At 36.7% G+C, this 288,358-nt stretch overlaps 3 protein-coding genes and 1 non-coding gene across 9 annotated transcripts in view; all 4 read left to right on the top strand.

The window, feature by feature from the left end:
• Window positions 1-69,705, top strand: part of TANK (TRAF family member associated NFKB activator) — a 79,432-nt gene extending 9,727 nt beyond the window's left edge. The window contains exons 2-8 of one of the 2 annotated variants that reach the window (XM_055572427.1): window positions 16,671-16,818; window positions 38,714-38,822; window positions 39,927-40,045; window positions 58,423-58,499; window positions 59,137-59,252; window positions 64,850-65,421; window positions 68,855-69,705. In XM_055572427.1, the coding sequence (XP_055428402.1) occupies window positions 16,720-16,818; window positions 38,714-38,822; window positions 39,927-40,045; window positions 58,423-58,499; window positions 59,137-59,252; window positions 64,850-65,421; window positions 68,855-69,031 (1,269 nt within the window). In that variant the 5' untranslated portion in view covers window positions 16,671-16,719 and the 3' untranslated portion in view covers window positions 69,032-69,705. Of the gene's footprint in view, window positions 1-16,670; window positions 16,819-38,710; window positions 38,823-39,926; window positions 40,046-58,422; window positions 58,500-59,136; window positions 59,253-64,849; window positions 65,422-68,854 lie in introns of both variants that reach the window. The other variant, XM_055572426.1, reaches the window with a different exon arrangement.
• Window positions 69,706-108,678: 38,973 nt separating this feature from the next.
• Window positions 108,679-108,760, top strand: TRNAL-CAA (transfer RNA leucine (anticodon CAA)). The gene has a single exon. It is a non-coding gene; the product is annotated as a tRNA-Leu (tRNA).
• A 19,775-nt stretch (window positions 108,761-128,535) lies between these two features.
• Window positions 128,536-238,893, top strand: PSMD14 (proteasome 26S subunit, non-ATPase 14). 5 transcript variants are annotated; one of them, XM_055572425.1, is made up of 12 exons: window positions 128,608-128,889; window positions 137,278-137,415; window positions 139,683-139,734; window positions 192,962-193,033; window positions 193,259-193,378; window positions 195,407-195,477; window positions 196,465-196,615; window positions 211,762-211,869; window positions 218,139-218,213; window positions 225,242-225,367; window positions 235,991-236,053; window positions 238,478-238,893. In XM_055572425.1, the coding sequence occupies exons 3-12, from the start codon at window positions 139,687-139,689 to the stop codon at window positions 238,574-238,576; spliced, it is 933 nt and encodes a 310-aa protein (XP_055428400.1). In that variant the 5' UTR covers window positions 128,608-128,889; window positions 137,278-137,415; window positions 139,683-139,686; the 3' UTR covers window positions 238,577-238,893. The 5 variants fall into 5 exon arrangements, 4 of the variants coding, with proteins under 4 accessions (XP_055428399.1, XP_055428398.1, XP_055428397.1 ...); XR_008711896.1 differs by lacking the exons at window positions 192,962-193,033; window positions 193,259-193,378; window positions 195,407-195,477; ... (4 more) ...; window positions 235,991-236,053; window positions 238,478-238,893 and adding exons at window positions 140,357-149,099; window positions 149,983-152,115 and having other exon boundaries at window positions 128,536-128,889; XM_055572424.1 differs by lacking the exons at window positions 192,962-193,033; window positions 193,259-193,378; window positions 195,407-195,477; ... (4 more) ...; window positions 235,991-236,053; window positions 238,478-238,893 and adding exons at window positions 130,574-130,671; window positions 140,357-152,115 and having other exon boundaries at window positions 128,536-128,889.
• Window positions 238,894-243,714: 4,821 nt separating this feature from the next.
• TBR1 (T-box brain transcription factor 1) lies at window positions 243,715-256,568 on the top strand. Its single transcript, XM_055572420.1, has 6 exons — window positions 243,715-244,406; window positions 245,011-245,165; window positions 245,520-245,641; window positions 246,210-246,368; window positions 247,304-247,365; window positions 250,437-256,568. The coding sequence occupies exons 1-6, from the start codon at window positions 243,715-243,717 to the stop codon at window positions 251,293-251,295; spliced, it is 2,049 nt and encodes a 682-aa protein (XP_055428395.1). The 3' UTR covers window positions 251,296-256,568.
• Window positions 256,569-288,358: the final 31,790 nt, after the last annotated feature.

The following is a 288,358-nucleotide window of genomic DNA, read 5'->3' as shown; positions in this document are numbered from 1 at the left end:
TTGGCGACTGAAAAGCAAAAGGGGTGGAGGAAATCTACCTTTAAGCATGTGATTCTTTTCAAACTTGAAATCCAAATGTGTATAACTAATCAAAGTTGAGCTGCTCTGGTTGAGCTGGGCAATTGGTAGTAATTGGTAGAAGAGCATTGTTCGGCTACACACCCACAGCCTCAGTGGAGTTCCAGAAGCACACTATTTTCCTTGATTATTACTTTTTATTGAGGATTGGTTAGACACCATTTGTCATAACAGTGCTTGTTGTCAAGGACAACAAATTTAAGATACATGTATCTATAAAGTAAGGGGGTGAATGTTTGTTTAAAAAGAAGGAGGTAGGAGGAGTTAGAGTACCACTTCAGAAAATTTAACATCCCGATAGTGGGAGTCCCAAACAGGCACAGAGAAGGAATGAAATGGCCCAAAAAGTAATTCAAGAAAATTTGCAACAACTGACGGATGAACTTCCAGATGGGTTAAGTACAAAAGCAGGAATCAAAATGGCCCTGAACTTCAACAAAAACAAAAGGGAGTGTAGCAAAACTTACAAAATTCTGAGGAAAAATTACTTCCAACCTGGGACTCAACCTGACGAACTGTCAGTTAAATCTTAGGGTAAGACTGTTTTCAGTTATCTGAAATATAATTTCAGCAAAGTCTGAAAATATACTTTCAGCAAGGTCTCAAAAAATTTACTTTGTAAGCACTTCATCAGAAAGCTACTGGAGGGTTTACCCCACCAAATTGAGGAGTAAAACAGGGAGGATGAAGATTTGGGATACTGAGAATGAGAGATTCAGCTAGAGAGAGAGATATGAATAAAGGGAATCATCAAATTCAGGTTGAAAGAAGGTCTCAAGGTGAAGGCTTTCCTCTCTGCACAGAGATGAACAAGTCTAAACTTGAGCAAGTCAGAACACTCAAGGAGAGAAACTTGTAAGAACATGAAATTGATAGAGTAATGTCTGAACTTACTGAGGAGTTGCATTAGTGATAGTAAGAAATAAAGCAAATAAGTTTTTTCAGTAACAATATTTTTAAGGAAAGGAAAAGGAGCCATAGTATATTATATGGCTCAGCAGTGAATAGCATTACACAGTCATAAGAAAGGAAAAGTGCAATGTAAATCTAATAAATAGTACATAAATATTAGAAGGATGAGGAGGATATAAAGGGAGGGGAGACTTTAAAAGAGAGCTGAATCCTTGTCTTGCATAATGGGAGGACAAGTAAAATAGAAATCAGTAGTGACAATATTAGCAAATTATTTAGAAATACAAAGATAAATACCAAAAAGAATCAAAAGAGCTGAAAATTGTTGCCACGGTGAAGAAGGAAGTGGGGAGGGAGAAGAGGAGAGTAAGGGACTACTGTTTTTCTTAAACCTTATAAAGTTATTTGTCTCATTAAAATATAGATGCATTATGCTTTGATTAAAAATAAAATAGAAATGAAATTACAGTGAAAAGAACTAAGATATTGGTCTTTTCACATCAGAGAGACCTGGATTTATCTGGGTCTTCCATTTTTCTAATTTGTTGACATTAGGCAACTTATTTAACCTTTTGAATCCCAGTTTCCTTATCTGGAGAGGGAAGATTAAGATAAGGTAGTTTATGTAAAGTAGCTGGCAAGTAATTTTTATCTCAGTAGGTGTAAGACTACCCCCCTCCCTAATGTTTCCCAGGAGGAAATAGGGAGCGACCACCATTGTTGGGATGCTTACCTTTCAGATATAAGGTTCTTAGTGTTCAGAATCTTCTGGTTCATGGCTGTGTGTGTGCCTGTTCAGATTGAAGGCCTGTCACTGGGATCTCTGTCCTTTATCAACTATCTGTAGATAGAGAATTTAAAAAGAATTAAGATGATTTGGAATGTTGGTAGCAGGGACAATCAAGTTATAAGGACTGCTTGGTGGGAGAAAAGCTGTGGTCTCAGATTTGTCTTTCAACACTAACGTCAATGCAAATGCCATTAATGGTGTCTCTTCCATTAATAGAGAAAACACTTGTCACATAGACTGGTGAATTGTGGAGATTTCATGAACCAAGATCAGCAAGAGTGCTATTGCTCTGAACCATCTGCCAAAGTATCAAAATACCTTTTTTTTTTAAAGAACATCTGCCTTAGCAACTGCTATTTTTGATTCTGAATTCTCTGCACTTTCATAACAATTAAAAAAGCATATCACCGTGGACAAAAGGACACTTTATGGAAGCCCATTTCCCTGCCTTGGTACATATTTGTGTAGTATTTTTCAGAGTTCAGTGCTTTCCCATTATGACTTGGCCCTCTGCGGCAGTGATTCGAAATCTCTCACACTTGTTTCTCTCTTTTTCTACCCTCACCTACCTTCCCCCTACTCCACCCCATGCCAAAAAAGAAATTATGGTCCTAGAAGTCTTGGACAGGGTTTGCTGATGTGTTTTTTTTTGTCTGTCTGTCTGTCTGTCTGTTTTAACTGCCCTGGATTATTCTGATGTACTGACAAGTTGGGAACCATTGTCCTACAGCATGCTGTGCCCCAGACATTCTAAACTGGGGCAGATGAGGGAACTGAGGCTCACAGAAAGGCTATAGCTTATTCACTCTCCCCCATCAACAGGCATGTCTAGCTTGGACAGGGATTCTGCACTCCAGCTCTGATTTTATCTTTGGTTGACTAGGCTTTTTAATTTTGATTCTCTGATTTGTATTAAGAGAAGCTACTATATTTTACACAAGATGTGGCCTCAGTTAAAAATAAGATTTGGAATTTTTATTTTATACCATCTTTTTAATTTTTTCCAAATGCAAAAGGAAATGAAATGTCAAATCAAAATTTTTAATAAACTCTTGCCTCTCCACAATAGGATAGGATAGCAAATGCTAGGACTTACTAGATCTGAGTATTCACATGTGAGAAAAACTGGGGTGGCCCTGAAAAGAGTGGAAATGTGGGTAATTTTTGGCACAGAGACAGGTTTGAGAAGTTGGTTTGTAGGGTTCCTCAGAGATTTGGGGTCCTGTATTCAGGAGTATTTGACATTAAGAATAAGAAAGTGTGTTGCATGGTATAAAAATATTGTATCTGGTTTTAAACTTTTATCATATTATACATTTACAGTCACACCCTAAACTTCTTGGGAATGCCTAGAAATGGAGATCTGGAGATCTCTGAAACCTTATTTATTTTCTCACTGGAGTTCTCTCAGTTACTTCTAATAAAACAAGTTGTGACTTGGCAAGCATTGGCCCAACAGCCTCTAGCTGTCCTTAGGGAAATTAAAAGCTTGGGTTTGAAGAGTTCTGTGCCAGTGATTAAGAGCACAGAATATAGCTTTTATAATTATGTAGACTTTTGCCTGTTCCCATTTATCACTGGTAATATTCTCAAGGCTAAATATGACTGCCCAGCAATTTAAACTGCAGTTTAAGAGGAGGAAATAGGCCTTTTTGTGAAAAAGGTCCTCTGTCTCCCGAAGTTTCATTCTCTTTTCATAGACGAGCTCTGTCCTTTCATAGTGATTGTGATTTAGTAAATGACTCAGAGTTGTTGGAGGGGCCCCTAATCTGTTAACTCATGACATTTTAACTACTTTTTCAAGAAAAACTTTGCCTTTTGTGAATCTGGTACCGCCTGTGACATCTCTTACACTATTGTCTTCGGGATGGAGGGACTTTTTTTCAAACTTTTTAAGTTAAAACCAGAAAATAGGTAGAAACTGTTCTACTCCTGTGAAAGATGATTACTAATACTATTTCATTATCATAAGTTTGGTAGAGTAGACTAGAAAGACTTAAGAAAAATCACACATTCAAACGCTCTACCAGAAAGTTATTTTTCTCGTTATTTAACAGTATATAAGGGTTAACACAGCAGAGCACTAGACAATATTCCTGCCTATATTTTGGTTTGTATTTGGGAGAAAGAAAGGTGTATATCTTGTGACACAAAGTGGTACAATAGTGAGTTTTGCTTCTTTCTCTCTCCACTGTTTTCTTTTAAAACAATGTAGAGGTTTTGTTTATTTTTTGGTAGAAAGATTTTGGCCTGGTTGACTGTCAGCCAGTGTCAGAGGACATTGAAAACAGGACTTTAAGAATAGTAGCTGGATGGAAGGCTTACTTAGCCATCATTTCTTCCTTTAGATTTCGTTAGCACTCAGTTGGTACATTTTTTCCTGCCTATTGTTAATTATGTCTCTGTTAGCACTTTTGTCCAAAATTAAATTCAGTATCCTCTCCTGTCTCTCAGTTTTTCTTCCTATTTCTCTGTGGCTGACTGGCATTGCTGTTTGCCCTATATTTTGAAAAATATGGCTGGCCAACCACCTTTGACAAAATAAACCGGTTACTTTGCTTATTAAAATACAGATGCTAGGACTCCCTCCCAGGCCAACTCTCTCAGAGTTGCTGAATGCTTCCTTCTTGTCTGTTGTACACATCCAGTTGGCCAGTGAATCCTGTTAAATTTGCCTTTTAAATGTCTCTTGAATCCATTCATCTTTCATTTCCCTTACTCTAGTTCAAGCCCTTAGCTTTTACCAGAATACAACAATGGTTTGCTATGGATATACTCACTTTGTCTCCCTCATTAGTTTGTATTCTGCTGGTATCCGGTTTATCTTTCTAAAATATATTCATCTCTTACTTGAAAATTCCTTAATGTCAGCAGGTTAAAATTAGAGTGACATTCAAGGGTCTATTGCAGTCTGGCCATATCTAAGTCTGCTGTGTACAGTTCATGTAGTTAGTACACTCTGCAACTGCCGGGTGCTTCATTCGAATTATGGTCTACATGATTGGGACCCATAGGGTTTTTTCAGTGCAGGACAGTCATATGTGGTGGCCCCAACTATCCTGTCTCAGCACCCTGACCTCTCCATCCTTTCTGTATACATACCTCACTTGCGTAAATATTGTACTCAGCACCAGTCCCTAAATGCACTATACTACTGATGGCACCCCACTCCAGTGCTCTTGCCTGGAAACTCCCATGGATGGAGGAGCCTGGTGGGCTGCAGTCCATGGGGTCACTAAGAGTCGGACACGACTGAGCGACTTCACTTTCACGTTTCACTTTCATGCATTGGAGAAGGAAGTGGCAACCCACTCCAGTGTTCTTGCCTGGAGAATCCCAGGGACGGGGAAGCCTGGTGGGCTGCCGTCTCTGGGGTCACACAGAGTCGGACACGACTGAAGCGACTTAGCAGCAGCAGCAGCAGCAGCAGTGATTTCTCAGAGCATCTACTTTTTCAGAGTGAATGCTCGTTCTCCTTTCATTCTACTTGTTGAAGTCATTCTCATATTTCAGGGCCCAGTATAAGTGTCAGATCCTCTGTGAAACCTTCCACAATTCTCTCGTTTTAATTGTTCCTTCTATTATACCTTTTTACTGCTTACACTTTTACTTAACAGTTCTTTGCTTCTTCCTTTGAGATAAAACCTATGTACAATGAAATGCACAAATCTGGAGTGGACCTTTGGGTGAGCTCATGTATTTTTGCCTTACTAAATTATAAGCTCTAATTAGAGAAAAAGGCAAAGACTATATAAGTTTGTCTCTTTCTCATGGAAAAAAAAAGGGAACCTACTGTGTCTTCAGTGCTGGGTCAGTCCTGAATATGATTCCAGTTAGGATACAGCTCAGCTTCTCTTTTAAGAACTCCCCAATGGCAGTGGCTTAAACCAACAAGATGGATATTTTATTTCTCTTGTGTATGACAGTTCAAAGTATAAGATGTCCAGAGTCAATACAGCTGCTCCACAGGGTCAAGGACTTAGGCGTCTTTATTCCTGTCGTTCCACATCCCCTTGTTGTTCCACCATCCGGAAGTATTGCCCTCATCACAATGTTTCGGGTGACTCACACAATAAAGGAAAAGGAAAGGGGGGAAAAAAAAGAGCTTGTCTTGAAAGTTACACTCACTGGCCTATGACCAGAACATAGTCACATGACCACATCAGCTAAAATTCAGGAATACTAGAAGAGCAGAGAATGGACATTGAGAAACAGTTAACAGATATGTTTCACATATGATCTCAGTCTTCAAAATAAACCTACAAACTATATATAAAAAACTAATACTCAGAGAAACTAAGTAAATAGCCAGAAAAATTGCAGGTCTGAGATCTGAATTCAAAGCCTGTACTTTCTTTTCCATTCTACCTAGTAAAGTGTTAGGAGGAAATATATAATTGCTAAAGTCATTAATTTTCACAGTGTTGTATCATATATTTTCATATCACATTTTCACAGTATCATATCATCTCTTCTAGGACATACCATGTAACTTTATTCCACACTTCTTACTATCATGAAATGAATTGCCATGCTAACTTGTTTTTAATTTTTAAATCTAAGATATCATTTATGAGGAAAAATAAATCACTATGTTTGCCAAACAAAAGCTTCTGTACTTCGTATTTGTTTAGAAATGTTATCTAATCTTAAAGTTGACAAGGATGATATCTTGTCAGTTTAGTTCAGCTCAGTTGTTTCCGACTCTTTGTGACCCCATGGACTGCAGCACACCCGGCTTCCCTGTCCATCACCAAACTCCCGGAGTTTGCTCGAACTCATGTCCGATGAGTTGATGATGCCATCCAACCATCTCATCCTCTGTTGTCCCCTTCTCCTCCTGCCTTCAGTCTTTCCGAGCATCAGGGTCTTTTCTGATGAGTCAGTTCTTTGCATCAGGCGGCCAAAGTATAGGCTTTTCGGCAGCAGTCTTTCCAATGAATATTCTAAAGGAAATCAATCTTTTAGAATTGACTGGTTTGTTCTCCTTGCAATCCAAGGGACTCTCAAGAATCTTCTCCAACACCACAGTTCAAAAGCATCAATTCTTTGGCACTCAGCTTTCTTTATAGTTCAACTCTCACATCCACTCATGACTACTGGAAAAACCATAGCTTTGACGAGGAGGACCTTTGTTGGCAAAGTAATGTCTCTGTTTTTTAATATGCTGTCTAGGTTTGTCATAGTTTTCTTCCAAGGAGCAAGCAGCTTTTGATTTCATGGCTGCAGTCACCATCTGCAGTGATTTTGGAGTCCCAAGAAAATAAAGTCTGTCATTGTTTCCATTGTTTCCCCATCTATTTGCCATGAAGTGATGGGACTGGATGCTATAATCTTAGTTTTCTGAATGCTGAGTTTTAAGCCAACTTTTTCACTCTCCTCTTTCACTTTCACTTTCATCAAGAGGCTCTTTAGTTCATCTTCGCTTTCTGCCGTAAGTGTGGTGTCATCTGCATATCTGAGGTTATTGATATTTCTCCTGGCACTGTTGATTCCAGCTTGTGTTTCATCAAACCTGGCATTTTGCATAATGTGCTCTGCATATAAGTTAAATAAACAGGGTAACAGTATACAGCCTTGATGTACTCCTTTCCCAATTTGGAGCCAGTCCATTGTTTCATGTCCAGTTCTAACTGTTGCTTCTTGACCTGCATACAGGTTTCTCAGGAAGCAGGTAAAGTAGTCTGGTATTCCTATCTCTTTAAGAATTTTCCACAGTTTGTTGTGATCCACACAGTCAAAGGCTTTAGTGCACTCATTGAAGCAGAAGTAGATATTTTCTCTGGAATTCTCTTGCTTTTTCTAAGATCCAGTAGATGTTGGCAGTTTGATCTGGGTTCCTCTGCCCTTTCTAAATCCAGCTTGAACATCTGGAAGTTCTCCATTCACATACTGTTTAAGCCTCGGTTGGATAATTTTGAGCATTACTCTGCTAGCGTGTGAAATGAGTACAATTGTGTGGTAGTTGAACATTCTTTGGCATTGCCTTTCTTTGGGATTGGAATGAAAGATGACCTTTTCCAGTCTTGTGGACACTGCTGAGATTTCCAGATTTGCTGGCATATTGAGTGCAGCACTTTAACAGCATCATCTTTTAGGATTTGAAGTAGCTCAGCTGGAATTCTGTCACCTCCATTAGCTTTGTTTGTAGTGATGCTTCCTAAGGCCCACTTGACTTCCCATTCCAGGATGTCTGGCTCTAGGTGAGTGATCACACCATCGTGATTATCTGAGTCATTAAGATCTCTTTTGTATGGCTCTTCTATGCATTCTTGGCACCTCTTCTTAATATCTTCTGCTTCTGTTAGGTTCGTAACATTTCTGTCCTTTATTGTGTCCATCTTTGTATGAAATATTCCCTTGATGTCTCTAATTTTCTTGAAGAGATCACTAGCCTTTCCCATTCTATTGTTTTCCTCTATTTCTTTGCGTTGATCACTTAGGAAGGCTTTCTTATCTGTCATTGCTATTATTTGGAACTCTGCATCAAATGGATATGTTTCTCCTTTTCTCCTTTGCCTTTTGCTTCTATTCTCAGATATTTGTAAGGCCTCCTCAGACAACCATTTTTTTTTGCATTTCTTTTTCTTGGGGATGGTTTTGATCACCGCCTCCTGTACAATGTCATGAATCTCCATCCACAGTTCTTCAGACCCTTTGTCTATCAGATCTAATCCCTTGAGTCTATTTGTCAGTTCCACTGTGTAATCATAAGGGATTTGGTTTTAGGTCATACCTGAATTGTCTGGTGGTTTTCCCTACTTTCTTCAACTTAAGTCTGAATTTTGTAATGAGAAGTTCATGATCTGAGCCACACTCAGCTCCTGGTGTTGTTTTTTCTGATTGTATAGAGCTTCTCCATCTTTGGCTGCAAGGAATAGAATCAATCTGATTTTGGTATTGACCATCTTGTATTGATATCTTTAACCCCTTCATTTTAAAAGCAAGGAAAATCGAGGTCCAGAGGAGGCAGGACTTGCCCTTGATGTCAACACCACCATTGCTTCATCTCAAGTTTCGCAGGACAAACACTAGCCTAGGTCATCATCATTTCTCTGAGTAACTGTCAGTGGTATACTTAACAGTTGTCTCAGGTTTGCAGAGTTGTTCTGATCTGGAAGTTCAGGCTAGACAATGCACAAGAACTACATATAATTCTGGCCTGTTTTAGTGACGAATGAGTATTATATAGTACTAAAAACGTCTTTATAGCTACCAGGAACCTGTTTTAGAAAGGATGACTGCTATTTGATAGTCAAATAAAAGGAATGGGTGAAATCATTCCTACTTATAATTCAGAACCCAAATCAGATGACATCTGCCTCTCAAAGCCTTTCCTAAACCTCATAAATATTAGATGTGAGTATTCTGCTTTCCGAACTCTAGCCTTTAGATATATTCAGGTACTCATATATATTCTTTAAATTACAGCTAGTGGTGTCTTCATGGGGGTGGGTTTTGTGTCTGTTTTGTTCTCACAGTGGTGAGAACATCAGTGGTGCCCAGCCCAGGCTTTGTTTTTTGTTTTATTGAATGAAATATCCATCATGGCATCCTGGGAGAATATTTTGCAGCTGTAATAAGCAATCCTTGAACTAAGATTTTCAGAAACTTAGTCCTAGTCACCTCAGTTATAGCTTTGTAGCTATATGCGGGTCATTTAACTCCTCTGAGCCTTGTCAGTCAAATTGAAATATGAGTAATAAGAAATGAAGAACTGGTGGGAAAAAACTTCATAAAAGGCATGTAAAACTAAGGTGGCACTATCCCTAAAGCTCCTTGCTGCATCCCACACAGTGCCTTACGTGTATTCAACAAACACGTGCTTTACTTTTTCTCATTTAATTGGATAGTAATGGTATATATTTTATAAAATTAAAATTTGGCTCTTGTAGTCCATACATCTTTGTTGGAGCTGGGAAGTTTTACCAAGGGAAAATAAAATTATCACCCTTGTGCACGCTGACTTTCCTACTCCAGGACACTTTCATTATGCACCAAGGATCAATGAAAAGAGAAGGCAGCCTGATGCCCATGAGTTTTCTTAGTCCTTCCTACTGGACGAGCACCTGCTGGACCTGGAAGGTAGAACAGGAACTTGCTGCCCTCTCCATTTGCATCTTACGGGAAGTACCCAAAGGAAAAAAGGGAAATACTGTCAGAGTAATAGAGGTGGAAATGACAAGACTACCTTGGCTTCAAGAGGATTGCCCTATGCTTTGTGTTTTGCCCACCCAGCTATAGTGTTGGGCATCAGTGAGTTAATCTCTTCCAGGTGTAAGTATAAGGAAACCAGCAAACCATACCCAGAAATAAATTAACACAGAAGGCTTTCCTGAAAATACATTTAAAAGAGTGAAGCCATAACTAAAAAGAGTGTTTCCACAGCAGAGGTAGCTCTAGCTTGGACCTTCTGGATTTGGGGGATGGTAGTGGCTATTAGGGGCTTCCCTGGTAGCTCAGACAGTAAAGAATCTGCCTGCAGTGCAGGAGACCTGGGTTCAATCCCTGGGTTGGGAAGATCCCCTGAAGGGGGGCATGGCAGCCTACTCCAGTATTCTAACCTAGAGAATCCCCACGGACAGTGGAACTTGGGGGGCTACAGTTCATGGGGTCACCAAGAATTGGACGTGACTAAGCGGCTAAGCACAGCACAGTGGCCATTAGATTTGAGTTTGGACATGTTTATTATAAATAAAACCATTTCCTTGGAGTCCAGCAACTTTAAGGGATACCAAAATGTAATTGAAATGTGACTATCTCTTGAATTGTGAAATTAATTTTATACTTAACAAATGCTTTAAAAAATAGAGGAACAAGTGGCTTTAAAGTTCAGGGTGTTAATATTTGAAATCTGTCCAGTTTAACTAGCTGGGTTCCAGAGACTGTTTCCTTTTTCTCTAGTCAGTGTCACTGATCTGACACCCAATTTTCTTCTTGGCTGTGAGATAGGAATTAAATGTATCATTTATTTAGTTGTATTGACCTGAATCATATCTCCCCAGCATACATTCTTACTTCAGGAAATAGAATGTGGAATTTACTCAGTAACTCTTCGTCGTGACATTTGTGTGATCTAATTCAAGGACCTGAAATGAAGACTCCACATGATTTACTTGCATATGATGCAGCTATTTTTAGTACTGTATTTACATTTTTATTTTTCTTATTTTTTTTTTTAATAAATGAAGCCTATTTTATTACTTCAAGTGTTAATGATAAAAAAATTTCAGCACAGCTGTTGCATTTAAAAAAGTGAATCTACATACTATGTTTCTAGCTCGGTAAACAGATGAACCTGATGTCGTTGAATGACATAACAATTGAGCATTGTACACTACATCTTATGAAGACCCGTAAATTAAAGAACTACTGGTTTAAAGTTAGTGATTATGAAACAAATATGTATTCATAGTTTCAGCTTCTTTTTTCTTCCTTGGCCATCAGGTGCTCCGTCCATTTTACGTTTCTGTGTTGAAGGTTTGGGTCCTCTTTTCTTCTTCTCTGCCTTCTCCTTTTCTTCTAGTTCCATATTTTCTCTTTCAATCAAGGTAATTAAGGTGTTACACCTCCTCTGGAGTTCCATTGCGGTTCTGGACTTTAGAAACCAGTCGAATCTGAACTGAGGAGAGTTGCGAATGCACTGCTGCAGCTCATCATACACGTTTTCTTTGTCTAATCCAAGTTTGTGAAGCATACAGATCAGGAAGCGGTCTTCCTCCTCAGTGTAGTTTTTCCCTTTGTTAGTACCATAAGATATTCTCAGCTGATGAAAAGGTGCTTTGTACCTACATTTTTAAAAACAAGAATGCACCTTCTTGATGGAACAGACATGGATTTTTCGATTCACAGACGCAAGAGGTGTGTAACAAAGAAGTTTCTTAGAAATCAGATCCAAACATCTTTTTTTTTGAAGGAAGAGAAACTTGAGTCCAAAAAGATTTAGTAGCCCTGAACTAAGGTCCCACGGTCAGTCAATGACGGAATAAAACAAGAAACTAGATGAGTTCCCAGTTCAAGATTCTTATTTGTCCCAGATTTTAAAATATAAGTGTGGTTTACATTGACAGTTTATTATGACATCTGCAGTTTGTTAAGACAGTTTTAGGCAATCAAGCCACATAACTACTTATATTGTGTGATTTCTGTATGAGTGTATTATAGTATACTATAGTCCCTATAGCTCCCTACCCTTATTTTTCTTTTCCTGCTCATATACTTACTTTTAATCTCATGTGCTTTTTAAAGCCACCCTAAATCCTTTTTTGAATGATAATAGTATCTAAATAAATACTCAAAATGAAGCTTTGTGCTAATGCTTATTACTCTGTTTCCATAGTGTCTATGGTATGTTAAGAGATCCTGGCAATGTTAATTAATTATCTTAACAGTATTTCATCTTTTCCATCTATCAGAAGTAGCAATAAAAACAGACTTCTAACTGGAATGCCTAAAAAAGTATCACTTTCATTGCTTCAGGGCTTCCCTAGTGGCTCAGATGGTCAAGTGTCTGCTTGCAATGCGAGAGACCTGGGTTTGATCCCTGGGTCAGGAAGATCCCCTGGAGAAGGAAATGGCAACCCACTCCAGTACTCTTGCCTGGGAAATTGCATGGACTGAGGAGCCTGGTAGGCTGCAGTCCATGGGTTCACAAAGAGTCGGACACAGCTGAGCGACTTCACTTACTTCAATCACTTCATTCTTTCACAAGGTAAAAACACTGTGATCCCCATAATGTTGTTGTTCAGTCGCCAAGTCGTGTCCGCAACTCTTCATGACCCCATGGACTGCAGCAGTCCAGGCTTCCCTTTCCATCACCATCTCCTGGAATTTGCCAAAGTTCATGTCCATTGAGTCAGTGATGACTTCCAGACATCTCATCCTCTGTCGTCCTCTTCTCCTTCTGCCTCCAATCTTTCCCAGCATCAGGGTCTTTTCAAATGAGTCAGTTCTTCACATCAGGTGGCCAAAGTATTGGAGCTTCAGCTTCAGCATCAGTCCTTCCAATGAATATTCAGGGTTGATTTCCTTTAAAATTGACTGGTTTGATCTCCTTGCTATCCAAGGGACTCTAAGGAGTCTTCTCCAGCATCGATTCGAAAGCATCAATTCTTCGGCACTCTGCCTTCTTTATTGTCCAGCGCTCACAACCATACGTGACTGCTGGAGAGACCATAGCCTTGACTATCCAGACCTTTGTCAGCAAAGTGATGTCTGTGCTCTTTAACCCACTGCCTAGCTTTGTCATTGCTTTCCTGCCAAGAAGCAGTCGTCTTCTAATTTCATGCCACAGTCGCCGGCCACAGTGATTAGAGCCCAAGGAGGTGAAATCTGGCACTGCTTTCACCTTTCACCTTCTACTTGCCATGAAGTGATGGAGCTGGATTCCGCGATCTTAGTTTTTTTAATATTGAGTCTTAAGCCGGCTTTTTCACTCTCCTCCTTTACCCTTAAGAGGTTCTTTATTTCCTCTTCGCTTTCTGCCATTAAAGTGGTATCATCTGCATATCTGAGGTTGTTGATATTTCTCCCAGCAATCTTGATTCCAGCTTGTAACTCATCTAGCCTGGCATTTCTCATAATGTGCTCTATGTGTAAGTTAAATAAACAAGGTAACAATAAACAGCTTTGTCGTACTCCTTTCTCAATCCTGAACCAGTCAGTTGTTCCATACACGGTTCTAACTATTGCTTCTTGACCAGCATAAAGATTTCTCAAGATGGTCTGGTATTCCCATCTCTTGAAGAGTTTCCATAGTTTGATCCCCATAATAAAATCCTTGAAAATTCTTCTTTACCAAGTCTAGAAAATAATGTAGGAGTGTGCTTAGTATCTTATTAAAAACTGGCTGATAGGATTGAAATATTACCTGGGTATTTAAGGGCATTGTGATGTATGGTTAGCTGGTTTTCAGCAAGTATGCCAAGGGCATTCAGTGGGAAGAGAATAGCCTTTTGAACAAATGATGCCAGGACAACTCACCAGCCACATAAACAGAAATGAACCTGGAGCCCTACCTCATACTGTCTTACACAGATTAACTCAATACAAATCAAAGGTCTAAATGTAAAAGCTAAAATTATAAAATTTCTAAAAGAAAATATAGGTGAAAATCTGTGTGATCTTGGTTGGATTAGGCAGGGGGTTCTTAGATATGAAAATCACAAGAACAAAAGAAAAAAGATAAATTGGACTTCATCAAAATTAAAACTTTGTCAAAGGACACTATCAAACAAAAAGATAATCTACAGAATGGAAGAAAATATTGGAAATTATATATATATATGCATGCACATACACACACACACACACACACACATATATATGTATATATATGTGTATATAAAAGAAGGCAATAGCAACCCATTCCTGTGTTCTTGTCTGGTAAATTCCATGACTCTGGAGCCTAGCAGGCTACAGTTCATAGGGGTCACAAAGAGTCAGACACAACTGAGCATGCATGCACATGTGTATATGCCTTCCCAGGTGGCACTAATGGTAAGGAACCCTGCTTCCAATGCAGGAGTCGTAGAGATGCAGGTTCGATCCCTGGGTTGGGATGATCCCCTGGAGAAGGGAGGGCATGGCAACCCACTCCAGTATTCTTGCCTGGAGAACTCCATGGATATAGGAGCTTGGCAGGCTACAGTCCATGGGGTTGCAAAGAGTTGGACATGAATGACATGACTTAACATGCACATACAGGCACATAACAGGCACATATGTGCATATATATTATATATATATATACACACATGCACATATAAAGTGGGCAAAGGATTTGACTAGACATTTGATGTACATATACACACATACACACATATATATGTGTACATATGTGTGTATATGCACATATATATGAAAAGTAGGCAAAGAATTTGATTAGACATTTCTCCAAAGAAGATATTCAAATGCCCAATAAGCATTGTAAAGATGCTCAACATCAAAACTGTGATGAGCTACCACTTCACATCCCATAGGATCCTAACATATTTTTAAATGGACAATAATTATTAATGAAAATGTGGAGAAATTGAACTCTTGGGCATTGCTTGTAAAAATATAAAATGATAAAGCTTCTGTGGAAATGGCTGTAATGTCTGTGGTAGTTCCTCAAAAAGTTAAACATAACTGTCATCTGACTCAGCAGTTCTGCTCCTAGGTATATATTTAAGAGAACTGACAACATGTGTTCACACAGATATGTATGAACAAATTGTAACTTTATTCAAAATAACCAAAAAGTGTAAACAACCCAAATATCCATTAATTGAGGAATGGATAAATGTAGTATATCCATAAAATGGAATATTATTCAGACATAAAAAGCAATGAAATACTATTACATGCTGCAACATGTTTAAAGATTGGAGATTTTATGCTTCATGAAAAAAGCCAGACACACTGGCATATACTTTATGATTCTAAACATTCAGAATAAGCACATCCATAGGGTCAGAAAGCAGATTAGTGATTGTCAGGGGTTACAAAGGAGATAGGAATTGGGACTAACTGCTCGTAGGTACAGAGTTTCTTCCTGTGATGATAAAAATATTCTATGATTAGATTTTGGTGATAGTTGCACAACATTGTGAATACAGAAAACCACAGAAGTGTATACTTTAAAATGGTGAATTTATTTTATATGAATTATATCTTAATGTAAAATATGGAAAGCAGGTATACTCAAAGATAAAGATGTTATGAAAGAGACTGATATTATGAAGGATTTCCAGTCATAAAGGGTGTGAAATAATTTGGTATCCCCAAAACCCCCTGTGACTGATAGACAACTTTGTCTATTCTGTGGCTTTCAGAGGATTAAGAGAAAGGCTCTGTGGTGTGGTTTTTTACAATTTAACAAGAAAAATCAGTCATTAGATAGATGATCCTCTGCTCAGAGTCAGGGAATGTCTTTAGAGATATAATGCAAATTGAGATGATAAAACTACATTACCTCCACTGAGGAAATTACCTGTAGTTCAGAAATAGCAGAGAAGTCAGAGAACTAATATAGAGTAGGGGTAAGACTGATGGGGTGTGATTTTTCTTTTTTAATGTACAGTTCAGTGGCAGTTTTCCCTAGATTTTGTGCTAAAATAAGAGCATTTTCACACATTTTAATTGCTGTGTGATAACAACAGTGTGAGCTTCATCCACAAACATTTATTATCTACTTAATTTTGCTCTAATTTCAGTATAGCAAGCATTCACCTTATAAGTGGAAGTAACTGTCCATTTAGTAAAAAGAAATCCCTTCTCACATTGCTAAGCCTGTTGTACATTTCTATAATAAAAGATTAATAACAAATGGCCTTTTATATTTTTCCATTTTTAACTTGAATTTATAGAATACCATTTGCAAAGTAGCATCTTTATGAACTGGAACCCTAATTGCTCCTTAAACATTCGTAAAGAATATTTCAAAATTGTAGAAGTTAAGGTTTTACAATATTCCAGGATTAAAATATCAGGATTTTATATGAGACTTTTTTGCTTTTATAAAGCTGTTTTATACGGGGACTTCCTTGATGATCCAGTGGTTAAGAATCCTCCTTGCAATAAAGGGTTCATGAGTTCAATCCCTGGTTGGGGAGCTGAGATCCCACATGCCACAGAGAGCTAAGCCCACACACCGCAGTGACTGAAGCCTGTGGCTCGGGAACCCAGACGCCACAACTAGAGAGTCTGTGTGCTGCAGTGAAAGACCCTGTGTGCTGAGACCAAGACCTGACACAGCCAAAGAAATAAATAAATATACTTGTAAAAACTTTATAAGTACTTGATTCTGTAATGTTCATGATAAACAATACAGAACTGTCTTTGAGGCACATTTTAAAAATGATTTATACTACTTGATAGCTATCTAAATTGTTTGATTATTTTCCAGATCTGTTATTTACTTCATCATTTATAGTGATGCAACAGGACATAGAGGAATGGATAAAAACATTGGCGAGCAACTCAATAAAGCTTATGAAGCCTTTCGACAGGCATGCATGGATAGAGATTCTGCAGTAAAGGAACTACAGCAGAAGGTATGTGGTTTTAGTTGAAAGTTGTTATTTATCCTGGTGAATGGAATTTGAATCTTTTGCAATGGAAAAAATATTGTTAGAACTAAAGAAAGAACTTGAAGAACTAAAACGCAGGGATATATTAATAGATAAAATTTGAAGTTTTTATTTGCTAACTTTTTAGAGAATATTGTGACCTATGGAAAGAATTCATTTTAAGATAATTGTATTGAGGAAAGATAAGTATGTTATCTTCCATAAATAATTTTTAAGTAAAATGACAAACTAAAAGTCAGAGTATCACTATCTCATCTAGTTTTTTTGTTCATTTTTTTCATATTGTTACTTGGCTGACTGGAAGACTATACAGATTTTAAAATATCCTGGAACTAAATTTGTTATTAATTTATTCTTTAACTATAAGTTAAAAATAAACTATTATTTCAGTGAAATCTTTAATGTCTTACCAGAAGTTTCAGCTTTTTAAAACACTCCTGTTCACATAAAATTTCTGCTTAGTGTTTTCAGTTTCTAAAGAAAGTAAATTGGAAGAAAGGTATATCCAGGCAAAAATTACCTGGTTAAGTAGTTCCTAGGCATGTCTGTTAATGGTCCTTTATAAGGTTTTCACCAACCTACAGTAAAATGAGAAAAATAAGAATAAGGTAATGAACTTCCTATAATACTAAATTTATTCCATTTAAAATTCTATCCTTTATTCTGATACTGTTTCTATGTTTCTGTACTATCAGAATAAAGAGCAAAATTTTATCAACATACCCATTTGTCAAATGATGATCATAGAGTTTTTGTTTTGGTTTGTTTTTTTTCTTTCTTTTTTTTGCTTAGTTAGTATCATTACTTAGTGTTTTGGGAGTCCCCAGTACACCCAGACATTCTGCAATTCTCTAAAAGGATTCACAGGACATAGTACAACTGTCATATTCAGAGCTAAGATTTATTACAGAGACTAGTAAAGAAACACAGCCAGATCATTAATGGAAAAAGACACCAGGTGGAGTCTAGAGGAATCCATGTGCAGGTTTCCTATACTCTTTCCCTTCTGTGAGGAATCATACAGAGTGCACCCTCTCTCCAGCTTCCAGAAGTTCACCCAGCATATATGCAGTGCTTTGGCACGGGGAACTCCATTTGTGACTCAAGAGCTTGGAATATTTTTAAGGGTTGGTTACATAGGCACCCTGTATCAGAAGGAAAGTAGTTATTCACCATAAATCTCATGGTAGTCTAAGTAGGTTGGCACAGCACTTAGAATCTTATCACTTAAGAAATGTTTTCAAAGATTACATTCCCAGATGCCAGTCAAGAGGCCAGCCTTGCAAATAGGTCTCTCTGAAGATAAATAGCTTAAGGCCTGCTATGTTAAATTATTCCTGTAAGGCTGTTGAAAGTAGAGGATCTTATGTTGGTTCTCTCAATTAAAAATTTTTTTTTACTAGTCTGGTATTCTGAAGTCTTAAGAAATATGGTAGCCATGGAGTTCTTAGTTTCCTCCATAAGTATAGGAATACACAATTCCCTTTCTCCTTTCTATTTGATACAGCTACTGTAAAACTAGTGTTATACATACTGCACTCCATTTCCCAAAAATTATCTCTTTTTTTTTGTGATTCTCATGTTGATTTACAAAAGAATACTCCCAGTTACGTAGGTAAATTTAATGGTCTAGAGATCTTCAGTAGGGGTGCATAAGAGAAACAGAGATAGGATAATGACAGACACTTTCTCGATTATTGAAGTGAAGTTTAAAATTTGGATTTGTTTTCCTTTCCAATTCATGTATAAGGCATAATCACTTTTTAAAAAGAGTATCAAAAATTCCCAGCTTTTATTCTTATTTTCTCATTAGGTTCATTAAGCAACTTCAACAATGCTGTGCCTATTCTAGGAACATTAAGAAATATAGAATTAGGGAATAGGAATATTGAGATATTCTTGTGATAAGACAGAGACAGGTATTTCTCTATCTCCTGATCTTTCTGCCCTGGCCAGTAATAAGCAACTGAAAACTCGTATAATTCAATCTCTGCCGTGGAAGAAACCTTTATTCACTATGGCACTTATCCTAAAGAGGGGAAAGGAGAATATTTTTTATGTTTCTCAAAAATAAGAGAAGAAAAAATGTTAAACTCTAGACATTGAATTTATTTAAGAGACATTATTGAGTGTCTGCTATGTACTGAGCTCTTAATAAGGTTCTGAGAATACTGAAATAAAATACGGTTTATGTCCTTAAGGACTTTCAATAAGTAAAAAAGATCAGTAGTTATTACTGTAGCATGCTAAGTGCTGTAGTAGAGATCTGTACAGGATAACATGTGAGCACAGTGAAGAGGCACTTGACTCACTCTGGGAGGATCACGTCATAAGCCTACCACTAAGCCCACCCCTTGAGTCAAGATTAGGAGGAGCTGGGCAAATTAGGGAAGATGGATCCTGAAAGCAGGGGAGAAATATATATAGTAAAAACTCAGAAGTGAGGGCAGTACAGGAAAAGCAGCTGTGAAGATAGATTAGGGCCTTATCATGATGATTATAACTAAGTAGTTTTGTACTGTATTCTTATTCATTCAAAATATATTGAAGGACTTGATATGTGCTTTAGAAAAGTCTTCCTGACAGTGGGATAGAGGATAGATAGGATAGAGAGTAGTGTGGAATTGGCTCAACAAACATACTGGTGCTAAGCAGTGGTGTAAGATCAGGAGTATAAAAATAAGTGGCAACCATCAATTTGCACTTTATTATATATAAGTATATAATTATATACCTGTTAATATGCCATGCCTGTGTGCTTAGTCATGTCCGGTGACCCTTCGAACTGTAGCCTGCCAGGGTCTTCTGTCCATGAAGTTTTCCAGGCAAGAATACTGGAGCAGGTTGCCATTTCCTTCTCCAGGGGATTTTCCTAACCCAGGGATCAAACCTTCATCTCCTGTGTCTCCTGCATTGCAGGCAGATTCTTTACCCCTGAGCCATCGGGGAAGCCCATCTATTGATATACATATATTACATACATCATAAGAAATGCTGCACTGGGTGAAGCACTAGCTGGAATCAAGATTGGCAGAAGAAATATCAGTAACCTCAGATATGCAGATGACACCACCCTTATGGCAGTAAGCAAAAAGAACTAAAGAGCCTCTTGATAAAAGTGAAAGAGGAGAGTGAAAAAGTTGGCTTAAAACCCTGAATTTCTTAAAATTCAGAAAACTTAAGATCATGGCATCTGGTCCCATCAGTTCATGGCAAATAGATGGGGAAACAATGGAAACAGTGACAGACTTTATTTTTGGGGGCTCCAAAATCACTGCAGATGGTGACTGCAGCCATGAAATTAAAAGACGCTTGTTCCTTGGAAGAAAAGTTATGACCAACCTAGACAGCATATTCAAAAGCAGAGACATTACTTTGCCAACAAAGGTCTATCTAGTCAAAGCTACAGTTTTTCCAGTAGTCATGTATGGATGTGAGATTTGGACTATAGAGAATGCTGAGCGCCAAAGAATTGATGCTTCAGAACTGTGGTGTTGGAGAAGACTCTTGAGAGTTCCTTGGACTGCAAGGACATCCAACCAGTCCATCCTAAAGGAAATCAGTCCTGAATATTCATTGGAAGGACTGATGCTGAAGCTGAAACTCCAATACTTCGGCCACCTGATGCGAAGAACTGACTCATTGGAAAAGAGCCTGATGCTGGGAAAGATTGAAAGCGGGAGGAGAAGGGGATGACAGAGGATGAGATGGTTGGATGGCATCACTGACTTAATGGACATGAGTTTGAGTAAGCTCCTGGAGGTGCTGATAGACAAGGAAGCCTGGCATGCTACAGTCCATGGGGTCACAAAGAGTCAGACACAACTGAGCGACTGAACTGAACTGAATATTACGTTTCAGTTTACTAAAGAAAAATGAATGGCAATCATTTGGTTACCTCTGGGACATACAGGTGAAAATGTCCTGAATTGGAGATTATAGATACAGATTATAGAACAACAATTTCATTATAGTCCCGAGTGTGTACATTTCCGAATTATAATGTGTAGGGTGAAGGGATATTTGAAGAACAGAAAAGGAAGAGAAAGAAAATATGGCCAACCAATTGGTTGCTAGAGATTCAGAAATAGGTTAAGGAGTTTACTCTGAACATGAAGAAACACACATTCCTCTGAGAATTGGAGGGCACAAGAGAGAAAAATAGCTGCAAAGGAAAATAAGTTTGTATGGAAGAAGTGGAGATGGCAGGAAGTTTAAAGGGATTATCGTGTATTACTTATATCTGGAATCCAAAAAAAGTCAAACCTGTAAAAAAATAAAACAGTAAAATGGTGGTTACTTGGGAGACAGAGAGAGGCAGAGAAGATTGATGTTGTTTAAACTTATAACAAGTAGTAAATAAGCCATGGATATCTAATGCACGTTATAATGAATGTAAACAGTAATATAAACAGTGATATTGTATAATTATTTAATGTGTTAAGTATGACTACAACAATAGTATTACAAAACAAATGTATCAAAGTAACTCACTATGCACCTTAAACTTACATAATATATGTCAAATTTATTCAATTTAAAAAATCAAACAAAAAAAGAGTGGATTTTCTTATGAGAGTCCGTTTTTTTTCCTGTGAAATACAAGATAAGATCATGTACTGAGTGAAATTATTTTAGGATTTTAGGATAGTCTGAAAGTGATAATAAAGACTTGAAAGCTTCAGTTAAGTGAGAGAAGAAAAATGTGGCATCCAGCCTTTATCATGAAGTTTTGGTGGTGTCAATCAATGTTTGCTGGTTATTCTTTCAGCAGCTTTCTTGATGTAGAAGTAATTGGACGGCCAGATCCAAGATTAAGAGATTGTAGAGTTAAAGTAAAAGAATTTTTGGTTAGGTGACCAGAAAGTACATACAAAAGCAATTAAGTTATGTGCTTTGAGATATAAGCTAAAATCAGAAAGAAGCTAATCCAGGAGGAGTCGAAGACTAAGAACAAAAAGAGGGTTTATGGATGAATTGTTCATGAAGCGAGAGGACAGATACAGAGGGAGTAGAAGAATGTGAGTTCAAAGGATGGATTATTGTCATTGAGCAAAGATTGATGTTTAGTATCATCTGTTTTCATAATGAGCCATGAAAGTGGATAGCTGGAACGAGATTGAGGAATTCAGGAAACTCTTAAATGAAGACTAGAGCACTTCTCCTAGAATGGTGGTAGATTTAAGAACATTTAGAGTGATATTGTGAAGGGAAGAGCAAAAATTCTTGAATGTAAGGAAATGACTAGTGTCTTGGAAGGTAACTGTTTTGAGGAGAGACTGGTATAATTAAAATACCTTGTGAATAGCTTTTTGCTTAAGTTTAAAGGAATAATGGCCCAGAAGTGGCAATAATGAAGCAAATGACTTACCTTTTTGTTCTCCTGCATCTAACTCCATTGCCCAATCCCTGTTTGACATAACACTAGACAGCTTTATATGAGGGGGTTACAGAGGCATCTATAATTATTAGGAGACAACATAATTACTCCCATTTTAATGTGAGATGCTAGACTTGCTAAAATTCAATTTTATTGGCCATTACATTGAAATAAGTACAATGAAATAAGAGTTTAGAAATTTGATCACATTCATTACTTTTTTAAAAAATTAACATTTTTCTAAAACATTTTTGTGAGAAAACATTTATATGTCCTTTTGACATTTTTTGGATTTTATTTTATGGAGCATTTATTTTTTTTAATTATAGACTCAAATGTACCAAGTGTAAATCACTAATTTCTCCTTATCTGTCTACTCTCAGAAGTGAGATTGAACTTTGAAAAGTTCAAGCAAGTTAGGTATTCTCCTTTCATAATCTTTAGTAATAAAATATATACACATTCTCAAACTTGTAGTATGAGAAGATAAGAACAAATATCACTTCCAAGATTTTTAGCCTGGATAAATGGAAGATTGATGATACAGGCACAGAAAAAGAGAATGCTGATTTTGATAAAGGAACTTACTTGGTTTTATCTGATATTTTGAGTTCAAGAATTAGAAGATCATTGGGGAAAATTATCAGCAGACTATTGAGTTATGGGTCTTTGAAGTAAAGTACCAATTGAAAGTACAAATTTAGGAATCATCTTTGTAGAGATGATACTTGGAGTGATAGGAGAAGGACGTACTAAGGAGAAAGAGAGCAAAGGAAGAAGGGAAGCAAGAAAATAACCTTGGAGAAGTCACCTGGCCTTCTGAAAAGGCCCCAGGAGCTGTACTCTGAGTGAGCTTGGCTGTGCTTCCGAATGTTAAGCTTAAAATAATTGGTCTGTTGAGTGACATCAGCAAGGTGACAAAGTAGGAAGTTCCAATCCCCTGATTTTCCACAAAAACATCAAATAAACAGACCGAAAAAAATTTTCTAGGAATTTTGGAAATCAATCTGTGATGTATGGCAACAAAGCAAACAGTCAAAAAAAACCTACCTTGAAAATAGAGAAATTTAACAGCATTTTACTCACCCTTGACCCACCTCATCCCCAGTATGGCATTGTTCATTTGGAAGGAAGCAGCCTAGTTCCTGATTCCCTCAGGAGGGAAGAAAGGAAGAAGCAAAGTGGAACATTTTTGAAACATCCTGGCCAGTCTGTTTATTACCCAAGGGACTGTTTTCTGTCTTAATCTGAATTGAAGCTTGGAGTTGGGAATGACTGCATAGTTTAGGTCTCAGGCGGGCAACTGTGGAAAGCAGTGGTGGGCATCATAACATATGGAAACTGCGGGGAGGGGATTGCAGTGAACACGTGGTGCAAGAGATGCGGGAAAAGGAATATAATGGAACATCTGAGGGCCCGAGCAGAGACTTCCAAACAGCCAGGAAAAATCAAGAGGGAAAAAATCACAGAGAACCAAACAGGATACATACCCAGAAGATACTTGAGAAAACCTTAAACCTTTACCCTGGACTAATGTCAAGGTTAAAGGACCTGCTAATTAGTGAAGATCATCCACACGAGGTTGCAGGCTTGGAGAGGGACTGTTCAAACACCCAGTTTTCAACCATAGCAAAGCATTAAAAAAAATGAGAATGTGGCCCTTTCAAAGAAGAAAAATAAATTCCCAGAAACAGCCCCTGAAGAAATATATGCATCAGATTTACTAGACAAAGACTTTGAAAGAATTGTTGTAAACATGCTCAAAGAGCTAACATAAGGCAGAATCAAAGAGCTTAAGTAAATCAGGAAAGCAATAATATGAACAAAATGAGAAAATAAAAATTTTACCCTAGAGGTTCAAGAATATACTTGAACAAGCAGAGAAAGAATCAGTGAGCTGAAAGACAGGTAATTTGAAAGACTGGAATCCAAGGAACAAAAAGAAAAAAAGAATAACAAAAAGTTAGCAAAGCCTAAGGGAATTACAGGACACTATCAAGTACAGCAATATGCACTATGGGAGAAGAAGAGAGATTCTTTTGAAGAAGTAGATTATTAAATAAAGCTTCTCAAATTTGAGGAACTATATATATATATGCATATATATACATATATAAATCCAAGAAGCTCAACAGACTTCATGTAGGGTAAATCTAAAGAGCCCTCCATCAAGACAAATTGTAATTAAACTGTTGAAAGACAGATATAGAATCTGGAAAGCCTCAGGAGGAAAGGGACTCGTGTACAAGGAAGCACCACTAAGGCTGTCAGTGGATTTCTCAACAAAAAGCTTGCAGACCAGAGGGCAATGCTATGTTGTATTTAAGTATTAAGGGGGGGGGGGGGGGGAACAACTATTAACCAAGAATTTTATATCTGGCAAGACTGTCCTTCAGAACTGAGGGAGACATTAAAATATTCCTAGACAAACAGAAGTAGAAGGAGTTCATTAACCCTAGACCTGACCTATAAGAAGTGCTAAGGAATGCCCAAGTTGGAGTGAAAAGGTACTAGAGAGTAACTTGAAGCCAGGTGAAAATACAGAACCCTTTGGGAAAGGTAAATAATAGACAAATATAAATATCAGTATTATTGTAATTTTGGTTTGTAGCTCTGCTTTTTATTTTCTACAGCCAGATTTAGAACAAAGATACAAAGATAATTTTAAGTCTATATTAATGGGTTTACAATATATAAAGGTGTAATTTGTGACATCAGTAACAAAGTGGGGTGCAGAGCTAGAAAATCTGAATAGGCCAATACCTAGTAAAGAAATTGAAGCAGTTACCAAAAAGTTTACAAAAAGAAAGCCCAGGACTTAATGGCTTCACTGGTGCTTTCTACCAAACATTCAAAGAATTAACACCAGTCCTTCTCATACTCTTTCAAAAATTTGATCAAAGTAGAATATTTCCTAACTCAATTCTATGAGGCCAGCATTACTCTAATTTCAAAGCCAAAGGCACTACAAGAAAACTACAGGCTGATATCCCGTATCAACAGTGATGCAGAAATCCTCAACAAAATACTAGCAAACCAAATTCAACAGTGTGATAAAAGGATTATACACCTTAACCAGTTATACACCTTATTCCTACATTGCAAGAATGGTCAAATCAGTGAATGTAATACACCACTCTAACAGAATGAAGAGGGGGACAAAAGCACAGGATCATCTCAATTGATGCAGAATAATTTACGAAATTCAACACCTTTTTTTTTTTAATGTAAAAACACTCAACAAACGGACATTATGTAACTATTACAATATATTAAAGGCTATATGTGACTGTTTATAATAGCCAGGACATGGAAGCAACCTAGATGTCAATCAGCAGATGAATGGATAAGAAAGCTGTGGTACATATACACAATAAAATATTACTCAGCCATTAAAAAGAATGCATTTGAATCAGTTCTGATGAGGTGGATGAAACTGGAGCCTATTATACAGAGTGAAGTAAGCCAGAAAGAAAAACACCAATACAGTATACTAACATATATATTTAAAAGCAGAGACATTACTTTGCCAACAAAGGTCCGTCTAGTCGAGGCTATGGTTTTTCCAGTGGTCATGTATGGATGCAAGAGTTGGACTGTGAAGAAAGCTGAGCGCCGAAGAATTGATGCTTTTGGACTGTGGTGTTAGAGAAGACTCTTGAGAATCCCTTGGACTGCAAGGAGATCCAACCAGTCCATTCTGAAGATCAGCCCTGGGATTTCTTTGGAAGGAATGATGCTAAAGCTGAAACTCCAGTACTTTGGCCACCTCGTGCGAAGAGTTGACTCATTGGAAAAGACTCTGATGCTGGGAGGGATTGGGAGCAGGAGGAAAAGGGGACGACAGGATGAGATGGCTGAATGGCATCACTGACTCGATGGACGTGAGTTTGAGTGAACTCTGGGAGATGGTGATGGACAGGAAGGCCTGGCGTGCTGCGATTCATGGGGTCACAAAGAGTCGGACACAGCTGAGCGACTGAACTGAACACATATGTATGAAATTTAGAAAGATGGTAGCGATAACTCTATATGCAAGACCGCAAAAGAGACACAGAGGTATAGAACAGTATTTTGGGCTCTGTGGGAGAAGGCGAGGGTGGGATGATCTGAGAGAATAGCATTGAAACATGTATATTACATATATATGAAACAGATCGCCAGTCCAGGTTTAATGTATGAGACAGGGTGCTCAGGGCTGGTCCACTGGGATGACCCAGAGGGATGGGATGGGGAGGGAGGTGAGAGGGAGGGTTCAGGATGGGGAACACATGTACACCCATGGTTGATTCATGTCAATGTATGGCAAAAACCACTACAATATGATAAAGTAATTAGCCTCCAACTAAAATAAATAAATTTTAAAAAAAAGAAAAAAATCTTGGCTTCTAGTGAACAGCCAGCCACTTGCTTCAGGCTATAAATAACCAGTTTAAAAAGAAATAAATAAAGGCTATGTGTGAGAAAACCGCATCTAACACAATACTCCATGGTGAAAGACTGAAAACTTTATTTTTCTGAGATAAGGAACAAGACAAAGGTGTACACGTCCACTACTTTTATTCAACATAGCACTGTAAGCCCTATCTAAAGCAGTCAGGCAAGAAAAATATCTAAATTGGAAAGGAAGAAGAAAAATTATCTCTCTTTGTTTGCTGATTTCTGGATCCTATGTATAGAAAACCCTAAAGATTCCATCAAACTGTTATAAGTAATAAATTCAGCAAAGTTGTAAGATATAAAATAAACACATAAAAATCAACGGCATTGCTATACATTAACATTAAACAAGCTGAAAAGGAAATTAAGAAAATTCCATTTACAATAGTATCAAAATGAATAATATACTTAGGAATCGACTTAACCAGGTAGGCAACAGACTTATACACTGAAAACTACAAAATGTTGCTGAAAGAAATTTTAAAAAGAGGGAGTTCCCTGGTGGCCTAATGGGTAGGATTCCAAGCTTTCACTGCCATGGCCCAGGTCCAGTCCCAGCTCAGGGAACTGAGATTTCACAAGCTACATGGTGTACTCAAAAAAAAAAAAAGAACATTTGGGGGAAAGTCTGTGTTCATGGGTTGGACCCTTACCTTTCACCATATACAAATCAACCTAAACCTGCTCAAAGACCTAAATGCAAGAGCCAATACTGTAAAGCTCTTAAAAGAAATCATAGGGGAAAGGCTTCATGACATTGGATTTGGGAGAGGGTTCTTAGCTATGGGCTTCCCTCATAGCTCAGTTGTTAAAGAATCCACCTGCAATGCAGGAGACCCCAGTTTGATTCCTGGGTCAGGAAGATCTGCTGGAGAAGGGATAGGCTACCCACTCCAGTATTCTTGGGCTTCCCTTGTGGCTCAGCTGGTAAAGAATCCGCCTGCAATGCAGGAGACCTGGGTTCAATCCCTGGGTTGGGAAGATCCCCTGGAGAAGGAAAAGGCTACCCACTCCAGTTTTTTGGCCTGGAGAATTCCATGGACTGTATAGTCCATGGCGTCGCAAAGAGTCGGACACTAGTGAGTGACCTTCACTTTCACTTTCTTAGCTATGACACCAAAAGCACAGACAGCAAGAGGAAAATTATTAAGTTGGACTTCATCAAAATTAAGACCTTTGTGCATCAAAAGACACTATCTACAGAGTGAAAGGCAACCCAAGGAATGTGGGGAGATAATTGCAAAATCATGTATCTGATGAAGGGTTGATACTTAGAGTGTATAAAGAACTATGCTCAAAAACAACAAAAAACAACCTAATTAAAAAATCGACCAAGGACATGAATAGACATTCTCCAAAGAAGTTATACAAATGACCAATAAGCACATGAAAAGATGCTCAACATCATTTTTCAATCACTCGGCCATCGAGTCCAGCTCTTTACGATGCTAATGACTGTGGTCCGCCAGGCTGCTCTGTCCATGAGACTTTCCAGGCATGAATACTAGAGTAGGTTGCCATTTCTTCCTCCAGGGGCTCTTCCCAACCCAGGGATTGAACCTGTGTCTCCTGCATTGGCAGGCAGATTCTTTATACCACAGAGTCACCCTGGAAAGTGAAAGTGAAAGTTGCTTGGTCGTGTCCGACTCTTTGAGACACCATGGACTATGCAATCCAATGGAATTCTCCAGGAGAATTGGTCCAATCCATGGACTTGTATATGGTGAAAGGTAAGGGTCCAGCCCATGAACACAATCCAATTCCATGGTCCAATCCATGGACTTCTCCAAGCCAGAAAACTGGAGTAGGTAGCCTTTTCCTTCTCCAGGGGATCTTTCCAAGTCAGGGATCGAACCCAGGTCTCCCGCATTGCATGCGGATTCTTCATCAGCTGAACCACAAGGGAAGCCCAAGAATACTGGAGTGGGTAGCCTACCTGGGAAGCCATCATTAATTCGACATCATTAGGGAAATGCAAGTTGAAATCACTGTGCTTAGTCGCTCAGTCATGTTCTGACTCCTTGTGACCCTATGAACTGTAGCCCACCAGGCTCCTCTGTCCCTGGGATTCTCCAGGCAAGAAAACTGGAGTTGGTTGCCATGCCGTCCTCCGGGGGATCTTCCCAACCCAGGGATTGAACTCAGGTCTCCCCATTGCAGGCGGATTCTTTACCATATGAGCCACCAGGGAAGCCCAAGAATACTGGAGTGGGTAGCCTAACCCTCTGCAGGGGATCTTCCCAACCCAGGAACTGAATCAAGGTCTCCTGCATTGCAGGCAGATTCTTTACCAACTGAGCTACCAGGAAAGCCCTGAAACCACACTAATCCCATTCCCATTGGGATGACTATTATAAAAAATAAATTAAAAAAAAAAGTATTGGTGAGGATGTAGGGAAATTAGAATTCGTGTACATTGCTGATGGGAATGTAAAATGGTGTATCAACTGTGAAAGATAAATGATGTTTCTTCAAAACAAAACATAGGATTATTACCATATAGTCTAGCAATTCCACTTCTGGATAGATACCCAAATGAACTGAAAGCAAGGATTCAAAGAGATATTTGTATGCCTATGTTTGTAGCAGCCTTATTTACAGTGGTCAAAAGGTAGAAGGAACTCAAGTGCCCCTCAGTGGATAAATAGATAAACAAAATATACATATATTTTGTATGGTCCTGCTGCTGCTGCTAAGTTGAGTTAGTCGTGTCCAACTCTGTGCAACCCCATAGACGGCAGCCCACCAGGCTCCGCTGTCCCTGGGATTCTCCAGGCAAGAGCACTGGAGTGGGTTGCCATTTCCTTCTCCAATGCATGAAAGTGAAAAGTGAAAGTGAAGTCGCTCAGTCATGTCCAACTCTTCGCGACCCCATGGACTGTAGCCCATTAGGCTCCTCCGTCCATGGGATTTTCCAGGCAAAAGTACTGGAGTGGGGTGCTATTGCCTTCTCCTACATTTTGTATATGTATATACAATATGCAAAAAGACTATATATATATAATGGATAGAATAGTTGGTTTCAAAGAGACAGAAAGTAGTAGAGTGGTTCCTAGAGGCTGGGGGAAGGGAGTGGGGAATTCATGTTGAAAAGGACAGCATTTCAGTTGGGGAAAAAGAAAAAGCTCTGGAAATGGATGGTAGTGATGCTTGTACAACGGTGTGACTGTACTTAATGCCACAGAACTATACAGTTAAAAATGATTAAAATGGCAAATTTTATATGCTATATTTATTTTACCAAACTTAAAAAAAAATCTATTACTAAAAATTTAGCATAGGTTCTCTGTGTTTTGCTGCTATTAGCCTGTCATTCATTAGTTTATACTTGCCCACCCTTGACCACTCAGCTGCCCGCACTCCAGGCCAGTTCTCACAGCGTTTCTTCTAGTTCACTTCAGTTTAAGGTTCAGAAGCTCCTCTGTGAAAAGTCAGTGTGCTGCATCCGTTTTAGAACATTCTGTCAAGCAAAGACATCCGAGTATTCCAAATCAATAAAGGAGACAAAGACAAATACGACAGGTAAGTGATTTTTAAAAAATATTACTAGCTAAAATTACAAAAGCAGCACATGCTTATTGAAAAAAATGCAGATAATCTAAGATATACAGAGTATGAAGTGATGGTCCTCTCCCTCTTTCCCAGAGGTAACCACTGATAATAACATACCTTTATCCTTTCAGAATATGTGAATCATATCTTTTCAAAAATGGAGTTGTGCTAATTTGAAAAAGGTTTTAAAATTTTAAAGCTATGTTTATCTTCACCATCATCATCACTAAGATTTATTGAGGCTTATGTTTGGCAAAGTGTTACAGTCATCTCATTTAATTATTATATGGCTCTTATGAGTAAGTTGTTATTTAAATTTTTCAAATGAAACTGAAGTGCAAAAAGGTGAAATAACAAGCACTCCACTAATTAGTAGAACTATGATTTGAAAAAAATTGCTTGACCACGGATTTCATATCTATAACTTCTTTGCCTAAAATCATTGATCGTCTTTCAAGTTCACACATATAAAACTACCTTATTCCATTTAATAACTGATTGTATCTCTTGTGCTACCTCTTCCTTAAAGCACTATTTTTCCATAATGTTTCAGACACCATATTTGATTTTTCTCATTCCTTTTTGGGTTGCAATTCCTCATTTTTCTCTGTAGGTTTATTCTCTGCCACCAGGCCACTAAATATTAGACTTATTCAAGCCCTTCGTTGTATCTTACTTTATATTCTTGTATAAGCTATTTCATCTTCTATGGCTTCAGATACTTAAGACAGTAACTCCTAAATTTATCTCCGTACTCCAGATGTACCCTCTGAGCTCTAGATCCATATGTGTCATTGTCACTTAAAAGCCATATTTTACTGAATGTCAGACCTGAGCTTATACATCCTCTTATTTTTTCCCACCTATACCATATTAAAAGAGTAATGAGTCTTATAAGCTGCTGTGTGGAATAATAGTGCCTTTTATTTATCCTAAATTATCTCACTTAAATTTCCAAGGATGATTGCTGACACTGCTACTAATGTCCTGTTGGTCATCAAGTATATTCACTTTCCCTGGGACCTGAGAGGTGTTCTTCTCGATACCAAATTTTCCATTGTTATACCTAGACACTGCTGCCACCATGACATTAAATTGTTTGTCTAAGGACCTGAGTCTTTATGAAAACTTGACTGTTTTTAGCTTTTCTTCACAGGATAGCCTTTATCCTCAGTCAGTTCAGTTACTCAGTTGTGTCTGACTCTGCGACCCCATGAATCGCAGCACGCCAGGCCTCCCTGTCCATCACCAACTCCCGGAGTTTACCCAAACTCATGTCCATCGAGTCGGTGATGCTATCCAGCCATCCCATCCTGTCGTCCCCTTTTCCTTCTGCCCCCAATCCCTCCCAGCATCAGGGTCTTTTCCAATGAGTCAACTCTTCACATGAGGTGGCCAAAGTATTGGAGTTTCAGCTTCAGTATCAGTCCTTCCAATGAACATCCAGGACTGATCTCCATTAGGATTGACTGGTTGCATCTCCTTGCAGTCCAAGGGACTCTCAAGAGTCTTCTCCAACACCACAGTTCAAAAGCATCAATTCTTCAGCACTCAGCTTTCTTCACAGTCCAACTCTCACATCTATACATGACCGCTGGAAAAACCATAGCCTTGACTAGGTGGACTTTTGTTGGCAAAGTAATGTCTCTGCTTTTGAATATGCTGTCTAGGTTGGTCATAACTTTCCTTCCAAGGAGTAAGCGTCTTTTAATTTCATGGCTGCAGTCACCATCTGCAGTGATTTTGGAGCCCCCCAAAATAAAGTCAGCCATTGTTTCCACTGTTTCCCCATCTATTTCCCATGAAGTGTTGGGACCGGATGCCATGATCTTAGTTTTCTGAATGTTGAGCTGTAAGCCAGCTTTTTCACTCTCCTCTTTCACTTTCATCAAGAGGCTTTTTAGTTCCTCTTCACTTTCTGCCATAAGGATGGTGTCATCTGCAATGACCATACTAAAATGCCAGGTAATCCCAGATAATACTGAACCAATTGTATTCTTTTTGCTCCTTCAATCCTTAAATTCATATTACTTCATAAAGCAGAAAGGAGAATTAACTTTTTATGAATAAGTATATTTTATAAATGTCACATCCTTTACATGTAAATATGCCCAGCCCTACAAAGTTGGCATTATTAGCCCCATTCTCAAATGAAGAACCTGAGACTCAGAAATAAATCAATATTGCAACATAAGTGGCAGAATCGATACTGAAACTGAGGTTATCTGACTCCTCTAAGTTCACAATCATTATACTAACCTAGTTAAAAACTGAGCTTATCTGACTCCTCTAAGTTCATAATCATTATACTAACCTAGTTAAATTACTGTTTTCTTCCCATTGCTACAAATAACAAATGCTTTTTCAGTAGCTCTTGGCCACATAAATAGAGAGTTCAAAGGAGAGTTCTGCTGGAAGGACAATTTGGAAGTCTGTCTAACTCTTTGGGACCACATGGACCGCACTGTCTCCTAGAGTTTGCTCAAACTTATGTCTGTTGATTCAGTGATACCATCCAACCGTTTCATTCTCTCTTGCCCCCTTTTCCTGCTCTCAGTCATTCCCAGCATCAGGGTCTTTTCCATTGAGTCAGCTCGTCATATCAGGTGGCCAAAGTAGTGGAGCTTCAGCTTCAGCATTAGTCTTCAATGAATAGTCAGGGTTGATTTCCTTGAGGATTGACAGTGATTTTGGAGCCCAAGAAAATAAAATCTGCCACTGTTTCTGTTTTTTCCCCTTCTGTTTGCCATGAAGTGATGGGATCAGATGCCATGATCTTTGTTTTTTGAATGTTGAGTTTTAAACCAGCTTTTTCACGCTCCTCTTTCACCTTGGTCAAGAGGCTCTTTAGTTCCTCTTGGCTTTCTGCCCTAAGGGTGGTGTCATCTACATATCCAAGGAGAGAGTAAATAGCAAAAAGAGGATCTTGGCAGAGCTAGATAGACTCATGTGAGTCTGCTGCTGCTAAGTTGCTTCAGTCGTGTCCGACTCTGTGCAACCCCATAGACGTCAGCCCACCAGGCTCCCCCGTCCCTGGGATTCTCCAGGCAAGAACACTGGAGTGGGTTGCCATGTCCTTCTCCAATGCATGAAAGGGAAGAGTGAAAGTGAAGTCGCTCAGTCGGGTCCAACTCTTCGCGACCCCACGGTCTGCAGCCTACCAGGCTCCTCCGTCCATGGGATTTTCCAGGCAAGAGTATTGGAGTGGGGTGCTATCGAATCTAGTCATGGTGATTATTCAAAGGGCTTGGGCATTGCAGTCAGGCTAACCTGGATTCAAATCCCAGCTCTACTTCCTACTGAGAACTTTGAGCAGATTATTTTCTAGCTCTTTGCCTCAGTATTCTCATCTATAAAATGTGGGAAATTATCTCAGGAGGTTAATTTAATGCTTTTAAGTGAAATAGGGAAAATAAAGCTCTCTGATTCTGGTGCATAGTAGTCAGTGAAATGATCATATAATAATGTGTTGATGAAAAATTTGGTTGCAGAACAATTCACATTTTTTAAAAAGATACATACACATGTACGCTGAAGTTTTGAAAGAACACATACCAAAATGTCAATAGGAATTACCTCTAAGGAGGAATGGAGGGTAAAATAAAGGAAGAGACTGTGATTTTTTTACTTTGTACACATCTGAGGTTTTGATATGGTTGTGATGGTGGACATTTTGTTGTTTTTTGCATTCTTTTCAACAAATGTGCTACTTTTGTAATTTTTAACAACCATTTTGTTTCTTAATCAATTTGAGCCTATTTTGTCTCTTTGTAAACTTTGAACAACCAGAGTTTGTTTATTAATTAATTTATTTGTTTATTGCTTCATAGAATGTTTTTGATTCAATGAAGATACCACACTGATTTTTCAGAGAAAAAGCTTCTGAGTCTTAAATTACAGTGAACTATAAGAAGAATTGAAAAAACTGGCATAAAGCATGGGATGGTTGTGTGGTAAGTCTGGTGACAAATTGTATATGTAGTGATAATCAATGATAATCAGAGCTTTAGTTAATGGACATATGTACACATGTTATAATGGTATGTAGAAACCTCGTTCATTATTACAGGAAAGGAGCTAACATTTGCGAAGAGCTTACTACATACCATACATTTTATACCTGCCATCTACTTCAATACTTCAAGTAAATATTATTTTTATTTCAAAGTGAAAGAAACCAAGGCTCAAAGAACCTAAGTAAATTAATTAGTACCAAAACACAATATTGTAAAGTAAAAATAGTTTACCATTTGGCATACAGAGAAATTGGTGACAGCACCATCACTTAATAGTAGATAATCAGATTGATAATCTAATGTCAGATTGCAGATCTCCTGGATAAGTCTTGGTATCAGGAGGGTGGGAGAGGGCAGGATTTATAACTCCCTAGTTATAGGAGGATATAACAGAGTTTGGTTTAGAAATGAGCTGTAGAAATCAGATCTCCAGTTGCTAATCCTATGCAGTCTCTCTTTTTCTTAACCTAAAATTTAAGTTGATGTTTTTAGTTTACCAGTTTCAAGATAGTTTTTGTCTAAAATGTTATGTATTGGAATAATTAATATTTAATTATCTTCCTTCATGAACTATGGAGTTCCCTATTGAGAGTTTTTATAGTAACCAAGGAAACCCTTCAATAAAGCTTTCGTTCTATTTGTTAATCTTGAAATAGTTTGGAAGGTTTTTAAACATTTTCTTTGAATCCATTCAATATTTACTAAATTTCTATTCTTTTTTATTCTTGGAAGAAAAAAAATGGTATTTCTCAGAATATTGGGATTAGTTTCTTGAGGATGAGAGAGATTATGTTTGACCTATTTAGAATATTATGGATGACTGAGGACACTTGACCTTTTTTTCCCATTTAGGAAATAAGTGCTTTGGAAAATATGAAAAATGAGAATTTTCAATGTCAGCAATAGAAAAAAATTCAGTTTATAGAACTCTATTTTAATATTTATGAAACCCATGAAAACTTGAGTAGCTGTATGTCCGAAATTATAGAAAATATGCTGCCTTAATTTTAAAGATGGATTGAAATTTTGCCAGGATAAAGGGACTTTTCTTAAGATAAGCTTTTTGCTTTATTTATGATAGTCAAGAGAGTGTATGGACAACCATTTTTAGTAAATTCAAGGTCTGTGCTGTATTTGATCACCATTGTTACAAGTTTTGCTTTTCAACACTGAGAAAGGATATAAAGTATATTCTGGCACAAGTACCTCAGTACCTGTTTACCTCTTTAGATGCTGGTAGACCACTTGTTTTGCTAGTCTTTGGAATTGGAAGGAGTGTCAGATACACAGAAGCCAGAGTCATCTTGGCCAGATGGTGTTTGATACAGATGGATGGTTAGTTGTCATGCAGATCTCCTAGTTGGTAACTTGTTGCTGCCATCTGACTCAAAGAATCATTCACACACACTGGCTGTCAAAAGCATCTTCTCTTCTGTCTGTTTTAGCTGTCATGTCTGTGCTCTGTACAGAAGTGTTGACAAGACATTGCTGTTGTACATTTTCAATGTGGTTGTTAGTAATTTTTCTGTTCTGTAGGGTCTTTGGTAGCGCTGGAATGTACTTGCTTTGTAATTGTACTGATTTTTGTCTATGTGAATACTATGACAGTGCAACAATTACCTGACCTTTTAAAAGGAGTTTTCAGATAATAAGTTTATGTACATCTATTCAGTGAACAAGAAGCATTTAACAAGAAAAGCCTCTTGTTTCTGTTAGTTTCCAAACATAGCAAGTCAACTCAGTTCTGCTGGTTATTTCCCAATTTGATACAATATCCTCTTCTGGACTTTCCCTCTCATGGCTTTGTGGTCAAAGTCTTTATACTGTTTCTAAATATTTTCTCTTCTCAAATTAGTAATTTTTTTTCTGACAGTATAAGCTTCCCTTTTTTTCCAAAAAAAGGAAAAATGAAAAAAAATCTTCAGACATGGACAGTTTTTTTACATCTATCTTCTGAGACTTAATTTTCTTTGGTCTTATTTACTTACTGTCTCTATTTTTCTTCAGAAATGTAAGCAAAACCTTATCTCCGTTCCTTCAGGTTAACTTCTGAAGACATATCTATTTCTCTTATATTTTCTTAACTTAATTAGATTATTTATTTGACTAATATTTATTGAGCATTTCAGTATGTGCCAGGTACTCTGGAGATATCAGAAGAAAATAGTCTCTGTCCTTAAGGAGGTCATAGTCTAAAGAGAAATCATACATATAAACAATTAGGCTAGACTAATAATTGATATAATGAAAGTGTGTGGAAAGAACTTAAAAGAACATGGGTTATTGCTATTCTATTTCCCCTGCTATACTTCCAGAGTATCAGTTTTTTAAATTATTACAGAATTTGCTTAAGTTTATAAAGTACTTTGTTAAGTGGTTTACTAAATAGTGGAAAACTTCAACTTGAAATTGTTAATCTCTTGATTTTTTTTTCCCTGCTAATGAAAACATTTTCAGCATTATTCATTTATTATAATACATTATATGGAGATGTGCTAAAGTATGTTTTTAAGCCAGAAACTAGAAGATGAAAATTACCTGGCAGAGGCTTTCTGAGTTGGTTCCAAAAGAAAATACAGGTCATTTGTTTTTTCATTAAGGTTGGGAACAAATATGTAATAGATAGAGAATGGGCTGAGGTTTGAATAACTTATACATTTATTCTGAGTGTGTCTCTACCTTAATAAGCTTTTTGTACTGGTCATTTAATGCTGGATAGTAAAATATATATACCTATCAAAAAATAGTGAAAGAATGGATAATTTTTGGTTAATGTTTATGAAAAGCTTGGAGTTCTTTAGAGGATGTTCTAAATACACAAAAGTAGATAGAACAAACCATAATATCAGGCATGTTTGCTGATTCCTCAGCCCTGGTAGCTCTGTGTAGACAGGCAAATTTAAAGTACTACAGAATTAGCATTAGAGGTTTAAACCCTTCTTATAGTCAACCCACCCACTCTTTCTAGGGGCTTGGATGCAAATTTATGTAGGAAAAAGTCTTGTTCTAGGAAGCCTGGCCCTAGGCTGGAATTTGGTATCCAAGGTTCTATTATCACACTCCTAGTCATAGGATGTATGGTTCAGACAGATTCAAAAGATTCATTCTTATAATAATAGAATTTACTTGAATTTTATTTTAATTGGATTCTTTTTTTTTTTCAATAAGCTTGTACTGAATATGTCCTGTGTATAAGTTACTTTGCATAGGAATATCAAGTTACATGAGACTACCCTCAGGAAACATGCAAGACAAAACACCACTTGGATTACTTACCAGCTTTGTCAGTTACTCATGTTTAAAATGTAATACAAAATTTCACCTTTTATTTGGGAAAATGTGCTATTTTGCTTTCATTTCTTAAGCTAATTTCTTTTGGGACTCTAGAAACAGCTGTGTCATTTATAAAGCACTTAATGTTTGTAGATCTCTGAAAATACTAGAGCTTCACTAATTTTGATCATTGATTAAGAATCAATTTAAAATCAAATATATAGTATCTATTGAAGGACATTCCAAGATTATTAGAACCCCATTTCATATTTCAAAGAATTTGCAATTTAGTCATTTATGTGTTCTAGTGATAGAAATTGGTAAAGAATTCTCTATTATTTTTTGGTTATATATTTTTCAGACTTTGTGCTAATTTGATCATTGTAATGAAGTGTTTTCATATATCAGGTTTGCAACATTTGTGTGCTGCAAAATGTGAACTTGTGTCTTCTTTCACTGCTCCCATCCAAGTACTAACTAGGCCTGACCCTGCTTAGCATCCAAGATCAGACAAGATCGGGCGCATTCAGGGTGATATGGCCATAGACTCTTTCATTGCTTAATTCTCACAGCCATTGTAATAGTAGTAAGGTGACTGGATTAAAAAATGTAAGGGAAATTGTGGTATTTAAGATGTCCATTAGAAATTAACCATGTGGTTTCTTGACTTCTTAAATCTTAATCTTAGAAGTTTCTGATCAATGTAATTTTATAATTTGTGCTTGTACCTTTGAATTTCATAGTGTTTTAGTTGTAACTACTTCCTTTGTGTTTTTGTACTCTAAAAATAAACTCAAAAGTGCATTTATTTTAAGAACATGAAATCTTAATTTTTTAAAGTTAGTATTTTTATAGAATAACTTTAGCATCCATTTTACCATTCATGCTTTTTTGTTATCATTACAGATTAAATTCTAAATTACAATTTTTATCCAAGAACTGTACATTGAGCTCTTAACTGAAATTTCTTTAAGGTGATTTTTAAAATTTTACAGTGCTTAAAGTGTTTTAAATCACTTTTGTTTGTAATGATTATAAGTACATGATTGAATCCTGTTTTTAGCTCGTAAATAAACGCCCCTGTACCTGGGAAATGGCAATATGGGTAACTCATACCTATATGTAATTACTAATGGACATTAAATGTATGTACATGTCTATCAGTAAATATCAGGCTAACTGGTTTTTATGTCAGCAGACTGAAAACTATGAGCAGAGAATACGTGAGCAACAGGAACAGCTGTCACTTCAACAAACTATTATTGACAAGCTACAATCACAGTTACTTCTTGTGAATTCCAGTCGAGGTATGTTCATGTTAAATTTTTAAGTATTTCTTAAACCTGTGTGGAAAAGAAAGACGGAAGTTAAGTTTTTCTGTTTTATTTCTCCTGTGTTTCTCAGTATTTCTGGTATCTTAATAACTGTGGTGCAGTTAAGTTTTATGTTTATTTAGGAAATGAACACATGCAGGAAATGGGAAAGTGGACAGCCACATGTACCATATGGTGGCACTCTTAAGTTGATAAAACTTCCTAGAAGACAATTTTTTAGTAAATAGCAAAAGCTTTTTAAATGTGTGTGCCTTTTAAACCAAAAATTTGAGTCCTAAGAGTGTATCATAAAAAATATTTCTTCAGGTACTCAAGGTATATATTACAAGGATGCTCATCACAGTAATAATTTCTAATAATGGGATGTTCAACCATTAAATTACAGTCATTCACGTAGTGAACAGCTGTGTAGCCAAGTAAAGTGATGATAATAGGTGTTCACTTAAAAACATGAGATATATTCATCATATATAGCAAAATGAGAAAAGCAAGATAAAAAACATGTAATTTTATCTATGCAAAAAAATTGTTTCTTGTGAATTTATATGTATTGAAAAATAAAAATTCTGGTAAAATATAAACCAAAATGTTAATAGGAATCATTCACAGATGATAAAAACTGTGAGTAGCTTTTTATTTATTCTTTTCAGCATGTCTGCATTTTCTGATTTTTTAATAATAAGCATAGAGTCATTATTCAAATAAATAAACAACAAATGCATACCTGAATATATTTCTTAAATAAAAATTTAGTTGTGGTTGCTGATGATAAGATACAAACGGCATACTTCTAGTTTTTAAATTCTACAGATTCTGTATACTGCTGATACTGGAAGTATAGGAATTTTGTGTGTTTATTAGGAATGAAAATTTAAAAATACGAATCAAATATGCCAAAATCTAAGTGGGCAAATCTAAATTGTTACAGTAACTATTATTTAAAGAATTTTTAAAACCCATAGCTCAAAATCTGTGCTCTTTAAAATTAGGGGTTTGGGTGTATATTCTTTTTACTTTTCTAAGTGGTACCCAAAACAAGGATTTCCTACTTAGGTCCAAGAGGTTTTTGTCTTACAGATAACAGTTGTGGCTATGTTCCTCTGCTTGAAGACAGTGAAGCAAGGAAGAATAATTTGACTCTTGATCAGCCTCATGATAAAGCAAAATCAGGAATACCGAGAGAAAAAGAATCAAAGGTAGACTGTGCTGCCATTTTATTCCCTAAAGGAAATAAATGAGAAATCAGACTTTCTGAATTATTTAGTCAATATTCTGTTACATTTGGGGTGGGCAGGAAAGTTGGAGAAAGCAGACAAAATTCTTTTCAACCCTGACACTGTTATTACAAGAAGTAGAATTTAAATGCTAGTATATAACAAATCTTCCTCATCTTGTTTTCTTGAAGTGAATCCACCTCTGGAATTCTAAACAGAAGTTCTTTATATACAAGCAAGTAACTTACATGTTCCTAAATATATTTGAAGCACTATTTCCACGTAAAATAAAGGCTTAAATTTCTTATTTTCTAGTATTTACTTGTCTATGTCACAGGTGTTTACCAAAGAGATAAAAGATTTAACAAAGAAAGATAAAAATAATATAGTAATACACAGATGATTCTGGGCTAGAAAATAGCATTTTTGTTTTTTCATTTGCCTGTGCTTAATTAAAAAACAAAACCCACCTGACTAGCTTAAGCAAAAGTCTTCATTGAAGCAGTGTAAAAATGAATACTGCTTATCTGCAGAGGAGATATGCACAAGGATGTTCATGGTACTTTGGTTAGAAATAACCTGAACACCCATCAGGAGCACAGTGGTACATCATTACAGTTAAACATTTTAGAAAAAGTAAACTAAATATTTACATATTACTATACCTGGATTTCAAAAGCACTGTTGAATAAATAATGGAGATTACAAAATGATAAAGTAGGAATAATTTATTTAGATTTTTTTAAAATGTAATGCATGACATCATTTATAGAAACATAAATGCATAATAAAAGAAAAATACATGCAGGAAGGGTACATTTTTCTTAAGAAAAATAAAAATGGGGAGAACTAAGACTATCTTGTTTTTATTTAACATCAAATTGAGAAATCCTGTTTGATACTTCCCTATAAATAAAAATTTTAGAATGAAAAATTTCCTACAGTATCTCTCAGTTCATAGTTCTTTATTAAGAATCAATATTAGTTTTTTATTTGAATCATTGAGCTCTCTTCACCCTCAACGCCAATTTCCATTTATCTAAAACTGCTAGTAAACACAAGAAACCATGCCACTGGAATATGTTTAGATTTATTTTGCCAAACATAAAATTCAGAAACAGTGATTCTGACTTTTAGAATACAGTTTTATGATAGAGCCTAGTAAGTACATTTTAAAATCATTAAACTACTATAAAATGCTGACTTATAAAGGTAGTGCTTAAGTAAGCAATATTTGCAGACCGTTTTCTTATTGCAAGGACTTCTAAATGTCATGATTTACTATTAATTTTTAGTCACAATTCTTATGTTTATTCTAATTATAATATCTTTGAAGATAATAAAATATCTCCAGTTCAAAATACATAGAAGGTATTTTTGAAAATAGCAATCTTGATTAGAACAAAAGGGGTAATGTGAAAAACTCTTAAGATGTGTTACTAATTTAGTTTATTTTTAATTTGGATAATTTGTCATTATTTGAAAGTTTTAGCATCTGTCAGTTATGAACACTTGAGCTGAAATTAAGTATAACAGGAATCATGTCAAAGGTAGCTTATTATCAAAAAATTAATAATGTTGCATTGATTATACTTGTGGACAGATGATAAGAGGAAAATATAGAAAGCTTCAAATAAGAAATAAATCTAAAATTCATCAAGTTCTCTTAATTCTCCTTACTATATTTGACAACTGTATATTTAATGTGCACAGTTGAGCACACACATACATTAAAAATGGGCTTCCCAGGTGGCACAGTGGTAAAGAATCCATCTACCAATGCAAGAGGTGCAAGCAATGCAGATTCGATCCCTGTGTCGGGAAGATCCCCTGGAGTAGGAAATGGCAACCCACTCCAGTATTTTTGCTTGGAGAATTGCATGGACAGAGCCTGGCAGGCTACAGTCCATGGGGTTGCAGAGAGTCGGACACTACTGAGTGACTGAGCACACACATGTATTTAATACTTTGAATAGCTCTTCAACTCAGTCTTTTTGTACTATAATAAAAATTAATAATTTTCCATTTCAGTTTTTTCATCTCCTTTTATATATCTAGAGCCAAAGTGCTAATAAGCACTAAACATATAAAGGATTAAAGAGAACAAATATATTCTAAAGGAATGAATAAATTGGATTTATGAGTATTTAAGAGCTAGATATATATTCATTGTAAAACCTTAGACCTAATTTAGAAAAATACTGGCCAGTTGAAATTAAAATCTTTTCCATTGGCATATATGTTGGCCTATGCTTATTAAGTTATAATTAAATGCACTTTTGGCCAATACAAGTGAAATTCTTTCCTAAAAACTTTAAATTGTATGGATACATTTAAGATTTTTCCAAAATGAAAAAATTCCATATTGTTTGCAGTTTTATAAAAGTATGCATGTATACACAAGATAAAACCTAGCAGGTAGTATTCAGAAATGGCTAAGATAGTGCTACAATTTTTTTCCTGTTTTCAATGTGACTTTATGCTTATTACCCTTCTCAGAAACTAAATTTCATTGTTTTTTAATTTCTACTGTACAGCAAAGTTATACATATACTATAAACATTCTTTTCTGTATATTCTTTTCCATTATGATTTATCATATTGAATATAGTCCTCTGTGTTATAAAAAACTCTTAATTGATTTCATTCCTGATCAGTTGGCCAAGTCTCTAATGAATTAGTGACTTAACAGAAATGTTTTCAACCAATAACAGAAGGAAGCTGCTACTAACCACTCACAGCCCTTTCCTCCTCCTATTTGGTGGGTAGTTTTGAGGAATATTTATCTTGTTTAGGATTTGATTACCGTATTTGAAAAGGGAAAGATCTCTGGACATTATAATAAATGTCAACTATGGCTGCCTTGGAAAATGAGACACAGAGTGAAGGGAAAAGAGGACCTTTTAGAAAATTGTATTTGAGAAATATGAAATTTATAGTTCAGTCTCTGTTTATGGTAATCCTACACAAGGAGCCTGACAGCCACAAGTCCATGGGGTCACAAAAAATCAGACATGACTGAGGGACTAACACTTTCACTTTTTTTACACAAAGAATATGCAAGAATCCTTTGATTTCTAAAAGGATATGAAAAGTCAAGATAGCAGAACCTGTATCATTGAATGACCCTTAGTATTCTGTTTACAGTGTAGAGACATTAGGGGAGAAGTCCTCAGTTTAAAAGAAAACCTGAATTTCACTTCTTGTTCACCACAGTAGTTTGTACAGTGTTTCTTGATGAGATAGAATTCATTATATTATCTATCATATAACAAACCACCTCAGATTTACCCTAGTACTTAGCAACAACTATCACTTCCTGTGAATCGGAAATTCAGGAGCGACTTAGCTGGGTGGTACTGGTTCAGGATCCCATGTTGTTGAAGTCAAGATGTGGCCAAGGCCTTCCAGTCATCTGAAGGCTTTTCTGTGGTTGGAGGATCCACTTTCAGGATTGCTGTTGACAAGAGGCCTGGCCACACAGGCCTCTCATCACACTGACAGGTATCTTACTCAGACTAAGAAAGAAGGAGATATAAGATAGCAAGGAGGAGGCCATAGTGCTTTCTAAAATCTAGTCTCTAAAATCACCTTTGCCTCTGCTTTATTCTGCTTTACTAGGAATGAATCACTAAGTGCTCCAGAGATAAGAAAATAAGTTCTTCCTCTTGAGAAAAAAAATATTATCGAAGTTTTTGTAGACCTACTGTATTTAAAAGTATCACAGGGATTGTAGATTGTGGTGTACAGAAGAGGGTACCAAAAAGATCAAGTGTGTGGGGGGACAGCACAGTGCTTCATTCACCATGTGATAAATATGAATGAAAGGTAAAGGAATCTGTCAGAATTTAATAATGAATTTGACTTCCTGAATTCTATTATTATGCATCTCAGAGGAAAGAAATATCATAGTTTATTTATCTTGAGAGTAGTTTCAAAAATTCTAATATGAATATAGACTTTCAGGGGAGATTAGCTGAGCAGTGCTTTAGAGAACCAAGAAACTTGCATTTTATTACTGTGAAAATTAAAAATTGTAAAGAATCAAATCACTCAAAAATACATATACTTATTCTTGGCAAAGACTACAATCTTGTTTGCAGGATACCATTGTCAAACATAGTAACATATGTCATGATGGCAGTTATTACTTAGCAAATTTTGTATTTTAATGTAAATACAAATTGGCATTGTTTAATTTGCTTTTGTAAAAAAGCTAGGATTGTAATATACTGGGGGGTTTTTTGGCTGCACCACATGACTTGTGGGATCTTAGTTCCCTGACCAGGACTTGAACCCCGGCCAAGTGCAGTAAAAACACAGAGTCCTAATCACTGGACTGCCAGAAAAATCCCCTGGGTCATTTTTATGATCTTGAAAACGAAATTTTCTGTAATAGTGCTTTAGGAACCACTTCAGTTGTCAAAGTGAATGTTATCCTAGGTGTATAGGGTGTGTCAAAATTTTGTCATCTTTCTTTTACATTTATGTGTGTGTGTGTGTGTGTGTGTGTGTGTGTGTGTGTAAGTTATACAGAAGTCTAGAGTGTTTTGACACAATATAGAGAGCAATAATGTAAAATACATAAAAGAATTTAGCAATATTAGTAAATTTTTTCTCTCATTCATTCAATACCTCTAAACTGCCCTCTGACTTAAAGTCCTGATTTAATAACCAAATAGACATTATTGAATGGTCTAGGATCCAGGATACAAAGTAGATATTGTATGAGTTTATTTGAACTTTTAACTAATTAGAGACCATGTATTCATGTGTAGAAACAGCTGTTTTTATGCTTTGTTTCTGATTTTACATAATTTATTATTTATGCATCTTTTTTTTCATCTGAGGTATTTACTTTAAACAAAAGTTTAAAAACACAAAGAACACAGTTGTTGCTGAAAGATGCTAGTTAGACACTTGGCAAATTTCTAATGTAGCTATCATTGTGATTAGATCAGCAAATATATGGTAGTTTTGAGGAGCAGGAAAAATTTTGTAGGTTCAGAATAGTAAAACAGTGATGGAGCGTGGAGCTGCCATCAGAGCTAACGTTAAGGAAATAAGATATGCTGTACCTGGCAATTGCAGGTATATATAGAAGCTATGACATGTTTGAAGAAAACTCATGTCTAAAAATTAACTTGTCAGTCACTTAGACAAGAAGTATTTATTGAACTCCCTTCTGTTTTCCCAGTTTTGCTAGTCTTTGATAGGAATACCAAAAAAAAAAAAGAGGTAAAATTTGCCTCCTTTAAGGAGCTACAGCCTAGTTGGGGAAACAAAGATTTGCAGATCCATAGTAATAACAAGCAAATTATAAGACAATATGAAACCCTAATTACATGACAAAATGAAATTCTAATTATCATTTTATGGTACAGATAAATATGTGTGAAAGTTGTTCAGTGGTGTCTGACTCTTTGCGACCCCATGGGCTATACACAGTCCATGGAATTGTCCCGGCCAGAATACTGGAGTGGGTAGCCTTTCCCTTTTCCAGGGGATCTTCCCAACCCAGACATCGAGCCCAGGTCTCCTGCATTGCAGGCAGATTCTTTACCAGCTGAGCCACAAGGGAAGCCCACAGATAAATATATAGAACCTTAATTTAGAAATAAATATTCCCAATGAGCTAAAGGTAGGCTTGATCAGGCACTCAACATTTAGTTTAAGTAGGGGGGAAAAAAACAAATTCTTAACTTGCTTATATCTTAATAGTATATACGTAGACATGTAAACTTAAGTTTTGTACAGTATTTTAATTGAAAAAGAATAATTTCTAGGCAAGGACTAATATTGTTCCAGGCTACTATGGACAACATAAAATAAACAGACAGCTAAAACTGAGGGTTTTGAAAAACCAATTTCATTTACTATAAACTTTTTTAAATGACATAATCATGACTTCAGAGGATAGTGCTTCTTTTTGTTTCTTTATTCTGTAGACCTTCAGTGAGAGACATTTACCCATGGTGTGTTCCTCCATTTATTGTGTGACAATTTTGGCAGGCACTGTAGCTTATAAAATCTTTGCCTCACAAGTCTAGGTCTTGGATGGCCTTGAGAGGTTTCCATCCTTGAATTGTTCATATCTCATATACTCTGGACTTCAAGTGCACTTCTCACTTCGAGATCTCCATCTGAGTTTCAAGCCCCCATAGCTTCTCTCACCACTGTAGATACTTTCTCTGTTGTAAGTCTCTTAAACTAGATTTATTTGTGGGCTAGGTTGCTGTATATTATCAGGTACCTGGTTTTACATGCATAGTAAATGCTTTTAAATAAAAGTTATCATATACAGGTATATGATAAATATTGTTTTATTATTTGAACAGAAATTAGACCATTAGTCAAGATAGGTAACTATCAAGTGATTTCCATGACAAAATAAAATAAGATTTACATCACCAAACATACCATACCTTTCCTGAGAGAGGAACTTTAAAAAAAATATGACTTCTTACATTCTTACTTTTGTAAAAAGAAAAAAGTATATATATATATATATGTATGTATGTATGTATATATATGTGTGTGTGTGTATATATATGTGTGTGTGTGTGTGTATATATATATATCTCCCTTATTCCATTAAGGCTTGATTCATCTTTTATTAGATAGAAATGTCCACTATACAATGGCACATCACAGCCTAGCCTAGAGATTACAAAGAGTTGGAGAAAATGTGTTTGTGTATAGTAACTTGCCTTCTCAGAGCAAATGTTCCATTCCCCCTGGTATTATTTTTAGAGATTGGATCAAATATGCCTTCTTTTTATACATAACACTTCTATATTACTTTCTTTGATGATTAGTCTTTGTTTATAAACTTTCTGATAGAATAATAATTAGAAGGTTGCTTTCAACAAGTTTATTCTTTAAAGTTTTCCCCAAAGTGTCATAATAAATATATCACAAACTCTAAGAAAAAAATTGATATCCAAATCATTTTAATATTTACATTGAAATTTCTCTTGTAAAAATTGAAGAACTGACTCATTAGAAAAGACCCTGATGCTGGGAAAGATTGAAGGCAGGAGGAGAAGGGGACAACAGAGGATGAGATGGTTGGATGGCATCACTGACTTGATGGACATGAGTTTGAGTAAACTCCGAGAGTTGGTGATGGACAGGAAAGCCTGGCGTGCTGCAGTCCATGGGGTCGCAGAGAGTTGGACACAACTGAGTGACTAAACTGAACTGATTCTGACCAGTATGAGGTGGTACCTCACTGTAGTTTTGATTTGCATTTATCTAATGATTAATAATGTTGAGCATCTTTTCATGTGCCTATTGGCAATCTTACATCTTCTTTAGAGAAATGTCTATTTAGGTTTTCTGCCCATATATTTTTTTTAATTTATTTTAATTGGAGGCTAATTACTTGACAATATTGTGGTGGTTTTTGCCATACATTGACATGAATCAGCCATGAGTGTACATGTGTTCCCCATCCTACCTCCCCTCCCACCTCCCTCCCCTTCCCATCCCTCAGGGTCATCCCAGTGCACCAGCCCTGAGCACCCTGTCTACATGCATCGAACCTGGACTGGCGATCTGTTTCACATATGGTAATACACATGTTTCAATGCTGTTCTCTCAAATCATCCCACCCTCGCCTTTTCCCAGAGTCCAAAAGTCTCTTCTTTACATCTGTGTCTCTTTTGCTGTCTCATTGTTACCATCTTTCTAAATTCCATATATATTTCTGCCCATATTTTGATTGGGGTTTTTTTTTTTTTTTTTTTTTTTTTTTTTCCTGTTAATGAGTTGTGTCAGCTGTTTGTATATTTTGGAAATTAAGCTCTTGTCAGTCACATCATTTGCAAATATTTTCTCCCATTCTATAGGTTATCTTTTCCTTTTGTTTATACTTTCTTTTGCTATGCAAAATCTTATAAGTTTGATTAGTCCCCATTTGTTTGTTTTTGGTCTTATTTCTGTTGGGAGACTGACCAAAGAAAACATTGGTATGATTTGTGTCAAAGAATGTTTTACCGATGTTCTCTTCTAGGAGCTTTATGGGGTCATGTCTTATATTTAAGTCTTTAAGCCATTTTATTTTTTGTGTATGGTATGAGGGTGTGTTCTAACTTAATAGATTTCTGTCTTTCCCAATAACTACTTGCTGAACAAACTCTTTTTTCTCCATTGTATATTCTTGCCTCCTTTCTCAAAGATGAATTGACTGTAGGTGTGTGAGTTTATTTCTGGGCTCTCTGCTCTGTTCTGTTGATCCATCTGTTTGTGCCAGTATAGTGCTGTTTTAATTACTACAGCTTTGTGGTATTGTCTGAAATCTGGGAGCGTTATACCTCCAGCTTTGTTCTTTTTTCTTAGGATTGCTTTGGCAATTCTGTTTTTTTTAGGGTTCTATATAAATTTTAGGCTTATTTGTTCTAGTTCTGTGAAAAATGTCATGGGTAATTTGATAAGGATCACATTAAATTTGTAGATTACTTTGAGTAGTACAGCCATTTTAACAATATTAATTCTTCCAATCCAAAAGCATGGAATGTCTTGCCATTTCCTTGAATCATCTGCTGTTTCCTTTATTAATGTTTTTTAGTTCTCAGCATATAAGTTTTTCACCTCCTTGATCAGGTTTATTTCTAAGTGTTTTATTTATTTTGTGATGTGATTTTAAAAGGGATTATTCTTTTATTGATACTTTCCAGTTCTGAGACTTTATTGTTAATGTAAAGAAACACAACAGATTTCTCTATATTAATCTTGGTGAGCCTCTGGTTTTTAATTTAATATGTAGTTTTAGGTTTTGCTTTGTTATTATACTGGAAATAAATTTTGAGGGGAGAAGATAATGAGACGTGGCATATTATTTTTTAAATCTTTTTCTCTGACTTCTAAGCAAAGTTATCTCAAATGTGGCTTTTCTCCCCTTATTTCCCACTTTTGTATGCTTTCTTACATTTCCCATTTTTCTTTTTCCTACTGTTCTCCAGAATCCACAACACAGAGTTACTGTATTCTATTCATCCCTAATTTATCTTGACCAAGGCCGGGATCGAACCTCTGTGGCCTGCAGTGGAAGCATGGCGTCTTAACCACTGGACCACCGGGAAAGTTGCTACTTTAACAACTCTTATTGAATTTGTAGTCTTCTTTAAGCTATTGCTAGAATTTGATGGGAAGAGATGGGGCTGGCACACCTAATTTATCATTTGTAGCCAATATGTTATGCTCTTTCAGTGTCTTTGTTGCTTGCTTAAGGCATTCTTGCCCTGTTATGAAAGCTGACTTTTTCCCTGAAAGATTTTTTTTTTTCTTTGTCAATTAAACATCTTTCCATATACTTGATACTTTGCTCTAAAATAGAAAGATCCTAGAATCTTAATAAAACTATTGTAAATTAGTTCCTGGGCTTTCTCTAAGCCATTATTAAATGTGATTTGTTTTTCTCCTTCTCTGTTAAGTTCCTTTTGGAAAACCAAATAATTCTGAGGTGGCTATCTTTTGTTTTCTCTCTCCTCTTTTGTTTATCAGTAGTGATTTCTATATTTCATATTGGATGGGTTTACCCACTGCTGTTTCTACCTCTAATTGCTCTTCAGTATTATGTTTCCTTCTACATTTCATCCAAATAATGCTGCAAGGGCTCACTGACTTGTCCAGATTCCCTGAAAGTGTAATTTAGGATATATCCCTGCTGGGTGGTCAGTTGCCACAGTAAACCCTGCTTTCCTTCTTGATGCTGCTCATTGAACCTTCTCTCCTCCTCCTCTTTTCCCATGTTGCAGTCACAGAATCCCTGTTCTTGTCCCAGCTCTTGTTTCTTATCTTGTCCTGAGGACAGAGTGAAAACTTTTTGGTAAAGCTAAATCTAAAACTCTCCCTTCTACTTTTTTGATAAATGTCCATTTTTTTTTTCTCTTTTTTAAAATTTATTTGGTTACACCAGGTCTTAGTTGTGGCACTCAGGATCTTTGGTCTTCGTTTACAGCATGTGGGATCTTTAGTTGCGGCATGTGGACTCTTATTTGCAACATATGGAATCTAGTTCCCTGACCAGGGATCAAACCCAGGCCTCCTCCTCAGGGAGTGCAGAGTCTTCGACACTGGACCACCAAGGAAGTCTCTCAATTTCTCATTTATATGAAAAAGATAAGAAATCTTTATAGTTAGTTGTTTTTACTAAGCTTTTTCTTGGCAAAATAAAAAGTTGGTAGCATTTTATCAGACTTCTAGCTTTGTCTTGAATTTTACTATTCCAGGAAAGCCTAATCTCAGTTTCCTTAAGGTTTTTTCTCTAAGGTTTTTTGATGCTAAGGAGAATGGCCTTATATTAATAAAGGAAGATAAAGATTAGCAGTGTTAATCAGATTTAAGGAAATGGTCATTACATTATATATTAAAATGTAGTACTCTACAATAGGGAACAGAGTATGTAAAAATATATTGGATTCAAAGAAAATTGAGAGTGGCTATCAAGAGATACGGTGAGCCTGAAGATAGACTTTAAGAAATGACTACTCGATAGACATAACATGAGAATGAATAATAAGAAAGGTGTATAATGAGGGAAGAACAGTGTACCCTCATGTCTTAATCTTAGAGAATACCCTCATTTTTAGTCTTGGAAGAATAAGGACCAGTGAAAGCACCAGAACTTAAGAAAACCTAAATATTATACTGGTAGCCAAAAGATTATCAAGAAAGAAAAGCTGCTCACTAGGGTGAAAAACTGTCAAATGAGCATTAAGCAGAAGGTGAACTTTAGGAAAGGTCACTGGATTGGTGATGAAGACATCTCTAGAAAACCATGGTGAAATCCTCAAAAGAATGGAGGGGTTAACAAAAGAAAATTGAGTTTGGAAGTTCAGCTTATGTTACAATGAGGAATGAGTACTGAGCAAACCAGTCCTCTACAAATAACAGTAATAACTGTGCAACATACAAACAAAACAATTATCTGAGGACTTTAGGTATAAACTTTGCATATTTTGGAGAGGAGTCAAAATGTGGAGCATATAATTGGCTCAGAGTAAATTCACAAGTTTTTTGTGGTTTTGTCTTGAGGGTGGCCACAGTTCTAGTGGCTGAAATTCCAATTGAAAGCCTACCACCATTCTGGCTGCAAGAACCAGAAAGGAAAACGAGCCCAGAATAACAACTGTCACCAGAGAGGGAAGGAGCCCCATAGAGGAGAGAGCCAGAGAAAATGAACTCAGAGTTCTGTGTTGAAGCCTAAGTCTCTGGATCTCCCCAAAACCAAGGATGTGTGGGCACACTGAAAGCAGTTTGCAGCTAAAGCATTAAGGAATGAGCTGAGAACTGAGCTGCTGCTCTTCAGAGGAGTGACAGTGTGAAGTCTGCGTCTAAACAATCTCATTACCTGGCGAAAACAAAAAACATCAACACCCTTTGGCACCATAAAATAATGTCTCCCCAATGTAATATTCACAGTGTTTGGGGTATAGTCCAGAATTATTCAACGTATGGTGAGTCAAGAAAATATCACCCAGTTTCAAGGGAACAGATATCAATCATGAAATAATGTACCAACTGAGATTATCAGACAAGGATTTTCAGTCAGCTACTGTAACTATGTCCAGTTGTTTATTAGGAGGTATTTAGGAAGGCAGGTAGAGAAGTAAGGTTTTGAAAGGATAGAATTAACAGTAAGGTACTCCAGTTGTCATGCGTTGTCAGATGGTTAGCTTTTAATGACAAGGTTGAGAAACACTTAAACTGAAATTTTGGTTAAGAAACTGTTGCCAAATTGCCTCTGAGAATACATGAACTGGTTTGTAAAGCTTCAGTAAATCTATCCAGGTAATTTTGGGGTTTAAATTTCTTGACATTCTTGAGCACAAAAAAAGGCTATACCAAAAGTTTCTTCTCCCAGGTAATATTTAAACATCAAAACTTGGCTTATAACTGTGCCTCACTGAGAACTATATTTGTTATATGACAGACAAGTTTTAGAATCTTAAAATTAGTTTCCATTGGTGCAATGTGTAAGTGTTATCCATCTTCCTCACCATGCTAGATGAAGTGAAATGAAGTGAAGTAAAGTGAAAGTCGCTCAGTAATGTTTGCTCAGTAATGTTCAATTCTTTGTGACCCCATGGACTATATATATAGTCCATGGAATTCTCCAGGCCAGAATACTGGAATGGGTAGCCTTTCCTTCTCCAGGTTAGATAACCTTACTATTTTACTTCTCTAGCAATTAGGACCTATAAACCAAGAAGTTGGGAGCCTGGGGCACTAAGATTTGGGTTCCAATTGTAGCTTCTCTTTCTGCTAGATGGTAGACAAATTATTTGACCTTTCCAAAGCCTTAGTAACTGTTGTTGTAGTCGCTAAGTCATGTACGACTCTTTGCAACTCCATAGACTGTAGCCCCCCAGGCTCCTCTGTCCATGGGATTTCCCAGGCAAGAATACTAGAGTGGGTTGCCGTTTCTTTCTCCAGGGGATGTTCTGGACACAGGGATCGAACCTGCGTCTTCTGCCACCAGGGAGGCCTCTAGCAAAGCCTCTAGCAAGTGTTAAAATCAAATTCAAGTATTAATACTTAATTCACAAGATTGAGCTTCCTTGGTGGCTCAGTGGTAAAGAATCCATCTGCCAATACAAGAGATGCAAATTCAATTCCTGGGAAGATCCCTTGCAGAAGGAAGTGGCCAACCTACTCCAGTATTCTTGCCTGGAAAAGCCCATGGACAGAGGAAACTGGTGGACCACAGTCCATTGGGTTGCAAAGTCAGACACGACTTAGCGACTAAATAACAACAATTCACAAGATTATGTGGATTAAGTTAAATAATATATGCATATATATATATAAGCAATAATATATTGCTTAAATAACAGCTATTTTCATGAAGATATTCTCTGTTCACCATGGTAATAACAAAACATAAAATGAGTAGTTAAAGAAAAGAATTTTCCCAGGTTATTTTGTTTTAAATGTAGTGTTCAGCAAAGGGGTGAGGGAAGTATGGGAAACCTTACTTTTTAAAATTAATCATTTATTTTCTGTTCCATATAAAAAGGCATTCCCACAATTAGATATATTTATTTGTTAAGAAAATTCAGCAAGACAACTTTTTTTAATGTTTTATTGTAACATTGAGTTGATAGTAGTTTGGGGGTATTAACATTAAACCAAAACCCTATGAAGCACTTGGAAATAATTGGGATATTTAATATTATTTTTATATTGTTTATTTTCTTGTCACTTCCTTCAGAACTCTGGGATGGATCCCATCTTGCCCCGGAATTGTTCCTGCACCAGCAGTGGATCTGCCTAGCACACTGCATCATGCAGAACCAATAAGGCTCCTAGAATTTGTGCTCCTCTTGTTTTTCTAGATTTTCAGTAATACTACTGAGAGTGAGAGGACATAGATTTCACATGGCCATAAGTTCTTGTAAACACAATTTCTATGTATTTTTTAAAATTATATTTTGTCTTTAAACTTTTAATATGCTTTTTTATTCTTATCAAATCTCTTGTAGCTTTTTTGTTCCTATTTTCTACTTGAAGCTCTTCCCTTTCTCAGTCCATTTTTGTCTCAGTATATCTAAACTAATAAATGCAACCTCAGTTTCTCCTCTAACATTTCATTCTTAGTTTCAGAAATCTAAGTGATAACTGAATCCTTATTTTCAGTTTCTTTTTCCATTGCTCATTTTTCTTTTTCTGTAGTAAATTTTATTAAGCTAGTGCTTATAACTATTCCACAGTCTATATTCCCTTTACTGATCCATCCCATCTCACCTTGACTTCTTGGTTGATATTGATTCCAAGTAAAAACATAGCTGTCTTTTCTGTTTTAAAAGCATAATCTCAGAAGTAAAATCAAATATACCCTACACTCAGTGGCCTGAGATATTGGAAAATAAGTATTCCTTTTGCATGAAAGGATCTCAGCTAAATTTAGAGAGAATCTTTGATATGAATCCTAGAATAAAGTGATAGTCATTGCTGTAGTTCAAATACGTATCATTGAAGACTTACCACCTTTATTCAGTATTAGCCTTGTAAAGTTAAGATTCCTTCCATATGAGAGAATATACCCTAAAAGTATTGAAGAGTTTGAAATAACTCAGTTTAATTTTGCTGACTTTAGTTCTTCAAAATTTTTAAAAACTAATGATTTTTAAGAAAAACTAATGAGTCAACTAATGATTCTGATTAAAATTGTTTTTTGCATTTCTTCTTCTCCCTTAGCTTTTTGGAGGTATAAATTGACAAATAAAAATTACATATATTTACAATGTATAACATGTTTTGATATATGTATACATTATGAGATGATCACCACAGTCAAGCTAATTAGCATATCTATCACTTCATATAAGTATTTTTCTATTTTATTGTGGTGAAAACATTTAAGACTTATACTCTTAGCAGATTTCAAGTATACGGTATAGTGGTATTAACTGTAGTTGTCATACTCTGCTTTAGATCTCCAGAATTGATCGATCTTGCATGACTTAAACTTGGTACTCAAATCTCCCCCCACTACCTTCCCCCAAACCCTGGCAGCCACCATTCTCCACTGCTTCTATGAGTTTGACTTTTTTAGATTTCACATATAAGCGAGATTGTGCTATATTTGTTTTTCTGTGCCTGTCTTATCTTATTCCACATAACATAATGTCCTCTAGATTTATCCATATTGTCTCAAATGACAGAATTTTCTTCTTTTTTAAAGCTGATGTCTTCAGCCTTAAAATGTGTGTGTGTGTATACACACAATATTCTATTGCATATATACCACGTTTTCTTTCACTACTCATCCATCATCAATTGACACATAGATTGAATTCGTATGTTTGCTATTGTGAATCATTTCTGTATTTTTTACATTGATTTATAAAAAGAACAAAATACTTTTAGTGCCAAATATTAAAAAGGCAGGCATTAGGGGAAATATACATTTCTTTCTTTGAAATGTTGATGTGTGACAAATCTTGGATTCCAACACAAAAATATTTGCCATTATCATATGCATTAAGAATAAGAAGGTTTTGGACTAATGAAATATTAGCACTTTTTCATTTTTCTCCTTCTTAAATATCTTTGTATATTTAACTAGGTCTTGAACAGAACATTTTTTTATATATACTACTCATCTATGAGAAACCTAAATTGATTTACACTAAAACAAATTCTCCTAATTTACATAAGAGGAAATTTAAGGAATCATTTCACAACGTCTTCCAACTGTTTCAAATGGGTTTATCTTAATGATTTAGTTGAATGACTTATCCAGTGCCATACTGGAAGTGTAAATGAAAGTACGACGTGTAAAACTCTTATTTCAGTATTCATTCCACAAGTTCGCCATTTCCAAACTAGTACTTGGAACAGTTTATAATGTTAAGTATTTTAAGTTTTAGTACCTCGAAATAAATTCATTTGTTGAATGATTTCATGTTAAAATCTCCTAAAATATAATGTTCAGAGTTTTCTTGCTTCCTTATCTGAAGTTGTAGTAACTTCAACTTCCTGCAGTGCAGGACCCACCTGGAAAATATTTGAAAATAGCAAAATATTAGTTATCTCTTCTAATGGTCACTTACTCTCTGATATGCTCACAAAACTGAGTAGTCTTCATTAGGTAAGATAATTTTATCATTTAAAAGAAATTCTGAGCTTCTGAGTTGCTATTAACTATACTAATCTTAAATCCTATGAGAAAATAGATGATCTTTTTCAGAAAATTGCATTTGATAGCTACAATGGAAAATAATATTAACTTTCTCTACCCATTCTAGATAAACCCTGCTTCAAAATGTCAGAGAATTACTTTCCTTTATTTTTTTTTAACTAGCATGTTAAGATCTCTTGAATTTTCTCTTGGGATGTGGGACATAAAAATTTCATTTGAAATATATCAACAGTAACAGAAATAATAGTAAGTAGAGCCGTCCCTAACTCCAAAGAAACTTGAAGTCCTTAATTTAGATGCTTCAGAGATTCTTCAGTAAGTCTGTCTTCCTTTACCCCCTGCCAGTACAACCCAGGAATCTTTTCCAGATAAATTCAGAAGTAAGTTGACTCGAGTTATTTGGCAAGCAAAACAAAATTCATCGTTCTTTTTCTACCTTTGCTTCACCTCTTTCTCCCTCGCCCCCCGCCATTAGTCTTTAGGCTTTGGTTTCAGAAGCAATCATTCCTACTTTATGTGTGAATCAGTATACTTTGAAAACTGGAATAGTCTTCATCACTGTTTTCTTTAACTATTTTCATTTTCAGATGAAAATTATAGGAGTTACTTCTCTTTGGTTATTTCTAGCTCCTAAGAGAGTTGGTTTTTTTTTCCATGTTGAGAATTTCAGATACTAAATTTTAAAAGGAGATTATTAGTTTAATCACCTTTTTTTATTATTTAAATTGTCAGATGTTTCTGTTCTCTTAATATTACCTCTTCTCTATTTTGTTGCTATAGATTTAATATAACCTTTTAAGAGGTTTTTATTCTTGCAGTGTCCTGACATGATTGGTTAGCTTTAAAATGTTGCCTTTTTGCCTCGTCTACACTAAAATCTACTGGTGTTCTAATTGCACATAACACTAAAGGAAAACGTTGTCTACCACTTTTAAAAACAAACTGTGAATGTGAAAATGTCTTTTATATGACTGCTTTGTAAAGCTCAGTGTGTGCATGCGTACACGCTTAGTCACTTCAGTTATGTCCAACTCTGGACAGTATCCCACTAGGCTCCTTCATCCGTGGGATTCTCCAGGCAAGAATACTGGAGGGGTTGCAGTGCCCTTCTTCAGGGGATTTTCTGACCCAGGGATCAAATCCATTCTCCTGCATCTCTAGCTTTGCAGGTGGCTTCTTTACCCACTGAGCCACCTGGGAAGCCATAAAGCTCAACAAAGCAGTTTTAATCCAGAAGAAGAAATGGCCTAAATATTGCAGACAAAAAGTATGCATCAACAAATGATCTTTGTTTTACCTCAGTATGAAAACATAATATATAAAATCGCATATGTTTGTGTTGCCAAGATTATATTTTACTACTTACTAATAATACTATTTTAGAAATGTTAAGCAAACACTAGTATTTAGAAAAAGCTGGAAAAGTAGAACAATAAACTGAAGAAATTGGAGAAGGTACGAATTTTAAGAAAAACAAACTAGAATCAGATTTTTCCCTAAAGAACAAACAATACTCTTTAAGAAACTGAAAGAACCTATTGGAAAGTAAGGTTATAAGGGAGATGTACTCAGGTGGTAAGCAATGAAGTAAAATTATCCATGTTAGTAATAGCTACAATGCCCTTAATTGAATAAAATCTGAAAAGTCACTTAATACAAAATACTCGTTTGAATTTGAACTTAAATAAGATCCCATGCAGTTTGGCCAAATTATAAATAATTGAATAATATTAAGATTTTTTCAAATATTTGAATTTATCAATTTGAAGTTTTAAAAGGTACACAAAGTTCTCTAGGTGTGATTGAAGATTTTTAAAAAATCTAAACTATGCAGTGGATACATGTTCTTTAATGTTGACTTGTGTCATAATAAGTGTAATACCAGTGGAAGCCACAGGGTGGTGGCAAGAACTTGTGTTAAAGGAGCTTAAATTCATAATTGCACTGTCTTTAAAAATGCTTGTTAAATGCTAAAGAACTGTAACTTGGTTTTGTTTATTCCTCTTATACAGCTGCATTTCTCATCAAAGAATCTATAGCAAAATACAAAGACATTGATTTAGATGTATAGGCCAATAATGGAAAAGAAGTAAACTCACATGGATTTTTTTCCTAAAGTTTCTAGTCATGTCAGATGCTTGGTGATCAGAGTAGCAGTTTCATCAAGATATTAGCAATACTGGAAATAGTATTGAAGTTACCAGAAATACTTCATGACTTCATCTTATTTTTCTACTTTCATTTTCCTTTTTCTACTGAATGTTCTCATTTTTTAAAAATCTGTTGTAATATATACATATATATGGGGCTTCCCTGCCTGGTGCCTTACCTTTGAAGTAAACAAAGAATCTGCCAGCAATGCAAGAGACCAGGGTTCAATCACTGGGTCAGGAAGATCCCCTGGAGAAGGGAAGGACTGCTCACTCCAGTATTCTTGACTGGAGAATCCCATGGACAGAGGAGCCTGGAGGGCCACAATCCATGGGGTCACAAAGAGTTGGACACAACTGAGGGACTAACACTTTCACTTTAATACATATAAACATATATATGTAAAACTAAACTTACTTTTCAGTGAGGAAGGTAAATTTTCCATTGTTTTCTGTTAATCCATTCTCATTTGAGTTTGGAAGCAATTTAAAGTGGTAATCATTTTATTTTTTTTTTTTTTTTTTTTTTTTTTGGCACTTCATTTTATATCTTTAAGGTAAGAAGACAAGAGGTTTCTTCTCCAAGGAAAGAAACTTCACCAAGGAATCTTGGCACTCCTTTATTCCATGAAAGGTAGTTCTGTATCCTTTTTTGCCCACTCTACAAATTATAAATATTGAAATACATGTGTATTTACATATTTAAGTTTTTAGCAATTGTAAGAAACAGCAGCCTTTTAAAACTAGAAGAGATGAACTCAAGGCTTCTCCATGTTAAAATGACCTAAATAAATCATATAGTTAATATCAGAGATGCTCTAAAAACTGAATTCTCTGAAGTTCTCCTATTTCAGTAGAATAAGTATTATGGCCGCATCATTCTATATGAATAGATCTTTAATCTTTTCAATGTGGAAAATAAAAAATTAAGTTTTTTCTGTTTAAAATATCTACAGAGAACAAAAAGTCAATACATTGCAGCTTCTAATGTAAGAATGAGACAGCCAGCATAAGTGAAATATAGGAATAAGGAGACATGCTAGTTTGTGCAATATGTATGTATTAGAACTTTATCACTTACTTTGTGCCTGGCTCGCCAAATATTAAAGTTGTTTTAGGAAATATTGTCTAGGAATTTAAAATGATATTTTTAAACTTGAACCTTTCAGTAATTATTTTGTGGTAGAGTCAAAGGTGCTTGTAAATTCAATCATGATTTTTAAAATTTGAAGATATAGTCTTTACATTTTAAAATGTTGATTTATTTTTAGAAGCTATATAGAGAAGACTTTCCGTGATCTGAAAGAAGAATTTCATAGAATATGCTTGCTAGCTAAAGCACAAAAAGACCACTTAAGCAAACTTAATGTACCAACCGCTGCACCTGGTAAGGTTTGATTTAATATACAGAAATGTTAATTTTATTGGTTGAAATTGATTTCTTTTTGATTGTGAAAATATTTCTAAATGCTTATTAAGTGCTGAGGATTGTGACTTGTGCCTTTCACCACTTATAATGGGTAAGTGCTGTTTAATTCTGTAATTATTACATTATATAATTATTGGCCTCTTCCCTGTCTATTTTGTGTAGCGCTATTCAGATTGAATTGATTGACATAATTACTAATCCTCTTAATAAGAAGTCCTACCTTGGAAAAATAAATATAGGCTATATCTCTCAAAATCTTCAATTGCTATTGGGTGTCTTATTAAAATTAATTGATATATTAGTAAACAGCCTAGAAGCTACATGATCATATATGAGCTAAATAAAATTATAACATTAGATTTGCTTTTTAACTTCTGCCTGAAAGTTAATTGGACACCATAGATACATTCTTCTAACTTGATTGAAGAAATGAACATTTCACATTTCATGAGTCCAGTTCTGTTGAAGGCACAAAGTGCAAATTGAGTATAAAATACAACTCAAAAGGAATATCTGTTTTACAGATATAGTTTGGTGTGGTTTTTAAAAGCCCTACCCTTCCCTAAAACCCCAGACAGGTTTCCTGGTATTTGCTTCAGTAGTTAAATATGAATAGCAAAATACCAAGGATTGAATTTGGCTACCAAGCACCTCTGTAAACAAAAGGGAGGTAAGCTGATCATTTATAATGATAAATTCTCCTTTGCCCTTGTGATTTGAGGTATTCTGCATACAGTTCCGAAGAGATGTGATTTACAGTTTTCAATCTGAAAGATGTTGCAGCAGTGCTAACACCCCTTTAATTAAAGATCACTTCCCATTTCTTAAAACTCATAGCTAGGCTATTTAAGAAATCATTTTATTGTGAAAATTTACTTTTTGCTTACTGCTTCCATTTTGTTTTCAGAAAAGGTACACAGTGTTCTGTTGGAAAAGCAAAACAGTCTTTGTAGACAGACACAGTTTACTTCTCTCTTTGCTGTACTTCCCCAGAAAGAGCTCTGATTTTTTACACTTTAATTTCTGTCATTTTCATGAGAAATTGATCTTTTCTACAGACTGAAAACACTAGGTACTTCTGAAGTAAAAGAATTATCTTTATTTAAAATCTACTAGCTATAGAGATGGAGTACCTAAGAATTCATAAACATGCCTCTTTGAACATCAGCATCTTATCAAAACATTGTAATGGTGACATATTCATTGTTAAACAGAGAACCTACCCATTATCAGTGGCATAATACTTTGACCGTTTTTAAGTTACACAGGTCTAAATCTGAGTATGTATCTGTCAACTGGAATGCTTAACAACTGGAGTGTTTAACTTCAATTTCTTTCCCACTAAAACTGTTTGATAACAATATTCTTACGTTTTATATTAACTGTGTCACAAATAATAAATACAGCATTATTCTTGAAATATTTTAGGTCTTTTGTGCTACAGACTCCAGTGAAGTTTTCTGACTCCAAATAAACCACAGTATCAAATATTATGCTTCTGAAAGGAGTAGATCAAAGAGGGAAAAAAGAAAAAGAAATGTTTGGAGATGGGTTGGGGAAGACGCCTGCCTGTTCAGGTTTATTTTAAGGGTGAACAACTACATTGAATACAAATATCAAGTAACTGTTTTAATGTGATTTGCATAATATAGCTGGAAAGAGTATATTTAACATGATTGTCCCCTGTGTTATTTTTTGTTAAAATTTGATTTTTACTTTTAAGAAACAGATATAGTTCATAAATTGCTGAGTTATTAGAATAATAAATTTTAATTTTTTCTTCTCATCCACATATGACAATAACCTTGAGAAAGGATAAAGATGAAATGTATGCTTAAACAATTATGGCTTCAGGAAGAAGTACTGTTTGGTCCATGAAGCAGGGTCATATTTCATTGGGGATCAGGAGACGAGGATATAGGACTATAAGTTAAAACAACCATCAGATCTTTTTCTTTTGTCATATACCAGATAATTAAACTGAGAAGTAGTCCAAATGGACAGCCTGTTCTTAAAATTTAGAAATCTAAAATTTAGAGAAAAGTGTCCTTGAAGTAAACAAAGTAGAAAGACACTTAGCTCACCTAATCGTGTTTCTTAGTATACTGTCAGAATGACAAGCACTTTCATGCAGCTTGAGTTTTAAATTTTCTAAGCTTAGATTTCTAGTAGCCTTAGAAATCTTAGGTTTAAACAAAAAAAATTTTTTTGTGAATAGTAACTCTCATTGCTTGAACAGATTAATTCAGAAGATTAATGTGCTGAGAGGTATGCCAACTAGCTATACTGAAAGAAAATATATGCTTTTTTACACTTGTTTGGGTTTTCTATGTTTTGTTCACAAAGGGGATAGACCTACTTCTGGAAAAGAAATTTAAAGCACATTTCTATCATTTTGGAGATTCTTTTCTATAATGTAGAAAGCAGCACGTTCAATGTGTCATAATGATTCAGAACACAGGCTCTAGAGTTAGGCTGCCTGAGTTCCAGTTCCAGATCTGCCATTCATTCATTAGCTGTGTAGCCCTGGAATTAACCCCTGAATTAACACACATACAATGGTTATAAGTGTGAGGCACATAGAAGTTCTGTTAATGTTAATAGTTGTCATTAGCAGCAGCAGCAGATTCTTTTGCATTCATCTGTTCTCCTATTGAAGAACATTTAGATAAGTGTTTCCTCCTTCTCAGGTGTTAACAAAATTTAGTTACCTCAAGAGGTGGTTTTCCTGATTTATTATTTGCAATTAGTAAGTGTAATCTACAAAGAAAGTACTATTTCCTAGAATTTCCTACCATTTTTTAAAGTCTACTACCAGGAAAAATGACTACTTGAGAGTTAATGGACTTTAAGAACCTCAGAGGACAAAGAAATCCTGCCAACCAGTTGTGCTTTATCTTAATTACTGTACCACTTCCCTTGTGGCTCAGCTGGTAAAGAATCTGCCTGCAATGCAGGAGACCTGGGTTAAATCCCTGAGTTGGGAAGATCCCCTGGAGAAGGGAAAGGCTACCCACTCCAGTATTCTGGCCTGGTATAGTCCATGGGGTTGCAAAGAGTGGGACACCACTGAGACACTTGTACTTTCACTTTCGCTCCTAGTTACAGACAGATTATCTAGCAAATGTAGACTATTATACTAAGCTCCATGGAAAAGAGATTCAGATTCATTCAGAATGCATTTATTGAAGACATACTGTGTGCAAGTTCTGAGCAGGGTTCTGGAGAAAATGGGAAACAAAACAGTTCAGGAACTCAAGAAATCTACCGTAATGGGAGAAAGAGGTAATTTGCAAATAAAATGCAGAGTGTTTAGTCCTCAGGGCACCCACGAGTCATTACTAAACCAGTCTTGGGAAGCCACAGCCAGCCATCCAGAGAAGTGAATGTCCAAGCCAAGAAATGAAGAGCGTATAAGAGTGAGGCAAAGAATACCAGAAGCGGGCAGTTCAGATAGTCTGCACAGCATGTGCAAAGGCCCAAAGACAAGAGAGTATGGCCTTTTGGACAACTGTACCAAAGTTCATTAAGGCTGGAGTAAGGAGTGGAGCAGGTGTGGTGAAAGATGACAGCAGGGAGAGGCGATCAAGGATCAGTCATGCACAGTTTTATACGAATTTTAGGGCTGAAGGTCTTGGAGAGCCATGAAAAGGTTTTATTAAGAAAATAACCTGACCAAATACATATTTTAGAAAAACTAAGGCAGGATAGAGGAAAGCAGTGTAGATAGTGGAGTGGATATGAGAAAAATTTAGATGCAAGGAAGCAGTTCAAAGGCTGCTGTAGTTAATCCAGTAAGAGAAGATGGCACATACTAAAGAGAGGCAGAGGTATGCAACAGGATGAACTAAAGAAGCTGTTGGCATCGTTCTACAATCATGTCCAAACAGTAAACATCTTGTGTTGGAATGTAGCTTGGCAAAGAAGAGAAAGGTGTTATAAGACTGTAAACACCAAAAGGAAAGGAAAAGAATGACATTTGTTAAGTGCTTACTGATCTGGGCAAACGCTGTATTGCACAGTGCTCTCTATACCCTGTCTGCTTAAATTGGCATCATTGGTTAATGTACAGCTTCACTGATGACTAACTTTTTAGTGTGCTGATTTAAAAAAAAGTCACCAAGCTTCGCTGGCGGCTCAGACGATAAAGCGTCTGTCTGCAATGCGGGAGACCTGAGTCCAGTCCCTGGGTCAAGAAGATCCAGTGGTGAAGGAAATGGCAACCCACTCTAGTACTCTTGCCTGGAAAATTCCATGGATGGAGGAGCCTGGTGGGCTACATACAGTCCATGGGGTTACAAAGAGTTGGACACAACTGAGCGACTTCACTTTCACTTAAAAAAATTTTTTTTTTTTTTTACCATTTGTCCATTTAATGAAAATATACATATTACCAGCCTCCAATTTCACTGTCTTCTAGAAATAACATTGTGGGGCATAATTTAGCTTTTTCTAATCTCTCAATATCATCAGCAATGGATAGTGCTTTGATCATTATTTTTTTGCATTGAAAAACATAGCCCTTGTTGGCCCTACGCTGAACTGTAGTGTTTTCTGAGTTCTGCTTTTTTGTTTTTCTTGTCTCGTGCTTTCAGCTCTTACTGATAACTGCATCTGCTTTTAACAACTCAGGTCCATACCTTGTAGTTTGCTGCTTCTAACCAGCTATGAACTAGGCAGACATCATCAAGCTTGTTAGAATGAATCTAAAATGAGAATAAGAGCAAAATTCATCTGTGGGCCTTGTGGCTCTAAACCTGACTCCTCAGAAGCACTGTTTGCTTATTTTCTAGCTTTTGCCTGTGTCCTTGAGAGCTGAATTTGTTGGAAAAGTATCTTCTAGATAGATGAGCTTCGGAGTTTCTAATATATACCTGATAACTACCTGTTATCTAGAGAGGCCTTTTATAAATGAGAAAATCCTATCTTCACGTAGAGTTTTCTGAACATGCATCCTAAAATTTCATCCTTCTTGGTTGCTTCCAATCTTTTCTCTCCCTAACACCCACCACCACCACTCCCTCACATAGAGTAGACAGTGGCTAAGCTGATTGGTGATATATTGATATTTGTCACACAGACATGTTATAGGGGAGTAAATGACCTAATTCATATAGATTCTTAACCTGTACAGTATATTAATATATATATGACTGGTAAGGAGTTTTCCTTTTAATAACTTACTTGTCTAAGCAAGCTAACAGTTGCAGCTTCCATTACTGACAAAATGTTGAAATGTATATACTATAAGCAAATGTTTTTAAGTGTAGAGCAGAATAACTGTGAACAAGACTCAAGGCTTACAGCACAAGACCTAGGAAAAGACAAAGTGGTTAAACTGTGACTAGTACGTTATATTCCAGTTCACACACTGGAGACTGCTAATATTTCTGTGTAAGATGGTCGCAAATGTAAAAAAAAATGCCAGTTGTCTTCAGTTACTATAAAAACCAATAGAAAAAATAATACTCATCTATCCAAAGCTAATTGAACATTCAGATTTGTAAGAATGATTGAAATGCGACTGTTTTCCTTTTGTGTTTTTTTCCCTGCAGAGACACAGTGCTCTATGCCTATACAGTGTACGGATAAAACAGATAAACAAGAAGTGCTGTTTAAGCCTCAGGCAAAAGATGATATAAATAGAGGTGCACCGTGCATCACATCTGTCACACCAAGAGGACTGGGCCAAGATGAGGAAGACACATCTTTTGAATCACTTTCTAAATTCAATGTCAAGTTTCCACCTACGGACAATGACTCTACTTTCTTACATAGCACTCCAGAAAGACCCGATGTCCTTGGTTCTGTCACATCTGAGACTGTGTGCCAGGATCAGTTTAATATGGAGCCCAGAGACAATCCAGGAAACTTGGTCAAAACAGAAGAAACTTTATTTGAAATACAGGGAATTGACCCCATAGCTTCAGCTATACAAAACCTTAAAACAACTGACAAAACAAAACCCTCAAATACTTGTATTAGGACATCTCTGGATAGAGCTCCGTGTTTGCCACCTGGAGACCATAATGCATTATTTGTAAATACATTCCCACTTCAGGACCCATCTGATGCACCTTTTCCTTCACTCGATTCCCCAGGAAAAGCTATCCGAGGACCACAGCAGGTAACTGTTTTGCATTAACAAATATATTATGTGTGAACACACATTTTGCCATGCATGCACAGATACGCATCTCTTTCAGGTTATCAGACATCTTTTTTAAACTACTGACTAGCCAAAGTTAAGCTTTCAACTAACAAAATCCAGGTCTTGTAATAAATGACATGAAATTTAAAAGATGATTATGGCAAAGGTCTATTATAAAATACCTTAAAATTTATGGCACATTTAAAAATACATGTAAACCTTATCTATATCTAGTGTGTGTCATTATCTTACGTAGTCCCTTACTCAGATTTTTACTCAGTATCATTGTTATAATAAGATTCTTTATTAAATTTCATTCTGTGAAGCAGATGTCATTTTTTATCAAAAAGTTGTATATGTTATACTTACCTTTATAAGAATGCATCATTTTTTTAATAATAATCACATTGTATGTTTCTATTTCTGAAAATAAGTGAAATGTCTTTCAAATAATACTTTTGTGCAGTCTCATTTATACAGTACTTAGGATCTGGAGGGTTTGGTTTTGGTTTCTAATCTGGCCCTGAACATGCAGCCTAATATATTTTTTAAATAGTCTCTACATATATATAAATTTTATCAAATTCTTTAATGTTTCTAAAGCTTGCAGACTACTTACAGCCCATCCTTAACGCCACCCCAGTCCCCTCCTACCCTCCCTTTTATTCAGGTGCTATTACAAAATGATTCTTTAAGTTTAAAAAAAAATGGGGGGGGGGGGTGTTTAATGCCTGAAGACAACTGAAAAATATACAGTTGTTAAAATAAACAGAAGCTTGTTTTAAAAAATCCAGATTGCTACAAGTGTCTAAAACAAATTGAGGACATTTGTTTGATTTCCCTTTGCCTTGAGATATTGTACTGAAAACCAAAACACACCAACAACTTGATTAATACTCTTTGGCTTTGTCAGTATTTTTATAGGTTATAGACTTTTAAATCCACATACGAAGAAGGCAATAGTCAAGCTGTGGTATAGTTTAGCAGTGGAGAAAAGGAGGCAGCTCTGACAGTAAGCTTTAATTATTGACTCACTTATGTTCTACATTGTACCTTATTTTACATCCTAGTCACAGTTATAGTTACTACTTAATGAAACAAATTACACAGTTTCATTTATTGCAAGTAGAATTCCTGCGGAGCTGTGAAGCGCATCAGTTCTAATGCTTGTTACTTTTTCTCCATTCTATCCCCTGCTTGTCCTTTTACTAGTCTGTACAGTCATGTTTCAGTAGATGGCACCCTGCATTGTGCATTTGCTGTCTATGCTGCAGCAAGGGAAACAGCTGGTATGTGATTACAACTTGATGGAAAAGTATTCAGCTTAAAAAATGCAGGAGAATTGGTGTTGAGCTGTCACAAGACATGGGGCATAAGGTTAGATAATTGATATTTTGGCAGAAAAGGCAGAGACATTCGTCTGTTTTGAATGCTGTGTTACAGTTTAGGATTCAAAGGATATTTCTTAAAATGGGTTTTTTAAAACATTTTGTTGTTTTATTTACTTTAGTAAAGCTACTATGAGGAATACAGAATTCTTGAGTTGTTGATAACAAAAGGAAGTGAAATTTTGGTTTCATAATTCAGATTTTTACTTTTATATCATTACTACTTAACACCTTTTTTATACATTCAACTATCATAATAAAGTCTAAAGTATATCTGTTTATTTTGCTCTATGTGATTTTCTTTTCTTCCAACTTTTGCTGAGTCAGTCATTGGGGTCCCAACCAAATTCTGTGAAAAGATCAAATCTGAACTAATAGCTCCTAACAGAGAAGGATAAGTATGGACTTTGAAAATAAATTGGCAGTAGAAGATTGGCTTATCAACTGTTTGCTCCTGAGCCTGTTACTATTTTACAGATTTTAATTAAAAGTATCTTTAATTTTAATAATCTTTTATTTATACCCATATCAATTTCCCATTAGAATGGTACCTATTTTAGTTGTACTTTTTGTTTAAACTGCCAACACTAAAATTTAAGTCTAGTTAACTCTTATATACTCAGAGTTACTACTGCTTTTCTTTCATCATGGGAGAAAGGAAATGATTTCACTCCAAATTTCAAATATGTATTTTAAATATTACTGTTTTTTGTTATAAAATAGCCACTTCTCACAAAAGGATTTGAGTCAATGTTATAAGCCCTCTGTACTGATACTTGAATGTATCTGGATGCTTAGACAGACTTTGTATATTTACACCAACTGTACACAGCTGTCCAGTAAAATGTTTATAAGAAGACAGTGATGACGTGAACCCCAAATGCTTCAATTAGTAATATACTGTTTACGTAATGATTGGCTAACCAGGATGAAAGAGATTGGTTAAAGGAATGAAAACTAACACTGTGTCAAGAGTTGGATCAGGTTGTTATTTTAAGAGCAAATTAGTAATAGGAGCACAAAGGGATCTCTTTAAGTTGGCTTTTTGAGGTGATTTTCCTCCAAGTGCCAGAGTTTAGATATTTTAAGATAAGAAAGCAAATTTAAGAAATAATTTGGCTCATAGCATTTCAGGAAAATAAGATATTCTAGTCAACAAACATTTACAGAGCACCTACTCTTGAACTAAATGCCTTCTCTTGCCCTTCTAAATATTTTTTTAATAGTAAATACAGTTAAGAGTATGTATGTGCTACTTATTATACTGGAGGTAGTTCTGTTGAAGTATGCTTTTCCATAATTCTTCAATTGGGCAACTGTTGACAGGCTTCACTTTATTTAGCCATAAGAAAGGGTAAGAAGGCCAAAGTATGCACTGTATAACAGAGGCAAAATAAGAAGTCAAAAGAATGTATCCAATGTTGGGTTTTGTTGAATGATTAAATATTTGAGGTTTCAAAAAAGAACTGATCAATAAAATCCATTTCATACTTAAAAAATTATTTTCAAAAATTACTTATTTCTATGATTTATTCATTGTGGATTTGCTGGTAAATAGTAGTAAAATTTAAATTACTCTTGATCAAAATGCATGTTCACACGCATCAGGTCTAGTGTTCTGTGTACTAATTAAGGTCCTATAACTGAAAGTTTCCAATTAAAATCAAAAAGATAGAATTTTAATTTTTTTAAAGTCTCAGTATTGACTGTTGCTCCAAAACTATTATCACTGTGATAATGGGTATTAAAACATGCTGGTGTTAAAACTGAAAGTTTTTTAGTTTGTGAAGATAAAGTGTGTGAATGTGTATTTTAAGTGATTCTTTAAGTTAAGCTATACCCTTTATGAAAAAGAGAATTGAGTCATGTCCTTATGCTAATTCTATGGAAAGGTAATTTGCTTTCATATTAGGGAATTTCATATATATTATATATCCCATTCAAAAAATTTGAATTTGAAATTCAGTGCAAGTTGATTTTAAATACAAATAACAGAAGATGTTTTTATTTGTTTCCTGCAGCCCATTTGGAAGCCCTTTCCTAATCAAGACAGTGACTTATCGGTACTAAGTGGCACAGGCTCTGAACTGCATATACCTCGCGTATGTGAATTCTGTCAAGCAGTTTTCCCACCATCCATTACATCCAGGGGGGATTTCCTCCGGCATCTTAATTCACACTTTAATGGGGAGACTTAAGATGCATTGAAAACAGACATGTCAAGTTCTACGTGATGATTTTGGGTTTGTAATATTATATATTAATACTTGATTGCAAACTTAGCTCAAGATCATTTACTGAAAAATCCAGTCACTGCTATTTGAATTTCTAAACAATATTGTAACTGTCTTTTATTGCCTTTTAAAAGATTGTTTTGTACAAAGCTGTAATTCATTGTATTGATGTTTACAGTGTTTATTATATATGGGATTATGCAATTGTGTAACAATAATTTATGTTTTTTCAAATGTCTAAGCTTATTGCTTGGGTTTCTAGTTAGAACTATTGAATGTGGTGATGTCAAATGTTTATAGGGTTTTTTAAATTTTTTTTCATTTTAAAATTTAGATTATTTATGCATTGGGTGTTCTTTTTGAATAAACCTATAATAGAGAATAGCAGACAAGATAAATATCTGAGTAAATACCAAACTTAAGGCATTTGTTGCTCAGTGATAAAAATCACTGGTGGGATTATTTAAAGACTTTAGTGTTCTTTTTTCTTTAATAATAGACATAGGTTTAATTTTTTCTGTATGTATAGCTACAGGATGAAGTTAGTTAAATATTAAGAGTTACTTATGTTGTGATAGTTAATGTGTTCTTTGTTCCTGAATAAAAAAATAAATCACATTTGGGGGAAATTCATAAAATTCATGTTTCTTTCCAGTAATCTGAAAGAAGGGTGATACCAGATCTGGTGACATTTTATTGCAACTAATAGATCACACTGAAATTTAAAATTATTTTTCAGGATAAACTTTCTAAAGGAACACATTTGTCTTTAATGGGAGCAAATATAAAACCTTGTAAGGATTATTCATATTTATTAATTTATATTAGAAATGTTCACATTCTTGTTAAGAAATTGTTAATTCATTGTTAGCAGCCTGATTGATGACCAGTGGAGAATATTTAAGAGAGAGGATACCAAATTCAGAAGACTGCAGAATTTTGTTTAAAATGAGACTTCCCTATGATTCTTGTCATTTAGGTTTCTCTTCCCTCCCCCACCCCACTCTCAATTTTTTTAAATGTTTGAGACATGGCTTCTCTTTTATGAAGTAAACACTGATTTGCAACTCTCAAAACAGAAATTTAAGCCTTCTTGGGAGCAAGTGTTTTAGAAAGCTGGAGGGAGGGTTTCTGATAAGGGGTTGGAGCAGTTTGTTCGTATTTCACCTGTGCCTCAGTGAAGGGCCTTAGCTTGTGGAAGAATGAGAGTGGTGCCTCGACTTCTCAGGGTGCCAAGCACATCACATTGACATCTTCCTCACCAAGGTGACAGTGATTATTAGGCATTCACTGTGAAGGGTTCTGAGGCATGTACATCTTTCTTTCATTGCCACTGGAGCTGAATGGAAATGCCTAGACAATTATCCAAGTCTCTTCCCTTCCCCCCTACCTCCCGCCCACCCAACCTCCCCTCTCACTCACTCCTCCCACACACACGCAAAATTTAAAAAAAACTTCCCAACGTGTTCCAGCCAGAATATACCACTGCATCTATCTAGTGAAAGGGGATTCTTTTCCCTTCTTTTTTCCTAGGTGAGGAAGAGTTCCTCTCTCACAGTTGACATCTACTAGCCTACTGACAAGGGAAGGAGAATATGGCCCAGAAAGGGACTCAAAGTGTATCACTGACTCCTCCAGTCCACCCTTTTCCCACCTCCACCACTTATAGTAGGCGGGGAACTCTTGTTTTCTGCTAGGTTCCAGTGCTACCCCAAGTTCCAACTTGTAAGGTTCAGAGGCCTTCTCGGGCCAAGGGACAGGCCGCCTGGAAAGCCAGGCTCCAAGCCCGCACTGCAGAGGTGGCGCTGTCTGCAGCCTGATAAGTGGAACGGGCACCCGCCGGGTCTCCTCTCTTAATCCTGAGTCGTGTAGGGGCTGCATCTTGGCATCTGCTACGCGTGGCCGGGTAAGAACAGCTCCCAGGTAAAAAAGCTTCACACGCGAAACGCTGAGTCTGAAAAAACCACCCCCGCCGAGGCGAGGCAGTTGTGAGCGGGATGCCTGAGAAGTGGGAGGTGAATGTCCTCGGGAGGGCCCCCCGTCCCCCCCCCCCCTCACCCTCCCCCCCCAACCCCGTGCAGCTTTCCCTGGAGGCTGAGGCTGCTGCCAGCGGGGACATCTGCTTTCTTACACTCCAGCCTGGCTCACCCCGCCCCCTCAGCCCCGGGTTGCGTGGTTATTTTACCAACACCGGGGGAGGGAGAGCTCGAGGAGGTAGAAAAGGGTGGATCGAAGCTCGGGAGATGTTCTTCCCACTCCCCCATGCTCCCTCCTTTTTTCTTCACATCTTTTAACCTTCAAGGTAAAGACTTTATAAATATGAAACGATCAGCGTGCCCTGGCTCCCAGGCCCGCCTTCTGCTCGCGGGGCTCTCGGGTGCGGGGCCTTGCCCTCCTCTCCAGCCTCCCTGGAGGTGGCCCGGGTTTCGGCGGCTCTGCCGCGCGCAGGGGCCGGCCGGGTGCGCTCAGCCTGTGGCGACTTTTCTCCCGGGCTGCTGCCTCGACAGCTGCTTGTAGCTACAGTAATTAGACTGTCAGTGCTTGTTAGAGGAGAGAGGGGGAAACACGCTTCTGACAGCAGATTCCGAGACTCCCCAGTTTGTTAATTTCTAAGAGATCTTTAAAGCATTAATTGAGGTCTCCCCAACTCTCCCCTCCCGTCCCTCTCCCCAACTCCTCCCTTCCCAAAAATATCTTTAGGGGAAGAGAATTCTCTCCGCGTGGAAGCAGTGTTTTCCGCAAAACTGCCAGCCCGCCCCCGACTCACGCACACGCACACTATTTTACATATACATCTATATGCACACATGTATACGCAGAAGGTTAACTCGGCACAGGCCTCGTCCAAATAGGAACCAGGATTGCATTTAAAATAATAATAATAAATAAGTAAATAAATAAACTAGGAAGGAAAGGGGGGAAGGGAAGCAGAAGTCGGGAAGAAAAGAGAAAAGCAGCAGGCTGATTACGAGGTGTCAAAACTGCCAGGAGCAAGAAGGTGATAGCAATCAGGGGTGAGAAGAGTGCGGCATTCGTGCGGGGCAACTAATTATCCGTCTCATTTGAGAAGAGCAGCATTTGAGGCAGCAGCGTTCGCCTGCTGAACGGTGACAGATTGGCGCGGAGGAGAGGGGAGGTGTTAAAACAATGGAGCCGGGCGCGCGAGCGCTGCTGCATGCTAATCAGCCCTCCCTCCGCCTGCCTGCCGCGCTCCCTCCTTCCTCCCGGCCTCCCTCCTCCGCGCTCCCCCTCCCGCCTGCGGCGCTCCCTCCTTTCCAGCGGGCCCGCCGCCGCCGCCGCCACCCGCTTCCTGCTCCTCGCTTTCCCGCGCGTCCTTCCCGCCACTGGCGAGTGGAGCCCGGGCCGGGCCGCCGTGCCCCACGCGGCCCAGGAGCCTCCACGCTGTTCCCCGCGGGCGCCCTCCCCGGCCCGGGCCGCACGCGAGCCATCGGCGAGCGCTGCCCTGCGCGGTGCTCCGAGGGCCGGCCCGCTCCCCGCGCGCCACTTCGGGGGAATGGGTCTCGGAGGAGAGGCTGGGGAACCTGCCTTCTCGCAATGGACAGCGAGTGGGAAAGACAAGCGAAGTCAAGTAGGGCGAGGGGCAGCTTGGGCTGGGAAAACAGTCGGGGCCAGGAAGGCGGAAAAGTTTCCCCGGACCGAGGGCAGGCCCCTAGACGCGGCCCTGGAGCCGCCCCCAACCCCCGAGCAGAGTCTCCCCCGGGCAGAGTCTCCCCCGCGGTTGACCTCCCCTCGCCAGCCCGGCCAGAACTAAACGGACATGGTTTAATATGCACCTCTGCGAGGAAGGCAAATAAAGGGCCTGAGCGTTAGTTGTGCTGCCTAAGGCTTGACCTCCTGACCCCAAGACCAGGCTTAGGGGCCTCCGGACCCCTAGAGATACACCATTCCATTGTCGCCGGGGAAAGAACGCCTTTAAGAAACCGTCCCCCTCCCTCCGCCCTCCGCCGCAGTGACCAGAGGCCGGAGGGGTCCGGACCATCTCTCAGCACAGTTCCCCGCCGGCGCTCCGGCCTCGGGGAAGCTAGTCGAAACTGCAGGGCCGTGCTTGCCCGCCCCTGGACGGAGACCACCGGAACCTTTCTGCTGGAAAAGGTTGCCTTAGACCTGTTGAGGCAGGCTTGGGACCTGAGTTTCTTCCTACATTCTGAATTTAAAAGCCCATTGTTGAGCTTTAAGCTTTTGCCCAAAATACACTTTTCCTCGTATGTTTTTACTATTACAGATTTACATAAACTACCCTTCGAGATTCAAACACATTGAAACACTGACGTTCTTAAGCAGGTTAAGCGAAACACAGCTACGGAGAACTGGTAGGTATTTAGACTTGAAGGAGAATGCAATTCCTTTCTAACGAGTTCTGTACTACTTAGCTAACCAGGTGTCTGCTGCTGCTGCTAAGTCACTTAAGTCGTGTCCGACTCTGTGCGACCCCATAGATGGCAGCCCACCAGGCTCCCCCGTCCCTGGGATTCTCCAGGCAAGAACACTGGAGTGGGTTGCCATTTCCTTCTCCAATGCATGAAAGTGAAAAGTGAAAGTGAAGTCGCTCAGTCGTATCAGACTCTTAGCGACCCCATGGACTGCAGCCTACCAGGCTTCTCCGCCCATGGGATTTTCCAGGCAAGGGTACTGGAGTGGGGTGCCATTGCCTTCTCCGAGCCAGGTGTCTAAATTAACATAAAATACTTTCTTCCCCCAGTCATAAATGGAAAAGGAAAGCAGTTAAAAGATAATCCATACAGTATAATTTTTGTTCTGCTGAACTTTACCACTGCATAACTTTACACACACAATTGTTTGTTTAAAAAATCAAAATGTGAAAGTTTGAAAAAATTGTCATATATATTTACGAGGGTTTATAGTATTCTCTCTACCCTTCTCTATTTGTAATATTTCATTTAAAAAGTGCAACACAAAAAATAAAATGACCTGAGTAAGTTCTGGTATTTTTGATCTTCATCCCTGATCTAGTCCTATGAAAAACTACAGGAAGACACAGAATGAATAATTTTTCCTTTTAGAATGTGCCCAGGCATACCAATACAATAGCTGAAAGCTATTATAACTGTATAATTGAAATTATACAGAATGTTTAAAAGTTTTAAAATTGAGATTTCTTAAAAGACTCATATAAAGAATTGTGTGTAGATAAATGTTAATGCTTTTTTGTTTCCACTCTGGAAAACCAGTCAGCAGGCCTCTCTGCCCTTAGTACATCACAGACTTTTTAGTGCTACAGTATTATCTGGCATTTAGAAAATTCCCTGGCATCTGAATCTGTTAAAATAGCAAACTATCTAACAGAAAAAAAAATAATAACTTTACATATCTTAATGTAAACTTCAAAATTCAGATGCTCCATCAGTATCAAAATTAAGCAGTTTATTAGCTATTCATCAGCCTTTTCTTCATTAACCAACTCTATGTAAGCCAAGTGTCTCTGATGCAGTAAACCTTTAGAGTTCAAATAAATTTAGTTCAATTCTATGTTGTGTTATGTATTTCTAATACATAATCAAATTCTTTACTGTCTAACAACTTGGTTATTATGGATTTACTGTAATTTCTTTTCAGTCTATAGACTTCGGAAATTTGCATGATTGTTTTAATGGTGTATTTGCAGATAAGTTTTTATTTGCACATAAGGACAAAAAGGTGAAGTGAAATTTGGTCCCAATGGAAACCTGTTAGGTTCCCTGAACATATGGCTCATTGGGCTGTTACTTCCTTTTTGAGATCATTTTCCAAGATTTTTTAATATATACATCAACTTGACACCAGTTATAAAGAAAATATATTGACTTTGTAGATGCCTCCACCTGGGGAACATCTCTCAAAAACAAACCATGCAGTCAGGTGCACCTTTAAATGTACAGGTGTCCAGGCTCAAGAACAGGGCATCATTTGAAATTAGTCAGAACTGACAGTTGATTTTACACTGTCTTTGAAATTAGGTAGTTCTTTGGATTCTTAGAATGCCACAATGACTTGATTAATACAATTAGGGGTGACTACTTAAAACTACTTTTTTACAGAAGGCTGTGCATTTGGAACCTACAGTATTACAATGATTTCTCTCAGTAAATACAAGTGATGTAAGTCTCATTTATTGAAAGTGTGTGGTGCCAGCTTAAGGGGAAAATCACAGCACTTTGAAAAAGATGTAAATGTTCCATTGGTAAAAAAGGGGGGAAAACCGTGCTAAAACATGTGCCTATTTCCATTATGCTTAATTTACTATTCAAAACAAGTTTTTCCTAATAAGCTCTATTGTTTCTTTCTGTTTTGTAAAATTTAATATGTGTGAGACAAAAACCAGATTCAGAATGTGAATGAAGTCTGGTTAGCGAAAGCTTGTTGGAGCTTTCAGTTCAAGGAGGGCCTCAAATTAAAAGACATATCACATTATGACACTGATAATATATAAGGGAGAAAAGTGTCTCAGGTTGTTTCCAGAACCAGTTACAGTTAGATTGCTAAATTCCTCCAGCCTCCGAGCGAATAAAGTGCAGCAAACACCAGAATATTCAGAATGATAGTGCTGCAAATATTTACTAAGTAACTTTAATTTTTGCTTTATTGCAGTTCTCTTCTTTCTGAGATTGAGATTCCCAAACAGGACTGAAATATAAGTTCTCAAACATGTCATCCCCTTGTCTTATCTGTACAAGGTCGTTTGTCTTTAAGTCAGTCACACTTTTCCAGAATATTTGCACCTGATTATGGAAGCTCTTGATGCCTAACTGGTCTCTCTCCTTTGAATATCTCCTCAGGATCTGAAATGCCTGATAACCTGGAGTATGCCCATGCCTCCTTTGCTGTTTAGGTCTATATCATGATTACATTTTTAAAATATCCTGCTTGTACCCTTTGGAAGCACTGTACAAAAGATGAGTTATCACTTATTAATTCAAGGAATGATTGTTTTAGAAATAACCAAACCTTAAAGACTGCTTTCTTTTTGTGTGGACCAAAAACATTAAAAAACTCAAAAAAACAAAAAGACTGTCTCTAAAGAGAATGAATGAGTCCTTCAAACCTACTCAAGAAACCCATCTCAAGCTCTCCTGCCTTTCAATCCACTATTTTTTCCATAATAATCCTTCACCTCAAGATAGAAATAACTTTTCACTGTCTTTGTACTTGCCTTCACAGGAAGCTTAAATCACTTTATATCTGGAATCTTTTGTACCCAAAGAAACTAACTAATATGCTAAACCACAGAGACATTAGAGAGCCCGGCATTCCCTGACCATGAGATGGGGTGGTTATTGGGGTGATTATCGATTTATCACCACCCTAACACAGGGCCCCAGAACTTGTCTGCTGGGAGAAGCATCTTATAGCACACTGAGTGTGAGATTCCCCATACCTCCTCCGATGAGCAAACAACAAGAGTTGGAATGTATTTTGTAGCGTGAGACACAATCTGAGGTAGGAGAAAAGGTAAAAAGGATTTGTACCTCTAAAACATGGAGTTAGAGGTATGACACCCAAACCACAATGCTAATTGTTTAATAGTCCAAATTCTAAATCAAAGGTTATAGTTTGTATAGGAAATTAAAAGAAAAAAGTCAACCAGTATGAACTGGAAGTGAGCCTATGTATTTTCTAAAACTATTAATCTGGAACTAAAACATATTCTAAACCAAACAAACACTTCATTTGCTTCAAGAACCAGCCTTTGCTTGTCTCCTTGGACTTGAGACTCAGGAGGAGGTCCCAGCTTTATATTCTCTTCCCTAGAGTGTTGGTGAATCAACTCTGAAAACAGCTCTCATTAGACAAATAGTTTCTCCATTTGCAGTTGTTAAATGGCACTAATCGCCAGTAAGAAAGGGGCATCCTGTGTGAGTGTATTCATACAACTTCAAGCAATTGGTTTAAAAGGAAGGCAAGCTCACTGGGAATCTGAGGTATCAGTAAGGGTGATAAAGCTTGCTGGAAAAAGCTCTCTCTAACCAGGACTGAGGAAGAAATGCAAGCAGCAGGCTTCCTCTGCTAAAGCAGCTTTGTGACACACTCACACATACACACACTCTCTCTCTCTCACACACACACACACACACACACACACTCACTCGCTCACTCCAATATCCTGAGGTTTTATTACTGGCATTTTGAAAGTCTCTTCCTTCAGCATCTATAAGGGAAGACCAGGATGAGATCTATTTGTAGGTTAGGGCACTTGGTGAATTTTAAAGCAGATTTTGCTCCACCTTTCCATCTTTAAAGTTATCAAGTCCCAACTTAGTTTATTTTGAAATACAATTAATACCAAGGAGTAGTGTGGCTCTATAGCAAGAGTTAGAAAAAAACACATAATCCCAATTTGGAAGTACCACTGTAAGTGACACTCCACTTTCAGAGGGTGCTATAGTACCCTGGACTGGCTTGGAAGGAAACTGGCCACAGAGGGAGCACTGGGCCATTGTCTAGTCAAGAGTCAACAAGAGTCAAAAAACCCTGCCGCTTCTGCCAAAACATAAGGACGTTTCCAAACATTGCAGTCATTTCTTCCTGGTTCACCCTACAATATGCTTGGGAGTAACTCATATGCTGTGGGGGTAACTCATTTCCTTTCCAAGGCAAAGCCCCACTAAAAATGTCTCGAATATCCCAATTAGTATACATCAGAGAATGACCCTTGCTTCCTCAATCTAGTATTTTTTAGTTAGGATTGCCTGGTTTAGCAAATAAAAGTACAGGATGCGCAGTTAAATCTCTGTTTCAGATAACTAATAAATAATTTTTTTTGCTGTAAGAATGCCCTGTGCAATGTTGGCACTCCTATTTTTAATATCTTGTTGACTAAAAAGATGTGAAATCAAGTCTTCACAGATATTTCTCTAGTTTTTTACTTTTTGTGGATTTGGGGGTGGGGGTGGGGATCAGGTGCAGATCAGATATGCCTTTTGTGCCTGGAATTTTCTTTCTTCCTTTCTCATTCCGCAGGGAAAGTCTCAGTGCCTCTTAAGCATATCTCAGCCTCTGCTCTACACGCTACTCCCCTTGCTTTTGATTATACAAGGTTTTGCGTTGTATTGAAATTTTTGTGTGTGTATCTAGTCTCCTCTAGGATAATGTGAGCTTTTTCAAAGGGAGAAAGACCTTATCACCTGGCTTCCACCCTTCCACAGGCTTCCCTGGCGCCTGGCTAGACTCTGCTTCCAGGCTGCCCAGGTGGACGAGGAGACGCAGCGGGAATTCTCCACTCCCACCTGGAACCCAGGTGCCAAGGGAAGCTGAGACTGGGCATTTGGGCCCCTGGAAGCATGGGCAAGGAAAGGGAGAGGACGCAGGAGCGCTAGGTCCTTCCAGCCCGGCTCTGGGATGCGGTGAGGGCCCGAGCAGGCCCTTCCTGAGGCCCGGCCTGGAGGCCTTCTCCCGCCGCCCGGGCCTGCCTGCCTGCCGGCCGCCCGGCCCGGCCCCGCGAGGTCGAGAGCTGGGCCGCCTGGGCCCGGGGCCCCTGTAAGTGGCGGGCGGCGCGGGTACCGCCGGCTCGGAGCGCCCAGGGGTCGGGGAGGCCGGAACCCTCCGCCCCGGGCCCTTCTCCGCCCGGCCGGCCGCTCGGCGCCTCGCTACAGCCGGGCGATTCTTCCCCTCATTTGTTGCATTGTTTGCATTAATATGAATATCTTGTTCTGTTTGTTTTGTCTCCTGGGAGCCAATAAAGCTGTGAGTTTTTTCTTTACACCAAATGCAGCTCTACGGGCGATCAATCAATGGGGTAGTCTTCGGATAATCTGTGAGAGTGAGAAATCTAATAAAACTAGCGACTAAAAAAGGAAAACAAAGTCTATTTTTCTCTTAGGTTCACTACGTCAGGATGAGTGTGTTCCACTTCTGCTGCTTGAGGTGGGTTTAATTTTTTTGTTTGTTTGTTTTGTTTGCTTTAAACAAATAGAGTTAAATATCAAGATGGGAGGGGAAGGGGTTTGAGGGAAGAGTGAGAAGAAGAGGTTTGTTGGGGGGCTTCTTACATTTTTCTGATAATTGGGCGGTTCTTGCAAGAAGAGAAAAGAAAGTACTTGCTAACATCCCAGGGAACCAGAGAGATGCACTTTGCATCTAATAAGAGGTACTTTGGCAAAGAGGACTTTCCTTAGTTCTCCAGGCACACAGGGAATGTAAATTAATAAAGAAGTTAACTAAGTAAGGATAATAAACCGGGTTATTTTCGTGTCCCCTGCCCCCATCCCCAGTTTCCTCCTGCTAGACACTAAACCCCCCAAACACATTTTGGGAAGGCCCCTCAGCTACCCTGAGCAATGCAGGGAGGATGTGAAAGACTGGCCTGGCTGCAGCAGCCTCCTCATAGCACAATGCAACCTAAATCATTTATAAACAGATCAAAATAACAATCTGAATTATCTAACATTAACAGCTGAACTAAAGAGCCCAAGATTATGTGATGAATTGTTAAATTGCAGTAGCATTGTTTTGGATTGCTAATTAAAAAAAATAAGCAAACCCCATGACTCTAGATATGACAACTGAAAATACCCACAAATTATTTAATAAATGAAGTGTCTAACAACTTTAACACTTCCTGGTCGCCTTGTTAATAAATGTAATTTGAGGTAGATTTTTTAAATCTTCAATCTAAACAGTGAATTCATTACGCGCCATTCAGATCTCTGGATGCCTATGGACTTCTTGGAATTAGGTGTTAAATAGACAAAAGTGAACCAAACTGCCTTTAAAAGCACAGCATGACCATGTAATTCTTTTTCCAGTTTGTGGTAAAAAATGATGAAACTTCTTTCCAAGTAGCTATCACCCAGATTTAGTGTGAAAAGTAGTGTAATTGTAATTCACGCCATCAGGGTCTATCGCTGATAGACGATCAGCTGTTCTGTAGTGGGGAGAGGCTTTCTTTTCAAATAGGAAAGCTGCCAAGTGCTCTGCGATACCTCCAGCAAGCTTATCGGATTGAGTTCAGAGCCAAAACAGCAGCTGCACACATATGCAAATTGGCAATTAATAGTATAACATTCTGCAAAAAAAAAATGTTTAAAAAATTTTTTTAAGCAAATAGAAAGAAGCTACCTGAACATTAACCTTAAGTGTAACTGGGACTTCTAGGATGAGTGACTAATGATTAATTACCCTCTGGAGAGGACTTGCTCTTTATTACCTTCTCTCCTACAGATCAAGTCTTTGTTGTCTTGCTGAGTTTTGTCTGTTTTATGGAACACAATAATGGACTCAAAGGAAGAAGTTTAAAAATAACTAAAATTCCTTATATTTTGATTCCAGAAAGATGGAAATTAAGCCCTTTCCACTGATCATTCTTTCTCTGCACAGAGAACACAAAGCAAGAGCTTTCGCATCCTCGTGAAAAAGACGTTTTGTTCTGGATGTCATCATCTCTTTCCACTACAGCTTGCAGTAGGAGCAAGCTTCACGTCCTGGGGGTGCTGCCTGTCTGTGTCTTGATTTCTGTCTGTCTCTTCCTCCCGTTGACAGAAATGCAGTTTGTAGGCTTCACGCAGCAGTTTGCAGAAATCCAGCAAGATTTATGGTTTATGTTGCCCAGCATGAATAAACACAACACTCTCAAATGTTTAAGGGAAAAAAAATCATATGAATTTGTTAAATTTCTTAACATCCTGGCCCCCCACCTCACCCCAATTCTCACACATGAGTACACTGTTTCCCCCGATACAGTCATACGATGGTTGTGGCTGGGATTAGGTTGACAACCTAAACCCCAAGAAGGGCCTGGCATTTTCACAGCAGCCTTTTCCCAATGCTCTGAGTCTTCCTCTCTCTCTCTCTCTCTTCTTTCTCTCTCTCTCTCTCTCTAGCATGGGGATGGGGTGATTAGCAAATGTTTCAGATAATCTGTGAATTCTTAATAGTCATATTTCCATGGTTGAAGATCTGCCTGTTTCTGGTATGTAGCAGGTTTCAGAAGTGTTGGTGTTGAAGGTTTTACAGACATTTCTAAGTTCTGGGAGTTTGAAATTTGGGTCAGTATCCTGATTCCCTTCAGTGTGTAAGGATGAAGCAGGTTTTATTTCGCTTTATTTTCTGGATGTTTCACGGTGAGATTGGGTCACTCCTGACTGTACCATATATCATAATTGCAGAATTGCGACCATTATTTCTGTCTTTTTCTCCTTTGATCACCTACATGTCTGGCATTAGTACTTTCAGTTTTATTGCAAATCAAGTGGGCATTTAGCTTAAAAATATTCTTATTCTTACACCCTAGGAACACTTCTTTTATAATCTGAGACAAGTTTTGGATTATTAACATTCCAGTTGAAAGCATACTGTACATTTTCATTACTAATATTGGCTTTGAATTTTGAATATTAAATTTTTAATAAGAACTTCATTCATGTAGATTTAAATGTTTGTTTATATTATTTGGAAAAAAATTTGATAACTGTCAATTAAACAACCAATCCCATTTGGGGTACAGAAAGATGTCAGCCTTTAATAAAAAGCACAAAAATCCTATCCTCTGGGTCAGTAGATTACACTTTTCTAAATATTTTTGATTAACAGAACTCTTTTGGTCTGATTCCAATAAAAGTAGCCTATGTTCTGAAGATTATAAAGTATAGAAGAAAATTATCAAGCCTATATTTTATTCATAAGTATTATTTTTCTTGATTTGTGATCCAATTAGAATGCAGTTAGACTTTTCTTATGACTAATGAAAACTGATTTAAAATGCTATATAGCAAGTTAATTGAAAAGTTGCTTTTCAATAAAACAGAACAATGGGAATGCCAACTTTCCTTCTCTATAACTTCATTAACATGGTTGTATAGACATTTGCATGCAAAATGTAGTTAACAAAAATTACACAGAAGTAAATTTAGTCCTTTAGTGCCTACCTCTATGGTAAAATCAGACCATTTGGCATAGTTTGAAGTCTTCCAAGAAGCCTGGTTTCCACCTGGAAAATAAATTACTAAATTTGAATGTGTTACTTATACTATGATGAGTTGTCTATCTGTTACATTTTATTTTAGTACATATACTAGAAATTGTACTTAGAGTTTTCTAAAATTGTCATCTGTTAAGGTAGAGAATTATAATAATATAATTATACCCAGAAGAAAGTGTTCTGACTTTAGATTATTTTGGTACTGTTACAAATATGATGCATTTTTAAAATTTCAGAATGTTTGTCACAAATTCATTTGTTTCATTGTCAAATTTTGAGTTAATTTAGATTAGCTATAAGTGTTCTAATCCAAGTTTATTTTCTTTGCATTTATTGATACATAGATCATGCTTATAAATGGGCTTCAATTTTACACATATACACTATATAGCTGTACACATTACACATCTAGCTGTACTTACTTTGCACCATCTTTAAATGAAACTTCATCTCAAAAATTTCTCAGTTTGATAAATATATTTATCAAATCATCATTTCTCAGTTCAATATATCCTACTATTTTAAATCATAAACAATTTTGCATTATAAAAGCTATTTTGAGTAATGAAAATTCTATGCTGTATGACAGAGAGCATCATGAGATGCTTGGTGAGATGTCACAGACAGTGAGGCCAACAGTTAACTTCTGCAGATAGAAACTCTGCTTTCTAACGCTGCAGGTGTGCACAGTGGGAGCAGATGAAGATGTGGGACTCATGGCTCAGTAAAAACTCTTCACAACAATCATGAGAAGGGGAAATCACGTCTCATTAGAATGTGTCTGTAAGTTTTTCTTCATCTTAAAGAAAAGTGCATTTATCTCCGAAAGAAAGCAATATTTCTCCCTGAAGTGTACATTTTCTAAGTTGAATTAAAACCAGAATGGGTGTGGTTGTGGAACTCTTTATTCTCAAACCCAGAAACTTTATAATTCACTGCAATACACCCAAATATGTCTCATCCCTCTACCACGTCCATAATAATTATAATTTTTATCTCTGACTTTTTTTAAACTCTAAAGTGCTTTGTGAATCCAGGTGCATATATAATAGATACCACCTTCTGTGGAAGTGAAAAGAAGAAACCCTTGATTTGTCTTTAAAGGTGCTATCTTTAAGCAATATGATGTTAAAATGTTTTGTCTTAGCACAAGGTATTAATTTTGAAGAATTTATCTGGAGGACTGTATGTAGTAAGCTGAATGAGGAGCCTTTACATAATGTGATAAAAGAATAGTATTTTTAGAAAATCATGCTTCTAGGAAATCTACTTGGCCATTGGATTACTAGTCTAGAAAATGATGGTGATAGAGTAATAATAATTCTTGGTTCTGGCCAGGCACTTTACAAACATTCCCTTATTCAGTCATAATAATATCCTTGTGAGACCAGCATCATTATTTTACTGATGAAGAAAACGAGGATAAGTCTAATAGCTAGTAGTGGACGAGCCCCTGTGGCTGTGGAACCCTGAAGACTGCACTCTTATCATATAAGGCGTTTCCATTCTGATATCTAAAGGATAGAGGCCTGGAGGTTGGAAAACCATTTCTACCCTCTTAACATTCCATTTTGCCTTTACAAAATCAAACAGAGTCAATGAAACAGTTCCAGAATTTCGCAGTGTAGTCCAGGTTCCTTTGATTGGGAAGACTTCATATGACTAGGAACAGCACTGCTTTGGCACATGCATGAAGAAGACTCAGGCGATCTACACACCCATCCTCAAATTTAGCAATTCGAAGCAGTTAGCTACACGGACAGTTTTGTATGCATTGCTAAATGCAGACACAAAAACTGCATTTGCAAAAAGAGGAAACCCAGTTAAACTAGGTTGCAAATTTGGCCCTAATTTAGCGTAGCATTTGTGATACATATAGGTTAGAGTGACATTTATATAATGGTGTGAAATATGAGAAAGTTCCAATGCTAGACACAAAGACTTTTTAAAATTGCTTTTGCCTACTTTGGTTAGTTTAAGAAGCAGGAGGGAGAATTTGGTTTTTCAAGTGATGGGAAGGCTTTAAGGATGTTGGAATACTGTTCAGTCCCCTGGGGTTCTGCCTGCTGTACAATTTTAAATGTCTTTTAGCTAAAAAATTGGCCAACAAGGGAAACATAGAGATGAAATTTCTTCTCCCTTCTCTGGGAAGTAAGAAGCTATAGGTGGCTAACATAATCCAATTGTCATAGTCTAATAGATGGTCAGCTTAGGTGGTCAGATGCCATAATCATTCCTCCTAGTTAATATTTCTATTTAACTAGAGTAACTACCTATATATTAGAATTTACTCTGGAGGTTCTATCCTTATACTCAGTTACTCAGTTGTAGATATAGGTTTCAGCTTAAGAAACATAGCCAGAAATAAGACGAGGTAAATACTCACATATTTTACATAAATGCTGCAGTCATGGTACCTGAAACTATTTCCATTTCTGCAGTGAAGACCACTGGAGGGCAGTGTTTTCTCCTTTGGGACCATCACCAAGTTTCAGATGGAGAGTGCGTTGATGTGTAAAAAAAAGTCTGGGTTAAGGAAAATGAGTTGCACTTCTTATTCAGACAATGCTTGAAATTTACCCCCTCCTGTTAACCTGTTATACAGTTTGTTGCTTATCATACTGCCAGACTAATTAGTCATACCTAAAAATCAGATCCTAGAAGATCATATACAGTATTTGCTACTTGGGAGTCATTTAATATTTTATATTATTTTGCCCTTTGAGGACTGTGCAAAGTTGTTTTATTAATATAAATGGAAAATGATGGGCATATGAGCAAGAATGAGTCCTTTTAACTAGCTGCTTTGCACATCATAATTTCAATATTTTGTTAAGTTTACGTTAATTTTATTTTCAGTATAATATATGTACATATGCTTGTCACAAAATCAGTGTCAGTATTTTCTAGAAAGAACAAATGAAGACTTTTCCTGGAAGTTATATGCCATATTTTATGGTATGACTTAGTCTCTAGGCATAGTATATGAGAAAATATTTAGAAATTTTTTATTTAAAAAATGATCTGTTGCTGAGTGTCAAGTTATAAAATTATACGTATTTGTGTCCCACGTTAAAAAAATGAAACTGAATTACATAATATATTTTGATGAAGAGCTATTTAATCTTTATTTAAAGACATGTAATGCTAATTGAAGGCTTTAATTATACTAATTTGTTTCATTTTAAAAATTGAAAATATATTCTAGCTCTGTGGAAAAAAGATTGCTACTTTTTGGAAAAAAAAACATACAATTTTACTATACTGATTTATTTTTTACAATGAAATGCCTAGAAAGTGGCCTCAAATCATGCCTAAAGACCATTAAGCAATGCAAAGCTACCAGTCTCTCGAGAAAAAACATACATTTTAATATCTACATCTCAAATAATTGTTTAATGTATTTTATTTTTATAACATTATTTTTGGTTATAAAACTAATACGTGTTTATTTTGGCAGTTATGAAAATAATATAATGAAATAAAATTACACATAACCTATTCAGTTAGAGAGAGAACCAGTTAATTTTTTAGAGTATATACTTATAGCACATTTTCCTATGCATTAATATAAGTTAAAAATAACTATAATACATGAACTATACTTTTCACTTAAAATATATCACAAATATTTCCCATATCATTAAATATTTGTTAACAGAGTTATTTTGAATGCCTGTATAGTATACCATAATTTGCCTAACAAGTTCTCAAAGACTATTTGATGGTTTCTAATTTTTCTGCATTATAAACAATGCTATGATGAACATCTCTATAGACAATAATTGTATACATCTATGTTTCCTCCAGATGAATTTCCAAAAGGAGAATTTCAAGGTCAAAAGTTGTTAGTTTTAGGGTGTTTTATGCAATTTTTGATACTTAAGGACAAAGTGTCTTCCAAAATGGAAATGTATGAGAGTGTCCACTTATCCATATTTTCACCAACCTCAAATGCTATTAGGTTTTTAATCTTCTTTAATTCAGTGTGGGCTTCTCAGGTGGCGCTAGTGGTAAAGAACCTGCCTGCTAATGCAGGAGACATAAGAGACATGGGTTGGATCCCTGGGTCAGGAAGATCCCGTGAAGGAGGGCATGGGAACCCATTCCAGTATTCTTTTTTTTTTTAACTCACTCCAGTATTCTTGCCTGGAGAATCCCATGGACAGAGGATCCTGGCAGGCTACAGTCCAGCATCACAAAGAGTTAGACACAACTGAAGTGATTTAGCACGTACACACAATTCAATGCATGGGCTTCCCTGGTGGCTAAGTCTGTAAAGAATCTGCCTGCAGTGCAGGAGACCTGGGTTTGATCCCTGGGTTGGGAAGATCCCCTGGAGGAGGGCACAGCAACCCACTCCAGTATTCTTGCCTGGAGAATCTCCATGGACAGAGGAGCCTGGTGGGCTACAGCCCGTGGGGTCACAAAAAGTTCGACATGACTGAGCAACTAAGCACACACAATTCGATGTATGAAAAAGATTTTTGTTCTTTTTGTTACTTTGGTTATTTGAAAAACTTAATATATTTCATGCATTCATTTGCTATTTATATTGTTTCATTATGGCTTGCTTTTTCCTATGCCTCACCCTTTTTCTCTCGGGATGTTTCTATTTTTAAGTTAATTTATGATAGTTCTTCATATATTAATAATAAGAATACTGACTCTGTGCCATACATTTCACAAATATTTTTCCAATCTAATATCATATTTTATTGTTGACTTCATTTTAAAATTATTAATTACTTGAATGTTATTAAAATTTCTATCCTTGCTTTTCACCTTTAAAAAATATTCCCCACCAAGATTATTCACTTATATTTTTCTCCTATACATTTGATGAGTTTGTTTTATTTCTGTTTTGTTTTTTGTTTTCATTTCATGTATTTAGTGCTTTAATCAATTTGTAATTTAGTATATCATGTAAAGTGAGGATTTGATCATTTTTTCTAGTTGTTAAGCAATTGTCTCTGAATATTTATTGAATAATATACTTCTTCCCTATTGACTGATTTACAAAGATTTTTTGAATCAAGTTGATAGCTTTTATGTTCCAGGGTCCAGTCCTTAGACTAATTTCTGCTCCACTGATACCTCTTTCACTTCTAGCACAATATTTATTAAAAAAATTTTTTTATTTATCATTTTGTGTGTGTGTGTTATTTGATTGTTTTATCTGAGGGTCCACATTGATCTATGGATATATTTAATAGTATGTTTCTTTATATTATTTCTTTATATTTTTTTTGGTCATGACTGCAGTTTGTGGGATCTAATTCTCTAACCAGGGATTGAATCCACATCCTCGGCAATGAAAGTGAGGAGCCTTAACCGCTGGACCACCAGGGAATTCCCACAGTCTTTTGATTATACATTTTTACATTTGGTGTTGCAGGTCCCTCTAAAATAGTTTTTTTCTGAAAGTTTTCTTTGTTATTCTTGCTAATTTATTATCTTCTTCAGAATTACTTTATTAAGTTAAAAATTCACTTGAGAACATATGTTTTACTATGGAAAAATGCCCAGGATATATTAAGTGAAAAAGCAAGTTGTAGAACAGTGTGTATAATATTATCACTCCTAGGGAAAAAAAAGTCAGAGCATGTAAGTGTGTGTGCTTGCCCACGTGTATGTGACTGCGTGCCATATTGTTGTTGTGGTCGTTGCGTCCAGTTCTCTTGGTGACCCCATGAACTGTGGTCCGCCCAGCTCCTCTGCCCATGGAATTTCTCAGGCAAGAATACTGGAGTGGGTTGCCGTTTCCTCCTCCCAGGGGGTCTTCCTGACCCAGGGACAGAACCCACATCTCCTGCATTTTGGGCAGATTCTTTATCGCTGAGCCACTGGGGAAGCTCACACGCCTTATATATACATACAAAATTTCTGGAAGAATAGACAAAAAAAAGTATTAACAATGATTGTCTTTGGGAAATAGGAATGGACACTGTGGGAAAGAGAACTTTTTTTCTGTTTGACTAAAACATAGTCTTCTTTAACAGTTTGGATTTTAAAATATTCCTGAAATTCTAAACAGAAAGACATTAAATTTATAAATGAAGTGGGACACCCTTCTAATATTGCCATTTTCCCATATAGGAACACTTCTCAAAAAATTGTGTGTTCCTCAGTAGAGTATTGTAATTTTCTTCAGATATGGGTACTACACAAGCCCTGTAATTTATGAGCTTACCCCTTGATTTTATATATTTATAGTTATATGTTAATTATATAGCTATAACTATAGACTGATATACAAGCATGTAAAGTTATATTTCATAAATGGATATATTGCATAATTGCTGTTGTTTGTAAAGTTAATTTGTCTAATTGAAGACTATTTCCTAATTGTTTTTTCTTTAAATAACTGAAAGAAATGGCTGATTTTTAGTTTTCTTGACTTTAAAGATAATCCTAAAGTAACTGGTCAGTTCAAGTTCAGCTAAAATTATTGATTTAGGTAGAAATATTCTAATTTTGCTTAATATAGTTTTTTAATTTGTATGACTTTTTTTAGTCATATAAACATGGTTTAAGAAAATAGAAATTGTGAAGATCCTCTAAAATAAAATGACTACAGAATATAAATATAATACCTATCATTTCTGAAAAGAAACTTAAAGGAGTAATGAAAAAATAATTGTTAGTATAGATAGAATGTCTATAAATAATTTATGAGGACCTAGACAAGGAAGAAACAATAGATATGACCTATTTGGAGTTCTGTAGACTTTTTGCCACATTTGTAGTAAAAGATACTCCTATTTTTTATATTTTTTCTTTTCGAAAGGAAAGTATTTTATTCCTGACTATAATATTCTCACTGTAAAAAGCATTCAAATATTATAGAAAAAAATACTTTCTTTTTTGAAGATCAGCCATAACCCTATTATCCAGAAAAAAAAAAAAAACTATTCACATTTTGCCTATTCTTCATGAATTAATTCTACTCATATGTATTTCATATATTTATAAATGAGATTACACTATACTTACTGTTTTATAGCCTGCTTTTTTCTTTTAATCTATAATCACTGCTGTATTTTTATGTCCATAAATGCAGATCTTCATAATTCCTAGTACTTGCCATTGAAATGTACATTTTATTTCACAATGTTCCATAGTTTATGTGATCAGTCCTCCATTCATCAACATTTTTTAATATTTATTTTAATTTACTTATTTATTTGGCTGCGCCAGGGCTTAGTTGCAGCATGCAGGATCTTTGATCTTCATTGCAGCACGCAGGATCTTTTAGTTGCAACCCACAAACTCTTAGTTGCAACATGTGGGATCTAGTACCCTGACCAAGGATCACACCCAGGTCCCCGCATTGAGAGCATGCAGTCTCAGCCATTGGACCTCCATGGAAGTTCCTTGATCAATATTTAGTTTTCAGTATTTTACAATGAATATTCTAAAACATCTTTTTACACTTGACACATTATTTTCTTAAGAAATAGAAATGGTAGATCAATGAGTCTGCATAATTTTAAGACTTTTGATACATACTGCCTCTCTGTCTTCCAAAAAGTCATAGTGATTTTATTCTCAAGCCTTCCCAATACTATGTGTTAATATTATTTTAAAAATCTTTTATAATCTGATAGGTAGGAAATGGTATTTTATTGTTCTTTTAATTTCCAGAATTTGATTAGCAGTGATTTGATTAGCAGAAGCAGAAGCAGTAGATATTAAGAAGAGGTGGCAAGAATACACAGAAAACTGTACAAATAAAGATCTTCATGACCCAGATAATCACAATGGTGTGATCACTCACCTAGAGCCAGACATCCTGGAATGTGAAGTCAAGTGGGTCTTAGGAAGCATCACTACAAACAAAGCTAGTGGAGGAGATGGAATTCTAGTTGAGCTATTTCAAATCCTAAAAGATGATACTGTGAAACTGCTTCATTCAATATGGCAGCAAATTTGGAAAACTCAGCAGTGGCCACAGGACTGGAAAAGGTCAGTTTTCATTCCAATCCCAAAGAAAGGCAATGCCAAAGAATGCTCAAACTACCGCACAATTGCACTTATCTCACACGCTAGTAGAGTACTGCTCAAAATATCCAGCTGAGGCTTCAATAGTATGTGAACAGAGAACTTCCAGATGTTCAAGCTGGTTTTAGAAAAGGCAGAGGAACCAGAGATCAAATTGCCAACATCCACTGGATCATGGAAAAAGCAAGAGAGTTCCAGAAAAACATCTATATCTGCTTTATTGACTATGCCAAAGCCTTTGACTGTGTGGATCACAACAAAATGTGGAAAATTCTGAAAGACATGGGAATACTAGACCACCTGACCTGCCTCTTGAGAAACCCATATGCAGGTCAGGAAGCAACAGTTAGAATTGGACATGGAACAACAGTCTGGTTCCAAATCAGTAAAGGCGTACATCAAGGCTGTATATTGTCACCCTGCTTATTTAACTTATATGCAGAGTACATCATGAGAAATGCTGGGCTGGGTGAAGCACAAGCTGGAATCAAGATTGCCAGGAGAAGTATCAATAACCTCAGATATTCAGATGACACCACCCTTATGGCAGAAAGTGAGGCAGAACTAAAGAGCCTCTTGATGAAAGTGAAAGAGGAGAGTGAAAAAGCTAGCTTAAAGCTAAGCATTCAGAAAACTAAGATCATGGCATCCCCATCACTTCATGGTAAATAGATGGGGAAACAGTGTCAGACTTTACTTTTTTGGGCTCCAAAATCACTGCAGATGGTGACTGTAGTCATGAAATTAAAAGATGTTGGAATTAAAAAATACTCGGAATTAAAAGATACTCCTTGGAAGGAAAGTTATGACCAACCTAGACAGCATATTAAAAAGCACAGACATTATTTTGCCAACAAAAGTCCATCTAATCAAGGATATAGTTTTTCCAGTAGTCATGTATGGATGTGAGAGTTGGACTATAAAGAAAGCTGAGGGCTGAAGAATTGATGCTTTTGAACTATGGTGTTGGAGAAGACTTTTGAGAGTCCCTTGGACTGCAAGGAGATCCAACCAATCCATCCTAAAGGAGATCAGTCCTGAGTGTTCACTAGGACTGATGCTGAAGCTGAAACTCCAATACTTTGGCCACCTGGTGGGAAGAGCTGACTCATTTGAAAAGACCCTGATGCTGAGAAAGATTGAGGGCAGGAGGAGAAGGGAACGACAGAGGATGAGATGGCTGGATGGCATCACCGACTCAGTGGACATGAGTTTGGGTAAACTCCGGAGTTGGTGATGGACAGGGAGGCCTGGCGTGCTGTAGTCCATGGGGTCGCAAAGAGTTGGACACGGCTGAGCGACTGTACTGAACTGAACTGAAGTTTTTCATGTTCTCATATGTTTATGATTTATTTTTATCAGGTTCTCATGTGTTATGCTCTTTTGTTATTTCTGTGTTTGTGAATTACCTATTCTATCTGATTCTTCCTCTTTTTGGAGTATATATCTTATTATTTTTGACTTATAAATGGTTCTTTAAAGATTGAAAACATGATTATTTTGTTTGTGATATGTATGTCTTTCAGTATGTCTTAAGTCTTTTTACCTTTTTTGTGTCATTTTTTGGCTTCCCTGGTGGCTCAGCTGGTTGTTATACAGTTTTGTATGCAATCAAATTTAAGATATCACTGAATTCAAAGTCTTTGGTATCGTTATTAGAAAGACATTTTCTGTGATATTGGTAATAAAAATTCTGCTGTTTTACTCTAACTATAGTTATGTTTTCATATTTTGCATTTAAATCTTTAACCTATTTAAACTTTCTTTTTAAGATGTAAGTAGAGATCTAGCCATATCTTTCCTCAAATCATTTGTTAATGTCTCTACGCCACTTTTGAGCAACCTACATTTGCTTCACTAAGTTATTGGATATCTTGGAATCTAGGTCCAGATTTTATCTTCTATTTCATTCATCTGTATTACCATGATCCTTATTAGTGAGATTCTGAGAATATTGCTCAGGCTAGGCTGCAATAGTGATGTGTAACAAACACTCCCCCCAAATCTCTGTGACTTACAACAAACATTTATTCCCCCCTCATAGGTATCTGGGTCAACTGTAACACTGCAGTGTTCTGCTGAACATAAATGGACTTTGCTCTGGGCTCCAGGTCAAGTTTATGACTGTTTCACTTGCCTCTCTTTTCAAGCTGAAGTAGTAACAGCTCCCTAGAACATATTCTTCTCATGATAAATGGCAGGAGTTCAAGATGGCTGGTGAAAACTTAGTCACACTTCTTAAATCTCATCCAATGGAACTGGTCTGAGAGAAATCACCTGGCCAAGCCCTAAGTGAATAGAAAAGGAAAATATATTGGGATTTTCCCGGTGGTTCAGTGGCTAAGACTGCATGCTCCCAATGTAGGGGGCCCTGGTTCTATCCCTGGTGAGGGAACTAGATCCCGAATGCTGCAACTGAGAGTTCATATGCTGCAACTAAAGATCCTGCATGTCACAACTAATATATGATGCAGTCAAATAAATAAATATAAATTAAAAAAAAATTTTAAAAAGGAAAGTATATTGCCTTCACGGGTCAAGAACTTGGGAAAATGAAGACTTATAAATAAATGATACTGTCTACCACATTGGCTAGTTATATTTTTTAAGTGTCTGGTTCCTCACTATTAAAATGTGATTATTGTAAAGATATAGATGATAAATGCTGAACACATTGAACCTGGCATCTGGTAATTTTAAAAAATGTATATTTGCTTCTCTACAATATAGTTACTGTAGCTTTGCAGGATATAATACTTTAATATGTGGAAAAGTATAATAGCTCCTACCCTATCACTCTATCTTTTATAGGATTTTTCTATTTTCTACTGTTTTTCCAAATAAATACATAGACATTTGATCCCATCATATATATTCATCTCATTAATAACTGAGGAATATATTCTCAATCATACTACTTTTAGAATGATGAGCAAGCTGTTTCAAGGCCTTACCAAGAGAGGGCTGAGGGATTATTTTGGGGCCCCATAATAGTCAACATATTTTCTGTTTATTCTAAAGAGTCAAAACTATACTATACAACTTTTCAAATGATATTAAAGTAGTTGCAGTGACTGCTGCTGCTGCTGCTAAGTCACTTCTCTCGTGTCCAACTCTGTGTGACTAGAGTCCCCCAAAATAAAATTCAATTTAGGATAATGATCATATAAAAAATGATGCTTAGATGAAGAAGCAAATGCTCATAACTGTTCAGTGCCGTATAAGTTTAGACAAGAGTGTCTAGGCAAAAAAGTCAGAAAAAAATCTTTAAGGTTTGTTGACAAATTCCAAATGGTCAACGATGCGGGAGAAAACAAACATTTTTTATGATTTCCTGAATAACCTGAGATCAGCAAAGGACAGTGTCTCCTCTTGTCAAATATTAATTTTACTTTTGTTTGAAAATGACTTCCTGTTTTGGATCACATTTTCATAGGATGCGGAGATATTTATGAGAGTTGAAAGTAGAAAAATAAAGCTAAAGATGTATTTCAAGTCCTTGAGAAAAGCTAAGGAATTGCCATTAACCAGTGTTAAAAGGCTAAGGTGTGACTTGATTGGTATTCATTTGTATTATATTCAGAGAAAAGATGCTGACCAGGGGTTCTTCATGTCTAAATAATAAAATGATGTTTATTAAAACAGAAAATTTTATGTGACTTTTATGAGGAAGTAGTTTTTGTTAGGTCAAGGAAACAATACAGATGAATACCAAGAAAGATTTAAAAATTTCTATTTCTGGAAATGCAAACATTCTACTTTATAAGTAAGAGAGTAGGTAATCATGAGTCTGGTTAAAACTGTCATTTGAACATCAGCGACAGACCTGATGAGTGCTTCCAACACCGTGAGCCTATGAATGTATCTCAGGATACGTTGCCTAACACTTTAATCTGTATTATTTGTTAATGAGTTAATGCAAATATTTATTATATGGTACTGACACATTTATGTACATTTGAACATAAAACCAAATAGCACAGTTGTGTAATTTACTCTTATTTCCTCTTAATCAATAGCAATTAACATATTAGAAATACATCAGTTATGCTGTGTGCACCATTTTGGGCTATTACAAGTATACAATAAAATATCACTAAAACTATACTCATTCATTTTTTATTATAACTTAGAAATTCAGAGTTTTCAATATACTTTTAAGCATCACTTTGAGGATTAATTTTAGAGCCATATATTCAAAGTTGTCCTCCAAAGACTCAAGTTTTGAAAATAAAATGTCGTCTTCAGTGTTATTTGCTAGTTCTGAAAAACTGAATTTTGAAAGGGGGCATCTTCAAAGCTTTTAAAAAGGAGTCTGTAATATGAAAATATAAGAAGTTTTTAGTAAAGGGGCAATTGGGAAGAGCTGAGACTAAAAACTTCGCCTTTAGTATTATGAGGCACTGACTGGTGAGTGTTTGTGTGTGTGTGTGCATCTCATATATATATATATATATATATATTATATATGTAATGAGAATTTTTTGAAGATTTATTTAGTTTTGGTTGTGCTGGATCTTTCTTTGTTGCTGCACAAGGGTTTTTCTCTAGTTGCAGAGAGTGGAAGCAACTTCTATCTGCAGTGCTCATGCTTCTCATGGCAGTGGCTTCTCTTGTTGCGGAGCACAGGCTCTAGGCTCACGGGCTTCAGCAGTTGCAGAGCATGGGCGCAGTAGTTGGGGCTCTTGGGCTCTAGATCACAAGCTCAGCAGTTGTGGTCCATGGGCTTCGTTGCTCTGCAGCATGCAGGATCTTCCCAGACCAGGGATTGAAGCCCTGTCCCCTGCATTGCAAGGGAGATTCTTAATCACCAAACCACTAGGGAAGCCCTGAGAATTTTTGAGAAAGAATAAATGTCACTTTTCAAAAATATAACACAAATCTGTCAATTAATTTAGATCCAGTCATAAGAAATGTGTTTTGGTAGAAAGCAAGAATGAAGTAAAGTGGTTTTGTTTTGTTTAATCATCTGTGAATGATCCTGATAAATGTGTATATACATATATGGAAAGCCACATTAGTTTATTCCCCAGTCTTAGCTCAGTGGTGTAAGCTTTATGTAAGAAAGCAGTGTATTTGCATATTATAAATGGGTAAATTAATCTTGCTCAATTTTTTAAAAATATTCTTTCCAAACTGCTAATATTATTTGCCATGATTTTATTTTGGTGCAAGTGAAGGCCTGTTCTCAGGTTTCACTGCTTTACTTATCTCTATCTGATTAAACAACCTTCACTCCTTTAAAGCCTTCCAATGGGCTCCATGTTTTGTTTTCACTGCATTTTTCCACCTACTGATAACTTTGAATGTGCATAACTAATAGGCTATCAAAGTGTGTTGATGTCTGTTTGTTTTGAATATCCCTTAAACTTTCTTTGCATTGGATCTAGAGAGATTAACCCATTTGGAGGATAGTATGTTCAAAAGTAGCTCAGATGGTAAAGCGTCTGCCTGCAATGCAGGAGATCTGGGTTCGATCCCTGGGTCGGGAAGATCCTCTGGAGAAGGAAATGGCAACCAACTCCAGTATTCTTGCCTGGACAATTCCATGGACGGAGGAGCCTGGTAGGCTATAGCCCATGGGGTCGCAAGTTGGACATGAGTGAGCGACTTCATTTTCACTTTCACTTTATGTTCAAAAGTGGCCTCCTTGCTCTCTTGGGTGTAGAATTGCCAATACATGCACATATAAGTCAGAGAAGGCAATGGTACCCCATTCCAGTACTCTTGCCTGGAAAATCCCATGGACGGAGGAGCCTGGAAGGCTGCAGTCCATAGGGTCTCTCTGAGGGTCGGGCACGACTGAGCGACTTCACATTCACTTTTCACTTTCATGCACTGGAGAAGGAAATGTCTTAAAAACAGGAAAGAATGTTTGAATAAAATAGAAAATAATACAAAACTAAATTGATTTTTCAAATTGAAGTAGGCATCTTACATTATTTCCAGCTTATGCTTATATGTGCGTGTGTGCTCCAGTGTTCTTACCTGGAGAATCCCAGGGATGGGGGAGCCTGGTGGGCTGCCGTCTATGGGGTCGCACAGAGTCGGACACGACTGAAGTGACTTAGCAGCAGCAGCAGCAGCACATATAAGTGGGACTTCCCAGGTGGTGCTGGTGGTAAAGAACCCACCTGCCAATGCAAGACAGTAAGAAACACGGGTTTGATCCCTGGGTGGGGAAGATCCCCTGGAGGAGGGCAGGGCAACCCACTCAGTTTTCTTACCTGGAGAATCCCATGGACAGAGGAGCCTGGCAGGCTATGGTCCATAGGGCCACAAAGAGTCGGCCACAACTGATGGAACTTAGCACACACGCACATATAAGCATAAGCTGGAAATAATGTAAGATGCCTACTTCAATTTGAAAAATCAATTTAGTTTTGTATTATTTTCTATTTTATTCAAACATTCTTTCCTGTTTTTAAGACAAAGAGAAAATTGTATCATAGGACCCCGCTGTCAGAACTATGATCTTAAGGGTGAAGACAATGTTTATTCTACCTTGAAACTTACTGTCCCACCACTAACCTGCACTTGAGGTGCGGCAGCACTCAGTACATGTTTGTTGCTCGGGTGAATTAACCATGTAATGTAATGGTCGAAATGGGCCCTTTGATTCTTTGAATCTCTATATAGCTGTTGTTTCTAAAGCTACAGTTTAAAGTGTTTAGCTGGTATTTTCATTCATTATGATCAAGAATTTGGCAGTGTTTATAAAATTTAATACACATGCATTTGATCCAGCATTTCCAGTTCTTTGCACCTATTCTATAAAATACTCAAACATACCCTCAAAGATAAGTAAAAGAGACTACTCATTGCATCATTGTTTTCAACAGAAAATACTTGAAAGAACTGAAATAACCTGCCATAAGCAGTGGCACAGTTAAATAAAGTGGGGCACATCTGTGCTTTGGAACATTATGCAGCAGTTTTAAAAGAAGGATGTGGGGGATTCCCTGGTGGTCCAGTGGTTAGGATTTGGCCAACGGCCCATGTTCAATCCCTGATCAGCAAACCAAGATCCCACATGGCCAAAAATAAATAAATAATAAAAGAAAGAGGTATAGCTATATAGAAGTATAGAGAAAAATATACAAGATACATTGTTGAGAGTTAAAAAACCAACCAAACAAAACTCCAAACAATTTATGTGATGTAAATGCATAAGAATATGTTCTGAATTGAGAGGCACCACACTTTAAATCTTATTACCTCTAGGATAGGGAGGTATAGTGATAATAAATGATACATTTTAAAGATGCTGAGAAGTGCTTTCATTTTTTACTTTATTGGTGTATTTTATTTTTAACAATGAGTATGCATTTATGTATTCAATAATTAAATAAAACCTGTAGATTTTTTTTTAATAATACTTTTTCATACCAAGAAACTTTTCCTTGGTAAGCAATGGTTAAAGTATAATTTAAAATATTTACAGCTTTTCTCTACATCTCTTTCTTTTCTGACATTCCTCTCTTCACACATCCTACCCATTACAAGACTACAAAGAATAAACAAAAATCTCTTAAAAAATAAAAAAACAAAAAAAATAAAGATATGCCTAGAAAAAGCTTTGCACAGATTATGTCCCTCTCTTTGTTTAGAGGCAAAATAACAAATTTCCACTTAATCCATCATGAAATATTGAAACTACCAGAGAATCTGGAGTGTTGGTCCCTCCTGATAAACTTGAGGGAAATACAGCAGATCATTCCTGCGAAGATTTAAAGATAGAATAGTTCTTAAATATTTCTTTGAATGAATAGATATTTATCATGTTAGGATTTTATCTGATTGTCTTATATTGATTAATTTCTCACAGTATTATATTTTTCTTTAAGTCCATCTTACATTGCTTTTATCCCAGTAGGTATAAAATTGGTTAATTCATATTCCATTGTGATACAGTATTTCCTGTATATTTGCCTGCCTCACACATGACATTATTTATTGTTGGAACTAAGTCTTATCCATGCCTTTGTAATTCAAATACAAATACAAAAGCATTACTTATCACTTTCTTAATCTCTACTTTTACATATACTTGTATAAAATCTAATGTTTTCTTATAAAATTATTTTCTTATTTCTATATTATGAGAAAGATTTTAAATAATGAATAGGAAAGAGAAATTCTGACATATAATGAGAAGTTGCCTTCCAAAAAAAGGTGCATTTTATTTTTATAATGTTTATTTTTTGACTGTGGTGGGTCTTTGTTGCTGCACATCAGCTTTCTCTAGTTGCAGAGAGTGGGGGCTCCTCTGTAGCTGCACTGCGCAGGCTTCTCATTGCAGTGGCTTCTTTTGCTGCGGAGCACGGGCTCTAAGCACATGGGCTCAGCAGTTGTGGCTCCCAGACGCTAGAGAACAGGCTCAATAGTAATGGTGCACAGGCTTAGCTGCTCCTTGGCATGTGGAATCTTCCTGGACGAGGGATCGAACCAGTGTCATTTGCATTGCAACATGGATTCTTAAACACTGGACAACCAGAGAAGCCTGAAGTTACATTTTTAAATGTTGTAAGTGCTTAAACTTATGCTTGCTGAATGTAAACTCTCACTTAGATTTCTGCTACAGGTTTTGATCTCCACTTTTCAAAGCTTCTAATGTCTAAACCAAAGCTCTCATTATTTTCTCTGAAGTCTAACAATCTGAACAGGTGTTTTTCTTGAAAAGAGGAAATTTTTTATGATTAAGGCCCGATATTGTCTCATTCAGTGACATTTTGAGCTGACTTCTAACATAAGATTACTAAGAAGAAAATTAAAGCATCACCTATCCCATTAGCTTCTACAGAATCTGACCTAGTCAGTAGAAAAACTACTAACCAAATAATCATTTCATACAACTTACCACTGTATTTTAAATTAAAAGGCATTAAACTAATAAGATGATAGAAAATCTAATGATAGCTACCCTCTTCTGCTCTACCTATTCACATGCAGAAACAGCCAAGCATTTTTCCAAGAGGAGAAACATTTTAACTAAGTAGAAAATAAAGTTACCTTCATTTTTCTACTGAAACATTCCAAGGAAGAAAGAGGCAGGTAAAACACTTAAGGCAGAAAAATACAGCACGAAATAGTGTGGCTTCTTGTTTGCTTCTCCTCACTCATTATTTCCTTTATTCTTTAAATCTACTGCTCTTTCCTTCGAAAAGAACTGTATGTATAAAATCAATGGAAAATGAAGATTTTTTTGTACATCAAGTAATAAGAGATATGCTAATGATGTGTAAAAATAAGGAAATTCCTCCTGAGGTCTTTATAGTTCTTCAGGACATTGGCCTCTCCTTACATTCTATGATCATCCCTCCCTCCAACCCATTTTTCATCCGCGCTGTTGTCATTACTGACTGAGGCCAGCAGAATAAATGATGCTGTGGGAACGATAACTTTCATTTAAATGTAGCTCAGATTTTAAAACAGTTGATGGTGTAATAGGATAGACAGGATAAATTCAAAATGAATTCACCTAAAATAAGCTAACATGGATTGTTCAGTTTTTCTAGTTATTTTTATGTTTTCTTATTATATAGATATTTATATACATCCATTATATATATTATTGCATATGAACTCATGCACATGAAAGACAGGAAATAGTCAATTGTTCTGTATTAGTCAGATATGGCTTTTAAGAGAAGGGAATTTCACATATCTCAACATATGGTTGACTGATAATTTCATGCTTATAGAAAACTTTAAGATTATAATGGACAAAGGGATTACCTGAAAAAGTTCAGGATCTTTGACCAGGGACTGAACCTGTGCCCCCTCCAGGGGAAGCACAGAGTCTTAACCATTGGACTGCCAAAGAAGTCCCACCTTGAAATTTTTAATTCTAGAAAGTTCAGTGTTGTCACAGGCATGATTGTTCTCTATGGAACAACTGAAAAACATATATAAAAATTATTATATACAATTATTGTTATTGGCCTGTTCACCTTAAGATGAGAAACTTCTCTTCTTTGAGCTTTGTTTCTAATGAACTAGAAATAACTTCACATATAAACAGGAAAATTTTCTTTCTGTTTTCCATTTTTGTTTCCATTTCAGAACAACAAATATGCACAACAAGCATAGTTTGATAACTGAATTCTACGTTAGGACTATTTTCCACATAAATCTAAGGACTAGACATTGAAACAAATGTCTATTGTCAGCAGGAAGGGAAATTGTTTAATATATTTTTATCTATTTACTTACTTCATCATTGCTATGAGTGGACTTTCTCTAGTTGCAGTGAGTGGAGGTTACTCTTTAGTTGCGGTGCGCGGGCTTCTTGTTTGTGGTGGCTTCTCTTGTTGCAGAGCACCAGCTCTAGGCTTGTGGGCTTCGGTACTTCTTGTTGGGCTTAGTTGCCCTGAGGCATGTGGAATCTTAGTTCTTGGACCAGGGATCAAATCCACGTCCCCTGCATTGGCAGGCGGATTCCTAACCGCTGGACCACTCGGGAAGTCCCCAGGAATGGAGTTTTCACTAGAAATCACTGGTTTGTATTTACTAGAAATACAACCAGTCCTCATGTAACCTTCACTCAAAAGAGCCAAGAGCAAGCAAAATGCATCCCATTTACTGAAACCTCCATTTATCTTTCTAACATTGATGATTTTAGGAAATTTATATTTTAAAAAAGCTTAGACTGAAAGGATTATTTCCTTGTACCAGTTTGAAGAAATTAATGAAACTATAAAAATAATTTTATCTATTTATTAGCTAGCCTGTGTTTCTATAGGAATTGAACGCCCAACAAATCTGCTCTTAACTGATCTTTTTCTTGTCCTTGTTGGGTTGAGTTGGGATATCCTTCTGATATTTTTTGTACTGAGGATATTTCTGTCATACATCAAAATCCAAATAACCTTGAAGATCCCATCTAGCATTACTTTGGTTAAGGATATATTATCTAACTGTAACTAGACTGCAAAAATTAATTTATGTTTAACAGCAAGATGGGAAAAGAGATATTCTGAGTTACATCTAAACTTGTTTCATTTTTCTATAGGGTACACGGAACAAATTAAACAGCTTTCTCCCCCTAGTTTTCTTGGTTAAATGAACTTTTCATAGTAAAACAAGCTACCTAAATGGTTTTCTTTTGAGATAGGAAGTTCTATCGAGACACTGGATTACTTTACCCAACACTTTTTGCCATGACCAACAGATGGTTATGTTCTGAACCAGGCTGTTACATGCCTTTCATGGTCTAATTTTATAGCTTCTGGGGAATGGAGCTTCCATTGCTTTCCTGAGAAGACAGTTCTCCAGTGTAGTCCCTCTAATTATTTAAGGTAGGTCTTCATTTCTTTAAAAGAGCTGAATTATTCAAATTGGAAAAGCAGCTACTGAGTAAGCAGCCTGACTTAAACTGACAAAAGCAAGGAAATTCTGGATCCATAATTCACCTTCCACCCCTTGACCTCACAAGCCGCCATATTAGCGTGATCACACCAAAATACCAGCTTGTGTTTACACTTTCAGTCCTCCTGATGGCGGACGGGCGCGTGTACACGAGCACTCGCTCTGTGTGCACTGAATAGGATCACGATCCGGAGAGCTGAAAATGTAAACACAAGCTGGTATTATGGTGTGACTGGCGGTTTGTGGTTCTTTGTTTGAATACTTTAAAAATGGGCACCCTGGCAAGAACAAAAGAGGCAGACACAGAACTGCTCTGAAATGGCTTCTCTCATCTTTGTCCCGCCTCAGGTAGACCAAAATAACTTACCCACTTGACGGGGTTCCCCGCAACCGTTTGTTTTTGCCTAGTTGGCTACACTTCAATGCAACAGTTTTGTTTTTCAAAGGCAGGCCGTTCATTCTTTGCCTTTCGTAATTGTAAATTATTTTCTGAGTATTTGCTAGCACTATATTTCTCCAGTCATTATTTACATCAGATCTTCCAAGTGGCAAATTCCTTGCAATGCCTGATGAGTTTAAGCAAGAACCTAAGTGCCTTCTGTGGCCTTGCTTTAATATTTGCAAATCAGGAATGGTTCTTTTACTTCAAATGAGGATTGGCATCAGTATAACCCTATCAGACAACGGTATCTACCTAGTGTTCTTGCTCATGCTATTTCAGTCGTTAATTTTGAAGTGCAGAAGTTGACCTTAAGAGAGATGTAAAGGGTATAAACACTCGAAATTATAAACTTCATTTTAGCGTAACATCTACTTGCATGGGTGGACCTTTCGTTTTCTCTCGAGCCTTTGTCATTTCTCCATCTTCACACTAAATATGTTCAATCATTGGTTTCCCACTGTGAAGTTTGATTCTGAAATAGATTTACTTGTAGGATGAAGAGATGAGCATATCATTTCAGGGAGAAAATTAAGACATATAAAGAAAGAAGCCTGAAAGAAACTCATTTCCTGAAAAATGTCAACGTATCTCATGCTATGCTTAACTTCGCAGTAAAGTACATTATCTTGTTTTTTAAAAAACAAAATTTTCCCTTTGGAATTAGGTATACCATCACTACCAAAAATCGATAAGCAAAGGAACAGTGGGTAGTATGGCAGGTCCCTTTCTTAAATAAAAATTGCAAAATTGATTTTACACCTATTGAGGCAGCCATTCACTACTGTAAACTTATTTCTGACAACTGTTTATTTTAGAATCTAATAAATAATTGAAAAACAAAAGTGATTTTCTCAATATAATCGAAAGGCAGTTAATGTAAAGACATATACACAAACAACTCATGGTTGTAGACAGTTTTGATGTAGACTGCAGTACTTAATAAAGGAATAAGAGGGATCCTAGCTTGGGATTTTTAATGAAATGCCACTCAAATGGAAACAAGTGATTTCAGAAGTGTTGTCAGTCACTTTAGACTGAAAAGAAATAACAAGAAATAGCTTTTAAGATATCAAATAATTTGCACTCAAATGCTGTACTATAGCACCTCATCTTTGAATAGGCCAACAATTTGCCTTGTTTTTTTAAAACCTATTATACATGATCCCTTCACGAGACTGCACAACTTGACTGATCTTTGCCATCTTGTATCTTTCTTATCTCTCTCCTTGTGAAATCCCTTATGGGTAGAGCTAGCAAGCATTTCACAAATTATAATAAAGGAACCACCTACATGAACATCAATACTGACAGATCTCAATCATCTTATTTTCACGTGATATATGTTCAGGCTCAATTGATGACTAAACTATGGAATTAATAGATACTCTGGAAAAGTGAGTTTGATCTTATCTTACACACATGTTTTAAAACAGCTCTATAGAGCTATTTTGGAAACTCAATATCTATGGTAATATGTTCAAATACACAAATTATGTACAAAGAATTGATATTTTCATTGATTTTATCTGCAATATCATATAAGTTCATATCTTATGTGCTATATTTCATATTCTAGCAGAAAAAGTTTGTGCTACAGGATTTCATAGATTTAAAGTTTAGCTTTTAGAGATTCTTTTAAAAATTATTTACTTAAAATATGATTGTAATTTTGCAGAAAATTCAGAACATCCTTGAGCCTATAAACATTCTTATGACTGCTCGAAATTTGTGTTGGCCCATATTTGCTAATGCCATTATTTTCTTTAGCTACCTCATGCCATTAGTATCTGTTGATAGCAAATACAGACAAACAGCATTTAGGTTAGAAGAACTTTGGCAAATTTGTCTTGTGGAAACCTGCTAAGAAAGGTAAAATGGGGGTCAGAAAAGCTGTAGCAATGGTCTAATTCTGCATCTGTAGGAATAAGGGTTAAAAAGAAAAGGATGGGTGGTAGAGATGGATGATGGTGGTGATTGTTCAACAGTGTGAATTTACTTAATGCTAGTGAACCATGCACTTAAAATGACTAAAATGGTGAAGTTTATGTTTTGTGTATTTTACCACAATAAAAAAATAGAGGTTAAAATTGTCTCTGATGAGAAATTAGAGACTGACTCTAAGAACCTACATGCCCAACAAAAAAAGTGATTTCACTGCAGAAAAGCTATAAATGTATGTGAAAACAGGAACACCAAACTTTCTTTTCAATTCATTGAAGCAAACACAAGAATTCTTTGCCTTTGGAGTTGATTCAAACACAGATCATCGTGTAAAATCACCAAGTGATAATAGTAAAGTAAGACAAAGTTTATCAAATATTCTTTAGTTCCTCTCTATCTTTTTTTTGCAATTGGCCATCTTTTTTTCTAGGTTATTTTTTTAAGTCAATGCACATGAGCATATAACTTATTTGTATGACTATTTATAAAAATGAAAAGGAATGAAGTTAAAAGTAGTGAAAAATAACACTGCCTTAAATACTAATGAATTTTAAGTAGTTGAATTTTTTAAAAGTAAACTCTAAGTCATACTCTAGGGCCTACTTTCCTAACTTTTAATAGCTTTCTAAAAAAACTCAAACCTTGAAGCGCATGCAATTAGAAACATGCAACAGTGAAGCTAGGCTTAGTCACAGTACTATTTCAACGCAAACTGCTTCTATTTTTGGTGTCCTACAGAGAAATAGAATTAGAATGTTCTAACCTCTGCTCATTCTGTAGGTGAGAGTATAAAGCTGACTGCTAAAAAATTGCTGTAGGGGGAGTCCTTTCAAGCCAATTCTTTCTCATGTTTTATGTATTAGGTGATTACTTTACTATGAAGTAGACAATTGTTTAAGGACAAATAATTAATTTTGTGTAAGTAATCAGTTCCAAACTCACTACGATAGATTGTCATGAATGTGGCCTCTCTATGGGCATCAGTACGTGGTTTATGCCTCATATTTGTACTATCCTGGTGGGTTTTTTTCCCTGCTATATGGTTTGTAAGGCTAAAACAGAGCAATGTTACTTAAGTTTATAGAATCATAGAACTGGGTGAATTTTGAATTCATCCAGTTCAACCACCCCTTTGATGCCTGAATCTCTTTTAAGTACTTACACAGCCTTAGTATTAATATTTCTAGTGATGGTAATGCTTACTTCTGCTGGAGCATATATAATTGAGAACAGGAAAGCTAAGAAGTCGGGATTAAATTATAATTTCTTCATCTGTAAAAGATGTATACAATTGAGGATTAAATGAAACAAGCTATACGATCAGGCCTAGCACAGTACTAGAAATATAATGCTTACTAAAAATGTATATCACACTTACTACTCTTTATGTTTCAAATATCTAGTGCTTATTAATGTCACATAATTTGAGGGGAGTTACCTGGTTCTCTGTTATTATGTTGGGCTTCCCTGGTGGCTCAGACAGTAAAGAATCTACCTGCAATGTGGGAGACCCTGGAGTAGGAAATGGCAACCCACTCCAGTATTCTTGCCTGGAAAAGCATATGGACAGAGGAGCTTGGCAAGCTACAGTCCATGGGGTTGCAAAGAGTCAGACATGACTGAGCAAGTAACACACACGCTAGCTGGTTGTCTGTTACTACGTTAAGGCTAGGGTCACTGAAGTGTCATTAGGCTAACATTATGATATAGAACTGGGTCACAATATTTTTAACATAAAAAAATGAAGATACTTATAATTAGATTCTTGTGGTGTTAGAGTAATAGCTGTGTCGTGTTGTTGTTCAGTTACCAAGTCGTGTCCGATTTTTCGAGACCCCCCTTGAACTGCAGCACGCCAAACTTCCCTGTCCCTCACCACCTCCCGGAGTTTGCCCAAGTTCACGTCCATTGAATCAGTGATGCCATCCAACTATTTCATCCTCATGTCATGATATATTTACATAAATATTTACCTGTTCAAATTTTATTTTACTTCCTACTCACTCCACTTGTTCTAAAATCTCATCACAAATTTTAAAATCACCAGAAATTTTATAACACCTCAATTATGCTTGTCTTAAAAAATACATGGTTGCCTTTTTCTTTCTTTCATTTACATATTTTGATTAATTAGATATTGAGTACAAAAACCTACTAAATTCTACATCTAGAATATCTCTATTTCTTAATTTCATATTCAGATATTTAAAAAACCCACAAAACTATGCTCTGATAAAATTGCATTAAACTAACAATTATAGACTCTGAGCTGTTTTTAAATATTCCTAAAAATTTTCTAGTTCTGTGATTATGATTATTATTAAAGCAATCTAAATATAAGCAGTTTTGTTGAAGATAAAGTAATTCAAATTATGAATATGTAACCTAAAATTTCTTAGAGTAATTAGCAGCTCTGGTTTACCTGAAAGATGCAGTTATCAGGAGCATGTAGTTTAATATTAGCACATCTCTAATATCGATGTTATTTAAAGCCATACATTAAGAATCATAAGCATCTGTACTGACAGAAGAAGCATGCAACAAAGTACTGAAAAACTGGAATAGAATTAATTGGTTTTGGTCTACCCACTTCAAATGAGAAAATAGCAACAGAAAAAAAAATTAAGCACTAAATGTATTCGTTAGGCAGGATCAGCAATCATGCTGCCCACACATGATCTGCAATTAATTTGTAAATAAGAAGATTCATCACCTGGAGGATAATAAACTCTAATTTTATGGCCCAAAAGACTAGACAAGTAAAAACCACTAATGAATGTACTGTATAAACACAGGGGCAAGAATGTACATTGGTTGAACAAGTGAGGATAACAAGGAGACTCTGTTTTGTTATTAAAGTAGACCAAAAGATACATGACACATATCTGGAGATTTTTCTGAAGTGTTAACACTGCTCAAAACAGGGTCACTTAAAAGACATGGAAAAGTGTTACTACAAGGTAAGAAAGGCAGAAGTTGATTTTTAGAAAGAGTGTTTTATAAAAAAGTAAAGATCAGTGTTTTTTAAAAAAAAAAACAGATTAATCTCTTAATTTTAATTGATTTTTCATAACTGCATATTAGAAAATCTTACTACTAATAAACTGAAGTGATTTTAGTTTAGATTTAGTTTAGATTTTTATATGTGACTTGGACTATGAAGAGGTGCCTTCAAACATTATTTATTGAGAAAATAAGTATTAAATGGAGTTTCCAGTATTTCTGTACTTTGGGAAGAGGCTTTGATGTGAAAACTATTTTCCTTCCTATAAGTTACAGTTGTATAACATGCCTTAATTTTGAACCATAAATGAAACACTCAACTTTATGTTGAACACTCAAATGAAACTCCATTCAGATGAGAATTTATTCTTTAGTGCCAACTTAGAATTTTGAGAAACACAGAGAGATAAAAGAATCAGTTTGGATGTTTATTTAAAATACAGCATCCTGGTCTCCACCTCATACCAAGTGAAATACAATCTCTGCACGTGAAAACTTGGCATCTGTATACAATTGTAGCAAAACCTCTAGTTGATTTTGAACCATACTAAAGTTTAAGAATGACTTTATTGTTAGTAAATATTTATTAGTTGGACTATAAAGAAAGCTGAGCACGGAAGAATTGATGCTTTTGAACTGTGGTGTTGGAGAAGACTCTTGAGAGTCCCTTAGACTACAAGGAGATCCAACCAGTCCATCCTAAAGATCAGTCCTAAGTGTTCATTGGAAGGACTGATGTTGAAGCTGAAACTCCAATACTTTGGCCACCTGATGTGAAGAACTGACTCCTTGGAAAAGACCCTGATGCTGGCAAAGATTGAAGGCGTGAGGAGAAGAGTTTGACAGAGGGTGAGATGGTTGGATGGCATCACCGACTCAATGGGCATGAGTCTAGGTAAACTCCGGGAGTTGGTAATGGACAGGAAAGCCGTGGGGTCGCAAAGAGTCGGATACGACTGTCAACTGAACTGAACTGAACTGATTAGTTTCATCAAATATTTCCTTTTCATAAACAAAATTTATTTTTTAATAGGCACAGGAAAATACTTTTCCAAAGTGTAAAAATTAGACCTGAAATTACTTTTATTAAATAAGTTCTTAGGCCTGGAATCACCTTAATGGGATTAATAATATTATTAGTGCTAAAATTAAAAGGAGAAAGAACTCAAGGGAAGTCTTAATATAGTAAATAGTATACAAATTTTTGAATGCTGTAGAACTTAACTGTTAATTATAAATATAGTATATATATTAAAATATATCACTTATTAAGCTGTTTCAAAGCTGAAACTCCAATACTTTGTCCACCTGATGTGAAGAACTGACTCCTTGGAAAAAACCCTGATGCTGGGAAAGATCGAAGGCAGAAGGAAAAGGGGTCAACAGAGGATGAGATGGCTGGATGGCATCACTGACTTAATGGACATAAGTTTGAGTAAACTCTGGGAGTTGGCGATGGACAGGGAGGCCTGGCGTGCTGCAGTCCATGGGGTAGCAAAGAGTTGGACACGACTGAGCAACTGAGCTTAACTGAACTGAAACTGTGTCAATTATTAACATTTAGTACTCAAAACAAATGTCATAAAGTATTCAAAATAAATGCTATAAAACATGTGACGTTCTATGCAATTCATCAATAGGATTTGACCCAATTCTAATAATTCTATCTGCCTGCTTTATTTGATTATTTAACATTAGAAGTAGCTGTATTTTAAAACAAAGTTGGGGGAAAGGAAATATTTGCTGCTAGCAGTTGCTTTCGGAGAAGGTGATGGCACCCTACTCCAGTACTCTTGCCTGGAATATCCCAGGGACTGGGGAGCCTGGTAGGCTGCTGTCTATGGGGTTGCACAGAGTCGGACACGACTGAAGTGACTTAGCAGCAGCAGTTGCTTTTAAGAAGTGGTATCTGGAAATAGAGCTGTGATGGCTGGGTGGTCAAGGCATTGGATTCAAAATCCAATGGGGTCTGCCTGCTCAGGTTAGAATCCTGCTCACAGCATTTCTCAGTGAAATTAAAAGATGTTGGCTCCTTGGAAGAAACACGATGACAAACCTAGACAGTGTATTAAAAAGCAGAGACATTACTTTGCCTACAAATGTCCGTATAGTCAAAGCTATGGTTTCTCCACTAGTCATGTATGAATGTGAGATCTGGACAATTAAAAAGGCTGGGCACTGAAAAATTGATGGCCTTTGAACTGTGGTGTTGGAGAAGACTCTTGAGAGTTCCTTGGACGGCACAGAGATCAAACCAGTCAATTCTAAAGGAAATCAACCCTGAATATTCATTGGAAGCACTGATGCTGAAACTGAAGCTCCAATACTTTGGCCACCTGGTGCAAAGAGCCGACTCATTGGAAAAGACCCTGATGCTGGGAAAGACCAAAGGCAAGAAAAGGGGACAACAGAGGATGAGATGACTGGATGGCATCACCAACTCAATGGACATGATTGAAAGCCCATTTTAGAAAGATCTTAATCTGTATTGTTTAAAATGAACTTTTCTTTAAATCTTAAGGAGATAAATTTCACCAAACCTGAAAATTCACTTATGGGATTTACCTCAAAGGAAGACAGGGTTTTGTCCAAATAGTTTAACTTAAAGAATAGAGATTGTTACTTAGACATATGCGCCATCTAGTGGCAAAGGGCGGTAGTTTTGGGGTAATTGTTTTCTCATTGGATAAGAACAATATGAAACTGGCTACATTTACAGGTTTTGTTAAAGGCTTAAAAAAAAACGTCATTTTAAATTGTAGAGATTAAATTGAAAATTATGTACTGAATTTAAAAATAATTTATATTAACGAACATCACAGAGCGAGGAAGAGGTTGAAAATGATGAAGGTAATATCAACATGTATTGTAAAGATATGGGTGATATAAAATGGAAAATCAGTACAAATAGAATTTAAGAAAAAACTTTATTGAATATTGTTATAGATATTTACTGTATACACACATTTTATGAAGAATGGTCTTCTTATGTTCAGAGCTCATTTTAAAAATTATTAATATGTAGTAGAATTATCTTTTTTCTGATGAAAGTGGTTATATCACTATATATTCAAAAAATTAGTCCATTGTAAGGAAAATTGGACTTTCTGATTATTTATAATTAAGGAGTAAATGTTTATTAAGTTGGTATTCTACATAACTAGGTTCTGGGGAATGAATGTGATTGAAAAAATATGTAGTCTCTATTTATAATCTAACAAACTATAGCTGACATGACAAGAGATTAATTACAAAAAAAATATTTAGTAGGAAAATTAATTTAAATGACATTCAAAACATATAACCACTGTATAAACAAAGCTCAAGAAAGAGCATACTTGCTTATTCTGGTGCTTTGTACCAGCTCAAGAGAAATCATCTGTATTAAAAGTTTATTATGTGTGCTCATTACTTGGTTTGACATATATCTCTATAATTTCTTCCACTGGCATGTTCAAACATAAATATAATGTTTTCTTACACAAAGAATTAATAATGTCAATTGTATGAAACCATATGTAACATTGCTGGGCTATGGTAGATATTTAGTTCCTTTAATTCTTTTCATCTTTAATACAGATAATCAAGAATAGTTATTGTGAAAACTGAACAAGTACTGAAGGGGAATGTTTTAGATGGGGTATGATTGGATAAGGGAAGATATAAGATGTTTTGAGTAAGATCTGGAACAGAGTCATAAGTATAAAATGACAAAGAAGTAGCAAAAAGGCATATAAAATAGGAGCATAAAATTGAAAGTTAACATGTTGTATTAATGATGTAGAGGTCCATGTAAATGTAGAGGTCAATGTGGAAAGTAAAAAGAAATAACACAAGAATGTGATTAGTATCATGCAAGGAATTCTCTCTTAAAGATTTACTTTATATCAATATGATAGGCAATAGGGAAAACTGTATTCAATGTTAGGGTTAAAAAGACTGATAAGATTAGGTTCCTGAACCGAAAGAACACATAATAAATGAGGGTAGAACATTTGCTGGGTATCCAAAATTATTTTGAATTTTACTCGGTTTATTGATAAATATATCCGTTCGATGTTTTTATTTCTAAAGTGTTAATTTTCAGATTCTCATGCACTAATCAGAGGGAAAGTGTCCATAGTTCTTCTGGTTGAAGAACAAAAGAACCATATCCCTGGACGGTCCCTAACATCAGTGCATTTTTCTCAATCCTTATGATTTTCAGGGTGATTGCCAAGATGTAGTTTGGCCGTGAAAGTCCTGCTTAGATGTCATTTGTTAATTCAGTAGTCTACAGCAAGATTTGGAATGACTTGATGAGGTGTGCTGAATATTTTCTGCTGTTCATCCTCTTCACCCTGCTCTCTGCCCTCGGACACTGGTTCCTAAAGACCGAATCATCTGGAAGCTGGTCTTAGCTTGAGACTGTCTGAATTCTGCTGAGGCCAGAGCTCCGGTCAGGTGGCCCATCCCCCATAGCAACAGTCTCATTTCAGCTTTGGTTGCCACTACTTCCCTTTGCCCCTCAAGTCTAGGGAGAGTAATACCTTCATGTTGGCCGGTACTTCAGTTGAATTCTTTTAAACTTGCCCAGATCTTTGATTAAACTATCTTTTGAATGTGTTTCTGTTTCTTGCTGGAATTCTGATATAAGGCTTCCAGTCACAGTCCCAGGAAGAAGATTATAGAAAAGGAATATACACTAAAAAAAGAGGGACTCAGCAGAAGAGGCTATGTTTATGTTGTGGTAACAAACAAGAACTAAAATCTTAGTGGTTTAACACATAGAAGATTATTTCTCTATCACTCAAAGGTCACTATCATTGATGTAATTATTCAAGGCAGCTATCATTCATGTGTCACTTAGCAATCTCATCGTCTTTGATTTTCTGGCTCCAGTTTCTTACCACAAGACATCCACATTTGCTGCTGCAGGGGGAAAGGGAACTGCAAAATTGCACAGTGGCTTTTTACTGCCTCAGACGAGAAGCAAAACACATCACTTCTCATAGTTGATTGACTTGAAGTATCAGATCTCCCCGGCCAACTCCTAAGGGGCTGGGAACTTTAGTCCTGTGTGGGCTCAGGAAGGAAAAAGGACACAGAATACCTAGTACTGTGGTATAATAAGCAATATGTGCATGCGCAGTCACTAAGTCCTGTTTGACTTTTTGCAACCCCATGAACTGTAGCCCTCCAGGCTCCTCTGTCCCTGGGATTCCCCAGGCAAGAATACTGGAGTGGGTTGCCATTTCCTCCTCCATGGGATCTTCCCAACCCAGGGATCGAACCCGCATTTCCTGTGTCTCCTGCACTGGCGGCAGATTCTTTATCACTAAGCCACCTGGGAAGCCCCATGATAAGCAATATCTTTGGCTTTTGTCCATGGTTCCCGGCACAGGGTTCCATTTGAACTTTCTGAGTGCTAGGAGTGACCTTTGTCATTCATAATAAGCCCCTTTATATCACACTTAAGTTTATGCTAATGAGATAACTTAGAATAAGGTCCTTAGATAGCCTCAGGATGGGACTGGTCACCAGAAAGACCAAGCGATTAGAGGGTAGGAACTTGCACCCCCACCCACTGACTTCCAGGGAGAGGAGAGGGGCTGGATATTGAACTCATTGAAACTTAGCTTCCAGAGTGATGAAGAGGTCAGGTTGGTGGGAGGGTGGCATACCTGGAGAGGACAAGGAAGCCCTGTGTCCTCCCCACCCTGTGTCCTTTTCCATCTGCTGTTCCTTTGTGTCTTTCATAATAAACTGGAGTTATAGGCATAGCATTTTCTTGAGTTCTATGAGTCATTCTAACAAATTATCAAACCTTGGAGGGAGAAGAGGTAATAGGAACTCTGGAATTTGTAGCCAAGTTAGACAGATGTGGACTGTCTGGTACCAGGGACTTGGTACTTAGGCCTGATGTTTGAGAGAGAGCAGTATTATGAGATTGAATCCTTAAACTTGTGAAGTCCAACACTAACTCTGGGTAGTTAGGGTGGTTAGTATCAGAATAGTATTGAATTGTAGGACACTCAGATGGTGTCAGAGAATCAGAGAGTTAGAGATGTAGTGTTGGAAAAGACTAAATGTAGACATTGATAAGTTAAATTGTCATGTTAAAATTTAAGAGTAGCAAATGAAAAAGATCATATATCATATACAAAGTCAATTGATTTATAGGTCATATATTGCAATAACTATAATAATAACACATAATGTTTACTAAATGCTTTACAAATATTAAGCCATTTAATCTTCATAACAACCCTATTTAACAAGTAGCATAATAGTCCACATTCTGGCTCTAGAATTCATGCTATTAACCCCTAATGCTAACATTTTATATATGTCTTTATTTGATTACCATTGCAATAGATATCAGCATGTTTTATACAGGTAGCCATAAACAATAGTAAATGTGGCATGAAAAGATATACAAAATGTTAACAATTAGTATATGAAACTGAAAATCTTCATAGTTTAGGGAAAAAAAAGCATTTGCTCTTGGCAGTTGGTGAAGATAGAATCAACCCTTAAACTAAAGTACTAGAAAATAGAAATGGTGGTAGTTTAGTCGCTAAGTCGTGTCAGACTCTTTGTGACCCCATGAACTGTAGCCTGCCAGGCTCCTCTGTCCATGATTTTCCAGGCAAGAATACTAGAGTGGGTTGTCATTTACTTCTCTAGGGGGTTTCCTGATCTTCCCCACAAAAGGATCAAACCCATGTCTCCTGAGTTACAAGTGGATTCTTTCCGACTGAGCCACCAGGGAAGCCAAAAGATTTGATGATGAGATAATAATAATAATTATTATTATTATATATAATATATAATATATAATATATATAATAATTATAATAATATATAATATATATAATATATATATAATAATAATAAGTGAGAACTTATTGCAGGAGTGTCACATTTCAAATCAGTAAGATAAAGACAAATTACTTAATAAAGTGAAGAACAGGTAGTCATCTTGAAAGAAATGAGAATTTAGAGACCTACTTTACTCCTTACACAAAAATGAAATCCATATTGATCAACAATTTATATGTAAAAGTGTTTGAAGAAGGAAGAATGATTGTTTAAATTTTTTTATGCTGTGAAATCCTTTTCTTTCTGGGTTGAGTATATCCAACCCAGAAGCAAAAGCAAAATCAGCAAGCTTTCTTTGAAAGTTTTATGCGGTAAAAAATAACATAAACAAATTTACAGAGGGGCGCCAGGTTTTCTCACCCACCACAACAGAGCAGTTTGGCATTATTGTTTCATGTACTGATGCTCCATGTAAGGTTCTATCTAACAAAATGTTCTTGTACTAGAATAAGATAAAGAGGAGGAAGAGGTTGAAAAACACTCTCTAGTTGTGCACACTAAGGCCCAGAGCAGTTAAGGTCACAGAGTCACAATCTGCTCTAGACTTGTGCTGTTTTGTTGTTTGTTTCGTTTCTTTTTATTATCCCTTTGTTAAGATTTTCCAGGCAAGAGCACTGGAATGGGGTACCATTGCCTTCTCCATACATTGCATGGGGGTACCCAAATTGAAGTCTGTAAATGAATTGATCTACAAGCGTGGTTATGGCAAAATCAACAAAAAGCGAATTGCCCTGACAGACAATGCACTGATTACTCGATCTCTTGGGAAATACGGAATCATCTGCATGGAGGATCTATCTGATTCATGAGATCTATACCTTTGGAAAATGTTTCAAAGAAGCAAGTGACTTCCTGTAGCCCTTTAAATTGTCTTCTCCACGAGGTGGAATGAAGAAAAAGACTACCCATTTTGTAGAAGGTGGAGATGCGGGCAACAGGAAAGACCAGATCAACAGGCTTATTAGAAGGATGAACTAAGGTATCTACCAGGATTATTTTTGTAATCTGGTCAGTTAATAAACAATTGAAACAAAAAATAAATTAAATTAAAAAGTCATTAGCAACACACATAATGCCAAATGTCCAAAGTATCTTATTATAAAGAAGATGTCACCTTCAAGGCAATTGCATAGCACAGATACCTTGGTTGGTATCACAACTCTGCTGCTGCTGCTGCTAAGTCGCTTCAGTTGTGTCTGACTCTGTGCGACCCCATAGACGGCGGCAGCCCTCCAGGCTGCCCCGTCTCTGGGATTCTCCAGGCAAGAACACTGGACTGGGTTGCCATTTCCTTCTCCAATGTATGAAAGTGAAAAGTGAAAGTGAAGTCGCTCAGTCGTTTCTGACTCTTAGCGACCCCATGGACTGCAGCCTACCAGGCTCCTCCGTCCATGGGATCTTTCTAGCAAGCCTTTTTAATATGCTAGTCTCATAAAGTTACTTCTTATAAATATACATAAATTAGCATTTATACATATGTGTACATACATGCTTTGATGTTGCATTGCATGTGAATATTAATTTAAGTTTTTTTATCAGAATGATGAATAGTTCAGTTGCTCTTGTAAGTATTGATGGTCCAATCATGTTTTGAAACGTGAAATAAAAAATTCTTTCTCAGTAGGGAACAGTAATCTGTGTTTATTTAATCCTTAATCAAATTATTTGTACTTTGAACATTGTACTCAATGGCTGAGATTTATTGCGAATGTTACCATCTACCTACAGAGAACTCGTCATTCATGAACATTAAATCCTCTTCATGAATTAGTTTATTTTCTCCCAAATTGTTTGGAATTCATGTATTTACACTAACATGATGGATGTGAGTTTGAGTAAACTCCGGGAGTTGGTGATGAACAGGGAGGCCTGGCATGCTGCAATTCATGGGGTCAAAAAGAGTCGGACATGACTGACTGACTGAACTGAACACTAACATTTTAAAGCATTAAGGTTATTGATTAATTTATTAAATATACAATAATTATACAAAGTTATCACAAAATGCTAAGAAAAAAAGATTAACAGGGTTTATAGAATCCCATGGACGCAGTGGGTTGCCATTTCCTTCTCCAATGCATGAAATAAATAAACAATAAACATGAAATAAACAAAAAATAAATTAAATTAAAAAGTCATTAGCAACACACAGCCTAATGAAATTTGGCATAACGCAGTCCATGGGGTCGCTAAGGGTCGGACACGACTGAGCTGCGACTTCACTTTCACTTTTCACTTTCATGCATTGGAGAAGGAAATGGCAACCCACTCCAGTGTTCTTGCCTGGAGAATCCCAGGGACAGGGGAGCCTGGTGGGCTGCCGTCTATGGGGTCGCACAGAGTCGGACATGACTGAAGCAACTTAGCAGCAGCAGCAGCATAGTGAACTAATCTACAAATCAAATAAGTTCATTACAAAAATAGTTATACCTAATAATAGGACTCTTTATAGATCCAATTAATATCATCCAACAAAGATAATCTTGTTTAAGCTATCTCATTAGAGGCTAAGAAAGCTTTTGAAGTTTAAATGAAGCAGTATTTTCTGATATTTAACACATTTTTGATTTAATTTTCCTATTTCTAAGTGGATCAAATTTATTTTATAAAAGGTTCAGAATTTTATGTAAGTCCTAACCAATGGTTCACTAATATTTTTCTGTTAAAACAGGAGCCAAGTGTAAGTTTCTGGATTTTATCAAATTAAGAAAAAAAATTTTTTTCTAATTCTTAAGAAGAGACTGGATTTTATGCAAACAATATTGTGCATATTGAAACAAATAATAAATGACAGTGTTTTATTTCTCTGAATCCTGGGGTAGAAAAGCAGTTGGGTTTTTAGTGGTGATCTGATACAGCCAATTGCCTTAAGTGAGAATACACATAAATAGCGTCTCCAAGTGATCACTTAAAATTAAAAAATAAAAAGAAGCCATAATCTAGAGACACTGAGCTATTAAGTCTTCACTCTGCTACTTTCTTTTGGGCACTCTCTATCCTAACAATTTTATGAGAGATACTTTAGTTTTGTTCACTTATAAACTACCCAGGTAGTAAATGGAAGATAGGAGATTATCAGTCAAAAAATTGGATATCTCCCTGTGCCTCTTATTTTAAAGCTCTCAAGAACTGAAATATTTGATGCTATCCTTGCCTCTTTGATCATAGCTAATGAAGCTCTTCAAAACTGTCATGCCATATCTTATGTGGAATATAGAATATTTGGTATTTTTCTCGAAATAACATTCAATTGAATTCACCTGTTAGTTTTATTTTCTAGGTTAATACCCCCAAATTACTCTCATCTTTATTCATGCTTTCTGTTATTAAAACAATTACTATTGTTGTTTGTTCTTTTTCTTAAAATGTGATAAAAGCTAGATATAGGATTCTAAAAGGGGCATAGTCAATGGCAAAAATAGGAGGAAATTACATCCTTGCATATGCTTTCTTGAACAAGAATGGAGATGGGGAGGTTAAGAAGTATACAAATGAGAAAGATGGAGATTTTGGTGAACTTTGTAACCGTAGGTAGTGGTAAGCAGAGAGAGACGTATCCTAAAAGCACTGAGTGTGCCTATGAAAATGGCCAGAAGCATAACCCTGTATGAAAGGGGCAGGCAGCTTTGGGGGGGTGAGGAGAGAAAATATGATGAAGATTAGTCAGCCACCAAAATGGAAAATAATTTTTTAAGATTAAAATTAAATGTCTTCTTTATCAGCCATCGTGCGTGATGAAGTCAGCTTTTAACTGTGGATTACCACAGTCATTTTTCCTGTGTATGTTAGCAGAATTACATTACATGGCAGTTTCAACTCACTGAAGAAAGTCAAAATTTGGGAATATTTATGCAAGGTTAATAACAAAACATGCATATTTTGAAGCAAAAAACAATGAAGAAATCTTAAAAATAGACTCAGGAATATGTAAAACCATTAGAAGGGGGTCAGATGGATTGGGTAGTGGTTTTAAGGATTTGCTTGGGGGCATTTGTGTTGGGATTTAAAGTATGATAAGCAGGATTTGATATTTTTTGTTCATTTTTTTGCTACAAAGTGAAATGGGTAGACTCTGGAGATGTGAAATAGTGGTCACTAGATATTTAAATCTGAAATTCTTATAGACGAAATTCTGTGCAAAATGACTCAATATCATATATCATTTTCTTACATTTTTATATTCAGCTTATAGGCCACCATGGCTATTCTAAACATACTATTCTGAAACCAGAGCTTTCTCTTATAATTAATACTATCTATTCCTTGAATTTGGCATTATTAGAAATGAAGTTTAAACTATTGGATAATTCTACCTATCATACCATACTCTTTGGTTATCCATATTTTTCAAGCTGAATATGCTTCATTCTAAGTACTATCCTAGACAAAATGTTACAAAGCTGCTTTTAAAGTCCTATGTAAATATATAAATAAATATTAAGGTATTCTAAAGCCAAAGTATTTGAGAAAGAGAAGGTGTGCATCATTAGAAAAGATTGACCTGGGCTTGAAATTTGTGTGCCATATGCTAAGTCGCTTTAGTCATGTTCAACTCTTTGCAACCCTATGGACTGTAGTCCATCAGCCTCCTCTGTACATGGGTTTCTCCGGGAAAGAAGACTGGAATGGGTTACCATCTCTCCTCCAGGGGCTCTTCCAACCCAGGGATCAAACCCCTGTCTCTTACGTCTCCTGCATTGGCCGGTGAGTTCTTTACCACTGGTGCCACCTGGGAAGCCCCTGGGCTCGAAACTTGGATTTTCTCAATTTCATGCTCATCATTTGAAAAGTGATGGTGTTGGACTTTTAAGTACATGGTCAACTATTTACTTGTTAACTCTTTGCCTGAGATAGTTGAACCTCGATTTCCTTCTAAGGCCCAAAGGATACAGTGATAATCAAGACAAGATACAGTCCCTGTCTTATAAAGCTTGAGGTTGAGTGATAGTAAAAGCTGACATTATTTTTATAGGCCCAGTACTATGCTAAGTGCGTCATATGCACTATTTCATTTAGTCACATAATCCTACCAGGCTGTTAATATTATTTTGATTTTATAGAGAAGAAGACTCAAGCTTATAGAGATTAGGTGACTTGCCCAAGGTAAGCAAAAGATGGAACCAAGATTTGATTCTAGAACTGTCAGATACCACAGTCTGGATTATTGTAGCTATGTAATAAATCTTGGAGTCAAGTAGTGTAAATAATTTACCTTTATTTTCTTTTTTTCCCACCATTGTTTTGGTTTTTAAGTCCTTTACATTTCCATATGAATTTAAGAATCAGCTTGGGGAGAATTGATAACTCAGCATTAAATCTGATTCCGTTACTTAGAAATATTTTGATCCTTTGGGGTCCTGCTTTTAAGCTTTTTAAGTAGGACCAAACCTGCTTTTCACGTATGGCTAGTTATCCCCCATTACTGAAACATACCATTCTTGGGGCTCTTACTGATGCTGTTTTAATTATGAGGTTTTTTCCTAAGGCTAGTTTTTATTATTATTATTATTATTCCCGGCCCTTATGAACCACTCTACCCTCTAATTCTTTCAATGGTTCTTTCCCCAGCCACATGCATGCACTGATTACCAATTAACTGAATATTCAAGGTGGTCTCTCTGTAGATCTCTGGCATTCTCCCTGTATATCTCCCTCCTCTCTAGTTCTCTGCCTGATGAACTCTAGCAGCCTGGCTTCCCCAGACTCCCACCTCTGTCTCTTCAATTCTGGTAGGCCTCTGGGTTCACCTGAGTTCATTTCTTCCTTTGTTGAGGCTTGGACATTTTCTCCAGGTAGTAAACTGGGACAACTGGAAGAACTAGAGCACTCTGTTCACTTGTTTTCCATCTCTCAGGGTTCGTTGTCTTTTTTTTTTTCTGGCTGCACCATGTGCTTATGGAATCTTAGTTCCCCAACCAGGGATTGAACCCAGGCCCTCAGCAATGAAAGCACAGGGTCCTAACTACTGGACCATTGGGGACTTCCCCTCATTGTCCTTTGATGCTTGATGTCCATTGTCTTCTTTCTTCCCACTAGAGATGACAGTCTCTCTAGCAATTAGCCATTAGAGTGTAAACAGAAGTGATTATATGTAAGTTCTAGTTCAAGCTCTTAACTAAAAGCTGCTTGCCCCTGATTCCTCTTTCCCTTTCCCACATGCCATACTATGAGAGGATGATGGCACAGCTGGCAGACAGACCCCAGGCTTCTGAGAACCTCATGGAGCAGTGCCACTCTGACCCCCTCACTACTGTGATCTTCAGGTGAGATAGAAACAAATGTGATAACTTGTTTTGTTGTCGTTCAGTTGCTCAGTCGTGTTCGACTCTTTGGGGCACTATGGACTGCACCATGCCGGGCTTCCCTGTCTTTCACTATCTCCCAGAGCTTGCTCAAACTCATGTCCATTGAACCAGTGATGCCATCCAACCATCTCATCCTCTGTCATCCCCTTCTCTTCCTGCCTTCAATGTTTCCCAGCATCAGGGTCTTTTCCAGTGAGTTGGTTCTTCACATCAGGTGGCCAAAGTTTTGGAGCTTCAGCTTCAGCATCAGTTCTTTCAATGAATATGCAGGATTGATTTCCTTTACGATACTGTTTTGATCTCCTTGCTGTCCAGGGGACCCTCACGAGTCTTCTCCAGCACCACAGTTCAAAAGCATCAATTCTTCGACACTCAGCATTCTTTACCATCCAACTCTCATGTCCATACATGATTACTGGAGAAACCATAGCTTTGACTATACGGAACTTTGTAGGCAAAGTAATGTCTCTGCTTTTTAATATGCTGTCTAGATTGGTCATAGATTTTCTTCCAAGGAGCAAGCGTCTTTTAATTTCATGGCTGCAGTCACCATCTGCAGCGATATTGGATAACTGCTTAAGCCATTCGGAGAAGGCAATGGCACCCCACTCCAGTACTCTTGCCTGGAAAATCCCATGGATGGAGGAGCCCAGAAGGCTGCAGTCCATGGGGTCGCTGAGGGTCGGACACGACTGAGCAACTTCACTTTCACTTTTCACTTTCATGCATTGGAGGAGGAAATGGCAACCCACTCCAGTGTTCTTGCCTGGAGAATCCCAAGGACGGGGGAGCCTGGTGGGCTGCCGTCTATGGGGTCGCACAGAGTCGGACACGACTGAAGCGACTTAGCAGCAGCAGCAGCAGTTTAAGCCATTACTATTTTGGTCTTTGCTAAAGCAACTCATGTACTAATCAGTACAGCCAAGGAAAGTAAATAACTTCCCAGATTCATACACATAGGAAGTAATGGAGTTAATTTATCAACCCAGATTTATCTATGATCATAATCATTGTCCCGGGTTTCCCAAATTTTGGTTATATTTGTGCCATTTTCACAATTTTTCCCATATCCACTTGTTTGTGTCATTGTTTACTTAATATTTTTCCTTAAATAGATGGTTTTAGAAGAAATTGTTATCTTAAGCAATAATAGTCATTAAATAAAAGGTCTGATATGCTTTATATATATATATTTTTAGTATACATCAAAATAAGTATATATCCATTAATACAAAAGATGTCCACAGATGTCCAAAATCATCTTGTGTACCACCCGTGGTATTCACAAAAAACACTGAGAAATACATGGTATTTTGATTTTGCCTCTTAATCAATTAATCACAATGAGTAGAGATCACAGTGAGAAGAAAGACCAGACTCATCTGGAAGAATTAATTACATGATAATTACAGCCATGAAATTAAAAGACGCTTACTCCTTGGAAGGAAAGTTATGACCAACCTAGATAGCATATTGAAAAGCAGAGACATTACTTTGCCAACAAAGGTCCGTCTAGTCAAGGCTATGATTTTTCCAGTGGTCATGTATGGATGTGAGAGTTGGACTGTGAAGAAAGCTGAGCATCAAAGAATTAATGCTTTTGAACTGTGGTGTTGGAGAAGACCACAAGGACTCTTGAGAGTCCCTTGGACTGCAAGGAGATCCAACCAGTCCATTCTGAAGGAGATCAGCCCTGGGTGTTCATTGGAAGGACCGATGCTAAAGCTGAAACTCCAATACTTTGGCCACCTGATGCGAAGAGTTGACTCATTGGAAAAGACTCTGATGCTGGGAAGGATTGGGGGCAGGAGCAGAAGGGGATGACAGAGGATGAGATGGCTGGATGGCACGACCGACTCGATGGACATGGGTTTGGGTGAACTCCGGGAGTTGGTATGGACAGGGCGGCCTGGCGTGCTGCAACTCATGGGGTCGCAAAGAGTCAGACACGAGAGTGACTGAACTGAACTGAACTGAACATTTCCCTCACTCTATCCCCAAGATTTCCAAGATAGTTGTTCACCAATTTCCTCTATTATTTGCCAATATTATGAACAGATCTGTGACTTTTCAAATTTCCCTGTTGAGTGTCGTTTCCTTGGAGCAGCATTCCAATCTCAGTGGACTGCTAAACATATGCATCTGCCTGTTTTAGAAAGAAGGTAGTCACATACATTCTAAAGTGTCACAGACATCTAAAATTATACCTGTTAACACTTTGGAAAAATAAAATGAAAATATAGAAGGAAGTGACATTAATTGCATATCAGTTTCTTTTCCACCAAATTAAAAAAAAAATCACTGGTTACTATGAATTTTAATTCTGCTACTAACTAGCAATAGGACCTTTCTTATGCAAGGTAACCTCTTCCAGTTTCATTTTACTGAAGTGAAAAATGAATAGTTTGAAAGTATACAAAACAATAATAATAATAACTCCATAGTAGAGAATGTGCCAGAGTCATGACTTGGCATTTCAGAAAAGAGTAAATATAAATGGTTAACAAACACTTGAAAGATATTCAACTTTATTAGTAATCAGGAATATGTAAATTAAAGCAAAATGATACATCATTGTACTTTCATTAGCTTGGCAAAAATTAAGAAGTCCAACAAAATTAAGTGCTAGTGATGATGCAGAGCAACAAGAAAGTTTGAACGTTAAATGGGATTACAATTTGACATTATCAAGTTAAAATTGACAACATGCATGCCTTTGAACCCAGCAATTTTACTTGTAGGTATAGTCTTGAAAATTGCTTGTTTAGATAGTCCAGGGAATATAGAGAATGTTTATAGCATTCATAATAGCAAAAAACAAAAAAACTAGAAACAATCCAAATGCCCATCAACTAGAGAATGATAAATGGTATATAATCATTCAGTTCATTTCAGTCGCTCAGTCGTGTCCAACTCTTTGCGACCCCATGGACCCCTTGGCAGCATGCCAGGCTTCCCTGTCCATCACCAACTCCTGGAGCCTACTCAAAGTCATGTCCATCATGTCGGTGATGCCATCCAACTATCTCATCCTCTGTTGTCCCCGTAATACAACAACGAAAAACCTGAAAAAGACAGACAATAGAAATTTCCAAGTCTTCAGAATGTACATGATAATTAAAACTTTCAGCCAGAATAAATTAGTACATAAAGCCCTATAGAATGAAAGGAGAATTGGATGGAAAATGGCAGAGGAAAAAGGACCAACAAATTTCCTTTTCAAAAGGCAGAGGAAAAAAATCTATACAAAACCTTTATTTTAATACTCATCTAGTATCAATTTCCTTCACCCATTATAGATCAAATGTTATTTTCTGTGTCTTCCATACAGTTTCTTTCATCAGAAACCCTTTTGTATTGATCAAAATTACTTTGTAATAAAAATTATTACTCTTTTTTTTTTTTGGCTACACTGGCTTCCTTAGTGACTCATATGGTAAAGAATCTGCTTGCAATGCAGGAGACTTGGGTTCGTTTCCGGGTTGGGAAGATCCCCTGGAGAAGGAAATGGCTACCCACTCCAGTGTTCTTGCCCAGAGTATCCCATGGACAGAGGCGCCTGGCAGGCTACAGTCCATAGGGTCACAAAGAATTGGACACCACTTAGCGACTAACATGTGCAGCAACAATGTGCAGGGCTTGCTGGATCTGTTTCCTGACCAAGGAATCAAACCTGTGCCCCCAGCAGCGGAAGGGTGAAGTCCGAACTACTGAACCCCGAAGGAATTCCTCCCCGCTTTTTTAAATTCTTAACAATATATTGGGTTTCTGAACTTAAGGGATGTCAATTTGGAATCGTTTGAGTTACCCTGTGTATTTTACTTACTTTGCTAGAATGCAGGAAGTTAAATTTTAGAGGCTTCTTGGAAACAGAGGTTATGCTTTTTTACCCAGTAGTGACTTGAATACATACTGTGAATTCTGATTTATCCTTTTTATGGCATCTTTTCTTTGTAGGTGCTAAAAAAAAAATCTTTGTTATTTGCTCAAACAAAGAACAATAAGGAAATTACTTGAGAAAATTAAATTTTATTGACACCAAGGATACTTAGGCCACATCACCAAAAAAAAAATTATGGCAATATCAGTAGTGCCTTTTAAATTAAATGACAAATTGGAAGTGTTTAACAACATATGGTCCCTTTTTCTTGACATATATGATTAAGAATATATCTTTTTATCAAAATGTAAAATACCATCTGGCAGAAGTAACAATTATTCTATTGGCTTTATACATTAAATCACTGTACTTCAAAAAGTAAATATTTTCCTATTTTTCCTTTTTCTTGTGCTAGATCTATTTATAATATTCAAAACTGTATAATTCAAACACTATAATTAGGTATAACAATTAAAACTGATTTTGAATTTTGAACAAAAAACAATGTTTCTTAAATTTTCCCAAACATTTCTTAAAAATTCATTTTGCAGTAGCTCTTTTCTAATATTCATGATTGTAAATTTAGGCTATCTGAAAACCTACTGTTACAACTTCTTGTTAGACACATAGTTAGACTTTGTATATGAAAGGAGTTGTATGTATATGCATGTAGTGCTCTTTACAAAAAGGAAGGAATTTTTATAATAAGGTTCATGCATTTTGAATGTATGTAGTAATGCTAATAGCCAGAGTTATTCATTCATTTGACAAACCTGTCAGGTGCAGAAGATACCAAATGAGCAGGAAAAGTTTCTCTCTGACACAGGTATATTACATATCTAATAAGGTATACTTCTGCAATATATGATTTTAGGAAACATATCAAACAATTCATAATTTTGTGCATATAGTGTTCTCCAAAGCCACACTGGGACTAACCCAAACAATGAATGCTTTAAGAATAAGATGAAATATTTTTATCAGCTATGTGGCCTGAATTCTATAAATTTTGTTGTTTATTTAACTTTAAAGAATTGATAATTTCAAGAGGGGCTATTAGATTTTAGATATTTCTGATCCTTTTGAGTATTCTTAGCAAGCAAACTACTTGAATAAATATCATTCTAATATTTAAGTATCTATGATGGCTAGGCCCTACCCACTGCTCTCAAGAAGCTTAAAATTTAGATGCCAAGGCAGACAAGTAAAACAAGGATGATAGAGTAGGACTGTAGGGTAGGCAATGTGACTGTTATTTACTGACCATACTTCAACCACTGGGGTGAAGCATGGGGATGGGAGGTGGAAGAAAGGACATTCTAGACAGAAGTCATACTTTGGTATGACTAAGGAAAGGACTAAATAACAAATTTGAGGATTTTCTTCTCTTTTATGTCAACTATATTATAGTATAAACTATATACAATAAAATGTACTTAAGTGTATAGTTTGGTGAGTTCTGATAAACCACCACAATAAAGAGACAGAATATTTGTGACAACCCAAAAAGTTCTTTCACACCCCATGCAATCCTCCCACCTAACTCCACACTGAACCCCCAAGAGAAGCACTGATCTGCTGTCACTACGTATTTGATTCCATTTGTTTAGAGTTCATTAAAATTGTATTTTACAATATGTACTCTTTTGTGTCTCTTTTCATCAGTATGATGTGTTCAAAAGTCATCCATGTTGTTGCATATATAAGTGGTTTCCTCTTTACTGCTGAACATTACTGTGTTGTAAGGACATACCACACTTTATCCACTTACCAGTTGGGAAACATTTGGATTATTTCCAGTTTGGGGCTATTATGAATAAAATTGCTATGAACTATTATGTTCAAGTCTTGGTGTGGACAAATGTTTTTATTTACTTTTGGTAAATATATAAAGTGGAATTGCTGGGTCAAATGGTAATTTCTTTTTTAACCTTGCAGGATCTTAGTTCCCTGAACAGGGAATGAACCTGGGCCACAGAAGTGAAAGCACTGAGTGCTAACCACTGGACCACCGAGGAATTCTCTGGTGATTGTATTTTTTAACTTCATTAAAAAAAAAAAGCCAGAATGGGGATTCCCTAGAGGTAGAGTTGTTAGGATTCTGTTCTTTCACTGCCTAGGTCTCCGTGTAGCCTGTTGCCACCCCTCCCGCCCCCCAAAATCCAACAATGCAGAATAATTTTCAAAGTGGTCAAACCATTTAAGTTACTGTTTGCATGGTAAATATACTTTTCATCCTCTTAGTTTTAAAATGTTTTGTCTTTAAATCTAAAATGTGTCTCTTGTGGCTTGCATATAGTTTTTTTTTTAACCTATCTTACAAATATCTTTTAATTAGAATATTTAATCCATTTGTGATACATTTATTTACATTTAATGCAATTACTGATAAGATAGTATTTATGCCTGCCATTTTGCTGTTTTCTTAATGTCATATATTTTTCTGTTCTATTCCCTGTTACTCCCGCCGTTTATGTTAAATACTTATTTGTACCTTTAATTACTTTGTACCTTTAATTACCAGTCCATCCTAAAGGAAATCAGTCCTGGGTGTTCATTGGAAGGACTGATGTTGAAGCTGAAACTCCAATATTTTGGCCACCTGATACGAAGAGCTGACTCATTTGAAAAGACCCTGATGTTGGGAAAGATTGAAGGCAGGAGGAGAAGGGGAGGACAGAGGATGAGATGGTTAGATGGCATCACCAACTCAATGGACATGACTTTGGGTAAACTCCAGGAGTTGGTGATGGACAGGGAGGCCTGGCGTGCTGCGGCTCATGGGGTCGCAAAGAGTCAGACACGACTAATGACTGAACCAAACTGAACTGAATTACCCTGTCCTTTCTTTTATGATATATTTTTTGAGTATCTTCTTAGTGGTTGTTCTAGGGATTACTCAGTTTTGTTCTCAGAACACCTTACCAGGGAGCTGATGGGTAAAACGTTGTCTTAGTGGTTGCTTCTAGGGCGGGAGGAGAAGGGGACAACAGAGGATGAGATGGTTGGATGGCATCACCGATTCAATGGACTTGAGTTTGAGCAGACTCCAGGAGTTCATGATCGACAGGGAAGCCTGGTGTGCTGCAGTCCATAGGGTCCCAAAGAGTCAGACCTGACTGAGCAACTGAACTGGGGATTACAATTACCAATTTAGAACAATACAGCTTGGATTAATACCAGTTTAATTTCAATAGTATACAAAAACTTAGCTACTATATAGCTTCATTCCCTCTTGCTTCCTTTGTATTATAATTATGATACAAATTAGATCCTTATACATAATATACCTATCAACAAAGATTTATAATTACTATGCAGCTGTATTTTAAATGGGAGAAAAAAGAATTATAAACAAAAAAATACATTTATACTTTTTATAATTATTTATGTATTTAAAAGTTTCCTTTATATGGGTTTGAGTTATTGTCTAGTTTTTCATTTCAACCTGAAAGACTCCCTTTAGAATTTCTTCTATGGCAAGTTTCCTAGTGACAAATTCTTGTTATTTTTGTTTATACATGCATTCGGGGAATGTACTAATTTCTCTTCATTTTTGAAGGATAGTTTTCCTGGATACAGAAGTCTTAGCTGACAGTCTTGCAGCATTTTGAACATGTCATCCCACTGCTTTCTGCTTCAGTAGTTTTGGTTGTAAATCTTTAGGATTATGTGATGAGTGGCTTCTCTCTTGACACTTTTAAGATTCACTCCTTGACTTTGGTTTTCAACAGGTTAATTATGTGTCCAGGTGTGTATTTCTTTGAATTTATCCCACTTAGACTTTATTAAGCTTCATGGATTATGTGGATTAATGTTTTTAAATAAATTTGGAAAGTTTGTGACCATTCAGTGTCATCACATAGTATCAATAATGTATTCATGTCAAACCCAATCTCTCAATTCTTTCTGCTCTCCCCTTTCCCCCTTAGTATCCATCCTTTTGTTCTCTACATCTGTGCTGCTATTTCTGCTTTGTAAATAAGATGGTCTATACCGATTTTTTAGATAGCGCTTTTTGAGTGGGAAATTCTGTATAACTGTGCCACTCAACAGCTTTGGATTCAGATGTCGCAATCCTTCCTTTCCCTCTATCCAGTAGATTGATCACTTTTCTTGATTTAGGAATGCTTTAAAGATGCTAGTTATTTAGAACATATCTGACAAAGTGAGAGGGGCTTGGTAAACGTCCTGCCCTAAACCGAGCCTGTACTGAATTGTGATATAAACTTGTCAATAGTCATTTCTTGGGCAGTTTTGCTCTCTCAACACCTAGCAGGGGAGCTAGGTAAAACGTTATTGTTGATAATTACTTGGAGAAATGTAAATACATGATTTCTTAAGTTTTGTAAATTAAATTGGGCTTAAAATAGATGGTTTCGCTATTAGGGAAATGTTTGTTTTCCTTGAAATTCAATCTTCGCAAATTGGTAAAGACAAGGTGAGTAGACTGCACTATGGAAAAGAACATCAGACCGACCGATTTCCACTATTTTCACACGTCTCCCTTTTCTCTCTTGCTTCTCAGATAACCACGTTAAGTTTAGTTCAACTGAACCTTTTCGTTTTGACGTAGGGCCGCGATGAACACCAAAACGAAGGGAGTTCTGGACTTCGCATTCCTACACTTCCATTTCCTATTGAGTCACCTCCCAGGGTGCGTAGGCCAGCGGCTCGGATCTCGGCGCTGGCCGAGCGCGGAGAAGCGGGGAAGGCAGACGTGAAGGCGGAGCAGCGAGGATGTCCGGCGCTAACTTCCGCCTCGCCGTCCAAGCCTGGAGTCAAGAAGCTGGCCCGCTCCGTCTGTCGCGGGCGCTACTCCTGGGACGCCTGCCCGACTCCCGAGTCGTCTCCAATTGGCCGTCGGAGGAACGGAAGCCGAAGAGGAGCAGTGAACCCGGAAGTGCTTCGCAGCGGAGGCCCGGGCAACTCTTTTGAATGGAATCGGGCTGATTCATCGCCGGTTTGCCGAGCCAGAGCCGGGCCCAGTTCGAGCTGCTGCTGTCGCTGTCGCCGCCGCCGCGTCATCGCTCCTGGAAGACTAGGGTCCAGACCGCGACCTCCCGCTCTGCCCGCCTTCAGGTAAGCCTGTGAAGGCAGGCCTTGGACGTCCGCGGAGGCAGCCGCGCTAGGCCTCTGCTAGCCCCGTGCTTTCCTGAGTCACGTTGCCCAGCCGAGTTGCCACGGCCCCGGGCGGTGAGGGTGGAGTCCAGGTTCCTTCGTCCTCCTCTCTGGCTTCCCGGGTCTCTGATTAAGTTAGGTCTGGATGTAGTTTCCTTCCGGGCGTTTCTGCTCCGCTGAATTTACCACACTGGGAACCTCTCCTCCCTATACAGGGAGAATCCTTGGTTTTGGCCACTGTTCCGGTTCTGTTCTAAGTTACCCCTGTGTTAAAAAACTTCCCACCAGACAGGAAACAAGGGCGAGAGAATAAAATGAACTGTACCGTTGAGTGCATGTTTGCTTTATCACTTCTCCTAAAGATAGGCCTTGACCCATTTTCTTTTAGTTTTAAGTTTTTATCTCCCTTCAAAAAAACCAAAACCCAGAGGTGCACCGGTTTTAACCTTGAAACTCTTAAAAACAAAGTGCGATTATTTCTGCTGTCTTTGAACTTACTTTCAATTTGTCCTAATTGAGTAGTTGTTGATGAGTTGATTGCATTTCTTGTTTTCGGTAAAACTCAATTTTCCTGGGAACAATACATTGTGTCAGTCAAGGAAGAAAAATGTAAACTTCTTGAAAAAGTTTGAAAACAAATCCAGTGCTCGAAGGAAAAATTCTTGAATTTAAAATGGTTGGTGAAAGATTGGTAAAAGATTTAATGGGAAAGGCAAGGAAGAGGTTTTAAAAGTGAACAAGAAATGTACTTTTAGGGTGAAGATTATTTTTTTCCATTGCCCATAAAATTACTTAGTGCTGCTGACTTGATGTTTGTGAGTAAGCAAGAAGACAGCCAGTGATAATGATGAAATAACAGAAAAAGAACTGAATACAGTTCTAGTGCAGATGATTAATATAATAGTAGCCTTCTAGTGTCCTATAAAACTACCAACTGGTTCATTTAAAGTTTAAACTGGGTATGTTTTAAACATACAAACTTAAGTGGGTTATTGTGCATTTGAAGAGATTAAGATAATGTGGTGGCTGAGAATTAACTACAGGATGCATTTAGTGAAGTGGTATTTCGTGAAAAACCTGAATACTGTCTTGATTTTGTTTTAGAACAAAGTTACATGTGGCCAACAGGAGAAAGTTCTGAAGTCATGATCTTTCAATATAGCCCCACCTGTTGCGTTTGGGAGGTTTTTTTCCTCCTAGGATGCTTGATAAATATTATATTGTTGTTCTAATTGAAAAGGTGAATTTTTAACCTGCCCGACTTTAATTTACTTTTATACCTGTCTGTGAATCTTGTGTTTAATATCTAGTTTCAGAACCCTTGTTTGAAAATCAGTAACACAAAGCGGTTGTGCTTAAAATTTGTTTTTAGTTTTATAGCAATGTTTGTTTCCTTAGTTGTCCACCTGTGAAAGCCTTACCTAAACACTTGTGATTATAACTCGTGAACTTGTCTTATAACCAGTTTGTTGCAGTCATTTGACACTCATTATGTTTTATGATATTTTGGTGTCCCCGTCTGTAAAGTGAGAATTGGGTTAAATAATTTCTTCTGGCTCTAAGAGAATACTAATAACAGTTACTGGGTATCTGTGAATGTCTCAGGCACTGTGTTAGGTGCTTGTATTTTTTTTTCTTACAGCAGACTTGCAAGAAAGATACCACTCTCATTTTAAGATGAGGTCTAGACTCGAGATCTAGAGTCGAGAAGAAAGGAACTTGTTCACATCATATAGAGAGAGGGTAGGTGAAGACGCCAGGATTCAAATCTAGGTCTGATTTCCTCTAGAGCCTTTCCAGCTGAGTCTTTTCACTTTATGCTTTTTTCTTGGGTTTGTATCATTCCTCTCAGGTAGATGGTAAATTCTTTTGGTGAAAGTCACTAAATTCCTTAGTGACTCTGTTTCTGTATCATCTTATGTACAACAATCACGAAGCCCTTATTTGTTAGTCAGTAAGTTGTGTCCCACTTTTTGTAGCCTGCCAGGCTCCTTTGTCTGTGGGATTTCCCTGGAGTGGGTTGCCATTTCCTTCTCCGGGGGATCTTCCCGACCCAGGGACTGAACCTCGGGTCCCATGCATTGGCAGACAAATTCTTTATCTCTGAGTCACCAGGGAAGCCCTATATACTAGGAACTATTTAATAAATGCTTTGTTTTAGTGCTGTAATTAGGAGATAGCACAAGATATTTTCAATAATTCTATCCTTACTGTTCTAAATGGGGGGGTGAGAATCTTGCTTTCCAAATCTTATTTATATAATTAAATTTAATGTTGACTGTTTCTATTTCTTTCACTGAAGAAAGTGAGAGAAAGAAATTCCTAATTACTTTCCACAAATCAGAGAGTAGAGGAATTAGAAATACAGTGAGATCACAGAGTAAAGGATTTATCATCAGTCTGAGAATAGTATATAAGTGCAGCGTGGGTTGAGAAGTAAAAATGAAAAAATGAGCTGGAAAACAGAAGAAAAACTCGAACAGATAAGAGATTCATGATTTTGTTAGCTCAGTTTGGGAGATGAAAAAGTGGAAAATCATTAGGATATTGAAAGTACTGATACTTATTTTGTACTGTTTTTTACCAGAGTTCTAGACATTATATATGACACGTTAGGCATAAACACTTTATTCATATTATCTGATAATTTTTTAGCTAATAATATCATGAACGAGCTCTTGAGTCCTTTTCTTTTTGATAGATGTAAAAACTTAGTTTTGATCCATAAACATTTTGCATTGCTTTAATTCTGAGTATTTGAAATATTCTTTTTTTTTAAGTATTCTTTTATGTTCTAGTGTAGCAACTTAAATTTTATGAACCCCTTTGCTAAGTTCTGCAAAAAACAAGTCCCTCCTCTTCAGTGTGATTGATTCATTTTTTACTGTGAAATATGCCCAGTGTTTTGATAGTCACTAAATGTCAAACTCTTTGGGAAGAAGAACCTGTGTTGAATGAGTACTAGCTATGCTCATAGGATGAGCAGCTGGTGACAGCAGCTAGCATTCATTGTTTACTTCCTATGTGCCAAGCATTATTAAATGTTGTTTTTGCTCATTGTCTTCTTTAATATTCTAAACAATTCTGTGAGAGAGATATTATCATTATCCCCATTTTACAGATGAGAAAACTGAGCCTGAGAGAGGTAACTGGCCCAGGGACACAGAGCTAAAATGTTTTGGAACCAGGATTTGAATCCTGGCACTGAGACTCTAGACTCTTAAGCTCTTAACCTTAATATACCAAGAAAAACAGTCATCACTATTTACCACCTGGGTCCAGTAGATCTTTTAAAATTTCTTACACCTTTAAGTCAGTTTTTGAATAATTTACAGAAGTAAAAATAAAGGAATAGTAAAAAAAAAAAAAAGTATATTTAGAAATGTTAATGAAATTTAAACATAGCACATGCAAATTTTTGTTCTGTATTTTCCTGGTTTTGAAGGTATATGTACCAGAAATGGATAACATCATTTAAATGTAATTAGCTGTTCATCATCTATCATACACGAACCTACATGTTTTTAATAACGTCTCTTAAGAGGCCCTAGCTTATCTTCTGGTTCTACTTGTACTTGCAATACTTTGTGTGTGTATGTGTATTAAAATATGCATGTAATAAAATTTACCATTTTAACCTTTGTTAGGCCTACAGTTCAGTGGCATTTAAGTACATTCACATTGTGCGATCATCACTACCATCCATCCCTAGAACTCTTTCATCTTCCCTGATGCAATAATTTTTAATTGTCTAAGATAGTTTTTAAAGTAAGCTTGTAGTTTTGCTGAAGCAGGGATAGCCATCATCTTTGCTCATAAAACATTCTTACTTTTAGATTTATGAACACCGGTTAGTCCAGTGATTTTTTTTTTAAACTTGTGTTCTTTCCTTTTACTCACCCTGGTGTACACTTCAGCATTGTCCACATTTGAACTATATCAGCATCATAAATAATAACACAATATGTCACCTCTTCTGCAAAACAGGTTCTTGTTGTCAAAGTGTGTAAAGAGTCCTTCTTGTTGAGTACTAACTGGATATTCCATATTTCCTTTTTGATCTTAGAAATTCATTGTCCAACTCATTGATCCTTTAAAAAATAATTTTTTAGGTAAAATTCACGTAGCACAAAATTAACTTAAAACTTTTTTTTTAGTTATTTCTTTTTTTTAATTCACATATAGTTGATTTGTACCAATCGGCTAAATAGCAAAGTGACTCAGTTAATCACATATATGCATTCTTATATTCTTTTCAAAATTAGCCATTTTAAAGTGAACAGTTTAATATCATTTCAGTTCAGTTCAGTCTCTCAGTCGTGTCCGACTTTTTGCGATCCCATGAACCGCAGCACGTGAGGCCTCCCTGTCCATCACCAACTCCCAAGAGTTCTCCCAAACTCATGTCCATTGAGTTGGTGATATCGTCCAACCATCTCATCCCTGTCATCCCCTTCTCCTCCTGCCCTCAATCTTTCCCAGCATCAGGGTCTTTTCAAATGAGTCAGCTCTTCGCATCAGGTGGCCAGAGTATTAGAGTTTTAGCTTCAACATCAGTCCTTCCAATGAACACACAGGACTGATCTCCTTTAAGATGGACTGGTTGGATCTCCTTGCAGTCCAAGGGACTCTCAAGAGTCTTCTCCAACACCACAGGTCAAAAGCATCAATTCTGTGCTCAGCTTTCTTTTTAGTCCAACTCTCACATCCATACATGACTACTGGAAAAACCATAGCCTTGACTAGATGGACCTTTGTTGACAAAGTAATGTCTCTGCTTTTTAATGTGCTGTCTAGGTTTGTCATAACTTTCCTTCCAAGGAGTAGGCGTCTTTTAATTTCATGGCTGTAGTCACCACCTGCAGTGATTTTGGAGCCCCCCAAAATAAAGTCAGCCGCTGTTTCCACTGTTTCCTCATCTATTTGCCCTGAAGTGTTGGGACCAGATGCCATGATCTTAGTTTTCTGAATGTTGAGCTTTAAGCCAACTTTTTCACTCTCTTCTTTTGCTTTCATCAAGAGGCTCTTTAGTTCTTCTTCGCTTCCTGCCATAAGGGTGGTGTCATCTGTGTATCTGAGGTTATTGATATTTCTCCTAGCAATCTTGATTCCAGCTTGTGCTTCTTCCAGCCCAGCATTTTGCATGATGTACTCTGCATATAAGTTAAATAAGCAGGGTGACAGTATACAGCCTTGATGTACGCCTTTATTGATTTGGAACCAGTCTGTTGTTCCATGTCCAATTCTAACTGTTGCTTCCTGATCTGCATACAGATTTCTCAAGAGGCAGGTCAGGTGGTCTGGTATTCCCATCTCTTTCAGAGTTTTCCACATTTTGTTGTGATCCACACAGTCAAAGGCTTTGGCATAGTCAGTAAAGCAGATATAGATGTTTTTCTGAAACTCTCTTGCTTTTTCGATGATCCAGCGGATGTTGGCAATTTGATCTCTGGTTTCTCTGCCTTTTCTAAAAGTAGTTTGAACATCTGGAAGTTCACAGTTCACATATTGCTGAAGCCTGGTGTGGAGAATTTTGAGCATTACTTTACTAGCATGTAAGATGAGTGCAATTGTGCAGTAGTTTGAGCATTCTTTGGCATTGCCTTTCTTTGGGATTGGAATGAAAACTGACCTTTTCCAATCATTTAGTAGATTCATAATATTGTACAACTACTCTCTCTATATATTAATAGTTCTGAAACATTTCCATTCTTCTGAAGTAAAATCCCCTATCCACTAGTTTCTCCATTTTATTCCTTTCCCTAGCCCCTGGCAATACCAGTGTGCATTTTGTCTCTATGGATTTATATATTTTGGATATTTCATATAAATGGAATCATTCAATAATGACCTTTTGCACATGACTTCTTTCAAAGAGCATGTTTTGAGATTCATCCACTCTGTAACATTTATCAATATCTAATACCTTTTTATAGTTGAATAATATTCCATATGTTCCACTGTATGTATATATAGAATTTGTTTGTCTTTTCCTCCTTTTATGAACATTTGGGCTGTCTCCACCTTTTGGCTGTTGTGAATAGCGATGGTATAAACATGCATGTATATGGACTTGTTTTGAATCCCTGTTTTCAGTTCTTTTGGATGTGTACCTGGGAGTACAATTTCTGGGTCCTGTGGTAATTCTGTGTTGAACTTTTTGAAGAACTCCAAGTGTTTCCAACACTCATTGGATTTTAAGTTTTAGAAAATTATCTAGGATATTGTCAGTGGTTTGAGATGTTGTTGATATCAGGGTGATTTTACCTGAATGATTTTACCCTTCCAGGGGACATTTGGCAATGTGTGGAGACATTTTTTTTTTAAAGTATAGTTGATTTGCAGTATTGTGTTAGTTTCAGGTGTATAGCAAAGTGATTCAAAGTTTTATATATATATATATATACACACACACACACACACACACACATATATTAATTATTTCCATTATATGGTATTACAAGATACTGAACATTTTTCACCATGTTATACCACAAATCCTTGTTTCTTATCTATTTTCTGAATAGTAGTTTATACTGTTAATCCCATCCTCCTAGTTTATCCCTTCCTCACCCCTTTCCCCTTTGGTGATTGTGTTTCTTTTCTATGTCTGTGAGTTTGTTTTTGTTTTGCATATAGAGTTATTTGTATTATTTTTTTTAGATTCCACATAAAAGTGATATAATTTTTATCCTCTCTGTCTGACTTTGCTTAGTATGAAAATCTCTAGGTCCATTTATGTTGCTGCAAATGGCAATGGTTCATTCTATTTTTTATGGCTGAGTAATATTCCTGTGTGTGTGTGTGAAATATTCTTGAACTAGTCATCTGTTGATGGGCACTTGGGTTGCCGCCATGTCTTGACTTTTGTAAATAGTGCAGCTATAAACATTGGGATCGGAGAAGGCAATGGCACCCCACTCCAGTACTCTTGCCTGGAAAATCCCATGGACGGAGGAGCCTGGTAGACTGCAGTCCATGGGGTCGCTAGGAGTCGGACATGACTGTATAACTTTCAAGTAGACAACCTGAGCGACTTCCCTTTCACTTTTCACTTTCATGCATTGGAGAAGGAAATGGCAAGCCACTCCAGTGTTCTTGCCTGGAGAATCCCAGGGACGGGGGAGCCTGGTGGGCTGCCGTCTCGGGTCACACAGAGTTGGACACGACTGAAGGGACTTAGCAAACATTGGGATACATGTATCTTTTCTAATTGTCATCTTTTCCAGATATATGCCCAGGAGTGGGATTGCTGGATCATATGGTAGTTCTATTTTTAGTTTTTAAAGAAACCTCCATATTGTTTTTCGTTATAGCTGCACCGGTTTACATCCCCACCAACCGGGCAGGAAGGTTCCCTTTTTTGGAGACAGTTGTGATGATCACAGCTGTACTTGCTATAGGATCTAGTGGGTAGAGGCCAGGGATGCTGCTAAACATCCTGTAATGCACACGACAGCCCTCTCCAACAGAAAAATTACTTGGTTCTGAGTGTCAGTAGTGCCAGAGAAACCTTGGCTTATGTCAACTGTATTGTCATCATTAGAGTGCTGTTACTTTTTCTTGTTTTTAACGTTCACCTGGTGATTCTCTAATAATTGTGCAACTTTTTCTCTGTCAGTTCTCTCTTTGCTGTTAGGGGAGGAGTATGTGGGATTCTGAAGTACTTGTTCAATGAAAGCTAACAAAAAAGACTACAAAGATGGTATCTCAAGTGTTTTGTATCTTTTTGAAAGATGAAGCAGGGCTTTGGGCAGCACCATAAAAACCGAAAGATGATGCAGTGGCTATAATGTATTTCCCTGTTGCATTATTTAGGGTGATTACTTCACTATTGCATTATTTGGGGTAATCTTGCATTTTCTTTTTAGTTTAGTCTTCTTTGGCATAGTTGAGAATAATTGATTAGGACATGTCAGAGTAATTCCTAGGATAATGAAATAACAAACTTTAAAGATACAGGGAAATTAACCACTAAGATTCCATAATATATTACAGATTTCTAATAATGTGCAATGAACCTATATGGTAATTTAGTTCTATTTAAAAATGAATAAATCTTCTTTGTTCTTTAAAACTCCTCTAGAAAGACTGAAAGTCATGAGATAGCAATCTTTATGTATAATTAGAACAGCTCAAAAAAAACTTTAGGAACAAAATTTGGATACAGGGGTAATCACTATGCTCTGTAACTCCCTTGGGTGGTATTTCATTCTGTACTCTTAGGAAATGATAATTAAAGAAATCAATTTTGATTTCTATTTTGTTTTTAGAAATTTTGCTTGATATATTTCCCTCCTTAGTTCTCAAAATAATTATATCTTATTTAATTAATTTTTTTTTTTGTAGGAGAGAGAGAGGGGGGAAAAAAAAAGCCTTGGGAAAAATTATACCTGCCAGTATTAACAAGAGAATTCTTGAATTAAGAAATTTTTCAAACTCAGCAAATTGAAGCTTAACACCACAAGAGCTGTAGCTACTGACCAGGTAAGAATTAAGAATGTATTTTACTTTTATTTATTCTTTCAGGATATTCTTATAACAATATTGTGAAAATGTGTTACTTTAAACACAGATCAAAAGCCCAGATTTAAGAGCTCCTGAAAGTCACAAGTAGCATTTTTGTTCTTGTCTGCTTTCTATAAACTTCTTAAAAGTAGTGTAATTTAGAATACTTATCAGTATATTTCATTTCCAAATGTTGGTTTTTTATTAAACCTTATTATCTTATCTTAAATGTTTTACTTTGCTAAATATTTTTTTCTGTTTGCTGAGACATCTCATTTTGCTAAAAACACAAGTTTGACCTGCCAGATTTTCTTTCCCTCTGCTCCCCACATAGTTCATGTATATTCACAGCATCTGGAGTCTGTGTAAAGTCATCAGAAACAACACAGGGGGAATAGATAAACTGAACACAGCTGGGAATTTACTTTGGCTTGGAATATATAAAATGTCTAAAATTTTTTTCCCCCGTTTGTTCTTTATGTTAGTAAGCTTGCACTGATCCAAAAGAATTTTTTTTTCTTGGAATAATATCTTGTAGAGGAATAAATGTCTTTTATATTTTAAATACACAGGACTTTATTTTGTTTTGTTTTCAGTCAACAGCCTTTAAAAAGTACTGTGTATTGAATGCCATGTTTGAGTTATGGAATTTTAATGAGAATTTAATGGAGAATTATTTGTAAATGTTGCTGTTAGGAGGGTTAGTTAATATTGTGAAGTGGAAATTTTGTTTAGACTATCAAGTTTTCTTATGTCCCTTTTCGTTTTTTAAAGAGAGTTTATCTATTATCGGTCTCATAAACTTGTGGCGTGAAGGATGCCAGACCCAAAACATATTATTTTGTTTATATAAAATTCAAAAACCCTGAGAAGCTATGCTGTTAGACCTTGGAATTCTACCTTTGTAGGGTGTTGGAGACTAGGAAGGGAGCATAAAAGATTCTTAAGTGCTGGTAAGGTTCTCTTTCTTCATCTAGGTGGTGATTATGGTGCTATGTTCACTTTGTACAGATTCCATGGTTGTATCATTTGGGCAGTTTTCTAAATTAGGATTTGAATGAAGTTTGCAGTATTAACAATGTTAAATATTCACAGGATTAAATTGTTAGCAGTATTCAACAAACATAATTAGGCAACAGTGTAATGATTATAAGTTAGTAGAGTCAGTAAAGCTGTTCTAACTAGTAAAACAACTTGGACAAGTGACAAAATTAATCTGTTAGTGTTTATTTAGTTTCAAATATAATTTGTAGTAATGCCATTTTCTAGAGCACACATGTAGGAAGAAGAGGAATTTTAAGGCATAGTAGCAGTTTTCAAGTAGAAAGCATTGCTTCATTATTAGGTTTATTTAGTTGTACTAATATTAATTTTTATAATTGATTACTCCTTTTTGTGTATTTGTGGCCATATTAGTACCCTTGCTATTTTTTCCTTTGATTTCTTCTGTGAAATTTTTGAGCTTATAAGAGTATCTTCTGTAGTTACTCCAGAGATTAAAAAAAATCAGATCGAAACTTCAAAGTTAATCTTCTTTGTATTGATTTACTCTAAAATTGAGACCAGCAGCCGAATTTCTTTAGTGAAAATGGTGTATATATTCACAGTATCTGAAATAATGCAAACTATCTGTGTGGATTCTAGAACACTATCCTAATGCACTTAATGTTTACTTTATAATATTTTGTTTAGTATAATGAGTGCGTTTTAAAGCCTTTGATGCTAATTCAGAGATCCATAATCTGCTCACAATGTCTTTCACATGTAGTTTTGATGATAACTGACAAGCTGTAAGTTAATTAGCACAGAACTTACTAATGAGGATGTTAAAATTTAATTTAAAAGTGAGGATTTTTATTTGTACACTCTGGACAAATTGAAGGAAATTCAATCATACATATGATAAGCATTTCAGGCACTTTTTCCTCATTCAGGTACTTTATTAGATAACAATAAGAAAATATAATTAACTTAATGATAGCAAAGTTTTGAAAGTATGCTAAGATTGCTTGTCTTTAAAACTGGGGATAACCCAAAACCAAAGCAGTAAAATAAGGTCTGTTAATTAGCATGGAAGACAGCTTCTTGAATTAATATGTGGTGTTAATTAACAGGAAGTCTGATGTTGTGTTGTAATTACCACCAATATTTTTGACATACTGAGTGACTGAAGGTGAATTACATAGATAGCAATTGAGTAAACACTTTTGTGCTTAGGATCATTTTTCTTTGTTTCTGTTTTCTAGAAATATGGACAGACTTCTTAGACTTGGAGGAGGTATGCCTGGACTGGGCCAGGTTAGTATATGGACTAAGTATTTCTTTGTGTGTTAATTACAAGCCTTTGACTAGTTATCCAAACAGAAAGAAATCACTCCCAAGAAATTCTCCTCATAGATAACCTTATGGTAAGAAGCTTCCCTTACTGCTTGTTGTTGTATACCAACACTAAATAACTTGTGAGAGTATGTTCTATTATCTTAATTTAATTTTCTCCTAGGAATAAGAATTTTCTCTGCTTTGATTTAAACTTTTGAGATATGCAAGATAATCAAAGTTGCCTTTTGGTTAAAAAAAGAGAGACTCATAATATGGTATTTCTGGGTTTACAGTGTAGACTTTAAAAGTAACACATGAAAAAGTAAACATTGCATACTATTCGCAAGATCCAGAAAACCCATAGAATGTCTGTATGGACAATCTTAACATTGATAAATTCCTTCTAGTAATTATATTATATGGATGAATAAGTAATACCTCTTTTTCCTTTAAATTTGATATATATAATTTCTTTCACATGCTTATTAAAATTACATTAATTTTCAGTTATTTTTAATATTATCATTTATTTTGTTCTGTATAGTTGAGGCAAATGGCCTCCAGATAGATTTCTATCTTAGGATATTCTGTCTGCTTTCAGCTGAAGAAGAAATTTCTGCCTTTTTTGAATTCTACAGTGATTGTCTTCCCAATCTTCCAGTCACAAAAAAGATGACTATGTGAGACTTTTATGTAATATATTATTTTATGTCAACATTTTGGGAGTATTTTTCTAACCCACCTTTAGAACCCTTTTAGTGATCAGCTTTCCCATATTTCCATATCACTATCAGTGACTTTGTCTTCCTTGATTCATAGTAGTCTAATATTTTGTGTGGGAAATAGTTGTGTTTGAGATTTCATGAAATTTTCAATGTTTCTTAGGCACTTGTACAAGAATTCTGTGTTAGGCCCGTTGTGCTTGATGACTAATAAACTTTTTCCTTTTAGGATGTTGAAATCATTTTATGATTCTGTATCACATCCTTGCATAGACCATTTGTTAGTTTTGACTATTTCTCATGTTCCTTTTCTATAAGCATGTTTCTTTATGATTCTTCATTTTTCTAAAATCTTTGTAATACGTTTGCTTAAGAGGTCTAAGTTTCTCTGAACTTGGCCCCTAAAGCTGCTTTCATACTTTTGCAAACATTATAGATAGCTTCTAGAATTTTCTGCTTCATTCTAAAATCAGCAATAATATTGTTTAGGTATATAAAAGTGTCAAAAGTGAACTGAGGTGGTGCATAGATACTTCACATTTACCTGCAAATTACAGGTAAAGATATTACTTTACTGGAATTCTTAAGAGAAGTTGCTTCAAATTTAAATACCAAAATAACTTTTCCCTTAAGTAGTAGATACAGTAAATTATATATCCATGCCAGAAATCCATGCCTGGGAATTACTGGACATGAAATGATGGTTTGACTGACCACAAATTGATTTACATCATACCTCAGTGACCACTGCAAACCTTTGCATTGAGTGGAAAACTAAGTGTTGGTTCAGTAACCTGGCCTTGGTTTTGGATAATTTCATCGGCACGTGTTCCTCCTCAATTTGTATTCTTATTTGAACTTAAAAATATGTTGTCTGAGAATCTGTTACTTAATGTGTTTCATTTTTCTGATTAGATGACAGACTTTCAAAAGAATGATATATGGGGTTCTTATTTCTGTGATAACCTTGTTTACCAAATACTAGGTGTTCAATAATTATATTTTTTCTTAAAATTTTATTATGCTCTTGTTCTAGACTAAATTGACAAACAGATATGATGTTACTTCTATACAATGAAATGTGTATTATTTTGTAATAAGGAGTAAAAAAGTTAAGTGTATTGTTTATTAAAAAAATTTTTTTTGGCTGTGCATCCATGGCATACAGGATCTTAGTTCTTTGACCAGGGATCAAGCCCATGCCTCTGCAGTGGAAGCAGGGAGTCTTAACCACTGGAGTGCCATGGAAGTCCCAAGTGTATTATTTAGTTTTAATTAAAAGTCAAAGATCTTTGGATTGATAATAGCTATTTCCATTTGATAACGCGTAGCAGCCAATAAAAGTAGAAAAGGAGATATAATTTGTTTTATCCCTCCAAAAATAGTGGGAAATGTTACTATCTTACCATATAGTGGAAAAGTCAGAATTTCTTCATAAATAGGGGCAGATTACTTGCTGTTAACTTTTCAGTGGCCCTTTTAAAACGTTGAAATTGTAGCAGAATAAAGTTTTCTATCCATCCTACTGACTCAGCTTTCTTTGACTAGAAATGACTTTTCTCTTTTCCATGGCTAATCCTTTCACTTATTCTCTGATCCCATCCTGTCTTGAAACCTTACTCATCTCCACTGACCTTTTTCTCTGTTACGGATATTTAAATGTCCTATATCCCCCCAAAACTTCATTGCATCCTGCCATTTAACATTTCATTTCCAGAATTCTGTAATAATAGCTGAGACTCACATATTCTACCTCCTTACTTCCATTGACTGATGAGATTATATTCTGGCCTCCTCCATTACTGTACTAGAATTGTTCAAATTGTCAAGTCTATTGGCTCACTTTTAGTTCTCTTTTCACTGTTTTAATATATCACATTGTTCACATTGTCTTTCTTGAATCTTTCTTCCATTAGCTTTATCCTGTTACTTTTTCCTAGTTCTTTATTATGGTATGTGTACCCTATAAGACAACTTAAAAGTTTTTTTTTAATATTACATTTTTAAATGTTATTATTTGAATCAGATCAGATCAGATCAGTCGCTCAATTGTGTCCGACTCTTTTTGCAACCCCATGAATCGCAGCACTCCAGGCCTCCCTGTCCATCACCAACTCCCGGAGTTCACTCAGACTCACGTCCATCGAGTCAGTGATGCCATCCAGCCATCTCATCCTCTGTCGTCCCCTTCTCCTCCTGCCCCCAATCCCTCCCAGCATCAGAATCTTTTCCAATGAGTCAACTCTTTGCATGAGGTGGCCAAAGTTCTGGAGTTCTGGAGTTTCAGCTTTAGCATCATTCCTTCCAAAGAAATCCCAGGGCTGATCTCCTTCAGAATGGACTGGTTGGATCTCCTTGCAGTCCAAGGGACTCTCAAGAGTCTCCAACACCTCAGTTCAAAAGCATCGATTCTTCGGCCTCAGCCTTCTTCACAGTCCAACTCTCACATCCATACATGACCACAGGAAAAACCATAGCCTTGACTAGACGAACCTTTGTTGGCAAAGTAATGTCTCTGCTTTTGAATATGCTATCTAGGTTGGTCATAACTTTCCTTCCAAGGAGTAAGCGTCTTTTAATTTCATGGCTGCAGTCACCATCTGTAGTGATTTTGGATCCCAGAAAAATAAAGTCTGACTCTGTTTCCACTGTTTCCCCATCTATTTCCCATGAAGTGATGGGACCGGATGCCATGATCTTCGTTTTCTGAATGTTGAGCTTTAAGTCAACTTTTTCACTCTCCACTTTCACCTTCATCAAGAGGCTTTTGAGTTCCTCTTCACTTTCTGCCATAAGGGTGGTGTCATCTGAGGTTATTGATAGTTCTCCTGGCAATCTTGATTCCAGCTTGTGTTTCTTCCAGTCCAGCGTTTCTCATGATGTACTCTGCATAGAAGTTAAATAAACAGGGTGACAATATACAGCCTTGACGTACTCCCTTTCCTATTTGGAAGCAGTCGGTTGTTCCATGTCCAGTTCTAACTTCCTGACCTGCTTCCTGACCTGCCAAATTCAGACTGAAATTGAAGAAAGTAGGGAAAACCACTAGACCATTAAGGTATGACCTAAATCAAATCCCTTATGATTATACAGTGGAAGTGAGAAATAGATTTAAGGGCCTAGATCTGATAGATAGAGTGCCTGATGAGCTATGGAATGAGGTTCGTGACATTGTACAGGAGACAGGGATCAAGACCATTCCCATGGAAAAGAAATGCAAAAAAGCAAAATGGCTGTCTGGGGAGGCCTTACAAATAGCTGTGAAAAGAAGAGAACCAAAAAGCAAAGGAGAAAAGGAAAGATATAAACATCTGAATGCAGAGTTCCAAAGAATAGCAAGAAGAGATAAGAAAGCCTTCTTCAGCGATCAATACAAAGAAATAGAGGAAAACAAGAGAATGGGAAAGACTAGAGATCTCTTCAAGAAAATTAGAGATACCAAGGGAACATTTCATGCAAAGATGGGCTCAATAAAGGACAGAAATGGTATGGACCTCATAGAAGCAGAAGATATTAAGAAGAGATGGCAAGAATACACAGAAGAACTGTACAAAAAAGATCTTTATGACCCAGATAATCACAGTGGTGTGATCACTGACTTAGAGCCAGACATCCTGGAATGTGAAGTCAAGTGGGCCTTAGAAAGCATCACTACGCACAAAGCTAGTGGAGGTGATGGAATTCCAGTTGAGCTGTTCCAGGTCCTGAAAGATGATGCTGTGAAAGTGCTGCACTCAATATGCCAGCAAATTTGGAAAACTCAGCACTGGCCACAGGACTGGAAAAGGTCAGTTTTCATTCCAATCCCAAAGAAAGGCAATGCCAAAGAATGCTCAAACTACCGCACAATTGCACTCATCTCACATGCTAGTAAGATAATGCTTAAAATTCTCCAAGCCAGGCTTCAGCAATATGTGAACCGTGAACTTCCTGATGTTCAAGCTGGTTTTAGAAAAGCAGAGGAACCAGAGATCAAATTGCCAACATCTGCTGGATCATGGAAAAAGCAAGAGAGTTCCAGAAAAACATCTATTTCTGCTTTATTGACTATGCCAAAGCCTTTGGCTGTGTGGATCACAATAAACTGTGGAAATTATTTGAATAGTAGCAGCCTAAAATCATTAAATCTGTCCATAATACCCTACTTCAGTATAACTTATCAGTAGTGAAGCAAAAACAGATGTTTTATTAGAACTATTACAATTTGTAAATGAATAGCTTTTTGTTTCAAATATGTTTTTATTTACTTTGCTACAGTGCTTATGAACTTGAAATTACTGAAAGATGTGAGATGATTGTATTAAAAGCATTTATTGCTCTCATTAGATGGCTTGATTGTCTTTATAACTATCCCAACCTAGGTCTTGGCAACTAAGCTATTTCCAATAGCAGTCAAGACTAAACCCAAGAGATGGGCATAGCCAAAGCATAGTTGCAGTCTCTAAAAGTTTCTTTTAAAATAATTTAATAATAGTTACTTTATTTTATTTATTTATATTTTGGCCTTGCCACGTGGCTTACAGATCTTAGATCTCTGATGGGGAATCGAACTCGTGTTTCCTGAAGTGGAAGCTGAGTCCTAACCGCTGGACCACCAGGGAATTCCATCCACAAGTTTAGGGACTTCCCTTCTGATCTAGTGGTTAAGACTGCACTCCCAATGCAAGGGGGCCTGGGTTCAATCCCTGTTCAGGAAACTAGATCCCACATGCCTCAGCTAAGTGTTCATCTCACAACTGAAAGATTCTACATGCCACAGCTGAGACCTGGTACAGCCCAATAAATACATATTAAAACAAATTTAAATAGAAGTTTTAGTTTAAGTCTCGTGGTCAATTTTAACTTTAGAAATAGTTGAGATAAGCTTAAAAGTGAATGAAACTGGAGTAAAATGTCAGTGGCATTATCTTGTATTTGAATTCTTTAGACCAGTGTTCTGAATTTTTTAATATTGTTGGTTGTTATGCTATAGGGAATACCAAGGTAAACAAGAATATCATTATTTAGTCTAGGGACCTAACAATCTGGTAGACATACAGCAGTTATGTTTTAAGGGCCTGGCACATATTAACTACTTCTAATTAGCAAATGTTAGTGCTTTTTATAAATAATGTGATTTTTATAGGATATGGTATTTAATTTTTTACACAAAAAGGGAAAGTGAGACTGAATTGAGGAAATGATGCTTGGACTAAATTTTGGATTATATCCAAGACATAATGAGAAAAGCCAGGAGAATAGGTGATATGAGGGGAAATAATGGAAAAGGAAGCTGGTAAGGGAGTTTGGAGTAGATTAGATATAGGCATTCTAACAGGTATTGAATGCCATTCTTAGTGATTTTTACTTTTTCTCCAATTGTTGTACTTTGATGAAGACTTTTTATTTTTTTATCAGAGTTGTGAGATAATTACACCGGTGTTTTTGAAAAGTAATTCTAGTGGTAGTTTGGAGGAAAGAGTTTAAAGGTAAAGTCATCAATTATATGAAATATTTTTGACTTTTAACCTTCTAGGAACATAGTAGGTTTATGCCTTTCCATCATTTTTGAACTTAGCCTGCTTGTGATTTTGCTTCGGCTGGTGGAGTTTGACTTGGAAATTGACAGGTCACGTTTAGACAGAAACTTTAAGAATCAGTGTGTGATTTGCCTGCCCTGGTAACCCAGGAAGTATGGAAATGGAAGCTCTCTGAATGGAATCTCTCTGAGAGAGAGAGAGAGAGAGACATAACAATCTATAAGTCAGAAATCCTATGATTTTTGTGTGATATTCCTGAATTTTTTTTAGTCTCTAGTTTTTAAGAAACATGATATAGGCCAAACTAAAAACATATGTTTTACCTGTAAGTTACCAGATTGTATCTAACACTGACTTCAGTAACTTCTGATGCAAAAATAAGGGAAAATACTATAGGGGGGTGGTCAGAAAAAGCTTTCTGATAGTGGTGAGATGTAAGGTACATTTTGAAGGATTATTCCAGGTGACTAGACTTAAAAAAAAATATGATCTGTTTTATTTGTTATAACTCCCAAATCCACAGTGTATGGATTTTGTATTTAAAACCAATAACTATTTTTTGGTTTCTGTTATGAGTCTTGGAGTAGAAATGTTTTTTCAATTATTTATCTTACAGGTTTTAATGTAACATTTTATAGAAGGTATTAATTTAATATAGTAATGGGGGAAATGACTGGAATAAATGCAGAAGTAACACCATTTTCATGAATGATGAGTTTCAGTATCACATGCCAGTTCTCTCCAGTTAATCATAAATTCAGTGCAGTTCCAATAAAAATACCAACCAGAATTTTCATGGAATTAGAAAACTGATTATAAAATTTATATAGGAGGAAAAAAAAAAACCCCAAGAATAGCAAAGAGATTCTTAGAAAGGAAAAAGAAATTTTGTTTCACCAAATATCAAAATATATTTTAATACTGTGTGACCCAAGTAGTGTTTTATTGGAATAGAGATAGGTGGTGGTGGTTGTTCAATCACCAAGTTATGTCCGATTCTTTGCAACTCCATGGACTGTAGCACGCCGGTCTTCCCTCTCCTTCACCATCTCCTGGAGTTTGCCCAAGATAGAGATAGGTGGATTGGTATAATCAAATAGAAAGTTCAGAGATAGACTCATGTATATATGGAAACTTGATTTATAGTAGAGATGGTATTAAAAATTAGTGGGGAAAGAGAGGCCTAATCATTAAATGATGCTGAAGCAGGTGGCTTTCTTTATGGGAAGGAGAACTAATACTAAATACCTACCTAATTCTGTACACAAAAATCTATAGCAAATGGATTAAAGATCTGCCTATGAAAATTAAAGTGTATAATTTTGGAAGACATACCTATTAAGATAGTTATCCAGAAAATGTAGCAAATAAGCAACTGTTAGAGTATAGAGAAACCCTTGTGCATTGCTGGTAGGAATGTAAAATTGTGTGACCTCTGTGGAAAATGATATGGTGGTTCCTCAAAAAATTAAATAGAATTATATGATCCAGCAATTCCATATCTGGGTATATAACCCAAATAATTGAAATTAGGGGCTCAAATAGATATTTGTACAGCCACTTTATAGCAGCAGCATTTGTAATAGCCAAAAGGTAGAAGCAGCTTGTATTTATTGATGGCTTAGTGGATAAACAAAATGTGGTATATTAATACTGTGGATTATTATTCAACCTAAAAAGTGCTGACACATGCCTCAACATGGGTGAACCTTGAAGATATTATTCTGAATGAAATTAACCAGTCACAAAAGGACAAATATTTTATGATTTTGCTTAAATGAGTTACTAGTCTGATTCATAGAGACAAAAAGTAGGATGGTGGTTGCCAGGAGTTGGGGGTTGTAGTGGAATGAAGAGTTGGTGTTTAGTGGTACAGAGTTTCAGGTTGGGAAGACTAAAGTTCTGTAGACCGTGGTGGTGATTGTACTGCTGCTGCTGCTGCTGAGTCACTTCAGTCGTGTCCGACTCTGTGCGACCCCATAGACGGCAGCCCACAAGACTCCCCCATCCCTGGGATTCTCCAGGCAAGAATACTGGAGTGGGGTGCTACTTCCTTCTCCAATGCATGAAAGTGAAAAGTGAAAGTGAAGACGCTCAGTCATGTCTGACTCTTAGTGACCCCATGGACTGCAGCCTACCAGGCTCCTCCGTCCATGGGATTTTCCAGGCAAGAGTACTAGAGTAGGTTGCCATTGCTTTCTCCAATGATTGTACAACAGTGTGAATGTACTTAATGCCATGAAATTGTTCACTTAACAATGGTTAAAATGGTAAATTTTATGTTATGAAAATAAAAAAGTGTTGGATTAATTTTTTTAAAACAAACAGTTGTTGTGAAGTGTTAATGAAGACTTAGGAAGCAACAATTCTTATGGAAGCCTTTTTCCTTAGGGTTGGTCTGGGTGTGACAGTTTGGATTATCGAAAAATTGCAAAGTATTTAAGTGTCAAAATGCATTATGATGGAATATTATATAGCAGTTAAAGTGAACTAGGTTCTATATCTCAGTATGCATAATACAAACATATTAAGAGAAAATTTCAGGTTGTAGGTGTATATATATACTATGAAAGCATTAATGCTAATTCTTAAAACAGAATAACTTTTTTTAAAGGTAAAAGTAATACAAGTTCTAAAGCATCTCTGTTCAATAGAACTTGATGCTGTGAAGGAAGTGTTCTGTATGTGCTAATACAATAGCTATTAGCCATATGTGGCTATTATTAAGGACTTCACAGGTGGCACTAGTGGTAAAGAACCACCTGGCAATGCAGGAGATGTAAGAGTTGCAGGTTCGATCCCTGAGTTGGGAAGATCCCCTGGAGGAGGGCACGGCAACCCACTCCAGTATTCTTACTTAGAGAATTCCATGGATAGAGGAGCCTGGAAGGCTGTGGTCCCCAGGGTTGCAAAGAGCAGACATGACTGAAGTGACTTAGCATGCACACACGGCTATTATTAAGCCTTTGAAATGTGACTGCAACAACTGAATTTTTAATTTTACTGAATTTTAATTCACTTAAATTCCACAGCTTCATGTTGAGTCCACGATATGTACCAGTATGACTTGAAGAACTGAATTTTTAATTCTACTTGAATTTGAGTAAGCACATATAGCTAGTGGCTACCATGTTGTATACCACAGGTCTGAATAACCCACATCAAGTTCACGAGAAGGGAGGGAGACAAAAGGAATTTCCACTTCATAAATAGTGTTCTCTCTTTTTAATAAGAACAACAATAAAGAAAAAGAACAGCTCAGTGAATAACATTAAATAAGATTTTCCTTTAGTTAAACTTCTTTTAAAAGCTGCCAAGTAAAACAAAATCAGAATTTTAATTTTATTTTCATGCCTTACTTAGATGTTCCATATTCTCTCTTAATCTTGGAGTTGAAGAGGGTAACACTTTAGAGGTTGCCAGAGACAAGATCATGTAGGGCCTTGTAGGAAATTCTCTTCCAAGTGACTTGGGAAGTTGTTAGAGGTGTCTAAGCACAGGAGTTTTGCTCATCATACTTCCATTTTTAAAGAACCGGGATACTCTTGCAGATGAGACTTAAGGCAGGAATGAAAGCAGAGACAAGAAGCTACTATACTGTTTTGAAATAAATTACAGATTATGATGTTTTATTTTTATTGTGTATTTACTAGAGAGATTCTGGTGTGGCTTCAGCCAGCGTAGATTAATGTGTACAGTTGATGTTTACACCTGTTTTCACATTTGAAACAAAACTTTTGTTTATTGCTGGTGCAGTAGCTTGAAAATGAGCAGGTGTTTACAAAAGGCTTTTTATGAGTTCTTTATGTTCCTGAGCTCTTTAACCTGTCTGTATTGACAGTTTTTATATACCGATGGATGTTTCTGGTTACGTTTTTTCCCCATTTGATTCTTTGAGTATCTTTCCTGATGTGATCCTCTGAACATTTACAAAGAGCCTTTCTAAACATCAATAGATTAATTTGGTCATTTTTCTTCCTATTAAGAAGTAGGTAAGAAGCGACTTAGCAGCAGCAGCAGCAGCAAAGTGTGAAAGTGTTAGTCACTCGTCATATCTGACTCTTTGTGACCCAATGGACTGTAGCCCACCAGGCTCCTCCGTCCATGGAATTCTCCAGGCAAGAATACTGGAATGGGTTGCCATGTCCTTCTTCAGCGGAGCTTCCTGACCCAGGGATTGAACCTAGGTCTCTCACATTGCAGACAGATTCTTTACTGTTTGAGCTAAAGGGTCAAGAAATTTGAATTGTCTTATTTCTTTGCTTAGCTACAAATAAATAGTAATTTTGCTTTAGAAACAAAGTAAAAATACAAAACGCATGTAATTCTTTTCATTTGCTGCTCTTGATGTAATAATTTTATTATTTAAAAAGTATAGTTCCTAATTATTTTATTCATGTACTTAAGCTGATGTTTCTACTGTAGAAAATTAAGAAAGAGGTCAGGTCAAAAGTAAGCTAATTAGAACATACTCTTTTTAGATGTCGTTGTAATGTAATTCTTCTGCACAGGTATTAAACCCTATGAAAAATGTGATGCTCCTGAGAAGTCTCAAATCGGTTCTTGGGTGTTCTCAAGTAAAAGGGAAGCAAATTTCTGGTAGTGGCACTGTGGTTAATCTGTGTTGTTTTGTTTGAACTTTCTAGTTGTGACTGGTCTTTCAAGGGGAAAGGTCTTTGACATTTGTGAATGTTAAATTTCTATTTTAACATGAAATTACCATAAATGACTTTGCTTGAATTCTTTAGAACATAAGGAGAGCAGTGATGTGTTTTTCAATTACAGTGAAATTGTCTTCCAGAATTGATCACATTCTGATGAAATAAAAAGTCAAAATTCTGAGGAAAAAACAAAATGTTAAGATTTTAAAGTCAAGGATATGATGGATCCATGACAACTGATTCTGCTTTTGGTAGAAAGGGTATATGGAGTGAGAAATAAGATACTTTTGTCTAGTATAGGAAACTAAGATATTATAATAATATCTTAATATTCCAAATGTGTGGGATGTTATGATTATAAAAATTCAATTTATATCTTTTCCTTCCTTACCCTCAACATCATTTTACATGTTTGGTTTACTGGTCACTTTGCTCATTTGGTACACTGATCTTCGGGCTTCCAATCTTAAACCTGCCTAACATGATTTCTAATTTTTTAGTTCATATTATCATTTGGACAGTTCTTTAGGTATCATGCTAACTTAAAATCTGGACAGTCATGGCCAGTGTTCTATCCCACAACATATGTTCAAGGTGGTTCTTCATGAGTTATTATCTGGGTTGAGCATCCTGGAAGTATGCCCCCAAGAGCAGGGCGATGGTCTCTACCGGGCAGCCTCCCAGTGCTGCTTTTCAGACTGTTGTCAGTGATTTCACAGGCCCTTCCCAGGAGACTGAATGAATGCCTGTGTTGGGCACAATGGGAAGGCTTAGGGACAATAAAAAGTTAAGTGATAGGGATAATTGTACTTTTCTCTGTTTCATTGTATATATACATTTCCTCTCTTTTTACTTGATTACATTCTTACCTGCCTGTGGTATCTCTCTGTTAACTGTCAGTTCTTTGTAGTGTTCTAAACACAAGAACCTGAGTAATTAGAAGCAAAATGCTTGTCAAAAGTAGACAATACAGTAACATATAATTTTGGAAAAACACCCCTTTCTGTTTTATAGTAAAGATGTTCTTTTACTTCATGGGAAATTATTGTTTTATTACCTAGAAAAATACTTTTTTGTTATTATTATATTGCTCTGCCTCTATAAGGAGATAATTGTGATTTTACTTCAGTTTGTAACTCATTCCAGAGTTTCTGGCTACGATTGCCTTCCCCCTTGCAGGTTCTGAGTACTATATGCATTTCCTAGTTTCTGCTTTATAGATAGAAACTGAGGTCTTCAAATATTTTATAGCTCAGTCTTTCTACAAGAGTCTTCCTTGGGGCTTTCGTTGGGGTCTGAAAATTGTAGGAATACAGGGAGATAGCCAGATTATGTGAATAGGGAATGTACGTTTCAGTGGGATTTGGAGCAAATGTATGGACCTGTAAAGAGAATGCACATATTTTGACAGTTGTGTCAGGATTCTTCTCTGGAATTTATAGAAGTAGGATGGAAAAAGGGATGAGAGCTAAATGGATGAATGCTGAGGGCTTGCATGATTTAATGTGAGTGTTGTGTGTGTATAATCTCCTCATTTAATCCTCAAAAGCAGTCCTCTATGGATAGGGATAATTATTTCCATATTATTGGGCCAAGTCATGGAACTAACAGGAAGTGGAGCTAGAGTTGGAACACACGTCTTTCTGAGGCCAAAGCCTGTTCTGCATCAACACCGTGACATTAGGTAGATAATATCTGTGATGTTAGATACTTGCTTCATATAACATTAGGCTACTTGCTTCATAAATTAGAAAGCCTTAGCAGTCTGGAATTTTTATTGGGCAAAATGTAGGTGAAGAGAAGATGCCTGCTTTACAATTTTTTTAGGAAAACTAAAATATTTGAGAGGATTTCTCTTTATGATGACGTTTGTTAAATGGCTATGTTTTTAAAATATTTAAGGAATGAATAACCATTTTATTCATTTTAATCCTTATGACTGTATATCTTGACACTGATAAAAGACCGAGGAAACAAACAGTACAACTTTTTAAAGAAGGTTTACGTTTCTTACTCCTTTTAGTTTATAAAACATTTTCCTTACTGTTCAGAAACTGATTAGTACTCTAAGCTAGTTGTCAAAGTGTGTGGTTTCATTAAAAATTTTATTTTGGGAAAGCGGTTTCTATTAAGCTAATTTGAATGACCAATCTTGTTGTACCTTGACTTGTGATAATGAAAGAAGAGGTACAGAGAGCTGCTTTATTTGAATAATAGACTTGCCAATTAGCCATCAAGTGCTTCCATCTGTGAAATTGTTGATCAGATGGGTTAGCTGGGATGTTTCCAGACTAGGGCATCATAAATGGCACTTGAAAACTGTCACTTTGATGATGAGGTTTCAAGTATTACACTGCTTGATGCTGTGGAACCTTTTTTTCCCTTTGCAGTTCCATGTTTTTTTAGAACATACTGATCCCACTTATGAATTCTGTGGCATCAAGAGAACTTGGGAGACCTGCCACTGATGTAAAGTTCTGCTTAATCTGCTGCTCTGGCCTGTGCTGAGATTAAACCAGAGTATTAACAGCTTCTTTCATGGCCTTCACAGTAATGCTGGTTGGTGATCTGACTGGCACAGGCAGGCGGTGCTCATTGCCTGTGGGCCATGGAACTGGCACATGTTGACAAGTTTCTTTGCACTTTTCCATTAATTTAAACTCATTTCCAGATGTTTACTCCCCTAAGTAAATGTATAGTAGTCCAAGGCCACATTAAGTGTTTCTATGTAGTAATCATATGAAGTGAATTTAACATTTGTCCTATATATTTTTAAAGGATTTAACTTACATATTGATAATTATTATATTTAAAAATTTAATAATAACTTGGAAGTATAAATTTCTGGAAATAATTGTCATGTATCCTTCTTTACAATGCTGTGTCTTCCTTGCTTGGTCTTATATTTTATAGGATGTTTTCATTAGTAAGTTGACCTCCTTGAATGCTTGTGGATATGATTAGCTGTTGAAGTCCCTAAATGTTTTTCCTGTCTCGTAGGACTGTGTCTTGCTTTTCTTTCCCTATAAACCCAGATTGCTGAAATTTGGGCAGACTTCCTGGTCACCAGTCTGTGTGAGGACAAATTTATGCCCTTTTCCCTTTGTGGACACCAGCTTGCCCTTCTGTTTACCCTGGCACAGATCTCTGACCTGCCTAAACTCATTGTGAAAGGCAGTATGTTTTGGGCAATGATGAAAGGCATGCTCTGGAACGAGGCTAGATCCAACAATGGCTGAGCTCTATGGAAGAGGAAGAGAGTAAGTACACCCATGGCAGATTTGATGTATGGCAAAACCAATACAATATTGTAAAGTAATTAGCCTTCAATTAGAATAAATTTATATTAAAAATAAATAATTTCCAAGTTAAAAAAAAAACCTCTTTGCTACTTTAAAAAAAAAAGAATGCTGTGTCAGTGTGCAGGAAAGTGGATGGTTTGGGATCTTGTTCCTATTTATTTTTCTTCCAGGGTAGATTTTCATATATTTGAATCATCCCCAGGTCCTTCAGCTTCCCTGAGTTGATCCTCTGTCTCCTAATGAGAGAAAAGTATCAATTCTAATGTTTGGTTGTTTGTTACTTGGGAGTATCTCACCACTGTGCCTTTTTGTTCTCAAAGGTTTGACTACTCCCTCTCCTAGGCAAAAATGTCCAGTAGTAAGTGAATAACATTGATTAGGCAACAGGTCAGGAAATTGAGGCATGTAACTAATTCAATTGTTCAGTGTGCTGTGTCATTTGAAGAAATACAACATTTGAGGGGAAAAGTGACTTCAAAGCAGAACCGAGACTGTTGCTGTTAAGTGCTCTTCTATAGAGCTTTAAACAGAAGTATAAGAAGAGAAGAGAGATGACAGTATTACCTGTGCCTTTCTTCTCCAAAGAATAGAACTTTCTCTTGTGCCTTTTGACCATAGTTACTCTTTCATACCTTGTAAGCATTTTTTCCCTGGTGTTTTTTTCTGTCCCTGTTCCTTAATTCCTCAGAAATAGCAGCTCTGTAATTTTTTGCATGGTGTCTCAAATAGTATTGTGACCAGAAGAACAGTTCGAACAGTTAGGGTAGTGGGCAGGAGCATTTCTAAGTGGTCTAGGAGAGAGGATTTCTGTCCCTTAGGCTCCAGCTGTTATGCCTTAGAACTTCTGAGCCTTTTTAGAAAAGGTAAATCATTATTTTAAAATAGGTGATATTTGATATGTTACAGAGTTAAGAAGTTAACTATGTGAAATGTGTCCGTGCCTTTTCTGTCCCCTTCCCTAGGAACTGTTACTAATTTCTTTCTGTTCTTCCAAAAATATTCTATTTCAGTGCTGTCCAATAGAACATTCCTTGAGCACAGAAATGTGTTATATCTAGCTGCCTAGTATGGTAGCCACGAGCCATGTGGCTATTAAGCCTTTAAATATGAGTGGTATGACTAAAGAAGTAAATTTTAAATTTGATTTTAAATAGTTTAAAGTTTAAGTACCTGCATATGGCCAATGGCTACTGTATTAAACAGTGTTGTATATATATTTGGGTTGGCCAAAAACTTCATTTTTTTTTTTTCCATAAGATGGCTCTAGTAGAGCTTAGTTGTCTTCAACTTCATTTGAAACAATTTTGTTAGATTGTATTGTGACAGCTGTCATATCAGCCTGCGTTAAAAAAAAAAAAAAAAGCTTATCAAAATAGGTGAATTTTTGTGTAGCCATTTTAGTATTGAAGATTGAAGAAAAAGCAACATTTTAGGCATCTTATGTCTTATTATTTCAAGAAAGGTAAAAAATGTAACTGAAATGCAAAAAAACCAAAGATTTGTGCAGTGTATGGAGAAGGTGCTGTGACTGATTGAAGGTGTCAAAAATCGTTTGTGAAGTTTCGAGCTGGAGATCAAGTGTCGAAAATCATTTATACTAGCTTGGTTATGTTAATCACTTTGATGTTTGGGTTCCACGTAATTTAAGTGAAAAAAACCTTGACTGTATTTCCACATGTGATTCTCCACTTAAATGTAATGAAAATGTTTGTTTTTAAAACAAATTGTGATGGATGATGAAAAGTGGCTACTGTACAATAATGTGAAGCAGAAGAGATAGTAGAGCAAGCTAGATGAACTACTACCAATCACACTAAAGGCCAGTCTTCATCCAAGAATGTGATGTTGTGTATAAGCTAGGATTGTAAGGGAGTCCTCTGTTAGGAACTCCTTCTGGAAAACCAAATGATTAATTCCAACAAGTACTGCTACCAGTTAGGCCAAATGAAAGCAGCACTCAACAAAAAGCGTTTGGAATTAGTCAGAAAAACACATTCTTCCATCAGGATAACACAAGACCTCTTATTTCTTTGATGGCTAGGCATAAACTACCCACTCCAGTGTTCTTGCCTGGAGAATCCCAGGCACGGTGGAGCCTGGTGGGGTGCCGTCTATGGGGTAGCACAGAGTCAGACACGACTGAAGCGACTTAGCAGCAGGCATAAACTGCTGGGGAGTTCTGATTGACCCACTGTATTCACCAGACATTGTACCTTCAGATTTCCGTTTGTTTTAGTCTTTACAAAATTCTCTTAATGGAAAAACTTCAGTTCCTTGGAAGACTGTAAAAGGCACCTGAACAGTTCTTTGCTCAAAAAGATAAAAAGTCTTGGGAAGATAGAATTATGAAGTTGTCTGAAAAATGGCAAAAGGTAGTGGAACAAAGCGGTGAATACCTTGTTCAGCATGATGAAATGAAAATTTGTCTTTTACTTAAAAACCGAAGGAGATTTTTGGCCTACCCAGTACTTAATAGTACATTCTGGAGATTGGCGCCTTGTGTATATTGATACGTGTGTATATAGGTGCCTCCTTTTCTTTAAATGGTTGTTTGCTATGCTATTTTATGTATGAACCATGATATATTTAACCAGTCCTCTGTCAATACTTTCTTAGTTTGTTTTCTGTCTTAATGTTTTCACAAGGATATTTACAACATCATTGGCAGCTTTGAATTTAGGCTTCGCTACTTATCTTGATCACCTTGGACACATTGATTGACTTTGAGCCTTGGCTTCCTCATTTTTACATGGCAGGCAGAGTAGTATCCACTTTGTAGGATTATGTGATTATTAGAAGTAATTTATATAAAAGATTCAAGAATGGTATTAGGAGCTCAAATTAGGTGTAGTAGATAATAGCCTTACTGTTACTTACTGTTTTAATAATGAGACCATAACAACTCCAGAGGCTGATGTTTAATGTTAAATTGTGGCAGAACATTCAGGAGGCTTTGCTTAGCTCATTTCAGGTTTGTAAGTACAGACAATCTCTACCTTGTATTCCCTTCTGTGAATTGTACATAGCCATCTGTGGATTACTTTTCATATGCTAATTTAGAACTTTTGTATATCAGCTGGCAAAATTGTACATTTCAAGCTCTTAACGTGGTGCCTTGCCTGTCAGCCAATGGTTAAATTTAAGCAAGATCACAGTCTTAATACAACATTGCCTGTGCTTGAATATTTTATAATATATTTGAAGATTGGTGGAAAACAGGAAAATAAAAATGCTGATACTATTTAGAAGCAGCCATAAAATTACATGGATTAGGAAGCATAATTATGAGTTTAGATATAATTTTTTTCTTCAGTATTTTCAGTGATATTGCTTATAAATAAGATCTTTTGAAGTATATTGAAAAAGTAAACTTTTTTGCAGTATGAGTTCTTGATCACAGGTGATTGTTACGTTCTTAATACACTGGCAGCTATTACACTGGCAACTATTAATAAGTGTATTTTAAGTTTTTCTTGACTTCACTTTTCATAAAATTTAAAATCTGTTGGTAACACTTTGCACTGTCATAAGAATTGTTTTCTTATTCAAAGTTCTTTACAGAAAAGTTAGATTAATTTTTTAAAGTTAATAATCAAAATGTTAACAGGTATACAAGTATACAGATTAAGAACCAATTTCGGGCATGTTCTTTGTCTGTATACTATGAAGGATATGTCCTGGGGGTTTTTTGTTACTGTGTTTAATCTGAGTACCTGAATGGCATGTGTGTGAGTGAAACTCAGTTAAAGGAAAAACAAAGTATTAGCCTTGTTATATCTAAATTTAGTTAGCTTTAGTATTAACATTTATTTTTAAAGCATATATACATATAGTATTTAAATTAGAATTGCTATTTTTTGATAGACACTGGTAATTTAAATATTATAAATTTATCATTAAAACTAGTAGGTGGAATGGTAGCAGCTGTGTGCCAGGAACTGCATATATGCAGTACATGTTTATGCCGTTTAATCCTCATAGTAACCAGGACTGTGGGTATCATTTGCCCCATCTCACAAGGGAAAGTGAGCCTGAGTTTTAAACTGCAGTGAGGCATAAACCTCATATTTAGTTTTCTAATTCCAAAATAGTTTGGGAGGAAGTTTATCAGATTGTTCATAAGCATTATCATCTTCCTTATTTACTGACTTTATAGGAATTACCCGGTGCAAATGGTTATTTTTTGTTCATGGTGAAGGTCTCAGGACTGCCTCTGCATATGATTTTGAGCAGCAAGAAATAATATTTTTAGTATTTGTAATCATTGAAATGATACACTGAATCAAAGGGATTGAACTGTGGGCCAAGAGATTTGGTTCTGAATATACCTGACATGTAGATTGCACAGTTATTTAAACTACCTATGTTTATTTTCCTATGTGTATCTGTTCCTATCTGTAAGTTCTATAGAAGTGTGATTATATCTCTTTGACCGCTTCATTGTTTTAAGGATCAATTAAAAATAAAACAAGGAGAGGATTTTAAAATGTTTTGTAAAGTCATACAGCACTCAGCAGATACTTTAAAATATTGGCTATCTCCAAGCACATAACATTGTGGTGAGTTGTCAAGCCTTGATGAAGCATCCCTAAACTAGATTTGTCTCCTTACACCATAAATTCTCTTAACTTTTGGAGCTGCCTTTGGAACTGCAAATTATGAGATAGGAGATTCGGAAACTGCAGAGAGAAAGTGGGGGAAGGTGTGTGTGTGTGTGTGCGTGCGCGCGCGTGTGTGTGTGTGTGTAAACACAGGTGCTATAATTCAGTTAGGAGTAGATATAAGCAGAAACTGGTATGTTTTTCTGAAAGAAAAGCTCCTCTTAAAAAGTTTTAATTGGCATCTCTGAATGAATGCTATTTTTTGACATGATGCCTGAATTTGCTGAATAGCTGTAACATCATATTATCTACCCTGTTTGTAGGTCTTTTTTCAGTTTTATGCTTACAAAAGAGTTTTATTTTGTAGCCACTATATTTAAGAATGATTATAAGAGAAGGTACTAAGAAGGGCATTAAATAACTTTACAATATCTTTGAGTTATAAAAAGTTAGAAGTATTTATAAGCCTTTTATTTTTGTTTTATTTACTAAGATATAATTAGCATACACTAAACAGTGTATACTTAAAATATGTAGTTTGGTACATTTTGAGATGTATGCATACACTTATGAAACCATCACTACGATCATGATGGTGAGCATCCACCAACCCCCCCCTCCTCAAATTTATTTAAACATTTTGTAATCCCTCTCCTTTTACTCTTCCTCAGGACACCATTCATCTGCTTTTATACATTAGATTTAATTTTCTAGACTGTTAAACAAGTGGAATTATAGAGTAGATACTCTTTTTGGTCTGGTTTTCATTACCATAAGTATTCTGAGATTCTTCTCTGAGTGGTTATCCATAGCTTGTTCTCCTTTATTACTAAGTAGTAGTATTTCGTTGGCTAGACATACCACACTTTATCTATTCACCTATTCATAAGTATTTTAGTGTTTTCTGATTTGGGGCTGTTACAAATAAAACTGCTATGAACATTGTGTCAGTCAGTCAGTTCAGTTCAGTCGCTCAGTCGTGTCCGACTCTTTGCGACCCCATGAATTGCAGCACGCCAGGCCTCCCTGTCCATCACCAACTCCCGGAGTTCACTCAGACTCATGTTTGTCGAGTCGGTGATGCCATCCAGCCATCTCATCCTCTGTCATCCCCTTCTCCTCCTGCCCCCAATCCCTCCCAGCATCAGAGTCTTTTCCAATGAGTCAACTCTTCACATGAGGTGGCCAAAGTACTGGAGTTTCAGCTTTAGCATCAGTCTTTCCAGTGATCACCCAGGACTTATCTCCTTTAGGATGGACTGGTTGGATCTCCTTGCAGTCCAAGGGGCTCTCAAGAGTCTTCTCCAGCACCACAGTTCAAAAGCATCAATTCTTAGGCGCTCAGCTTTCTTCACAGTCCAACTCTCACATCCATACATGACCACAGGAAAAACCATAGCTTTGACTGCTACTGCTACTAAGTCACTTCAGTTGTGTCTGACTCTGTGCGACCCCAGAGACGGCAGCCCACCAGGCTCCGCCGTCCCTGGGATTCTCCAGGCAAGAACACTGGAGTGGGTTGCCATTTCCTTCTCCAATACATGAAAGTGAAAAGTGAAAGTGAAGTCGCTCAGTCGTTTCTGACTCTTAGCGACCCCATGGACTGCAGCCTACCAGGCTCCTCTGTCCATGGGATTTTCCAGGCAACAGTACTGGAGTGGGGTGCCATTGCCTTCTCCGTAGCCTTGACTAGCTAGACGGACCTTTGTTGGCAAAGTAATGTCTCTGCTTTTGAATATGCTATCTAGATTGGTCATAACTTTCCTTCCAAGGAGTAAATGTCTTTTAATTTCATGGCTGCAGTCACCATCTGCAGTGATTTTGGAGCCCAAAAAAGTAAAGTCTGACACTGTTTCCACTGTTTCTCCATCTATTTCCCATGAAGTGATGGGACCGGATGCCATGATCTTCGTTTTCTGAATGTTGAGCTTTAAGCCAACTTTTTCACTCTCCACTTTCACTTTCATCAAGAGGCTTTTGAGTTCCTCTTCACTTTCTGCCATAAGGGTGGTGTCATCTGCATATCTGAGGTTATTGATATTTCTCCTGGCAATCTTGATTCCAGCTTGTGCTTCTTCCAGCCCAGTGTTTCTCATGATGTACTCTGCATATAAGTTAAATAAGCAGAGTGACAATATACAGCCTTGACGTACTCCTTTCCCTATTTGGAACCAATCAGTTGTTCCATGTCCAGTTCTAACTGTTGCTTCCTGACCTGCATATAGGTTTCTCAAGAGGCAGGTCAGGTGGTCTGGTATTCTCATCTCTTGAAGAATTTTCCACAGTGTACATCTTTCATTTCTCTTGGATAAATACCTAGATGTAGAATGGCCAGATTATGTGGTAAGTGTGTGTTTAACTTACTGAAAACTGCCAAACTTTTCAAAAATGATTTACTGTTTTCCATTCCCATTAAAGTGTGAGAATTCCAGTCACTTCACGTCCTTGCAAACATTTGGTATGTGTCTTTTTCATTTTAACCATTCCAAAAGGTGGTAGTATCTGATTATACTTTTAGTTTGCTTTTTTTTAATGATTAATGATATTGAACATTTTTTCATGTGCTAATTTGCCATTTATATATCTTTTTTAGTGAGGTTTTATTCAGGTTTGCTACCCAGTTTTTACTGGGCTATTAATGAATTTTGTGAGTTCTTTATATATTCTTTTATAAGTCCTTTATAAAATGTGTGATTTGCAGATATTTTCTCCCAATCTTTGGCTTATTTTTTTACTCTGTTAGTGTTTTTCAAAGAGCAGAGTTCTTAACTTTGGAGTCTATAAAAATTTTCTGTTATAAATCGTACTTTGGTGTGATATCTAAGACATTTATGCCAGTTTAAGGTCACAAAGATATCCTCTTATCGTTTCTTCAAGAAGTTTTATAGTTTAACGTTTTACATTTAGTTCTGTGATCCATTTTGAATTAATTTTTGTATATGATGCAAGATATGGATCATGTTCAGTTTTTAAAACAACTTTGCGTGTGAATATCCAATTGTTTTGTAGCATCAATTGTTGATTATTTTTTCCCTACCTTTGCATTGTACTGTTATTGGAAATCAGTTCTCCCTATATGTGTGGTCCTATATCTGGAATCTCCATTCTATTCCATTATATTTATCTTTTTAAGCCAGTATTGCACAGTCTTGAATACTGGAACTCGGTAACACATGTTGAAATCAGGTTGTATTAGTCCTCCAGGTTTTTTTTTTAAACAGCCATTGTTAAATGTTGTTATTGGCCATACTAGGGCCTTTAATATCTTCACATATGCTTAAAAATTAACTATGTCAATTTCAATAAATAAAAATCTGCTGGGGTTTTGACTGATGGTGTATCAGATCTATACATCAGTTTGGGGAGTATTGACATCTTAACCATATTGAGTCTTCCAACCATGAACACAGGTTATCTCTCTGTTTATTTAGATCTTCTTTAATTTTTCTCCGTAATTTTTTGTAGTTTGCAGTGTGCAGAATTTTTATATCCTGTCATGTTTATGTCCAAGTATTTCATATCTTTGATACTATTATAAGCAGTATTTTTATTTCATTGATTTTCTTGTCTATAAAAAAGGCAGTTTTACTTTTTCCTTTCCAATCTGGATGCCTTTTATTTCTTTCCTTATTGGACTGACTGTAAATGTCAGTAAAATGTTGAATAGAAGTGGTCAAAGTAGACATTCCTGTCTTGTTCCTGATCTTAGGGGGAAGGCATTTATTATTTCACCATCAAGTGTGGTATTAGCTGTATGTTTTAAATAGATGTTCTTTATCAGGTTACAGAAGTTCTCTACTTACTATTTTTACTTTCTACCGAGTTTTCATCAGGAATGGATGTTGGATATTTTTAAAATTCATATTCTGCATCTTTTGAGATGATCATATTGACTCATTACTGATATATAATGTTTTCTTTTAGCTCTTGCAATGTTCTGTGATCTGAAATTGTTTGATAGCATCCCAGCTTTCTTTTGATTGCTATTAATGTGGTATACCTTTTCCTGTCTTTTTCCTGTTAATATATTTGGGTCTTCATTCAACCTACTTGAAGTACCTTTCTTGTAAGCAGTATATAGGTAGGTCTTGTTTGTTTTTAATCCACTCTGATAATCTTGGCTTTTTAAATTGAGATTTTAAGATTATTTGCATTTAATGCAATTATTTATATAATTAAGTTTCAGTCTGTTGTTGTTCACCCAGTTGTGTCTGACTCTTTGCAACCCCATGGACTGCAGCACACCAGGCTTACCTGTCCTTCACTTCTTCCTAGAGTTCCATTGAGTCAGTGATGCCATCCAACAATCTCATCCTGTGTTGCCCCCTTTTCCTCCTGCCTTCAGTCTTTCCTAGCATCAGGATCTTTTCCAGTGAGTCAGCTCTTTGTATCAGGTGGCCAAAGTATTGGAGCCTCAGCTTCAGCATCAGTCCTTCCAATGAATATTCAGAGTTGATTTCCTTTAGGATTGACTGGTTTGATCGATTGCAGTCCAAGGGACTCTCAAGAGTCTCTCCAACACCACAGTTCAAAAGCATCAATTCTTTGGCACTCAGCCTTCTTATGATCCAGCTCTCACATCTGTACAATGACCACTGCAGAATCCATAACTTGGACTATACGGACTTTGTCAGCACAGTGATGTGTCTGCTTTTTAATATGTTTTCTAGTTTTGTCATAGCTTTTTTCCCAAGGATCAAGTGTCTTTTAATTCATGGCTGCAGTATCTGTCCACAGTGATTTTGGAGCCCAAGAAAATAAAGTTTCCGTCTATTATATTACTATTTTCATAGTATTTTTCTCATTTGTTCTTTTGTTGTCTTTTCCTTTTTCTGCCTCCTTCAAGTCATATTATATTACCTCACTTGTAACAAATGAATGTTAAAATAATATATTTTGTATCTTATGGTGGCATGTTGGGCTTCCCAGGTGGCTCAGTGGTAAAGAATCTGCATGCCAGTTCAGGAGACTCAGGTTTGATCCTTGGATTGGGGAGATCCCCTGGTGTAGGAAATGGCAACCCACTCCACTGTTACTGCCTAGGAAATTCCATGGACAGAGGAGGTTGGTGGGCTTCAGTCCATGGGGTGGCAAAGAGTTGGATGTGACTTAGTGACTGAGCATGCACTGGTATATTGCTGTTATAATTGTTATTCTTACTTGTTATAAAGTCTGTAGTTTAGTTTTACTATTTTTGATTGAGTAGTCTTTTACTGTACTAAAATATTTGTTAACAAAATTTGCCCATTTAACGATTCTTAAGTGTGCATTTCAAATATTAGGTACATTCACACTGTTGTGCACTTAACACCACCATCCTACTGCAAAACTTTTTCATCTTCCCATGCTGAAACATATAGAAAAAGGGCTTCCCTGGTGACTCAGACAGTAAAGAATCTGCCTGCAATGTGGGATCCCTGGATCAGGAAGATCCCCTGGAGCAGGAAATGGCAACCCACTCCAGTATTTTTGCTTGGAGAATTCCATGGGCAGACAATACAGTCCATGGGGTTGCAAAGAGTTGGACACTACTGAGCAACTAACACATACACATACATACAGAAACTCTGTACCTCTTACTAAGCGATAATTCATCGTTCCCTTCTCTTCCAACCCCTGACAACCACCATTTTACTTTCTGTTTCTACTCTCGGTGCCTCATATAAGTGGAGTCAGACAAAGGTCTGTCTAGTCAAGGCTGTGGTTTTTCCAGTGTTCATGTATGGATGTGAGAGTTGGACCATAAAGAAAGTTGAGCGCCAAAGAATTGGTGCTTTTGAACTGTGGTATTGGAGAAGACTCTTGAGAGTCCCTTGGACTGCAAGGAGATCCAACCAGTTCATCCTACAGGAAATCAGTCCTGGGTGTTCATTGGAAGGTCTGATGTTGAAGCTGAAACTCCAATGCTTTGGCCACCTCATGCTAAGAGCTGACTCATTGGAAAAGACCCTGATGCTGGGAAAGATTGAGGGCAGGAGGAGAAGGGGACACAGAGGATGAGACGGTTGGATGGCATCACCGACTCAACGGACATGGGTTTGGGTGGGCTCTGGGAGTTGGTGATGGACAGGGAGGCCTGGCATGCTGTGGTTCATGCAGTCGAGAAGAGTCGGACACGACTGAGAGACTGAACTGAACTGAATTGATACAGTATTTGCCCTTTTGTGACTGGCTTGTTTTGTTTAGCCTAATATCTTCAGGGTTCACCCATGTTGTACCGTGTGTCAGAATTTCCTTCCTTTTTAGGCTGAATAATACTCCGTGTACGATATACCACGTTTTATTTATCTGATGTTGGATGTTTGGGTTGTTTCAACCTTTTGACTATTGTGAATAATGCTGCTGTGAACATTGGTGTACAAATACCTGTTCTAATTAATGAGTTTAATTCTTTTGGGTATATACCCAGAAGTGGAATTGCTGGATTAGTTAATTAATTAGTTCTGTTTTTAAGTTTTTGAGGAACTGCTGTGCTATTTTTCACAGCAGTGTATTGTCTTTTAAAGAGATTTAAATAATAAGAAAAAGAATCATATGTTTACATATGTCCTTTAGTTTTCTGTGTTGTGTCTTTTGTGTGGATGTATATTTTATCTGGTATTTTATGTTTGCCTGAAGGGCATAATATGTTTTGTAATGCAGGTCTGCTGCCCACTAACCAAAAAAAAAAAAAAAAGGGGGACTATTTTTCTTTTAATATTGAGCTGTTAAAGTTCTTTACATATTGTGGACAGAAGCCTCCTTATATGATTTGCAAATATTTTCTTCCAGTCTGTAGGTTCTCTTTTCACTTTTTAAAATTTAATTTCTTTATTTTAATTGGGGGCTAATTAGTTTACAATATTGTGGTTGTTTTTGGCATACATTGACATGGATCAGCCACAGGTGCACATGGGTCCCCCAATCCTGAAGCCACCTTCCTCTGCACCCCATCCCTCTGGGTTGTTCCAGAGCACTGGCTTTCAGTGCCCTGCTTCGTGCATCAAACTTGCACTGGTCATCTCTTTTACATATGGGAATATACATGTTTCAGTGCTATTCTCGCAAATCATCCCGCCCTTGCCTTCTTCCACAGAGTCCAAAAGTCTGTTCTTTACATCTGTGTCTCTTTGCTGTCTTGCATATAGAGTTGTCGTTACCATTGCATATAGAGTTGTCGTTACCATCTTTCTAAATTCCATATATATGTGTTAGTATACTGTATTGATGTTTCTCTTTGTGACTTACTTCACTCTGTATGATAGGCTCCAGTTTCATCCACCTCATTAGAATTGACTCAAATGCATTCTTTTTTATACCTGAGTAATATTCCATTGTGTGTATGTACCACAACTTACTTACCCATTCATCTGCCAGTGGATATCTAGGTTGCTTCCATGTTCTAGCTATTGTAAACAGTGCTGCGATGAACATTGGGGTACATATGTGTCTTTCAATTCTGGTTTCCTTGATGGTACGCCCAGCAGTGGGATTGCTGGGTCATATGGCAGTTCTGTTTCCAGTTTTTAAAGGAATCTCTACACTGTTCTCCATGATGACTGTACTAGTTTGCATTCCCACCAACAATGTAAGAGGGTTCCCTTTTCTCTGCACCCTCTCCAGCATTTATTGTTTGTAGACTTTGATGGCAGCCATTTTGACCTGCATGAGATGATACTTCTTTGTGGTTTTGATTTGCATTTCTCTGATAATGAGTGATGTTGAGCATCTTTTCATGTGTCTGTTATCCATCTGTATGTCTTCTTTGGAGAAATGCCTGTTTAGTTCTTTGGCCCGCTTTTTGATTGGGTTGTTTATTTTTCTGGTATTGAGCTGCTTGTATATTTTGGAGATTAATTCTTTGTCAGTTGTTTCATTTGCTATTATTTTCTCCCATTCTTATGGCTAGCTTTTCACCTTACTTATAGTTTCCTTCGTTGTGCAAAAGCTTTTAAGTCTAATTTGGTCCCATTTGTTTATTTTTGTTTTTATTTCTGTTACTCTGGAAGGTGGGTCCTAGAGGATCTTGCAGTGATCTATGTCAGAGAGAGTTCTGCCTATGTTTTCCTATAAGAGTTTTATAGTTTCTGGTCTTTTCACTTTCTTGATGATGATCAGTCTTCTTTTATGACCTGTGCTTTTTTTTTCCCCTTCGGCTGCACTGTGTGGCATGCGAGATCTTAGTTCTCAGACCAGGGATCTAACCTGTGACCCTTACAGTGGAAGCCAGGCAAGTCCTATGACTTGTGCTTTGATGTTGTATTGAAAAATCATTGTTTAGCCAGAGTTCATGAAGATTTCGGAGAAGGCAGTGGCACCCCACTCCAGTACACTTGCCTGAAATATCCCATGGATGGAGGAGCCTGGTGGGCTGCAGTCCATGGGGTCACTAGAAGTCGGACACGACTGAGCGACTTCACTTTCTCTTTTCACTTTCATGCATTTGGAGAAGGAAATGGCAACCCACTCCAGTGTTCTTGCCTGGAGAATCCCAGGGACAGGGGAGCCTGGTGGGCTGCCGTCTCTGGGGTCACACAGAGTTGGACACGACTGAAGTGACTTAGCATAGCATAGCATAGCATGAAGATTTACTCCTCTACTTTCTACTAAGAGCTTTATGATTTTAACCCTTACATTTAGTTCTGTGATCCACTTTGTGCGTGATGTGAGGTGGGGATGATGTCTAGTTGTCTCAACACCATCTTTTGAAAAGACTTTCCCTGTTGAATTGTCTTGGCTCCTTTATCAAAGATTTATTGATCATAAATGTTAGAATTTATTTCTGAACTTTCAAATCTGTTTCATTGTCTCTGTATCTCTCCTTATTCTTCAATACTTTAAAGATTTTTCTTATCGCTTGTTTTTAGTTGTGATGGGTAGTGATGTAGGTTTCTTCATATTTCTTGTGCTTAATGTTTTGCTGAGCTTCCCGTATCTGTAGTTTTATTATTTTCACCAAGTTTCAACAAAATTTGAAATTTTTAAAAAATATTTTTTCTGTTCTACCACCTTTTCCACCCTTTCAAAAATCATAGTGACGTGTATATTTTTGTTTTTGTAGTAGTCCTGTTGTTTTTGATGGCTCTGTTAATTTTATTTCCAATTCTTTGGTTTCATTTCCTATTGCTGTGTCTTCAAATTCACTCATTTTTTTTCCCCCGTACAATGTCTGATCTTCCATTAATCCTATCCAATATATTTTTCATCTTACAGCTTTTTTTTCACTTTTTGACCATCTGTGGACACCCTTAAGATAAAGCTCCCCCAAGTGTCTCCAGATTCATGCATACTTTATCCTGTTGCCACTGATGAATTGTGGCATTCATTAGAAGAAGTTTGATTTGGGTCATTTTTATGTCTTTCATGTCTCTACTTAACTTTTTGACAGTTATAATAAGATTTTAATATCCTTGTCTATTAATTTTTACCATCTTTGTTTATTCTAGATTGGTTTTAATTAATTGATTTATCTCCTAATTGTGTGTGCCTGGTAATTTTTTTAACTAGGGCCTGACGTTGTGAGTTTTGCCTTGTATGTTGACTGTTTTTTATTCTTACGAAGTATTCTTGATATTTGTTATGGGATGCAGTTAAATTCTTTGGAACCTGTTTGAGTCTTTCTAGTTTTGCTTTTATAACTTGTTAGGTGAGACTGGAGCAGTGCTTAGTCTTAGACTCGTTTTTTCCCACTATCGAGGCAAGGCCTTTCTGTCTATACTCAATGCCTTGTGCATTCTAACGTTTTTCTGTTTGGCTGATGGGACTAAGCGTTGTCACCAGTGCTGTGTGAGAGCTGGGTCCTCCTCTCTCTGGTCTTTTTGGTGCTCTTTCCCACCCTCATGCAGTGTCCTCGTACACTTGAACTGATCAGTACTCAGTTGATTATTCAAGGAGGAGCCTCAGAAGATCCCAAGGTTTTTTTCTCTTTGCGGCTATTTTCTCTCTGGTACCCTTTGACGATGACTGTAGCTGCTTTGGTCTCCCAGTAATCTCAGCTCTTAACATCTCAGTTCAGAGAGTTCAGTAGACTGCCTGGTTTCCTTCCCCCTGCACTGCAGCTTGGAAACTCTCAAAGCAACAAACTGGGGTAGTAGCAGGGTTTACCTCCTTTGTTTTCCAAGTTCTCAGAGGTCACTGTCTTTTGTTGCCTGATCAACAATGTCTTACAAGCTTTTCTTTTATATAGTTTTGTCTATTTTTTGTTTCTGTTGGGAATGTAAATATAGTCCTTTATTACTCTCTCTTGAATGTAAACAGATGCCTCTTTTATTTACTTATTAATAAGAAAAATGGTGTGGGACTGGAGATTCTGGAGGGGATTCTCCTTTCTATTGGAACTTTAAAGAGATCAGCATTAGAATTGTACTTAGATTTTAAGAAAATATGCTGACAGTGAATAATAATTGAAATAAAATTAACAGAAAGTGCTATTCTTTCTTAGCTTTCAGAGGTACTAAATAAACAAGATAGGTTATTGCTTTATGAACACATAAAATTAAATGTGTAGGGCAGAATTTCTTAAATATGATAGCAAGAATACTAAAGGGACAGTGATAAATTTACATTGAAACTTAAAATTTGTTTCCCTTTAGGATATGATAAAATAAGTAGATAATATTAAGTAGTTAATATTTGTGGAACACTTAGATGTGCCAGGCACTGTTCTAAGTATTTTAAATATATTAACTCATTCAGTCTTTTCAGCGATTATATGAAGTTGGGTTATTGTTACAATCTTCATTTTTTTTTTTCAGATAAAACTGAGGCTTGAAGAAATGTAAAAAGCAAAGTGGTGAGCCACAGATTGGGAAAGATATATATATCTAACATATAATGGACAAAACACTAGTCATGAATATATGTATTTTGTTTCTATAAATCAGTAAGAAAGCGATATTTTTAAATGGGCAAAAGATAGGAATATTAGAAGAAGGAACACAAATGGTTTATAAACCATTCGTGTAAGCTAGTAGTGGTGTACAGCCATCTTGTGCATTTTGGTAAAATCTAGTAATGGGAAAGATTTGCTTACCCTGCATCCTGAGAGATCTTTTCCTAATTATGTTTCCTAGGGAAGGTGTCCCATGTGGATGCAAGAACATTCACAACAGTATTGTTTATAACCCCTTGGTACTCCTTTCTTGAAGGTTTGGGTCGTAAATATTTTAAGACTTGTGGACCAAATGGTTTCTGTTGCAACCACTCAATTTCATCCTGCCGTTGTAGTGTTAAAGCAGCCATACATAATACAAAATGAATGTGCCTGGCTGTATTCCAACAAAACTTCATTTTCAAAAACAGTCAGCTGGCTCTCCCACAGGCCCCAGTTTGCTGATCTGTAGTTTATAATATCAAAAAAATTGAAAACAACCTAATTGTCCATCAGGAGGAAAATATATAATTTTGCTTAACAGTGAGGCTTTTGTAAAGTCAGTGATCTTCTCATATCTGCATGATTAATCCATATTAACATACTAGAGGAAAAAGGCAAGTAGAGGAATAAATATGTTCTAAATTTTAATATATAATTTTAAAACATGCAAATACTACAATATTATGTATTATCTATATCTGCTTACATAGTGGAAGTATGAGGAAATGCATGATAATCACCAAAAATTAGAATAATGGCTACAACAGGGGTTATGGAGAGGGTGCAGTCAGTCAGGAGGATGATGCAGAAGCTTCAGCCTAACTTTCAGTGATGTTTTATTTCATAAGCTGTTTAGTGAGTGTACCACAGTCTTTTGTGACTCCTCAATAACTTTTAAAAGAAACTAACAGTGGTTAGAAAAAAGCATTAGTTGTTTGCTGTGTGGATAGTTGCCACTTTGCTCTCATTCCCTCTCAGCTGCTCACCTAACTGCCTCACTGGCCTCTCTTGCCAGGGAGGCAACTTTCTACTCTTAGGCCTAAGGCGGATTTAATTCCCTAAATAGTAATAAGCCTTGTGTCCAGTCTGCTGCCTCATTGGTTTCTTATCTCAGTTTCTTCGTCTCTTTCTAAGTAGGTTCCGTTGTTCAGTTGCTAGGTCGTGTCCAACTCTTTCGACCCCGTGACCTGCAACAAGCCCGACTTCCCTGTCTTTCACTATCTCTCAGAGTTTGCTCAAATTCATGTCCATTGAGTTGTTAGCTTCCTTTTCTCTAGCCTCTTATTTATTCAGCCTTGTGGATATACTTCTCCCGAGAGAAGGGATCTACAATTCTTAATGGAGACCACACAAGCATAGGATTGCCTTTGGCATTTTCATGTCTGCTTGGCTCACAGAGGCATCAGAACGCCTTTCTTGGCATGTTTGTGGGTGAGATAGTGATCGAAAAAATAAAAACCGAAACTGCACTTATTTATAAAGAGATTGAGGAGTTATTTATTGAGCATCTTTGTGTGTGTGCGCAGGATACTGTTTCTCTAGTGTGGAATTCTCTCAGTTATGATAGTAGCCTTTTCTATTAGGTAGTCTGTCAACGAGCAATGGTAGTATGCAGAGTACTGACCCAGTGCTGCACAAAGTTACGAGCAAGTGAATCCCAAGCCCTTAGACAGTGTTTTACTTAATGGGGACTCATAACACGATGAGAAGAGTGTGTCGCAGGGAAAATCTAGTGGCACTAAGGAGTGTGGCTCTGGGTATGCTTGGTGAGTCCAGTGTCAGCAACTGAGCCCACCAGCAGGGCCGTGTGCACAATGTGCTCAGAACTGTATTTTCTTACCTAAAGTAAAACGCGTATTTGTCATTTAATGAATGATTATTTTAACATTTAGAGACAGAAGATATTTCAAAGTAGATGCGGATTTCCAGTAAGAATAAAAATATGATTTGTGTATCATTAAGATATAAATTTCATGTGCTTTTTTTTTTTCCCTATAAGAGGAAACTTAGTGACTATTTGGCAAGAGCACTTTATTACTTACTTGAAGACAAAGAGGTAACAGTTCATTTTGAAAAAGCTATTGGTGTGTGTAATAATATAAAGTTGCCGCTGGCTTAAGCTACACAGAACAAGTGAAATGGGGGAGAGAGTTAGAATATGGACTTAGAACAGAAACCACTTGTTACTTGGGAATAGGGTTGTCGTAGTTCACAAAGAAAAATACTGGATGCCCAGTTAAGTTTGAATTTCAGGTAAAGAAATAAATATTTAAAAAAATTAAGTATGTCCCAAATATTGTATGCGATGTGCATAAAAGTATTCATTTATCTAAATTCAGACTTAACTAATAGTTTATTTTGCAGCCCTGCTTGAGGATGAACTTCAGTGGTTTACACTCAGAAGAAAACTAGTCCCACTGAGACTAAAATGTTAGGATGCTTAATTTTCAGTGAATAACTGATGGCTGTAATGGCTTTTGGTAGTCTTATATTGTTGCTCTTAGGGCAGGGTGTAACCCGCCGTGTAGACAGACTACATATAGTGTTACTATAGCTGCATTGGTTTGAATTTCCACTTTGTATAGTAATAGCAGGTCTTGATTAAACAAGGTAATAGGAAGGAAAGAAGATCTCAGATAATTTCTAATAAGAATAAAATCAAAATTAGTTAAAGGGGAGATATAGATGGATTTTATGTTCATGTAATGTTTATAGTTATCACCAGAGTGTGTGGGTGGTAAGAGGCAGTCAGATTCTGGAGATTCGGGATGCGGCCTGAGGTTTATTTACTTGTATAATTGTCCTGTCTCCTACCTCCATTTTATAGACTAGGACAGCATGGAATTGGTTCATCATATATCTAGCTCCTGTCATAGTTCCTAGCACACAGTTTTCCCAAGTCCTTTTTTTTTTCCTCTCCTATTCACTCCAACAAGTTTTTTGAAATCCCTCTCCTCTGTATGTATGGTGCTTTTTCTTATATATCGTTCCTTGGTCTTTCTCTTCTTTCATTAGATGAGATAAATAACATATTTGAAAAAATATAAAGCAGGATATACCCAAACAGGCAAGGTTATTAGTATTCTGTGTTAACACCTCTAGAGCCTGGCTCTTATGACTGCTTAGTGGCTCCAACAGCTGATCACAGTAGCATCCATTTAACCCTCAGCTCCTCTGATCAGTGATCCAGCTAATCACAGTCGTGAACTGTGTCTTCTCTTCCAGGGGTACCCATTGCTTGGATATCACACAATCAGCTTTTTATAAATACTTACAGAAAAAAAAATTTTATTTTGAGAACTTGATATGTTAAATAGCAATAGCCCTTGGCCTCAGGATTGAGTCAGATAGAATATTTGTGCAAATTCCATAAACCAAAGAGATACTACATATTACTGTATGACAGCATTTTGTATGGAAAGCACATCATCTTCTCTGTTGTCTTAAAAACTGTGTCTTTTAAGCATGTCAGAGAACTCCAGACTGATTTGTATTCTGAAGTGCTGAACATTTTTCATAAAAGGCTAAAGTGTGGATAAGAAAAGGCACTTCTTTTAAAAATGGTCTTTGAAAAAAGTCACATCTTCAGTAAAATACCCATTGAAATGGAAGCAGTATTAACTCATGTTTGGCTGCTTAAGAATCCATTTGTTGTTCAGTTGCTGAGTTGTGTCTGACTCTGAGACACTGTGGACTGCAGCATGCCAGGCTTCCCTGTCCTTCACCATCTCCTGGAGTTTTCTCAGACTCATGTCCATTGAGTCATTGATACCATCCAACCATTTCATCCTCTGTCTCGCCCTTCTCTTGTCCTCAAATCTTTCCCCGCATCAGTGTATTTTCCAATGAGTTGGCTCTTCGTATCAGGTGGCCAAAGTATTGGAGCTTCAGCTTCAGCTTCAGCATCAGTCTTTTTCAATGAATATTCAGGGTTGATTTCCTTTAGGATTGACTGATTTGATCTTCAGCCCATTTTATTTTAAAAAAAATTTTTGAATGGTAGTGTGCAGGATAATGGCTTTTTTTGTGTCTCTATGCCTTTAAATGTGTTATTTTCTTTGCTTGGGATGCCTTTCCTTGCCACTCCTCTCCTTTTTGTTTTGCTTGGATAAGTTCTACATATTTTTCAGTTCTTAGCATAAGGGAAGATTGTATCAAGTACATAACTCTGACTTCTGTGTCCACTATGTATGCTTGTGTGGTGCTTTTACAGTTTTTCTTGCTTGCCTTCTGGTTTGTAAACGTATTCAGGGCATCCGTGCGTGCGTGCTAAGTCACTTCAGTTGAGTCCCACTCTTTGTGACCCTATGGACTGTAGACCACCAAGCTATTCTGTCCATGGGATTCTCCAGGCAAGAATACTGGAATGGGTTGCCATGCCCTTCTCCAGGGGATATTCTTGACCCAGGGATTGAACTTGCATTGTTCTCTGACTTCTGTATCCACAATATATGCTTTTGTGGTGCTTTTATAGTTTTTCTTGCCTGCCTTCTGGTTTGTAAACCTTTTAAGGGCAGGGGCCTGTTTACCTTTGTATAACCAGTACATGGCATTGGGCTCTCAGGTCTGTGGTGGTTGAGTAAATAAATAAAACATGCACTCTTTGTATGTGTGTATAACATTCCATACATGACTTTGCATACTATAGAAGATGAGCAGCTACTTAATTATGAATGCTTCCCAAAATAACCAGTTTGTTTGTGGCTGACTATATTTTACATGTTTAATTTAAATACATAAATAGTTGAACAGTACAAAAGGAAAAAGGGCCATCAGCGCCTATAAAAGCTTTAAAGTCAATTGTAGAGTCTGTTTTGGAACAGTTCTAATACCTTAATGCTCTGTTGTAGGACTTTTGAGATTTTCCTTGATTCTGGGACCCTATGTCCAATTATAAAAGATAGCATGTTTTAGCCACTCCTAAACATTTGAAGTTATAGCTTCTGAGATCATGCCATAAAAGGAATTCTGGCTTTTTGGCAACCAGTCATCAGGATATGCTTTGACAGCACACCCTATCAAAATAATGAAACTTAATTACAAAGATGTTTAAAACATTTTCATAATAAGGATTCTTGTATGGATATTGTGGAAATTAAAAGTTTAACTAAGCAGTCCTCTATGAATTATGCTTCTTTATAATAGAGGTAGTTAAGCATTGTACTTGTTCCTTCTTCATTGCTATGGGTCAGAGTGAAAGTCACCCAGAATGGGAGACAGTTGGTCCCTGTTCTAATAAGACGAATTTCATAAATGGCTAAAGTGGTTGGTGCTTATGGCATATTTTACACACACAAGTTTTTAAGTAGGTGAAAACTGTTTCAAAGTGAGTATCAGGAGTGGTCTTAGAGAGAAAGAAATGTCACAGTTGGGCATTATTCACTAGGCCACCAGTCCCTGTGTTACTTGATCAGGTGTCTTTATAAACAAGTAATTGTGTTACCTCCCCTTTTCCCTGACTGCTACCTTGCCTCACCCCACTGCCTGTTCCCCACTGAAATTTTTATATTCTCAAAATGTTGACTCCAGGATAGTTCCTTAGGTTTGCTATATTGAAGGAGCTCAGTAGACCTAAGGGAAAATGTCAGTTTCCAGAGAGGCAGGAACTGAGTGTGTCAGTGATGAAAAGACTTGAAAGAAGGAGATGAATGATAAAAGGGAGGAAAAGAATAAATATTAGGGTATAGGAATATAGCATGTATAATTCTCATTTTTTGACATCTTCAAACCATTACATTGCCTACTATTATCTCAACCCTTGCTGATAAGTTTTTAGTTAAGTGTATTGTTGGTTAGAGTTTTACTTGAGAGCTCCACTGTACAACAGTAGATGAACTTATGTCTCTGTTGTCATGCTGGTAATTTTTTATTGATTTATCATGAGTCATAGTTTTAGGCATTATAGATTTACTAATGTTTAGTTCTTACTCTGATAATATTTTTATTAAGGAAAATACCTCCAAGATTATTCAGTGGTGAAAGATGTAGCATATGTGTGTTAATTTTTTAATCATAATATTTAGAATATTATTTATGTAATTGAGTTTTAAATGGCTATAATGCTTATTATATGGGAATATTAGTATTTATACATATGGCATTTCAAAAGCAATGCATCATTGTTTTAACATTCCTATTCTTATTCTTCTTTCCTTCTTTTTGTCTTTTTTTTTTTTTTTTTTTTTAAAGAATTAATGTGCCATCTGGAAACCTCTGAGATCATGCCATAAAAGGAATTTTGGCTTTTTGGCAACCAGTCATCAGGATATGCTTTGACTCTGCACCTTATCAGAATAATGAAACTTAATTAGAAAGGTGTTTAACTTATATATGTTTCAAAACATTTTCATAATGGAGATTCTTATATGAACATTGTGGAAATTAAAAAATTATTACTTCTCTGTCCCAAGGTTAAGATATTTAAGTTATCATTATGAGTTAGCCCATGTATCTTAAACAGAATTGTAAATCAGAGCCCTATATGACTAAATGGTTCTGAGCTAATTTTAAACACTATATCCTGTATCTTTTTTCAGTGTTAAAATAAGCAAATATGTTTAGTTTATATGTTTTTCAGAGAGGAGCGTTGCAATATTACAATGCAATTAACTTGCTCTGTTCTTCTCTTCTGAATAATGTAGACATTGGAACTGTCAGCCAAAGGACCTTTTTTTGGAACATTTTTTTTTTAACTCTAAAAAGTAACAAGTTTTTAAAATTAATTGAGAGAAAACAGCTGAAAGCATGCATTGAAAGGGTTAAGTCGACATGAAAGAATTCATTTCCACTTTAATGACCTAGCCTTGCTGGGTTAGGACGATGGGGAACATGCTTCTGACTTGTACTCCTATTGCCAATTAACACCTCCTATAACAGGTTGCCTCAGCTAGTCATTGAAGCTCAGGCAGTAGAAATAGTTTACATGCAGCTTGTTTTTCACACTAGTTGTTTAATACTCACAAAATTAAAGTATTAAAAGGTTGTTTCTTACCTTGCTCAGTAAGAGATAAACAGTACAGTGGTAGTTATTTGTATATGTTTGAATTTTCTTCTTTTCTGTTCAGGTACCCCCTGCCTAGGGGTTTTTAACTGAGGAAACTGAAGATGGTGGTTTCATCAAATTTTTAAATTTTTGACGGAATTTGTGAAGTGCTGTATTGCAATGCCAGAAATTAAGATTTATTTCCGGTCAGCTATTTCATATATGTTTAGGTTTTATTTTATTTTTTAGAATAGTCACCTTCATTTGTTAATAAAATGTTTTTTGTGTTGTTGAAAAACATTTTAGCAGACCTAAAAGATAATTCTATAATGCAGGACCAAATATACACTTTAAAATAGCCATTATAAAAATAAATAAATCCATGTAATATTTTAATCCTAGAACAACTTTTAAAGAAGTCTAGAAATGTTTTATGTCATTGCCCAAGGTAACTTATATTTTTAGATTTTTTTGGACTGTTGCAATTCAGTGATGTTACTTATTTTACATTTCTTTTTAAGTGACACTTTGGTTCATGTTTAATCAGCAGGTATTTTAATAACATTATAGAATTGGCTAAATAATTGATACCAGTTCACACTAAGAGAAAGGTGGAGTAATATAACTAATAGTGTTAACAAATTTGTTAAAAGGCCTGAGTAGGTAACACTTTGAGGTGTTAGTTTTTATCCTGTTATAATGGTACATGCCTTTTTTTTTTTTTTTTTTTTTTAAGCACTTAGTCAACAAGGGCTGCCCAAGTAAAAGTCATGGCTTTTTATGCTGGATCGGATTTTAACCTTCTAATGAGGGCAGGTGGTTAAGTCCCACAAAAACAACTCATATCTCTTTTAATTTAACCACATTTAAAATTTGTGGACCTGGATGACAGTTTGTTTTACTAAATGTACCAGATCAAAACAGACCAAAATGTAACAGATTAGAACTCAGTTGTACCGAGTTTGATGGCCTTGTGGAGCTCCTGATAGGTGTTATACCACTGGTCAGGGAGATCTTCATGCATGTACAAAAGGCTAGTCACACTGCTGTGCCTGTGGCTTGCCTGTCTTACCTTGCAGTTCTGTTAGACAGCTGACTTACACTCTTAGCCAGTTTAAAGGTATGAATTTACCCTACCTCATTCTAAACAAACTTAACTTTAAAAAGTCAGGTGGGATGAGGAGGAAAATGGGAGGGAGGTTCAGAAGGGAGGGGACATGGGTGTACCTATGGCTGATTCTTGTTGATGTATGACAGAAAACCACAAAATTCTGTAAAGCAAATGTCCTTCAATTAAAAAAATGAAGTGGCAAAAAAAAAAAGAGTCAGGCTTACTTAAAGTGATTTTAACGTTGTGCCTGTAGGATTTGAGTATTATGGACTTATACAGCAAAAGCAATTATTTCAATTTCTTATTTGTATGAGTGAAAGTGAAAGTCACTCAGTCATGTCTGACTCTTTGCAACCCCATGGACTATAGAGTCCATAGAATTCTCCAGGCCAGAATATTGCAACGGGTAGCCTTTTCCTTCTCCAGGGGATCTTCCCATCCCAGGGTTTGAACCTAGGTCTTCCGCATTGCAGGTCGATTCTTTAAACCAGCTGAGCCACAAGGGAAGCCCTATTTGTATGAGGGGTATGTGCATTTTAGTTCCATGTCTTTTTATAGTAGTATGTAGCTAAATCATTCTCCAGTTTTTTTCCAATTTTCAAATTGTTAGCATCCATTTAAGTTTTAACAATAGACTATAAGGTTGTAGAATATTCAGATATTTCTTATTTTGCTTATCTTTTGTGAGTTATGTATGTATTTGTTGTGTGAAGTACAGACCAATTTAGTTTTTTTTTTTCTTTTGCTTAATACCACTTTAGTTATTAAAATGTCTTTAGTAATTCTAATAGTTGTTTTTTAAAGCACCTTGGAGTTTGTTATATCATATTCAATCTTTAAAAAATAAAGACTTTCTGTACTTGTTTATTATGATGGTTAAAGAGTTGTACCCCACTCCAGTACTCTTGCCTGGAAAATCCCATGGATGGAGGAGCCTGGTAGGCTGCAGTCCATGGGGTCGCTAAAAGTCAGACACGACTGAGCAACTTCACTTTCACGTTTCACTTTCTTGCATTGGAGAAGGCAATGGCAACCCACTCCAGTGTTCTTGCCTGGAGAATCCCAGGGACGGGGAAGCCTGATGGGCTGCCGTCTATGGGGTCGCACAGAGTCGGACACGACTGAAGTGACTTAGCAGCAGCAGCAGAGTTGTTATAAGGTCAACAGAGTTAACTTAAATAGTTCACATACCATCTAAGTTGGGAGTTTTAGAGCTATGCTGTTGATTAAGCACCAGAAAGAAACATTTTCTTCATTGTTTATTTTTGTAATAATAATATCCTAAGCAAATTATTGAAATTCAAAAAATATTGGGGCCAAGATTTTCATTTGATTTATATCATTGTATCATTTATATCATTTAACATTTTTTTACTTTAGCCAGCATTTTGCCTAGTTCTTTATAAACATAATAAATTCTCAGTAAAGTGAAAGATAATTGAAGTAAATTAAATTCTGTACATTTATTCAGGTATTTTTCATCCTTTGAATGGAAGATACATAATTTGTCATTATATGCAGTCACTATGATGTTCATTTTAGTTGAACGTAAACATAGCCTAACAGGTGATTTAATCTAACATTAAGTTTGTATCAGTTTCTAATTGTAAAATCTTTTGTTTCTGACTAAAGTCATAGGGTTGTAAATTCGAGACAGGAGGATAGGGGTAAAGGGACTTGGAAACTTTCTGTGGTTGAGGAATGAAAACCATCCTATGTCTCTTTTCCTGGATGGCACCTCCCAATCCTGGAAGTCCCTCTTTGCCCATTACCACTTCATGTATATTTCTCCTCTTTGAATCCCTTGACTCACACTGTTTTTTCCCTTCAGTTGTTTAACACTTGAAATAGAGCTATACCTGGATATCTCTATTTGCTTAGGATATAGCCATCTAGCACCTCAAGTATCTTGACAACTTACTTGATATCTCTACTAAAGAATTGGAGTCCTATTTTATTGAGTATATTTACTTACTTCTTTAAAATATATTAAAGTAATACTCAAGTAATTTTGTATGCTTATACACACACACACACACACACACACACACACACACACAGAGCCATGATTTAATCATTTGAATAAGGTGATATGTTTATGAACTGTGCTTGTTTTATTATTTTTCTACCATTTGTGTAAGGGTTAGTTGCTCATTCGCATCTGGTTCTTTGCAACCCAATGGACTGTATCCCACCAGGCTCCTCTGCCCATGGAGTTTTCCAGGCAGGAATACGGGAGTGGGTTGCCGTTTCCTTCTACAGGGGATCTTCTTGATCCAGGGCTTGAACCTGGGTCTCTTGCATTGCAGGTAGATTCATTACCATCTGAGCCACCAGGGAAGCTTTGATTAAAAAAACAGCCCTAAATGTTATATGTGACTTATTTCTTACAATATGTTTTAATAAAAAGGCATATTTTTGTTTTCATGGTAGTGTACATACTGTGTTATAAGTAAATTCAGTAGTGCCTTTTGCTTTGCTAAGCCCCCTGTGTCTATCTAGATTTCAGTAAATAAAGGGAAGCCCAGAGATGTTCCCTGTTCTCAGTGGGCATACTAACTTTCAGGTGGAAAGAACATCTATTTATTCTCAAGACTTATTTCTGTTTTCTTTAATAGGAAATGGCTCCAGGTGGCAGAGGATTCTAAAATTGTAAACAAAGGAAAAGAACTAAGCCTCCAGAATAAGTAGATTTGGCCATCTGAAAATGGGATGGTATGCTATAGTGAAAAGAGCACATTGCTAGAAGTCAAAAATTGCATTTTATTTCTGATATTCTGTGCCAATGTGTGTTTAATCTGCCTTTCCAACTACAATATAAGCTTCTTGAAGCTTTAGTGCTAGACCCGTGGTAAATACTTAAATGTTATTTGGAACCTGAGCTTGATCTCGGCCTCACATTCGAGAAAATGATAAATTGTTTCACAGCCTCAAAAGGGAAAGTCCAGATTTTCTCTGAGAGGACCATGTGGACCATGGAATGAATTGGAAAAATTCAGGTTAAACAAAGATAAACAGATTTTTTTCCACTCCAGCATTTTTCTTAGACATGAATTTGAGGGGTAGAGTGGATATTCATGATATCCTAGACTTACTTAACTAGGAATGAACTATTATGGATGGTATTTTCTTGAAACTCTTTTCCCAAAAGTGAATTTTAAAATATATCTCTGTCATACTGCAGAATAACAAAAGAATTGATAAAACTTGGTGATGTATTGACTATAAGGACCGAAGGAGAGTCATTGAAAATTTTGCCTAGGTTTCTAGTTTGAGACTTAAGATTAAAATAAGTTGGGAAGGTTAGTTTGTAGAGAAACAATTGTAAGTTTGATTTTTGAAGATGTTGAATTTGAGATGGCTCCCTTGGAAAACAATATGATAATTGGTAGTATACTAAGTTAGAAACAAACCCCAAAATATTTAGTCATCAAATATTTGAACCCCTCTGTAACATTTTCCCCACTTGAACCAATTATGTTTGAATAACTGCAATTACAGGGAACTCATTAACTGGAACTCTTGAGATAGTTTGGACCAGTAGAAGCTTTTTCTTATATGGAGCCCAAATTCAGTCTCCCCATAAGCTTTATTCCATTTACCCGTAGTTCTACAAACTATGTGGTCTAAGTCAGGGTTCTCAAGTTTTAGCAGGCATCAGAATCACCTGGAGGGCTTTCTAAATACCAAGATTTCTGGACTCTCCTCCAAGAATTTCTGATTCAGTAGGAATGTACATTTATAACAAATTACTAGGTGGTGCTGATGTATCTGATTTAGGGACTGCACTTTAAGAGCTGTTAGTCTGAACTTTGTCTAACAACTCTTCATATCTTTGAAGATAGCTGTTTTGTACCTTCTCTTTTCCAAGCTTTATTAAGTTCTTTAGGATATCTCCTATATATCATGATATTAAGTCACTTTTACATACTGGTCGCTCAGATTCTGAGAGTGAAGAACTCTGAAGTGGAATCCTTTCAGTTCAGTTCAGTTCAGTCGCTCAGTCATGTCCGACTCTTTGCGACCCCATGAATCGCAGCACGCCAGGCCTCCCTGTCCATCACCAACTCCCGGAGTTCACTCAAACTCACGTCCATTGAGTCGGTGATGCCATCCAGCCATCTCATCCTCTGTCGTCCCCTTCTCTTCCTGCCCCCAACCCCTCCCAGATCAGAGTCTTTTCCAATGAGTCAACTCTTTGCATGAGGTGGCCAAAGTACTGGAGTTTCAGCTTTAGCATCATTCCTTCCAAAGAACACCCAGGGCTGATCTCCCTTACATATAGTCAAAAGCCAATCAAAAAAAGACCTCATCCTTCAGTGTTCTTAAATACTTTGCACTGTTAAACGTAGAAGCTTGTGTGATTGCTCGTAATTTGCCTCTGTTATCATGAGCCTCCAGAACGGGAGAGAACTCTGCCTCCAGTGAATGTACTGAACAGCCATACTCCTTTTTATCAGTTCCTTCAATATGGGAAGTTAAAAATATTCATTCAATATAGCAGCAGGCTAGGGTAGTTTTAACTTAAGGTAATATTGATAATTAAGATGGCTAGAGTCATCTGAGATCACAGAGAAAGGAGTTTTAAACAGTATTTTTAAATTATTGGTTGTTTTGTTCTAAGGTTTATCTGCATTTATTAAAAGGTTTATGATGAATGTTCTGGTTCATGCTAACATCTCTGTTTATTTACTTAAACAATTTCTAGTAGTGCAAAAGCAGGTTAAAAAGTTTGTGTGTTTGTAAGTCTCTTGATGTACATTGCTCAGTTGCTTTTCTGATAGATTGTACTAATTCACTTTCCCACCAATAGTGCTGAGAGTGTGTCTTTTATCATACCTGCTCCAAAATTGGGCATTGTAAAGCTTGTTTGATAGGAACAACAGCAACAACAATGTCTTAATGTGTTAATTGGCATTTCTTAATTAAAGGAGGTCAACTAGAGAGGTTGAACATTTTTCATTTATTTCATTATTTCTTATGTAATTAGTTGCTTTATATTCTTTGCCCAATTTTCCGGTAAGATTTTAGTATTTTGTTAACTTGGGTATTGACTTGTTATAAGTGGGGCAACTATTTTTTCAAGGTTTTTTTCTTTTTTAGTGGAGGCATACCTCATTTTACCTAGTTTCACTTTATTGTCCTTTGCAGATAATTGTTTGTGTTTTTTTTTTTTTCCCACAAATTGAGCATTTGTGGTAACCCTGCGTTGAGAACGTCTATTGTGCTGTTTTTCTAACAGCATTTATTTACTTTGTGTCTCTATGTCATGTTTTGGTAGTTCTCAATATTTCAAACCCTCCGCCAGCAAAAAGATTATGACTCACTGAAGCCTGAGATGATGGTTAACATTTTTTAGCAATAAAGTATTTTTAAATTAAGTATATACATTTTTTAAACACAGTGCTATTGCACACTTAGACTACAGTATAGAATAAACATAACTTTTATATGTACTTGAAAACCAAAGTATTTATATGGCTTGAGTTATTGCAGTATTTACTTTATTGGAGTGGTCTGGAATTGAACTCACAGTGCTTCCAATGTATGCCTATATTCAGCAAATTTAGGTTATATTGTCAATTTTATATTGTTTTATTTGTTCAGTTGAGTTTGTACCCAGAATGTGTTTCCTTGCCTAGCTCTAAATAATTAACTGGTTTAAACTAAAATCAGATCAGATCAGATCAGATCAGTCGCTCAGTCGTGTCCGACTCTTTGCGACCCCCTGAATCAAAGCACATCAGGCCTCCCTGTCCATCACCAACTCCCGGAGTTCACTCAGACTCACGTCCATCGAGTCAGTGATGCCATCCAGCCATCTCACCCTCTGTCGTCCCCTTCTCCTCCTGCCCCCAGTCCCTCCCAGCATCAGAGTCTTTTCCAATGAGTCAACTCTTCGCATGAGGTGGCCAAAGTACTGGAGTTTCAGTTTAGCATCATCCTTCCAAAGAAATCCCAGGGCTGATCTCCTTCAGAATGGACTGGTTGGATCTCCTTGCAGTCCAAGGGACTCTCAAGAGTCTTCTCCAACACCACAGTTCAAAAGCATCAATTCTTCGGCGCTCAGCCTTCTTCACAGTCCAACTCTCACATCCATACATGACCACAGGAAAAACCATAGCCTTGACTAGACGAACCTTTGTTGGCAAAGTAATGTCTCTGCTTTTGAATATGCTATCTAGGTTGGTCATAACTTTCCTTCCAAGGAGTAAGCGTCTTTTAATTTCATGGCTGCAGTCACCATCTGCAGAGATTCTGGAGCCCAGAAAAATAAAGTCTGACACTGTTTCCACTGTTTCCCCATCTATTTCCAATGAAGTGGTGGGACCGGATGCCATGATCTTCGTTTTCTGAATGTTGAGCTTTAAGCCAACTTTTTCACTCTCCACTTTCACTTTCATCAAGAGGCTTTTGAGTTCCTCTTCACTTTCTGCCATAAGGGTGGTGTCATCTGCATATCTGAGGTTATTGATATTTCCCCCGGCAATCTTGATTCCAGCTTGTGTTTCTTCCAGTCCAGCGTTTCTCATGATGTACTCTGCATAGAAGTTAAATAAACAGGGTGACAATATATAGCCTTGACGAACTCCTTTTCCTATTTGGAACCAGTCTGTTGTTCCATGTCCAGTTCTAACTGTTGCTTCCTGACCTGCATACAAATTTCTCAAGAGGCAGATCAGGTGGTCTGGTATTCCCATCTCTTGAAGAATTTCCCACAGTTTGTTGTGATCCACACAGTCAAAGGCTTTGGCATAGTCAATAAAGCAGAAATAGATGTTTTTCTGGAACTCTCTTGCTTTTTCTATGACCCAGAGGATGTTGGCAATTTGATCTCTGGTTCCTCTGCCTTTTCTAAAACCAGTTTGAACATCAGGAAGTTCACGGTTCACATATTGCTGAAGCCTGGCTTGGAGAATTTTGAGCATCACTTTACTAGCGTGTGAGATGAGTGCAATTGTGCGGTAGTTTGAGCGTTCTTTGGCATTGCCTTTCTTTGGGATTGGAATGAAAACTGACCTTTTCCAGTCCTGTGGCCACTGCTGAATTTTCCAAATTTGCTGGCATATTGAGTGCAGCACTTTTACAGCATCATCTTTCAGGATTTGGAATAGCTCAACTGGAATTCCATCACCTCCACTAGCTTTGTTTGTAGTGATGCTTTCTAAGGCTCACTTGACTTCACATTCAGGATGTCTGGCTCTAGGTCAGTGATCACGCAATCATGATTATCTGGGTCGTGAAGATCTTTTTTGTATAGTTCTTCTGTGTATTCTTGCCATCTCTTCTTAATATCTTCTGCTTCTGTTAGGTCCATACCATTTCTCTCCTTTATCTAGCTCATCTTTGCATGAAATAAACATTAATTTTCCATACTCCTCTTCCTGTAGCCCCTAACAGCCATCATTATATTGTCTGTCTTTATGATTTTTGACATCTTTGTGTAAGTACTTCAGCATGTAAGTGGAATCATATAGTCCGTGTCATTTTTGTTTGGCTTATTTCACTTAAAATAACGTCTTCAGAGTTCACTGATATTGTAGCATATTGCAGAATTTCTTTTTAAAGACTGAGTAATATTCCACCATGTGTGTGTATACCACATTTTGCTTACCCATTCATTTTTTGGTGGACATTTGGCTTGCTTCCACTCTTTAGCTCTTGTGAATAATATTGCTGTGAACACTGGTGTACTGTTCAAGGTCTTTGCCCATTTTTAATCAGATTTTTTTGTTGTTTCAGGAGTTCTCTTTGTATTTTGGATATATAATTTACAGTTATTGTTTTGGCATCCTTGGCATTCTTGTTAAAAATCATGTGACTGTATACACCAGGGTTTATTTTTGGCTCTCTGTTCAGTTCCACTGGTTTTTATGTCTGTTCCTATGTGTAGTGCCATATTTTTTTTTATTACTGTCTTTGTGGTAATTTTGAAATCAGGAAGTGTGAGTCTTTTCATTTTGCTTTCTTTTGAAGATTGTTTGGCTCTTCAAGGTCCCTTGAGATTTCATATGATTTTAGAATAGGTATTGTGTTTCTGCAAAAGTTTTCATTGAAATTTTGACAGAGATTGCTTTGAATCTGTAGATCACTTTGAGTAGTCTTGACATTTTAACAATATTAAATTTTCCAGTCCATGAACATGGGATATATTTCTATTTATTTATATCTTCTCTAATTTCTTGCAGCAGTATATGTGGTTTTCATTGTACAAGTCTTTCATTTCCTTGGTTAACTTAATTCCTAAGTATCTCATTCTTTTTTAATGACATTATAAATGAGATTATTTTTGTAATTTCTTTTTCAGATTGTTCATTATTTGTTAATGAAATGCATTGTTTTTGAGTGTTAACTTTGTGTCCTGCTACTTTACTGAATTTACCTATTAGATCTAATACCCTTTTCATGGAGACTTCAGGGTTTTTTTGGTGGAGTTTTCAGGAAATAGCAACTCAACTCAAGTTTTCTTGCCTAAAGAATTCCATGGACAGAGGAGCCTCCTGGCTCCATGGGGTGGCAGAGTCAGAAATGACTGAGTAACTAACATACTTTTAGTATTTTCTGTGTATAAGATTATATTATCTCAAATAGATAATTTTAGTTTTTCCTTTCTAGTTTGCATGCCTTTTACTTTTTTTTCTTGCCTAATTGCTCTCACTAGAACTTCTAGTACTATGTTGAGTGGTGGTGGTGGTTTAGTTGCTAAGTCATGTCCAACTCTTACAACCCCATGGACTATATGTAGACCATCAGGTTCCTCTGTCCATGGGATTTCCCAGGCAAGCATACTGGAGTGGGCTGCCATTCCATTTTCCAGGGGATCTTCCCGACACAGGGATCAAACCCTCGTCTCCTTCATTGCAGGCCAGCTCTTCACTGATGGAGCCACCAGGGAATCAAGTGATAAAAGCAGGCATCTTTGCCTTGTTCCTCATCTTAGAGGAAAAGTTTTCAATTTTTCACCAACATGGGACATTATGTTCACTGTGGATTTTTCATCTATGACTTTTATTGTGTTGAGGTAGTTTTCTTCTGTACCTAGTTTGTCAAGTGTTTTATCATGAAGAGTGTTGAATTTTTTCAGATGCTTTTTCTGCATAGAAATGATCATTTATCCCCCCACCCTTCATTTGCTTAATGTGGTGTATTACATTGGCCAGTTTCTGTTTGTTGAACCATCCTTGCATTGCAAGTTTTAATCCCACTCAGTCATATATATAGATAGTCTTTTGACTATGCTCCTGTGTTCTTTTAATAATTTGTTAAGGATTTTTTCACTGATGTTTGTAAGAGATGCTGGTCTATCTGTAGTTTTCTTATCTTGTAGTGGTTTTGTCTGGTTTTGGTATTCGGGTAGTGTTGACCTCACAGAATGAATTAGGAAGTGTTCCCTTAACCAATATTTTTATCATGGTTTGATTTGTTTTTAAATGTAAATCAGTTCTCTGGGTAGTAGTAATGTGATATGGAGAAAGAAGTTTAATGTGAAATGTTATCCATATTGAACAGTTTAAAAAAAGAGATAAAATAGACTGATTCTGTGGGGATAACTTTGAATCTAAATGAAATGAAACTTTGTGGAACAATATAATAGTCCATCTAGTTTCAAGACAGGTAACCTGAATTTATTAATACCACTGTCATAAAAATAAGTTCTAAAATCAGCTTCAAAGGTAAATATTTTATTAATGAGCTTGTCCAAATTTAAATTTTAAGACGTACATAATTTAGTATACGTATTTTATTAGAACATAGAAAATGGGAAGTTGTAAACTTTCCAAACATTTAATAAATTGAGTCTAGTGATATCAAAACCTGACAAATTTAACAGAAAAAATAAAATGCCTGTTTAGTCTCACTTATGTAAAAATAATATACTAATATATAAAATAATAGAAATAAATATATTTTAAAATGTTAACATAATAATAAATCAAACTTGAACAATTTATCCTGGAAATGTAAAGGTGATTTACTACTAGGAAATCTGTTGATGTAATACATCCCTAAAGAAAAGCAAGGTGAGTAAAACACAGTGGCCATTGTGGCTTGTTTTATAAAAAGAAACATATACATGAATTTCCATTTTAAACCACAAATGAGAGACTTTTACTTCATTTATATTTTTTCATTACCAATATATTTGGTCTTAACTTATGTTGTTTGCTATTTTTGTTTTGTTCCCTTCTTGGTACTCTGATTTTTATTGTTAGTTTTGTCTTAGCTTTTTCTTCTCCAGGGGTTTGGTAAGGTCTATAATCAACTTTAATGGTTATCATGGTTATTTTAAAGTTGTTCAAAAGACTCTTAAATCCATATTTATATACTAGTCTAAGTCAACACTTAAGTCTCTTTTTTCCCCTTCTATATATCAGATAGAGTTTTGTATACTTTTATTTCTATCCATTGCTCTGTATAGTTATTGGGTAATATCTGTAGTTTTGAACCCTGGTTATTTATATTATTTAGATCTGTCTCTGTTTTTAACTGTCTTTCAGTAGTTTTAACAGATTGTTTTATATAATGGTGTTTCCATTTTTGACTTTGTAATTTTGATTTGTGGGGTCTCAACTGGCTCATTTTCAGGAAGTTCTTTGAAGGAAGATTACTGGAATCATTTTTTCTGAGTCCTTGTATATTTAGTAATATATTTGTAGGCTTTCAGACTTTTTTTTTTGACCAGGTATAATGCATATGCCTTTTCATACTGTTCATGGCTTAGTTTCATTGCCATGAACAGTATGAAAAGGCAAATGCATTATACTTGGTCAAAAAAAAAAAGTCTGAAATGTGAAGTCAAGTGGGCCTTGGAGAGCATCACTACGAACAAAGCTAGTGGGGGTAATGGAATTCCAGTTGAGCTATTCCAAATCCTGAAAGATGATGCTGTAAAAGTGCTGCACTCAATATGCCAGCAAATTTGGAAAATTCAGCAGTGGCCACAGGACTGGAAAAGGTCAGTTTTCATTCCAATCCCAAAGAAAGGCAATGCCAAAGAATGCTCAAACTACTGCACAATTGCACTCATCTCACACGCTAGTAAAGTGATGCTCAAAATTCTCCAAGCCAGGCTTCAGCAATATGTAAACCGTGAACTTCCTGATGTTCAAGCTGGTTTTAGAAAAGGCAGAGGGACCAGAGATCAAATTGCCAACATCCTCTGGGTCATAGAAGAAGCAAGAGAGTTCCAGAAAAACATCTATTTCTGCTTTATTGACTATGCCAAAGCCTTTGACTGTGTGGATCACAACAAACTGTGGAAAATTCTTCAAGAGATGGGAACACCAGACCACCTGATCTGCCTCTTGAGAAATTTGTATGCAGGTCAGGAAGCAACAGTTAGAACTGGACATGGAACAACAGACTGGTTCCAAATAGGAAAAGGAGTTCGTCAAGGCTATATATTGTCACCCTGTTTATTTAACTTCTATGCAGAGTACATCATGAGAAACGCTGGACTGGAAGAAACACAAGCTGGAATCAAGATTGCCGGGAGAAATATCAATAAGCTCAGATATGCAGATGATACCACTCTTATGGCAGAAAGTGAAGAGGAACTCAAAAGCCTCTTGATGAAAGTGAAAGTGGAGAGTGAAAAAGTTGGCTTAAAGCTCAACATTCAGAAAACGAAGATCATGGCATCCGGTCCCACCACTTCATGGGAAATAGATGGGGAAACAGTGGAAACAGTGTCAGACTTTATTTTTCTGGGCTCCAGAATCTCTGCAGATGGTGACTGCAGCCATGAAATTAAAAGACGCTTACTCCTTGGAAGGAAAGTTATGACCAACCTAGATAGCATATTGAAAAGCAGAGACATTACTTTGCCAACAAAGGTTCGTCTAGTCAAGGCTATGGTTTTTCCTGTGGTCATGTATGGATGTGAGAGTTGGACTGTGAAGAAGGCTGAGCGCCGAAGAATTGATGCTTTTGAACTGTGGTGTTGGAGAAGACTCTTGAGAGTCCCTTGGACTGCAAGGAGATCCAACCAGTCCATTCTGAAGGAGATCAGCCCTGGGATTTCTTTGGAAGGAATGATGCTAAAGCTGAAACTCCAGTACTTTGGCCACCTCATGGGAAGAGTTGACTCACTGGAAAAGACTGATGCTGGGAGGGATTGGGGGCAGGAGGAGAAGGGGACGACAGAGGATGAGATGGCTGGATGGCATCACTGACTCGATGGACGTGAGTCTGAGTGAACTCCGGGAGTTGGTGATGGACAGGGAGGCCTGGCGTGCTGCGATTCATGGGGTCGCAAAGAGTCAGACACGACTGAGTGACTGATCTGATCTGATCTGATAATGCGTTTGACTTCACAGGGTTTCTCCCTTAAAAATCTGAAACTGTGCCATTTAATGTTGCAAAGAAATCCAAAGTCAGCCTGAGCTGCATTTTTTTCTTCAGGTTATTGAGTTTTCCTATTTGTTTGGTTTTAGAAATTATGCTTTATCTATGCAGTTAAGATTTACCTAAAACTTTACAAACACTTTTCTTCATTGGTTACTGCCATTGACATTTAGTAGTACAAAGTTGAGGTTTTTTTTTTTTATTATTCAAGAAATTTTTCTTTTGCTTTGTCTTAATTGATGCTTTCCATTTCTTATTTTCTCCTTAGGATCAACTGTATTTCATAGTTTGTATCTCCTTACTTTCTCTTTAAGTATCATTATGTTTCTAATAGTTTTCATCTCTAACTTTTTACTCTGCATTGTAAGACATTTTCTAAAGTTTATATTCTACATTACTGAATTAAATGTGTGATAGTGTTATTTTTATCCTTGTTTCCTCCAGTGTAATTTTAATTCTGCATTATTTTTCATGCTTTAACCTTGTTCTGTCCTACAAGATTCTATTCCAAAGATAAGAAATCATGTTGTAATCTACTGATGCTAAACAAGTTTTCTAGAAATTTGTTTATGATTCTTACTTTTAAGTGACTTTCCTCTCCTTGAATTGTCTGAATGGTATTCCTCATGAGTGTTTGCCGGAAGGCAATGTAGGTAAGTTGTCCATAGGTCCACATTTTTCTCAGCTCAGGTCATCTTTTTACCTACAGCTGTACTGGCTCTTACATAATTGTCTTAGCTTAATTTCCAGAGTCTTTGGTGGGGTTTTCTTCACCTTCATTTCCTGGTTGTGTGCTATTCTGAACAAGTGAGCATAATGATAGAAAAATGATAGCAGATATTCTCTGCTACTGGAGATCCTTAACACATCTATCCCATAGACAGTGTTTTACATAGACAGTGTCTTGCCAAGTTGTTTTGGGGGCAATTTATTCTAACTAGAGCAAAAAACAGAATACTAATGGAGGGGGCAATAGAAAATATCACTGGCTGCAGTCTCAAAACACAACACCTGTACAATAGAGGAACCGGCTGCGTGGCTTTCTGTTAGTATGTTTCTGAATCGGAAGACCATAGAGAGAAGCTGAGGATCTTTACATATACTTGCGTGTGGCTGTTCTCACGCCCAGGGTGACTGGTGGATATTCTTCCTTTCTGTTCTTTTGACTTGGCACTACCTTAATTTGTTCATTCTTTTGTTTTTTTCCAACCATTTCTTACTGAGTTCCATGTGCCAGGCACTTCGCTAGGTACTAGATATTATATACTGTTGAACAGAACAGTGTTCTTTCATTGACAGGAGAAATAGTTTCTGAATTTTGTTGGCAATGCCTTTGGTGATGATGTGATGTTTTATTTCCCTATTCTTTTTCTTTTCTTAGTAAGTATTTTCTGGAAAGTTGAGAAAGGCTATATTAATAACTATAACCTAAATATCAGTTTTAAATTCTTTTGTTGTGAGCATTTTTTAAAGTTGCTCTGAATCAGAAAATAATTTTTATAAATGTAATGTTCATTATCCTGACCTTAAAGTATTATTTCTCCCAAAACTTCTTGTTGGAAGTTGACTAATTTACTACTACCGTCTCTTTTTTCTTAAACTTTCTTAACTTTCTGAGATGAATAAAATGGTCATATCAACAAAATTATCATGTTTTATATGATGACCTCAACAAATGTTTTGGCATTATAGCACTTTAGTTTACCTTAGAGTTTTCATAACTATTTGAAAGGCAAGCAGTAAAGCTGCATTAGGTGATAATAGATTGAAGAATTTGGTACTTTAAAAAATGTATTATCTGGTATTTATTTTTAAACATAATATTTGAAGGATTTTATTTTTCTCACCACTTTGTATATAAGTGAACAGAGGTAATTTTTGTATGTGTTGCTTATATTTAGAGAAAACTTACTCTGGAACTTTTTATACTCAGTGCTTCCAGTAAATATTATGAGCTTTTAAACAAAACAAAACAAAAAATCACAGAATTTGGCATATAAATAGACAAGAAGAAGCATAAAGTACACAGAGACCTATAAGTGTGAAATGTAATGAGTAAAGCAATTGTTTAATTTTAGTAATAAGCAAGTCCATAAAAGCGAGTTAGAGCATTGACTTACAGTTTAGATAACTAACATATTCATTATATAATTTGTAACAGTTATTGTTAAGGAAAGGGGACTTTTAAGCAAAACAGGACCTGGCAGTTAAAAGTACATGTCATGTCATTTTCCCAGAATCCTCAGTATTAAAAAAACCAAGAAGCTTTCTATATACACTGATTGGGGCAGAATTAATTTTATAAGATTGTAGTCATATTGAGGGTAAGAACTATATGTAAATTACTTTGTGTAGCAGAATGTTATAGTAAAAACAGATTTGGTGCTTTTGATGAATAAGACAGAATCTTTAGGGACAAACATAATATCTTCTTAGGCTGTAGTAAGATTACTAGTAATGTTTTCTTTAAAGGTGGTTGTCACGATTTGGAAGTCTTTTCCAAAGACTAGCTAACACCAGTCTCAGCCAGTTTGCTCACATCTGGGCCAGTTGTGTTAAATTTGATGTTGTGTAAGGGAAGGGAACAAGTTCAGGTGAAGTGCAGAGCATGTTGTTTTCACAGCTCTTTCACCTAGGGATTAGAAGTCTTCTCCGCCCCCCTACTTCATCCCCATACGGATATCGGCAGAGATCCCAAAGCCCCAGTCTACATGCTGTCTTTAGCTGAAAATCATGCTCACAGAATTTACTGTTTGTGTTGGTTCTTCAGTTAATCATACTAGTCCAACAGCAGTTTACATTCACATTGAGGTAAGAAACATAGCTAACTGGTGCATTGTATCTATTTTGTAGTGGAGGTGAGCTAGCATTGCTGAAATATTCATGCATTACATCCATTGGAAACTTGCCTGAATGCTAAGTTTGATGTTTTCTACAGGTTTGATATTTGCAAGCTTGTTTTGATTGTTTATGTTGTAGCTGAATAAAAGGATACTTAACATGTTTTCTCTAAATTCTTTTAAAATAATCATGTTTAAATAATGTGTGACTTTAATTTTGAACTCATAATTTCTCTGTATTTATAATGATTTCTATGCTTGTTTCTAGGGGCCACCTACAGATGCTCCTGCAGTGGACACAGCAGAACAAGTCTATATCTCTTCCCTGGCACTGTTAAAAGTAAGTGTTGAATGGAGTTTCTGGTTTTACTGAGCTCTGCTGCTTTCTCTGTGTCTTTTACATTGAAATATTTTTCATGTTAACCCTCTCATACATAAACGTTTTAGGTGCATGTATAAAATAGAGTGGTTTTATTTTCAGTGAAACACAATTAGGTTATTAATTAGAAGGAGGGGTGTTCGAAGATCTCAAAGGCTTTGTGTCTGTGTATCGTCCTCTTTACAGATGTTAAAACATGGCCGAGCTGGAGTTCCAATGGAAGTTATGGGTCTTATGCTTGGAGAGTTTGTGGATGATTACACCGTCAGAGTGATTGATGTGTTTGCTATGCCACAATCAGGAACAGTGAGTACTTTTATGGTTGCCTGCTGCAAGTAAATGTGTTTCTTTTTTTTTTTTCCTTTGCAAAATAACTCTTATCATATTATAATTTTCCTGCTAGAAAAATTAATTATAAAAGATTAATAAGAATAATTTTTAGACTGTATTGAGTTAAATCTTGTAGATGAATTATGAATTCCCTAAAGGTCTGTAGACTGAGTGATGCTAGCATTTAATTCCTTTACTTCTTGTTTCAGCTTTAACTAGCATAGTGTACTGGATTTATGTTACTTATTTTAATATAGTAGGATATTAGTTTGATTAGTTTGAATACTTGGTTCAAAAGATTTCAGAGACTCAATTAAAGTTTTACTTCATGTACATTGTCTAGTCCTCATGTTTTGTTCTTATTGTTTTGAAATAGCACCCATTTAAAAATGTTCTATATATGGTGATAAATGACTCTTAAGCTTTTCCTATTCAAAATGTTAAGTTTAAAAAAAACAGAAACCATGACAGACTTTAGTTCTTTTTGCCTGGGTGTGGTGATTTGTCATAGACTAAGCATACTACATACTGATTGGGAAAGTCCTCCACCCATCTACCCGTGGGAGTTTTTGGTGGGGTTGTAGTTTTTTTTTTTTTTTTTTTTTTCTGTTTTGTTTAATGCATTGGGCTTGTAGATAGGTGTGTATTTAGATTTTTAAAAACTGGCCAAAACCAATAACCATTTACTGACCTTCCAAAAAATAACACACATAATTCTTCTCATCCATTTGCCTAAGAAAATATGTATATTTATCTGATGAATATCCTTATGTGGATATCTGTTATAGTAAAGGGTTCTTAAGTTTTAATATCCTTTATTTCCTTGTGTTTGTTTGATCATATAAAATAGAATATTTGATCTCTACGTTCACTCTGTGTAGTAGAATTGGAAAGTTTCTCTTCTAGCCCAAGAGTTAGCAAACTTTTTCTGTAAAGACATATGTCTCTGTCTCATATTCTTGTTTTTTTTTTTTTTAAACCACCCTTTAAAAATGTAAAAAAACATTCTTAGCCTGTAGGCAGCAGATTGCATACCCCTGTTCTTGAGGATGCACTCTCAATTAGAATTCAAAATACTGTTTGTTTTGGTGGGAAGAAGTGCTTATGTTAACTGGTTTGTTTAAGTAGATTAGACTTAAATTCCTGATGTTAGAGGGAAGCCTTGAGGGAGCTATAATGGCAGTAATCTATCACTGGAGAGATGATACGAATGCCTTTAATTCTTACATGTCCTAAAATTTTCTTTTGGTTGAACTAACAAAATAATGGAGCATTTAAAAGACTTGGTTTCAGATTGTCTCATGTGGGAAGTTTTTTGAGAATGCTTTTATATTTGAGGTAATATTTAATGTGTGTATCCTTCCAATTGCCTAATCTACCAAGAAGTCCTAACAAAAGCACTGAACTTCCGCCCCTCCCAGCTCAGACACCCAAAAAACCAAGCAAAAAAACTCTTTAAATTGTTAAATTATTTTCCTTCCAGGATCTTTACATTACTGAAGAAAAAAAAAGAAAAAGACTTGAACTGTTGGTTGTAACAATAGCCAAATAGTCATAGAACTTTGAATGAGATGGAAGAGACTTACTGCCTATCAGTTATCAGAGGATGATTTTAGGAAGTATGCTTGCCTAGACAGATCTAAACAAGAAGTTATTGATTCACTAATATGGTATTTCTTTTGTGGGTGTGTATTTGTGTGTGTACACATTAGTCATGACCGTAAACTCTTATAAAGCATCCTAAAAATTACCTTAACTCATTAACAGCAGTTTGGTACTTGGCAGTTTTTTGGTACTTGGCAATTTAAAAAGTTTTATTGATGTATGGATTATAATTGAATGACATGGGTATCAAATATGGGTATCAAAATCTGTTAAATTATTTTGGTATCCCCAAATAATGTACATAGGTTTCTTGGCAGTAGCTTTTTGTTCATTATCTTGTAATACAATTTTTTTTCTTTCTTGTAGAAGCTAATCATTTTTTTTTTCTTTCTAAACCAGGGCGTCAGTGTAGAGGCAGTTGATCCAGTGTTCCAAGCTAAAATGTTGGATATGTTGAAGCAGACAGGAAGGTAAATATTTCAAATGATCATATAATGGAATAATGGGAAATATTTTCAGCAATATGTCTCAGAATTTTAGATGTTCATGAATATCATTCTTAGGGAAAAAAAACTATGTTGTTAATGTGATAGTGTTACTCTTAGTGCTTACCTATCTAGTATCTCTTTTCTGTAGAATCAAAGAAATTTGCCAGTCAGAAAAATGCCTCATGTTAAAATTCTCAACCATTACATAGTAAACTTGGACTGTAACTTCTCTCTGTTTAGCATATGGAGTTACTCTCTAGTCACTTATAATTGAAAGAGCGTGTATGTTCCAAAATTCAAGAGTTGCAGCTAAATAAAATTCTGAATATTGAATTATATTTGTAGTCATATTGAGTTTTACATACAGGGAAAGTAGAATTCAAATATTGTTCAGGTTTTTTACCCCAGATTAAATCTCTCAATAGTTGTCATTCTCTTGCTCAAATTCTTGTACTGTGGAAAAAACTTCAAAATTAATGTTAGCAAAAGGCTCAGCAGCTGGGCAGAACAGTGCAAATTGGTTTTTGACTGAGTTCCTAGTTCTCTTGCTGGTTTAATTGATATTTAATCCTTTCACAACAGTGGATCCTGGTGTCCATTGTTAAAAATGTACTCTGCCTGAAAAATTCAACTCCCAGAGCTAAGGAGTTAAAGAGTAGATATTTACTTGAATGCTGAAAGGGTAAAACTGGCTCTGAGAAAGTGTGGTAACAAGGTGAAAAACTGAAAGCCTTATCTACCACTGCTAATGTGCATCTCTTAATGATAGCACTCCTTTGTCACACTTACTCATTTCCATGTTTTCTGGGTAATATGGTGTATGATTTCAGTGTTTCTAATGGTGTTTTTTCACACCTGTGTGTTTTTCATCTCTTCTTAATTTATACCCTGTTAGTGTGTTGTTTCTTTTCATATCATAAATGTAATACTTTTTCTATTCTGAACGGCTAAATGCCCTCTTTGTTTCAGGCCTGAGATGGTGGTTGGTTGGTATCACAGTCACCCTGGCTTTGGTTGTTGGCTTTCTGGTGTGGATATCAACACTCAGCAGAGCTTTGAAGCCTTGTCGGAGAGAGCTGTGGCAGTGGTTGTGGATCCCATTCAGAGTGTAAAAGGAAAGGTAGAGTGGATTCTGTCTTTATTAGCATCTCCTGCCACATTCTGTTTACAGATACATTAAATAAAAATCTGTTTTGTTTAAAGCTTTTCTTAATTACACACTGAAACCCTGGTCTCTCTACTTAAAAAAACAACCAAACAAAAAACTTACAAGTCAATAAATGTGTCTTGGTATTATTATTATTAGCGATTTAACTGTTTAGAGATTGGTTTCTCCTTTAATCAGTCTAATCATGTGTTTATCTTTAAATTTTATTTCATAGATTTAAAAATGTTAAATCATACTGAAAGCCTGCTTTTCACATTTTATTAATATTTTCATAAACATTTCTCTACCTTTTATTTTAAAATGGTAAATTTGGGATTGGCACAATGTTTAACAAATCGAGTTAAATAGCTCCGTTGTGCAGACATTGTACAGGGCATATTCTGGAATTGTATGTTCCAAATATTTTAGACAATGAAAACTTGCCCCAAACACTTGGTATCAACCGTTTGCATTTTTGGAGTGAGGACAGAGATGAATGATTAGATATGGTAAATGATTCTGAAAAGAGATTAACTTGAAAAGCATATTGGGTTATATTTGTTCTTGTTGAAATCTTTTGTTCTTGTTTAGTTCTTTTTTCCTTCTTTATTTTCTTTTTTCCTTCTTTTTTTGTTTGTTCGTTCTTTTCTTTTTTTTTCCTTCTTTTTCTTTCTTAGTAGCCCCATATGCCATTTTCCTATTTCCTGCCTCATGACAGCAGGGAGCAGCTCTATTATCACCTTCACAGAGCTGTCTGCAAATGTGAGAGGCAATTCGATTTTGCTCAACCACAGGGAGAGTGGATTAGAAAAACTACAGAACATACAGAAATTGGCTAGGTGGTTACTGCTTTAAAATACTGCTGAGGTGTCTTGTTTGAGCATGTACTTCCATTGTAGTGTAGAATAATTGTTAAAATCACAATACATTTATGGAATCCTTTTTATGCAGCTTTTACAAATAATTTTTGGAGCACTTAAAAATAAATATTAGCTTGCTATCTATCAGACCTGGAGTTTGATAGTAATGCAGATTATATTTACATCTGCTCACCAGCTCAAACAAACTAAATATGGCTGTTAAAACATGGAGTTTTTTCCTGTCATGAATTCGAAGTTGAACACTTTTTGACATTATATTACTATGATGAATAAAAATTGAGGTCTTCTCTAAATCATGATACTATTAGATGTGATTTAGCTTTTCAGAGGCAGAAACTAGCCACAATAATAATAGAAACTGATACTAGGCAGATCTGAATGGATAACTTCTGAGGCTTGCTGTATACCTATATTTCAATTTATTTACTTTCTTTTTACTACATGTGTTGTTTTTTAACTGATATAGATAAAAGGAATTGAAAATCCTTGAATTTTATTAGTTTTATGAATTATACTACAGTATAGTATTTCTTAAGTTTAATTCTCTGATAATTAAGATACCTTTTAAAAAAGTAACCCTTAAGTAACTCATTGAAGTAATAATTATTTTAGAAATATAACTGTGTGATTAAATTCCCCCACCACAACACTTACAAATAATAATTGAAACTTAAATTTAAATATAATTATATTTCTGTTTTGTAGTTTTAGTGTGACTTTTTATGATACTTAACTCGTGATAGTGGCTAGTTTGTAAAGGAAAATATAAAGTTAAATACAATGAAAGAAAGCATTTTCAAAATAGAATGTAAGTAAGTGAATATGTGTTTTGGTTATTTTGTTTATAGTATTTTAACTGGCAGTTTTAGTTTCCAAACCTAGTTTAGGTATTATATAATAGTGGAGTTTGCATTGTTTATTTCTAATTAAGCATAATTCATGTTAAAAGAGTGCATTCATTAAAAAATACACTTGTATCACATGACAGTTGTAATGTGATAAAATGTAGTATTTTAAAATATATATCAAAAACTACTTTATGGAATTACATGTATCGCTGTCTAGTTTTATACGTCTTGAAAAAACAGTTTTGGAAAAAATGTAGTATAAGCATCTATCATTGATTCATATCACTTGTTGTACCTAACATGTATATTCATGCAATTATATTACCTCAAATAAGGATCTAGTTCTTTGTCAATAATTTAACTTCATTTATAAGGTACCTGAGTTTGATTATCATTTATAGTTCTCTCAATGTCTCAAAACTTTGAATTAAACTAAGTTTTATTAAATCCATGGCCAGAGTGTTCTAGTTTAATCATTAAATTTAAGAGTATAAACTTTAAAAAGAAAAGAATAATAACATAGGACTCGCCCTTCCCCGTCTCTGTATATGATTTATCAAAGCTGTTAAAATAATTAAATCAAGAGTTAAAAAATGACAGTCTATGTATAAATGATTTAAGTTAGGCAGAAACTCTCAGAGGCAGAAACTAGCCACAAAAATAATAATAGAAACTGATACTAGGCAGATCTGAATGGATAACTTCTGAGGTTTGCTATATACCTGTATTTCAATTTATTTACTTTCTTTTTACTAAATGTGTTTTACTAAAAGTGTTCTTTTTACTAAATTATTACTTAAATGAGTTACTTATGGGTTACTTTTTAAAAAGGTATCTTAATTATCAGAGAATTAAACTTAAGAAATACTATACTGTACTATACTATACTATATTAAAAGAACATAGAGTTCTTTTAATACTTCTTTCCTGTATATTTTTATCTTTTCATTTTTGTAAGTCCTAGTATTATCCCCCTGATTTTGAGTGATTAGGTAAAAATGGATTCTTTCTTTGTAATCTCAATCCATAAAGTTTGATTTCCTTTTATTATTTCACTTTTTTCCTTGACTTGACTGTATATGAATTTCTTGCTGTGTGCCAGGTATTGTGGTAATAACTGTATGAACTTAACTCATTTATTCTTTTTGGTAATTCTGGAAATAGACTCTCTTATTCTGTTTGTCAATAAAAGAGTAAAAAATTTATAGAGTCAGAGAGATCACTTTGCCCCAAATCATCCTATTATGTAATAAGCAGCAGAACAAGACTAAGAATCTAGGTCTATAAAAGTGAAGAACTCAAGCTGTTTACTGACTCTTTAATATGAACAATGTAATTAGAATCACTTGGGAATGGAAAATTAGTACCAAAGTCATGGTAGGGCCTTTTCTTGACTTACATTGGTAGATGTCATTCTCTTCAGCATAAGTCAGAGGAAGGAACTGTACATTTTCTCAGAGTTCTCAATAGTTCTATGTGCTATTTTTAGTAGGTATTATATATTAATTGATTTTCTTATATAGTATTTTTCTATTAATTAAAAACAATTTAGGCAGACTCATGTCTGTCAGCTTTTGTGACATCCCTAACCAGCATAAACAATAAAATGTATTATATGATAAATAATCCATATCTCTGTATATTGTGTAAGCCTGTAAGTATTTTAAAATGATACAGGTGAAAAATCAATGATAATAACATTTGTAATTTAAATGGGGTGTAAGCTTATAGAAATTACCAATGAGTTCCTCTCTAAATTTACCAGTGAAATAGTTTTTAGGATTCTCTTTTAATTTACTTATAATGAAAACACATATGAAAATGTTTTAAACTTTAGTTTTCAAGAGGCATGGTGGCAGCCTCTTGCTTAATGTTTTGTTATCCTGTATATTCAGCCTACAACTGGACTCGATCCAGCGATGAACTTAGAAGTAAATTCAGCTTGTAATATGACTGTAATTCTTTATTAGGGCAAAAAGAACAATCACTTTGTGCAAAGTCAAAACTAGACTACAACTATTACTACTTTTTTTGAGAACTAATTTTCTTCACAGGATTCCTGTCAATAAAATGTTCAGAGGTTACCTGCTGACTCCAAACAATCTTTGTATCTATTCTCTATTTAGAAAGCATAAAAAAAATCACTGAAACCCCTTTATCCCAAATAAATCTTCACATTGGCTGGACTTTCTTGAAGATTTTTTGTTTATTTTGATTGGAAATATCCAATGGGCTTCTGAAAATGTGGTGTTTATCTGGTTTCAGATCAGCTCATCATCAGATACTTCTTAAGTGTACCTGATATGCTTATTTGGTAATGATTTTGGGGTATGAAATAAATAAAAAATGGTCTTAGCCTCTTTGAGAAGTCATACATATTTAGTGTCACTAGTGAGCCAGGTAACATTCTGCCAAATATATGCTGGTAATCCTACACTGCATACTGATATAATACAAACTATACTATACTGCTTTGTTTCTGTAACTAAGTATTGAATTAGTTGCTAGTGACAAATAATTCAACTAATACTTATTTAGAACCTTTTATGTGTCGACATGCAATAAAGTAGTACTTGTGTAGCAAACATAGTAAATGCAAATTAAATTAAATGGAGGCAGAAATTAATGTAAGCTGCACAGAGTAGATGAAGCTTGAACCAAATTTTAAGGATGTTACTTAGAAAAAAGGAGCTTGTACTTTATGAGGAAAATGTAGAAATTATACCATTCAAAGTGGTTCTTTTGTTCATTCTTTTTTCACAGATATATTAGAATATAAAATGAGTAGTTTTTGTTGTTGTTTTTAAATCAGTGTTTTACAAAAAAGGTAGGGCTTTGAAGAGTAGAAACAAATAAAGGAGGAAAGAATTAGGGAATTAATAAGAGCTTACTTTTTATTTTCAGATATCTAGAAGGTTATGTCTTTTTCAAGGTAAGGGGGGTAATAGTTTACTTATCCAAGAAATTTTCTATTAGACAGTTTTAAGATGGTGGAGATTTTAAACTATTTAATAATAGTTTTGTTTTAGCACTTTATTCTTAAAAATTATATTTCATAAAGGCTGAGAATAAGTAAAGAGTGCAGGCTTTGGGGTCAAGTCTGCATTAGAATCCAGTTTTTAACTCTTTTTTTACAGCATGACCTTGAGTAAGGTATCTAATATTCTTGAGCTTCAGTTTTCTCATCTGTAAAAGAAGGATTTTAGTAACTCTCATAGTGTTATGAATATTGTGAAGTGATATATATATTCTGTGCACATGCATGTTGAAGATGTGCAATAAACGTCACTTCACTATTCTAAAGATTAAAATAATTGATACTTAAAAGGAAAAATGACTAGCATATTTTTAAAAATAGAATCTGAATATTTTTGAAAATTTTAAGAATAAGTGTATAAATTAATTACTAATTTGCTCACTTTAGGAAGGTGAAGGTAACAGCTACAAAAGAAATGAAAAAGTTCCCTTTTTATATTTTGTACACTCAGACTAATTTAGGAATAGTCGTCTGATTCAGCTGATTTTTTTATTGGACACTTACTGTTTTTCCAACATATTTCTCTGGGGCATGCTGATGAAAAAAGAATGTGAATATATTATGTTAAAATTCTGGCCTTTAAGATAATTGACGTGATTAAAATCATTTTGTGTTTTATTCATCTGTCTATGGGCTTCCCCAGTGGCTCAGTGGTAAAGAATTCGCCTGCAGGGCAGGAGCTGCAGGAGATGGGGTTCGATCCCTGAGTTGGGAAGATCCCCTGGAGGAGGGCATGGCAACCCACTCCAGTATTCTTGCCTGGAGAATCCCATGGACAACGGAGCCTGGTGGGCTGCAATCCGTAGGGTTGCAAAGAGTCAAACACGACTGAAACGACTTCACACACACACACACACACACACACAGACACACACACAGACACACACACACACGTCTAAATGTTGTCTCCCCCACAAGATAAGGGAGAAATTTTTCCTTGTCCTGAAATTCATGCAGTGTCTGCAAAAAATAGTTTTTTTCATAAGTGGTTATAAAATAAAATCAAGGAATGAGTGTGTCAGTGGTCAGCTATCACCAATTCTGACTTAACATGTTAGAAAACTGCAGCTAATTTTGTAGGATTTAGGAAGTAATTTGTATATGTTAGTGATGATAGAGTCTTATTTTAAATGAGTGAAACATGAGATTGACAAGGTCAATGAGCCAGTGTTTCATAGACATTAGCCTTGATAAATCTGAATTTTGTGTAATCAGAGCTAGTGTTCAAGTTTGTCATGTCATTTGTCTTTTAAAACTAGTGGAATATATTTAGCTATTATTCAGAAGATTTTCTTTTCATCAGTATCCCATAAAAGTTAATTTAAGGGCTGAATAGTCCTTATCTCAAATTTTGTATACGCACACACCTTTTCTTTGCCTACTGTTCCAGGCTGAAAGAGAAAAATAGAAAATAGGACACATAAAAATTCTATTTCTATTCCTAATATAGCTTTGTGAGCATACTCATCCAGCTCTTGGAACAAGTTTAGTTACTATATTATCTTTTGTTTGTGCCGTTTTTCACTCTTAGTATCAATTTGAAGTTTTATAACATGCAGATATAATCTGTGAGGATGTCTAAGAAAATATTTTAGGTGTTAATATGCATATACTATTCCTGCTAGACTTAATAGTTTAGAACACTAATTTATCTATATAATCAGAAATTGTCAGCTAAGAATGTTAAAGCAATTTTATGTTTAAAATTCTAAGTATAAATCTGATACACAACTAACAGTTCTTAAGTGTCATTCTTTTAATTTCAAACTTCTGTATTAATGCAATTTGTGGGCGAATTTATTGTTGTTTAGTAATTTCTATGCATTTGAGTGATAGAAATCTGCTTCAAATTAGTTTGAATTCAACTGTTTCTATAAAGATGCAGGAAAACCTTTAAAACAATATCCTATTGTCTATAAAAATATTATTTATTGACTCTTTTGCCTCTTGAATACTTTCTATCTTCAATCTAATGAACCCTGGTCATTCATTCAACAGACATTTATCGATCACACTGTGTGCCAGGCATGCAGTGGACACACAGGGCCCTAAGAACTACTCCCTGTTTTAATGCCAGTGTTGTACCGGAAAATGGAACCTGTAACTTTATATCATAGCCCATATATATTAGTTGCTTAAGCTCATACTCAAATGATTTGACATTAACCCTTGTTAATTGTGAGGATGTTTCTGAGCCTAGGACTTAGTTTTGTCTGCTTTAGCGTGTTATCTCTGTAATTTCCTCAGGAGGGTAGAATTGACTGTGGTTGTAGATTTTCTTCTAAGTCATAGTTGATCATTATTCTAATAATAATCAGTGGTTATTCTTAGACTACTAGTAAGCTTTTCAATGGATGCCTGCTGCCACTTCTTATATTCCAAATAGCTTTTCTGTATGTAGTTTTTATTCCTACTACTACTAAGTTGCTTCAGTCGTGTCCAACTCTGTGCGACCCCGTGGACTGCAGCCCACCAGGCTTCTCCGTCCATGGGATTCTCCAGGCAAGAACACTGGAGTGGGTTGCCATTTCCTTCTCCAATGCATGAAAGTGGAAAGTGAAAGTGAAGTCGCTCAGTCCTGTCCACTCCCAGCGACCCCATGGACTGCAGCCCACCAGGCTCCTCCATCCATGGGATTTTCTGGGCAACAGTACTGGAGTGGGGTGCCATTGCCTTCTCCGTAGAACTGCCTTATGACCCAGCAATCCCACAGCTGGGCATACACACCGAGGAAACCAGAATTGAAAGAGACACATGTACCCCAATGTTCATCGCAGTGCTGTTTTTATTCCTAATTAAACACAAATCAAAGGGGAAGGGACTTTCCTGGTGGTCTTGGGGTTAAAACTCAATGCTTCCATTGCAGGGTGTGCAGGTTCCATCCCTGGTCAGGAAACTGACCCCAGGAAAGATCCCACATGCCATGCAGTGTGGCCAAAAACAAACAAACAAAACAACCAAAAACCAGTAACCCAAAATGCTTTCTTGGAGCTTTTCAGTTCAATAGATAATCTATTGAATCTTTTCTGTAGTATGTGTATTAGGGGTCCCAAGTACTCTGCTGGGGAATGGATGTTTGGTGGCACATAAGACACACACCTTGCTGGGATGTAACTGAATCTAAGAGTGGTCTTTTTTTTGCTTTTGTGTTAGGATAACTGTTCCATCAGATAACGTGGTGATGAAAACTACTGGCTTTGGCATCCTGTGTATGTACAGATGATAGTGGTGTCACTTACTGGTTGTCATCTCATCTAATTTATTCAAGTCCTTGGAGCCTCAGTTTCCTTATCCATAAATTAAGAATATTAGCGCCTACCTCTTGGTTGTTGAGTATTAGTGTAATTTTTATGCAATATTTAATTAATAAGCCCAGTAAAAATATGTAAAAAGGATACATACCAAAGTAATTGAGCTTTACTTTTTTTTTTGTATGAAAATGACTGTGCCTTTTGAGAAATGGCAATTTGAAGGATATATTTGTATTTTTTTTTGGAAGGTGATGTTAAAGCACAAGAAATGTATGTAAATCCTTTATTTCCGTTATCCCCTCCCTACTACCTTTCCAACGTGGGTGAGCCCTAGCTTTTAGTCTCTGGAGCCTTTTATTCCTTTACTTTATGTGGAACTGTCAATAAACATACTAACTGTGTTGCTTTCTTTTGTCTACTAAACAGGAGTCTGAAGTCACTTGTCCTTTTTGTGTTGACTGTCAGGGTAGCCACCGACAGATTTGGTAATGTTAAGTTCGTTACCCAACCAGTGACCCAGAGATGCTGGTCTCTTGTACATTAATAGTCCCTGAGGAATTCAGTTTTTAAGTTCACTGTTTATTAGTCACCTCTGATTCTAGAAATAGCTATCACAGAGGAATACCAAAATTCTAGGCATATTGTCATAAAAAAAAATATTCAGTATAGCTGTTACATTTTTTATTTTATTTAGAAATTTTCCTAGGGGAATATGTCTTAAACTTTAACACTGTACTGCAGTAGCAATATTCTGCTTAGTTTACTGTGTCAGTTTGAGTGCTCCAAGAATCAAATCCCAAAATGGGATTTGGTCTATGCAAGAGATTTATTTGGGGAAACACCTTTAATGGATAAAGGGGAGACTCTTCAGACAGCAGTACAAGTCTGACTGTAGAAGGAGAAAGGGAAGGTAGGATTGAGTAGGAAGAGCCTCATACTGCAGCATACTCCTAAGAAAGTTTCAGCCAGGCTGTTGGGGAGTCCTTGGGACTGTTGTCCTTTAGAAGAACCCCTTATTTGGTAGGAATGGCTATGTTTGTAATACCCTTGGTGTGCCCAGTCATTGACTGGGAATAGCCCTAGGGAGATGTGTCCTGGGGAACCCCCAGAGGATCCAAAATCATAGCATCTGAAGTTTGTGAGTCAGCTATGTCTGCAGTAGGTTCTACTAAAAGGAGATCCAAGCTGGGCAAGTCCATGACTGCCACAGTTAGTAACACTAAGAACCATAGTGGTGGAAGTGAAAGTGACGTCGCTCAGTCGTGTCTGACTCTTTGCAACCCTGTGGACTGTAGCCTACCAGGCTCCTCCGTCCATGGGATTCTCCAGGCAAGAATACTGGAGTAGGTTGCCCTTTCCTTTTCCAGGGGATCTTCCCGACCCAGGGATCAAACCCGGGTCTCCCGCATTGAAGGCAGACGCTTTAACCTCTGAGCCACCAGAGAGGTACACAAATATTGTTTTATTTAATTTTATCATCAAATGGTATCATTCATGAGCACATGGTGACATTGAAAAGTCAAATAGCAGTTAACTTAGCTCAATTAACTCACAGGTGATAGAACCAGAATTCTAACTTAGGCAGGATTCTGACTCCACAGAGTGTCTTAAGCATTTAAATACCTATACCATACTGAGTACAGGCATAGACTATAAAAATTCTGCTAAACTTTATTTCGTGACTTAACTATATTCTTTTTAGAAAGTTTCATGAATCTAAAAATGTCTAATTACCTTTCACCATACTAGTTTCCAGAGATCGATTTGTTTTCATTAAAGTATATATATTCAGAACTGTGGCTTTACTGTTTGAATTTTGATGCATGTCTTCACTTGTCAAAAAAAAGTACATTATGCTAGTTACACTCCATCCCCCTTTTCTCCCAATATATGGAAGTTGTACTACAAATCTCTAGCTACAATAAGCAATTCTCCAAGGATGAAGAAAGAAAATGTACATACACACAGGAATTTCTTTTCCAGGACTAAAATTGACGTTTTATAAATAATTTCCGTGTTGCAAAGTTGAGACTAAGAAATCACAGCAATTCAGTGATATGCATTTGGCATGAGTCAGTTTTAGTTCTTAGTGCTTTTCATTGGAAATGGCATAAAAAGTAAGATTTCTTTGAATTTTTTATGCTGTGGGCTTACAAGAGACATAAGATGTTTTTCTCTTATAGATGTCTGGCAGTGCATGGCAGCAGAAGTAACGAAATGGTCACAAACCCAGCAGTACTTCCCAGGTCACAGGCACCCTTAATTTTTAAAGAATCTAGAAACAACCTAAGCAGTTGATAACAGGTCATTTCTAGGTGATAAAGGATATTTGATATGGGGTGTTGCTTTTCTTTCCACACCTAGCATTTTTATAGTCATTTAGAGACCTACTTCACATGGTGGTGGGTTTATATGTGTTTAAATATGTAACCTAACTGATAATTGAATTGTAACTCTTTTCTTTTCTTGATGTTTGACATTGATTTTGAGGTCTGAAATGTTTTTTTCAAGCTTATTTTCCCCTGGCTCATTTTATATATAAATACTTCCCATAGTCATTGACTTCAAAATAAGGGCAGTTGGGAATGCCAAATGCAGCTACTGTTGAAAAAACAAAAGAGAGAAGGAGAGAAATTGTTATTATAGTATCTACTGCCAGAAGTACTTATGCATTTTTCTTTCAGACACCTTTGTATTAAATTAATTTTACAAGCTTTACTTAAAAAATAGCCTCCTTTGAATGTAAAAATTGGGAAACTGTAGATTGATGCTTTAGAAATTTAATCTAGTCTTTCAGTGACCTAGTAGTTGATATGAAAACATGAATTTAAAAATAAATAGCATATTGGCTAAACTGTACTATACTCATGAAAGAAGCCAAAAAATTATGGATTAAACTGAATCTGAAAATAACTACAGTTTTGTGTCCTAAACCAGATTCATTTTTAAAATGAAATGATAGGTCCTTGATCCTTGGGGGTGCTTGGAATAAATGTGGAACACAGTATTGTTTTTAAAACTATTTTGCTTTTATAAGCTAAGACAGATGTACAAAAAAGATGCAGTTTTTATTTTGTATTGGCAGCTTCCAAATATTTAGTATCTATTTCCAAGAGTTGCAATTAGTAAAGCTACCATGGTACTGAAATCTGCACATCCCACAAGCTAATTATATTTGCAAGGTCAGAGTGAATACATATTTTCAGAAAAATAAAGGGTTATATAAATATGTGTCTTCTACTTGGCTGTTATATCACAGTTTGTTGATCTGGAGTATAATGTGTACAATTCACAAATTTGTCTGATAACAGAAAGTGGTGTGTGATTGTGTTTATTTTACTAACCAGTATATTCACAGCAATCACTTCCAAATATCTCTCCAGTAAAGATGTGTTAATTACAAAACAGACAAGGTCTTCTATTATATTAAAGCTACTAACAAGAAGACAGCAGGAATCACACATGTAAATAGCATCATCAACCCCTATTTTAGTCCTCTGTTTTGATCTGTGAGTTGCGCATAGACCAAAGGTGCTATTAAAGACTGAGTGTATGAAATAGGCAGCATTATATGAACAAAATTTATTCAACAAGAAAACAGACCTTTAACATGAATTTAACAAGCCTGAGAAATTATAAACTATCATATGCTGCAGATTCATGCAGTGATAATAAACAAAAAAGGAAAGGAAGAGGTTTCCCTAAGCTAGCCAAACTGCTAATGGTTTTGTTATAAGCTGTCTACTGTTGCAGTGACCTCTGCAAAGTCTCAAGGCACTTGCACCAGAAAAAAGGAAGTGGTCAGGCTGGTGAACAGAGATTCAACGTGGTGCGTAGGACTGTAGCACAGAAAGGAATTACAAAAGTCTAGCCTCATGTTCCTGAAAATATTTGTCATACTTCAGGTTGGAAGTTTTTGTTGGTACATATAAAGGAGAGAGGTTTTTGGCAAAGTTTTTTGGCTAAATTACTTTTTGGATTTATAAACTTATGACATAGGCTGAACTGGTTTAATGTATATATGGATTAAAAAATACCATTCAGAAAATTCATATAGCTCGAAAAAATGGATTTTGCCCCTTCCCTCCTCCCATACCTTAAATAGTCCTAGGGGTTTCTTTGTTCAGTATATTGTATCTAAGATTTCCATCCTCATCCATGGAGTGACCACTTTGCTGTCATTCTGTTGCATCATGCTATAAATACATAAACATGGAGAAGCGCCTTCAGCTTATACACACCTCCAAGTGCTCACTAGGGCTTTTTCTTGAATCTTAGTGTGGCATAATTAACACCTTCTTCACCCGTTGCTCATTAGTGCACCGGACATTAATGAGTCTATTTTGATAGTTGTTCTGAAGGAGAAACTTACTTATTCTCACAGTGCAAAAAGCAATTATAAAATTGTATAGAAATTAAAATGTAGACTATATTGCCATATTTATTTTTTATTGCATGCTAAATCTAATTTTAGTCCGCAGGTTGTTGAACACGTTCGTTTCCTTAAGACAGTTGCTATAGTGATGGCGGCAGATCCCTTTGATCTTGGTGTAGTTATTCATTTTTTGTTGGCTATCATATTGTCAGTCAGAAATTGTCAGTCTAAACAGTTAATTTCACATAGGTTGGAACAGCATATTAAATTCTTGAATTTTTCTCTTAATTTTAAAAAGAATTAAAAAATTTAAATTTCAGATTGTTTTTAACTGGTCACAATATCTATTTAACTGGTATTTCCATTTCCTTTTTATGAAGTTTCATACCTTTTTATAATATTCCAGAGAAATATTAGAGACTTTTTCCTGTAAAATAGCTGGTTTGCTGCTTTCGTTTGAAGGCATTCTATATAAAAATACATCTTGTGATATATAATGGAATTTTCATAGTTTTGTAGGAGTTTTCTTTTTCTATAAATTGTATTGAAATCTATTTGGAATCAAACTATTTTATTTTTTATTTATTTATTTTTTTAATTTAATTTTATTTTTAAACTTTACATAACTGTATTAGTTTTGCCAAATATCAAAGTGAATCCGCCACAGGTATACATGTGTTTCCCATCCTGAACCCTCCTCCCTCCTCCCTCCCCATTCCATCCCTCTGGGTCATCCCAGTGCACCAGCCCCAAGCATCCAGTATCGTGCATCGAACCTGGACTGGCAACTCGTTTCATACATGATATTTGACATGTTTCAATGCCATTCTCCCAAATCTTCCCACCCTCTCCCTCTGTCACAGAGTCCATAAGACTGTCAAACTATTTTAAAAAACAATTGGACCAAAGTGATGCCTTGCTCTTAAATTATTTACTGCTGTTGGTTAGGGAATCAATTCTTAATTTTATATTTATTTAAGTTGTACTTCTATCAGAATAGTCTCTTTTCCCTTCTTTGGCCTACATTTTATCTTATTTTTATGTGCTTTTTAGTAGAAAATGTTAGAAAATTTTATTTTGATATGTTTTTAAACAACTGTCTGATAATATCTGATTAACACATGTTTGATAGTAGTACTTACTTTTATTATTGCTTTATGAAAAATATTTAAAAAATTAAGTGTAAGCAAGAGGTATAAACCTAGGCCATATTTATTTATACATAAATGTGAAAATTAAGAGTGAATTACAGTTATTGTATAAAAAAAAGGTTTTCACAAACTTTTAAATCATGCATGTTCTGGGGATACTTGGTTTTATTTTAAGGCAAGAAGAACCTTTGGGGAAATTCAGACTGTTAGAAATAAAAGCAAAAGGCAAGGTTGATTATTTACTTATTTATTTATCTGGCTGATGGAATAGACAAGAGGGCTTAGACTGTGTCCCTTGTCACAGTGCTTTGAGCTAAGTTTGTGTACTTTCATACCTTCGTGGCAGCTTTTCAGAAAGAGTGACTCTTTCTTTCAGTCTTGTTCCTGGCATATAGCATTTAGTAATACACTTCCTTGATGTTTCAGACTTTATTACATTCCAATTGACTTATTTTGGAATTTTTTTTTTTAACTTAGTATCCTCAAACAATAATTATACAAATGAGAAACAGTCTAGTTGACAACAGCTTTTGAAACATTGATAAATCTCAATTGTTTAGCACTTTGAAAGGCAAACCTAGAAATACTATTGTATCCTGCTTTAAGATATTTTTATATGAAGAACCTATTGAGTTTATTCTCTAGGTGATTGATTTACGTTCTCTAAAAGAGACATGTGTCTTGAGATCCCAGGTTCTTTGTATAAAACTTAACAACATTTAAAACCTTTAACAAGTTCTTTCAAATCCATGATAATGAACAGAGAAAAGCATTCAGATAATAGGTGATTCTTGTTAAATCTCTTACTATATAAGAGCTAATTGATGATTTGTATCATGTAAGGATTTGAAGTTTTTCTCTACAAAAATGTTGAATCCACCCAGCAAAAAGAGAATACCTATCGTTATTTGTTTACTTTGAACTTAGAACTGTATTATTCTTTACCATGTTCCTAACTTAAAGCATAGATGACCTTGGTTTTCTTGTATTGTGCCTCTTATTCTTGAGAGTGGTTTGGACACTTAAGGCCATCAGACAAGGTATAAAGTTTTTTATAGTCACAAGAAGTAAAAGGTATCTGACTAGAAGAGAATACGTGGAGCAACTGCCTTGCTGGTTGTAATTTTGTTGTCATTTCAAGTATTGTGGTAGTATAATTGATGTGACAGGGCTGGGCTTTAGATGTGGTCCCTTAGCTTGTGCTCACTTTCAGTTTTAGTTTCTCTTTGTCATTCATTTTGATTAGGTAAAATTTAGGTGACAGACATGCACACCAATGAAGGCTGTTTGGTGTAAGTTTAGTAATGACGTGTTTCAATAATAAAGATGCAAAGTTAATATTTTCCTTTACTGCTTCATGAAAATTGCAATAATTGGTGTCACCTTACATTACAAGATAGAGGGTGGTGTGCTGATGGCACAGTCAGCAGGGGTGCTTTTTTATTAATATTATAATTAAATGATTTTCTGGAAATAGGCCAGAAACAGATGCAAGTTGATCATGCCTTGTCCACTGTTGCTTGGCATCATCACTTGTTTTTTAAAAAAGAAATGACCTGACACCTTGTTTTTACAGGTTGTTATTGATGCCTTCAGATTGATCAATGCTAATATGATGGTCTTAGGACATGAACCAAGACAAACAACCTCAAATCTGGGTCACCTAAACAAGCCGTCTATTCAGGTAATGCCTGTATTTGATTATGTGTTAAAACTGTTTTACATTTTAAAAGCCTGTTATAAATGACCAGTTTAGGATTCAATACTTAGTCTTTTAATTTGTTTTGCAATTAATTTTTCTTGTGCTTTAAAAGGAGTTTATGAAAATAGTGTTGCAAAAGTTAGATTTGTTGTATATGAGTCCGCTTTTAGTGATGTCTTTAAACTTTGCTAACAGTTTGAGGACATCCTTTTGGGGGGCATAGTAAATCCTTAATCTTGACAGTACCTTACAGTTTTGTTGGTTAACAGTGTAGTAAAGGACTGATAGGTGTTTAAGTGGAGTGTTAGGTATCATAGTATCATTATTGATTGGTTAGTAGACTTTTCTCTTAGTACCTAATGGCACATTGCTGTATACTTTAAGGGGTTCCCAGAAGCAGTTCCTAAATATTTCTTTTTTTCTTTCTTTTTTTTTTTTTTTTGCTTAATCCCTTCTTTTAAAACAATTCATACAAGACACAGCTATATACTGCTTTCGATTAGTTTGTATCTTGTTCTTTCTAGTGATGTCAGCCACATTATTAAAGTTATTTGGACACTTAGTATCCTCCTGAGTGATTAGTGTTTTCTTTGTATCGTTCACATACCTCATTGTTTTTACACAAATCTTTATTGTCTGCAAAAATTATTTTAATATGTTTTTAAATGCACCACAACCTGTGTCTGTATAGTTAATTGCTTCTCTGAAGATTAATTAAAAGGACAGAAATACCATGTTTAGTTAAACAGAACACACAGGACAGAGACATTATAGTGGCTATTGCTGCTCCATGTCTGAAACCTTGCCCTGTCATGTGGTTGTCTTTGGGGAGTTGTGGCTTTGACAGTTAGCCATGGTTAAGCTTGGCTGTACTTTGATAACTTTATACTTTCAGATGCTTAGTTTTTCAGCAGTCACTCATCTGAAGCCTTCATCAAAGTGAAAAAAATTTTTTCCCAAAGGATTGAGGTGTGTTGCTTTTGAAAAAATTATTTTAGACATCAGAGAAAACTACAAAGTACAATGAGTATGAAATAAGCTACTAGTGTTTTTGATTGGGTACAGACAAGCCCATGCTTGCATGTTCCAAGAGAATATATTATTGGACCAGTTTAGCCTGGGATAATGACCTTTCTTGTAAACCCCTATAGCATCATACTGCTTCATTATTTTTTTGCAAAAAGTTAAGTAGCATCTCACAGTCTAAGATCATTGTGATTACTGCATGGTGTGTTTCTGCCAGAAGTTTCTACTAATTGCAAGTCAACAGCCACCTGTTGCAGATACTGTCTTTTAAATTTAAATACTGCTGTTTAACCTTAAAAATTGAGTGTAATTAAATAATTTAAATCTGGTTCTTTTTACATCAGTCCAGTTTGTATTTTTTATCTGGTAGTCTGTAATTTAAGGTGAACCTTATGAAGCTTTCCAAACTGAAGTTAAAGGGACCTGTGTATATAACAGCTATAGCATCATTGTTTTTCATTTCTCCTTAGTTTGTTTTGCCTTCCAATTAAAATCTGTAAATATATTTATTTCACAGTTTATATACCGCCCATCAGGAAGATATCTATCTGGGTGCTTTGCAGTTTTGAGACAATTCCAGTACTAAAACACTCAAATGGGATCAAGCCAAAAAGTGACAGAACGAGGGCGCACCTTAATACAATTTCTTAGTTTTCTAAGACAAGGTAGAAAGAAAGCAGCCTAGAAGAACTTGAAGTGAATGGTGTTATTCATAATAGAATTTTAAAATGTGTTGGCAGAATGTGTACCTCAGGGATCAGAAACCTTGCAGAAAGGCCATGCCTCTTATTTTGGAGGAAAATTAGTTTGTGTTTAGAGGGATCTTGTTCCTAAACCAACTTATAAGTAGTAGGAATAGGAACCTGACAGGTATCATCAGCCCTCATGCTGGTGTTTGCTAATGCTTTGCTGATTTTTTTTACTATGATTTTAGGGTTATATTGTAAACTACTATTTAATATATAGAAGAAAGTTCAAAATACCTTAAGGTAAAGATTATAAAATCACATATACAAATTCTCCTCTTTGAAAAAATATATATTAAAAACTGTGCCTATGTATTTACACCACAATGTTAGTATTGATTGCCTTTGGGTAATAGGATTATGGATTTTTTTCTTGTTTTTCCTTCTCTGTATTTCTTAAACTTTTTGCGGTGAAACATACTGCTTTTAGAAGATGTTACTTTTAAGCACTAATCGCAATGTTGAAGTATCTACAACAAAACAAAGCTAATAGACAACGTTTATATGAACTTTCATGTTTTAAATAAGAGAAGTCACTAATAGAGTCATTTCCGATAGAGAGGGAAGAGTGTAATGCCTATACTGTAGAGTTTTCTATTAATGTTTGTAACTGTAATACTATTTTGTATGTGGAACATTTGACCGATACTGTCAAATGTATAGAATTGAGAATTAACAAACATTTATTTTATTAAACCTATTTGACTAAAAATTGTTCAACATGTAAAGTCCTTAAAGGTCACAGTTTGTATGAAGATATGTTGTCAGCTGCATGGAAATTTACTGTTGATGCATAGGAGCATTAATATGTACTAGGATTGTGAGCCCCTTAAGTGTAGCTCTGAGTACAACTGCATTGTCTAACAGAATTAAACTCTTCAAAAAACATTATTTTCAGTAGTTGTTAAGCAGTTGTAAATCAGTTGGTCTAGAAAGAACCATGTGGGCATTTTGTAGATGAGGAGACTTGAGGCCCAGCGTATTTGTGATTTGCTAGGTTACCTCGTGAGTTGTAGGAACTATAAGCAGAGCTTCTCCTTTTTTTATACTATATTTAGAAGATTCATTAATTCATTAATTTTGGCATAGATAATATACATATACAGCTCAAAATTCAAAACTTATGAAAACATATTTAGCAAAAATGATCCCTTCTGCATTTGCCATTTGCAGCCTAGTTCTCCACCCAAAAGGGAACAAAGCACATGTTTTGTTTCTTTTCAGTTATTTTATTTTTATAAAGAAAGCTTCATTTTAAAGTATGATTTAATGGATGATATTTAGCAGCACACTTTCAGTTTATCAATGTAAAATAAGGCAAACAGATTCATCTTTAGATCTAAATAAATATGCCTTAAGAGCATGAAACTTTTTTTTAACCTATCAAGAACCTATAAATAGGTTATTATACATTGCATAAGCTGTGTGTTTTATAATATGCCTGTTTTCCACACAGTGAGCAAATGAAGTTAGAACTTCTCATTTCTCCTGAGTAGTCTAGACATTTCCAGAAAGTGTGATTTCACCATAAAGATTATTGGTGTACTTTTCTTCAGATCTATTATACCAACAAAATTATAAAGCTCTACTCTAAAGATTAACTTAAATATAGAAATAAACTGAAAGTCACATCAGTGGGATCTCAGAACTCCTCTTTGTCTAGTTACTTCTCCAGATTACTCTGTCTAAAATAAATAGCATCTTACATGGATATTGAGTATCAACCTAGGAAGAACTCCCTTCTTTGAAAGTTTTTGACAGCCTTTAAGCAAAGAAAACAAGGGTCAGCATATCCAGGAAGCAAATAAGCTAAGTCCCATTTTAGTAATTCTAAAATGTATTGTCCTAGAAACAGTGCTCTAAAAGGTGATTTAGCTTCCCAGGTCAGCCACTGAAAGCTTATAGCCCACAATATAAACAGTATAGAACAGAACCTTGCTTTTTAATGGTGCTTCTGTGAGAAATTGTTGCAGGTTTTGAATAATCAATGAATGAGCTTCAGGACAAAATCCTGTTTTACTGAAGAATTGCCTAAATTTTCCTAAATCTATCATGTGTTTTGTTAAGTGTAGATTTAAAAATTAGGTATTGATGTTCCAAAATTTCCTGGTTATGTAACTTCTTTGTTGGCCTGATATACTACGGCATTTTCAACTTGGCCGTTTGAAGAGGCTAGTCTCCGCCTTGGTAAAGCTAATCTCTTATATTTGATGTATGCTGCCACAACTTGTAATTCAGTGTCAACTAAATTGGTGAATTTGAGAAAATTTATTTTTCACTAAGCTGAATAAAAGAGCCTGTGCCTTTTGGGTTTATATGGAAGAAGGACTCCACGGGGCCAGTTTACTTATGATTTGGGATGACTGTAATGGGGGCACACAGCAGGTGAGTAAGTGAAATTAGAAGATAGTTTGAGGATATCATTTGGATTAAATTTATATTTGTTTATTATTGTTCCTACTAATCTTTCATACTACTTGTGTTAGTTTTACTACTTTTATCTGAATAATGTAATTGAAAATCAAGTAGGTAGTGCCTTCAAGTTCTAAACTGTGTATTTCAGCAGTACAGTTTATCTCCAAAATGTGGACCTGTCTGTGTGCCCATTTGGCTGACTTCTGTATCTATTGGCTGTACCATTACTAGCTTTATGGCCACTATATAAAATTATACAGTTGGAGCACAGCATAAAATCATTTGTATGAGAGGTCATTTGGCACCTGAAATCTAGCCTAAGCTTCACTCTGTAGCCCAGCTGTATCTGCTTGGAGCTTGGGCACCTTTTTTTTAAAGTCTTCCACCCAGAGGATGTACTTCCTAATTTGCATAAAGGTGAGTACCATTTAAAGGAGGCACTGATTAGCCCCACTGTTTGATCCTCACAGTAGTACACATATCTATGCACTGAAATTTAGCTAAATGAATAAGGATTTAATAGATCCTCTTAGTACTTTAATTTCACATGTCAACTATTTTATTATAGCAGATGTTAGAAATACGAGAATGGATTTTTGCAGTACATAATCTAAAATGGTTTAGTATTTGGTGGGGTGATTTTGCTAGCAAAATTTAATAATAATACTATGCTTTGTTTTCATTCTCATTCTTAAAGTACAAAGAATTTAAGAATTTCTGAGATATATTGTAGCATCATAGTATGGTAGGAAAAACATGGGCTTTGGAGTAAAAAAGTCTTAGGCTCAGACCCCAGCTTTGCCTTTTATTAAGTAGAAACTAGTATGAATTGAGATAAGTGTCTTATTACCTCATCTGTCAGAAATACACATGGAACCAGGCTACCTTACTGGGTTGTTGTGAAGATTAGAAGACTTATTTTGTAAAGCAGATGCCAGGTGCTCATCAAATGTTTCCTTTCTACCCCTTTTTTTACCTCAGCACCTTAAGACTACACTATAAAAACCTAATTATAGTTTATCTTTAGATTCCTGAGAGTTAACCCCAAAGCCTTTTTTGTTTTTATACTTGAAAATGTATCCAATGTATATTTTTGTCTTTAATGTCTTAGAAGGCTGATGAAGGAGTCCATAGAAACTGTTCTGGACTTCATTTGAACCTCTGCTGCTAAGTTATTTAAGCAGTTGTGAAGCACTTCCAGCACATGCAGGGTTATTGTTTCTTAATAAAACCATGCCATTAGCTTAAGTTTTTATTATGGTCTCCCTGTTTTTCTCAGTGATCAAGTACAGTAGAAAGAAGTATTTAGCCAAATGGGGAAACAGGTCCATATTTTAGAGACTCAACTTTTCTGCTGAAATTCCAACTTTTGAACTTGAAGGCACTACCTACTTGATTTTCAATTATGGTATTTAAATAAAAGTAGTAAAACTAGCACAAGCAGTATGAAAGATTAACAGGGACAATAATAAAAAAAATATAAATTTAACCCAAGTGATATCTATAAGTACTGCTTAGTGAGATTGCCTGTCACTAGATCCAGTACAGAACAGATTCCATTTTATTAATTTAGAGACAGGTGCAGACAGTTACTTTTCAGATATTAGAACCGAATTAAAAAGGGAAACTCCAGGTTAATGTTGTGGATGAAGGAATAATTATTTTATTACAGCTTTTTAGGCTTTTCTGTAAGAAAGAGCCCCTGCCTAGATGATCATAAAATTAGACTTAATAAATTATGTGCATTTATAAATTATGAATAGTTAATCTCTAAGTTAGATAATGATGAAGTAAAACTGTATCTGACTCTGAGCAAGGCTACTAAAACTGTTGAATCTGTGCTGCTATATCATGCTTTAAAGATTGTGTGCCCCATACCTCAGAACCTCACTCCTAAACTTTAGCAAGAAAAAAATAATTTCATATTTATTTTGGATAAAAAGTCATTTTTAGAAGATATAAAGGTATTGTCTACTGGCTGTGTCAATAGTTTCAAACAGCTATATTTATCTTATTAGATGAAAAATACTAATTTGTCCTTTCTCTAATCATTTATCTATATAGGCATTAATTCATGGACTAAACAGACATTATTACTCCATTACTATTAACTATCGGAAAAATGAATTGGAACAGAAGGTGAGCTTAAATTTTTTACCTTCGAGGAGGAAAAACGTCTATTTCAAACAACTGAACTATTACCTGGTTTATTTGAATTTAAATTGTTGACCTCTTTCATTTATTGTATCCAAAAGTTTTTTCATTCCTCTTGAATTGCAGCATAAAATAAAGGAATATTTTACTGGACACATTGAAAGACAGTTTTACCTTCTTGGTATGTGCTAAAGCAGAGGAAGAAGTAGGAAACAAACATTCCAGCTTGGTTTTATGATAAATTATAAAAATCTTTCTTCTAGGCCTGTTATTTTTCTGATTAATTTATCTTCTCCATAAAATGACCTTTTGTCACTAAATTGCTAAATAGATAACTTTCCAAATTTGAAAGGAATAAATTAGATTGTAACTGTATCGTGTTTTTTAAAAAGTACCATGGTTACTTAGGATAAACTAAAGGTGAGTCAAAAGGGAAATACATTTTAAGGATTTTCAGATATCCAGATCTAAATTAGTACACCTTTTTATAGTAGTAAAACTTGATACTTTAAAAATTACCTAGCATCTTGATGAATTAGCATTTTTTCAGTTCAGTTCAGTTGCTCAATCATATCCGACTCTTTGCGACCCCATGAACCACAGCAAACCAGGCCTCCATGTCCATCACCAACTCCCTGAGTTTACTCAAACTCATGTCCATTGAGTCGGTGATGCCATCCAACCATCTCATCCTCTGTCATCCCCTTCTCCTGCCCTGAATCTTTCCGAGCATTAGGGTCTTTTCCAATGAGTCACCTCTTTACATCAGGTGACCAAAGTATTGGAGTCTCAGCTTCAACATCAGTCCTTCCAATGAACACCCAGAACTAATCTCCTTTAGGATGGACTGGTTGGATCTCCTTGCAGTCCAAGGAACCCTCAAGAGTCTTCTTCAAAAGCATCTCCAAAAGCTTCTTCAAAAGCATCAATTCTTCAACACTCAGCTTTCTTTGTAGTCCAACTCTCACATCCATACATGACTACTGGAAAAACTATAGTCTTGACTAGACAGACCTTTGTTGGCAAAGTAATGTCACTGCTTTTTAATGTGCTGTCTAGGTTGGTCATAACTTTCCTTCTAAGGAATAAGCGTCTTTTAATTTTATGGCTGCAATCACCATCTGCAGTGATTTTGGAGCCCAAAAAAATAAAGTCTGACACTGTTTCCACTGTTTCCCCATCTATTTGCCAGGAAGTGATGGGACCGGATGCCATGATCTTAGTTTTCTGAATGTTGAGCTGTAAGCCAACTTTTTCAGTCTCCTCTTTCACTTTCATCAAGAGGCTCTTCAATTCTTCACTTTCTGCTATAAGGGTAGTGTCATCTGCATATCTGAGGTTATTGAATTTCTCCCAGCAATCTTGATTCCAGCCTGTGCTTCTTCCAGCCCAGTGTTTCTCATGATGTACTCTGCATATAAGTTATATAAGCAGCGTGACAGTATACAGCCTTGACGTATTCCTTTTCTTATTTGGAACCAGTCTGTTGTTCCATGTCCAGTTCTAATGTTGCTTCCTGACCTGTATACAGAATTCTCAAGAGACAGGTCAGGTGGTCTGGTATTCCCATCTCTTTCCGAATTTTCCACATTTTGTTGTGATCCACATAGTCAAAGGCTTTGGCATAGTCAATAAAGCAGATATAGATGTTTTTCTGTAACTCTATTGCTTTTTGGATGATCCAGTAGATGTTGGCAATTTGATCTCTGGTTCCTCTGCCTTTTCTAAAACCAGCTTGAACATCTGGAAGTTCACGGCTCACGTATTGCTGAAGCCTGGCTTGGAGAATTTTGAGCATTACTTTACTAGCGTGTGAGATGAGTGCAATTGTGTGGTAGTTTGAGCATTCTTTGGCATTGCCTTTCTTTGGGATTGGAATGAAAACTGACCTTTTCCAGTCCTGTGGCCACTGCTGAGTTTTCCAAGTTTGCTGACATATTGAGTGCTGCACTTTCATAGCATCATCTTTTAGGATTTGAAATAGCTCAACTGGAATTCCATCACCTCCACTAGCTTTGTTTGTAGTGATGCTTCCTAAGGCCCACTTGGCTTCAAATTCCAAGATGTCTGGCTCAAGGTGAGTAATCACACCGTTGTGATTATCTGGGTTGTGAAGATCTTTTTTGTATAGTTCTCCTGTGTATTCTTGCCGCTTCTTCTTAATATCTTCTGCTTCTGTTAGGTCCATACCATTTCTGTCCTTTATTGAGCCCATCTTTGCATGAAATGTTCCCTTGGTATCTCTTATTTTCTTGGAGAGATCTCTAGTCTTTTCCATTCTATTGCTTTTCTCTGTTTTCTTTGCATTGATTGCTGAGGAAGCCTTTCTTATCTCTCCTTGCTATTTTTTGGAACTCTGCATTCAGATGCTTATGTGTTTCCTTTTCTCCTTTGCTTTTCGCTTCTCTTCTTTCCACAGCTATTTGTAAGGCCTCCTCAGACAGCCATTATGCCTTTTTGCATTTCATTTTATGGAGATGGTCTTGATCCTTGTCTCCTGTAAAATGTCACGAACCTCCGTCGGTAGTTCATCAGGCACTCTGTCTCTCAGATCTAGTCCCTTAAATCTATTTCTCACTTCCACTGTATAATCATAAGGGATTTGATTTAGGTCATACCTGAATGGTCTAGTGGTTTTCCCCAGTGTCTTCAATTTAAGTCTGAATTTGGCAATAAGAAGTTCATGATCTGAGCCACAGTCAGCTCCCAGTCTTGTTTTTGATAACTGTGTAGAGCTTCTCCATCTTTGGCTGCAAGTAATATAATCAGTCTGATTTCGGTGTTGACCATCTAGTGATGTCCATGTGTAGAGTCTTCTCTTGTGTTGTTGGAAGAGGGTGTTTGCAATGACCTGTGTGTTCTCTTGGAAATTCTATTAGCCTTTGGCCTGCTTCATTCTGTACTCCAAGGCCAAATTTGCCTGTTACTCCAGGTGTTTCTTGACTTCCTACTTTTGCATTCCAGTCCCCTATAATGAAAAGGACATCTTTTTGGGGTAAAATTTGATACTTTTCAAATTACCTAGCATCTTGATAAATTAGCATTCTTTCAGTTCAGTTCAGTCACTTAGTCTTGTCCGACTCTTTGCGACTCCATAAATTGCAGCACGCCAGGCCTCCCTGACCATCACCAACTCCCGGAGTTCACTCAGACTCAGCGTCCATCGAGTCAGTGATGCCATCCAGCCATCTCATCCTCTGTCGTCCCCTTCTCCTCCTGCCCCCACTCCCTCCCAGCATCAGATCTTTTCCAATGAGTCAGCTCTTTGCATGAGGTGGCCAAAGTACTGGGATTTCAGCTTTAGCATCATTCTTTCCAAAGAAATCCCAGGGCTGATCTCCTTCAGAATGGACTAGTTGGATCTCCTTGTAGTCCAAGGGACTCTCAAGAGTCTTCTCCAGCACCACAGTTCAAAAGCATCAATTCTTTGGCGCGCAGCTTTCTTCACAGTCCAACTCTCACATCCATACATGACCACTGGCAAAACCATAGCCTTGACTAGACGAACCTTTGTTGGCAAAGTAATGTCTCTGCTTTTGAATATGCTGTCTTAGGTTGGTCATAACTTTTCTTCCAAGGAGTAAGTGTCTTTTAATTTCATGGCTGCAGTCACCATCTGCAGTGATTTTGGAGCCCCCCAAATAAAGTCTGACACTGTTTCCACTGTTTCCCCATCTGTTTCCTATGAAGTGATGGGACCAGATGCCATGATCTTTGTTTTCTGAATGTAGAGCTTTAAGCCAACGTTTTCACTCTCCTCTTTCACTCTCATTAAGAGGCTTTTTAGTTCCTCTTCACTTTCTGCCATAAGGGTGGTGTCATCTGCATATCTGAGGTAATTGATATTTCTCCTGGCAGTCTTGACTCCAGCTTGTGTTTCTTCCAGTCCAGCATTTCTCATGATGTACTCTGTATATAAGTTAAATAAGCAGGGTCACAATATACAGTCTTGATGAACTCCTTTTCCTATTTGGAACCAGTCTGTTGTTCCATGTCCAATTCTAACTGTTGCTTCCTGACCTGCATATTCTTTAGCTTCTACTAATTTAGGGTTATCTTGAGTACAGTTTTTCTCTCAACCAGTTAAAATATTCTGCCTATTGCTTTTTGAAATTATAATCTGAATTGCTTTTTTCTTTCTTTATTACTGCAATTGGTCATCCTCCAAATAAGCTTCTTGTGTTTCTCTATGAGAAAGACTTTAAAAAGTCTTAAAGACCATGAGTACTATTGGCAGCCAAGAAGCTTTGAATACTACATGCACTCTGAAGTTCAAACATGATAAGTAATCAGTAGTAAGCAAGATCTTACTAGTTGTAAGTGTTCCCCACAGAGTTACCTTAGAAGGGATTCTAGTGCATATGGTGTGTTGGAAGTGGAATAAGAGGGCTCCCTATAATACTTCCTCTTTCAACTAAATCACTTCCTTTTTCTGTCTCATTTATATTTTGTGGGGAGCATGTGCCATGTAAGATTTTCTGAAGTTTGATAAACTATGGATTTAAAACTTCTAAGCCACCAATACACTCCCTCAAAGGTCCTAGGTGCTTGAGCATGGTTTTGAGTGAGGTGCTGCAGGGTGCCATTTCTTCCTTGACCTGAGGGAAGACACAGAGCCATAAAGCTCTCTTCCATCTGTTTGCTTTTGTTCAAAAGTTCATACCAGCTTTGGTAGATTTAGTTGATAACTGAAAGTACATTTTCAACACTTATTTTAATTTTATATAGACTAGGTACAGGTCATGGGTAAAAAGGGTACCACTCAGACACAAACTGAAAAATTCATTCAGATACATAAATATATTAAAAATATATTGTCTGTCTTATATCTGAGACCCAGCTGTTTGGAAATATCCATCTAATTACATCAGACTTTCTTTTTCTTCTTTCTTTTATAGTATCCATTCTTGATACTTTAGCTACCATCCTTGATATAAAAAAGCATACATATAAATAATTAATTAATAGTATATTTATGTTCCTAGCATAGCTCAGTTCAGGTGCTTTCTTAATGTCAAAAACCCCTGCCTTTATTCTTATCCCACCAACTTGTATACTTACCTCCAAGTCTTACCTGAGGGGCCCAGTGCGATCGTTGTCCAGGCAGGGTGGGATTATTATTCTGCTCTTTGGGAAATTTTTTGGTTTGCCTTTGAAGCGTACAAAAATCCTGTTCTCAACACTTAATTATAGGTAGCTTTATAACATTGGTATATATAGCTTTATAGCATTTTTAGCTTTATAGCATTCCCTGGGTTGGCAAGGTCCCCTGGAGAAGGAAATGGTAACTCACTCCATTATTCTTGCTTGGAGAATTCCATGGACAGAGGAACCTGGTGGGCTACAGTCCCATGGGGTTGTAAAGAGCTGGACACAACTGAACGAATAACACTTTCACTTTCTTATAACATTGGTAGTTGCAACTGCACCAAAATTTCCTGAAGATGTATTTTCTAAAACATTATCCATGGTGAAGATGGGAAGCAATCAAAGAAATTGGGGGTACATGTGCAGGAGTTTTCTAGGTTTTTTCAAACTACTCTTGCCTCCATGAGCCCCAGGGGAGGAATCAAGGAATTTGGAGCTTTTGTGTCTTGGAAGTTCTCATAGGTGATTTTGACTTGTAGCTTATTCTTCAGCATAAGGAAAACTTTGTACTGATTTTAGCTGCAAACACTTCTTTTAAACTAAACTTACTTCTGACTATGTCTTTAGAGCCTCGTGCCCTGTAGATCTCACTTAAAGTATACTGCTTCTAGGACCTACTGTATAGCACAGGGAACTCTGTTTAACGGTATATGACAGCCTGGATGGGAGGGGACTTTGGGGGAGAATGGTTATATGTATACGTATGGCTGAGTCCATTTGCTGTTCCCCTGAAGCTAATAGGTACACCTCAATACAAAATAAAAAGTTAAATAGAGTATACTGGTTCTCATAGCAAGAAAACATCAATCATTCTCTAGCCACCATTTTTTTGATATTGTGTAATTTTATCATTTAGAAAACTCTTCTTATTCACTGGTAGTCCTCAACTGAAGGACATTATTTATAGAATAGGACTTTAAGAAAAACTGTCTTAGGAATTTGAACTTGAAAACTGACGAATTTCCAAGAATATGTATTCAGAACTAGGAGTCCAATTTAAGAAATAATGAGCTAAGGTGTTTAGTTCCGTGATCACTAATAGGATCTGATCCTAGTTTGCTGATGTGATTGCAAACTGGATGAATCTGATTTTTTTCCCACTTTTATGACTTTTCATTCTGATATAAAATTTAAATTTAAAAAGTTATAGACAGAATATTAGAATTTGAAGGAAACTTGGAGATTATCTACAAGCCTTCAATTCATAGATAATGTAAACAAAGGCTCAGAAAGACTGACACAAAGTCATTCAGTAAATGGGAGCATTTACTTCCTTATCTTGGTGTTTGAAAGCTGGGCTATATGAACTGTTAGAAATCCTATGCATAACATAGTAGTTTCATTCATTCAGTATATACGTATTGATTATTTGCTGTGATTAGATTATGATCTAGATTTGAGAATCTAGACCTTGGTGATCTTGAATTAAAGTCCTTGCCCTGTTGATTTCTCTTTAGTGAGAGATGCACTAAACAAGAAAACACAAGTTTCAGCTGTTTATAGTGTTATAAAAATAATAAAACAGATTAAGGAAAGAAAGATGTTTAGGATAGTGTGGAGTGGCTTTTTTATAAGGTGGTGAGAAGTGGCATCTATCTCTAAGGAAGTGAGAAAGGTAAGCTATAGAAAGATAAAGAAAATAGCCGTTGAGGCAGAGGGACAGCAAATGCAAAGGCCATGGGGTTGGAGTATTCCTTAGAGTTTTATTAATATAAATTTAGGAGGATGCTCTTTAGGGTTTATTTAAATTAATAAAATTAAATTTAAATTCATTAATTCCAAAAGTTGTTTGTGAAGTTGTTTTTCAAGACATAAAGGAAATTTCTTCAGTATAGAAGCATAATTAATTTCTTTATGTTTTTTAGATGTTATTAAATTTGCATAAGAAGAGTTGGATGGAAGGTTTGACACTTCAGGACTACAGTGAGCACTGTAAACATAATGAATCAGTGGTAAAAGAAATGTTGGAATTAGCAAAAAATTACAATAAGGTAAAAACTTATTTTCAACATTTATTTCTTATAACCTTTGGAATATGTGTGATTAGCTATTAGGCATTATATAAACAGTTAAAAGCAGAGTGGCCTATTTCCATAGATCAAACGGTAAATATTTTAGGCTTTACAGGCCATCCCGGCCATCCAGTCTGTTGCAACTATTCAACTCTGCTGTTACAGTGTAAAAGTGGCCACAGACAATAAATACATAAAGGAATGCCTGAAGCTGTGTCTTAGTAAAACATTTACTAAAATTGGCATCTGGCAAGATTTGACCCATGGCCTGTAGTTAGCCAGCCCCGGTTGTAGGCCACGTAAAATGGTCTTTTACATTTGAAATCTTGCCATTGTTCAGAGGACTTTTTCTTGTAAGGGAAGGAAGAACAAGGAGATGTGAACAACAATAGCATTTAATACTTCATAACATGTAACTTGGGATTGGGGGCAGGAGGAGAAGGGGACGACAGAGGATGAGATGGCTGGATGGCATCACTGACTCAATGGACGTGAGTCTGGGTGAACTCCGGGAGTTGGTGATGGACAGGGAGGCCTGGCGTGCTGCGATTCATGGGGTTGCAAAGGGTCGGACACGACTGAACGACTGAACTGAACTGAACATGTAACTTATGAAGCTTCCTGTTTTTCTTTAAATAAGTATTTACTGAAAACTGGTTAGATGTCAGGCTCTGGGGATATAGTAAGAAATAAGACCTATCCTCGTGGAATTTATTTTCTGGCAGAGGAAACAGAAAGTCAACAAATAAACACAACACAATACATTATAATTAGTGCTGTGCAGACAGTAAACAGGATGATATAAAGAAAAAGAGCAAGGGGAGACCACTTCATATGAGGATGTAAGAAAAGTTATAATTTTGAGAATCTCCTAAAAATGTTTATTGTACGCTAAAGTGTATGTGGGGCTTTCCAGGTGACTCAGTGGTAAAGAATCCACCTGCGAATGCAGCAGACACAGGAGACTTGGATTTGATTCCTGGTTCGGGAAGATTCCCTGGAATAGGAAATGGCAAACCACTGTGGTATTCTTGCCTGGGAAATCTCATGGTCAGAACAGCCTGGCAGGGTACAGTCCATAGGGTTGCAAAAAGTCGGATGTGACTGAAAGACTGATCACATGCACACACACACACAGATATACATGGTCATGATAATATTTTATTCACAGATTTCTGGTCTTTTACAGTTTGAAGCTAGAAGTCCAAAATCAAGGTATTGGGAGGACCTTACTCCCTGTGTAGCCTCTAGCAGGGGAGGGTCCTTCTTTTTCTTTTCCAGCTTCTGTTGGTCCCCAGGTATTCTTTGGCTTGTGGCAGCATAATTCTAAGCTATAACCAAGGTTTTGATTTCAGTGTATCCGTTTAGGGTGGACATGGTTCAACTCATGTTTTTCTACTTTTTTGACAAAAATCCATATAAAGAATAGATTTTACATTTCGACCCAATACATGCAATGTATTTGTATGTATGTATATATTACAACAGAAGTAAAGTGAAGTGAAAATCACTCAGTTGTGTCTGACTCTTTGCAAGCCCATTGGACTATACAGTTCATGGAATTCTCCGGGTCAGAATACTGGAGTGGGTAGCCTTTCCCTTCTCCAGGGATTACAATAGAAGTTCTATGAAACAATATTTACCCTTTTACAAATGATATATTCTATTTTCTTTCTCATCTGACTTGATTTCATTCTGTTTCAGTTATATATATATATATATACATATGTACATGGACATATAGCTTGTGATCTATTAAAGGATCAAAAACCTGTGATTTGTGAAACATATGCATACTGTATGTACAGTGTTATGGTTACAAATAGTTATCAAATATCTTCTGTACAATTTTCAGTGAAAACAGGGATTCTTCATTCATTTTTAGGAAAATAAGAGCAGTAAGAAAAGTTCAGTACCAAAGTACTAGACTATAACTGGTGTGTTTGATAACACCTTAGTATTCAAATTTTCCACAGACCAGCTGCATCAGTTTCACTTGTAATCTTGTTAGAAATGCAGGTTCTTTGACCTACTAAATCAGAATCTACATTTTAACAAGATTTCCAAGAAATGTGTATACCCATTCAAGTTAGAACTTAGAGAACACTGCCGTAGAGAAGTCCAGGTGAAGTCCTATAGTTCAAAGCTTTTTCCTTTCAGCTGGGAGAGACTCAGGATGCTGTTTTAGAAAATTAATAACATTTGAACTAGACCTTAAAGCATGAGTAAGATTTGGAAATACAAAGAAATGTTACCCCAAGCCAGCTGAATGTCATGAGCAAAGACTTGGAGACAGAATAGGCAAGGGCATCTTTAGGAAGCTGTGTTTGGGTATAGTACATAAGAAGCATGTACATAAAAGGGTAAATAGTGGGGAATAGAGATTTTTAAATTACTGAAGTCAAGTAACAGTCTGGATAGTTTATTTTTTGATTAGAGGCATGATATACCCAGAACCTGACTTTAGAAACATAATTTAACAAAGGTATAGAAGAAAATATTCTAAGAGGATATTTGAAATGGAGATTCTTCTTAGGAGGAACTTCTGTTACCCAAACAAAAGGTAGTAAGTGTCTGTGTGGATTATAATAGTTGTAGTAGGAACAGAGGTATCAACAGATTAGTAAAATAAAATGTGCCAGTTGGATTGATAAAGTGAAAGAAGAAGGACTCAAAGATGAATTAAAGTTCTCCTGCCTAGGTAACTTGAAGTATGTTAATACTGTTAACATTTCCAACTTAAGTAGAAGTAGAAAGATTGAGGGGCTTTCTTGATAAAGAATCTGCCTGCAGTGCAGGAGATGCAGGTTTGATCCCTGGGTTGGGAGGATCCCCTGGAGGAGAACATGGCAAAACACTCCAGTATTCTTGCCTGGAGAATCTCATGGACAGAGGAGCCTGGTGGGCTATAAGTTCATAGGGTTGCACAGAGTCAGACACAGCTGAAGCTAGCACACATGCATGCACTGAAAGATTGAGAAAGGATATAAAGAGATTAAACAAGTAAGGAATTCCCTGGCAGTCCATTAGTTAGGATTCCACACTTTAATGGCTGAGGGTACAGGTTTAATCCTTGGTCAGGGAACTAAGATCCCACAAGCCACAGTGTGGCAAAAAAAGAAAAATAGAATGTAAATAAGCGGTTCACTAAGTGGGACTAAAAATTGACAGCAAGGGCTAGAGCTTTTGGAGACAGTTAAAATTGATATTAGTTGTCACAGCAAAAGAAAAAAAAAAAACAAATTTTTTTTTCTTTTTAATTTAAAGACATCTTACAAAATATTAGCCAAGAGATAGTGTATAAGATTTGCCGAGAGTTAACAACCAGTCTTTTGAGATAATGGAGGGCTTTGGAAAGAATGTTGATGGGCCCATACAAGCTAAAATCCAGCAGAATTAGGGTTGGCTTTGAAGAGCATTGCCCTGATTTATATGTAGTATTCCAGCTAGAAATCTCCATTGGTTCTAGATTATAGGGAAATATATATATATAATGTTTCTAGTATATGTTGTAGAGATTAAAGAGAAGAAATCATTTATCATATTTAAAACAGTTAACTTTTATAAATTAAAAAGTTAAGACTTAAGTTATTATTCAGCAGACTGTAGGAATGGTTTTCATTTCTCTGTAACATTACAAGTTTAAGTAAATTCTTATTGGTATCACTGCCAGGAAATAACCTATTTATGGTTACTGCTGCCCATCCACAGAAGTTTTTCCTATTTTACAGTTTTAAAAAATCTCTGTAGTACTCAAAAACTTGTAAGGTTTGGTTATAAAATGAAAACAATGTGTAAGCTGTGATATGAAGGAGTCCAAATTTGGGGCTGTAATTCCCTCTGTGATTGAAAGAGAATGTGGTGGAGTTTTTAGTAACACTTAAAATATAAAAAGAAAGGCCCATACAACTAGTTCTCATAGTATTCTTTTTAATTGGTTGGCGTTTTAAACTAAGGTAATTATAGTTAGGTGCCAGTTAGCTCTGAAAGTGAAAGAAGGTTAGAAAATAATTAAATTTTTTTGTATCAACTTTTTGATTTCAAGTCTGAAGTCCACGCTGAGATTCTACTTGACTGTTAATTGTTGATTTCTCTATAATTACTGAACTTCAACACCCACAACTCTTTTATTTCAAATCTACTAGTTTATTCATGCCAAGATGCATCAATATTTCAAAACTGATAATATTTGGTTAGATATTTGTAAATAAGTATGCCAGAGAAAAAAGGAATTGTAGAAGACATTTTTAAGAATAGCATAAAAACATAAAAATTTACTTTGTTTTCAAACATGTGGCCCTATAAATTCAGAGATTTGATAGTTTACACTTTGGGTAGAAAAACTTCCTGCTTAGTAACCTGAAAGAAAGTTTGGATGCAACTTTTATGTAACATAAAATAAGTAATTATATGGTTACATTTGGTTTACTAAAGTAGCTGTATTAAAGAAGAAAGTCTTGTTTTACGCTAGTGCAATAAGATAAGAAAAACAATATATAAATATTAGGAAATCAGGCCAGATTATCATTATTTAAGTATGATAAGATATGTTTGCAATCAAACATAGAAATATATGAAACTAAACTAGAATACTATTAGAACTATTATGATTGAGAATTATATAGGTTATAGTAACCATGCAGTTACATATGGTGAAATGAGTTATAAAAGGCAAATCAATTCACAGTAGCATCCAAAATTACAAAATACTTAGGAATAACTACCATAAAAATGTAAATGTATAAATATATATGACTTCTTTGAAATACAGTAAAAAAAGCATTTGTGAATAAATTCCCTTGTTTCTGTAAGGGAAGACTCAATATTGGTAAAGATGTGGTCAAGCTTCCCAAAGGTTACATTAGTGTTAGTAAAAATTATCAGTGAGCTTTTAAATTTTTGATTAACAGTAAAGTTTGTCTGCAATAAAAATGACATTTATTGAATGCTTGTTAGGAGTCCAGCCAGCAGAAAATATTTATACCTATAACGCAGAAAAGGCTAGTATCCAAAGAGTACATAATAGACATATAGTTCCTACAAAATAATTTTAAAAAACAGTAATAAATTGATAACAAAACTGGAAAACTCACTGACGACAAGTGGCATATAAACATGAAAAAAAGTTCAATTTTATTATAAAATATTCAAAGAAAAAGTTAATAATACAAGTAGTTTCTTTTTTCTTTTCAAATAGAAAAAAGTGGTTTGGGAGAATGTGCCACTAGTGGGAAAATAAAGACTGATACATGACATTTTTGAAGGCCATCTCCCATTTTATCTTTCACTTTTAAGTGCACGTGAGCTCTTTAAGCCAACATGTTCTCTTTTTAAGGATTTATTATGAGGAATGAAATTCTATAAGTACTAACTTAAAGAAATATTTAAAACTTGCTCTTATGTATATAAAACGAAATTGTATAGCAATATTAAAAATTCCTGCTATGTGACCTTCCCTCCATTTTCCAGTGATAACCTCTCTCTCATATATCTCAATGTATTATGCTGTTAACAGTGTTACCTCCAAGGTGGACGGTAGGGGAATTTTATACTTCATGTAAATCTTGGATTTTTTTCAGTTTTTGTACCAAGTATGTTTTAGTTATAACTAAGATTGTGTTAGCTTGAAGTAACAATGGATTAAACAAGATAGGAGTGTATATCTCTTGCAGTTCAAGGCCTTGTGAAACTTTGAAATTACTGCAAACCCAGATATCTCCATCTTTTGCCCCATTTTCCCTATATTGGCTTTTGTCCTTGGTATTTCCTCATGATTCCTGGTGGTTGCTAAAGCTTTAGCCATCCCATCTGAGTTTCAAGCAACAGTAAGAAATGCAGGGGCAAAAAAGGATACTTCTCAGATAAATCAGTTCCTTTTCAGGGTCCTTTCTATAAGTCCCACACAGCACTTCTGATTATATCTCATTGGCAGAACTTAATCAAGTGGACATACTTTGCTTTGAGAAAGGCTCTATAATACAGTCTTTTATCTGGGAGCATAGCTGCGTTTAATAAAATCAAGGCTATATTACAAAAGAAGGAAAAGACGTATGTTGGGTATGTAACTCATATGTATGTATGTATGTATGTAACTCGTATGTATGTATGTAGCGCGCATGTATGTATGTAACTCGTATGTATGTATGTAACTAGTATGTATGTATGTGTGTATGTAACTAGTAGTAGACTCTGCCATAGAAATTTTTTTCTACAACCTAAACCACAGTTTCTATTATACATACAACACTTGTATGGGCACACACATATGCTCTTTATTTTATATGTTTTATATAATTACATTTTAAAGTTGGATTCCTTTTAGTATTTTTAGAAAGAATTTACACTGTTTAGGGTCACTTAATAAATCACGGGTTTGCTTTATTCAGAATGTGTCATTAAAAACTAAGTATTTCCCAAATTGCCATGAATGTTGCTTTGAGGTCTTTGGAGATAGATAGGACTATATTTAAGTCACAATTTTTACTGTGTGTCCGCATTTCATTGAGTATACTCCTTTTTTGTTTATTTCATACTGTATTATAATTTGTGATTTATAGGCAGGTAGAGTAAACCTCAAATGTGACCTTCTTGAAGAACTGTCTTATTTGTAGTGAGTACTTAATAGTTACTTACTAATATATAAAATAATGAAAAATCTACTCTTGAGGACATGCATGAAATGTACTGGAGTGTTATAAGCACTTTCAAAAGGAGAGAAAGAAAATTTATAGTATAAATATTGATGTAATTAACATATAGAAAGAAGATCATGCCTAATTTCTTTATGTAAAAATGTAGATTAACTATTTCAATGGAATGTTTTAAGGATTCTGTATATTACTATGTATATGTTAATGTTTAATTGCCAGTGATTGTAGGAAACCCATTTTTTTGTTCTCCATATTCACACCTGTAATACTTTCTCAGAGAGTTTTCTAATTGTTTCATGTTTGTTAATTTTGCTTTCCCAAGTATGTTTTATAAAAGCCATTTCTTTAAACTTACTCTCAATCCTCATAACCCATAATGTGATTTTCAGTTAAATAGTCAATTCATTGACTCTATAAAAATCAAGAAAAAAGTAAAATGCCTATGTTACATTCACTGGCAGTTATGCAGAGATTGTTTAGTGATGAAATAATATACCATACACGTGATTTTTATAAAGCATGTGCTTAATTGGGAGCATGGCATGTTATAGAGTGAATACAGCAAACATGTCAAAGGGAAAAAAAGAAGCCCAAGAAATGGGCTTGGGTAGAATGATTGGTTGGTATCATCAACTTAATGGACATGAGTTTGAGCAAACTCTGGGAGATAGTGAAAGCAGGGAAGCCTGGCATGCTCCAGTCCATGGGGTTGCAAAGAATCAGACACGACTTAGTGACTGAACAACAATAAAGTGAAATAAGAGACATGATGTCATAAAAGCAGAGGTTAAAGAATTAAAAAAGAAAAGGGTGTATTAGAAAAGGTCTTCAGAAAGTCCAGGGAAACGGAATCTATTGGAATTCACAAGGTGGAGAGATCCTTAAAATCATATTAATGAAGTGCCAAGGATCCAATCCATGTTTGTCAAAGGGAAAATAAAATGGTCAAGTTTAAAACAGAGGTTTTCCATTTGAGAAATTTGACCATTACCAGAAAAAAGACAGTGAGATTAATGGGTTTGGTAAAAGCCTCTTTAAGATAGGGGGTACATCTAAAGGGATTGTGATAACATAACAGACCAAATTCCAGGAATTTCTTAGAACTGTGCAGACCGTGCATGATGGGATAGCCATCTGGGGGTCTTTGTTGATAAACTGTTAAAAACGTTTCTAGTGTGAATAGCCACAAACATTTTCAGTGCTTTTTTGTTGGTTGAGTAAACCGAAGAGCACGAATGCAAAAGCAAAGTTTGATGCCAAATCACAGAAGTTGCCATAAACACAGAAGTTCCCCTAGTGAGGACATTGCCTGTGCCTGAATTTCATTTGTTTCTGCTGGTACCATTTCTTAATTTTTCCTGGTGACTAGCCAGAATGAAGACAAACTGGTCTTGCCCAGAATGGTAAAGTGGTAAAGGTAACTTAGGTAGATGGAGAAAATATTTAGGGGTTTGTTGTGATGATCTAGTCTATCTCAGAATGTAAGAGATGTGCTTACTCTTTTGTCATGGGGGTTTGCAACCTTCGTATATGCCTAAATCTACAGCTGCTCCTCGTTTTCCAGATGGCATCTATGGCTGGGAGTACTTTTTACCATCTGCACTTCTCAAAGAGTTTGTGAACTCTCTCTTTTAATTATTGGAAATGGAAAAACTAATTGGTAAAGTGGTTAAATGATATAAAAGATTTTAAAAACTGAGTGAGAGCTTTTTAAATTCTTTTTATTTTTATATTCTGTTTAACCTTTCAAATAGGATCAGTGCTTTATGTGGTCTTTTACTTTCATCTTTGCATGTCTGCCATCTTTGATATTTGCAACACTCCAGAATACTGCATAATAACTGTTTTGTACATGGATTGGTATTTTGAGCCAAATTCCAAAACCCTTACCTCCTTCCAATACTGTAAAGTACTATTGTTGGCATGAGCATGGAACAACTAACACTGAATGGATATAGAGTACAAACTTACGTGAATTGTTCCATTCATCTAATGTTTTCAAATTGGTAAGATACAGTGTCATGATTTGTAAAGGTAATTTAGAAAGACAAACTTTTTATGTGTTGCCAGTGTTTGCATGTATTTAAGACACTAAGATAATGGGAGACACAATTTTGGAGATTCCTGTTTTAACTAGCTGAGAATAATGAGTGACATCTGACTCTGAAAATGAACATATTCTCTGTCTAGGGAATTCTGGATTTGGAGTGTTATTAACTTATTTTCTCTTCTTTCAGTCTTATGAGTCATAAATGTATTTCCTAATGATGTGTTGTAAATAAGGATCCTTTAATAATCAGTAGATAGATACAATACTTATTCACCATCTTCCCTTTAGGCTGGTTCTACTGGGGAATATTCTCCAGATAGTTTGTCCATTTATAAAATTAGATACTTGCCATCTTTGCTCATTTTCAAGTTCTCTGTTTACAAAACTATTAAGAAGGTGTGAAATGCAGCCAAACTTCCCAGTTTATGGGAAATGTCTGATGATTGCATTTCCTACATGTTCATTGTTCACACATGAAGAAATTTGGCAGCTGTGAGATTATTAAGTTTGGAGTATCCAAATCTAACCCTCACTGGGATTTTGGTTTCCTGCTTTCTACCCATATCTTCTCACTGCCCACCCCCCCACTCTTTGTAACCATTTTAAGTCCTGGGGTATTATTTCTTAAGATTGATGATACTTAAATTTTCTTCATTTTCCATTTATTAAAATGCTAGGAATAAATCATAGACTAGGAGTTCACCTGATGCAGAGTCCTAGTTCCCAGCAGTGGCATACTCAAAACTGTTCAGAAGGAGGTTTTTTAAACTTAGAATTCTCAATAAAGGGTTTTTGTGGTGGTGCCATTATTAGGGTAGCGGGCAAGAGTGGTAGCTAATATAAATGCTGTAATTATTTCAAAATTATTCTGCTAGAAAATTTATGGTCATACACATAAAAGTTTATAGCTGACTCTGAAAATAGTAGAAAGTGATTTGTTTATATGGTTTGATTGATTTAATTTTTACTTGATTTGGCATTTAATTCAAGTAATTTTTTAGTGTTGAAAACCTCAGATTACTCTATTTCTTCATGATTATGAAAAATCATGTAGAGAAATGAGAAAATTTTCTGAATACATATTTTACTTTTAGAGATTTAAATATGTGAAAGTATTAAGGGAAGATACTATATGATCTGTTAGGTGTGGATCAAAAGTCAGCAGCAGGTCCTTTGATCCAGCAGGTCCTTTGATCCCAAGTGTTTTGCTGTGCTGTGCTTAGTCCCTCAGTCGTGCCTGACTCTTTGTGAACCCATGGACTGTAGCCTGCCAGGCTCCTCTGTCCCTGGGATTCTCCAGGCAAGAGTACTGGAGTGGGTTGCCATGCCCTCCTCCAGGGGATCTTCCCAAACCAGGGATTGAACTTGTGTGTCTTATGTCTCCTGCGTTGGTAGATGGGTTCTTTACCACTAGTGCCACCTGGGAAGCCTCCTAATAGATACTGGGTGTGCATGGGTTTGGCTGACAAGAAAAAGGAGACAAAATAATAGAGAACTGTGGGAAAAACATGGAGAAAGTAGGAAAAGAAGACAAAATAAACTAGTTAGTACCCCAGTGCCACAAGCAGCTGCCTTAGGTTATTCCTTCTTCCAGTTTAGCCATCCATCAGATAATTCCGTAACAGTTTTCAAATGGTTGACACTTTAATTTGGTGATCCAGTTTGATATTTTCAGTTTTGGGGGGTTTTTTTGGACAAATTTCTTAAGTCTGTTTTCAAAATGATGGTGGTGATAGTTTTTATTACCCTGAAGGATTAGCAGAATTGCTTTTTTGCCCAATAAATTGCTTGAATAAAAGATTCTGTGAATGAAAATTAATGATTATTATCATCTTTGATTATTTTGCAGTGGGAAAAGCACATTTATAATTTGAAACTCTGTCCTTTGTGTTTCATTCACAGGCTGTAGAAGAAGAAGATAAGATGACCCCTGAACAGCTGGCAATAAAGAATGTTGGCAAGCAGGTGAGGTGTACTGTAATAGGTTATATAGTCACATAATAACATGTTCTTGAGAGTTAAAACTATTTTGGAGCCTGTATGATTTTTTTTTTCCTGTGTTCACTCTACATTTTTCTTCTGTCATGTAAATGTGATGCTAATTTTAAAGGTCACTGAATTATTTGATGTCAGAGTCTTTTCGCCAGCTATAGAGAAGTAAATCACAAATATATACCTATGAGATACTATTTTTAGTGAAAATAGTAGAAATAAATTAGGAAACTTGCATCCTGAGTTAATTTTCCAAGTATTATTTTTATCTGAAATAATATTATCCTTGAAGATAATAGAATGGTGGGTTTATTTCATACATAAAATGATATATAATCTGTCAATATGTAGACTTCAATTTATAGGTAATATTCTTGAGAAAGCTTAAAGCCCTGTTGGATTTTACTGAGTGAAGAGAAAGGGTTTCAAGTATTTGCTCTTTCACTTTACCAAGATGAAATATATATTTCAGTTCCTATTTTTCTGAAGGTTGGGGGGGAACACACCAACCAATTAAAAGAATCTACAGATTAATTAGACTGTTTTTTAAAGAATGTTGATTACATTTTTTCATTTCATGGAACATGGTTATCATATTGCTGATGTTGGCAGAATCTTGATATTTCAGATGCAAGACACTAAGCTGTCTTTGCTTTCAGCCATCCTACCATATGCTCTGATCCCATCACATCTCACAAGCTATGTAGGTTTGGGCCAGGACCATTCTTGGATGGGAAATCTCTAAGAATCACCCAGCTGCCACAAGAAGTAATGTAGATAACTGCGGGAAGTGTGTTACCAATTTGCTGCAAAACCAGTTACTCCAATAGAGCAGTAGGGGCAAAGGTTCTAACTTAAATATCATGATTGATGAAGTCAAATCCTACTGCATTCTGAATATTATGGTTTAAATAACAGTAGAAACCCTCCAAAACCAAAATGAGATATAATTCATCTTATTCTTTCATCCGGTATGATAGTCACCCTTGTTGTCTTTTCCCACTACATATTTTATTCTAATATGTAATATTAGATCACCAACTTGGAACCCAGCATTCAGTAACTATTTCTTGAATAAATAACTCTGATGCTATAGTTTCTTGATGTAGATTCAATTTAGCAGTTAGCAGCAAATAAAAGGAGTAAATTAAAAGTGAAACTGAAAATATATATAATTGCAAAGTTTAATAATCATCAGAATCATTTTTTAAAATATCGTACTTCACTGGTTTGGCCTACTGCGTGGCAAAGGCAAAACTGGCTATAATGGAATCAGACCAGTGTCTTTTTCTCTCGCCAGTGTTAGACTCATTCACCTAAAATGCCCTAAGGCTTGTTTTTTTTAACTAAAGAAAATTTAATATTATGGTCTGGTTGTTTGAAATTATCTGTAGCGTGTTGTGTGTCTGGGTGTTTTAAAGAAATCAGCGTATTGAAATTGTAGTTCAGAAAGCAACAGCCAAGAAGTAGTTTCAGTGGTGAACATTTTTTTAAAGTTAGGATTCTTGGTATTTTAGCAATTCATATAAGAAAATAATGCTTTAATTGAGAATTTTTTATTTTGTACAATGTATACCCTGTATATCAAAGCTTTCAAGTTTTTAGCTGAAATATTTCAATCAGCTCAGCCTTAAACATAAATGTATATTAAGCATTTTAATTTAACTTCCTTTATTACAGTGCAACTTTAAGCCTTATTTTTAACTCATATTTCAAATACAGATTTGATCAGGTTTAAATTAATGGATTGTACCTATATTCTTTTCTGTGATACATTTTTTCAAAATAGCTACATGAAATATTCTTAACATTTTAGAATTGATCCAAATTGTATTAAAATTTTTAAGTTACTAATAGTAATATTGATCCAAGAGTATTTCTGATTTAAAGTACTGTTTGTGAAATATTAAAATCATATAGAAAGTAAATTAAAATTATAGAGGAAGTGATGAGATTTACATTGAACTCTTGCCTATTGGTATGTGTCTGCTTTGAGCAAAGTACTCTCTCAGACATTGAATATATGTGAATGGCAGAAAATATACATCTATAATCAGGCTTATACATGCATATAAAATGCTCTTAACTTTTTTTATCAGATGATTTCAAACTGTATAGAATTCCTTGTGACTCTTTATATTTCTGCTGCAGTCATAACATTGTGTAAATCAACCTTTTATTTACTTTATCAGCTCCTTAACATTTTAACAGATTTAGTAATCCTGAAAATGTAATAGTATATTAGGAAAACAAAATTTTAAAATATATATATACATTTAAGTTTGGCTTTCTTTACCGATTTCATAAGCTACTGAAAAAAAAAATCTAAGCAATTCGTCTACCAGTAATATGGTTCTTGTTTTTTTTTTCCCTTTCCTTATTCTTTTTTTCTTTTAGGACCCCAAACGTCATTTGGAGGAACATGTGGATGTACTTATGACTTCAAATATTGTCCAGTGTTTAGCAGCTATGTTGGATACTGTTGTATTTAAATAAAGTAATGGAAAAAGCTGTTAGTGATACTTTCAGTGTATAGTCCTCTGTTGTTCCTAATGCTCAAAATCAAGGGACCTCTGAAGGTGTATTTGGTTAAAAATAAGACATCTGGCATCATTTGCAGCACTGTAACACCTTCAGTCTCCATTGTGCAATTACTTCTATTTCTTTAGTCAGGGTCTTTGCAGATTCCAAAGTTGTATAAGAATACATCAAAGTGGACAAATTTTGTTAAGATCCCGTTTAATATTTGAAGAAATCAGTAACACAAATATATTTTGATTGTTGCTTACAAAATAAAATACATTTACAATCTATGTCTCCTGAGGTCTTTTTGGCACTGGGTGGAATTGATAGAATAACATTTGACAGTGCTCTAGAAATCTCACACAACGATATGTTTCCTTTTGCAATTTAAGGTAACACAAAACATCAGTATGATAACAAAACTTGACAAATGTAAAATGACTGCCATTAATGAGTGGCTACCTCATTAGTGAGTAACCCAGAAAAATGTTGACAGATTAAAAGTATTTGTCACAAGTTAATATTGTATACTCAATATCTTGTTGACACATTATACTTCCAGTATTTCAGAAAAGTAATATAAGAAGAAAAGGGAGGCAATTTAAATTTAGACTTTTGTGATTTTCTTTTTAAAGGGTACCTTCCACCAACAATGTTGAAATTGTCTGGGAGTTAGTTGCTTGCTGCATACTTCACTAGACTTTAGCTGAAACCGCTGTAGAAGGTGTGTAATGTCTTCAAAGCAAAATGAGAAATGAAGCCATAATGTGAATTTAATATCTTGAGTACATAAGCAATAAGTTTGTCATTGTTTTCTCTCATCTTAAATTAACTGAGAAGGACCCAGTTTCCTGATAAAGACAAAAATTTGACTAATGGCAGTTTTCAGAGATATTTCAACCTGTTTCTGACTTGATGTACATAAGTAATTGTTCTCATTAGTATTCATTCATGGGACAGTACCCTACCAGGGCCTCCAAGAAATGTGCAAAAAGTATGGAGACAAATAACATTTAATTCTGTCTTTCCCTTTGTGAAAATATGGTAAAAATGTTTCTAAGGCTTCATTAAAGGGGAGTTTACTTGGGGATTTAGAATTGAGACTTAGCCTCTGCTAGAGGTAGTATGAATAATATGATGAACCAAATTACTGTCCTATTTAAATAATCCTAGGCTTTCCTTGGTAGCCTAATGAAAAGTTGCTAGAAACTTAAGTGGAAATGGCTTAAACTCCCAGTATGTTTCACAGCCTCATTTTTGGTGGAATGAGAGGTGTTTTGAGCATTTCTTGATTGTCCTGTGGTTTCTTCTTTTAAAGACAGTGATGGTATATTTTATGTAGGATATGTAATATGTATTAATTGTTGGGATTATAACAGCCAACCATTTACAATTAAAATATAAGAGTTGAAGTTAGTAGTTTTCCTTTTGCCTGTTTTAAACTTGTGTGCAAGCTGGGTTTTTTTTCATACATTATTTTCCCCCATACATAAATAAGGTTCTGTGACTTCTTGCACAGATACTGTTCATAAGAGCTAGTAAAGATTTTTTTGGTACAATATGCCCTCAGAAGAAGGTCTGAGTAATCGAAGGGTTGTTCTCAACATTCCATTTGAAACTTTTTTTTCTTTCTCTTTCACTTTAGTCCCCTGAAAAATAGCTCCTGAGTGAATAAAATGACTGAGAAGGCTTATACAAGGCCTGCCTTTTGTTCTTGCTTGATCACCTGATCTTCCTGGACCTCCCACAGTCATGTATCACGTTCTCCCACTTGGTTCATGTTGGAGACATTCCCAATTTCAAAATCCCTTCTAGCAAAAAACCTAAATTTTTATAGATTTGGAGTCCATCAAAAGGAGGATGCCCAAAGAAGAGGCTCTGTGAACACCTTTGTCTTGGAGTGCACAGCTATTTTAGCTAGCAGCAGCAGACTGATAGCCTAGGCGGGCATTGAAACAACTTATTTAACCACAGGCTCTATAAGCCGCTTCAGGTGTGTGTGTGTACATGTGTGCTTATATGAGCACATTCATGGATTTTGCTGCACTAGAACCAAAACTTGCCTCAAATGTCCTGCTTTCCTCTTAGACTAGTATGGGGGCATGGAAAACTCCAGCCTCACTAGTCAGTGTGATCTGCTTGGACCAGGAGCACCTGAGTCTTCTGGGAGTTCATCATACATACAGACCTACTGAATCAGAATCCTGGTGTGGGTCATATGCACATTTTGAAGTTTGGGAAGCCCAGCTCTACAGAAGTATGAGTCAAGAGCAGGTGTGCTGATCCTGAGAAAAACCTTAGTTTTCCTTCTTGAGCATGCATATTAAAGGCATAAACCTGTATTGAGGAATCACTGAATGAATCCTGATTATCTGAGTGAGTGTTCCTGTTTATCTTCTAATCCAATGCCTTAAAAACTGAGGAAGGTGTACTCTCCCTCTTCTGAACTTGAACATGTCATTTTAGCATTCTTCATTTTTAAAAAAAGCCAACTCAGGGTACTAGGAATAAAAAAAAACTGACAAAGAGCTCAGGTAGAGTCTCTGCTTTTTTGCTACACACTTAAGGCTCTGTCCCACTGAGGGAGTGGGAGGTGGGCAACCTTGGAAAACAGTGGAAAGAAAGGCATTCAGGGACAAAGAAGTTAATGAAAGGAAAGCAACAGTAGGCCAAACAGGGCAAAAGGCTCTCAGGAGAAATGGCGGTAGAGCTAAAAGGGAAAAAAAAGCATCAATAATGTCATAGCCACGGTCCCTTCCCCCACCTCCCAACACCTTAGTAATTAAGCCCCTGCTTGTTTATGAAGCTTTTTAAAGGAAAATGGGGTCTGGCTGTATTTTTCTCCCAGAAAACTATATCGGCTTGAGTCTGGGACATCTGGTCATCAACCCTTCCAGCCCTGGGTCCCCCGCGTCGGACCTTGCTTGCGGCGCCGTGGTGGAGGCCACAGCTGATGCCCTCTGCGGCCGAGGAGCCCGAACCGCCACCGGGGCGCAGTCCGGGCTGGACGCTGACCGCTGGGCCCACCCAGGCGGCGCTCTCCAAATGCGCCCGCGTAGGCACAGGTCGAGTCTGGAAACCCCTAGCTATCAAGGCAGGACCCACCCAGTGTCCTGGGCCCCCTTTCCCTCCGGGAGCGGCGGGGGCGAGGGGAAGGCAGATACACTCTCGGAAGAAGGCATGAGCTCCACCGGGCGGAGGCGCCCAGGCCAAGCCTCCGGCACAGAAAGAGTGTGTCCCCCTGGGGTACGCGCCAGCTTCCGCGCTCCCCGGGTATCCGGGCGGCTCCCCCTCGCGATCGCCTGGGTGCTGGGAGCCTACTCGCGGGCCGCTTAGAGACCTTAAACAATGGAGCCGGAGCAAGGCGGCTGGCCTAGGGCCGAGCGCCGAGCGCGGGGGTGGCTTCTCCCGCCGCCGGCCCCCGCGGTGCCCCGCCTGGAGCCGGCCCGCCAGCCAGCACGCGGGGCCGAGCCGAGCTCCGGCGCTGCGCTCCTCCTCCTGGTTCCCGCGCGGCTCGGCCGTCCCGGGAAAGCCACAGGAGGGCGGGCTGGCGGGTGCCCGCCACGCGAAGCAGCTTTGGGCGGTGAACCCTCTGCTGCTCTTGGCTCTCTGGTTCGGGCGGAGACGGAGTTGCTCCGTGGAACCAGTACCAGGAGATCTCTTCTTAACACCTCGGGGTTCCTTTGGGCTTCGTGCTATCTATTTGTGCCAACATCCTTTTAAACTGGTTCTTTTCTCTATCCCTCTTTAAATTCTTTCTCATTTTAAAATTATTGGCATGGATTCTTTTTCTCTCCTCCAGATTATATAAACATTACACACACACACACACACACACACACACACACACACACACACACACACGAGTCTTCCATAAAGATCACTGCGTTGACACCACTTCCACTCTGTCTCCCCAGATCAGCGCTTTTAGCGAACCCATTTTCGCGAGGATTCGGCCCTCTCTTTTCCTGGCGAGGCTTTTGAACCTGTCGCCAAGGCCGTACCTCGGAGAGAAGGAAGTGCAGTGGGACGTGAGGGATGCATGGCGACTGCCCCCAGTTAGATGCTCTTCAGATAATCTGCGACCAAGCTCGCTGATTAAATATTTAGGAAAGACCTCGTAAACATCACTGCAAATACATTAAGGCACTTCAACCCGACAGCTTATGATTATTTCAAAACTTAAAAAGGAGATCATTGATTGTCACTGTTTCTGTGCTCAACCAAGAAACCGAATCTTCCCGAGGTGGGTGGATGGGGTGGCTGAATTGCTTGCTTTTCTCCTCCACGACTCCCCCTTCCCGCTCACTTTCATGGCTATGGCGCTCAGTAGCAGTGATTTATTTATTTCTGTATGGAGTTAAAAGGGTGTGCGTTGGTGGGGGTGTTCTTTGAGGACACGCAGGACCTGATCACAAAGGACTGGCTCAGGTGTCTTTTGCTTCTGTATTAACTGGAAAAGACAGACTCTGGAACTTTTACAGGGCGAGAAGAGGCCACCGGCTCGCGCTTTGTATACTTTGCACTTGAAATCGTTACATTCAACTGAATATTTGGCTCATTCAGATCCGAAAAGTCTCCTAGCATCGTCAAATTCCCTCCTCCGCCCCTCAGCTCCAAAGGAGGGGGAGGGGGAAGGTAGGAAATGTTTAGTAAATTGCACATCTTTGAATCTTCCTAAAGCAGTGGTCACAAAGCTTAAAGGTGACACAACAGTGCTCACGTAAAACCAACACACATTCTCCACCCCCCTAAACCAACAATAAAATCATCCCCTTCAATTTGCCATGATCGCTGCGACCAGGAGCCAGGTGATTATCCTAATTAATGTCTATCTAATTAAATTACTGTCAGCAGTTAACCAATGGCAGGAGCCGTTTCATCGGCTGCACAAGCAGCAAGATCAAAAGTGAGCCTTTTCTGATTGCTGCATAGTGTCAATTGGCCAATCTCTTCTCCCAGGGAAAAAAAAAAAGTAAATCAAACCTTTGAGAAGCATTTGCTGGTTGAAGTGCTTTCTGTCTAGTGAGGGGGTCTGTGGATTTCTAGTTTATGATAAATAGGACTTTAAAAACCAGGGACAGGAGGGCGAGTGTTCAGGTTCTAGAGCTATGCAGCTGGAGCACTGCCTTTCTCCTTCTATCATGCTCTCCAAGAAATTTCTCAATGTGAGCAGCAGCTACCCACATTCAGGCGGATCTGAGCTTGTCTTGCACGATCATCCCATTATCTCGACCACTGACAACCTGGAGAGAAGTTCACCTTTGAAAAAAATTACCAGGGGGATGACGAATCAGTCAGATACAGACAATTTTCCTGACTCCAAGGACTCACCAGGGGACGTCCAGAGAAGTAAACTCTCTCCTGTCTTGGACGGGGTCTCTGAGCTTCGTCACAGTTTCGATGGCTCTGCTGCAGATCGCTACCTCCTCTCTCAGTCCAGCCAGCCACAGTCTGCGGCCACTGCTCCCAGTGCCATGTTCCCGTACCCCGGCCAGCACGGACCGGCTCACCCCGCCTTCTCCATCGGCAGCCCCAGCCGCTACATGGCCCACCACCCGGTCATCACCAACGGAGCCTACAACAGCCTCCTGTCCAACTCCTCACCGCAGGGCTACCCCGCCGCCGGCTACCCCTACCCACAGCAGTACGGCCACTCCTACCAAGGAGCCCCGTTCTACCAGTTCTCCTCCACACAGCCCGGGCTGGTGCCTGGCAAAGCGCAGGTGTACCTGTGCAACAGGCCCCTTTGGCTGAAATTTCACCGGCACCAAACGGAGATGATCATCACCAAACAGGGAAGGTAATGTTACATTCTTGGCTGCCGCTGCTCCAGGCGCGGCCGGGGGGCATGTGTACCCGGGCTGTGACCGCCGCGGCAGCGAGGATTTGGGGTCGGGAGCGGAGTGGAAGGCGCTCTGGCGCGTCCTAGAGTTGGCTGGTGTTGGAAAAACGGAAAGTGGAAGGTATAACCACCGCGGTGATGTCGGGGAGCGGGGCGGGGGGCGGGGGGGTTCCCGCTCTAGAAAGGTGGTCGGAGAGCCAGTCAGTGGCCGGAGAAAGGAGAGAGAGAGAGGGGGAGAGCCCTGGCCTGTGGCCGGGAGATGGGAGGGAGGCATCAATGCCCGATACACCGACAGGTGGAGATTCGGGTCGCCAACCTCGCTTTCCACCTGGGCAGTGATACCTGCCGACTTCCCATTCCAGTTCATCCGCCGATCTCCCAGACTTTAGTCCCTCTTCTTTTTCTCCCCCACCACCCTATTTCCGATCCAGCAAACGTTCGCTCATCGATGCTGAGAGAATAAGTTTTGCTTTGCTATCTGGCGCCGCGCTTCTTGCATTTAATCTTTAACATTTATGTTTTTTTTCCCCCTTGTTGTCTCCCCCCTCCCTAATTTAAATAGGCGCATGTTTCCTTTTTTAAGTTTTAACATTTCTGGTCTCGATCCCACGGCTCATTACAATATTTTTGTGGATGTGATTTTGGCGGATCCCAATCACTGGAGGTTTCAAGGAGGCAAATGGGTTCCTTGCGGCAAAGCGGACACCAATGTGCAAGGCAAGTCCTTCCAATTAACACGTCTTCCTGACACTTATTTAGGTGAGAATGATTAATTAAAGCCTTTGTGGACTGGCTTGAGCGACTTTTAAAACGATCGGCCAATGACTTCTAAAAGGAAACTAGGAGGATAGGGGGAGAGACTGAGCGACGAGAAGGGGGAGGATTATGCAAAAGCTATTTTAATCATTCCCAGTTAATAGGAAGAAAGCGCGGCCTTAAAAAAGCCCAGCTAATGGGCCTTACTGTGGAATAAGGGGTGTGTGTCTATGTATGTGTGTGTGTCCAACGTGGTGAGGAGTTGGGACTGGGCAGTGCCCCGGGCACATGTAAACAACTTGTCTCTTTCTCTAGGAAATCGGGTCTATATGCATCCGGATTCCCCCAACACGGGGGCTCACTGGATGCGTCAAGAAATCTCTTTTGGAAAATTAAAACTTACAAACAACAAAGGAGCGTCCAACAACAATGGGCAGGTCAGTGGCTCAAGCGCTCATTTCTCTCTCTCTCACACACTCACTTATACACACTCGTTCCTGCCTAAGATCCAGTTCACTTTAAATTAACATGAGGAACGACACGTTTCTTTGCTTCATTAAAAATACTTTTTAAAAATTCTATTTCCCTCTTCCCAAATTATATTAAGCTACAAAGTTGTTCTTGTTCCCCCTTCCCCCCTCCCTCGCCCAATTACCGAGTTCCCAACCTTCACAAGTACAAATATTTGGTTGATTTTGAGAAGGAAACGCGCAGGATCTGCAGATTGTGAAAATCTTTGTTGCTCCTTAAAGGAGAATTGGCAGAAGGGCCCTGAGGATTGGGCGGTCGGGTTCGGTTTTCCTCTGGTGCTCGGGCGTTGCGTGCTCCGGTGGAAAGGGGACAGGTCTGCTTCCGCCAGCCAGTCACCAGTCGGGCGAGGCCCGCGATTAGTTTCCCGGGACGGCGGGCTCCTCGCAGACTCCACACGGCCCGCGGTTCACAGCCCCATGCGCGCAGACCGCACTAACGTGCCGCCGGGCGCTTCCCTTTCTTCCCGCCGGACAGATGGTGGTTTTGCAATCCTTGCACAAGTACCAGCCCCGCCTGCATGTAGTGGAAGTGAACGAGGACGGCACGGAGGACACCAGCCAGCCCGGCCGCGTGCAGACGTTCACTTTTCCCGAAACTCAATTCATCGCCGTCACTGCCTACCAGAACACCGATGTAAGGAGGCCTGGGGGCTGGGCGCGCGGCGGGCGACGCAGGCTTTCCCCGGCCCGCGGCGGTACGGGGGGCCATCCCCGGCTCGGGCACCAACATCCGCCACAGCTGGCTCTGCTGTGCCTTTTAAAAGTAGGGCTAGGGGCCTGCTGGGCACCTTCCTTGTATACCTAACCGGTGGGAAAACGCTTCCTATTTGTCTCCGACGCGGGTCACCGGGCCACCTTCAAGGTGACCAGGATTTCTAGAGCCTCTTGGGAATTTTGATTTAGTTTTCAAACATCAGTTTCTGGGTTATCGAAAGAAACGCACATTCATGATTTAAAAACTAAAATAAATCAAATTACTGGGGACTATGGAATGAGCTTCCTAGCACTCATTTGCAAGTTTGCAAAAACTTATTTTACTACTGTTGATTTGACTACTAGAAGTGATAGTGTTTCTTTTAAAACAGGAAAATATCATAAATGAAAGATATGCATTTATTTTCAATCAAAACTGATTTCAAGATGCAACTTGTGGGTTCTTCAAGTTGTGTATTAGAAGCAACTAACTTAAAAATATGATGAAGCATTTAAGATAGGCAACATTTTTTAGGAATGAATTCAAGTGCCCCTTAAAAATTTTTGCCTGAGTAAGTGCATTTACATAACAAGCCTTTTTTAAAATGAGCATTTTGAACCAGTTCAGGACAAATGGGAGAGCTAATGGAAAGCTATACTTTAGTTTTAGTCACCATTAATTTAAACATAACTTTCATCAAACTTTTTTCACCTTTCCACCCATTACCTCAAAAATTTCAGTTAGGGAAACTCTGCTATTTAATAAAATTGTAGGCCTTTAGCCCCTGTAAAAAGTGGCAGATGATGTATTCTTAAACACCGAATCTGCTTTGTATAAAAAGTAAAATTATATTAATCTTTTTTTCTCTTTTCCAGATTACACAACTGAAAATAGATCACAACCCCTTTGCTAAAGGATTTCGGGATAATTATGATACGTAAGTAGTTTTGCACCTTTCTTCTCAAATTTGTGGAATTGGGCTTTGTGTCAAAGGTGGATTGTTTTGTACAAGGCTTTTGGAAGCTAGAAAGTGTGAAAACAAAGTTGTTTCCTGGGTTTTCCCTTTCTTTTTTGATGGTCCTCTTCTCTCTGGTGACCTGGCTTGGTACTTCTGTGTTTGGGTCAAAGGTTTCCTCCACCTATTTTTAGCTTTCATATGAATTACAAAGTTGCTGGCGGGGACCCTGGGGCTGGCTGGCTGGGGAAGCTGCCCTGGTTCCCGGTATGGGGAGTTGTGTGTGGTGCTGCAGATGCTCAGCTCAGATTGTCTGTGTCTGAAACCGCCCGATTCTGCCTGAAAGTGCATGTGGCTCTGGCAGTTGTTACAGTCTCCTTGGCATATGTGACTTTTATTTACCCATTTCCAAGTTTTGTGTAATAGCTTTTCCTGTGCAAGTTTACCATGGACTGAATAAAAATGTGCACCCATTACAGGCAAGTTCACGAGCACAGCTGATGGTGCAGTCATTTCAGGCTTTGGGAAGGACCCAGGTGCTGTTATAGTGTATTATTTATGCTTTGAAAGAAAAATATTTCCTCTTTTATCATTTGTATCTAGGTGTGTTTTAATTAAATGTGCTGGTTTCCTTTTCTCCAGGCCTCCCTTATCTATCTCCATTTCTTGTCTATCAAAATGCTGTCCTCTGGGGGCAACAGTAGGTGTAAACTGAACCCTTCCTGGGCTTGTTCTGGCGCTCTCTCGCTCAGAGGCTCAGAGCCCAGGTACAGTGCCGAGGAGTTCTCAAAGAGTTATAGGGCAAGATCTAAATCTGGACTGTGGGGATCCCTTCACTTTTGTCTGACTATATAAGGAAAGGATACATTAATTTTAATTTCATGGCTTGCATTAAGTGCTGGGGCTAGAACTACAGAGTTGAAGCTATCTTTGATTAGGAATAGATTAAATTTGTGGAGGAGACAAGTGGCTCTCTCCGGGTAGATACCAAACTTCCCTCCTGATATTTTTATAAGAAATTGAAGAGAATCCTCAACAGTTATACACTGTAACTATTAAGTTAGTTATACACTATAACTATACAGTTATACACTGTAACTGTCAAGTGTATCCTTCAAAAGTGATCCAAAGGAAGCAAGCCTCATCAGTATGATTCCCCAGGAAAAAAAGAAAAAAAGAAAAACTTGGCTACTCTAGTCCTTCCTCACAGTCTAAAAAGGTGGGCTCAGCACGGTGGAAAGCGTGTGGCCCAGGAGACCAGAGATACTGGTCTCTGTACTAGGGGGGGTCTTGTAGATTTTGAGCTTTTAATTCTGCTGCGAACATCTGTTCCAAAGCATTTTATTTTGCACAAATCAATTCGGTAATCCCAAGTGGCTTGGGACCTGGATGGGCATATAAACTGTATCTTTTGCAGATTGTTTTTTTTTTTTTTCTTTTCCTTTTAAATGTGGTGGTAAACAGAGAAGATATTTGCACCTTGTGGTTATGTTCCCTTCCTGCCTCCCTCTACTTGTTCTTATTTGAGGCTGGAATTAAGTTTCAGGAGGGAAATTTTGTTCAGTCAGCAAACTGCATCCGAGCAGCCACCGCATAACCCTCATCTGTCCCTTTTCTGGCTGACTTCTGTTGGAAAAGCCACTTCTGTTTGATTCTTAAGTCACTATATATTTATCATAAAAAGCTTCTTTAGCTATGCGAATAGCTGTCTTAGAGATTTATGGCTTAGCGTAGAATGGTTTTTGACACTCTTTCCACCTTACCTTGGTTATTTGGGCCTGGCTCACTTTTGGAGAAACAGGGAGAGCAATAAAGAGTTCAGGGGGACCAGGGTGTTTGCTTGGCCACTCACTAGGGAATCTCCTCCCCTAAGTATTGAGGTCTGACAAGACCCCAAAGTATTGAGGTCTGACAAGTTTCTCTTTCAAAACAGTCTGTTGATTAAAGATTAAAACATTTATGTGTGAGCTAAAAAAGGGAGTCATGTGTGTGATGTGTATGAGAAAATACATCTACCAATCTTGATCCAGTCTCTGGTTCCTTCTCAATTCTAATGGGATCTTATAGGCCCCTGTGGGGCCTAGAATGAACCTTTGATTATCTTATCTAAGGTAATTTCCAGTAACACAATCACTGTCTGTGGTTGGGCAAGTTATTTAACTTTCCTTTGACTCAATTTCTTCATCTGTAAGGTAGGATAATAATGGTACCTAACTTGGAAAATTGCGATGGTTAAATAATGATCTGTACAGCCCTAGACAAGGGTGCCTGGAACATAGTCAAGTTGTATAAGGATGAGCTGTTACCAGTGGGAGATTCTTGGCGGAGGTTGATAATTGTACTTTTAAGAGTTTGCCCACATTTTTTTTTCCTTTTTTTTTTTTTTTTTTAACAGTAACAAATCAAAAGCTGGGGAGAGAAGCTCAAAGAATACTTTTCCTCTGTAAAATAATTTTATTGATTGATGACTTTATTTCCACGTAGTAATTCTAGTTTGTATGGTTGGGGGGGCGGTGGTTAAAGGAGCACACAGGGGAAAACAACAGACAGTAAGTGCCATGGAGGCTTCCAGCAGTAACCCTCGGGTCTCAGAAGACTGTCCAAGGCCAGTGTGATGCTCACTACCAGGGGGGGTCCCCGCGTGTGTGTCAGATGGAAGAAAGTGGTCTTAAAAGAGTGTAATAGGTAACCGGTTTAGAAATTTCACTCAGAAATTCTCACCGCAGAAGAAAGGCCCACTGGGCAAAAGCCACCTGAGCCCCTGGGCAGATCTGCCTCAATGTGTGCACATATATTGGAGAAGTGGGTGAGCATCCCCTGCTGTGCTCTTCTCTCGGCCCTCTGTGCACTCGGTGAGACCAATCGGTTCCTTTATAATTTCACGATTTATTTTGGAGAGGATGCAAGTCTGTGACCTTTTGTCTGTCTTTATCCAGGACGGCAGGTTACACGTGGAGAGTGTGGGGGTGGGCGACCAGGGGTGGTCTTCTCTTTAGCGCCCCCGAAAGGACCTTGCGCCACCCTTCGGTTCTCTCTCTCTCCCTCCCTCGCAGGATCTACACCGGCTGCGACATGGACCGTCTGACCCCCTCGCCCAACGACTCCCCGCGCTCGCAGATCGTGCCCGGGGCCCGCTACGCCATGGCCGGCTCTTTCCTGCAGGACCAGTTCGTGAGCAACTACGCCAAGGCCCGTTTCCACCCGGGCGCGGGCGCCGGCCCCGGGCCGGGCACGGACCGCAGCGTGCCGCACACCAACGGGCTGCTGTCGCCGCAGCAGGCCGAGGACCCGGGCGCACCGTCGCCGCAGCGCTGGTTTGTGACTCCGGCCAACAACCGGCTGGACTTCGCCGCCTCGGCCTACGACACGGCCACGGACTTCGCGGGCAACGCGGCCACGCTGCTCTCGTACGCGGCGGCGGGCGTGAAGGCGCTGCCGCTGCAGGCGGCTGGCTGCACGGGCCGCCCGCTCGGCTACTACGCCGACCCGTCGGGCTGGGGCGCGCGCAGCCCACCGCAGTACTGCGGCGCCAAGTCGGGCTCGGTGCTGCCCTGCTGGCCCAACAGCGCCGCGGCCGCCGCGCGCATGGCCGGCGCCAACCCCTACCTGGGCGAGGAGGCCGAGGGCCTGGCCGCCGAGCGCTCGCCGTTGCCGCCAGGCGCCGCCGAGGACGCCAAGCCCAAGGACCTGTCCGACTCCAGCTGGATCGAGACGCCCTCCTCTATCAAGTCCATCGACTCGAGCGACTCGGGGATTTACGAGCAGGCCAAACGGAGGCGGATCTCGCCCGCCGACACGCCGGTGTCCGAGAGCTCGTCCCCGCTCAAGAGCGAGGTGCTGGCCCAGCGGGACTGCGAGAAGAACTGCGCCAAGGACATAGGCGGCTACTACGGCTTCTACTCGCACAGTTAGGCCGGCCTTGCCCGCCCCGGCCCCGCGCCCCGCCGCGGCCCGGCCCTTGCCGGCTCCTCGCGCCTCTCCCCCTGCGCCTCCTGCTCACGCCCCACCTCGCGCACTCCCTCAGTTTATTTGACCCTCGAACACCGTCTGCAGCGAATTAGTACAGGTCTCCAGAGTGTGATTTTAACCTTTTTTTTTTTTTTTTTTGCACAGCAGTTTCTGCAGTTAACGCACCGACCTTCAACTTGGCTGTAAACCTTTTTGGTTTGCCTACTTACTCTCCTTCTGTGAAGTTATCCTAACAGTTCCCCATCCCCTCGTCTTTTTCTCACCCTCTCCTTGTCTTTCTCCTCATGAAACTCTTCACCTTTAGGAGACCTGGGCAGTCCTGTCAGGCAGCAGCGATTCCGACCCGCCAAGTCTCGGCCTCCCCATTAACCGTAGGATGTTGACTGTAGAACCTGGACCCACCCAGCGCGTCCTTTCTTATCCCCGAGTGGATGGATGGATGGATGGTAGGGATGTTAATAATTCTAGTGGAACAAAGCCTGTGAAATGACTGTATATAGTGTTAATTTATTGTAACGAATGGCTAGTTTTTATTCACATTGTCAAGGCACAAAACCAGTTCACGCTTAAACTTTCTCATTCATTTCTTTTCCTTTTTCTCCAACTCCCCCCGCCCCTGAAAATGTTTTCTTGTGAGATTATTAACAGTATTCTAAGAGGCTCTGGAAACTCGAAAGACTAGATAATGAAGAGTTTCTCACTTCTCCTCAATCCACTGCATGAAATAACTACCCTGTGCCCTACTGCACTCAAATAGCTAAGGAGAATCTGATCAAACACCTGTAAAGGATAGGTGTCTGTTCATAGGCAAGTCGATTAAGTGGCATGATGCCTGCAAAGCAAAGTTAACGAGTTACATGTTTTTTCCCCCTTCCTTCTAAATAGAATAGCTCGACATCAGCAATATTATTTTGCCTTATTTGTTTTTCCCCAAAGTGCCAAATCCATTACTGGTCTGTGCAGGTGCCAAATACGCTGACAAACTGTTTCTGAATATCTTTCAGTCCCCCTCCACCTTTATATGCTGTAAATCTTTGTAATGAATATTCTACTAATGATATAGATGACTGAATTGTTGGTTAACTATAGTGTAGTCTAGTGAAGATGAATTGTGTGAGTTGTATATTTTACTGCATTTTAGTTTTGAAAATGATTTCCCCGCCACCTAGAAACAGCTGAAATTTGACTTCCTTGGGAAAACACTAGCATTAATGCAAGTAAGACTGTTTATTTCCCCCTCTAAGTCTTGTTATATTTGATAAGGAGCATTGATCCCCCTGAAAATAGATTAGTAGAATTTCTAATGTTGTGTAGCAAACCTATACTTTTTTTTTTTTGTACTTTAAAACTAATGTGAAATATGCATCATACACAATACTCAATCTAGATTCCAGTCCATTGGGGGGATTTTTTTTCCTAATAGGAATTCAGGGTCTAAACGTGTGTATATTTTGGCTCTTCTGTAAATCTAATGTTGTGATTTTTATATTTGTTTCGTTTTGTCTGTGAACTGAATAATTTATACAAGGACACACTCCATTGAGAAACGTTTTGTTTTTTGCTCGTTTGTATTGTCTGTGTATAACAAGTAAAATAAATCTGGTAAAACTCTATGGTGTTTGAAAGCAGTTTACAGTTTGAAAATTTAATTAGAGGTGATTATTTTTAAGGGCTGAGGAAGAATAGCCTGTCTCTACTCCAATATGGGGCAGTCTGTGTAGTGGGAACTATATCCCATTTTTCTCTTAAATTTGTTAATATACCACTACCAGTAATTACTTTTTTCTGTCTTATTTACAACTACTTAGTTCCCTGTGAGTCGAGTTCACTTTGTTACACTCGTTTGTTTTTTTTTTCCCTTCAGGAAAATGTACACGCTTTCTTATATCTGTAAGTAGGAAATAACATGAGCAGGAAATGGAGGGTCCTTAATAAGAAATTAAATATTTCTTGAAATTTCACAAAGTCAAGAGGGAGGCTTTCGGCAAGAGAAGAGTGTAATTTAAATGCTTGTCAAAATAGGCTGTTGACCGCAGCTTTACTCAGATATTGAAAATTCCGGTCTTTAAATACAAGGCCTTGGAGTTGTGTGGTGAATCCGTAAATGAAAACAGAGAATGGCCTACATTTCTTGACTGGATTATTTTGGGGGGATAGGGAGGGGTTGGAGTGGGGAAAGTACTCATAGAGCAAACTCATGAAAGGTCGATATTTAACCAGTGAGCTTAAAACTTGCTTTAGGAGGTTATCTGTGGGGCACCACTCCATCTCTTCTACAGTGGACTTCCTGCGCCCATCCAGCCCAAGCCAGGTCCCCATCCCTTGAGAAAAAGTGCAGAAATGTGGATATTCCAGCTGGGAGGGGGCTAGTTGCGTCTTAGTCAAGGGGTCCACAGAGCTCTATTTTACTCTTGTCTCCAGAGAAGGAGATCCAAGAAAGGTGGAAAATGGTTCAGCATTCTTGTTTGGCCTAGGCCAGTCTCAAGTTCTGGGGCGAAATTTACCACCATCCAGAGATGGTCCTGTATCCCCTTTGCAATTTGACAGATGAAAAGAGGCTTCAAAGTACCAATTAAAATGAAAATTGGAGTGGGGGGGGAGCAAAACCGATTTGCCTTCCTTGGGTAATTTGGCCACTAGACGGCGTTCCGCCGAGTTTTGTCTGCCACATAGAAAAGCGATGACTGATTTTCCTTTGTGTTTGTTTCTCCCGGATCACACCTAAGAACTAAACAAGAGGACAAAAAGTACAGAACAGGGGGTCTGCGTGGCGAGTTAAGTGGAGCGGTGTATTCTTGTAATCATTCTGTGGCCCTGCGCTCCTGCGACCTCGGTGCCAGCGAGCAGGAGGCGCACGTGCAGTCGGGAGGCCCGGGGGCGCCCAGGCCGAGGGCGAGGGGCTGCCGAGCCGCTAAGGGTTCCGGGGAGTGAGCCTGGAGGTCGGGGCGCGGCGCCGGGTCAGGCCCGCCACCCTGGGGCCAGAGTCACCGCGAGCAAAGGAGTCGGTGTCATGTGCGGAAACGAAGCTCTTAGAAGCCGAGGATAGATTTCACAGGAACGTAGTGCCTTGTACTGAAAGACGCACTTAGCTGCTATTAGGAAGTACTTAAAAAAATTGGGGAGGTCGTTTCCCTTGCAGCTCTGCACCATCTGCTGTGTGGACTGAGTCAGCGTGAGGTAAATTTGCAGCTCCGCGCTCCTCTCGGAGGCAGTGTGCTTTCCTGTCCCTTTCAAGCATGATCGTTTCTCCTGGCTTACAAGGAGTCTTGGGTGTCTAGTGAAGTGACACTGTCAGTGTGTCCGAGAAGCTGCTGCTGTTTCAAGGAAATCAGAGCGTTTTGGGGGAGGGCCTGCGGGAACCAGAGTTCGCGTCCCGGGTTAGATTTCCAGTTGCCTTTTTATCTCCCTGAGGGTAGGAGTCAGGGTAGGGACGGAGAAGGATGACGAATCCTCCCCGTAAACTGCAGATTTTCTGTTTTCAAAAGTGGCTTTTCAAAAAGAGGAAGAGAAAAAGACGAGCGTGCGGCTCTTTATTCTGGCTCAAGCCTTCCCGCCACTCGCGTCGCGCGCCATCTTAACTCCTTGCCCACCAGCAGGTTGGGGCCGAGCGCGGCGGGCCGGCGCCGCTGGAGCCCAGAGATGCTGCGCCCTAGGTGCCTCACCTTGGGGCCGAAGCCGCGGGGTCAGGGCAGCCGACTGGCGGGCACTGAGCGCGCTGTGATCGAGGGCATTCGGGAGCCCAGGCCGGCGGGGTCGGACGACCCTACGAGCTCGGCCGGCCGACCCTACGAGCTCGGCCGGCCTGCGGCGGCTCCGAAGGCCTGGTCCCGCCGCTGAGCCTGGGCCCAGGCTCTCTGGCTTCGCCGTTGGGTGGGCGCACTGCTCTCTTCTGGCTGTTCCAGCCGCGGGTTCCAGGCCGCGAGTCCAGACAGGGATCCAGGCCGCGGGTCTAGACAGGGGGCCCAGCGCGGTTCTCCTGTTCCTTCAAGAGCCTGGTCCAGCGTGGCTCCCGGCCTCGCCTTCTAGCCTTGGGTGCGGCCCTCCTGAGCATGTGGCTCCGCCAGAACCAAGCCAGGCAACCTACTAGGATTTAGGACATGGAAGCCTTTTTAGGCCTAGGGGAAATTTACTGGGTTTGTTTCAAAAAAAATCAGGTCGTTTCTGACTCTTTAGGACTGACTTACATCCCCCGAGCTCTTAAAATGTTGTAATTTAGGGTCTACAGAGAACTTTATGAACCTTCTTCCCTCCTGAACTTACATTTTCTTATAAATCCTGCTGTTAAAACTGGTTTACTTAGGACCCACTTTTTTTTTTTTTTTGGTGATGTTAAGTATCTATTCTTTTAGTACTGAAGCCTTCAGGGATGTTGTACTTTCTGTTTAGGGTTCAGGCTTGGAAAAAAAGCCTTGTTAAATAGATGTCGTTACATTCCTGGAGAATGTAAAATGCATTGTAGCAATATTTGGGCAAGGTACTTGTGTCCATGGTGATTTTATAAAATACTCTGCTTGTCCTCTGGTGCAGCCCCTCTTCTGTCTGTATATGAGTTCTTTTATCATGTATGTTTTAGCCATGGAGATGGGAAAAATCACAGAGCTTATGATCTTGTGTGAAAACAGACCAGTCTAGGCCCCCAAAGGAAACAGTATCAATTATTTTTATTTTTAGAATTAAAACAAAAAACTTACTTTGAAGAAGTCAGCAGCTTTAAAGACCAATGATAAGAATTCAGTTTTTAAGATATTTAATTTACTCTGGTGTGTGGGCAATTGCTTGGTTAATTTTAATATTTTAAAAAGTGTTCTTAATATTAATAGAATCAATCTTTTAAAAGGTGGCTGAGAATTTTTAAGCAAGTTGAATCCGTATGATTTGTTGAGTTAACAATCTGAGTGCAAGATTTACTTTTGGGCAGTTAGATTTTCTTTTGCCAGAACAAGATACGTTTCTCAAGGAAGACAGAAACAAAGTAGGCAGGATTTTAGACATTGGATTATACTTGATTTAATTCTGTTGCTTTGGGATTTGTGTCTTCCTGGTTCTGGTCTTCAGCTTGTAAATTAGGTTGCAGCATATTTAAAAATATATTCACTTGAAAGAAAACCCCACTGCTTTCACAATAAAGTAAACTTGATGGTATACAAGTCACTGGTCTCATCTGAGATGATTATATCTGCCTTGCATGTATTTTACACCCACAGTATGGTTTGCAGCAGTGTTCAAGGCATAGCGTGAAAAATTTGATTTGAATAGTTCCATTAAAGCAATGAAAAAAAAAAAAACCATGGCCTAATAGACCTTCTAGTGATAGCTCCCCCTCTTAGTATGCTAACTCTGAAATAAATATGTGATCTAGTATTAGGAACATAGCATTTATAAGACCCTTGCTGGTAATATTTAATTTAATAAACATACAAACTGTGACATTATTAATGTGATGAAGCTTGTACCACAAGCTGATTCTTTCAGGTTGTTTGACGTATTACTTATCACTAGATTCCTTATAAACATATGCTGTGATTTATAACTGGAACTTTAAAGTTATTTTGGATTTTAACTCTGAAAATACCTATATGACAAGGTACTCATTACATATATAAATCATTTATATTTGTATATCTTGGCAAACCTTTTGAGGAAGAAGAGGGAATTTATGAAGGGAGAGCATCTCTAGGGCTATATCTCTGGTTATTTTAGCTAATATAGTTATTTTGTTCAACTATAGTAGGAAAAATATAAGATTAAGTTTTGGGACAAGAGTTATACTTATTTAGTATATATATGTCTTGCCTGGGAAATCTCATGGACAGAGGAGCTTAGTGGGCTACAGTCCATGGGGTTGCAAAAGAGTTGGACATGACTTCGTGACTGAATAACAACAAAAACATGTCATATATGTGTGTTATATATGTGTTCAGATACACACTTGAGTTTCAAGAAATGGCAAATTAATGGAACTTTCTGATTGAAAGGATCTTCCTAGCTCACATTTCAACTTTTAAGATGTATTTGTCTTTTATTTTGTCATTCCTAGTATGAAGGGGAAGGCATTTTTCAATCTTAGGATAATTCAGAAGCAATTTTTTGGTTCTCGGTTAATTCAGTCTCATCTTAAAAGTTCAAATTTAGCAAAGCACATGTTCCCTTGTTCATGCCAAGTGTGATAAAAACTAGTCGAAAAATAAAACTATTGCAAACAAGTAGAGCACTGCACTTCACTGCATTCTGTACAGGCCACATCATTTCCAGGTCTGATGTCACTGCCTACTGGGCTGCCATTTGTGGGTACAAGTAAGGCAGCCTTTAAAAGTTGATAGAAGGAACTGATGTTTCAGATATGTGTGTCTGAACTGTGTGTGTGTGTTTTAAATATCCTTTTTGAATAGTGATATGCACACTTGTGAGCATTCAAACATTTGCCATCTTCTATCAACAAAAGGTTATTCTTTATAGGCTCCAGGATGTTTTTCTCACTCTGCATTGGGAGCTCTTTTCTTTGTATCTAAAACGAATTAGAAAAATCATCTCTCCCACTTTGTAATATAGTCAAATTATAGACTATTCTGTGTAATTATAACTTCTTAATAGTTTAATCTTTCTGTTTACAATATTAGGCTATCACATATATATTTTAACATCCTTGAACTTCAGTGAATGAAACACGTGTTATATAGATTCAGTTTAGGCCATCTGCAATCATCAGTGATATTTTATGAGAGCTTCTCAGTTATTATATGGATTTCTATTATTTTGAATAGCTCACTCAGGAATTTACAAAAGGTGAAACTGTTATTTCAAATAAAAAATGTTTCAAAGGTGGTTAGTGCTTTTATAGCCTGATTTGTTTATTTACCTAAAATTTTATGATATTGTATATAATTTTGTCAGATAATAGCAATGTTTACTATTCAGCACCATCCTGAGAAAATAGAAGCTGTAATTAGGACTCACCCTTTCCTTTCACAGTTTACCTGCCACAGAATGCTATATATTTTGTTCAAATGAAACTTTTTCCTACATCTCTCTTGATTTGCTATGTATATATGTGTTTAATATATATGTATGTGTATATGTATATACATTAATGACTGCATTCTAAATAATTTTTAGAGCTCACTCACCTTTGGGATTGACTCTTAATTTATACTCATATTCGGCTTTGTTCCTGTGAAGAAAGTCAAAGAAACATACTGACTTCCTCCTCAACAAATTTGTTCTTTCCTCCTCCAACTCTGCTGTCTTTCTGACACTCATTTTGCCCTTGTTGACTCTCTTGCCAACAACTTTTTTAAAAAAAAACTTACTCTTCCTTCTCATGCTACCACCCTAAACCTGAATCTTGATAAAATCTATGCCTGATTCAGCAGAGTTTATTTCAGATCAGAATTTTTATGCTTTCCCCAAAAGCAGTTGTGAAGTTTTCAGGACAAATATCAGATACAATTTGTCTTTTTATTTAACTGCACCCCCATTGGGGTTTTTTGTTTTTTAATTTTGTGCTTTTTTGTTTATTTATTTCTAATCACTTCTCTCAATATTCACTTTATTATCTGGGCTTTTTTGTGAAAGGACAATATTTTTCTTTTATTGGTATTTCTGTGTTCTTTATCTTGACATTCTTAGCTATGTGAGGCACTCCATTCCCCCTGCTTTCTTTTGTACTTCGGACCCATCTTTCAATGCTTTCTTTGATCCTTTTCAATTCAGCTTCCTCATTTGCACAGACATGAAAATCTTTCTTACTACATTTACCAGTGTGCCCTTAACCAAATGTAATGACCTTGTTACAGACTAATCTTTATTGTCTTAGCTGTTTAAAAATCATAATTAGCCCTTTGGGTGATTCAGAATCACAGATTCTGCAACTCCTTCACTTGCCCTTCCTTCCTCCAGCTTTTCTTTCGTGGGTCTCTATGCTTGCTTGTTTATTTATGCAGTTCCTAGGTTTGCTCTTCACAGAATGTGCCCTCAAATACCTCTTCTAAGGCAACTTGCTGGACATGTGTTATGGCAGAATGAGGTGGGAAAAAGATCTAGTACTAGTTTTCTAATATATACCTTCCACCCATTGCCCAACAACCTTCACCTACTTCATAGTTTCTTACTTCATGTAGCCTGATACATTTTAATTGACATTCTAAATCTTTCTATTTGTCCTTCCCTGAACCATCTGATACAGACTCTTGTTCTCTTGCCCTTAAGTTGAACTGGATGAAGATTAAAATGTATTTAAAAGATTTAATTTTTCTTAGTTGATATTAACACAGCCCATTAAGGAGATGGGAACGTGAAGTGTATGTGCCAGAACCATTAAGGAGAAAGGCTTTTTAAAAAAAATGACTATACAACTATGTGCACTGTATCTTGTTAATGACATCACTATCAGCCCTTTCTCTGCATAGTTACAAGAAATAAAGTACCAAACCGAAGAGGTTCAGGCCTTTAGATCATGAGAAACAGTTCTACTTGCATAACCACTTTTTAGGAAACTCTTTGCTCCAGAGTTTAAAGTTACACAGATTTTAAATTTCATTTTCAATTCTTTTTACAGATTCTTTACAGTAATCTTTAAAAATATAAATGTGTTAGTCTCTGTGTGTCTGTGTATGACACCATAATGAAACTAGAGAACAAGAACATAAAATTGAGAATAGTGAGTAGGAATTTCTGACAGTCCTTTCATCCTGCAGTCCTAGATACTGTCATAATTGTGTGCTTTTTTTGAGGATCTCTTATTGGAACCTGAATACTTAATAATCTCCTATCTATGAAAATAATTCTATACCTCTGAGCACTGGAGTCAAGAGCCTTTAAATTTATTACTTAATTTGCACACAGTATACTTTGCGTTTGAGTACAAAGTTTGCGTGAATATCACCATATCAATGGAATGTTCACATAATATGACTGAAAATCTGTAGCTGTTGCCAAGGCAATTTAGTATGTGAAATACCTGCCTTAAATTTGTTTTGTAAATATAGGTTTCAGGTTTCAGAGGAACCTGACTTTTAAGGTACAGTAGAAAACACTGGACACAAGACATGCTATTTTTATGATTTTCAGTATCCTCATTTGTAAAATGAAGTGATAAGCAAATCTGTATCTTCCAGTTATATAAAGAATTTAGCTTTTTTGTGGACCTCTGATTTTCCATGCAGTTTGAGTTCACATGTTCTAAGCTACAGTAGAACAATCTCTAGAGCAGTGGCTTTTAAAGTTTTTAAACTGTGAGTCACAGTTTAAATGGGTCTTCCCTGGTGGCTCAGTAGGTAAAGAATCTGCCTGCAATTCAGGAGACCCTGGTTTCATCCCCGGATTGGGAAGATATCCTGCAGTAGGAAATGGCAACTCACTCCAATATTCTTGCCTGGAAGATCCCATGGACAGAGAAGCCTGGAGGGCCATCGTCCTTGGAGTCGCTAGAGTCAACGTGACTTGGCGACTAAACCATCACCACAGTAATAAATAAATACACAAGTTTCACAAAATATTTTCCTTTACCACATTCAACACTCTGATATTTTTTCTTTTATGTTCAACTTTGTTGAAAAGAAACTTTGGTTATGACCTAGTAAATTTGACAGTGACTTGAGGTTTGAGAAACATTGCCTTAGTGATAGTGTTAACTTTACTAGTGTGTAATGTCCTGTTTCCTCTTCTGTCTATTTTAATATTTCATTTCTAGAATGGCAGATTATATATATTAGCAAAATAGAATCACTTTTTGTTTAATAACCTACTTGAATATATATGATAAAGGATGTTTTGATATAAAAATCAAGAGACTTGTCATTTACAATATTCTTTCCGTTATGATCTGCAATTAAAAAAATTAAGTTCTTTCTCTTTGAGATTGCTAAACTTTATTTAAATCTTAACTTTTAAAATTTTTTGGCATTTAACAATTCTCTCTCTCTCCAATACACAATGGAGAAGGAAATGGCAACCCACTCCAGTATTCTTGCCTGGAAAATCCCATGGATGGAGGAGCCTGGCAATCTATAGTTTGTGGGGTTGCAGAGAGTCGCACACGCCTGAGCAACTTCACAAGCAAGCCAATACACAAACATACTTACTGTAAGCACATTGATTTATTGAAATCAAAGTCACTTCTAGTCTTTGAAATAAACAGGCCCATATCTGCTGGTGTGGTTCTTTGTAGGGACTACCTCTTGCCCTTTTTTGACATGGATGGAGGAAGAGGCTATCAGCATCTCATACCTTTACATCAGTGTTTTCACATTTGAATCATCAAGGGAACTTTTAGAAATTCTGTTTTCTGGGTTTGCACTACATCCCAAATAAATCAGAGTATGAGTGTTTGGTGGTCAGAGCTAGGCAGCAGTGTTTTTAAAAGATTGCTTGGTGATTCCAACGTGCAGCAAAATCTGGAACCACTCCTGTAGGATTTTTTGTTTGTCTGTTTTTATTAAAATGAAAGAAAAGGTAGAACATTTTTCTTTTTTAAATTTAACAGCTATTAACCACAGTGGCAAACTATCTGTCCATTGTAATTTCATGCCTAGGGACTCTGGTGATGGCAACTTTCCTAAAAATAGAAATAAGTTCATAAGATTTTAAAAATAACTATTTTCAAATAACTTTCTTTTTTTTTTTTTTATAAAACGCTGACGGTATGGTCATGTTTTAGAATAGGCAGTTTTTCACCTTGACTGTAAGAGAAGAGCAACCTGGAGAATAAGGTCTTCTCAATTTCTATGTAGAAGAAGCATTTGTACTTCCCCTCTAGCTTATCATGATTAAAATGTGGTGATCAGTCCTGTCTCTGGAACCTCTACAGACATCCATAAGGTAGCTTTTCTCCAGATATACTGAAATCGGAAGGTTGTCCGGAAGTACCGCATGTTTGACATCTGATGTCATTCTCAAAAGAATAAATGCCACGGTATCTAGAATAGTTCTAATCCATGGAACAAATGCAGGATTTGAGGGGGGGAATTCAGTATAGCCATGCCAGCCATTTATCATTTTTCTATTCAGTTATAGAGGGATTACCTCCAAAATGTACTAGATGGAAAAATTTCTTACCCTTAATATAGGCCAGATACAAGCAGCTTACTCAGATAGCTTCATAGTTCATGGCAACCTCCCAAGTCATTCATTTTTAAGTGGTTGCATCCATTTGAGTCATGATGAGAACATCACCCAGCAAACTGAGTCATAAGTTAATTTACATATTTGAGAAGTTGTATTCTGTATATTGCAATAGAAATATCACCTAAATTTTATATTTTTGTTTCATTCAGATTCAAAATCCACGAAAGTATGGAAGGTTATTATTTTCTGTTATTGTCTTTAGGAATAGCAAGTTTGAATTGACCTGTTTGGGTTTACATAATATTTATATATTGGAGCATTATATCATAACTAGCAGATAAGATGAAATGATATCTGTTCATTTGCTGAGAAATGTAATTTAGGATATATAAATTCATCAGCTCTAGGACTAAAAATAGTTAAAACCCAGAAGGTTAAAAGGAAAAAGCTTGATTAAATATATTTTGGGTTTCCTAAACTTAAAGTATTAGAAAAATTATAGTTTTTGTTATATACAAACAATGCAATTTGTTCAGTCTTTAGAAGTCTTCAGGTTCTGGGATTTAAAAATAAAAGAGAACCACAGCAATGAGGAAAGTTAAAGTTATTGATTCTACTTATTTTTTTACACTGCCTACTACCCACCTCTCCAAATGCAGTATTTCATCTGTGCTAGAATTAAGTATTTATTAATGTTCAAGAACTAGGCAGTCATCTGACCATGCCTTATTATAGCTCACTTCTAAATTTAGAAGTGTTTCCAGATTGAAAAATGGTAAAGGGAATAGAGAACAAATGCACAGTTTTTAGTTTACTCCTTGTTTTGGATTTTATATATTTTTTGAAGCTAGATTTTATTATCCTTAGCAGACTGTATTGAGCTTTTTGAGAGAGTGAGGTAAAATTGTGTTAGAATTTTTTGAGATCTGAAGGTTTTATTTGTGTAAATATATTTCTTTTGTTTAATTGGCATACTTTCTAGAAATGATATATAGTCAATTTTTAAAAATTCAGACATTTCCTATTTCTGAATTATCTGTGTACATTGCTTCTCACTTGCTTCCATCTGCCAGTCTTTTGATTACTTTTACTCCTTATTTTTACTCGATAAGAAAAAAGGGAAGTTTATGGTAAAAAATGAAATCTGTTTATCAGTGGATGCAATTTGGCAAGAAGGAGGATACAAATATTTCTAAGATGAAATCTTCAGACTAATGGATTTTATTTATTCTTGCTCTTTTTACAGTCTTAAACTACAATTAAAGGTTTTAGTTTATTTTTATTGCAGACTGAAAGCAACATTGTAATAGTTCATTTCATAAAAACCCTAGTGAATATGTACTTCAAGAGTTGTGAATTCTTTAACATGAATGCCTGAACCAAAGCTCAGGATTTCTCTACCATTATTTCAAAAGCCTCCCTGATAGATCTCCAGACCAGTTGTCTGAATGCTCCTCTTTTTTCTCTATGGATTGCCAGTTGAAAGATGAATTATAATGGACAATGGTACATGCTCATTTCCATTATGAGTTATGAACAGTGGCACACCCCCATGTCTCTGTATACAGTTACTATAGTTTAGATAAATTTTCTTTCTCTTCTACCACTGTTTTGTGTTCACAACTTTGAGAAATGATAAGTAGCTCCTCTCCACAGAAAGACTGGGGACTCTTCAGTTAAAGTAGGAGAAGGCGATGGCACCCCACTCCAGTACTCTTGCCTGGAAAATCCCATGGATGGAGGAGCCTGGTAGGCTGCCGTCCATGGGGTCGCAAAGAGTCGGACACGACTGAGCGACTTCACTTTCACTTTTCACTTTCATGCATTGGAGAAGGAAATGGCAACCCACTCCAGTGTTCTTGCCTGGAGAATCCCAGGGACAGGAGCCTGGTGGGCTGCCGTCCATGGGGTCGCACAGAGTTGGACATGACTGAAGTCACTTAGCAGCAGCAGCAGCAGCAGCAGTTAAGTTAAAACTGATACAATAAGAACTTTTTATGTTGATCTGAGTATTTTAACATAGCAAGCTCTTGTTGATTGCTTATTATGATAGAGGCTTAGATATAGGCACCATGGAAAATGTAGGATGAATCAAATATGGATTATCTGTGACTTGTGAAATACTATATTGCATGATAAAAAGTGGTGAGTGATGAATTCCAGAAGAGAAGCACAGGTAGAATCCTTTGGGACCATAGAAGAAAATGTGATTACAAATCTAGTTGAGGGAATCATGAAAGGCTTTTTGGGTATGTTACTTGTTGAGCTTGGATTTGCAGAAGTCAGGAGTTGCAAAGACATTCTGGAAAGGAAAAAAAAAGTCTTAGGCCAAGTGTAGGAGGTAGAGAAGCAGAAGCCTATTTGGAAATAGGTGACAGATTTGATGCTTAGGACATTAAGTATAGAGAAGGTAATAGAATGGTAAGTTTGGAAAGACCCGATGCCATAAAATGGATCATCTTGATGCAACACCTTGAGTCTTGCTGCTGCTAAGTCACTTTAGTCGTGTCCGACTCTGTGCGACCCCATAGACGGCAGCCCCCCAGGCTCCCCTGTCCCTGGGATTCTCCAGGCAAGAACACTGGAGTGGGTTGCCATTTCCTTCTCCAATGCATGAAAGTGAAAAGTGAAAGTGAAGTCGCTCAGTCGTGTCTGACTCTTAGCAACCCCATGGACTGCAGCCTACTAGGCTTCTCCATCCATGGGATTTTCCAGGCAAGAGTACTGGAGTGGGGTGCCATTGCCTTCTCCAGACCTTGAGTCTTAGGTTAAGACAAACAGGGCTTCTGATTAAATGAAAATAACTCAATTTTATTAAATTTAACTGACTTTTTACTATGAATTCTATTAGAAGAAACCATGTTGTGCTGTTGGCACAACTTAAATTGTTCATTTAATATTTTAAGGCTATATTTCTAAATCAGCACATGATTGCATTCTCCTAACATCTTTACTATTAATATTATATGGGTAAATTATATCTGGCTTAACTAGTCCTTACTGATACACATGTAGTTGTTACTGGGTTTTTTTATTGTAAAAAATACTACGTTATACGTTTATCTCTGTGAACTGGTGTAAGATATCTATTTGGTAAGTTTCTAAAAGTGGAATTTCTGGGCTAAAGGCTGTTTCAATTTACAGTTACTCCATGGGTATATGAGATTTTGTTTTCTCACCCACTTACCAATTCCAACTGTGTCAGTTGACATAATTAAAATTTTGACTGTATTGATGAAATTAAAAATTGACATCTAAAATAGGGAGGTATCCACTAGCTACAGAAAATGTAATTTTGGAGGCTGTGTAATCTTGGGATAAGGGATGCTGTGACAGTTTAAGAGAAAATTTATAGGAATAATATGTGCCTTTCTAGGTTGTTTAAGTTTTGGGAGGAAAATATATTATTTTCATTTTAAAACAAGCTGAATATTTTAAAGATAGAATTTGGTATTTATATGATTTTTAAATTAATAAAATGAATATTTATAATGTTTCATTATTAATGTTTATGATAGCATCTTTTTCATATTGGAGTGCTGTACAAATTTTATTAGTGTGTTAGTCAAAAACCTATTACAGGACATACAAATCTCCTTTCATTGCTCAATCAAACCATCAGTATATAAGAAAAAGAGATGGCAAATTGTTCATTTCTTCAAATGTTCTGGTAGAATAGTTTCATACACAAATCAAAAGTGTCATAGAGTAGAATTTAGTTATAAACACCTTCTCTCTTTTTGTTTTTCAATTTGTAGGCAAACTATTACATTGCCTTAACTAATTTTACTTATTTCTTATACATTTTGCTTTTAATAAAAAAGTCACTCTAAACTTGCAGATATCAAATGATTTTCTTATTGCTACCACATAATCTACACTACTCCCATGACTGGTAGATGAATTGAAGGGGATAGAGGCTAATTCATATTTAAAATAATACATTCAATAGAAACAAGCTAAAAAAAGATACAGACTTTTCAGTCACTCTGAATTTTTCTAGGAGAACTTCACAATTCTTTAGCAGCACAACTGTTTTTCAAAGTGCAGAATATAAAGTGTAAAAGTGGCAGTGTTCTGTTGGAGCAAGGTGAGGTCCGTGGATTTCTGGTCACCAGGCCTCTCTTCCTTAGTTCCTCCAGTGACTCCTGCCGTTATCTCCAACATGTCTAGATTGTTGGGAACATAGTGCAGGAATAGTACTCTGCTAGGCAATTTTGGTGCTCTTGCTTTTTAGGAGCCACTAGGCGAAAGCCCACAGATTACTCAATGGATTATTCTGTATTACAAGTAAGTTCTAAATTTACCATATGAAACTCTAAAGGCCCCAGGTTTTAGGTTCCATCTTTCTTGGCTGAAACAAGACAGGTCTTTGAATTTCATCTTATTATATTGTTTGCATGAGCTAGGTAACCATTGTTAATAAAGCAAGCTACCTTTGCGACCCTTAAAGAACTTCCGTGTTATGATTCATTGACCTTTCTCTATGGATTTCTTTTAGAACATAAATCTTCAGGGAAATTTTATAATTGGGCTGGATGCTTTGGGCTCTCATCCTGACTTCTGGGCTCTCCTAAATCAAAATAGTTATTTTGGTGGAAAAGTTAAAAAAAAAACTCCTTAAATTTTATAGCAGTCTCCTTTAAATAATCATATATTTCTGAGATATGTTAAGTAAGCTTTGATGGTTAACTTATTGATTCATTTTAAAGGTAGATTTATTCCAAAAATTCTGCCTTAAAGTATTGTATTATAATAATACCCCTTTATCAATCAACATGCTGCAGATATATCACACCTATCAACATAGCAGGAGATCTATGACATGTGGCAGATAATTAAACTCACTAATGCCAGTGCTGTGCATTAAAACTTATTAAACCCCAAAGGAGATTGGAAGTGTCATAAAGTGTTCCTGCTGCTGCTGCTGCTAAGTCGCTTCAGTTGTGTCCGACTTTGTGCGACCCCATAGATGGCAGCCCACCAGGCTCCCCCGTCCCTGGGATTCTCCAGGCAAGAACACCAGAGTGGGTTGCATTTCCTTCTCCAATGCATGAAAGTGAAAAGTGAAAGTGAAGTTGCTCAGTCGTGTCCGACTCTTCGCGACCCCTGGACTGCAGCCTACCAGGCTCCTCAGTCCGTGGGATTTTACAGGCAAGAGTACTAGAGTGGGGTGCCATTGCCTTCTCCAAAGTGTTCCTGTTGACATTCAAAAACTTCATCCATGAAATATGAACCCAGATTGTACTGAAAAGACTGAAACTATACAGAGAGTTTTCTTTTTTGTCAGCATTCTTTGATAAATACTTTATTATGGTAGTTAGTGACAGTGAGCAGAGGACTGTGTAACCTGAAATATTCTAGATAACTCTCAGTATAAACAGTGTACATGGCCATCAAGCCAGCTTTCTTACGTAATGCCATGGTTTGCAAAGGTATTAAGTTAACTGTGTTTTGGATTTAGTTAAAATTTTTAAAAATGATCTTTTTACCTTTGACTAATGAATGAGTTAGACAAAGTTGACTATTCTGCATTTTCTAATCAGGTTCATAGCATTTTCAGTTCTGATTAGCATTATATGAATCCTTTGACTATTTAAATTACATTTTTCTTAAAATATTTATGAAATGCTAATAAACTATTAAGTGAACAAGTAATACAATATGTGATCATTTTTATACCATTCCTATATTGCATAAGATTTTAATACAAACTTACTGTATTCTTGATAACAATTTACATGTTTATTTTACCTTCTGGTAAATGTGTACACGATATTTTGAGAAGCACGTTTCATGTTCACTTTAGCAACTTATTCTTGACAGTATGTGCCCTATCTTATGTATCGACTGGAAGGATCTTAAAAATTTTTGAAAAGGATGAGTCTAGGAAAAAAAATTCATGTTCTAGTTTGTTTGTTTTAAAAATATTATGGAGATTTAAGGCTTAGTTTTTAGTACCAAACCGAGGGATTGTGTTGTTTGCTGACTTTTACCAGACATCCTGCTAATTAGGGTAGAATAATCAGAGCAGCTTCCAAACATTATATCATGTACATCATATCTTACTAACACTATAGGCCACATAGGCAGCAATAATAAATTAAATATGATTCTGTGTGTTGTTATATAACAGTATCACATCTTTCTCAGAGTGTTTGGCTTGCTATCACTTGTGTCTAAATATGGGAAGACCATTTTTTCCAATGTGCTGCAGTGAACCTCCAGTGGATAGTTTTTATCGAATACTTTAACAGCATTTATGATACTTTGGCCTTCTGCCTTTTTTATTTTATCCTATTTATTGGTCTCACTGGAATAAATCTCAGGGACTTAAAATAAGCAAGTAGATAATTCCCTATTTACTTTTGTTTTAATACACTCTTTCTTAGCTGGTAATAATCTAAAAACCTTTGTAAAATTTCATGGACTACCTCTATATACTAATTACCATCTGCCTATCTATAATGAAGATGTCTGATAAGCAAATTGCAAATATTGGCTTTAACAAATATGCTCATCACAACATATTTAATTTGAAATGAAAATAAAACTCAAAATCACATTTTTATCTATTAGATTTAGAAATCAATATATAGATATATCTTAAAAATATTTTTGTAAATAAATCATATCACCAGTTTCTTTTTAATTCTAAATTTATAGCATTCTAAACTCCTCAAATTAGTTTTTTTGTCATGGGTTTTCTCAAAAAAATACATATTTCACTGTTATGATTTTATAACATTTCTGAAAAATATTGTCATCTGTGTACGTCTTTATTTACAGCTATGATGTTAAGCTATATTATTCCTAATAATTTATAAAGCTTATGAACTACTCTCTACAACAACCCTGCAAGATGAGGATTGGCTTCATTTTACAGATAGATTGAAGCACAAGTTTGTTATCTTTCTCATGGGTATATGACTGGTAAATGTTCGAGCGAGAATTTAACCTCAGATTTGCCTTGCCTGAAACCACGTATTCTTCAATACAGTATTGGATGCCTCAAATTTTTAATCAGGAGGACATGTGCATGCACACTAAGTTGCTTCAGTTGTGTCTGACTCTCTGCGACCCTGTGGACTGTAGCTCGCCAGGGTCCTCTGTCCATGGGATTCTCCAGGCAAGAATACTGGGATGGGTTGATGGGTTGCATTTCCTCCTCCAGGTTTATTGAAGTATTTAAAAGTCCAGTATAGAGACATTTGATCTTGGAAGAAGGAAGCTGCCTGATATAGGTGTGAGATGGTAGGGGTGGAGACTGGGAAGAGACGGAAGAAATGCAGAAAACCCTTTAGGATCCTTTCAGCGCTTTGATTTTATATTTCTAAAATCTGCCTCTTTACAAATTATTATTATCATGCCTCTAGCCCTTACCTCAAATAAATACCCTTGGATTCAGTTTATTATTATATGGGTTAGAAATTCAAGTCAAGTATTTAAGAATCAACTAATATTCAGATTTTTAAAAAACAAGCAAAACTAGTATTTCAGACACCAAGGCAACTCTGGAAGAAAGATGATTTTAAAAAATACTAAAAATACTATAGTGATAATAATAATAATAATAAATACTGAATGCTTACTTTACAACATTTGTTCTAAGGTATATTAACTATGTATAATGTATATTAAGTAATTCAGTTCTCATAACAATCCAGTGAGATACTTTTCCTCGTTTTTCAGATGAAGAATAGAGTCATTTGCCTAAAGACATTGTAAACAGTAGCTGAGTTAGGATTTGAACTCAGGTAATCTGGTTTCAGAATAATGATTGTTACTGCAATGTTATTAAAATAAATGATATGGTAACTGATCACTTTTTCAACTACCACAAAAGCAGTATGAAGAAAAAAAATTGTATCAAATAAAAGTTAAGAACTCAAGAAGGAAAGTAAATCTTCAATGGGTCCTTTAGAACTTTAAGGAAATAAATATGAGCAAAATAATTTTCATTTTTCAAGAAATAATATTTTATTTCAGGAATACAATATTTATTATTTATTCCAAATGGAATAATAAGACAGTATGTTTGTGAATTGGCTAAGATTTTCCTCTTTGTTGGTCTCTCATGATTCTTTATAATTTCTAATAAGTAGAATTATAAACAGTTTTAGCTATATAACCTTGTTTTATACATCATGAACTGAAAGGATTTCAGCTTTTGTTCAAAATTATCAATGTTTCAGTATATTTTTGTTATATGACTTCTTCATACAACAGAAATGCAATATATCTGGTAAAGTAAAATTATTTTGAATTAGAAAAAAGCATTTTCACCAATAAAATATACATTTTAAAAGAAAGACAGTATTTGTAGAATTAATTAGAAATTTGTTAAATTTCTAAAGAATTAGTTAGTGTCTCATTTGGCCAGTAATAATGCTTAGATCCTTTGAATGAGATTGCTAAAATGAAAAGTTTTAATAGCTTTTTTTGATGTTTGTTTAGAGTGCAGGATTTACTAAAATTCTTATGTAGAGTACATGGTAGATCTAATCGTTGGGTATTTACACTTAGAGATCAAGTTTTGGGTTTGTTTTTTGGTAACAAGTTGGATATCCTCTTTTATTTTTTAAGAACTTTTTATTTTATATTGGAGTATGACATTTGTTCTAAGGTATATTAACTTTGTAGTTAACAATGTTGTGCTAGTTTCAGATGCACGGAGGAGATACTTGGCCAGACATATACACGTATCCATTTTTCCTCAAATTCCCCTCCCATTCAGGCTATTTTATATGCTAACTTTATTATTAACTTCAAAATGTAAATCTTTTTTTTTTTTCCTTAGAAAGGATCAATTTCCACAAAAAGGGTAAGAGATAGGACATGTAAAAGAGAAAAAATAGTAATGAAAGTATTTCTTTTCTACTTGTGTGGCTTATTTTGAGTATCAGTTACCTATGTGCAAATTGTGAAATAATTTTTCTCTCATAGTTTAAAAATGTGTGTTTTTATGAATGTACTTTTATTTTATGGTCTAAAGTTTTAAATAAGGCTATAAAAGGGAGTGACTACTTCTGCATTAGAAATTATTTTCAATAATTTAATCCATACCTTATTATGGGAAAACTCATTGACCCTGTTTGTGAAGACAGACTCTACAAAACTCATTTCTGTGTCTGCAGTGATAAATGATCTGAAACTAGATTGTTACACATTTTCTTCCCAGACACATTGCTCCCTCTCTTCCCACCCAACACTGTCCTTCTGAACAAGTCCTAGGATTACTTTGTTGGGCAAGACAAAATTGTAACCCTTGTTTTGGACTGCCCTCCCCAAACTGTGTCTCTATTTTATATATTATTTTTTTCTTTCCTCAGTTACCTCATATGCTCTTGCTTTCTCCTGTGTCTATTCAAATTTGCTCAAATTCTCTCCCAGTGGTTCTCAATCATGGCTACCCGTTAGAATCACCTAACATTTTCTACCATTTCTCTCCGCACTGCACCCCTTCCCCCAAAATACCAAATACCCAGGCTAAAATAAGAATCTGTGTCATTTTTACAAACAGATAAGCAAAAAACAGATGCCTAGTGCATCGACATTTTTAAGAAGTGTCCCAGATAATTCTAATAATTAGCCAGGCAAAGTCATAAACGATATGCTATCCTATTATTCCATTTGGAATAAATAATGAATATTATATACCTGAAATAAAATCTTAATTCTTGTTTGAAAAACAAAATTTATTTTGCTCAGGGATTAGCCATTACATTAAATGATGAAGTATTTGTTTCAGGAGTCATCAGGGTGAAAAGAATATCTTTTGGGCATGGGTGCTTTTCCTGTATGCTTAAACTCACATTTACATGGAGAGTGCTTCATGAGCTTATCCATAAAGCTAACCATGGTATACCTGGTAACCCAGTGAGGAGAGGCTGAGTAGAAGTGTGTGTCTGTAGAATTTGCTTCATTTGTTTTTATCATCCCCAAGTAGATGGTGTTAGGAAAACAAGAAGTAAAATTTATCTATACCTTCTCCTAAGAGCTACTAATTCTCTTAATTTGACATTTTGAATAGCATAAACTATTCTTAGTCTCTTCCTGCCTAGTGTTTGCAAAAAATCAATGCATTATATAATAGGAATTAATGCTAGTTTTGATAGCTTACCCGTTACTCAAGTACCTTTGTAGAAGGAAAACAAAAAAACACCTTTTTTTGGGTAGATCAATAAATAACATCCAGAGCTTGATTAAATCTGAGCACAGGCTCTGGCATTTGGATTAGGTGTTGTCTGAAGCTTGCATGGATTAATCAGTTTTTGTCTTTTAAAGATCTTACACTGAGATGCACCATAGTGGATCAAATATTTTTAATTAACTGAAATGAAAGCAGTATCCATCACCTACCTATGGTTTTGGAAATTGTTTTGCTGTTTGGTTGAACTGAGATTGTTCAGACTATCTGATGGAACCCTTTCAGACTGGTCCTTGAGGAATTAAACCCATTTGAGGTGTCTTTAAAGTCTGTATTACTTTGGATTAAGTAAGATTTTTGTAGAAAAATTAATTATATGTTGGGGAAGTAAGGTATTGGGAATTACTTCTGAGTTCTGTAAGTCATTTAATTTTGTTGAGTCACTATTTCTCCACCAGTAGTTTGGGTATAATAATGATTGCCCTGTACATACTTTAGAGAGATTTGGAGAAGGAAGATTTTGCTATAAATATATTAAAATTCAGTAAGTCTTTGTTGAAATGTTTTAATAAAATGGGTAATAAAGGTAGTGAATTCGAGCAATAAAAATTGTTAATATTATTAACAAATCAGCAGTCACAAATGGTGTATTGTGCCCCCAAAGTACTTTATATTACCTTTTCTGCATAATTTTGAAGACGTATTTTAATGAGTCGCTTATGTCTATTTCTCCTATGAGGCTTAACTGATCTTGAGGGAAGGTTCTGTATTTGTCTTTGTATTGAGTCTAGTATAGCCCTTGGCACATAATAGGTTCAATAAATGTTCACTCAATGAGTATTTTTCTTATATATCTAGAATAAAAATGTTAATTACTTTAAAAATCATTATATCTATACTTCTTTATTTTTGGGGAGAATTCTATTAGAAAACATAATTTTATTATCTCTGAAGTTATGCAAATACGCATTTAAGAGAAGATTCAGTACTTTTGAAAATTCCCATTGGATTGGAAAGTGAATTAAGTCAGAGTGACCTAGTAGAGCACTCATTACTGTGTTATAGTAGGTGGAGAGAAGTAACAAGGAAAGATCATGGGTTTTGAAGGTGGACAGATCTGGATTTGAATCGGCCACTTTCAAGGTAGATGATCTTGGGGAAATTTCTTAATGTTTCTGTTTCAATTTCTTTATTTGTGAAAAGGGGATAATACTATTCACTTCATAGACTATTTGTAATGAGTAAGTCGCATCCTTGGTAAAGCATCTGATAGAATGTCTAGACATAGCAGGGGCTATATTCAGTTCAGTTCAGTTTAGTCGCTCAGTGATTTCTGACTCTTTGCAACCCCATGAGTCGCAGCACGCCAGGCCTCCCTGTCCATCACCAACTCCCGGAATTTACTCAAGACTCATGTCCATCGAGTCAGTGATGCCATCCAGCCTGTCATCCCCTTCTCCTCCTGCCCTCAATCCCTCCCAGCATCAGCTGTTACTGGTAAGCTAGCAAAAGGATTCTTTTCAGGTAGAAAATAATCTAAAGATGTGCTTTTCTTTTTCAAAGGCAGACTTTTCAATTGAATACGAATTTCTGCTTTTTTACTTTTTCTTTTACTTTAATTTGCTGTAAGATAATTTTGAAAGGTTTTCAAATGAAACATTATGAAAGATTGCATAGAATATATTTTACTCCTTGCTCACAAGGGATCTTGTACTATCAGAGGATTACAAGGTGAAGCAAAGCTGGTGGTTTTCATTCTAACCTCTGTTAGTCCCTGTCACCAAACTACCACACAATTTGGAGCGTTTGCCAGTGTTGGCTCAAGAGAGGCCAATCGAGACACTAATAGATGCATTTTCTCCATGAGTACACCCTTGGATCACACATAGAATTCCTATTAACAGCAATGAGAGTTAAACTTGTAAATCCCTTATGCACTGATGGGAGAATAGACCTTTTAGTTTACTTAGCCATCTTCCAGTTATTTGGCACTTTCCCCATCCCTTGTGAGTTCTCCAACATTTTCATTAAAGGCTTTTCTATTTTCTATTCTGCTTCATTCAGTTTGGGTTGTAATTCACATTGGCCTGATGCCTTGGCAGCAGTGAATAATTCTAATTGCCTCACTATCTATCTAGTCTGGCCTAATCATAAAGCCTTTCAACTTTTCATTCAGGCTTCCAGCAGTATCAACTTCATGGGTCACAAACTTCCCACTCATATCCTTTCATTGCATTTTAGCTGCCTACCTCTTATGTTTTTAAGAAACTCCAGAGAGTTCATCATTATTTCATTCCTTTTCTGTTATACCATCTTACCCTTTCTGTAAAACTAAAGCAAGCACTGCAGAAACCTAAAGATGCAAGACGACTTTTGTCCAGACATTGTATCAGACGAGCTAGATACCCTAGTTCTCATTTATTTTAGTCAGTTATAGTAAAGGGTTAGAAACTAGAAAGTTTTAAGTATTCTTCCATGTCTGTTCTGTCACCTCTTTATAGTCAGCTCCACTTCATTGTCTACCTACTTTAATACACATTTTTCTTTTCTGATCCTAAAAGATAGATATATGAGAACCATAATGGTTACTGAAAACAAAGGTCTTGCTTTGAACTCTTATGATTTTTTGGCAGACAGGGAGCCTTCTCCAAATCTCTGTGTAGTAAGGGTGTTCTGTTTTGATTCTGTATAGCAATGCTTAATGTTTATCTTAGAAATTTTACGGGAACCTTTCTCATATGGTAAAAAATGTGTTTTTAAGAACCTCAAAAAATTCAAAAGGGAAGAAATACACATTCATTTATTATGAAATATTTTATTTTTCTTTATTACTTTTCTCTTAAAAATATTCTAAACATTTAAAACCTTTTGTTATGGAAAATTGCAAATGTTTCAAATATAAGATAGTATGTAATGAATTTCCATTTATCTACCGATTGATCTAGAGGCTTTAACAGATTCAGGTTGGAGTTTTGTGTTAAGACTAGTACTTTTTTTAAAATTAGAAAAAATTTTAAAATGTGTATATTGTCTTTTTAAAATACTTATTTGGCTGTGTCAGGTCTTAGTTGTGGCATGCATGATTTTTTAGCTGCATGGCATATGGGATACTAGATCCCATATGTGGGATCTAGTTCTCTGACCAGGGATTGAGCCCAAATTTCATGCTTTGGGAGCGCAAGATCTTAGCCACTGGACCATCAGGGAAATCCTAAGACTAGTGTTTTAAATGTGATACTGTGTACATCAGTAATGGCTGTTTGTCTCTCTTCTGTTAGTCAAAAGAGATGTCTTTTTTTGTGTCTATAAGCCAAAATGATTATTGCCTAGAACCATTAATTCATTGTTGTTGTTGTTCAGTTGCTAAGTCGTGTCCAGCTATTTGCGACCCCATGGATTGTAGCATGCCATGCTCCTCTTTCCTCCACTATCTCCTCAAGTTTTCTCACATTCATGTGCATTGAGTTGGTGATGCTATCTAACCATCTCATCCTATGCTGTTCCCTTTTCCTTTTTCCTCATCTTTCCCAGCATCAGGATCTTTTCCAGTGAGTTGACTCTATGCAGGTGGCCAGACTGTTGGAGCTTCAGTTTTATCATCAGTCCTTCCAATGAATATTCAGGATTGGTTTCCTTTAGGATTGACTGATTTGATTTCCAAGCAGTCTAAGGGACTAATTCATTAGAGTTTACACAATGAGATTTAAAAATTCTTATCATTCTTTCATTTATTACATAGAATACATATTAAAGTATTACTCTCCCTTGTTTGGTTCAGTTCAGTTGCTTAGTCATGTCCAACTCTGCGACCCCATGGACTGCAGCATGCCAGGCTTTCCTGTCCATCACCAACTCCCTGGGCTTGCTCAAACTCATGTCTGTTGAGTTGGTGATGCCATCCAACCATCTCATCCTCTGTCGTACCCTTCTCCTTGTTTGGTTAGAACAAGGTAAACGAATCCTCTTCCTTTACCTTGGCTGAGTCCCTTTCCTGTTTAGCTGAAACTATTACAACATTGTTTGTTAATCGGCTATACCCCAGTACGAAATAAAAAGTTTAAAAAAAGGAAAAAATGAATTGATTCATCAGTATTTTCCAAAGGTGACCAGGGAGTTGTTTTATCATTATAAACATGTGGATTTAAACTTGTTGATGTGTTACAGTCCATTCTAGTTACTATCAATTTGTCCCATCTTTGGTCCATGAATGGCTTATTCAGTATAAATTTTGAGTGCTTATGAAAGAACTCCTGTAGCCTCTGATAACATCTTTTCCTTTCTTGTCTAGTGAGATATTTTAGTTTCATCTTGAATTTTAAATGGTTCATCTAAATTCTATTTCCCACCCCTTCAGTTCAGTTCAGTTCAGTTGCTCAGTCGTGTCCGACTCTTTGTGACCCCATGAATCGCAGCACATCAGGCCTCCCTGTCCGTCACCAACTCCCGGAGTTTACCCAAACTCGTGTCCATTGAGTCCACAATGCCATCTAGCCATCTCATCCTCTGTTGTCCCCTTTTCCTTCTGCCCCCAATCCCTCCCAGCATCAGGGTGTTTTCCATTGAGTCACATCTTCACACGAGGTGGCCAGAGTATTGGAGTTTCAGCTTCAGCATCAGTCCTTCCAATGAACACCCAGGACTGATCTCCTTTAGGATGGACTGGTTGGATCTCCTTGCAGTACAAGGGACTCTCAAGAGTCTTCTCCAACACCATGGTTCAAAAGCATCAATTCTTCGGCGCTTAGCTTTCTTCATAGTCCAACTCTCACATCCATACATGACCACTGGAAAAACCATAGCCTTGACTAGACGAACCTTTGTTGGCAAAGTAATATCTCTGCTTTTTAATATGCTATCCACCCCTTACATGGAGTCTGTTTCTTAATGACCTATAGTTCGTTTTAGTGTGAAATGGAAATTAGAAACCACAGTCTGAATGTTGCTGCTGCTGCTAAGTCGCTTCAGTTGTGTCCAACTCTGTGCGACCCCATAGACAGCAGCCCACCAGGCTCCCCCATCCCTGGGATTCTCCAGGCAAAAATACTGGAGTGGGTTTCCATTTCCTCCTCCAGTACATCAAAGTGAAAAGTAAAAGTGAAGTTGGTCATTCGTGTCCGACTCGTAGCGACCCCATGGACTGCAGCCCACCAGGGTCCTCCATCCATGGGATTTTCCAGGCAAGAGTACTGGAGTGGGGTGCCATTAAAGGTGCTCATTTCTACTGGATTCATCTTTTCAAAAGTCTGTGCTATACACAGAGTAAGATTATAAATAAGACATATGCGCTTGCACTAATACTTCCAGTTTCAATGAAGGATTCTAACATTTTTATATAAGCATCTTTAGTCTTAAACTTGTAGTGGCTTTCCCTTATGTTGAAAATCTCTATTCCCTCTCATACTGAAATATTTGTTCTCTACATTATTAATCTAATTTTTTGCTTCCCCCTTACAATATACTCACAAATCTCATAATAAAAATACCAACAGCACTACCAGCAATATGATCAGTGCAAACAGTCTAAGATTCCATTACAGTTCTTTACATTCTTAGACTATATCCTATTAAGTGTTCCAAATCACGTGTTTTAAAGTCAGATGGAATGTTCCTTTCTTAATGATTTACTGCATTAAGTGGTGTGGTAGGCAAAACAGTGGCCTTCCTAAGATATTTGTGTCCTAAAATCTAGAACCTATGAGTATGTTATCTTACATGGCAAAAGAGATGTTACAGATGTGATTAAGTTAAGAGCCTGAGATGAGATTTCCTTGCCTCATCCAAGTGGGCCCAGTGTAATTACAAGGGTCCTTAACAGTGGAAGAAACAGAACAGTATGCTGGAGTGATGTGATGTGAGAGGGAGATCAGCATATCCTTGCTGGCTTGAAGACAGAAAGGGATCAGTGACAATATGTGGTATTGTTTTCCCATTACTAAAATACCCATCTCTGATAACCAAAAGCTTGGAGGTGTGAGACTCTTGCTTGTTGCAGTTACATGTAATTGCAAGTTTTGGTACAAGTAGTTTGTATGTAATGCAAAATATACTAATCATGCTTATAATTCCAGGTTTTGGTACAAGGGAAGATTGTTCATTAGAAGATGGCATCTGACTCTTCACTATCAGCATGGTTAATTGAACATTAAAAAAATTATTGATAGTTTTGACTGAATCAGTGGGAATGGAGTCTTCCCTTAAAATTTCATGTCTGACAATTGGAGGGATTTTTCCATTAGACTAACTTCAGGCTCCATACATGGCTTCAGACACTTTCTCCCTCTATTCCCCAGATATTTCCAGTGTGGGACATATTAGCATGCAATGTAACCTCTGCATGATGAGGTCTGTGCCTTCATTGAGTAAGTCAGAACAATGTGTAGAAGTATTTCTAAGAAGCCATTTGTATCGTGGGGTGGCTAGCAATAAGTCATGGAAATTACCACATATAAATCCAATCAAGCCAAAAGTAAATGTCCTTGATACAACTTCCAGTTAGCATGATCCTTAGTATGCCTGCAACCAGCCATTTGAACACTACTCAGCATGCGGTAAAGGAGAATTTGGAGTGAAAAGAGACACCAATCTTAAGCAATTGTGGTTAAAATATATTACTTTTGCACACTTTACAAAATCTTATTTCCATGTGAATCCATTGCTAAAACCTATTCCAGGAATTTGGAAGAGGTTTGTATTAGTTTCATACTGCTGCAGTAACAAATTACCACAAACTTGGTTGCTTAAACCAACATAAATTTATGGTTCTGGAGGTCAGAAGACTGAAATGGGTTTCACTGGTTTAGAATCAAGGTATCAGCTGGACTGTATTTCTTTTGGAGGCTCTATGGCAAAATCTATTTCTTTGCTGCTTCTAGAGGTGGTCTGTATTCTTGACTCCTGGTCCCCTTCTTCCATCTTCAAAGCCAGTGACATAGCATTCAAGTTTTTCTTTTTGATTCTCATCCTTCTGCCTCCTTTTTATGAGTCCGTGTAGTTACATTGTTGTTCTGTCGCTAAGTCGTGTTGGACTCTGTGACTTTCGTGAACATTAGGCCCCAAGATAGCTATCTCAAGATCCTTAATTCAATTACATTTGTAAAGATCATTTTACCATGTAAGGTAACATAGACATAAATTCTGGGGATTAGGTCATGGATATCTTTGGGGGGGGGTATTATTCAGCATATCACAGTATAAGTGAAGAGTCCTGGAACTAAGGAGGTATTTTTTTTTTTTTTTCCATTTCACAGTAAATCTGCCTCTGTCCTTTAGTAAGATTTTAAGTTTTTTTCATACAGATCCTATAGGGTCCTTGTTAAATGTGTTTTAAATATTCTATATTTTATTGTCACAACTGTAAATAGCTCCTCACTCCCTGTTTCCGTTTCTGGATGATTATAGGTGTATAGAGAAGTGTCACTAGTTTTTATGTTTCTACTTAAATGTGGCATTAAAAAGCCATGCCACATTTTCTTATTAATTCTAGTGTTTTATTTTCACTAGAACCTCATATGCTTTATAGCTATATCAGCATTATCAGCAAAAGGATTGTCCTATCTTGTCTTTACCAGTTATTTAATTTTTTTCTTATTCACAGTATTCACCTAATGCCTGTATTTTGCTGAAATGTATTCTAATTTAGTTTCAGATTATTATTAATTTTTCATACTAGTATGCCTCTTCTATTTCCTAAACTCTTATTTAGCACTTACATTGCAACCTTTTGTCAATTTGTCATTAGCAAGAGAGTTCCAGAAAAACATCTATTTCTGCTTTGTTGACTATGCCAAAGTCTTTGACTGTGTGGATCACAATAAACCGTGGAAAATTCTGAAAGAGATGGGAATACCAGACCACCTGACCTGCCTCTTGAGAAACCTATATGCAGGTCAGGAAGCAACAGTTAGAACTGGACATGGAACAACAGACTGGTTCCAAGTAGGAAAAGGAGTACGTCAAGGCTGTATACTGTCACCCTGCTTATTTAACTTATATGCAGAGTACATCATGAGAAGTGCTGGGCTGGAAGAGGCACAAGCTGGAATCAAGATTGCCGGGAGAAATATCAATAACCTCAGATATGCAGATGACACCACCCTTATGGCAGAAAGTGAAGAGGAACGAAAAAGCCTCTTGATGAAAGTGAAAGAGGAGAGTGAAAAGTTTGGCTTTAAGCTCAACATTCAGAAAACGAAGATCATGGCATCTGGTCCCATCACTTCATGGGAAATAGATGGGGAAACAGTGGAAACAGTGTCAGACCTTATTTTGGGGGGCTCCAAAATCACTGCAGATGGTGACTGCAGCCATGAAATTAAAAGACGCTTACTCCTTGGAAGGAAAGTTATGACCAACCTAGATAGTATATTGAAAAGCAGAGACATTACTTTGCCAACAAAGGTCTGTCTAGTCAAGGCTATGGTTTTTCCAGTGGTCATGTATGGATGTGAGAGTTGGACTGTGAAGAAAGCTGAGCGCCGCAGAGTTGATGCTTTTGAACTGTGGTGTTGGAGAATACTCTTGAGAGTCCCTTGTACTACAAGAAGATCCAACCAGTCCATCCTAAAGGAGATCAGTCCTGGGTGTTCTTTGGAAGGACTGATGCTAAAGCTGAAACTCCAGTACTTTGGCCACCTCATGCGAAGAGTTGACTCATTGGAAAAGACTCTGATGCTGGGAGAGATTGGGGGCAGGAGGAGAAGGGGTCAACAGAGGATGAGGTGGCTGAATGGCATCACCGACTTGATGGACATAAGTTTGAGTGAACTCCAGGAGTTGGTGAGGGACAGGGAGGCCTGGCGTGCTGCGATTCATGGGGTCGCAAAGAGCTGGATACGACTGAGCAACTGAACTGAACTGAACTGAATAATTATAAATTGTGTTGATTTTCAACCTGGGGCCAATTTTGCACCCCTAGGGAACATTTGGTAATGTCTGGTTTCATGACTAGGGAAGGGAGATGCTGTTGGTATTTAGAGGGTAGAAGCCAGAGTCATGCTGAGCATCCCACAATGTACAAGTCACCCTGTCACCCCTGAAATGAATAATGACCTGATACACATGCCCAAACTGAGAAACCTTGAGCGTATTATAAGGTTCATTGCTTACCTGTCTTCCTGTTTCCTTCATTTTCTTACACTTAAGGTAGTTATTCTGTTGCATGTGGTGTTTTGAATGATTGCTATCTTGATATTTTACTTGGATGGTTGGCTTAGGTTGATGATATATTCTCTGGGTTCTTATATATCTGCAAGTATTTTTATTATGCTTGGCAAGTGAATGATACAATTTTTCCATTGTCAATAACTTGCTTTTGAATGCTATCTTGGCTAGGTATAGGATTTTTGAATTGCATTTCCTCTCAGTATTGTGTCCATGTATTTTTTCTATTTCCCAGTGTTATTGATGCCAATCTGAATTTTTTCCATTATAAATAACATTTAGCTCTGAAGCTTGTTAGATAGTTCTTTTTATCTGTGAGACTTGAAAATTTTACTAGGATATGCCTAGGTATATTCCCTTTTTTCCTTCCTCCCTTCCTCCTTCCCTTCCTTAATCAGTGAACTCTCAGTTGTAGGCTTGATTTCTCTTCTTTATTCAGAGTGAGTTTCCTTCTTTTATTTCTTGAATTATTACCCCTCTTCCACTCTCCAGTTTCTTCTAGGGTTTTTGTTACTCACCTTTAGGGTGCCTTGGATCTGTTCTCCAGTGTTCTAAACTTTTCTCTCAAGATTTTTTTCTTTTTTGGTATTTTTTCCCCTAAGTCAAACACTAAGCTCTTTCTGAATTTTTAAAAATAAATTGAGATATAATTTGCATACAGTGAAATGTACAAATTTTAAGCGTTCAGACTTGTAAGTTTTGACATAGGTACATATCCATGTAACCTACATCTTCTCAAGATACAGAACATTTTTATCATTCTAGAAACATCCCTTATGCCCCTTCCCAGACATTTCCAGTCCACCTAACTAGGCAAGCACTCTTCTGATTTCCTTCACCATCGATTAGTTTTGCCTGTACTAGAATGGAATGTAAGTAGAATCATAGTGTCTGGCTTCTTTTACTGAGCAAGATGTGTTTTGAGGTTCACTTGTGGGTATTACATATATCAGTAGTTTGTTTCTTTGTATTGCTTAGTTGTGTTCTGTATGGATATACCATAATTTTTGTTATAATTTCTCCTGATTTTGGGTATTTAGTTTATTTTCATTTTGTTATAAAATTCCTATGAACATCATTGTGAAAGAGTTTTGTGTAGGTGTTTTTATTTCTCTTGGGTAAATATGTAGAAGTAGAATTGTTAGGTCATAGGTAGGCACATATTTAACTTTATGAAAAACTGCCAGACCAATTTCCAAAGTAGTGGGAATATAAGATGGTACAACCACTTTGGAAATTGCTTTGGTAACTTGATTGAAAATGAGTTGGTCATATCAGCATGGCTCTGTTTCAGAACTGAGTATTTTGTTTCATTTATTTATCTTTAAAATTTTTAGTATTTTACATAAATTCCATACTGTTTTAATTACTGTAGCTCTATTAATAAGTCTTGAAGTCAGGAGTGTAAGTCCTCTAGCCTTGTTCTTGTTTGAGATTGGTTAGCTCTTTTTGGTTCTTTACATTTCCACTTGAATTTTAGAACTAGCTTGTCAATTTCTGTAAAAAAGCCTCTTATGAATCTATGGATAAATATGTTAATATAACAATCTCTAGTGTTTCAATCCATGATGATGGTATATGTCTCTATTTATTGGCCTCCTTTGATTTCTTTTTTTAAAATTTATTTTTATTTGTCTGGCTGCACCGGGTTTTTGTTGCAGCACGTGGGATCTTTGATCTTCATTGTATCTTGTGGGATCTTTAGTTTTGGCATGTGGGATCTAGATCTCTGACCAGGAATTGAACCCAGGACCCTTGCATTGGGGGAGTGGAGAATTAGCCACTGATCCACAGTGAAATCCTGGCCTCCTTTAATTTCTATTAGATATGTTTTATAGTTTTCAGAGAAGTCTTCTGTATATATTGTTAAATTTATCCTTACCTACTTTTTCTATTGTTAAGGGCATTGATTTTAAAATTACTTTAAGATTTATTTTTATGTAACATTGGTTTATAGCATTATATATTTCATGTGTATGATATTATATTTCTACTTCTGTATTCCCTACAGCATGCTCACTGTCAAAAGTTTGTTTCCATCTATCACCATATAGTTGATCTCCTTTACTCATTTCACGTTTTTCTTCCCTGTTCCCTCTCCTCTTCCTTTATAATCTGTTTGCCTTTTACTTCTTTTCATGTCATATTGAACTTGCTAGGATCTTAGTACTATATCAAAAAGTAGTGCAAGTAGATAGCTTTGCTTTGTTCCTGACCTTGGGGAAAGAATATTCACTCTTTTACCATTAAATCTGATATCGGTGGTAGGCATTTTGTAGATGTTCTTTATCAGTCAGATGATGAAATTTTCCTCTTCTAGTTGGCTGAGACTTGAATTTTGCCAAATAATTTTCCTACAGATACTGAGAATATCTGTCCTTTTTCTTTTTTATTCTGCTAAATTTTACATTGCATTCATTTAGTGTTGATTCTTGAATATTAAACCAACCTTATGTCCCTGGAATAAAGTCCAAGTAATAATTATGCTTAGTTATTTTTATTTTAGTTACAGGTTCAGTTTGTTAATATGTTTCCAGTGCATTTTTGTGTCTATTATCATAATGATGTTAGTTTGTAGTTTTTTTGTAATATTTTAAATGGCCATGAGGAGTCTTTAATAATGTTGTCCAACTCCTTAGGAAAATATAGCAAACTTGGATGAACTAATAAAGAAAGAATGATTATAGTAGCTGCCCTTGCTTATTAGGAATATAGAGTCTTTTTTACTTTCTTGTACATCTTAAAAACATTTATATAGAGTAATGATTTATAACTTTTATAAAGTAATATAAAATTATTATTTTTGTAATACAGAATTATTATTATTTTTATTTTCTTGTAATGTTTTTATCTGATTTTGATACTGGAGGAACGCTAACCTTCTGAAACAACTTGAGAAGTACTCCTTTCTTTTTTCTGAAAAAGTTTTAAGATTGGTAGTTTTTCCTCCTCAAATGTTTCATAATATTTACCAGTGAAGACATGTGGGCCTAGGATTATTTTTGTGGGAGGTTTTTAGTTATAAACTAAAAATTTAAAATGTATACATATACAGGGCTATTGAGATTTTTCAATTGATTCTTGTGTCAGTTTTGGTAATTTGTTTCTTTCAAACTTTGTCCTCCTCAATTAAGTTGTCAAATTTGTTGTCATGAAGTTGTTTATGGTATACTATTATTATTCTTTTAATATCTGTAATATCCATAATAATGTACCTTCTTTCATTTCTGATATTGGTAATTTGTGTTTCTTCTGTCTTGGCATTGATTTATCAATTTAATTAATTTTTTAAAAATCCAGCTTTTGATTTCATTGAATTATTATGTTATTTTCCCATTTTCTATTTCATTACATTATTATTTACTTTTTTATACTTTGAATTTTATTTTCTGTCTACAGAATTCCTGGTTTAATTTTTTTCCAGCATGTCTAGCTCGTATAGTTCTGACAAGAGTTATGAATTTCTTAACATGGTTCTTCTGTAAACAGTGTCTTTTTTTCTGGATGTTTTAAAGATTTTTTAAAAATTTGTTTTCAACAATTTGATTATGATGTACTTGGTAATTTTCTTTGTGTTTGTTTTGCTTTGTTTGTTTTCATCGACATTCTAGGACCTACCAGTTTATATCTTGCATCAGTTTTAGAAAAAAATTCAGGCATATCTCCTCAATTTTTTTTCTGTCACTTTTATTCAACTCAAAATAACTTATAATTTTCCCATGACTGTTTTTTTATAGACTTATTTAGAAGTGTATTATTTAATTTCCAAATATTCAAGAATTTCCTGTTTATCTTTCTTTTCCCACTAGCTTAATTCTGTTATGGTCAGAGATCATCCTTTGTGTGACTTAGTTCTTTCTAACTTTGGCTATCTGATGTGGAGAGCTGACTCATTTGAAAAGGCCCTGATGCTGGGAAAGATTGAGGGCAGGAAGAGAAGGGATCGACAGAGGGTGAGATGGTTGGGTGGCATCACCGACACAGTGGTCATGGGTGTGGGTGGACTCAGGGAGTTGGTGATGGACAGGGAGGCCTGGCATGCTGCGGTTCATGGGGTCGCAGAGTCGGACATGACTGAGCGACTGAAGTGAACTGAATTGAAATTTTGAACATTTGTTTTATGGGCCAGGATATGGTCTGTCTTGGTAAATGTTACAGGAATTTTGAGTCAAGAATTCTATAAATGTCAATTAGAATAAGATCTTCTATATACTAATTTTCTTTCTACATTTTCAATTGATTGTTAAGAGGAGTTTGGCATCTTTATTATTTTAAATTTGTCTGTTTTTCCCTTCAAATTCTATCAGTTTTTGCTTCATATATTTTGAAGTTCTGTTGTTGCTACATACTTACCTAGAATTTTTGTGTCTTAGCGAATTGACGCTTTTATCGTTACACAGTATCCCTGTTTATCCTTGGTAATATTTCTTGTTCTGAATTCTGCTATATGATATTAATATAGCCACTCTAGCTATCTTTGGATTAACATTGTAAGTTGTTTTTTACCCCTTACTTTTAATCTACCTAGCTGTTTATATTTAAAGTGATTTTTTTTTTTCCTGATAGTACATAGCTGGGTCTTCTTTTCTTCCCATCTGTCTTCTCTGGGAGTCACCTCAGTCTCTTTTTCCCTAAAGCAGTTCCTGTTCTTATTATTCTGGTCAGAAAGATGGAATTTATTTTGGAATTGTAGTCAAGAAACTCACTTTATTGGAGGTTGCTTGTTCCAGTTTTGATCACTTTTTATGATTTTCCTATTTTTAAATTAAAAAAATTTGTTGTGGTAGAAGAGCATAACAGGAGCACGTTGGGGAGTTGGTGAAGTGCATTGCTGTGGGGCCAGGCTGGGGAGCAGAGGTAGAGTTGGAGGGGAGCAGCGGTGGGAAAAAAAAGAAAAAGGAAAACAGGTAACACATAAAATTTACCATCTTGATTACTTCGAAATAAACAGGTTAGTAGTGTTAAATATATTCACATTGGTGGGTAACAAATCTCCTAACTTTTTAATCTTGGAAAATTGAAATTCTGTACCCATAAAACAACAACTCCCCATTTCTCCATCTCTCCATTTCTATGAATTTGACTACTCTAGGTAGGTTGAATGGGCTTCCCTGGTAGCTCAGCTGGTAAAGAATTTGCCTGCAATGCAGGAGACCCTGGTTCCATTCCTAAGTCAGGAAGGTCCCCTCAAGACAGGATAGGCTACCCATTTCAGTATTCATGGGCTTTCCTGATGGCTCAGATGATAAAGAATCTGCTTGCAATGTGGGAGATCTGGGTTCAATCCCTGGGTTGAAAAGATCCTCTGGAGGAGAGCATGGCAATCCACTCCAGTATTCTTGCTTGGAAAATCCCCATGGACAGAGGAGCCTGGAGGGTTACAGCCCATGGGGTTGTAAAGAGTTGGATACAACTGAGCAACTAGGCACAGCACAGCATATATATATATATATATATATATACACACACACATACATACATATATATATATATATACACATACATACATATATATATATATATAAATCCAAAGTATTGGATCTTCAGCTTCAGCAATAGTCCTTCAAGTGAATATTCACTCCTCTATGTATTATCTCACAACTTCTGTTCATCTCAGTTTGCCTGAACTCGAGGCTCTGCCTTCTTAACTCAGTGGCACTGCTGGGCTCTGTTTTGATTTTATTTCCCTGTACCACAGGGATGCTACTGCTGGGGGCCAATTTGGTTGTCTCTCTTCTCTCAGGAATTATTGTCTTATACTACCATTGTCTGATGTCTGAAATTAGTTGTTTTATGTATTTTGTTTTTTTGTCTGTTTATGGCATAAGGGTAAGTCCCAGAGCAGTTATTCCTTTGTGGATTGAAGCTGAAGACTATCTCTTTATATTTTGCTCTGGCTTTGAGATTATTTCTTCTTGGGCTTCTCACTTAATTTTTTGTAATGATCACCCTTCCTTTTAATTCAGCTACTGAATTTTGGAATTGGAAAAATCATGCTTAATTCTAGTCTTTTTGAATGCTATAACTGAATTTCATCTATTCCTTTTATTTTTATGTTAAAGTTATTTATCTTTAGTATTTCTATTTCATTAGCAACTTCTTTTTCTTAATTTTTTGTTTTTATTTGTTCATGAGGCATTTGGATCCCCTTAAATGTGTTGTTAATTTAAAAAAATTTACTTTTATTTACTGTCAGGGCTCACAACTTTTGAGATACTTAGAGTAGTATAGTAAACCCATGAAGAGAAGGACGGCTAAGAGTGTTTTCTCGGGTTATTGATGTATTAACTGGTAATCTGTCAGACTTGTCATGCCAAGATAAAGTCCAGAATTTTTGGCATGATATTTAGTGTCCTTGTCATTTTATTAACTCCTCTTGTCATCTTCACAAATACAAAGATGACATCCTGTGTTCAAGGCATTCTGTTTGGGATTCCACATGCAAATTATTTTCTTAAGCAGCACTACTTTTGTAACTACTATTGCTTCTGCCTGGTATTCTTTTCTCTGCTTTTGTCCTCTCAGTATATTCTGTCTTATTTATACTTTTTGAAGTTCAGCTGAGTAGGCCTTTCATCCCAAGAAGAGTAAGGCATGCCTGAGTGGTTGATTACATTGATGAGACAGGATCAGAAA

Source organism: Bubalus kerabau, chromosome 3, assembly GCF_029407905.1.
Source record: "Bubalus kerabau isolate K-KA32 ecotype Philippines breed swamp buffalo chromosome 3, PCC_UOA_SB_1v2, whole genome shotgun sequence".
Lineage (NCBI taxonomy): Eukaryota > Metazoa > Chordata > Mammalia > Artiodactyla > Bovidae > Bubalus > Bubalus kerabau.
Note: the sequence above shows the minus strand (reverse complement) of the source record. Positions and strands in the feature narration are given on the sequence as shown.

Coding starts and splice junctions, on each gene's coding strand:
- PSMD14 (XM_055572422.1), top strand. CDS start 143,681: ATGGAAAAGAAATGCAAAAAAGCAAAATGGCTGTCTGGGGAGGCCTTA.
- TBR1 (XM_055572420.1), top strand. CDS start 243,715: ATGCAGCTGGAGCACTGCCTTTCTCCTTCTATCATGCTCTCCAAGAAA. Junction 244,407..245,010: donor ATCATCACCAAACAGGGAAG/GTAATGTTACAT, acceptor TAATTTAAATAG/GCGCATGTTTCCTTTTTTAA. Junction 245,166..245,519: donor AGCGGACACCAATGTGCAAG/GCAAGTCCTTCC, acceptor CTCTTTCTCTAG/GAAATCGGGTCTATATGCAT.